Source organism: Apostichopus japonicus, chromosome 20 (genome assembly GCF_037975245.1).
Source record: "Apostichopus japonicus isolate 1M-3 chromosome 20, ASM3797524v1, whole genome shotgun sequence".
NCBI lineage: Eukaryota > Metazoa > Echinodermata > Holothuroidea > Aspidochirotida > Stichopodidae > Apostichopus > Apostichopus japonicus.
Genome location: NC_092580.1, coordinates 35,176,349 through 35,420,000, shown reverse-complemented (window position 1 = coordinate 35,420,000; position 243,652 = coordinate 35,176,349). Strand labels below are relative to the sequence as shown.

At 37.8% G+C, this 243,652-nt stretch overlaps 2 protein-coding genes across 3 annotated transcripts; one reads left to right on the top strand and one right to left on the bottom strand.

The window, feature by feature from the left end:
• Positions 1-3,377: 3,377 nt before the first annotated feature.
• On the top strand, positions 3,378-55,508 carry LOC139960862 (uncharacterized). The gene is made up of 15 exons (XM_071959501.1): positions 3,378-3,563; positions 4,597-5,537; positions 7,263-7,414; positions 12,386-12,462; positions 21,375-21,497; positions 30,166-30,320; positions 30,801-30,930; positions 31,473-31,709; positions 38,652-38,903; positions 39,238-39,429; positions 41,094-41,273; positions 41,922-42,098; positions 43,523-43,700; positions 47,614-47,927; positions 49,410-55,508. Exons 1-15 carry the CDS (start codon positions 3,501-3,503, stop codon positions 49,689-49,691), a joined length of 3,453 nt encoding a protein of 1,150 aa, XP_071815602.1. The 5' UTR covers positions 3,378-3,500; the 3' UTR covers positions 49,692-55,508.
• LOC139960861 (uncharacterized) lies at positions 55,426-220,494 on the bottom strand. Of its 2 annotated transcripts, XM_071959499.1 has the most exons (38): positions 220,423-220,494; positions 215,511-215,674; positions 213,522-213,563; positions 210,478-210,657; positions 205,251-205,270; positions 203,595-203,649; positions 200,380-200,442; positions 199,243-199,306; positions 197,769-197,875; positions 197,452-197,538; positions 196,875-196,933; positions 192,880-193,041; positions 189,733-189,801; positions 182,484-182,589; positions 151,772-151,909; positions 143,911-144,048; positions 136,748-136,917; positions 133,196-133,289; positions 132,427-132,480; positions 130,571-130,672; positions 127,945-128,073; positions 120,418-120,552; positions 119,512-119,640; positions 115,057-115,191; positions 110,945-111,133; positions 109,386-109,484; positions 108,433-108,552; positions 107,348-107,512; positions 98,546-98,623; positions 93,683-93,766; positions 92,036-92,173; positions 90,990-91,079; positions 80,355-80,486; positions 74,408-74,593; positions 71,751-71,934; positions 63,369-63,423; positions 61,390-61,609; positions 55,426-57,276 (listed from the first exon to the last, which is right to left on the bottom strand). In XM_071959499.1, exons 2-38 carry the CDS (start codon positions 215,553-215,555, stop codon positions 57,154-57,156), a joined length of 4,146 nt encoding a protein of 1,381 aa, XP_071815600.1. In that variant the 5' UTR covers positions 215,556-215,674; positions 220,423-220,494; the 3' UTR covers positions 55,426-57,153. The 2 variants fall into 2 exon arrangements, with proteins under 2 accessions (XP_071815600.1, XP_071815601.1); XM_071959500.1 differs by lacking the exons at positions 55,426-57,276; positions 61,390-61,609; positions 63,369-63,423 and having other exon boundaries at positions 71,728-71,934; positions 220,349-220,482.
• Between the last annotated feature and the right edge of the window lie 23,158 nt (positions 220,495-243,652).

Here is a 243,652-nt window from a genome sequence, read left to right as displayed (position 1 = left end):
CACATGCGGCCCGCCAGTGATTTTTTGCGGCCCGTGAGATGTCTCAAGAAAAAGACAAAAATCAATCTATTTTACATCGTCACAAAAAAAGAGCTAGCTGCTTAGAATGTATATGCACTAATGATGCTGTCAGGTAGGTCTATTATCATCATTAATTGTAAACTGGACTGTATTGACATTATGTTTTTGTAAATACAGATTAGTACACACACCTATTGCTTGAACGTCCTCGGAATCAAAGGTTTGAAATCGACAGCAGGTCGTTGGTTAGGTGCGGCCCTGTCACTCATAAAATCTGGCACATTCATTCAACAAGGTTGCCCATCCCTGCTATAGGCCTATATCTGAGGCCCTGGGGTCATTCCTTGACCGACTTGGTGCAATATAATGTGCCCATTTCGAAGTACATTTATTCACAGATTGTTAGTTGCCATGGGTTCGAATAAATGAGGGGTATTATATCCTGAAACATAGGGCAAAATGGGGCTGGGGTTCTACTTCGCCGCATCATTTGTCAACTTGCACTGGGTTCTAATGTTCATGTCAATTGGAATCGCTAATAACAAAAAATAATCCACCAAAAATTAAGGTCGCATGAACTTTATTGCAGATTTCCTGAGTGACGAATTCGTTATTTTCTCCCGAAATCACGCAACTAGATGGCTGCTATCCAGCCTGGCAAGTGCCATCTCCAGCGATCTGGCAGGTATTGAAATCTGAAATTTTCTTGGTACGCTGCGCGCCAACCGATGGTGGCGCTCCGCTTAGATAGTACTTACGGCCGGAATACTCGAATCGATTACGTCCCCCTCCCACGTTTCAAATCGGATTGACGCCCCTGCATAGAAGGCATATCGCTCTTGCTGCGCTGACAACAGTTGTGCAGCTATTTGAAGTTCGATGGTCTTGGTACACCCAAATCAATGATTCGCGCAAAGGGTGCCTACGTTATAGTAACGAGCTTTCGACGGAATCCTGATCTTATCGTCAAAATATCTATCATTGTCACACATGGAAACACTTGATGCACTAGAATTTTGTGGGTTTTTAGGCACTGTTTACACAATTGTGCTAACTTTATCAACAAGAAATCATAGCATGTTCGTAAATATACAATCTTACGCTAGCAATAGCGTATATCATTCACCATCATGGAAATTGATTACGATCAAATTCTAGGTTCATTGTTCAACATACACTTCAATACGTACACGTCATAAAAAGTTTCTATTTTCAATTTATATGGTACCATATCAATTGAAGTAGGGAGAATGACGTCATGCAACATATACTGAAGCCACCCATCGAACTGATGGCGCTTTGCTCTCTATATACGGCTCTGACGGCAAGAAAATACCAGCGCATAATACAAACACTACGTCTTTGACATAACTAGTCATAAAGTGGACATAAATCACTCGAAATGTGTATCGTGTGCGGCATTTGGGTGACAAAATCGTCAGAAATGTAGCAGTGGACTATGTTTCACAGGTAAATATTGGGAAGCGATAGTAGAAGCAATTTTCATTTATGCTAGTTAAAGTCAATTTGTCACTTGTTTGTTTAGACATAGGGGAGTCTTAGTAAATGCATCAAATTCATTTCATAGGGTAGAGTAAACCAAACTCCGTCCCGTCACAAAACGATACTTCGGCCGCCACCCCTCGATTACCCAACCTAACCCAAGGTAATCGTTTGAAAACCTAAGGTAACCCATCCATAATCCAAGGTAACCCAAGGTAACCTCTAGATAATCCAAGGTAACACAAGTTAGCCCCGCGATAATCCAACCTAACCCAAGGGAATCCATCGATATTCCAGCCGAACACAAGATGAAAACTACATAACCCAAGCGTACCCAAAGAAATCCCTTGACAACCAAACCTTACCCAAGGTAACCCATCGATAATCAAAGATAATCCCTCCATAATCAAAACTAACCCAAGTTAACCCATCGAAAACCTAACCTAACCCTACGTAAACCCTCGAAACAAAAATGCGAGCACAAATGGGCAACATTGAACAATTTATTTTACATTTTTCATCAGATGAGTTTTGAGAATGCCTTTAAAAGAAGCAACAGATGGACTATGTTTTACATGTTCTGGAAAGCTGTTCCGCGGAGAAGGAGCAGCAGCAGCAAAACCTTTTTTTCCACCTTTATCGATTTTCACACAGAAGTAATTGATTGTGTGATCTCATGAAACTGTGATTTGCGTGATATAGTTGCAGAAGTTCTGACAAGTAGAATGGTGAAGTTCTAACAAAATAGCGATATATGAAAATCAGTATTTTAAGAACAATTCGGTCTTTGATCGCGAGCCAGTGTAATTCTCTCAGAATATGTGTGACATATTGCCTTGGATTGGAACGGGTGAAAATTCGTGCAGCAATGTTCTGTAGTCGTGTAAGACGGTTGATTTGTATTTCTGGTAGACCGTTAAGGAGAGATTTCCCATGTCAAGGCGTGATGTTACGTATGCATGCACTAGTTGTTCTGTAGCATTCTGTGTAAGGTATTTCATAATAAGACCAAGGTTGCGAAGATGAAATGCAGCATTTCGAGATATTAGGGTAATATGATAATGTAATGACATGTTGGCATCAAATATGGTACCCAGATTCCGAACTTTTGTTGATGTAGTAATGTTTGTGGTACCAATACGAAGGTGAGGAATTTTTACCTTTTCCCGCTGCTGTTTTGATCCAAAAACAATGAATTCAGATTTTTCATCGTTTAATTTCAAGAAACCTAACCTAACCCAAGGAAACCCCGCCATAATCCAAGCTATCCAAGGTAGTCCCTGTTAACCCACCCTAACCCCAAAAAATCCCTCGATAACCCAACCTAACCCAAGGTAACCCCCCCATAAGCCAACCTAGGTACCCCCTCGATAACCCAACCTAACCCAAGGTAATCCATCCGTAACCCAAGCTATCCCAAGGTAATCCATTGTTAACCACATATATATATATATATATACATATATATATATTTATTTATTTATATATATATATTTATATATATATATATATATATATATATATATATATATATATATATATATATATATATATTACTTTCTTAACACTTGCCGTATACAATGCGCCATAGCTGTTTCATTGCCTCTTTTAGTAAATAACGACCTTATTTCTGAAGAATTGTTGGCAACTGATCGATTTTCGATAATTACTTTACCATATCATCTGCTCACCTGCTTAAAAAATTGAACGTACAATGGTAAACTTTTAATTATCTTCGATCTTAGTGGACTTGGTTACTATAGTAACGAAATGTTGCACGGTGTGAGAGATGAAGTATTCGTTGATGTAAAACAAACATAACGTATTTAATCACACATTGCAATACATCCGTTATGTCGGGTTGCAGCAATTGGTACTTAAAGCCGGACTAGGGAAATGCTGGCCATTTCATATTTTTGACATTTTTTTTACGTTCGAGGGCGACACGGAGGCGGTGGTCTTACTGATGCATAGTCATGGAGACTTTGTCGAAAAAAACACTCGACTTTGGAGCGTCTGCTACAATTGAAGAAATGAAGGTTAGTCTTACTACATGAAATTATACAATAAATAGCAATTAAGCGAGATAGGGTCTGAGTGGGTTTCATTATTTAATCGAATTTAACACTGCGTTAATCGTTTCAACAACACCCGTAAATCATTTAAGGAAATCAAATTTGTGTTACGGAGGCGCATTAAAGTTTGTAGTTGTACAACATGGCATATCATCTTCTTCTGCAGCATTCATTATGATCGTCCTACTACTGATCTCGAATCATAAAACTTTAAGCAAACCTAAAACTAATGTATACCATCAGTTTAACACACACCAAAATGGTAAGCAATAACTCAAATTGTTAGGTCGTGATGTTGGATGCTACGTTTAGTACACGAAATCAGGATCAAATCAACATAGGCGATTTAGCGGACATTTAACACTTGGTCGGATCAAGCAAGACAGTGCTTTATTACACACTGATACATTATGGTTTTCATCGGATTGTTTGGCCTATACCGGTACTTGAATACGTAGTTCACATTTCATTCGGAACTGATCCGATCAAATTAAACGGTGCTTGGTTATACATGAAATTGTGTGATGCATTGCATGTATACATGTCTTGTTTATACTCTATTTCATAGGCATATGTTACATCTCATTTGAAACCGATCCAAGTCTGGTAAAACGGCACTGCTATATGTCGTTTATTTCCATTTCATTTAGCAGAGTCTGTTCAAAGTATCTCTTTCGAGATCCGACTTTACGATCACAAATGATTTCGAGTTGGTTATCATCAAGATTGATCTCTAGAGTATGTCAAAAATGTCACTAAAACAGAACTAGCATTGTTCGATAAATGCCTACAATGGAATTACGACCTTCATTGCCGTTTTCGAACCTCAATCAGCGTCCATGCCTAGTTGGTTAACCGCATATAAAACGGGAAGCCAGGGTTCGAATCCCAGTGGAGGTTGGAAATTTTCGTCAAAGTTATGGATTTCTACTTCGTCAGAAGTTAAGATCTTAATATTACTGCTAGACATAATGATCTGGTTCTTTTCCCTTTTCAGATTTCACTAGAAAGCTTGCCGGGTTTGGAATCTTTAGAACTTAACCAATCTACTTGCACTGCAAATCAGGCGATAGCCTCTGTGATCATTTTCGTTAATCCATATTTAAAAAGGCTTAAGTTGAATAATCTAGAACATTTAGCAGATGAAGATTTAATCCTTTTATCGGAACGTTGTAGCGAGCTGACAGACGTCTTGATCAATTCTTGCAGAAATATTTCACATAAAGGTTTGATTCATTTATTACAAAATTGTCGTGGGCTACAATCGTTGTCCCTTATTCGATCTGGGCTTGGTTGCATTCCTTGGGCATTGAGTGAATACGACTTTACAACTTCATGTTTACGAAGTAAGATCACTGCATTGTCATCGCTCCAAGTAGTCAACTTTCCGAGATTAAATGATGCCACCTTGGACAGAATCAGTCAGACTTTTCGGACTTTGACAAGTGCAAACTTGAGTTACTGTTCAGCCGTTGGAGATAATGGAGTACGCCACCTAATTATGAATTGTCCAAATATTACGTCGTTAACACTTGTAAAGACAGGTGTGACGGATGAAACATTACGTCTCGTTTCCTTTCAATTAAAAAGTATCGCCTATTTCAATGTCAGCGGCTGTCCGCAAATTTCTGATGACGGTATCCAAGCTGTGGCGCAAAACTGCTTTCATTTAAAATCAATAGATGCATCCAAGTGTTCTTTAATAACCGAACAATCTCTGGTGCAATTAACACAACACTGTAATGATATCCGTGAAATAGTATTAAGTGAAACGAACGTTTCCAAAATTCCGGAATCTATTCTTTGGTGCACTCGACTGGAAAGACTCGATATTACGAATACTACAGCAGAGTTACCATATCAATCAGATGATAATGTTATACGTGGAGGACTTAAAGAAATAATGGAATATTTCATTGAGAGTAACCTGACTTTCAGGTAGGTTTCTAGTTACTAAACTTGAGCTATTTAGTTATTATTTTCATAGACCTGCAATGTGTCGAGAACATCATTATAATTATATATATATATATATATATATATATATATTGAGCGTGTGTGTAGATTTGTGCAGCAGCGCCATGTTGATTATCTTCATAGTGCGGCTGATAACTCGATTTAAGTGGTCATAACATGCATGGTGTCCACATTTCGCCAGCATTGGTTAAAACAGTTTAGTTATTCAAAGAAGTATTGTTGGGCATAATTCTTTTTCTTTTTGTGGGGAGCTCTTTAAAAATAAAATTAATACGCTTAATGCATTAATAAGTTCAAAAACAAGGAAGATATTTTCAAATACCAACATTCGCCTGTTGATTAATTCCTTATTCATTACATGCCTAAATTGGATGTCTGAAGAACAATATATCTATTCGCAATTGTAAAAGAGAGCCTCGGGAAGTTTAAAAGCCAAAAGTAGAAAATATGTACTTGATATAGAACCAACCGCAACTTTCACCTTTCTAGCATTTTCACATTTTATAGCGATGTTACAAATTTGGCATACTACCGGTATGGTTAGGGCTAGGGACCCGATAAATAAATTACTGCCTCCGTTTTTTAAAATGAAGCAGTTCTTCTAGGTTTGGTAGACAGCTGGGCTGACCTTATCAGAACCGTACTGAATGCATGGTTGCCTTTTACTAATGCCCTATCAGTTGTGTTAGGTATAGATGGGTAAGCTAACGTGATCAGTAAATGAAGCAAAGACATACTATTTCTGTTTTGGTCAGGTGGAAGATGCATTTGAAGATATTACGCCAGATCCCGATGTTTGCTGTCGCTAGACGTTCAGAAATATTTCTATTGCGTTGCTACCTTAATAAAATTCAGCAACTTAATGAAACAGTAGAGTTGAAGTTAAACAAGCCTGTAATATGTTTCTAAATAAGTTACGAATAGTGAGTCGGCAAAAATGAAGGCAAAATTAACGTCAACTTATCAAAGCCTAGAACAATCACATTCTCACTAAAATATTCTCTCCTTGACTGATTATTTGCATCAGTGGTTGTAGTTATACGTGTTACAGCCTGCTCCCATTGGAACAGAACAATATCGAACGTGTTTGAAGGGGAGCTGAACTCGAACGAGTACATTTGTCTTGAAGATAGAATTGTAATTGGGAACGTTTTCTGTAGGATATGTACTTTACAACGTAAGCAATGAAGATGCCATTGGGAAAGCCTGGTGGGGGGGGGTGGGGGGGGGAGTCAGCGGGTGGTTAGGGCAACACAGGCTAGCCCGATCATATCTTGTGGTCTGTTATTGCCAACATCATTTTTGGAGCTGACATTAATGTTTGTTATAACACAGTGATGATGTCCGTAAACATTACAGTTAATAATGTTCCAGAAGCATCTCACGATAGGTTAGAAGACCCCCCCCCCCCACCCCAACCCGGCCATCCTTCATAGATCAAGTGTTGAGCGGTTAAACTAAACCTTGTGTTCTTTTTGAATGCCATTCCTACAGTTTGTGCATATAATCTTAAGGATGCACACTACTGACCAATGAAAGCAGAAGAAATGGGTTAGGATTATGGTTAACCCTATCATCGGGGAAGCTGATAGGGTTACGGTTAACAACTCATATCACGCCATTGCTTACAAACAAATCTACGCTATACATGTCAAGCTGTTAATTTCTCTTTCTCCTGTTACCAAGGTTACGAATGTTTGTACTTGGACCAAGCAGAGGAGGGAAAACTACTCTTCTTCGATCTCTTTTGTGTGCTGACCAGAATTCTGAAAGGAAAAATAGCTCTACTGATGCTGAGACGATGCACGTATGGTTTCCCTTCAGGGATCCAAATAATGGTGGGTTTTCTTAAACGAGCAACGTAATGTCTGCTGCCATCAAATAACACTTGTATTAATGGCAGCTATGTTGTTATAGTTGTAACATGAACACAGAGAGAAAAAAACATTTTTATTACTTGTAACATTTTAATGTATTATTATTCTTCTAAATATAAAGGTATTAATTAGGCCTATCTTTAAAATGTTGTTGGTTTGTCATCTCGTGACGTCTGCTCATACATTAACCCTGCTTCAGGATATACCATGTCATACATTAACCCTGCTTCAGGATATACCATGTCATACATTAACCCTGCTTCAGGATATTACATGTCTCGTCTGCTCATACATTAACCCTGCTTCAGGATATACCATGTCATACATTAACCCTGCTTCAGGATATACCATGTCATACATTAACCCTGCTTCAGGATATTACATGTCTCGTCTGATCATACATTAACTCTGCTTCAGGATATACCATGTCATTAACCCTGCTTCAGGATATACTATGTCTTCAATGTGGAAAGTTAACTGGATTAGATTGAACCCTGCTTCAGGATATACCATGTCTTCAATGTGGAAAGTTAAGGTGATTAGATTGAACCCTGTTTCAGGATATACAATGTCTTAAATGTGGAAAGTTAAGGTGATTAGATTGGACCCTGCTTCAGGATATACCATGTCATTAATCCTTCTTCAGGATATACCATGTCATACATTAACCCTGCTTCAGGATATACCATATCTTCAATGTGGAAAGTTAAAGTTGATTAGACTGAACCTTGTTCAGGATATACCATGTCTTCAATGTGGAAATTTAAGGTGATTAGATTGAACCCTGCTTCAGGATATACCATGTCTTCAATGTGGAAAGTTAAGGTGATTAGATTGAACCCTGTTTCAGGATATACCATGTCTTCAATGTGGAAATTTAAGGTGATTAGATTGAACCCTGCTTCAGGATATACCATTTCTTCAATGTGGAAAGTTAAGTTGATTAGATTGAGTAAAAGTGAACTTTTACTTAGCCTCTCTCTACGTTACTTCTACGTTATTTAGACCTGATAACTCTTAGCAAATACTTTTGCAATAAGCATATAAACTTCACGCGTTCTCAATTGTGTCATTGTGAATCCATCTTACCAGGTCTTTTAGTTAGAGTTGCTTAATCGACACGAATAGATGATAAACACAGAACACAAACAGGCTTATTGGTTCCTTGCAACGTTTTATGAGGGCTTCGATGTAACACTGCACAAAATAGTTAACTTGAGATATTACAGTTCTTGCAGTCATATCTAACATTGATATTTGATGGGTTTGACTTCCACAGAAGTTACTAATGTGTATCTCAAGTATGAAGCTAATCCCAATGCACTTTTCGAGAAATCATCTTTTTACAAGCTTTTCAGAATTTCACCTCTTTTGTATTCTTCGGCGCAACACCACCTTCCACTCCCAACCACCGGCATGATGAAACATGTACCGTGTCGCAGGAAGCTATCAAAAAGTGAGAAGTCATAAACTGATGGGGATTTGGGGTCTTCCTCTATCTTCAAATTTCAACTACTTTTCGAAATTACAACTTGTTTTTAATCAAAGTTCTCACATGTTTATGAAACTTTCCACTAAATCTCATCGTTCAGTTCGATTATGTGCTGTCTCAAAATTTCGACTACGTTGTTTAATGGTAGGAAATTTGACGGATTATGAACTCCATTAGACGAAATTCATATAAGAGAAACTGAGGCATTATTTAGCTAATTGAAAGGATGAACTGAGGAGGCAGATATATACCCTTGCACCCTTACTGTGATACATAGCGCACAGCTGATGGCTCTCCATCACTACCACCCCCTCCCCAGATATATACCCTTGCCCCTTACTGTGATACATAGCGCACAGCTGCTGGCCTCTCCATCACTACCACCCCCTCCCCCAGATATATACCCTTGCACCCTTACTTTGATACATAGCGCACAGCTGATGGCTCTCCATCACTACCACCCCCTCCCCAGATATATACCCTTGCCCCTTACTGTGATACATAGCGCACAGCTGCTGGCCTCTCCATCACTACCACCCCCTCCTCCCCCAGATATAAACCCTTTCCCCCTTACTCTGATACATAGCGCACAGCTGATGGCTCTCCATCACTACCATCCCCTCCTCCCCCAGATATAAACCCTTGCACCCTTACTCTGATACATAGCGCACAGCTGATGGCTCTCCATCACTACCACCCCTCCCCCAGATATATACTCTTGCCCCCTTACTCTGATACATAGCGCACAGCTGATGGCTCTCCATCAGTACCACCCCTTCCCCCAGATATAAACCCCCTCCCCCTTACTCTGATACATAGCGCACAGCTGCTGGCTCTCCATCACTACCACCCCCCTCCCCCAGATATAAACCCTTTCCCCCTTACTCTGATACATAGCGCACAGCTGATGGCTCTCCATCACTACCACCCCCCTCCCCCAGATATATACCCTTGCCCCTCACTTTGATACATAGCGCACGAATACTGTAAACGAATGGATCTAATAGAATACTGTAAACGAATGGATCTTATAGAATACTGTAAACGAATGGATCTAATAGAATACTGTAAACGAATGGATCTAGTAGAATACTGTAAACGAATGGATCTAATAGAATACTGTAAACGAATGGATCTTATAGAATACTGTAAACGAATGGATCTAATAGAATACTGTAAACGAATGGATCTAATAGAATACTGTAAACGAATGGATCTTATAGAATAATGTAAACGAATGGATCTAATAGAATACTGTAAACGAATGGATCTAATAGAATACTGTAAACGAATGGATCTAATAGAATACTGTAAACGAATGGATCTTATAGAATAATGTAAACGAATGGATCTAATAGAATACTGTAAACGAATGGATCTAATAGAATACTGTAAACAAATGGATCTGATGACATGTTTAAACGAATGGATCTGATGACATGTTTAAACGAATGGATCTGATGAGATATGTAAACAAATGGATCTAATAGACTAATGTAAACGAATGGATCTGATGAGATGTGTAAACAAATGGATCTAATAGAATACTGTAAACGAATGGATCTGATGACATGTTTAAACGAATGGATCTGATGAGATATGTAAACAAATGGATCTAATAGACTAATGTAAACGAATGGATCTGATGAGATGTGTAAACAAATGGATCTAATAGAAAACTGTAAACGAATGGATCTAATAGACTACTGTAAACGAATGGATCTGATGAGATGTGTAAACAAATGGATCTAATAGAATACTGTAAACGAATGGATCTTATAGAATACTGTAAACGAATGGATCTAATAGAATACTGTAAACGAATGGATCTAATAGAATACTGTAAACGAATGGATGTAATAGAATACTGTAAACGAATTGATCTAATATAATACTGTAAACAAATGGATCTGATGAGATGTGTAAACGAATGGATCTGATGACATGTTTAAACGAATGGATCTGATGAGATATGTAAACAAATGGATCTAATAGACTAATGTAAACGAATGGATCTGATGAGATGTGTAAACAAATGGATCTAATAGAAAACTGTAAACGAATGGATCTAATAGACTACTGTAAACGAATGGATCTGATGAGATGTGTAAACAAATGGATCTAATAGAATACTGTAAACGAATGGATCTAATAGAATACTGTAAACGAATGGATCTGATGAGTTGTGTAAACGAATGGATCTAATAGAATAATGTAAACAAATGGATCTGATGAGATGTGTAAAGGAATGGATCTGATGAGATGTGTAAACAATCGGATCTAATAGAATACTGTAAACAAATGGATCTCACAGAATACTGTAAACGAATGAATCTGATGAGATGTGTTATTTTTTGTGGTGAATGATATCTTGGTACTTAGAAATTATAGTTTCCTCGAGTTTGAATGTAATTTACTGCAAATATATGTACAGTTGTTGAGTGGAGGGAGTTTATATTTCATTTTATGACATTGAGGTACAAGATACCGCCGAACATCGTGGTTCCAGTAAGGGCGCATACAAAGTTAATAACGTTTCCATTTTCAATTCCTTTGTTGTTCAGATGTATGTATTGTATATATTGTCAATAGTCAATACAGGTTTCATAATGAGTGTCTATTTTCGTACACAACTTTAGTGAAGCTATTTTCTTTCATATTTTGTTTCATGTTTTCAAGTGAATATGATACAATTTAAGAAAACGTACCGTTAGTCACGCATTTTCCATGGTGACTAAATAGGCCTACATCATTCCGGATTTGACCAAGCCTTTAGCATACGCTTGCGAATATGATTTAAGTGTTGATGGAGTTTCGGCCTTGGGGTCCATTGCACCGTAGATCACGATTCATCGGAATGAAAACAACGCTTGTATTACCGAGGCATGATCGACTAGGAATTGAATAAAATGCCGCTATCTTCCCTCATTCAAAATATTGCACGGAATACAAACAAAACATGAATGCCGGATGTTGACAACTTGTTCTTCGCTATGTTGGCCTCAGTTGTCCCTTCATGCAGGCTATAAGAACACAAAAACATAGCATATGGAATTGCAATAAAAACTAAGCTAATTATGACTAAGATTGACATCAATTGACACATCGTGGGTGTAGATTATTGATGAATGTAATTGATAAAACGTATATATAGTACGGACAGATATCCTTGACAAATACAAAATGGATAAAGACATTTCATTTGATATAAGAAACATTGGTTTGGATTACACCAAACAGTCATTAACTCTTGGTGTGCATCATTAAGGTATCAACATCGTACGGTACTAATGGGGTCAATTTTTGCTATTCTATAGAGAAATTATCACAACTTTTCATCCTTTCGGCGTTAAGAAGATAAATATGAGCAAAATTTTAAAGTTGAATCTGTTATAAAAACATGATAAATATTTCCTAATTACTTTTACTTTTTACTGCAGAATCTTTAGTTACCAAACAGCTGGATCCTTCTGAACGAGCCCTCACTATAGACGTCTATGACATACCAGGAACTTCGGTAGGTTAGGTATCTAACTATATGCATTTGCGTAGGTATATCTTTTGCACAAAAGAATTCCCTGCTGGCAAATCTTAACGAGCAATTAATATAGACGTTTATCATGTCTGAAGCGTTGGTAGGTATCTGACTAATATCTGACTTTTGCACAAAAGAATTCCCTGCTGGCAAATCTTAACGAGCAATTAATATAGACGTTTATCATGTCTGAAGCGTTGGTAGGTATCTGACTAATATGCATATGTGCAAAGATTTCAGCAAGGATCTGTAAATTAGAAGTTCCTGCTATGTTAATCTCAACGAGTACTTACCACATGGCAAATATAATCGGTACTCTGGCCCTAGCAAACAATAATTATATATAGCGGCTCAATATCATGAACCGTTGACATCTATAGCAGATACTACAGCCAGTTAGCTTCTCCAAATTATCGAGTTTAACGTTAAAGTAAATACAGAAACAGTTGTGTCCCACAACTTTAAGATAATATTTTTGAAACATATCCTTGTCATTTTTCATTTGGATGCGATTTTGTGGTATTGCCAAGTGGGCGTCAGAAGGCACGTCTCTTACAGTGTTAAAATGATATATGTTTATGTGTTCGATTGAAGCTATTCACAAGTGTAAGTTGGAACACATGTTAACACTTAACTATTATCATTCGGGAAGAACAATTCTTACAATGCTTACATATACCGTTTCACAAGAGTGTAATTGCAGTGCCACTCAGTGGTCTCAACAACCTAAATAGAGTCCGGGTAACTTCATCGACTGTCAATCCCAATCCCATTGTATCGAGACTATAACGATGTGACGTCAAATAAAGTCCCTTCGAAAGAGAATATTTTAGAGCTGCAATTGATCCTACACGGTGAAAGGTTGATGAGCGATCTACACTTTACTGTGTAACTAAAATGAAGAGATGCTGCACATGAATTTAGCAAAGCTTCCATCTCGATTACGTTAAGTGAGGTATATATCACTTCAATAGGTTCGATGCCTCTAGACGCCATTTGAAGATATAACAACTACTGTCTTCATACCTCTGCAACATTATCAGCACCATCATTTAGATCTCTTGCAGATGATTATATTCATACCTTTACAGCATTATCAGCCAAACCGCTTTTATCAGGTTCATAATTGAAGCTCTTGTACATGTTTTACAATATTTGCTGCCATTACTGTTTTTCATTTTGTCATTTTCAAAAGCTAATGTCTATTTATCAGACGAAGTTCAACTAAAGGCCTACGTTTTTATCGACATCATCTTGTATTTCCTTTGGTGGATTATCCATCTGTTGTTTCATATCCGTGGACACAATCCTGTAGAAGAATGAACAGATATTTGTAAGGACTGCGAATCTTTCAACCACATTAGCACTTCAATTGTTGACAGCAGTATAGTGAAGTGAATCCGATAAATACGTGTGTGCGTCATTGCTGGCACGTTGAAGAAGCTTACAATTTCACAAATAGTTTCTTTCCATGCCCCCTGCACCTCCCATTGTTAATCGCGAAAAGAGTGTGTGTGGGATGGCGGCTATCCCATGCCCCCTGCACCTCCCATTGTTAATCGCGAAAAGAGTGTGTGTGGGATGGCGGCTATCCCATGCCCCCTGCACCTCCCATTGTTAATCGCGAAAAGAGTGTGTGTGGGATGGCAGCTATCCCATGCCCCCTGCACCTCCCATTGTTAATCGCGAAAAGAGTGTATGTGGGATGGCGGCTAACCCATGCCCCCTGCACCTCCCATTGTTAATCGCGAGAAACGGTTCAGTCGAGGCGTATTTTTCATTCATCCGAGGAAGAATATTATTTCAATCTCACACAACTTGCGCTAAGAGCTACATATATAAACCTAACTTATACTGTAACTGTGTCATTTGACTGTTATTTTTTGGTGGGGTGTATCTCCAAATCCCGCCCTACATGGAATTCGGATTCAATAACCCCAAGGCAACACCCTCCTTTATAAATTCCTTGATTTGCTCCTCGCCCTCTCACCAACGTTCAGGCACCTTCCTAAAACAGTCGGGATATGTTGGATTTATTATGATTTATTAGCACAGTCTTGCGTTTAGAGCTAAATTTCATATAGACCTAATTTATATTTTACATATACCTCAGAATGCACCAATTGATTGATTCGATCCTTAATATCTCGTCGCCCGAACATTGTTGAACATGTTGAACATTTAATAGTAAATTTCAATATTTCAAACTTATGGACTTATATACTTCCATTCAATATTTGAAGTGAAAATTAGTTAACCATTGATGTGGATTTTATTATATAACAGCATCGAGAAATAGATCAAAAGTAACTAAAAACCTGCTCTGAAGACAGTCAATAACAAAATGAAACATAAAATAAATGTGACACGTCACAAGTGTGCTATACAGCATTGAATAAAGTCTTACGTTATCCTTCTGTTAAAAAACGGTAGGCGTCTTTCTATTCCATTATTTATGCTGCGAAGGTGCCAGAAACTATCAATATGTGACTGTGCATCTCGTGTTATTCTACAGAGAGGTAGGTAGTTTCCATGGCAGCATATTGTCTCTTAGGTATACTTGAGTCGTTTCCCAAGAGCTAGGACTTTGATCTGTTGCTAGGGATGTAAGTTTATAATCAAAAACAGTTGCTGTGTTGAGCATAACCACACTGCTTTTATCCAAGCGGAAAATTTTGGTAGCTTGTTAAGGTGTATTAAAATTACATCATCGTAATATAAATAATATGATGATATTATTTAGTCCTAGTTTCCATTTTATCTTGCAGCAGTCTCCCACTTTATTTAGTTATTTAGATTGGAGTGTGACTTACCATTGTGACATCTACATCGGTCACTAAAATTCTACCAAGGAATATTTCCTAACCACAACCATTTTCATCGCCCTTACTTTTTGATAGCTTCCTTTGCCACTTATCGAGCATGTTGGACTGACATGAGCAAACCACAATAAGTATAGAAACATGAATGTGGGCTGTTACCAGCACCGACCTTGAACTATGCCTAGGGTTCAGTGTACATATGGTAGCAGTTGTGCGGACAGGCCTAGCCTAATATTAGTCTCTGTGTGTACTAGCCAAGCTCATGCCAAGTAAACAATAATTTGTTATCAGTGTATAACATTGAAATTAGAACTATTCTTCCACATTGGTCGCCAAAACGAGAAGGATAAGCGGGCTGAAACAGTAGTAAGGAAATCCAGAAGCAGTAGTGTAGAAAACCAAAATGGAGGAACTTCACGTGCAGCTACTACACAAAAGGAGGTAGATTTGGGTCTAACTCAGCAGGCTAGTCTCACTAATGTCAATAAATCTTTTCAGTCGAATGGTTAGGGAAACAGCATTGAATTAACAGATGAGTTAGTTTGTAAAAAGTGTTAACATGTTTTCAGTGCTGCAGCAGCGAACCGAAATTTTTTAGCTAAAAAAACCTCCTAAATCATTGCAAAAGACACTTCCCAGGCCTTGTAAGCTGCTTTAAGTTTTCTCAACATCCTTCATTTTGAGATCCCATGTCTTGATATGGTCATGAAATAGTTTAGTGAAATAGAAGGAAAAAAACCAGTCTGGTGAGTTTCTTTGAAATATCATGACATATCTTTTGTGAGTTTCACACCGGCATTGACATTTTTCGACAAATCTTCAAATTGCGCGTGGAAAATAAGGAAATATTGACTGGGCTTCCAGCCAAGTAACATACTGAAATGACCAAACTATATGTCAAGCTGATATCAAAGATTGCGTCTGAAATATTATTAGGGGGATAGACTGATTGGCCGGTAGTTCTCAGCGATAGTATTGTCTCCTTTCTTGAATATTTGGTTTTTTAGCGGTTTTAAGAGCATCAGGGTACGTCCCAGAAGTGAAAACCAGATTGAAAATGTAACAGTTTTCGAGGCAATGACGCGAGGAATGATGTGAGAAGCCTGTATGATGCAGCATTTTTTACCTTTTAACATCTTCTTTGGCATTCTAGTACCTGGAAACCACCTTTCAATAAGGGTATAGAGCTCACTAGCTTGTTTGATCAGTTAATGCGCACTGGTTACAAAGATCCTGATTGGCTGTTTGTATTAGTATTTATTTGTATATTAGAATTAGTATTAACCAATTAGGGAAATTCAGGCGCGTAGCGAGGAATTTGCCAAGGGACGGGCGAAACTGTAGGCAAACTATCAGAGCCGTAGTTACGGCATTGCAAACTATCTAAGCGTAGCGCCAGCATGAGTTGGCGCGAAGCGTACAAGAAAAGTTTGGCTGAAAATGCCTCCCAGATCGTTGGAAATGGCACTTCCCATGCCTTGTAAGTTGCTTCTTAGCATTTACTCCTTTTACTATAGCGATATTACTAGCCATATCATAAAAAAATATGCTCAAGGGGGGGGGGGGGCGGCTGCCCCCTTCGCCCCTTGGCTACGCGCCTGGGTAAATTCTTGTAAACCAGTGCGCATCGACCCTGTTTTTTCTGTGGAGACACTACATGCAATTTTTTTCGACACCCAAAAACCCAGTGGGGGGGGGGACTGGGGGCGACAAGCTTTCATTGGGGGGTGGCTGTCGCCCCCACGCCTCCGTGGCTACGCCACTGCAGTGCTGAAAATGATAAATTGAATGTGAGAAGTGTGAAATTTGGTGGTGTCCTGAGTGTTCCAGTTATCAATTGTTAAGTGACCAGCTTCATGGAACAAGCTTTCATTAGTACTGTGAATACTGTAATGACCTTGTCATAGCTCATGCTGTAAAAATGGACCGTACAGACATTGACGCAAAATGCAAGCAATATTTCTCTAAAGCTCAAGAAGAGATAAAAAAGTTCAAGGTAATGTGAACAGTCGTATTACGAGAGAAGTTCCAACCCTCCAGAATGATATTAAACTTCTTAGTGAGGAATTAAAGATGATCAGCCTGTAGGGATGAGAGGTACGTTCGATGCACTCAGAAAGGAATTAAATGTTCAAATTGAAGAGAAAGCCACCCTAGATACAAATAGTAGTTTCGATGAACATAACGACAGAGAGGAGAGGAAGCGAAATATTATAGTTTTCAATGTCTTGTGAGCAAGAAGGATGATTGCGATGAAAGAAAGGATATTGAGAAACAGAGCTATTTTGGTCTAGCTAAATCTTACTGTCCCTCTATCACATTGTTTGAGACTAGGTATATTCGGTAAAAAAAAAGAAGACATATGAGGGCCAAAAAGGTATCGATCAGTAACCAGAGAATGATTTTAAAAGAATCAGGGAACCTTCAGTCGGTGCATGATGTTTATAAAGATATTTATATCAAGACTTGACCCCTTTAGAACGAAGAGAGTTGAAAGAGTTGTTAATGGAAAAGAACAGCATAAAAAGGCAGGGGAGTGGGTTCACTGTGTAATTTGCGAGGATTCACGGAGTTAATGCATCAAACTATGTAATTACACCGTTTATTTATTTTTAATGCAAATGTAGACAGTTTGGTAAACAAAAGAGCAGAGCTTGTTGCTGCACAAGCCAGATGTTGTTTGTATCACCGAGTATGGACCTAAGCACACCAGTCTGAAGGTTCAGGATTCTGAATTTATAGTGCAAGGAGGGTTATGATTTATTTTCAAATGCTAACGTCTGCAAGAAAGGCGTTCTTGTTTACACTGCTTACCATTTAAAATCAAATCATATTGATTTGTATGAGTTTGACGCGGGCTGCTTGGAAGAAGTAAAGCTAAGTAACAGTAAAAAATAATCTCATTGGCTAACAGGTCCCCAAACAGTGACCTTGTCAATAATGCTAATCTTGTTTCCAGTTTGAAGAAAGTCCGTCATGTAAAACATTTCTTGCATATTTTGATCTGTTGAAATTCCTGAAATTGACTTGAATTAGACTACATCACATAATTCCGAACAGTACAGGCAATCTATAGTGTATAAGGGTTTCCTTTTTAACACAAAAGAGGGCAAATCAGGCTTCAGATTCATTGAATTTAATCTTTACTAATGAAGAAGGCATGGTTTTAGATATATCTTACGAAGACCCCTCCCCCATGGACAAAAATCGTCATTGTACTGTACTCTTCAAATTTAACTGCTATGTTGAGCCGAAGAAAAGCAAGGGTGACTATGTGACTATAAAGGTGAATATGCTGAGCTGAGGAGATTAGTTTCTGATTTTGACCTAGATAATAATTTTTCCTGTTTGACATGTGAAGATAGTTGGACGCTTCTTGAGCAAAAATTAAAGGGATGAAAAAATCCATCCTCTCAACAAAAAGCACAGTGACAAATTTGGTAGACCCGTCTGAATGAGTTCTTTTGTGTTAGCCAATGTTAAGAAAAAGCCTGCAGCTTATAAAACATAGCCTATCTTACTACATTAGATGGTAACAAGCATTTGCTAGGGGTGGAAACCGAGCTAGGTGAGAATGTCGGAAGCTAAGAAGGATTTTGAAAACCAATTAGCATTAGGTAGCTAAAAAGAACCCGAGGGTTCCTATAAGTATGCCAATAGTTAGCTGAAAGTAAGGTCCAGTATTGGTGACTTTGAGACTGATGGTGGAAAAGCTGCAACTGACAAGGAAAAGCAGAGACATTAAACGACTTCTTCTGTAGCGTTTTCACAAGGGAAAATGTGAGTTTAGTCAGAGTTTGCTACAAAAAATATCAAGATTCCTATTGAAGAGAGATTTCATACGATATGGTCATGGAGAAGCTTGATAAATTGAATGTCAACAAGTCAAATGACGTTCAAAGTCTCCAAAATGTTCTACAATGCAAATAAGTGCAAAGTTATGCATCTAGCGATAAATAACCTGTAGCTGGATTATTATATGGGGAATACCTTCCTTGAAGCAGATTCTGAGGAAAAGGATCTTGGAGTCGCGGTTGATGATAAGTTAAAATTTTCTTTATCCATACTGAAAAGCGAGTCAATAAAGCAAACAACACCGTTGGTCTCATCCGTATAGGTCCCTCGTTACGCTTACTGTATTACGCTTACTGCATTGGTCTCTTGTGAGACGTTATCTTGAGTACTACAATGCTGTCGGAGGGCCACCAACTTGTGCCAGGCTTTGAAGACCTAGACCATGATGAGAAAATGGGAAGGCTTGGCCTACCATCTATTGTGTCAAGTCGAAATATCATTGAGACCTATAAGTATGCAATTGTGATTTATATCGCTGCTGACCTCCATTTTCTGTTGGATATGTCTGTAGCTAGGGGCCACAGCTTTAAACTAATTAAAAAATATGATGTAATACCACACTTCGTCTAAAGTTCTTCTCTTCTAGAGTGGTTAATGTGTAGAACGGTCTCTCTGAAATAGTCGTCTCTGCGCTGACGCATTCAAAAACAGATTTGATGATCACTGAAAAGGTCACAGGTTCTTCATCAATCCATTTCCAAAGGATTAGTTTGTTTTGAGTTGAAAGTGATGTTTTTGTTGTATGATCGGTCAACGGGATCCCCGATTCAAGACCGAAGAGGATGTAAGTTCATAACACGAGTGGCACTTGACACAATACATGGAACACTCATTAATTCCGTCCATACCTGTGGCTTTCATAATGTCCATCTTTTTCAAGTACAAATTGTGCAGTTACTTCGTGGATACTAAAACATACATGTCCCGGTAGTTTTAGGTCAATGTATATATGTCTGTAAGTAGTCAAGAATACCGATTTGAGACAAATGTGAGAGAAAAATACAAAGCATTGGCATTATTCTTTTCATAAGTAATATCCTCACCGTTCATAATTATGGCACCGTTACCACTTGTTTTCTCGGGATTATTTGACTCTATACTTTTCTTAATACTTGCCAAATACCAGCAGTACGTTTTTATTCTTTCAATTGCATGTTTAAATTCGTTCTCTTAGCCAGTCGAGTAAGAGATTTTGTTTTGTTTCTCCAGAACTGATTCGCATGCTGGTTCTGTGTTCTTTGCATTGTCTCTCTTCTTAATTGCTGATTTAATTTCAGTACACCATTCTGGATGGTATGGTTCTTTTAATCCTTTTTCTATTTCGTCGGTGCGTGTTTGTTGACTGTATCCAATAACAAACCGTGTGATGCCACACTTAGTACTTCATCTTGATCGTTAGCCAAAAGTTCGGTAACCCATTTACTAAGACTAATATATTTAACAAGGCTTCTCAATTAATCCTCTTAATATCTCAATATAATCATTGAAATATGACGTTCTTTCGAGGGGAGGGGGGGGGGGGGTTCGGATATTGCATGCTGGCTTCGAAGGCGCAAGTCCGTAGCGCTAAGTCATTTTGGCATAGAGTCCAGCTGCCCGTCATCAGGCCCCGGCTGGGGTCAAGAGGGGGAAATCCCTTTGAAGGTTTGCGGTTTTCACCGTTTCAGCTTCAAATCAGCAGATGTTTTGGAGTTAGACGGAAGTAAATTTTAATTAGAGAGAGAAAAACTGCAAACGGGCGGGGGAGGGGGGGGGGGTAAACAAGAAACAGATGGACATAAAGTTAAATTTGACAGCAAAATTGGACATAACAAAGGAGAGGTAACATGATGGGTGTAACAATGGGAGGTACTTAGTAGCGGAGGTGAAAAGGAAATGGAAAAGGGAAGTAGGAGATAAAACTTGTGAATATGGATAGAAAAGAAGAAGAAAGGCTGGAGGGTGGAAGAGGGATAAGAATGAAAAATGGAGGGGGATGTTTAGTCACTCCCTTCTTGGATGTTGACACCATGTGCTTGAATGGTGTGAAGACTTTGGATCTCATGGCGAATTGTATCATTGAGGTTACCTAGAAATGTAATGCCTTGAAGTATCTTATCTAAAATATTGACGCTTCATGTTTTATGCCACAATCATACGTTACTTGTTGTATATTCTCGCCGTCACGCCACGACTTAAATTAGGCATTTCAACTCAATTTTTGTTATTTATTCAAAGGTGTGTTCAAAGTGTGTGCAACCGTTTGTAACCCCGACCTCTTTACCGTTGGTGGTCTTCGACATATCGGACAACAAAAGCTGTAGCACGGTGTTAAATGACATCAGCTATATTCAAAGCAAAGTAAGTGGTATTTTACTAAATCAATATATTGTAACACCGCCCCGATAAGACAGTGTTGTGAATTACCAGATTGGTATAAGAAGGGTTAGCGGCAGGTATAGAGAGGTTCGGAGACAGCGGCTCGAGAGATCACAAATATGTGTTTACCATGTTTTTAACTAGGGTCACTCCGCCGTTACAAGTGGGCAATACAAATGATTGTGTGCTGAACAGCACACAAATTATAACCTACAAGAAATAACACAATATAAGGCAACTTGCGGAGGTGCATATCTCATTGCAAACACCTTTACGAATGCGATGCAAATATTATAATGTGAAACACGTGTACGAACTGGCGAGCCCGTGACCAGGCCTGACTTTTTTTGTGTAAGAATCGGAGATACTGCTTGAGTAAGCTGTTGACATGGTGTTGTAGTGGGCGCCTTCTCCGCTCTATAAAGCCCGGCCCTTCACTCACATATGAATACATCTAAGTGTTATGATAATAGGGCCTTTTCTACTTGTGCACAACAACTATGGAACGTCCTGCCGCCATCACCTCGTCTTAAACCCACTTTTGATTGTTTTAAGTCCCAACTTGAAAACCTCTTCATGTATTTTAGTGACTGGTCTTTTTTTCATTTGTCTGAACCTTGTTTATATTAGTATCAGTAATTCATTGATTGGCTTATTGATTCCTTTTATTATTCTGTATGTACCTTACATGTGTACTTCTTAATATTTTACAATAGTCCCATATACATTTCTTTGAAATATTCTTTTATGTAAAGACTTACATGTATGTCGGTCAGTCGTATTATTATGTTACGTGCGTATATGGTAAGGAGAATAGTGTTGTTAAGGAACTGAGAATCCTGCCGTCTGTTGATGATGTCTGTGTACGTACATTTGTATAGTACATGAATCTATATGCAGTTCGATTGTATCAACGAAATAGCAACTTTAGAATTGAAAACTGTGGAACACATTGAAACATCTATCACTTAGCTTAAGTCCTGAGTTCGGTTAGTTTGACAAGCACTGTGGCAGCTATAATCGTGACAGTGTTTAATATTCTACAGTATAGAAGTCAGGTCTCTATAATGTCATAAGTACAACTTGTGAGAAATCTAGTTCCCTGCCACTGGTAACACGGCGGATTAATGTCGAAATTGTGCCTCATTACTTATTTTGACCTGTTCTTACAGTTCCGTATCTGAAATATGAAAAAAAAACCCAGCAGTTTCAGGAAAGGCAAAGAATTTGTGTAGCGCCTTAACATATCTCCGAGCAAAGGCCACTGTCACATTAATACGAGCGCGCACGTCTACAGACGCCAGGAACTAGACATGTGTTTCTAATGAGATGAAGGCAAATGTTAGGTGGAGAATCATACCTGAATATCCCAATTTATTTGCAGTTACGATGTACCTTATCTGTTATGCATTAAACCTTTTCACAAACCGGCAATTCTTATTATAAGGATTCACTTTCAATACAAAGTCAAGTATTGAAAGCGCCTTCCGCGCTGTAACATGTAGCCTATGTCTCTGGTTAAACGAACACCTGCAAGTGGGTTTCATAAAAAAAATTAAAAAAAAATGTACGGAACTATTCGGGCTGACGTCATCACTCTCTGCTGTGGAAGCGTGTAGGCATAAAACAATACGTTGGTGTTTGTACACAGTCATCTTCATTCGTGAACTCAAATTAGTAAAATTGTCTAATTTTATTTAATTTCTTGTAATTCTTTACACATACATAAAAATAAATAAAATACTCTCAAGAATCACTATGTTATATTAGGCCTATATTGCTGTCATAGCCCTTTGTAGACATTGGAAACTGAAGGTAAGATTGAAAATGAATTCTTACTGAGAATTCTCTATAGAATCCGAGGAGGTTTACGTAAAACTTAATCTAACGTTCGGCTATGAATCTGGATTTCATGAGCCAAGTTACGTCAAGTATTTTTATGAACATCATCGTCGCGTAAATATCCAGATGTGTTTGGAAAAGCAACGCTATGACAATTGGAACAAATTTTGTGTAATGATAAGGTGCAAGCAAGCATTATTGACTTCGAGACATAAGTCACGTAGCCTAGCTTTTATAAGATGTGCATGCAAGGTTAGGCTACTGCTGATAATGTTTAACTTTTCTAGACAACTTTAATAGACCTGTCGTATATAACAAAGGCTCACATGTCCCAACGTTGCACACATGTAACGACGTCAAACTGAAAGAACGTTAAAACAAGTAGGTTCAATACTACCCAAGCGTTTGGACTATACATAACGAGTCTTTATATCTTTCATATTGTTGGATTTGTCATCATTACATCGAAATTGCGGCGATATTAGTAGATTTAGAAGTGACACAGAAACGACGAAACTCACATTTCTCCGAGGGAATCAACTACCGAACTTGTGTAAAATTTAACGTTACTAGTTTGACAGAAACACGTGACTTGGGAGCACACTAGTAACACATATAAACCACATAGTATATTGATATTTAATTTCAATATTTTACTTTTTGTCTCACATGGTTCACTGTTGGGAGAGGTAATGAGAGAAAAGAAAACAAGTATATATAAGTTCAAGTGTTGTCAAATCTTGTGATATGACTCAATGGAAACTTTAGGTCTACTGACAATGGATGAAGATGTGTCAACATATGTTAATGTATCTGCGAAAGATTCAGCTGGATGATTTCAACCATGATAAGAAAAGGAGGCGGTGGCAACATTACAGCAATTCTATCTTTGTACTCTCCAAGCAAAAAAATACCTAAATTTAGACTAACCAGTTCACAAAGTAATTGGCAATTCGGAGACAGTTGAAAAATTATAACAGCTTTGCAGGTATAAATATCAATACAATCTTTTCTGGAAAAGTGTTTAATGAATTGTGTCTGATTCTAAGAAAATAGTCTTCGATGTGTTTATTCGTTTTGCCGTTCTGTGTTTATCTCATTTAATAAGATTCACAGTGAGCCCTTCTGTTGCAGCTGATACTTTCCCATTATAAATATTTAACAGTCTGTATCATTTTTCGTTTATCGGTTAAATTGATATGGTAAAAAGTTTAGTAAGGTTGTAACTTCACAAACCCTTAGCCCTCGCCTAAGTATAACTAGGCGCTAACTATGTCGCCTAGTTAGACCAATGCTACTTGGGTCGACGTTGACGTTAGCAATGTTGATCACCAGGTGTAAAGCGTCTTGGAAAAGTATATAGCTACACACTCCGAAACAAAACGAAGTAGCTATACAAACGACTGCTTGCGAGGAGTGGAAAGCAGGACACAGCTGGTAAATATCCATTAATTGTATAATTATTTCACTTTTCGATAAGAGCCACAACAGCGCAAAGTTTTGGTATTGTATGGTTTAGATGTATAAAAGTTATAGGCATACAAGGCTGCATTGGTGAAAGTGTACGTTATATACGATCAATTCAGTTTCAATAGACCAGGCTATGAATGAGCTATATGTATCACCTGGAAGGAGGATTTATCTCATGTGGTTATTCTAGACCAGAATTTCATAAGGAATAAGAATATCTTGGGTAAAAAGCCCAAATCCTGAACGCACCCCCGAAAAGGGGGGTCTTTCTGGGGGGTCCATTTTTAAGGAAGAAATACCAGAGGTGAAATGTAACACAAATAGGATAAAATTTGGTTATTCTAGACCATAATTTCATAAGGAATAATAATATTTTGGGTTAAAAGCCCAAATCCTGAACGCATCACCCGAAAAGGTTTTTTTTCGGGGGGAGGGGGGTCCTATTTTTAAGGAACAAAAATAAGATAAAACAAACTCTTATTAACCTCAAAATTTAAACCCAGTTAGTAAATTAAGCCTTATATATTGGATGTGGTAACACTGTGGTGGGGGGGGGGAGTATTAGGGGGTCTCTAAAGGACCCCCTATTTAACCCTAATTGCACTGGGGGGAGCCTTATGACATTTTTATGCCACGGATTTTGAACCGTTTGATATATGAATTAGATTCTTTCATGACTCTTTCCCCACGTCTTGCGCACATTTTGACACCACTTTTGTCCATATAGGACCCCTGTAGGGTGAGTTATGTATACCAATTTTGATGACGTCACAGAAATGTTTTCAATTTTAACATTGACTTGTGTACAAAAACGTTATTTTAAATAGGATACAAATACTGTAACTTGGGACAAATTTAAAAGTCTGTTTGCTTTGAAGTACATAACAAGTATGCTTACTTTATCTTCTGAATCGCTATCATCACTGTCGCCTGGAAAGTCTTCACAATCATTATCTAGAAACAGTTCTTTATTGGCTCTATTTATCGTCCACCATCTGCAAAATGCGAGTAGATGCCGCTTTTGGAAAGTTATTTAAGCAATGTTGTTGAATCAGCTAGTGATGGTGACATGATTATTACAGGTGACCTTAATAGATACGTCTTTGTTCCGAAAATGGCAAAAGAAATCCCTCACCTTTGCCAACAGTTTAAATGGTATAATGTGATAGATACTCCTACTCGGATCACTGAAAAAAATTCTACTTGCATTGATCTGATCTTGGTTTCGAACCGGAATAAATTATATTCCTCGGGAAATGTATCGGTTGGGTTTAATAATTATAAATAATTAATGCAAATTTATATAGCGCCAATATCCAGAGGAAAACCAATGTTCAGTGGCGCTAGTGCTTAGCGAAGGCAGTGAAAAAGAGATAAGTTTTGAGTCTGTTTTTGAAAATGTTAACGTTGGGTGCCGACTTCTCACAGTGGAAGTGGAAGTGAGTTCCAAAGAGTAGGAGCGGCATTAGAAACGATCGTCGACCAATTGACTTGAGCTTCCACTTAGGTACATGGAACAGTAGCTGAATTGAGGATCGGAGAGAGCGGGTGGTGGTCTTCCGACTGATCATGCTACTCGTGTATTCTGGTGCTAATCCATGCAGGGCATTATATGTGTTTGGATGCTCTTGCAGTTTATCCTATAGGAAACAGGTAACCAGTGCAGTTGCCGGAGAATAGGAGTGATGTGGTCGAACTTCTTTGAGCGTGTGATGATTCTGGCTGCTGTATTTTGTGTTCGCTGGAGCAATCGAAGCTGATTATCTGGTAAACCATATAGAAGCGAGTTGGCATAATCCAGTTTGGCAGACATGATAGCATGAATGACGGTCTTGCAGGACTTTTCAGTTAGATATTTCCGAATGTGTTCCATTTTGAGAAGTTTGATTGACTTACAAGTACTGGAAATATGTTTCTTGAATGAGTATGAACTCTCAAAAGTGACTCCGATGTTCTTAGCTGAATCAGATAATTTAACAGATGCGGATCCGATGTGGAGGTTGGTAACGTACGAGTATCAAAGCGAGAACGAATTAGGAGCACTTCTGTTTTCAAGTCACTGAGTTTCAGTTTGTTTATGGTAAACCATTCCTTTATGTCTTTAACGCAACCTTCAATAGACGTTATCGCATCCATATAAGTAGACTTGGTAAACGAGAGGTATAGCTGGTTGTCGTCAGCGTACTGGTGGAATTTTAAGTTATGGTGACGGATGATTTGACCCAATGGAGACATGTACAACGTAAAGAGGAGAGGGCCTAAAACGGACTCTTGTGGAACCCCGAAGCGTACCTGTTGAGGTGCAGAATGAGTTCCACCAATAGATACTGATTGTCGTCTATCTGAGAGATAATTATGAGCGTAGCCAGTCATGAGCAATTCAGGTAATACCTAAATGAGCTATACGTTTCAATAAAATGTTGTGATCAATAGTATCAAAGGCGGCAGATAGGTCAAGGAGAACAAGGAGAATATGTTGCCCCGAGTCAAGTGCTTGTAGAATATCATTATGCACAGATAAAAAGTGCTGTCTCGGTACTATGGAACTTCCTGTAGGCTGATTGTAATGGTTCAAGGAGGGAATTCTGTGATAAATAGGTGTTCAGCTGGGAAGCCACAACTTTTTCAGTGATTTTGGAAATGAAAGGAAGATTCGAGACTATAGAGGCGGAGGTTTTTGAGGTTTTCAGGATCAAGTGTTGGCTTTTTTAGTAGTGGTGTAACAACAGCAGATTTAAGTGATTCAATGACAACACCAGACTCCACAGATAAGTTAACTATCGTAGTAATTAATAAGTAATTAATTAATTAGTAGCTTGCCCAAGCATAACTTGTTTAGTGACCATAATCTTGTGTACATGTCGTATAAAGCTTGTCGGATTAAATGCAATCCTAAGATTCTAAAAAAGAACCTATCGTAAATTTATTGATACTAACTTCCAGGCAGACCTTTCCAGCGCCAATCATACTAGCCTATACTGATACTATTGAACAAAATAAGGGTAATAGCAAGCAGATGTGAAAGATCATTAAATCTATTCTTCCTACAAAAAATAAAGCTGCTGTGAATAGGCTTTTGCTCAATGGCAAAGAAGTTGAAACTCCTAGTGGGATGGCTAATGCTTTCAATGGTTTGTTTACAGACATTGGTAATACACTTGCCCGGAAGTTTGTAAATGATGGTGGCGGGGAGTTGTTTGGGGAGTTAAAGTATGTTGACGAATCTTTAAAGTTTATTGAAATTAGTGAGGATATTGTCTACGGCGACGAACAAATTGGTTGACAAATTGGTTGACCGGGTTCAGATTCTTCAAAATCGTGCCTAAATTAGTCCTGCAGGGGTGTGGGCTTCGGGATGTGTATGTTACAGATATTTTTGCTGAACTGAAGTAGCTAAATGTCCGTCAATGTACATTATATGTCAGGAATATTCTAATGTATATATGTGTCCACGGCCTGGCTCCAGATTACCTTACTGATAATACTATTCTACTTAGAGATAGCCATTCGTATAGAACTAGATTTTAGCTGCTCTACTAATGTTTCACTTGCTCCTGTTAAATCTGGGAATGGTATAAGGTCCTTTAAACTTTCTGGAGGCAGGTCGTGGAACAGTCTTCCCCAAATTTAAAATGCTTGCCAAGTGTTTATATTTTTAAACGCAATATGAAAACTTACATATTTTGTTTAATTGTCTGATATTTGTTTGTCTATCTTTTTGCCGTCCTTATTGTGCTTTTGGATGTTTACCGTTTTTCTACTGCATAATATTGTATATGTATTTTGTATTGAGAAAGCAGTGCTTCTGGAAAGCAGTGCTTCTGCACTGAGCAGGGCTACCCTCATTAAAGATGAAAATAATAAAAAAAAAAAAAAAAATTAAGATGATACCAAGTTGAGGCCCGTGACTACCTTGCTTGGAAAAATAAAGTCGCAATTTAAGGACGTTATCATTAACAATTTCGAGGAAGCATTTAGCCTTGCGCAAGATCGTGATACGTAGCGGAGGTCAATCACTGAGCGTGTCGGATAGACGAGACTCAACTTACTACTACAACTACTAAGTTGCGCGTATGTAAGTGGGCATTCATTTGACTTGGCTGTTCTTTTCTAGAAATTCTCTTAAAGCGCGTTCGTAAACACTGATCATTGAAGCAAAGTAGCGCGTGTTCGCGCGCGAATTCATTTGATGTTGCTGATCGCTTTGCTTTGCCGGAACATTAATCTTAGGATTTTCGAGGCTTTATTAAAGAGTATTTTTTTGTACAATTGCGAACTGTGGGGCACAACGAAGGATCTCGATCGCAAAATTGACACTTTTCAAAGGAGACTACTTCGAATATTCTCAACATTAGATGGACCAATAACAATTGGTTATCAAACGATGAGCTCTACAATGAAACCAACCAAACACCTTGGTCATCCATAGTCGCACATAGAAGATTGAGATGTTTCGGTCATGTAGCAAGACTCCAGGAGGACGCTCCAGCAAAGGTTGCTTTAAGAGAAGCATTGAGACATACCTGCTAAACCAGTAGGAAGGCCGGTGACTACCTTGCTTGGCAAAATAAAGTCGCAATTTAAGGACATTAACATTAACAATTTCGAGGAATCAATAAACCTTGCACAAGATCGTGATACGTGGCGGAGGTTAATCACTGAGCATGTCGGATAGACGAGACTCAACTTACTACTACTATCGCTTTGCTTTATATGATGTCTTCACACAATGTTATGGTAGGAATTGACAGGCCCCTTGACAGGGGCCTATGACTGCATCCTTGAAAAGGAAAGGTCAGAGGTCAAAGGTCGATTAATGAATACAAGGACACATGTTGTCTAGACGTGCAACTAGTTCTGTCAAAATAGTTACAATGAAGACAGGTCAAAACTCAAGTGGTATAAGGACAAAATACTCCTTTGTTCAATGCGGAACAATAGAATGAGGGGTGTGGATTTTAACATTGTTATGTAGTGACAAGCAAGAAGGCCTACTCATTAAAGGTGTTTGCGAAAAGATATGCATCTCAGCTGGTTGCCTTCTTGGTCTATGATGAAACAGGCGAATGGGAGAAAACTTGTTCCATCGAGAAAACTAGCTTGTTTTCTCGTTACAATGTCAATCCATTAATTGTACCCGCATCCATTGATAGTATCTGCTCTTGACCATACTCTTAGCTCACCAAGTTGATCTCCTGTTTCAAGAGCCAACAAAAGCGAGACCAATTGGTAGATAAGCACAGAGCTGAATTCTTTGTCCAATATATGATAGGCCTATCCATGTGATCCTTTTCAGTTATAAAAAGCTAAGAGTATTACCTCTACATTGACCCTATAGCTTCCACGAATTCCACTTCTATTGATCGGTATGCATGCAGATCGCATACCGAATGAAGACGAACGTAATATGAAATGTGAAAAGATCAAATTGTCCATCAAAGAACACATTCAAAATCTGACGCAGGAACTAACAGTTGAGCTCGATACACTGCGGTAAGTTAAATAACAGAATCTAAGCTATTTGTCTATGGCATATAATCATCTACCTGTGGGATCAGAATGCTTAGATGCAAACTGATGCTATATTTTCCCACTGTGGAAACAATGTTGAAGCATCTTCGACTGCATATGTTGTACTGCAGATAGCCTACATGTTACATGTTTTTATGTAAGTATTTTAGAAATGTCAGAATATTCTGTCTGCCTGTTTGTGTGTGTGTGGGGGGGGGGAGATTTTTCTTGGGGTTGAAACCCCCAGTAATATAGGTGGTTGAACTCCTGATCTACCCGTTTGGGGATTTCGTTGGGGGGGGGGGAGGGCGAAATTTGGCTTAACATCCGTTCTAGGGAGGGTATAAGGGAAGAGGTTATCAGGGGATTTAGTAAGTTCAAATACAAATGTTTATTAGGTTTCAATGCATTATGACGTTAGAGTAAAAGTCAAACTAATTATGACATTTTAATTTGTCACAGGGAAAGACAGGATGTCTTTAATGTTAACTGTACTATCGTAAGAAACAGAATCAGCTGGTTAAAACAAAGACTACAGCACCTTGCAGAGACAACTTACCATGTTATTACAGCAAGTAATGTGACAAAAAAGGTAAGTCTGTTTGGGTTCTCATAACTCACTGGCCAAAAAAGATAGTGTCCGGTGAATACAAAAGCCACGATCATACTTGAAACACCCTGTAGGAAACTAGCTGCAATGAGCTGCCACCGACGTACAGGAAACTAGCTGCAATGAGCTGCCACCGCCCTACAGGAAACTAGCTGCAGTGAACTGATACAGACATACGTATTTTGGTGTCAAACAGATGAACTAACAAGCTAATAAGCAATCGTGTACACACACTTACCGTATTGATCTATTAAGTTCCTAGATTATTATACCAGCTTGTTGATGAAATCTTCCTCCACAATTATAAACAAGGAATCTTTATGTTACATATTCTTTGCAGAGTACGCAAATCTGGTATGGTGATCTGCTGTAGCTGATACTTCAGAGTGATATTCCTTAAATTGTACTTGTACACCAAAAGTTTAAATATAAACTAATGATAATCCAAAAAACGACAGCAAAACGTAATCAAAGTTAATTTGCATGGAAATGTCGAACTTTGAAAATGCTTTTTGACTCCACAGGGACTAGATGACGTAAAAAGGACCATATTCGACATCATTCTCAACAGCGAGTGTTTCCCTCATACACGTAGATACGTAAAAGAGAAAACAGTCAAACTTTTCCATCAACTACTAAACATGAAAAAAGAAAAACCTGTGATTGACAGAAAAGATATTGAAAAAAGTTTACCTGTGACCGATGTAACAGGAGATGAAAATGCTAACGTAGTCGAGGAGTTGACATTTCTAGCTGAGGTGGTAAGTTTAATTTATTATATCCTTTAAATGTGATTGGAATGAACTGAAACACACGTCATAGGAGATCAACTTTGTGTGTGAGATTATGACGCTTCGTGTATTGCTATAGGCCTATTGGACATTCCATATGAATAATTCATTTTGAAACACCTTGTTTTTTAAAATGACCTGAATGATTGAAAAGAGTGCAGGAGCAGAGGATAGTGAGATGTCTTAAATAATATCATAAAAGAAAAGAGAGTAAAATCCCAGCAGGCTCTGCTCTCTTTACAACGCCGTCTCTGCACCAGTGGCATGTGTAGGATTTCAAAGGTATAGGGGGGGGGGGGGATTTTACCGACTGATTTAGCTAGGGGCCTGAACCTTTATGGAAGGACCAGATGCGAAACAAGTATTTCATATCGTATGGGTTGTTGCCCTTGCTTCATTGAAACTGTGGCCCTCTCCCAGACAACAAAGATATATTTGAAATGGTGCATAGACATATCTATGCTATAATTTAGGACTATATAAGTAGCTCTTAACACAAGGTTGTGCTAATAAATACTTTGTGTTAGGTTGAAAAGAGGAATGGTGTATCATCAAGTAGTGGGCTTATACTTTCCAGGCTGCCATGCAAAAACATCCCTCGACTGAACCATTTTCCTCCAACAGACGATGGGATATGAGGCGAGGTTTGGGACTTTCTAAAACGCCCCCATCCCTTTGGTCACGGTAGCATACTCCATAAAATATCCGCATCAAACTTAATCGTCATGTGGGCTCTTAGTCCTTATTGAAGTTTTAGTAAGCGTATACCCTCACAGAATAGCTAAAACATTGGCTATTCATTGCGCTTCCAATTTTCCGTCTAATGACCATACAGAAATTGTAGATGTTAGCAATTTGAGACGCAGGTTTTCGTCACTTGATCAAAAGTCACTTTAACGCTTTGGTAACCAAATTCTCCACGCTGCTCTTAATAATAGTCTAATATTAAATCCATTGGCTCATTTTACGTATCACGTGTGCTTCGATTCATGCTCTTCAACATACAGATCACACACATAGACTAGAATCTGTGGTTGCGATGAATCGCAGTCACGAGGATCGGTTCGTGTAGTCCTGCTGGCCAGTTGCCAAACAGTTAAGTACAAACGCTGACAAATATCGCCGGAATGTTCTTGCAGCTTGCTATCATTTTGATTGCTGACGTCCACAGAGACCTTCAACATAACTAGCGATGACGAATTCTTAAGCCATATCCGCAGATCGAGATAGAATTATTGTAGTTGAATAGCTGAAATGATCTACAGATAATATGTGCGTGTGAGGAGGGGAGAGGTCAAGAGTTAAATAAGACCCGTGTAAAGTAGGACTACAGCTGTTAGTATTGTTATTGAAGGTTATAAAACTGTTATAAAAAACATTATAAAATTGTACTTAAAAATGTTTTAAAAATGTTATAAAACTAAACTGCTTATTGGGAACACAAACACCAATCGGAGAGTTATGTCTAACCAGTGTATTGAGACTACTCCCGAAGCGAGACAACTCACTTGGTGAAGTGAGACAACTCCCGACAATACCGATCCACAATACCAATTTCCAGCATTTCATGCTTTCTCAAGACAAAGCATTAGAGAATTAAATAACTTCTGACACTATTCAATAGGTGTGTGTGCTAACTTGCGCTAAAGTTAGTCCTGTCATGTTTAAAAGCAATCCATGGCTGAATTGATGAATCAGGCTTTTCATAAACTACCTAAATTTTACAATTTTATATATATATATATATATATTAGTGTTTGCACTGGTTATCCGGGTACCCGGGTACCCGCCCGACGCGTTACTACCCGGTTCCTAATTTATTACCCGAATCCTACGCAAAGTGTGATTTAAAAAAAAAAAAATTGGCAAACCGACGGTTAGGCAGATTTCCCATTGACTTAGTGTGGTGTTAGGCTACAATATGGTCGAAGATAACAGCAATAACGAAGGTACCCGCCCGACGCGATTCTACCCGGTTCCTAATTTATTACCCGAATCCTACGCAAAGTGTGATTTAAAAAAAAAAAATTGGCAAACCGACGGTAAGGCAGATTTCCCATTGACGTAGTGTGTTGTTAGGCTACAATGTGGTCGAAGATAACAGCAATAACGAAAGTACCCGCCCGACGCGATTCTACCCGGTTCCTAATTTATTACCCGAATCCTACGCAAAGTGTGATTGTTTAAAAAAAAATTGGCAAACCGATGGTTAGGCAGATTTCCCATTGACTTAGTGTGTTGTTAGGCTACCATGAGGTCAAAGATAACAGCAATAACGAAAGCTTTCCATGGATATCTTATAACTGCGTCACAATTTCAGCTAATAAACAGATGGCTAGGCTAGATTACCCCCATTGACTTAGTGTGGTGTTAGGCAACCATGTGGTCGAACGTAACAGCAATAACGAAAGTATTCCATGGATGTCTTATAACTGCGTCACAACTTCAGCAAATAAACAGATGGTTAGGCTTAGCTAGATTACTCATTGACTTAGTGTGGTGTTAGGCTACCATGTGGAAGAAATTATTATTTATTCATTCGTTTATTTCATAGAAGGAAAGGCTGACAAGGAATTTTACGAGATGTTTATGGATTATAGACGGGATAATTAATCGCTAGTGGCTTTTTACTAATCGTTTATTCCAAATGCGATCAAATTGCGAATCGCGCAATCTCGCGGCTAATGCGAACCCTGGGCCTGCATAATAGATAGTAGTAGTAGTAACAACTGCATAATAGATAGTAGTAGTAGTAACAACTGTTTTAAGAGCTAAATTGGATATTTATATGGTTTGATCCAATAGACGTGCACGAGCAAGCATAAGCAGCGGCGGCAGTGCGATGTTAGTAGTAATGCTAATTATAATTAAATAATTAATTTATTGACAAGTTAATGAAAGAAACAAAAGCAAATAAAAATTATTGAGGAAGGTTTTATACCTTATCTTACACCTACGTATTTGAACATGAAAACATTGTCAGTAGAGAATATAATGCATTTATTACAGCATCCAATATGTAATTTCTTGAAAATCGTGATACACGAGGGTAAACAATTTTTTTCCGGGTACCCGGATACCCGACGGGTAACGGCCCTCGGGTACCCGGTTCCCGATTTTTGGACCCGTGTAAACACTAATATATATATATATATATATATATATATATATATATATATATCTTAAATAAAATTATATATATATATATCTTAAATAAAATTGAAGATATCGAAAATGCAATTTCTGATATCTCAAATTGAATTGAAGATATCTTCAATAATTAGAGATATCTTTAATTCAATTCGGAATATCTGAAATTACTTGAAGATATCTCTATTTATTGAAATATGGCGTTCCATACGCACGTACACTACAATAAGTACCTCTCGAAGCGCCCGTTGCTATGGTGGCTGTGATAATACAGCCTCGTGCAAACTGACTCAACGATCGGTTTTACTGGCTATCGCTTAGAGTCCACTGCGGAAGTCAAATAGTTAAAATAATGCTTAATTTCCGCGATTGGCTCCCATAAAGCATAATATGTAGGCCTACAATTTGTCGCAGTAAAACTAGTATATATAGGCCTAGTACTAGCCTGGGCTATCACTTTATGGCTGTAACGATACTAGTACAAGTACAAGGTGGCTAAATCACATTTGCTGCGACTTACCCTATTAATTATGGTTAGGCGCTTAAGAAAATATATAAAATAAGCTTGTTCAGAATACCCGGAAAATATCCGGATAAATGCTCGGATAATACAATGAATTAAAGTTCCATATGTCGGCTCGAAGAATACGATAATAAAATGTCCAACGAGTATAAGTTGCGTAGAAACTTTCCGCAAGGTGATGCTGTGAAGTTGCTAGTGACAATTCAATTAAGCGAAGCGCCACCATAAGTTGACGCGCAGCTAAAAAGGCCTCCTAGATCGTCGGAAGTGACACTTCCCAAGCCTTGTAAGCAAGGGCGTCAATCCGATTTGAAACTTGGGGGGGGGGGGGACGTAATCGATTCGAGTATTCCGGCCGCAAGTACTATCTAAGCGGAGCGCCACCATCGGTTGGCGCGCAGCGTATCAAGAAAATTTCAGATTTCAATATCTGCCAGATCGCTGGAGATAGCACTTGCCAGGCTGTATAGCAGCCATCTAGTTGCGTGATTTCGGGAGAAAATTACAAATTCGTCACTCAGGAAATCTGCAATAAAGTTCATGCGGCCTTAATTTTTGGTTGATTATTTCCGTTATTAGTGATTCCAATTGACATGAACATTAGAACCCAGTGCAAGTTGACAAATGATGTGGTGAACTGGAAACCCCAGCCCCATTTTGCCCTATGTTTCAGGATAGAATACCCCTCATTTGTTCGAACCCATGGCAACTAACAATCTGTGAATACATTTACTTCGAAATGGGCACATTATATTGCACCAAGTCGGCCAAGGAATGACTACAGGGCCTCAGATAGAGGCCTATAGGAACGATGCCCCAAAATGTCCCTGGACATACTATAGGAGAAGGAAGTTATCCTCCGCGACTGCATGTGAGTTTCTCGACTTGCCGTCCTGGGAGTCAACCACAAAATTGTCAGTTTGACACCGGCATTGACATTTTTCGACAAATCGGCAAATTGCGCGTGGAAAATAAGGAAAGGTTGACTGGGCTTTCAGCCAAGTAACATACTTAATGACCGAACTATATGTCAAACTGACATGATCAAAGATTGCGTCTAAAACATTATTAGGGTGATAGACTGATTCACAGCGATAGTATTGTCTCCTTTCTTGAAAATTTGTTTTTTTAGCGGTTTTAAGAGCATCAGGGTACGTCCCAGAAGTGGAAACCCGGCCTAAGCGCTATTTCACGTCCGGTTTTTCAGCAACTATAGCCTACTGCCGGTCCGCGGTCGAAGGGTCGTTCATGAGTGGTCATCATGGAGATTCAAACCATTCAGACCAATGATATATTTTTCGCACATGCATTTTTTTGTCGACACCCAAAATCCCAGTGGGGGCGGGGGCGACAAGCTTTCATGGGGGGGCTGTCGCCCCACGCCCCCCCTTGGCTACGCCACTGCCTATACACTATAGGACTATAGCGTAATACTAGACTATTATTGATTGTATTTATACGCCTTGCATTTGCCATGTTCGTTTCACGAACGTCCAAGGTACCTATTAACGTTACTCGTTTGTAATACTCTAGTAGTATGTACAGGGTGCAAATAATATACATATGATTTGCCCGCGTTAGGCTAGCTAGCTCGTTCGTACACGTAATGAATATTTGTATACGTTATAAAGAGCTATTTTCCCTTCTTTTTGGAGGTTTGAATTGGCATTTTTATCGCTACGTGTAAAGGAAATTGCCGAACGCATGGCTCAGTTACATCTAGTACTATAGGCCTAGTACATCAATGTACGTATACAATGAGCGAAAAGGGCGATTTGTTATTGTCTGACAGCACATGATAGAATGATTTGATTGGCTGATTTTAAAATCTGTATAAGAAAGGTGTGTGCATGCATAATTGTTTGGGCCAACAAATTGTCAATTCTAACGAAAAGGTTAATTACTCGTTAATAAGTTAATTGAGTGAATATACTATCACAGTAATCTCTCTTCCATCAATCGCAAGTCGATGGTATATTTGAATGTAACTGACAAAGGAATGCTAAAAAATGCAGCTAAACGCAATTATGGATCTCTTAAAGACAAAAGCACATGTCAGGAAGATGTGTTACAGTTCTCTGGAACTTAGCAAGCCATACATGGTTGCGATGTACCGTTGCGATCGTGTGGATTAAGCTGTAGCGTTTGCAGATACTTCATGTTCTCTTGAAGCGATCGGAAAGTACTGAAATACATTTCTGAAAGTAATTCAATATCAGCGAAACGTACTACAAAATTTTGTTAGACTTATATTATTCAAAAATGTAGACGTAAGCGGGAAACCGAGACAACGACTTTGTTGTCTTTTCTTGATTTTTGTTTTATTATCCTTACTGTCATGGTTGTAAGACTACGCTGAATTCGACTCCAAAGTAAGGTTTTATAAATGCATACTTGTTCCTTACCATGGTGAAAAGAGGCGAGTATCTCATCGTGCTCTGTTGAGGGCTCTAAAATCAGATGAAGAAAAGCACGTTTGTCAAATATTCTAGTCTTTCTTTGATTGTTTGTGATGGACTATCTCTACTTGCTGATCTCTTCTACTAACAGCTTCCAGAGCAGAATAAAACGTCACGGATGTGCCTGTATAATACCTTCGTTGAATGATTAACGTTGTTTCAAACAATGTTTTATTTCTATAAAATTATGAACAAACATAGCTTGAATGGCAAGATTGTCTGTTCAGTTATTTGATGAATTGGTTATTAGTTATGGAGCAGGAGAGGAGAGGAAAGGTAAATGTTTTATTGTCCAGTTTCCATCTTTGCTCAATTCACTGTGGTAAAAATCTTAGCATTCAGCATCTGTTGACATTCTGTTCAATTAACATTTTTATCATCGCCTCGTTTCTTAATACATTTGTACTAAAACAAATATTAAAGCTGTAGAGACGCCATATTGGTTATGTTCTTCAACCTCGCAGTGTTTAATAGTTTGGGTTTGGTCGTTGTATAAAGGTTCTTCTTTCCTGCATGATTTCCATGTTGTGTTATTCCCGTATTACTTTCCCATGGTACTTTTTTGTTTGTTTCCAGTGTTATGACTTCCATTTTGATTTACAATCATGATTCCTTCAAGCTTGTGCACACAGAAGTACTAAAAACAGCAGACGGTGACATATGACATACGTCACTGGTCTGTTTCGATCCATCTGCCTTACTGCGAGCCATCTTCTCTACATATCGATAATCACAATGTAAATATTGTTTTGATTTTGCTATGTATTTTGTATTTCACAGGGAGTAATACAAACCGTAGACTGCAATAGACCGCTTTCCTCACTGATCTGTATCGATCCACCTGCCATATTGCGAGCCATCTTGTCCATCCATATCGATAATCCAAATCAAACCTTTCAGTTTCAAGCTAAACGATTCTGGCCAAAAGACTGTGCAAACGGTAAACCGTCGCCGGGACTTCTTGTGAGGGCGCTAGAGGAAATCGCTCTGCGTGGGTACATCAGGGAGTGTGTCTTCCCGTTGATTTGGCAGGTTTGTCTTGTGTATTTAAATGTCATTTACCTAAGTACGGTTTTCCATGACCACAAAACGTATAACTGAGTAGCAATTTTATGTGACCCTCAAACCTTTGAGTCAAACTTAAACAGAGAATGTTCAGGGGATATGAAAAGTACCAAAATATCATCACTTGTTGCCATCGTTTACTCTAATATTTAGGATTAGGAAAATCTATTTGATTAACATAGGCACTGAGATTTCATTAGATCACATTCTGTGTAAGGTTTACGTAGTCATTCTGTTTATGGTTATTATATAAAGTGACATTAACAGAACTAATATGAATTATGTTGGTCAAACTTTTCAGGATATCATTGTCGACGAGCAGCAAATCAGAAAAATTGTTGTCTTTCTCGAAGATTCATGTTTCTTGCTTCGAGAAAACGGATCGACTCTTTCTCCATCGTTTACCAAACTCGTCAGTCCCAAGTTTCCAGGGTTATCATCTCAACAAATGTATCACATGCCTATGCTCGATCTTATGAGTGAAGAAGGACCGGTAGGTGAACCAGAATACAGATATTCACATGATAGCGTGGACAGCTACATTCACATGTGCAAATTTACATGCAGATATGAAAGTTTATGTTTGACCGCCGTGGACAAAAGTCGAGAATGTATTTGATTTAATGTTGGCACGAATTATATAATGCTGACGTTAATTCTGGGTCAACCAGGATGCAGTCTTTTCATGTATGCATTAAATTGATACAATGTGGGCATAAAGTCGACTTAAAAAAATACGTAAATTCAGTTTAATGGTAGCGCATATTCGATTTATGCTACCATATATTCAGTTTAATGCTAGCATATATTCGATTTTATGCTAGCATGTATTCAGTTTCAGGCTATCATATAATCTGCTTAATGCTAGTATATTTTCAATTTAATGATAGCATATATTCAACTTAATGGTAGCAAATATTCCGTTTAATGCCAGCATATATTCTAACATTATATGTTGGCATTAAATATCGAATAATTCCATGACAAGAGTCTTTAGATAAACACGGTAGCGCATAAACATAATCATATCATATAGTCTTTTTGAAACTTCATTCTCATTAAATCGAGTAAGATGCTCGACAGCCCTTTCCTACGCCCTCCACAATGAGGGTATAACATCTTGTGAGCTCACTAATATCGTTCTAATAATTGACTTTTCCTCGCCCTCTACAATATAGGGTATAACATATTGTGAGCGCACTTATATCGTTCTAATAATTGACCTTTCTCGTCCTCCACAATATAGGGTATAACATATTGCGAGCTCACTAATATCGTTCTAATAATTGACCTTTCCTCGCCCTCCACAATGAGGGTATAACATCTTGTGAGCTCACTAATATCGTTCTAATAATTGACCTCTCCTCGTCCTCCACAATGCGGAGGGTATAACATCTTGGAAAAATGGGAAATTCACACCGTTCAAAGTGGCAAGAAATCAAACAGTTTCTAGGAGGTGACCAAAATGGCAGAATGACCCAGTTGTATGCAATGTTCCATTACAGCTGTTCTCAAATGAGCGAAATTGACTAAATAACACATACTGATTGACTTCACTTGATCACTTGCATTAGTAAGAGAGAAGTACGACCCAAAAAAAATACTCTCTGTCATCTCCTCTTCTTTTAATATTTGAAATATATTCGGGTCAGGAAATATGATTTAAAGAAAAGAAACATCTTAAACAACAGGTGATTTAACAAGAACAAGATGATACCATGAAACATAAAAACCATAACATGTTTGGTTCTGATATGATGGCACCAATGCATTACGTTGTTTACGCAATTGGGTCTTAATATTAGCCTGTCAAAGGGTTTTCAGCAAAACCCGAGGTTACAACGGAAATATTACTGACGTCAATTTTTTTTGTCTATCTACTTCCTTCTGACATGAGTTCATTATCATATTCATCACTCTCACACTTTCTATATGAGAATTTGCTGCCATTAATTTACCAACTGCTTTCATATCCACTTTCAAGGATGAATTGTACCCGCGTACGGCTCCTTGTTACCTTGGCAACGAATATATTCTGGTATTTTATATTTGTTATGGTTGTCTTTATCATCTCTGCCTATTTGGCCCGCCTACTATCGATCGATACTTTCACCAATGCTTTTTTGTTTCCTATATTTCTTAATTTTACCTATTAAGACGTTAAACTGGACTCCTGAACCATTCAAAGGTGATATTCAGCTGTGTTGGCGTTACAGGTTCTTTTCAAGGGAACCACCTGGATTTTTTGCAAATATTTTGTCTTTCTGTCGCACCAAACTTCCCAAAGAGTTATGCAAGCTGCATTGGAGAAAGGGCTTACTACTGAAGCTTGGACAGGTAAATCGATATAAAAAACTAACCGATTTAACACGCATCCGATAACATAGAGAGAGAGACGGTATGCCGAATAATTTCGGATAGAAGTAGTATTATTACCAAATAGGCTTATTTTGATAATCATCAATTCACATACCAACAAAACATTTGGACGAGCCTGCAAGAGAACCCGTTTGTTTCAAGGTGATTAATTACTCATGCGTCAATGAAAGAGTTGAAGACGCTGGTACGCCTATTATTGGTTAAGACTTATAATGAGGTGACAACAAAAATACCGTATAACACCCGATTGGGTTCAAAAATGACATTTATTGCGATCTTAAGGACACTTAAAACTCTTTAGATAGATTATTGACAGCAATGAAAATAACTATCAAATAAGGAAGAACAGATATATTGGTCTAATTGATAGATTTACATTAGAAACAAATAGCAGCCTGAAGAAACAGGCCAAAGAATAGAATGTTATTGGGTAGTAGATACACTACATGAAATATGCATTTGGTGATTTAAGTTAAAATATCGACGTAGTATAATGATAAAGAGATTATGGAAAGTCAGCAGAAGATATTACACATTGCAGGAGAGATATCCAAGGCTTAATTGGATCGCATGGGAACGTAAAAACTTAAAATGATCATTATACAGGTACTCATCAAGTTAAGCAAAGCGGTAGAAGATGAGCATTGTTTCGATGTCACCAGCAGAGTAACAAGTGATGAGGAGGGCGATTACAAAGCTACTCAGGTCATGTGGAGTAGAACCGCGAACGTGCTTGTACTGATTCATCAGTTTCTGCGAAGTCAGTGCTACACTGCATACAAGGTATGGATAAATCACTAGAACTTTAAAGAATGGCAACTATCAGCAGCATCATCCTTTAATTGCTGCAAGTATAAGAATTAATGACAACGTGCCTCTTGGTCCAAGTAAAGGTGATTACACCTAACACTGTGATTGTTATTTGTGTACGTTAAATAGTTTCGTTAGCTTATTGCGTTCAGTTGAACAACGCTGCCGAAGCCTCGCTGTGCGGCTAACTTCAACCGAAAGTTCCTTGTTTTTTTGTAACTGTTTGTTACAACTTAAGTGTTAATCTTGGGGAGCAATGCCGACGTGAAGTTCGCTGTGTGCAAGGCTAGTTTTGACTAAAGTCTTGGTTGGCGACCGATGGTGGCAGGACCCCCTTTTTATGGCTGTCATTATATATTTGAGGAAAACTGATTACAGTTTTTTCGATGAATCCTTGATGAATATAATCCTTTTGTTGCTGGTTGCTTGTCTTCTGATTGTGATACCCTTTGAAACACTACGTTAAAGTGGCGTTTGATGTTATGTGCTATCGTAACCCATATGGGCTGCGGTTCACAACTTGATCGGAAGCAAGAAAGAGGTTGAATGGAATCATCAGCTGTTCCTGGAAGATTAATTTAGCTGATAGGCTAGCTAGTAATTTGTTTAATGTCCAGTCACATGTGTATTTTTTGTTTATTGACTCTAGACATTAGGAAGTGCGCAATATAGCCTATAGTGATGAATAATTTAGATTTTGTTCCCTATGAACCTATGTTCAATTTTCATTTGTACTGATGGCTTGTGTACACTTATTGATTTATTATTGGTCCTTCACTTGACATCGGTTACATGTAGAATGTGTCTTTTCATCCAATGACATAGGATGAGCCTTTTAATCCAAGTAGAGGTATACTTATGATGTGCCATTTGATATAAGTATGTAGACTTATATGTTTTCTGATCTCCAAGAAGAATTATGATGCGTCTTTTGACACAAATTGAGGAACATTTAAAATATGTCTTTCTGATCCAAGTTAGATCTGCATTTGTATTCTTATCAGTAGACTCTCACAACGATTATGAAAACGGCCATTAAAATTCAATTGATTAAACTCTATCGGTTTACATGGTGATAACTTTACTATTGGTAGATGAGAATAGACAATGACTCATCAACGTGAACTCTGTAATCGTTTATTTGGAGTAATCTAGGAGGAAATGTATAGGTTTATTAGCCTAGCTGTTATTCGAACCACATTGCAAGCTCCGTACGCGCTACCATACACCCAATATTTGCGGGAGTCTTATCCCGGAAAGTTACAGTAAACCCTATTGCAAGGTCCGTACGCGTTGGGTGTATCTGTTCGCTCAAGATGAGGGACGACATTTATATTGGTTGATGTACTCGTGCTATGTGATCACGATACAAAATTGTTATTCACCTTTACCCACAGATATTGTTGGTTCCTTGTCCAATCTACTTTACCGTAAACTCGGATGAGTATGACAACTGGCCGGAAGTTCCCCTTCATGTATGTCTCCATCAAATGCTAACAGGAAATCCGCTCCTAAACATTACGATTGGAGAGTTTACTTTTAGTATTGACGTGAACTTACTTCTGCCATGTAAAGGTAACAATTTTTCCCTCTTTTCTGTCATGTTAGGATGAAACGGATATATGCACATGGGATACACCGTAGAGCAGTTCCCCGACTATGGAACGCTCAAATGATATATGATATGAAATTGCAGTAACAATATATTACTCATTACATTATCATGGTATATTTGTAGCAGGCTGATATCATCTTCAAACTACTCGTTACATTATCGTGGTATATTTGTAGCAGGCTTATATCATCTTCAAACTACTCGTTACATTATCGTGGTATATTTGTAGAAGGCTTATATCATCTTCAAACTACTCGTAACATTATCGTGCTATATTTGTAGCAGGCTTATATCATCTCAAACTACTCATTACATTATCGTGGTATATTTGTAGCAGGCTTATATCACCTTCAAACCACTCATTACATTATCGTGGTATATTTGTAGCAGGCTTATATCATCTTCAAACTACTCATTACATTATCGTGGTATATTTGTAGCAGGCTTATATCATCTTCAAACTACTCATTACATTATCGTGGTATATTTGTAGCAGGCTTATATCATCTTCAAACTACTCATTACATTATCGTGGTATATTTGTAGCAGGCTTATATCATCTTCAAACTACTCATTACATTATCGTGGTATATTTGTAGCAGGCTTATATCATCTTCAAACTACTCATTACATTATCCTGATATATTTGTAGCAGGCTTATATCACCTTCAAACCACTCATTACATTATCGTGGTATATTTGTAGCAGGCTTATATCATCTTCAAACTACTCATTACATTATCGTGGTATATTTGTAGCAGGCTTATATCATCTTCAAACTACTCATTACATTATCGTGGTATATTTGTAGCAGGCTTATATCATCTTCAAACTACTCATTACATTATCGTGGTATATTTGTAGCAGGCTTATATCACCTTCAAACCACTCATTACATTATCGTGGTATATTTGTAGCAGGCTTATATCATCTTCAAACTACTCATTACATTATCGTGGTATATTTGTAGCAGGCTTATATCATCTCAAACTACTCATTACATTATCGTGGTATATTTGTAGCAGGCTTATATCATCTTCAAACTACTCATTACATTATCGTGGTATATTTGTAGCAGGCTTATATCATCTTCAAACTACTCATTACATTATCTTGGTATATTTGTAGCAGGCTTATGTCATCTCAAACTACTCATTACATTATCGTGGTATATTTGTAGCAGACTTGTATCATCTTCAAACTACTCGTTACATTATCGTGGTATATTTGTAGCAGGCTTATATCATCTTCAAACTACTCATTACATTATCGTGGTATATTTGTAGCAGGCTTATGTCATCTCAAACTACTCATTACATTATCGTGGTATATTTGTAGCAGACTTGTATCATCTTCAAACGGTACATCATTGTGTAATGGTATATTATATGCATTTATATCAACCCATCTTACAAAGGTTGATAATATTTTAGCATCGTGTGACTAGTTAGCCTACATCTTCGTGTAATGATAGTACTTTGTGCACCATTGAGTACAGTTAGAACATCATCATATCCTGTGATTCCCCGACGTTTAAACAAAGGACTACTCATGCAAATTAAATATACGAGGCCTACTGTAAGCACGCTTCGTACAGTATTTGTTAGACAAGGCAAGTTTAGATGAACTGAAGTCAATAATTGTTGTTACTACTGTAAAGCCCCAGTCCAGTACCAACCTGCCCCTGCACCCTCCTCTCCTATTGTCTTCTTCTCCGGTCAGTCAATAAATAGCGGACGAAACAGTCATGTGTCCAATTATGAGTTTATGCCACTGCAGAACTTGCTGGCAAGACCCGATTCGCAACCAGAAACTGTCGTTATGACAAATATCATGTCAATCAGACTACATATATATGTTAGAATCGACTTTGTATGACAGTATTAGACGACTGATGAAGGATACTTGTCAGCATCAACAATCGAAGGACATTTTATTTTAGTCATGAAAATGGGACCTTTCATGTTTTGATGACTATACATAGAACGAACCACTTTGTGAAGTTGTTTTGGTTTGTTCATAATAATATGAAGAAAATTGATATCTTAGACGTTCCTCTGGATAACTCAGAGGTAACAAAACATGTAAGTGCTAGGGTGTATCATTTGGATTGGGTCATTGTTACATGGCTGATACAAGGTTGACCTATGACATCTGAGGGAAGGATGACCTTTTGGATCGTTTGAGCCTTCCGACTTATATGCTTACGAAACTGACATGTAAATGTAGAATGTTGCCATGTTTGGTTACCAGAAGAACCTGCAATTGAATGACTGATTACTGTAAAGAAGGATATTCTCAAAGTCAAACGGAGAATTTATTAAGAGGTATCATATGATTAAACAGGTGGTAGTCGTAAATATATCGGTTTACTTATGATCATCTGCCACACGCTCTCAGTGAACGTTCAATATTTTACTCAAATGTGAGACATGGTTCTACAAAACATGACACTCAAATTAATTATGTCAATGATCTAGATTTGAGCTTAGAATTTATATCATCACATAACTATTGCATGTACTGGAAATAATGAAAATATATTTCATTTTTTCATAAATTTGATTTGAGAAATTTCTTAGGCGATGCCGTTTTCATCATACTTATGTAACAGTTGTTCCTGGTCTATTTTTAAAGTTGTAATCCAATAGGTGTGTGCTTGCCTCTCCTGCAACTTGGATTTAACTAGGTCTAGCACAGCATAGTATGCAATTTAGGGTAAAGTGATGAAAGTTCAACGGTTGAAAGTTGCCGGTTCATAGATAGCCCAAGGTGAACAAGCTTCTCAGCTGAACGAATACATCTGTTCAGTACTTGAACAATAGCCTACAGGCCTTGATATTCTACACAGAGAATTGCCACGAAAACTAAAAGCCTTCAGTGGAAACACTACACGAAAACAAAAAGCGCGAAGATATAAGGTAGGGGACACCATCATCATTGCCAGAAAACTGACTCAAATTGTTTCCCCTATATCGAATTGCATTAAGTTTACACTTCACGAGTGTATCAAGTAATTAAGAATACTATAGGTACTTTACCTGCATCGCACGTTAATCTAATGTCAAACAGGGTATTTGATAAATGTTAAACTTTCCCATCAATCTTACCTATAGAGTCATTTGGTGTAGACCACCCAATTATCCACATTCCCAATCAAATATCAACAGGAAATTTTCTTTTTTTGTGAAGGATATACGGGAAGGAAATGTATTGATCATGGAAATTATTTGTCTTTGGGTTATGAAGACTTCCAAACCCTGTTCTATACTCTTATAGTATAACTAAAGGCAGGCACAAATTGCACCGAACCAACTGCGACCCGACCCGACTGCGACGAAAATCCGTTGGGTCGGTGCAATTTGCGCGAAATTTTGCTCACGACCTGGCCAAGATCCGTCAGTCAGTCCTCGCCCTGACCACATCGGGCATATCAAACATTTGTGATATTCCCGTGACGTAAGGGGCAGTCAAAGTTGAGTCGAGTCGTGGTAGTTTGCGTCTGTCCCACGACATTACCGGATCCGATTATAATGGAAATTCAATGAGGGAGCGTCCTAAAATCAGGTGATGGCTGTAGAAGGTCAATATGGCGGCCCCATATGCACTGATGAGGAGGAGATGAAACTGTTGGGTCAAGTCGGGTATAGCTAGTATGCGGCTAACCTACAATAATCCGACGTCGACACGACTAGATGGCCACGACTGTCTCCAACTGATTCCAGGCGAATAGTCGGGGAGAGTGGCGTCGGGTCGGTGTAATGCCCTGCCTTTAGGCTAACTAAATCCATAAAGCCGATAGCTGTTTCAGGAAGTGTTCATTTGACGTGTAGTTTATTTAATTGTTTATAACATTGTAATTATTTTGTGCAGCTCATGCCGACGAAGATGTAGTGCTATGGCTGTTCCGCCTTTCTTCAGAAAACATCACTTTGTCAGAAGAGGATTTCAGCAAGGAGTGCCTGCAAGTCGAGGTGACTCAATCACATGTTTCGCCCAATAGTACGTGGAAAGCACTGACATCATCACCATCGCCGTCTTTAACTTCCAATGCTACATCCTCATTGAACAGTCAACAAAGCCTTGGAAAGGAAAAGAAGTTGATTCGGAAAGGGTCTTCCTTAAAATGGGATATTCCCAACGAACGAAAATTTACGGAAGAAGAGAAAATTCAAGAATGCAAGCGGGTAATGTCAATCGCTATCATATATTTATATACAGTTTACGCAAACAGTTTACAGTAAACTGACTCGCCCTGCGTTCCGATGGACTTTTGTGCAAGTACGAACATGTTAATTTGTTGCATCAATGTCTTTGCCCAAAAATCTGAGATGTACTGGAGGAACCTTATACCATGTGTACTATTTGCTGTCCTTGAAGGTTTATCTTTGTATATAAATAACTAAATAACCAACAGGCTTCATGCTTCCCTGACCAATTGTACATGGGAGCATTTAAGGTAAACTGCATGCAAGGTTCTTATTCTTAATAAGGTGGCTTCACATTATGAGTATAAGATGTATTCAATTGTTAATTTCTGGGTTTCACACTTTAGACACTAGGTTCAATGTACTCAATAAACTGGATCCACACATCAAAGAAAAAAATCATCAGAGATTTACTTTTGGAATTATCATGCTCAATTGTTACAACTTTGACATATTTTAAGCTTCACGTTAAACAGTGGGGTCTTGTCTTCAATAAGGTGGAGCCACATACCAAGTATGAAGCACAACCAAACTTTACTTTGACAAATATCACGTATACAAGGTTTTCAGACTTTGACTTTTGTTGGCCTCAAGTGACCTTTGGCTTCCACCACGTTTAAGCAGGTTATTGTCCTAGCTACGATCTTCATAGCATTACTACCTTGATCCAAGCTTTACTTGGTGAGATATCATATTTGCAAGTGTTCAGAATTTCAAAGCTGATGGTGTCAAATGACTTATGAGTACTACCCATTTCAACATGGTTCTTGGACTATATGTGCATTATCGCGTTTACAACACATCGTGTTTACAACACACAAAGTCCCCATCTTATTCATTGCCTTCGGAAGGGAATTATAAAATCATTGTTACTCACACAGAATGGTCGTATAGGCTAGTTTGATCACATATTGTGTTCTATGGCAGAATAAAATAAACCACGAACATAACTTTGAGTAATTTCCTTGAGAATTTATTAGATTGTTGTAGGTCTATTACAATTATTGCATGATGATTGCAGTTTTGATGTTTTTAAGGCATGTCCGATGTCGAATGGTACCAATTGGTATCTGCATTCTAAAGCTAACGACAGCTCATGTATTTTATTCAAATCCTGAGGGAGATTAAGGTGACGTAACTGTTGACATACGCATGCTGTGTAATCTTAAGGGTGACGTTACTGTTGACATACGCATGCTGTGTAATCTCAAGGGTGACGTAACTGTTGACATACGCATGCTGTGTAATCTTAAGGGTGACGTTACTGTTGACATACGCATGCTGTGTAATATTAAGGGTGACGTAACTGTTGACATACGCATGCTGTGTAATCTTAAGGGTGACGTTACTGTTGACAAACGCATGCTGTGTAATCTTAAGGGTGACGTAACTGTTGAAAAACGCATGCTTTGTAATCTTATTTGTAACTGCTCGTCTTTATTGCATCTTCTCTGAATACAGGTCGCATCTGGTTTTGTGGCGGTCATATTAGCAGAAGCCATTGTTAAGCATGTCACAGAAGTAGGAACTGAATTTGGAGCTACCATTCTTCAGGGAAATGAACTCTGCCAGAAAGTAGCACAGGCATCTGCCCGAGCAGCCAGAGCAGCTCAGACAGGAGATGCAGAAGGTACAGCAAAAGCTATAATGGCTGCCATACAAGCAGTGCATGACAGAAGTAGTGAGCATGCTACACCCAGACTCAACCACACCATGAAGAGCAAGCTCTGCCTGCTACTATGATAAGCAACTAACTTGCCATAAAAAGGCTGGTGTAGACTTCTAAACAAATATTGCATTCAGAATTAATAACGAAGTTGTATAACGAACTAAAATAATGTTGATTAAAATTGTGCAGGGGCAACAGGAATTTCAAAATGGAGGGGCGAGAAACCAGGGCTCCATGGTGAGCAAGAAGGAGAGAAGTTTACTGATAAGTTACTAATTAGTGTTCTGTGGAACTAGCTGAAGGGGTGTCCTCTATCCTTTGAGAACATTTTGTTAAAGATTAAGGGCCAGTGCTTTAGGTGCAAAATGTTGCTGTACAATAATAATTTTGAAGTAAATTTATGTTCAGTATTTTCCAAAGTTTTAGTGATGTGGGAACAGAAAGAAATTATGCGCAAAATCAGAAAGATTTTACATTTATGCATTTTATATCCACTTGAATCTAACTACGTATTTATTTATTATCTTTTCTTAAATTTTATTTGGGGGGGGGGCGTGGGGAAGACCTCTTGGAAGTTTTTTCTACCTACTTCAAGCACTAGAAACGTATCCATTTTAAATGTTTTTCTCTGGTAATGGTTTCTGTTAAACGTGTCTCTGCTTCATACTGGGTGTGTATAGCATTTGTTCGGGGGACAGGAGGCAGGGGGTGGTGCGGCAAGGGGCACAGTGCAAAATGTTACAACATTGTAGATCAGGTGCATATGTATCATCATTCCTAAATAATCAAACCAGTTAGTTTTGGGTTCCTATTTACCCTACTCTTTTGCTTCTGTGGATAAACCATTTGCAACTAACAATTAAAAGTATATTGAATGATTTGAAAACCGAAATTATTGGTTCAACTCCTATTTTTACATGACTTGTGGTGTCACTCCAGAGAAATAAAGTAGTGAAATTATTTATGTTGTTAGAGTACAATTATCTTTGATGCCAAAGACGACTAGCACATCAAATGGTTTTATTCATTTTTCAAATTAATCACTTATTGACTTATAGCTTACTATTGGTCAGGCATTAAAAATTCTCTCAAAGACAATTGTTACTTCAGAACCCATTTGAAGGCTCTTCTCACTTAATCCCTCCTCCAGTCAAACTCCATCTTCAGGACACCAACCCATCATTTAAATGCTCTTCTAACTTAATCCCTCCTCCAATCAGAATCCATTTCCAGAACACCAACCCATCATTTGAAGGCTCTTATAGCTTAACCCCATCTCCTATCAAAACCCATTTCCATGATTCCAACCCATCATTTGAAGGCTCTTCTCACTTTATCCCATCTCCCGTCAGAATCCATTTCCAGGACACCCAACCCATCATTTGAAAGCTCTTCTAACTAAGTCCCTCCTCCCGTCAGAATCCATTTCCATGATTCAAACCCATCATTTGAAGGTTCTTCTCATTTAATCCCTCCTCCCCTCAGAACCCATTTCCAGGACACCAACCCATCATTTGAAGGCTCTTATAGCTTAACCCCATCTCCTGTCAAAACCCATATCCATGACACCAACCCATCGTTTATAGGCTCTTCTCACTTAATCCCATCTCCTGTCGAAACCCATTTCCATGACACCAACCCATCATTTATAGGCTCTTCTAACTTAATCCCATCTCCTGTCAAACCTATTTCTATGATTCCAACCCATCATTTGAAGGCTCTTCTCACTTAATCCTTCCTCCTATCAGAATCCATTTCCAGGACACCCAACCCATCATTTGAAAGCTCTTCTAACTTAGTCCCTCCTCCCGTCAGAATCCATTTCCATGATTCAAACCCACCATTTGAAGGCCCTTCTCACTTCATCCCTCCTCCCTTCAGAAACCATTTCCAGGACACCAACCCATCATTTGAAGGTTCTTATAGCTTAACCCCATCTCCTGTCAAAACCCATATCCATGACACCAACCCATCATTTATAGGCTCTTCTCACTCAATCCCATATCCTGTCAAATCCCATTTCCATGACACCAACCCATCATTTAAAGGCTCTTCTAACTTAATCCCATCTCCTGTCAAATCTCATTTCCATGATTCCGACCCATCATTTGAAGGCTCTTATAGCTTAACCCCATCTCCCGTCAAAACCCATTTCCATGATTCCAACCCATCATTTGAAGGCTCTTCTCACTTAATCCCTCCTCCCGTCAGAATCCATTTCCATGATTCAAACCCACCATTTGAAGGCTCTTCTCATTTAATCCCTCCTCCCATCAGAACCCATTACCAGGACACCAACCCATCATTTGAAGGTTCTTATAGCTTAACCCCATCTCCTGTCAAAACCCATATCCATGACACCAACCCATCGTTTATAGGTTCTTCTCACTTAATCCCATCTCCTGTCGAAACCCATTTCCATGACACCAACCCATCATTTATAGGCTCTTCTAACTTAATCCCATCTCCTGTCAAACCTATTTCTATGATTCCAACCCATCATTTGAAGGCTCTTCTCACTTAATCCTTCCTCCTATCAGAATCCATCTCCAGGACACCAACTCATCATTTGAAGGCTCTTATATCTTAACCCAATCTCCTGTCAAAACCCAATTCCAGGACACCAACCCATCACTTGAAGGCTCTTCTCACTTAATCCCTCCTCCCGTCAGAATCCATTTCCATGACACCAACCCATCATTTGAAAGCTCTTCTAACTTAGTCCCTCCTCCCGTCAGAATGCATTTCCATGATTCAAACCAACCATTTGAAGGCCCTTCTCACTTAATCCCTCCTCCCTTCAGAACCCATTTCCAGGACACCAACCAATCATTTGAAGGTTCTTATAGCTTAACCCCATCTCCTGTCAAAACCCATATCCATGACACCAACCCATCATTTAAAGGCTCTTCTAACTTAATCCCACCTCCTGTCAAATCCCATTTCCATGATTCCAACCCATCATTTGAAGGCTCTTATAGCTTAACCCCATCTCCTCTCAAAACCCATTTCCATGACTCCAACCAATCATTTGTAGGCTCTTCTCACTTAATCCCATCTCCTGTCAAAAATCATTTCCATAACACCAGCCCATCATTTAAGGATATTCTTACTTAATGCCTCCTTATATCAAGTGCAAAACACTGGATGTTTTGCATTTAATACTTGATATTGTTCACAAGTTGACAAACTTCTGACCTATACTTGCATGTGATGGATGAAGTTTGATAAAATGCCGGATAATCCCCACTGCTCCATTAAGCATATCTTTACAGTGGCGCAGCCCATTGTGTTCTATGTGGTATTTCAATTTCTTGTAGAAAGGTTATTGACTCAGAGTCAGTAACATAGGCCAACTAATTCGAAATTGCACGCTACAAAACTTATCTTTTTAAATGCATTGCGATTATAATCATGCAGTGTTTAATGTGCGTAGTTATCCACACAATTGCTTTGGAGTCATACAGCTTGATAGATCAAAGAGTTAGGCCTACTTTAGTGTAAATTCACACAATCACCTGCATCCAACAAGGTTGGCTACTTTAGCAATTTGATAAAATACCTGCTATTAGCAGCTCCGTTCGCTGACTTTGGCTGAATATGTTGTAATGTGTGAGTTGTGCAGATTATCAGGGATAGCACAACAGGAGAAAGGGGCTGTGTCCACCCACCGTACTGCCCACTTTGGCTGAATATGTTGTAATGTGTGAGTCAGTGGCGTAGTGAGGATCTTTTCAGTGGGGGGGGGGGCGCTGGGAGGGCTTGATCACTTCCTGGGAGGGCGTCTTGATACTATCTAAGCGGAGTGCCACCATAAGTTGACGCGCAGCGTACCGAATTTTTTTAGCTAGAAAGGCCTCCTAGATCGTCGGAAATGACACTTCCTAGGCCTTGTAAGCAGGGGCGTCAATCCGATTTGAAACATGGGGGGGGGGGGGCGTAATCGTTTCGAGTATTCCGGCCGCAAGTACTATCTAAGCGGAGCGCCACCATCGGTTGGCGCGCAGCGTATCAAGAAAATTTCAGATTTCAATACCGGCCAGATCGCTGGAGATGGCATTTGCCAGGCTGCATAGCCGCCATCTAGTTGCGTGATTTCGGGAGAAAATTACAAATTCGTCACTCAGGAAATCTGCAATAAAGTTCATGCGGCCTTAATTTTTGGTGGATTATTTCTGTTATTAGTGATTCCAATTGACATGAACATAAGAACCCAGTGCAAGTTGACAAATAATGCGGCGAACTGGAAACCCCAGCCCCATTTTGCCCTATGTTTCAGGATAGAATACCCCTCATTTGTTCGAACCCATAACAACTAACAATCTGTGAATACATTTACTTCGAAATGGGCACATTATATTGCACCAAGTCGGTCAAGGAATGACCCCAGGGCCTCAGATATAGGCCTATAGGAACGATGTCCCAAAATGTCCCTGGGCATACTATAGGCGAAGGAAGCCTATATTGTCTCCTTTCTTGAAAATTTGGTTTTTTAGCGGTTTTAAGAGCATCAGGGTACGTCCCAGAAGTGAAAACCCGGCCTATGCACTATGTCACGTCCGGTTTTTCAGCAACTATAGCCTACTGCCGGTCCGCGGTCGAAGGGTGGTTCATTAGTGGTCATCATGGAGATTTGAGACCATTCAGACCAATGATATATTTTTCCCACATGTAATTTTTTTCGACATCCAAAATCCCAGTGGGATGGCGACAAGCTTTCATGGGGGGCTGTCGCCCCCACACACCCCTTGGCTACGCCACTGGTGTGAGTTGAGCAGATTATCAAGGATAGCTCAACAGGAGAAAGGGGCTGTGTCCACTCACCATACTGCCCACTTTGGCTGAATATGTTATAATGTGTGAATTGTGCAGATTATCAAGGATAGCTCAACAGGAGAAAGGGGCTCTGTCCACCCACCGTACTGCCCACTTTGGCTGAATATGTTGTAATGTGTGAGTTGTGCAGATTATCAGGGATAGCTCAACAGGAGAAAGGGGCTGTGTCCACCCATCGTACTGCCCACTTTGGTGACAACTCTGATATTCCCCTCTACTGTAGCATTGTGATCAAAGAAATACAATATTTCATCAATTACTTATATGATGCAAGTTATATTAAGTACACGACCATCAATCGCTTGTACAATGTTGTGATGTAATACAATGAAAGATAGAGAATGAAGAATTGATGAAAACGCAAATAGAAAGGGTGTTTGGATTGCTCAGCTTGCTCTTTCCTCATTATATTAAACATGCACAATCATGGCAGATTAATTTCATTACTAAAAAATATAATGAGGGTTTATTTAGACCATCACCTTGAATGTACATATATCATTATTTGAATTAACCATCAGAAAATTAATGAAATATTATATTATAATAATACAATAATTGAAACTCTACTACAAATCTACAATTTTATATTTATGTTGTCTTTCTTTGTTTCAATACTCTGTTTCACGAATTCAGGATTTTATCATTGCAAATGGATGCAGTACATATCGATAAATATTAGCAGTGTGGCTACTCTCCTCTTAAGGCATTTCTGGTCATTTACTTCTGTTATATACATGGTAGTAATATAGTTCTTCACACTCGGATAATCACATAAATTATCCAACAGTTAACTACCTGTTGTCATACAAATGTCATGGATGTGCCTTTCATTACAACACCATATTGGAAGCCTTCATAAGAGGGTGGGGGGGAGGGGGGAGGGGAAATTAAAGAAAACTCAGTGGTCACCACTAGGTAGGGGATCATGAACAAAGCAGAAAGCCACTGATATGTCATTTTTTGTTATCCAACATTAGATGGGGATCCTACACAAAACAGAATACAATAGGAGGAAATTCCTTTGTAGTGATATGTCATTAGATTGAGGCATATAAACAAATCAGAAATTCACGGACCTGTAATAGTGATGGACCACTTGACAGTCATCTTGCATAACAAAGAATGACACTTAAATGAAGAGCTGGTAAAGACCTTGTATAGATGATTTTTGGTTGAATTTTTCTGATATTACATTAGAATGGAATATATTTCTATGCATTTATCCTTTGCTACTGTGCTAAATAAAACAAAAGAAAGTAATTCTAACTTGTTTTTTTTTATGATAAATGAATAATATAATGTGAGATTGTTATCATTCAATTTCTGTTCAACTCCTAAATGAGTAAAACCTTTGAAAAGTTGGATCACATCAGGTCACATAGCTGGATTTAGCATAATAAGGTACAATCAGTGACATTGCCAAGGCCAGGGCATTGGGAGCATGTGTTCTCCTGCAAGAAAATCCCCACCCCCCCCAAATGAAATATTCAATGTCTAAAAAATAGTAGGCAGGAAAATACACAGCATTTTGAATTTAATGCAAACAGTGTTGTCATACTTACACTCACATTCTGGTGAATTATTTTGCTCTTTATATAAAAATAAATAGTAGTCCTGTGGATGCTCCTTGCATCATTCTCAATGCATGCACTATCAGATGCCTTTGTGTTTAGTATTTTGCTTATCTTTTACATATTCTGTAACAACTAAAGCTCACATCACCTATCACTTGTTCCTATATATATATATTAAACATTGCAGGGAAGTTGCCCACTCTGTTGATGATCTTGATTTCCTTTCAAAATGATTGTATTAAAGACACTTCAGACCAGTTTTGCCCCTGTCAGAACTACACAATTGAAAGAAATTTGTTCTCTATCATAAACACAATTGCATAAGTTTTAACTACAGTACCTCATGAAAAACTTTGATTTTGAATTATGACAATTCCATGTTCCAAGTACTGAGAGTTTTCAATATTGATGTTGTATCGAGATGTGTTTTTTGACCTGTGCAAACTTATTCCCATTTCTTTAACAATCTCTGTGCCATCTGACATTTGTGAGAGAAGCTTTTCCTGTTTAAACTGCATTAAAGTATCTTTGAATCACCAGTGGAGAGAGAAGAACAAGTGACCTGGTGGTTCTTGAAATCAACAACAGCCAACCCCATTAACATCTATTTAGAGATCAAAGCTAACCTACATTTCTCTCACCATTTTTTTTTCAAACTGTGCAGTTGACTGGGTATTTCAATCCACCAAGATGACCTCCACAATGCATTACATAATTACACACAATAATTTTATGATTGTGCAAAAACACACAGCTTTGCTGCTTTGTGGTATGAATAATATTGTATCAATTAAAATCCAACAAAAAAGAGTCCTAAGAAAAAATCTTAAAGAGAGAAAAGAAATGCTGTGAACTGCATATATGATGCAAAAATGTCTGTGTACATATTGTATAAAACTTCAAGGGCCTGACATTTTGATCCTAGCAATATCTTCTGTATGTAGACAGATAGCCTGTATCTGTAGAAGATTTTAATAGGATAAAAATGTCAGAAATAATATGTAACCATTGAAAATATTGATAAAATAGTAAATTAAAAACTGTTAGTTATATTCAGTTACAAGGGCAATGATTTCTTGAGTTGACAGCATCTCTTAATTGTTGTACAAGTAGTATAGTGATGCTACTTTGTAAGCTCGTGATGACAGTTTTCACACACCCTGACAGGTTTCTTGGCAGAAGGAATTTTGGCATGTTTGGATGAACACTCGTTGCAAAAAATGTCGCCACAGTTACGGCAATGATGCTGTAAGAGAAGAGTATAAAAACTAAGAAAAAAGCTACACTAAATGTTACTGAAATGAGAACATTATTATGTAACTGAAATGAACTCTGCAGGTGTAATAATATATATAATATGAAAAGTTTAGTTAGTTTAGTTTAGTAGCAAAAAAGGATCAGGAGGGACACTCAAGTCCTCATCAAGGACCCTATAGGAGAGAAAAAAAACTGAAGACACAACACTCAGACCCGATTACAATGCTTAAAGTGCTTGTCCAAAGCATTCTTAAACCCATTGACACTACTTGCCAGTACAACTTTCTCAGGTAAACCAATTCCACTCATTCACAACCCTATTAGAAAAAAAGAAAAAAAAAAGTGTAACTGGTTACTACTTCCACAACTTGGACCAAATTGGAAGGACACAAATCACAGTCTACCAATTCAAAGATTCAGTCATGTGCAGATTACTCAATAGCTCTAAGTAATCAGTTGCACGGTCCATGCAAATGGTTGGTTTCTGAAGAAACATTCAGCTCCCTGGGATCAATTACCTCAGACTACTGTTGACAATTATCTGCCAAAGCATATCAAGGAATGTGTGTAAATTGGGCAATCACTCACAAAACATCATCACCTAGATATCCCAGACACCCCTTGATACCTCATAGTGATGGGAACGGGTACCCTGGAACCTAGGGGACCGATCAAAAAATTTACTACCTGGTCAAGAAATTCATAAAAATCACTAAACATTGTTCACCATTTTTATTCCAATTAATGACAGAGAGGAATAATTCTTGTGTAATCTTGCTTAATTTCATCATTTGGTGATGTTCCTTTTTATCTTGATGTGTTTAGGTGTAAAATTTGGTTAAGATTTGCTATTATTCCTGCCCTAAATAGTTTTGTTCAACTGCGTTCATTTACTGTTAATTGTGCACACTGTACTGTATAGCCTAAGCAATCTCTCTGCATTGCATACCCTCATGCATTTTATGCACCAAAACTTGATCTTTGTACTCTTGGGCATCTCATAAGTTGACCACCCCTGTGTCAAGTTTCGTGGAACCGTCGGACAAAAGTTGAACAGATATTTTCAGTCCTTGAAAGAATAAAGCAACAAGTCATTGGTACATAATTACACATCGGACATCACCATTGAACGGTAAGGGTTGATTGATGTAGTTTCAACGGACTTTCCAACTAATATATAAGGAGCCAGGACCTTCTGGAGCGCTTACCTTAGTGCACAACAATGAAAGAACAGGCCGTATAAGTGGCGTAACTTTCTTGTAAGGAAGTTTTGGTTGCAAAATATACTGTAAACTGCGCCCATTGAATGATTTTAGCAATCTTATGTAAATCTACCCCAACAAATGCTTTCAGGAATTTTTCAATCATAATAACTACATTTCACAAGTAATACCTTAAATGGAGCATTGCACTGTTGTGCTTGAAAGTTAAGAGACCTAGATCTCTTAGAACCATCATTGGGGTAAAAATATGGCATGCATTGCTTTTAAAAAGTAATTTTTAGGATATAAGTAGTACATGCAAATATGCAACCTTGCAGTATAAATTATATCACAGGTTAAACGTACCGTTGTTTACAGAGTTACCATTACCTGATTTAAGTCCTGCATCTAGCCTATATATACGTAGTAATATTTGACTTAAATGTATGCCCTATAGTGTAGGTCTAGTTGGGTTTTAGGTTGAATGCGTAATGAACAGGTACCCGGGGGCCAACTGAAAGTAGCAAACCTGTACCCAGGAGCAAATTTTGGACCGTTCCCATCAATAATACTTCACAATCACTCCACCCAATTCAAACATCCCATCTCACCTGTCGAGAAAGTTTTGGGGTGACCAATCCAATCAAACCCTCCAGACAAACTTCACCAAATGCTCTTCGACAGAAAGCAAGATGTGAAAAACAACCACCACAATTGACACAGGCAGGATATAATGACAGGACTAGGCCAGTAAATTTGTATTCTTAACTACATAACCAACCTGGGCTACAGGAGAAATCAAGTAAGTTGGACCAGAACCCAGGTTGTACATGGTCTCAACTCAAAATGGTGTCAAACTAAGATGCAACAGATCCATTTGAGAAAACTATAATTAGTTCCTAGCAAACTCAAAACACCACATCCACATCATATATCAACCATTTGAAACAAAAACTCTTGATCTGAGCACAAACCAAGGGGAAAGAGACAATCCAGGCAAGCAATAAGTCTGTTGCATGAACAGTGGAGTCCATGCAAACTATGTTATTAACACAGGAACAAGCACAAACCAAGGGAAGAGAGACAATCCAGGCGAGCAATAAGTCTGTTGCATGAACAGTGGAGTCCATGAAAACTATGTTGTTTACACAGGAACAAGCACAAACCAAGGGAAGAGAGACAATCCAGGCGAGCAATAAGTCTGTTGCATGAACAGTGGAGTCCATGAAAACTATGTTGTTTACACAGGAACAAGCACAAACCAAGGGAAGAGAGACAATCCAGGCGAGCAATAAGTATGTTGCATGAACAGTGGAGTCCATGAAAACTATGTTGTTAACACACGAACAAGCACAAACCAAGGGAAGAGAGACAATCCAGGCAAGCAATAAGTATGTTGCATTAACAGTGGAGTCCATGAAAACTATGTTGTTAACACACGAACAAGCACAAACCAAGGAAAGAGAGACTATCCAGGCGAGCAATAAGTCTGTTGCATGAACAGTGGAGTCCATGAAAACTATGTTGTTAACAAAGGAACAAGCACAAACCAAGGGAAGAGAGACAATCCAGGCAAGCAAAGAGTCTGTTGCATGAACAGTGGAGTTCATGAAAACTATGTTGTTAACACACGAACAAGCTCAAACCATGGGAAGAGAGAAAATCCAGGCAAGCAATAAGTCTGTTGCATGAACAGTGGGGTCCATGAAAGTTATGTTGTAAACACAGGAACAAGCACAAACCAAGGGAAGAGAGAAAATCCAGGCAAGCAATAAGTCTGTTGCATGAACAGTGGGGTCCATGAAAGTTATGTTGTAAACACAGGAACAAGCACAAACCAAGGGAAGAGAGACAATCCAGGCAAGCAATAAGTATGTTGCATTAACAGTGGAGTCCATGAAAACTATGTTGTAAACACAGGAACAAGCACAAACCAAGGGAAGAGAGACAATCCAGGCAAGCAATGAGTATGTTGCATGAACAGTGGAGTCCATGAAAACTATGTTGTTAACACAGGAACAAGCACAAACCAAGGGAAGAGAGACAATCCAGGCAAGCAATAAGTATGTTGCATTAACAGTGGAGTCCATGAAAACTATGTTGTAAACACAGGAACAAGCACAAACCAAGGGAAGAGAGACAATCCAGGCAAGCAATGAGTATGTTGCATGAACAGTGGATTCCATGCAAACTATGTTATTACCACAGGAACAAGCACAAACCATGGGAAGAGAGACAATCCAGGCAAGCAATGAGTCTGTTGCATGAACAGTGGAGTTCATGAAAACTATGTCGTAAACACAGGAACATTAAGTTACCACCACCAGACCTTTTAAACTGCTTAATATCTGGATACAGCATAGTATGGTCACACTTAATTGTGCTCAATGTCTTTTCAACCTAATGTTATTGTAAAACAATTACTCCACAACCAATGCATTTCTTAAGTTCTTGTTTTGCGATATGAGAGATATGGTGATATTAGTGTTATCTTCCATGGGGTGTTTGGAACTTACAACTTACCAAGGTGTCAACAGATCAAAACCTAGTTTACCTATCCTTACACATGATACATCGGCTGTGAATTTGTTGTGGATCTATATAAACAAATGACTTTCTTGGAGTACAAAGTATATGATAATAGTGTTATGGTAACATAGGGAATATGTGAGAACATCAAAAGGAAACTATTTGAAAATGTGCATTTTATTTATTATTTGATATATAATGTTCTATTTCACAAGACCACTTGTGAACAAACATGTACTGGTGTTTCTACACATTAAAAGCAAAAAAATAACAATCCTGTAACACTTAAACCTTTTCGCTGCTTCTGACAATGAACTAAGAAAGGAAAAGTGTACACTAGGTTACAAAAAGTAGACAACTGTTTTGCTTACTTTTCTCACAGAGATGGAGAAGGCTTTCTGGCAAGCCATGCAGTTATCGACATCTTCGTCTTTCACCCACTGTCTGCTCATAGTTTTAGTCTGAGCAATCTGAAGACTTTGGTTTTCTCTTCCAAGCTCATGCATTGCAGCTTGGGAATCTTCTAACTTGAGTCTCATTTCACTTGTTTTTGTCTGAAGTTTCTCAACTTCATTTTCACTCTTTAAGCACCTGAGGTCAAATGAGATGGTGGAAACACTTTGAAGTGAAAAAAAATATTTAATTGGTATGGCCTTTCTCTTTCCTCTCCTTTATGGCCACAGGATTGAACAATGAGTAAGTAACAAGCAATGATTGAATACAAATATCAAGTTTACTATAAAGTAAGAATTCTTATGCACATAGTACTAATCTTATCATTAAAACCATGATAATGGAACTTACTAAGGCAAAGCAAACACAAAACAAACACATGATGTTGAAGAAATCAATCAACATTTTTGAGAAAAAAACATAAAACTAAGATAACAGCTACAAATGATTCATGGATAGGACAATATAAACATCTGATGATGGAGATGATTACATGTTAACAAAAGTTAAACATGATTACACAAACATGATTATACTAACCCTAACTGAATAAAACAAAGACAAGGATGATTATAAGGGAGGAAATTAAGATAGTTATACAGTGCAATGGTTAAAAAAACAGTTCACAGATAATCTTAGCCACTGCAAAGGTAGTTTAACAGTGCACGAGTAAAACAACAGTTCACAGGTGATCTCATTCACATAAAAGGTAGTTTTACAGTGCACTTGTAAACCTTAACAGTTCACAGGTAATCTTAGCCACTGCAAAGGTAGTTTAACAGTGCACGAGTAAAACAACAGTTCACAGGTGATCTCATTCACATAAAAGGTAGTTTTACAGTGCACTTGTAAACCTTAACAGTTCACAGGTAATCTTAGCCCTGCAAAGGTAGTTTAACAGTACACAAGTAAAACAACAGTTCACAGGTGATCTCATTCACAGAAAAGGTAGTTTTACAGTGCACTTGTAAACCTTAACAGTTCACAGGTAATCTTAGCCACTGCAAAGGTAGTTTAACAGTGCACGAGTAAAACAACAGTTCACAGGTGATCTCATTCACAGAAAAGGTAGTTTTACAATGCACTTGTAAACCTTAGCAGTGCACAGGTAATCATAGCCACTGCAAAGGTACTTTCATGGTGCACTAGTAAACCTTAACAGTGCAGAGGAAGCCATTGGGATTCCTACATAAAATTAGCCTACCAATGGGAACCTCTCAATCATGTGGAACTCAAATCAAGAGCATGGTGTGACCTGAAGTTACATAATTATTTTAACTTGGGACTAAACTCCTTCTTTGATGTCCATGTCCCCTGCTACTCAACTTCAGATGACTTGGCAAGAAAACATTGAACATACTCAAAATTCAACTCAAACATAAAACTAAGATAACAGCTACAAATGATTCATGGATAGGACAATATAAACATCTGATGATGGAGATGATTACATGTTAACAAAAGTTAAACATGATTACACAAACATGATTATACTAACCCAAACTGCATAAAACAAAGACAAGGATGATTATAAGGGAGGAAATTAAGATAGTTTTACAGTGCAATGGTTAAAAAAAAAACAGTTCACAGATAATCTTAGCCACTGCAAAGGTACTGTACTTTCATGGTGCACTAGTAAACCTTAACAGTGCAGAGGAAGCCATAGGGATTCCTACATAAAATTAGCCTACCAATGGGAACCTCTCAATCATGTGAAACTCAAATCAAGAGCATGGTGTGACCTGAAGTTACATAATTATTTTAACTTGGGACTTAACTCCTTTTTTGATGTCCATGTCCCCTGTTACTCAACTTCAGATGACTTGGCAAGAAAACATTGAACATACTCAAAATTCAACTCAACAGCGACTATAGAACAGGACACAATGGTACATACCTTTCAAGTAAAGCCCTCCTTTCGTCTTGGCTGTTCTGGATGGATGCCTCCAGCACTATGAGAGGGAGAGAAGATCATAACTGCAAGACTAAGACAGGCTCTTAACTTACACTCTAATGAATTTACATCTTCTTTAACTCCTTATTACATGTATAAGATATTTAAAGGAAGGATAATATAGTACATATATCAAGACAATCAAACTTATATTTTAATGTTAGTTTCTGCTGAAACAAAACATACAGGAACTTTACATGTACCATATCAAATCAATTTTGTTACTTGCTTAGTCCTGTTCTTTCAGAACTAGTAATTAAACTACACAGGTTGATATGCAGAATTCAAAATAGGGGCAAAGGCACACTCAATTTACACATGTCTACAAACATCTACAACATATCAATCCCCTCCCCTTTATAACCTACCAATACTTTGGAGCAATCTGGATGGTCTGAACCAGCAAAAATGTACTCTTAAAAGCTTAGTAGCACACTAAAATTTAGTTACCTTACCAGTCAATTATAGTGCAATGCCCCTTACAGAATTGGATGCCATGACTGATGTACTTGATTTGAGTTATCTTGGCAGTAAAAATGCCTCTTACAGGATGGGCTGCCATCACTGAATCATGATAGATTAACTTGGTTTGAGTTATATTGCCGGTCAATTATAGTGCAATGCCCCTTACAGAATTGGCTGCCATGACTGACTAACTTGGTGTGAGCTATCTTGCCGGTCAATTATAGTGCAATGCCCCTTACATGATTGGCTGCCATGACTGATTAACTTGGCTTGAGTTATCTTGCCAGTCAAAATGCCCCTTACAGGATGGGCTGCCATGACTGAATCATGGTAGATTAGTTTGGAGTGTCTTGCTAGTAAATTACAGTACAAGCCCTTAAAGGATGGGCTGTCATGATTGCATCATGGTAGATTAACTTGTTTCATGGATTTTGGTCAGCAAACAAAAGAACAATGCCCCTTACAAGAGAGATGATTGAATCAAGGTACACTGTCTTGGTTTGGGATATATTAAAAGTCAAATAATGAATAATTTTCCAGGTCTCTATCAGCAAATGACATTCAAGTTCATGCCATGTAAAAATTATATGAGATTGAACCTCTTAAAGAAGAATATAGCTACAATGGGGTGTCATGGAGTCTTCAGCATCAACTACCATTAACTAACCATGTATTTCTTTGATTGTAAAAAATGCCAAAGTATTGCTTTGACTCACCAGGTATCTCTTAAGTACCACTACTGTAGTAGTATAGCAATGAATATCCAAATGTACACTCCTTTAAATTACTAATGTTCTTTAATTGCAAGTAATGTTCAAACATTAGGCAAACTTGCCATGTAATAATATAATAGCAATAACTGTACATACACTGCTTTGACTGAGCATGTAATTAACTACATTGCTTGAATAACTCACGATGTATTTCTCCCTTTAAATTGTCAATGTTTGCCTCAAGCTCTTTACTCCTGTTCTCTGATTGGATAAGTTCTTCATGTAATGTTGATAGATTGGAGTTTAGCGCACTCATTTGTAAATTGCTTGAATTACTCACCATGTATTTCTCCCTTTAGATTGTCAATGTTTGCCTCAAGCTCTTTACTCCTGTTCTCTGATTGGATAAGTTCTTCATGTAATGTTGATAGATTGGAGTTTAGCGCATTTATTTGTAAATTGCTTGAATTACTCACCATGTATTTCTCTCTTTAGATTGTCAATGTTTTCCTCAAGCTCTTTACTCCTGTTCTCTGATTGGATAAGCTCTTCATGTAATGTTGATAGATTGGAGTTTAGCGCATTCATTTGTAAATTGCTTGAATTACTCACCATGTATTTCTCCCTTTAGATTGTCAATGTTTGCCTCAAGCTCTTTACTCCTGTTCTCTGATTGGATAAGCTCTTCATGTAATGTTGATAGATTGGAGTTTAGCGCATTCATTTGTAAATTGCTTGAATTACTCACCATGTATTTCTCCCTTTAGATTGTCAATGTTTGCCTCAAGCTCTTTACTCCTGTTCTCTGATTGGATAAGCTCTTCATGTAATGTTGATAGATTGGAGTTTAGCGCATTCATTTGTAAATTGCTTGAATTACTCACCATGTATTTCTCCCTTTAGATTGTCAATGTTTGCCTCAAGCTCTTTACTCCTGTTCTCTGATTGGATAAGTTCTTCATGTAATGTTGATAGATTGGAGTTTAGCGCACTCACTTGTAAATTGCTTGAATTACTCACCATGTATTTCTCCCTTTAGATTGTCAATGTTTGCCTCAAGCTCTTTACTCCTGTTCTCTGATTGGATAAGTTCTTCATGTAATGTTGATAGATTGGAGTTTAGCGCATTCATTTGTAAATTGCTTGACTTACTCACCATGTATTTCTCTCTTTAGATTGTCAATGTTTGCCTCAAGCTCTTTACTCCTGTTCTCTGATTGGATAAGCTCTTCATGTAATGTTGATAGATTGGAGTTTAGCGCATTCATTTGTAAATTGCTTGAATTACTCACCATGTATTTCTCCCTTTAGATTGTCAATGTTTGCCTCAAGCTCTTTACTCCTGTTCTCTGATTGGATAAGTTCTTCATGTAATGTTGATAGATTGGAGTTTAGCGCATTCATTTGTAAATTGCTTGACTTACTCACCATGTATTTCTCTCTTTAGATTGTCAATGTTTGCCTCAAGCTCTTTACTCCTGTTCTCTGATTGGATAAGCTCTTCATGTAATGTTGATAGATTGGAGTTTAGCGCATTCATTTGTAAATTGCTTGAATTACTCACCATGTATTTCTCCCTTTAGATTGTCAATGTTTGCCTCAAGCTCTTTACTCCTGTTCTCTGATTGGATAAGCACTTCATGTAATGTTGATAGATTGGAGTTTAGCGCATTCATTTGTAAATTGCTTGAATTACTCACCATGTATTTCTCCCTTTAGATTGTCAATGTTTGCCTCAAGCTCTTTACTCCTGTTCTCTGATTGGATAAGTTCTTCATGTAATGTTGATAGATTGGAGTTTAGCGCATTCATTTGTAAATTGCTTGAATTACTCACCATGTATTTCTCCCTTTTGATTGTCAATGTTTGCCTCAAGCTCTTTAGTCCTGTTCTCTGATTGGATAAGTTCTTCATGTAATGTTGATAGATTGGAGTTTAGCGCACTCATTTGTAAATTGCTTGAATTACTCACCATGTATTTCTACCTTTAGATTGTCAATGTTTGCCTCAAGCTCTTTAGTCCTGTTCTCTGATTGAATAAGTTCTTCATGTAATGTTGATAGATTGGAGTTTAGCGCATTCATTTGTAAATTGCTTGAATTACTCACCATGTATTTCTCCCTTTAGATTGTCAATGTTTGCCTCAAGCTCTTTAGTCCTGTTCTCTGATTGGATAAGTTCTTCACGTAATGTTGATAGATTGGAGTTTAGCGCATTTATTTGTAAATTGCTTGAATTACTCACCATGTATTTCTCCCTTTAGATTGTCAATGTTTGCCTCAAGCTCTTTAGTCCTGTTCTCTGATTGGATAAGTTCTTCATGTAATGTTGATAGATTGGAGTTTAGTGCACTCATTTGTAAATTGCTTGAATTACTCACCATGTATTTCTCCCTTTAGATTGTCAATGTTTGCCTCAAGCTCTTTACTCCTGTTCTCTGATTGGATAAGTTCTTCATGTAATGTTGATAGATTGGAGTTTAGCGCATTCATTTGTAAATTGCTTGAATTACTCACCATGTATTTCTCCCTTTAGATTGTCAATGTTTGCCTCAAGCTCTTTACTCCTGTTCTCTGATTGGATAAGTTCTTCATGTAATGTTGATAGATTGGAGTTTAGCGCATTCATTTGTAAATTGCTTGAATTACTCACCATGTATTTCTCCCTTTTGATTGTCAATGTTTGCCTCAAGCTCTTTACTCCTGTTCTCTGATTGGATAAGTTCTTCATGTAATGTTGATAGATTGGAGTTTAGCGCATTCATTTGTAAATTGCTTGAATTACTCACCATGTATTTCTCCCTTTTGATTGTCAATGTTTGCCTCAAGCTCTTTACTCCTGTTCTCTGATTGGATAAGTTCTTCATGTAATGTTGATAGATTGGAGTTTAGCGCATTCATTTGTAGATTTGCTTGAATTATTCACCATGTATTTCTCCCTTTAGATTGTCAATGTTTGCCTCAAGCTCTTTAGTCCTGTTCTCTGATTGGATAAGTTCTTCACGTAATGTTGATAGATTGGAGTTTAGCGCATTCATTTGTAAATTGCTTGAATTACTCACCATGTATTTCTCCCTTTAGATTGTCAATGTTTGCCTCAAGCTCTTTACTCCTGTTCTCTGATTGGATAAGTTCTTCACGTAATGTTGATAGATTGGAGTTTAGCGCATTCATTTGTAAATTGCTTGAATTACTCACCATGTATTTCTCCCTTTAGATTGTCAATGTTTGCCTCAAGCTCTTTACTCCTGTTCTCTGATTGGATAAGTTCTTCATGTAATGTTGATAGATTGGAGTTTAGGGCATTCATTTGTAGATTTGCTTGAATTATTCACCATGTATTTCTCCCTTTAGATTGTCAATGTTTGCCTCAAGCTCTTTAGTCCTGTTCTCTGATTGGATAAGTTCTTCATGTAATGTTGATAGATTGGAGTTTAGCGCATCCATTTGTAAATTGCTTGAATTACTCACCATGTATTTCTCCCTTTAGATTGTCAATGTTTGCCTCAAGCTCTTTACTCCTGTTCTCTGATTGGATAAGTTCTTCATGTAATGTTGATAGATTGGAGTTTAGGGCATTCATTTGTAGATTTGCTTGAATTATTCACCATGTATTTCTCCCTTTAGATTGTCAATGTTTGCCTCAAGCTCTTTAGTCCTGTTCTCTGATTGGATAAGTTCTTCATGTAATGTTGATAGATTGGAGTTTAGCGCATCCATTTGTAAATTGCTTGAATTACTCACCATGTATTTCTCCCTTTAGATTGTCAATGTTTGCCTCAAGCTCTTTACTCCTGTTCTCTGATTGGATAAGTTCTTCATGTAATGTTGATAGATTGGAGTTTAGGGCATTCATTTGTAGATTTGCTTGAATTATTCACCATGTATTTCTCCCTTTAGATTGTCAATGTTTGCCTCAAGCTCTTTAGTCCTGTTCTCTGATTGGATAAGTTCTTCACGTAATGTTGATAGATTGGAGTTTAGCGCATTTATTTGTAAATTGCTTGAATTACTCACCATGTATTTCTCCCTTTAGATTGTCAATGTTTGCCTCAAGCTCTTTAGTCCTGTTCTCTGATTGGATAAGTTCTTCATGTAATGTTGATAGATTGAAGCTTAGCGCACTCATTTGTAAATTGCTTGAATTACTCACCATGTATTTCTCCCTTTAGATTGTCAATGTTTGCCTCAAGCTCTTTACTCCTGTTCTCTGATTGGATAAGTTCTTCATGTAATGTTGATAGATTGGAGTTTAGGGCATTCATTTGTAGATTTGCTTGAATTATTCACCATGTATTTCTCCCTTTAGATTGTCAATGTTTGCCTCAAGCTCTTTAGTCCTGTTCTCTGATTGGATAAGTTCTTCATGTAATGTTGATAGATTGGAGTTTAGCGCATCCATTTGTAAATTGCTTGAATTACTCACCATGTATTTCTCCCTTTAGATTGTCAATGTTTGCCTCAAGCTCTTTAGTCCTGTTCTCTGATTGGATAAGTTCTTCATGTAATGTTGATAGATTGGAGTTTAGGGCATTCATTTGTAGATTTGCTTGAATTATTCACCATGTATTTCTCCCTTTAGATTGTCAATGTTTGCCTCAAGCTCTTTAGTCCTGTTCTCTGATTGGATAAGTTCTTCATGTAATGTTGATAGATTGGAGTTTAGCGCATCCATTTGTAAATTGCTTGAATTACTCACCATGTATTTCTCCCTTTAGATTGTCAATGTTTGCCTCAAGCTCTTTACTCCTGTTCTCTGATTGGATAAGTTCTTCATGTAATGTTGATAGATTGGAGTTTAGGGCATTCATTTGTAGATTTGCTTGAATTATTCACCATGTATTTCTCCCTTTAGATTGTCAATGTTTGCCTCAAGCTCTTTAGTCCTGTTCTCTGATTGGATAAGTTCTTCACGTAATGTTGATAGATTGGAGTTTAGCGCATTTATTTGTAAATTGCTTGAATTACTCACCATGTATTTCTCCCTTTAGATTGTCAATGTTTGCCTCAAGCTCTTTAGTCCTGTTCTCTGATTGGATAGTTCTTCATGTAATGTTGATAGATTGAAGCTTAGCGCACTCATTTGTAAATTGCTTGAATTACTCACCATGTATTTCTCCCTTTAGATTGTCAATGTTTGCCTCAAGCTCTTTACTCCTGTTCTCTGATTGGATAAGTTCTTCATGTAATGTTGATAGATTGGAGTTTAGGGCATTCATTTGTAGATTTGCTTGAATTATTCACCATGTATTTCTCCCTTTAGATTGTCAATGTTTGCCTCAAGCTCTTTAGTCCTGTTCTCTGATTGGATAAGTTCTTCATGTAATGTTGATAGATTGGAGTTTAGCGCATTCATTTGTAAATTGCTTGAATTACTCACCATGTATTTCTCCCTTTAGATTGTCAATGTTTGCCTCAAGCTCTTTACTCCTGTTCTCTGATTGGATAAGTTCTTCATGTAATGTTTATAGATTGGAGTTAAGTGCATTCATTTGTAAATTGCTTGAATTACTCACCATGTATTTCTCCCTTTAGATTGTCAATGTTTGCCTCAAGCTCTTTACTCCTGTTCTCTGATTGGATAAGTTCTTCACGTAATGTTGATAGATTGGAGTTAAGTGCACTCATTTGTAAATTGCTTGAATTACTCACCATGTATTTCTCCCTTTAGATTGTCAATGTTTGCCTCAAGCTCTTTAGTCCTGTTCTCTGATTGGATAAGTTCTTCACGTAATGTTGATAGATTGGAGTTAAGTGCATTCATTTGTAAATTGCTTGAATTACTCACCATGTATTTCTCCCTTTAGATTGTCAATGTTTGCCTCAAGCTCTTTACTCCTGTTCTCTGATTGGATAAGTTCTTCACGTAATGTTGATAGATTGGAGTTTAGCGCATTCATTTGTAAATTGCTTGAATTACTCACCATGTATTTCTCCCTTTAGATTGTCAATGTTTGCCTCAAGCTCTTTACTCCTGTTCTCTGATTGGATAAGTTCTTCACGTAATGTTGATAGATTGGAGTTAAGTGCACTCATTTGTAAATTGCTTGAATTACTCACCATGTATTTCTCCCTTTAGATTGTCAATGTTTGCCTCAAGCTCTTTACTCCTGTTCTCTGATTGGATAAGTTCTTCACGTAATGTTGATAGATTGGAGTTTAGCGCATTCATTTGTAAATTGCTTGAATTACTCACCATGTATTTCTCCCTTTAGATTGTCAATGTTTGCCTCAAGCTCTTTACTCCTGTTCTCTGATTGGATAAGTTCTTCACGTAATGTTGATAGATTGGAGTTTAGCGCATTCATTTGTAAATTGCTTGAATTACTCACCATGTATTTCTCTCTTTAGATTGTCAATGTTTGCCTCAAGCTCTTTACTCCTGTTCTCTGATTGGATAAGTTCTTCACGTAATGTTGATAGATTGGAGTTAAGTGCACTCATTTGTAAATTGCTTGAATTACTCACCATGTATTTCTCCCTTTAGATTGTCAATGTTTGCCTCAAGCTCTTTACTCCTGTTCTCTGATTGGATAAGTTCTTCACGTAATGTTGATAGATTGGAGTTTAGCGCATTCATTTGTAAATTGCTTGAATTACTCACCATGTATTTCTCCCTTTAGATTGTCAATGTTTGCCTCAAGCTCTTTACTCCTGTTCTCTGATTGGATAAGTTCTTCATGTAATGTTGATAGATTGGAGTTTAGCGCACTCACTTGTAAATTGCTTGAATTACTCACCATGTATTTCTCCCTTTAGATTGTCAATGTTTGCCTCAAGCTCTTTACTCCTGTTCTCTGATTGGATAAGTTCTTCATGTAATGTTGATAGATTGGAGTTTAGCGCATTCATTTGTAAATTGCTTGACTTACTCACCATGTATTTCTCTCTTTAGATTGTCAATGTTTGCCTCAAGCTCTTTACTCCTGTTCTCTGATTGGATAAGTTCTTCACGTAATGTTGATAGATTGGAGTTAAGCGCATTCATTTGTAAATTGCTTGAATTACTCACCATGTATTTCTCCCTTTAGATTGTCAATGTTTGCCTCAAGCTCTTTACTCCTGTTCTCTGATTGGATAAGTTCTTCACGTAATGTTGATAGATTGGAGTTAAGCGCATTCATTTGTAAATTGCTTGAATTACTCACCATGTATTTCTCCCTTTAGATTGTCAATGTTTGCCTCAAGCTCTTTACTCCTGTTCTCTGATTGGATAAGTTCTTCACGTAATGTTGATAGATTGGAGTTAAGCGCACTCATTTGTAAATTGTTTCGCTGCTCTATTTCTTCCTTTAATCGTTCAACTTCTGTTCGTGCCTTCATTTCTGTTGACTGTGAAAGGGGACAAAAGGCAACATTGTACTAAACAGAAAGCCAACAGTCTTGTATGAGAACATTAAATGTAAATTACTGACATAAATTTAAAGTTTTCATCACTGTTCAAACTTTCAAAACTACTTAAGGTTGGCCTGTTGGATCTTTTCCACCCAAAATGTATCTCTCTCCTCAAAGTCAGAACTGCTGTTAATGTGATAGAACTACACAAAATAAAATGAACATTACATAGATGTGACTTATGATTGGTTAATTTTCTGTTCACTCAACAAATCTCTGAGGAGCGCGAGTTAAATTGCAATGACAAACAATATGTGTAGTACAGGATTCACCCAAATGAAACGTTTCATGTGGGTTTTGAGGAATTAATGCATGCTGGAACCACTAAATTATTGGTAGAAACTTTACACAAAACTTTGAATATTCTAACAAAGAGAAACCTCAAATTCCAAATCTATAATTTAAGAATAAAAAACTTACAACAAAACTTAAGAATCAATTAATGCACCACAATTTTGGGAAGCTATAAGTTTAGTAATCATATTTAGTGCATCTCTTGATTATTTACCTTATTCTGGCGAAAGATTTTCAAACACAAAATAGACTAGGCTAGTACTACTCTATACAAAAAGTATGGTAGGATAGGTCTCTGTAGTTTCACAAACATTTGCAAGTAGCCTACATGCTTTCTTGTTTCAACAGAACAGTTTTCTTAAAAAAATTCTTATCAAGGATGAATTACATCATTCAAATTAGTACAAATTTTGTTGCAAGTTGTAGTAATGTTTTCAAGCTGTTTTTAGTACACTGTTCAACTGACCCGGCATGGCCTTGCTGGATTTGACCTTCAAAGGTAAATAACTTGGTCTTTGGCTAACTGAGGATTTCAATAGGGAACCTCAAGCTACATGAGGGTACAAACAGTGATCATCCATCATCTTGACAGGGCTTATGCCAATTCCTACTTCCCTATCTCACTGGAAGACCTTCCTCCCCACCTTCCTTCTGGATTAAAACACTGTGGTCCTTTTGGAAGTGGTACCCCTTGAGAAATTGCTGTCCAGAAAATATGATTGATTTACATTTACAAATTGATTTCTTGACAAAATAAAGTCATTGTGGCAGTTTTGCATGTATTTGGTCATGTAAGCCTGGACCGGTCATTTTTTCACCCTGACATAAAAGTGTGGCCCATTGAGCTTCACACATTCTTATCATGTAAAATTCATTACTCTCTATAACAGTAGGATAGATGTTGAGAACTGGTTGACATTCTGTAACCTTACATAAGTGTTAAAACAAAAAAAATTCTGCATGGCCTTTCTTTATAAACTTGATAACTTCACCCTAATGGGGGAAATAGGGCTCAAATTTTTTTTTGCTAGGGCAAATGCCTGTCAATGCAGCACTAATCAATCAACATGAACAGCTATCTTGTCATTGATTCTAGTTTATAATGTGTTCTGAGATGATTTGTTTACTTTTGAATGTGGGGTATTTCTGCTAAAAAATAAGTAAAGAGGATTACAGAATGAAAATTGTTGTTCACATCTCTAACTAATTAATCCATAATTTATTTTCCACTTTTGGATTGGCATTTGTAATGGTTGATCATGCTAGCTTGGGTCATTTTAATATGAAATGAAGCATTAAATTGCACACTACTTGTCAGTCACAAAGACAAACAAGTTTGTCATGGGCTGATTTGAGATAATATCCAGTACAAGTTGACAGTTGCCCACATGCTTCATTTGGTTAAGGGAAGCCTCACATCAACGTACCTCAATCGTTGCTGTGTGATCGTTGCATAATGAGTATAGGAACAACTTGATAATGAGTCACACTTGAGCACACACACTGCCAAGTATGCCCGAGTCTCTGTATTTACCACTTGAGCTACTCAGCAAAAGAGAGCTTGCACACTTCCATTGGGTACCACCCTATTGTGCGACAATGCAGTGTTGAAAGCTGCATAAACTTCAGAATAACTTTTGAATACAACACCTTAAATCACAATATTGCATATATCTTGAGGATGGAAGGAGATATTGCCTTTTTTTTTGTTAATAATGGTTTTCCACTAAACAAAGATTTTGACAACTTAAATTTTAGTAAAACAATATTGCAGATCACATTGAATTGTGCCCTGTCATATATCCTAATCTCAGTTTCCCACCATATATCTGTTTTCAACCGCCACCAGCCCACCATTGATTCGCTGACATGTATGACTCTCAGAAATCCTGTTATGTATTTGTTTAAATCTAGTCACTGTATGTAAAATAGATAAAAAAAAATCTTGTTATTTTGACAACAATAACATTACACAAAGCAACAACAATTTCTTGTTGTGTGTGATGTAGTACAAGTATTGAACATTAAAAGAAAAACAGCAACAACTATTTCTTGTTGGGTGTGAGCAATATTTAACTTCACACAGTAAAGGGAACCTACATTAATTTCAACATACCACTTTGTTTTGTAGGGCAGCAGTTTCTTCTCGCAACATGTTCTGAACCTTCTTGGCAACTTCTTTTGTTTCTTCCAGTTCTGCAGTGATCTTGCTTATGTCTGTTTCTTTCTCACTTAGTTGTGATTGCAATTCCAACTTCTGACTGATCAAAAGCTGCTTAGTTTCTTGAAGATTAGAAACATCCTGAAACCAAACAAAAAAAGAAAAACTTACAATGCAACTATTTCTGCTACAATGTCTTTTGAAGGGGCAAGTCACACAAAACTTTTCAGCACATTGCTACAATTATCACAAGAACAAGAACAACCTCGTCCACCTGTAACAGGACCACCACTTGACCAAAGAAGATGAATTTTTAAGTCTATTACAGACATAGCGGACAGTTAATATTTTGGACTGTTTACTAAAATGGTGTATGAAAATTCGAAAGTCAAGAGCCGAAACCACAATTTTTTACATTCCAGTTGTATCTGTTTCTCATGCATGAAAGTTTCTTTGGTTATATCACTGTTTGAAATGAAAGTTCAAAGAAAAGGCTAACATGAATTAGGGGTTAATCAACAGTCTACCATGCGTTTATCACAGGATAATGCAGGGGCGTAGCGAGGAATTTGTCAAGGAAGGGGCGAAGTCTGTAGGCAAACTATCTAAGCCTAGCGCCAGCATGAGTTGGCGCGAAGCGGACAAGAAAATTTTGGCCGAAAATGCCTCTCAGATCGCTGGAAATGGCACTTCCCAGGCCTTGTAAGTTGCATCTTAGCTTTTTTATTTTGAAATTATAGCGATATTATAAAAAAAATTAAAACAATATGCTCCGGGGGGGGGGGCGGTCGCCCCCTTCGCTACGCGCCTGGAATAATGACACAAGTGGTGCACAAGACTGTAGGCTGAGTGCATCGAGCAATATACCCCTCTGAGTGCATTATCCTGCAATAAACCAAATAAACAATAAATATGCATTGCAGAAAGTTAGAATTAATGAAACCTTAGGAAAATAACCCAAAATTGTCTCAAAATGGCACCCCTTAGTTCATTAGTGTTAAGTCTCAAAAACATTGTAAATGCGACAATAATATAACAAGAATGACAGCAATATAGGCTATATTATACAATGAATGCAAAAGGACCTGGTGCACCAAACTAAACTGTATGTACTTATTAAACTAAACTGTATGTACTTATTAAAGTAAACTGTATGTATTTAAGAAACTAAACTGTATGTACTAACTGCACTTAACTGTATGTACTTATTAAACAAAACTGTATGTACTGACTACACTAAACTGTATGTACTTATTCCACTATACTGTACTTCTTACAATCAACTGTATGTACTTATTCCACTATACTGTATGTACTTATTACAATAAACTGTATGTACTTATTACACTACTGTATGTACTTATTACATTTAAACTGTATGTACTAAACTATGTTAGTGTTGAGTCCTTACTACTAACGTGAACAATTCCAACAAGAAAGTTTTAAAGAAAGGAAACAGTTAAATTTTGGCTTTAACTGGGAAGCTATTAGATCAGAAGGAAATATGTGTGAACCAGGACATGAAATGTTTACATTCATTTGGATTATGACATTTCTTGAAAACTTTTTCTGCTGTTTGTGGATGTCATTGCTATAAGTTGCTATAGGCCTAATGGCATAGACGTTATGTAAGTATTGACCTTGACAGTTTTCTGACATTGGCTAGTCAACTGTAGTGTATAACAGGTCTTCCATGGTTCGATTCCACGGATTGCTGCTCTCAGGACATTTAAACGTTGCCTCATTTGATGATTCAAAGCCTCCAAAAACTTCTGATACTAACGTTAGGCCTATTTTTGTTTCCATGGCCGCTTAACGCCATAATATAAATAACATTAACATAAGCTGATAGGCAGCCTGAGTAAATGAGCAGTGTCATGACAACACAAAGCTGCTTATTGTTCACAAACAATGAGCAAACTTGGCCAAGTAAGCGGATAAACTTTGGTGGTTTTGACAGTCAGTAGAACTGTAGTTTATGTTGCAAACTGTCTAATAATACACCAAAATCCGCCCTACCACATGTCCGAGATTCGATACTTTATATAATTCTTGCAAATCTTCCACACTATCAAACCTCACAAATAAAATTTCTTGGTCATTTATCAACAATCGTGACAATCAGCTTCTCGAAAGTTCATAAGTATAGCTTTTAACTGGGCCTGTACATTATAAGCCTTGATCAATGAGTTGTACGTAAGGAAGCAGGACACTTCGCCCAACAACCATTTCGCCCAACTGCCATTTCGCCCAACCTTACCATTTCGCCCAACCAGCCTGGTCATTTCGCCCAACCAGCCTGGTCATTTCGCCCAACCAGCCTGGTCATTTCGCCCATCCAGGCTGGTCATTTCGCCCAACCAGTCTGGTAATTTCGCCCAACCTTGATTAAATATGATATTTCAAAAGGAAACGTTCGGGTATTTTTACCGTTACAGGATACGAACCGAATATTAAGGAATCTTGAGGATGGATCAGTGTTTTAGGGGTTAGGTTTGATATAGTAAACGTTCGGGAATTGTTAACGTTACGGGATACGAACCGAGTATTGAGGAAACTTGAAGTCGTGGTTAAATTGATTACATATGTGATTACATATGTGGTTACATTGATAAAGTGGTTACAGTGATTAAATATAGTAATTCAATATTACGGATGGGTTTTATCTATATATTTTGTTCAATTTAATAAGGAAACGTTCGGGAATTAGTAGTCAGTAGGATGGATCAGTGTTTTAGGGGTTAGGTTTGATAGGTTTTTATGAAGACCGATTCCCCTGTGTTTGTATAATAATATAACTTCCATTGTATGCGTAAACGCCTAAAGTAGTGTAATCCTCCCATTATACCCGAAATAACTGCTCAGACTCCGATCGATATCGAGCGGACCTCACTTTTTTATTTACCTATTACGAAGTAACCCAACCCAAAATAAATCAAATTGAACTAGTGGAATAGAAAAAGTAATATTATTCTGACTGAATATTAGTAAAAATAAGGTTGGGCGAAATGACCAACACGGTTGGGCGAAATGACCATGCTGGTTGGGCGAAATGACTATGATGGTTGGGCGAAATGACCATGCTGGTTGGGCGAAATGACCAGACTGGCTGGGCGAAATGACCAAGCTGGTTGGGCGAAATGGCAGTTGGGCGAAATGGTTGTTGGGCGAAGTGACTAGAAAGCGTACGTAACTATGATTGAAAAAGTGAATCAGCCATTGCATTAAAAATATGCGCCCCAAGAACTTCCGAAAATACATATTGACATACCAAAAGTCAAGCAAAACAATAATTTAGCTACGCCACACATGTATGCTAATTACAAAGACAATCCACTGTTACGTCGATCTCTGCATCACAATAGTAGATTCCTCTAAACCGTGAATAATTTTAGTGCCAGCTAACTGCGACACAATTTCAGCGAATAAACAAATGGTTATGCTTGTTTTTCCCATTGACTTAGTGTGTTGTTTGGCTGCCACATGGTTAGAAAAATAAGATATTATTCAGCGAGAATTTTAGTGTGAGCTAACTGCTACACAATTTCAGCGAATAAACAGATGGTTAGGCTTGACTTTACCATTGACTTAGTGTGTTGGTAGGCTGCCACATGGTTAGAAATGTAAGACATTATTCAGGGAGAATTTTAGTGTGAGCTAACTGTGACACAATTTCAGCGAATAAACCAATGATTAGGCTTGACTTTCCCATTGACTTAGTGTGTTGTTAGGCTACCACATGGTTAGAAAAATAAAATAATATTCGGGGAGAATTTTAGTGTGAGCTTACTGCGACACAATTTCAGCCAATAAACAGATGGTTAGGCTTGATTTTACCATTGACTTAGTGTGTTGATAGACACCCAAATGGTTACCAATATAAGTGACAGTATTCGGTGAGAATTTTAGTGCAAGCTTCTTTGCGGTGAGACTAGACTGCTCCCATTTGGTTTTTGTGATGTTATGCGTTCAGAAGAAGTGCCACATATTTTCCTCCATAAGGCTGGACTTTTGGCAAGCATAGCATAGGCCTATAGGTTATTTTGTCTCGCCAATGATGGTCACTAGCTGGCTACAAAAAAAAAATACAGCTCTGTCGGGGTGCGAAATTGCTCTACAGTCAACTGATTTTTTTCACCTGCTAGGGAGTTCAGGTCTTGTTCTTCACAAGTAGGATAATGCTAGAGCCTTCGTATGTTAGACTCTGGTTCAAGCTTATGTGTTAGATTGTGATTTGGTTTAAGTTTTTTTAGATTTTTAATCTGAAACTTGTACTTGCAAAAAGGCAACGAAAGTTATTGTACCCACTTGGCTGACTGGGCAAACAATTATTGCTTAATTATTTGCCATAATTAAGTTTTGCCTTTGCAGAAGATATAATACAACTTATAAACACACTATCTTTGCAGAATGTTTGGACACCTTTTGACTCTTAATTAAGAGTGCTCTTTTGTTAAGCTCGATATTGTGTTCAAATCGGCTTAGTAAAAGCTTGACTGCGGCGGTGAATGTAACTGTATAGCGTGGAGGGTGCTTTGGAGAGAGTGTGCACTCAAGTGTAACTCATTATCTGCTCGTGGCTGTGCTCATGATAGCCGCGGATAAATCCACAGGTCCGAACTTGGGGCTTAGATTTGCGAGGCTTCCCTAATGCACAGTCGGCTGATAACAGTGGCTAATCAGATTTGAGAATTTTAACAAGTATGAATGAACAAAATAGAACTAATGGACTTATGAGAACAGCAGAGACAACATGGTTAATTGATTCCTATTCATGGATATGTAGTAAACAATTAACCTTTGTATTCAATGAGTGTATAAGACTCAATTGACATGTAGTAAGTTGCATTACTAAGCAAACCTAGTATCCACTGTAATGTTTGTGCCTTTACTTGAAGCATGGGCGTTTGCAGAAAAAAAGGCCAGAGGGGGGCAAGCACACTTCTGTTTTAACTTTTTTTCAATAGAATTAATCTCTTAACCATTAAAATTAAACCACATAGTTTTGTGTCTGTGGGGGCTGAGCATTGCAAGGAGCATTGCAGCAATATAGATGCACCATACATAGATAAGTACTGTATCTATGTGGTTATTCATTCTATTGCTATCTGAATTGGCTGATAATTTCTGGATATTTGGCAGATTAAGCCACTGGTAACCTGGCAAGATGATCTCTCACAGCGACAGGCCAAGCAACCTTATATGTAAAACCAACAAACATAACTATTTGTTTCTATAATTCCGCTGTATACTGAGATGGGTAGGAAGTATTTCCAATTGTGTATACTGTTATTGGCTAGCAGTACAGGGGTGTTGCCAAGTACCCGGAAGCTGTTGTACTTTTAGATATTTCCTGACAATCTAATAGCAAAACACATAAATGCATGTCAGCAAAAGGACTTACTCTTACATTACTTTGTGGGGATATATCTCAGAGCCCTAGTGGGGTCCAGGGGGAAGAGCTAGGGAAGCTGCAGCATTTCTGAGACGTCTTACTCTCTTGTAGCAAGTTTGAACCTAATACATACCAATACAAGTACATTACTCCCAAATATATTCTAAGCCCTGGTGTGGCCCTAGGGACTTCAGCTATAACTTTTCATATATGTGATGTGCTCTGATAACGATCTTACAGCACAAAAATACAATTCAATGTCTAAGTGAGGGTTCAGGGGGCTTTTGTGATATTTTTGACTCTTTTTTAACTACTTTGAACTTCCAGGGAGGAAGTGCTACCCTTGTCCCCTTGCCCCCCTGCTGACACCCTACAACAGCAAAATGAACTGTAATAATCCAGGCTGTGTCCTAGCAGCTAATGCAATCCTTGATATCTGTTTAGCCACCCACAGATATCTTCATTGTCTCTGTGTCTATGTTTTTGCATATAGCAAGCATGACTAACCTGAGCTCTTTCTCTCTTCTCTCTCTCGTGTGCCTGCTGTTCTGACTCCAGTTTAGAAATCAGTCTACCCTTGTCTTCCTCTAACTCACTGCAAGTCTGCTTCTGACTTTCAAGGTCGTCCTGCAAAGACATCTGCAAAACAAAACCAACACAGATAAAAGGAACACAAAAATTGCTATGCTATGTTGGAAGCATTGTGGATATGGCAGTAGCCCTGGAGAACATTCAAAGCATTGAACATAAAGTACAATGAGAAAGTACACAAGATACCAACATTAAGAGAATGATGGATACGAATTACTTCCACTTAATACATGCAGGCTGCCATAATTAAAGCTGAGGAAAGGGGTGGGGGCTAGGTGAAAGGGCTAACCATGTACATCAATATTTCACAAATGGAGGGTAATATATACATCCATGCTATACATCCATAAAATCATACTTTACAAGAAAGGGTTAGGGATCATTATAAACTTCCATAATCTTGACCTGTAAGGCGGATACTGGATAAATACATGGTTAATGACCAGGGCTAGTGGGTCTTAATGGGTACTGAATGAAACCTTGCTTTACAACTAGGGATGGTAAGTCATAATGGGTACTTTATGACACTTTGCTTTACAACTAGGGGTCGGGGGTCATTATATAATCCATAATCTTCACCTGTTAGAAGGGTAAGTACTATACAAAGCCATGGTTTACAACAAGGAGCTGTGAGTTATTTTCCCCCTCCATAATCTAAACAGGCTGGGAAGTGGGTACTGTATGAATAATAAATATGGGTTGTGGGTCATTTATATACATCCCTAATCTAAGGAATGGTAATGATGAAAATTGGCTTTCTGCAGTTTGTGAAAATTACATCAACTTCTGATGATCAATGTTGCCATGTAGCCTCCTGGCTTACTTTTCACATATAATGTACATGTTCATGAGAGGGTTGAGGCTTTTGGTCTTTTCTAACTGATATAGCCTTAGAACCTATGTTCATGTTAATGGCTAAAGGTCATCAAGCTTTAGTTATGCTGTGTCTCCAAAGTACAGCAAATTATCACAAAATATATGTCTAATTATATCAGTCCAACCATTGGCATATAACAACAATTTAATTTATTGTAACTCTGCATTAGAGAAAACCCTAAACTATGTGAACCCACTGGGCAGAGTGAAACAAATCATCCTTTGGATGGACGAAGACTGATTTGGTAGACAGTGTATTTGAATCACCAGTATTGCTTAACAGCTGCTTGTTAATATTAAGTGAAGCAATGACCTCCAAACCTAACAATCTACTAGCTAACTACGTAGCTGGGTCATCACACAGGACACTGCAAGTGACTATGTACTGGGTCATTCCACAGTATACTCCAAGTGACTATGGACTGGGTCATTACACAGTACAGTCCAGGTGACTACGTAGCTGGGTCATCACACAGGACACTCCAAGTGACTATGTAGCTGGGTCATTTCACAGGACACTCCAAGCAACTACGTAGCTGGGTCATAACACAGTACACTCCAAGAGACTATGTACCTGGTCATTACACAGTACAGTTCAAGTGACTACGTAGCTGGGTCATAACACAGGACACTCCAAGTGACTACGTAGCTGGGTCATTCCACAGTATACTCCAAGTGACTATGTACCTGGTCATTACAAAGTACAGTTATTATTATTATTATTACACGAGATTTATATAGCGCCTTATTCAATTAAAAAATTGCTCTAAAGCGCTTTACAGCAAAAGATAAAAAATTCGTTAAAAGTACAAAAAGTTAAAAAGGATGTAAAAGTTAAGATTGTATAGAAAAATAGAAATATTAAAACATAAATAGAAAAATAAATAGAAAACTTATTACTAAAATACAATAATAACACCTAAAATAAGTATGTACAGCAAATATAAAATAAGTACATTAATCTGTGTTGGCAGCTCTGAAAAACAGTGTTTTAAGTAATTTCTTGAATTGCGTTAAGTCTATATTAATATTGCAAATGTCCTGGGGTAAGTTATTCCATAATGTGGCAGCAGTATAATCAAAACGTTTAAATTCATATGTTGATGATCGGGTAGAAGGCACACTAAGTAAATTTTTATTCATTGAGCGTAAGGATCTAGGCGGAATATAAGGTATGGTTTCATTGGTGATGTAGCTAGGGGTCAAGTGATTAAGAGCCTTAAAGGTAAGTAAAAGAATCTTAAATTTTGATCTAAAACGTACAGGTAACCAATGCAGTTCATACAGTACAGGAGATATATGGTTGTGACGAGGAGTTCTAGATATAAGGCGAGCTGCACAATTTTGTGTGCGTTGTAGGCGGTTTGTTAGAGACTGTGAAATACCAAAGAGTAAAGAATTGCAATAATCGAGGCGAGAGGTAACAAGGGATTGCACCAGTATTTTACATGCATCAGTTGTAATGAAATCTCTTATTCTACCTATATTACGAATATGGAAATAGCAAGACTTGATAATATGATTAACTTGGGTCTCCATGGTAAGATGAGAGTCAAAGTAAACTCCTAAATTCTTAACAATAGATGCAGGATAAATGGTATTGGTCCCAACTGTAATGTGCGGAGTTACATCGTCTTTCAATTGGGTTTTAGGTGAAAAAATAATAAGTTCCGTTTTAACATCATTTAACATAAGTTTGTTTCTCCTCAACCACATCCCAACATTGTTTACACATTCCTGCAACTTTTCTTGTATTTCTGTCCATGGCATTTTGGGATCGAACTGTAAATAGAGTTGCGTATCATCGGCGTAGCAGTGGTAGTTGACTTGGTGACGCTTTATGATTTCACACAGTGGTTTGGTGAACATACAATAAATGATGGGGCCAAGTACTGAGCCTTGTGGGACGCCAGTGCTAAGTTGTACAGCTGTCGACGAAGTCTGGCCAATTTTCACCCATTGCTTTCTTCCTGTCATATAAGATTTAAACCAGCTTAATGCATTTAGTGTAACCCCAAAAGTTTTTTCCAGACGTTGAAACAAAATTTGGTGGTCGATGACATCGAAAGCAGCGGACAAGTCAAGTAAGATAAGAGCCACATTAAACTTCGAATCAAGTGAAACTGCTATGTCGTTGTGCACCTTCAAAAGAGCGGACTCCGTTGAGTGGTGTTGCCTGTAGGCAGACTGATAGGTATCGTGCAGTGCATTTACAGCTAAGTGGTGACTTAATCTGTTTGCAACGACTCTTTCAACTAGTTTCGACACAAATGGTAATTGCGAAACAGGTCGGTAATTTAAAAGAGAGTCTTTGTTCAGTCCAGTTTTTTTCAGGAGTGGAGTTACACACGACTGTTTGAATGATGGCGGAACGAGAGACTCGGCTAGGGATTTATTAACAATGGCTGTAATAATTGGGAGCAAAACATCAACACACCTCTTCAATATCCATGTTGGCAAAGGATCCATGGAACACGATTTATTTGGTACACGAAGAATTAATTCCCGTATCTCAGTCTCATTGGTGGGTTCAAATTGTGAAAGGCATTCTCCATTAAAGGTAACATCGGCTTCCATTATGTCCGTCCAACTGACGTTATTATCGAAACGTTGGTGAATGGAAGCAACTTTATCTATGAAAAACTCATTGAATTGATTTGCGAGATTCTCGGCCGAGGTGTGATCGGGCAAGGTTAAGCTACTATTTTCTCCCATAATGTGGCGAGTCAATTGAAAGAGTTGCTTCATGTCGTTACCACATTCAGTAATCTTAGTTGAGTAATAGTTTTGTTTTTCTTTGACAAGTAATTTATTTACATCGCGGCACGATTGTTTGTAAATCAGAAAATGAACAGTAAGTTTTGATTTTCTCCAGACTCTTTCAGCTTTACGGCGCTTATGTTTCGCATCTCTCAATCTATCAGAATACCAAGGTGCATTAGGACGCAATGTGATATACTTCGTGATTATTGGTGCATGAATATCCATTAGGCGTGTCAACTGGCTATTGTAAATGTCAACCAAATCACATAATGAACGATTCGTAACCATCAGCTCGGCATTATTCCTTATGTCATCCACTAAGTCTGAAATTTGTATAGAGCGATACCTTCGGTACGTTATACATTTACGTGGATGCTTTGGTTTACACATATCAAGGTTGAAACGCACAGCATAGTGGTCGCAGGTTAAGTTTCCATTGGCATCACCAAGATTAGGATCGGTGATTATCGGAGATCCAGAAAGAAAACCACTCGATGCGGACTCGTTGGTTATAACAGTGTCTAGTGTGTGGCCCGCACGTTGGGTGGGTCCAGTAACGTTTTGCACAAAACTGTAAGCATTAAGCAAATTGCAGAACCGCTTGGTACTAAGATCATTTTCTTTATCGAGATGAAAATTAACATCGCCAACAACAACAACCTTATCAATGGACGAGGCAAGACTCTCCAAAAATTGCGACCATTCATCAAAAAATACTGTATTTTTGAGTCCGTTTTTGGTAGAGGGTGGGGGTCTGTAAACGACGCACATAATAAATTGAGAATTCTTGTTACTGACCCTGCAGTTCATATGTTCAAAATGAGTGAAACCGCTATTTCGATTTGAGCTTATCACTTCCACAGTTAAACAGGAATTGTATAGAATGCCAACACCTCCACCAGGCCTGTTAGCTTGACGAGGTATATGTTTAAAATCATAACCATTAGGAACAAGATTGCGTAATGTATGGTTGTCTGTTGGTTCCCTTAGCCATGTCTCAGTAATTGCAAGGACATCAATTTTCTCTGAGGAAACATAGTCGGCAACTGACACAGCTTTGTTTTTAACTGATCGAACATTAATCAAACAAACAGATAATGGTTGAGGACCAGGGCCCTTAGATTCATCTTTGCAATTGATTACAACAAGATTAATGCTAGTTACAGTTTTACTAGTGTGTGTGTGGCGATAAAATCTCGGACGTATCAAAGTTTGAATGAAACGGTCATCATTATCATTGATTTTGTAAGGAGCGCTTTGTAAGAAAGAAAGATCAACAAGATTGGTAAAATCCACTCCCCTCGACACAATGATGTTACTTACAGTTTTCTGTTGACAAGATCTAACATTGACCAAAGATAGAATAGGTCTTTTAAACCTGCAACCAGCTTTTGTTCCTCTCCTTGTTCGTTGCCTCCTTAAACGAAAGGTATCAACAAAAGGTCTTTTACATGGCTGAGTAGTCACAGATTCCTTTACCAGGTACCTTAAAGAATGGAGAACGCTACTAGAGTATGCAATGCGAAAAGCCATGGAAGTAAAGTGCATAGGCAGAATTTGCAATGATCCTTTGGAAGGCAATAGAAATATTCAAGATTATTCCAAAATCCAGCCACAACTTGCCAAAATTGAATAATCCAATAAACTCCAGGATGGTTATGCTAACAAGTATGAAAGTACATAACACAGAAAATGCTATCTTGGTAGATAAAATACGAAACTTTTACGAGTAAGATGTGTAGAGCTGCCATCAAATAGCGCTGCGTACACACAATTCAGGTGACTACGTAGTTCAGGTGACTACAGTTCAGGTGACTACGTAGCTGGGTCATAACACAGGACACTCCAAGTGACTACGTAGCTGGGTCATTCCACAGTATACTCCAAGTGACTATGTACCTGGTCATTACACAGTACAGTTCAAGTGACTACGTAGCTGGGTCATAACACAGGACACTCCAAGTGACTACGTAGCTGGGTCATTCCACAGTATACTCCAAGTGACTACGTAGCTATGGAATGCGCAAAAGGGTCAACGTGAGGTGCCGTCCACTCAGAAATGGTCGTTCGCTCAGAAACCGTCCATTTAGAGATCGCCGCTCAAATACAGCAGCCGTCCATTTTCAAATCGCCGGTTAACGTGAGGCGCCATCCACTTAGAGATGGTCGCTAATACACAGACTGTCTACTCAGAGATCGCTGCGCAAACACAGCAACCGTCGTCCTTCAGGAGCCGCCGATTCAGAAATGGAATGGTCGTTACTAAGAAATGGTCGATTCAGAGATGGCCGCCTCAGAGTTCTTCCCTTTGAGTGACAGCCTAACTCAATTGCATATTTATATCGTGGGCGGGGCGTGAACTTTTCAATCACAGAGTTCGTCGACCGTTCGCACTCGTACTTGTTCATTGAATTTGCAATCACAAATTAAAATGGATCAAAACGATGATTTACAACTCGAGGAATTTGTGAAAATCGGTTTCACCAACAAAAGAATGGCACATTTGCTTGATTGCAGTGAATCAACTGTTAAAAGGAGGCGTGCTCCTTTAGGCCTCGGGAAAAAAGTTGGATCTCTCGCCAAAACAAAACTAACGTTAGTGTGATGAGTATATGAGTACGGTGCTGGTATTCCACATTCAGTATCGGTTCGCACTCAATATTCGGGAGTTTGTGCATGTTCAGACGACGTACAATTAAGCCCGCTAGTATTTTTAATTATTAATTCGTGATTACCAGTTGAAATTTTCCCCAAAAATTATTGATTTGTTAGTACGAAATATTATTTTGCTGAAATAAAATACAATTAATGTCATATTAATAAGTACCACACATGTAGAATTGTTAACATGCAATTAAATACAAATTTTTATTTCATACGAATTGTAATTTATTTAAAATGATCTTGATTTGTTAATACAATTTATTTGTTTTAATGATATACAATTACATTTGTAATGAAACGTTACTTCATAATAAGGGATCATTATGTGTTTACAATGTTTTGTAAATTTGTAAAAGCTAGTGGAATTACTATTGTGTAATGCCTACAGTACTTCACAGTTACAATTTATTAACGACTTGAATGAGGTGGGAACAACAGGGTTCTACTGTAACAGCGCGGTGTACGATACTGAGCGGGAGCACAACCGGTAAATAGTCTGCGTCCACTTAATACATACGTAAATAGCCATTGTAAAGGGAGGACGAATTCTAAGTAGGCGCCGCTCGGCATTGTAAACATTGTAAACACTTAATGATCCCTTATTATGAACAGTGGAAACCCAGCCAATACCATCATCAGCTGTTATAGTCCAACCAATGCCAGCTGTGAAGAAAAAACAAAAACACTCTACAAGGACCTCATAGCAGCAATCAATGAAATTCCAAAACACAATTTTCTTTTAATCAGAGGGGACATGAATGCCAAGGTTGGTCACTCCGATGGCAAGTATACATTCCATGCAGAGACAAATCGAAATGGTGAATTACTGCTGGACCTCATCAATGAAACAGACCTCATACCTATCAACCTAAAATTCCAAAAACACAAAGGGAAATTGTGGACCTTCACATATCCATCAGGCTACAATGCCCAGCTAGATTTCATCTTTGTGAGATCTAAATGGAAGAATAGCGTTCAAAATATTGAAGCCTACAGCTCATTCGGAAGTGTTGGTTCTGATCATCGTATCCTCACTTGCCGCATAGTTTTGAGCCTAAGAGCACCAAAACAATCAACTCAAAAGAGAACAGTTCTAGACTGGAAAGTGCTTCGAACAGATGCAGAATTGCAGAAGAAATTCACCATTGCAGTTAAAAACAGATTTTCTGTAGTGTCTACCAATGCTACAGACCCCTGTAAAGAGTACAGTTACCTAGTACAAGCAAATAAAGAGGTAGCCCCAAAACTACTCCCAAAAAGGAAGTGCAGAACAAAGACAGCAGCCCTGTACAACATTAAGTCAGTTGTGGACATAAGAGAAAAACTGCAGACGGCAACCGAACAGAATGAGGTACAAAATCTGAAAAGCCAGCTCTCAGAAGCATACAAAATAGCAGAAAATAACTATTACAAAGAAAGGTTTGATGAAATATCTGGCAACTTTAACTGTAACGATCCATCAGTAGCCTGTAAAATAATAGACCATGTAACCGGTAGGAAAGCAACGACCCAAGGGAGGCTGAATGGCAATACACCTGAAGAAAGACAGAAGCAGTGGAAAAACCACTTTGAAGCATTACTTGGAGAAGAACCTTCAATACTAGATGACAGTGAAGACATTGAAATCATTTCAGACGGTGACCTAGAAATATCTACAGTCTTTCACTATGGATGAGCTCAATGCAGTTCTCAAGGCTACAAAGGCAGGCAAAGCGCCAGGTCTTGATGAAATACCACTAGAATTCTGGAAAATTGACGAGTTCAAAGTTTTTCTCTTGACTCTGTGTAACTTCATACTAGACTCAGCCCAAAAACAAATTGAATTCGCAAGGAGTGCCATAGTTCCCTTACCTAAAAAGGGAAACCTTAGCCTGACCACCAACTACAGGGGAATAAGCCTGACACCAATGGCAGCTAAGATATACAATAGACTCATACTGAACAGATGCAGAAGCCCTGTCAAAGAAAAGCTTAGATGGAACCAAAATGGATTTAGAAAGGGTAGGAGTACTGCTGGACACATCCTAGCATTGAGGCGCAGATTAGAGGAAGCAGATATTCACAATCTCCCCCGCAAGGCAACCTTGGTTGACTTTCGCAAGGCATTCGACTCGATTCATAGAGGAAAAATGTTCAAAATACTCAGGGCTTATGGAATACCGGAAAAAATGGTCAGTGCCATCCAAGTTATGTACAAAAACACCGAAGCCATCGTTCTCTCACCCGACGGTGACACTGATCCTTTCCAAATCAAAGCAGGAGTTCTACAGGGCGATACTCTGGCCCCGTTTTTATTCATTATTGTACTAGACTACATAATGAGGAAATCAACCATAAATGCAGAGCAACTAGGCGTCACACTCAACCAAAGAAGAAGCTCAAGATATCCAAAAGAAGTCCTATGTGATCTAGATTTTGCGGATGATATTGTCCTATGTAGCGATGATCAGCACACCGGTCAAGAGCTACTGCAAAAGGTTGAAAAGCATGCTAGAAGTGTGGGCCTTAGACTTAATGAGTCAAAAACTGAATATCTCACAGTCAACATCAAAACCCAGGACAAAATCGACATCAAAATAAGTAGTGGTGCAAAACTAAATGAAGTCTACAACTACAAGTACCTTGGTTCCCTTGTGAGAGACAGTAAAAGTGAAATCAACAAAAGAATTGGCATGGCATGGTCTGCTTGTAATAAAATGGACACTGTGTGGAAATCTGGCCTCAACAGAAAGACCAAACTAGACATTTTTAAATCAACTGTACAGTCTGTCATCATGTATGGCTCCGATACATGGACAGTTACGAAGGAATTGGAAGCAAAACTAGATGGGTGCTACACAAGACTTTTACGGAAATGTTTAAATGTACATTGGAGTCAACATATGACAAATACTGAACTGTATGGCAATGAACCAAAACTATCCTGTAAGATACAACAACGCCGTCTCAAACTAGCAGGGCACTCATACAGGAACACCAAGGAACCAGTCTCTCAACTTATCATGTGGACACCAAAACATGGAAGGAGAAATTGGGGAAAACATAAGCTCAGCTATATAGATGTAGTTGCTAGGGACATCGGGGTGATTCAAACTGATCTTCCTAACTTGATGAGGGACAGAAATAATTGGGCAAATCTCAACATGATTCTGACTTCTGTCGACTAGAGAGAGAGATGAACAGGGAGTTTCCATAACAACTCCCTTAGTAAATTCAGTGTTACCAAATAACGTTTCATTATAAGTGTAATAGTGTATCATTAAATCAAATGATTCTTACTAACAAATCAATAATCATTTTAAGAAATTACAATTCGTTATGATGAAATAAATATTTGTATATAATTGCATGTTAAAAATTCTTCATGTGTGGTACTTATTAATATAACATTAATTGTAATAAATTAATAATTCATCATTATGAAGTAGTCACTCATTTTTATCAAGAAATATTTTATAATAACATACAAGTATTTCATTACAGCAAAATAATAATTCGTATTAACAAATCAATAACTGTTGGGGAAAATTACAACTGGTAATAACAAATTAATTGTACGTCGGCTCAACATGCACAAGTTTGAGTGCGAACCGATATATTGAATGAAATGGGTCAAAACAACCTAGTATGATGATCTAGTGTAGTATGAGGGATTGGCCGAAGCACTGAAGCAATATATCATCTAAAGAAAGAAGCATTGTAAAAATCCACAGATGTAAGAATTGCACTGAAGCAATATATCATCTAAAGAAAGAAGCATTGTAAAAATCCACAGATGTAAGAATTGCACTGAAGCAATATATCATCTAAAGAAAGAAGCATTGTAAAATTCCACAGATGTAAGAATTGCACTAAAGCAATATATTGTCTAAAGAAAGAAGCATTGTAAGAATCCATAGATGTAAGAATTGCACTAAAGCAATATATTGTCTAAAGAAAGAAGCATTGTAAGAATCCATAGATGTAAGAATTGCACTGAAGCAATATATCATCTAAAGAAAGAAGCATTGTAAGAATCCACAGATGTAAGAATTGCATTGAAGCAATATATCATCTGAAGAAAGAAGCATTTTAAGGATCCACAGATGTAAGAATTGCACTAAAGCAATATATTATCTAAAGAAAGAAGCATTGTAAGAATCCATAGATGTAAGAATTGCACTGAAGATATTGTCTAAAGTATTGTGAAAACCCAAAGATGTTGAAAATGTATTAAGTTAATAATAAGAAGATTGCATTAAAATATACCTGCTGACTTTTGAGATCTTGCAAGAACTTTTCTGCTTCTCTTTGTTGGCCATCAAGCTCAACCACCCTTCTGTCAAGTTCATCTTTGGCCTACAGAAACAATTGAAAGCAATTGTCACAATTCCAAACAATTGTATTGCACAAACATCAATAAGAATAAACTTTCATGGAACCAATTAAATGAAGAATTCATTATTTTGATCAACAAAGAAAAAAAACAAATAAATTGATCAACCAAAGATAAAAACAAATAAAGACTGATACCATGGCACTCTGACACTACACCATTTGCTTCTTTCTTACACATTGAACATGATATTCACATCAGAACTGAATCTCTGCAATAACAACTGAGTTTACATTGAAAGTGGTCTACACTATCAGCTCTTCACAGCTCCCTTCCCTTCCATCTCTACATTGAAACCAACTCCTTCAACCACCACTAACTCACTAATAAGGAGCAAATTCAATTAAAATAATAAAAATACCTATCTCAGACATTTAATTGTGATACCCAACGATGTGATACTCTCTGAGCCTGGAGTCTATACTACAAGATGTAGAGATCCCCCTCCCTCCCATCTCTACATTGAAACCAACTCCTGCTGCAACTACAAGCTCCCAATCACCTCAAACATCTTCAAGGATCAAATTGAGGTCAAATATTTAAAATGAAAATAGTCTACATGGGATATCCCCTGTACTGTGTCAATACTCTAACTGTACCAGATGAAGAGTCTCCTACCCACCTACATATCAACCTATCCCCTGTACTGTGTCAATACTCTAACTGTACCAGATGAAGAGTCTCCTACCCACCTACATATCAACCTATCCCCTGTACTGTGTCAATACTCTAACTGTACCAGATGAAGAGTCTCCTACCCACCTACATATCAACCTATCCCCTGTACTGTGTCAATACTCTAACTGTACCAGATGAAGAGTCTCCTACCCACCTACATATCAACCTTGACCCCAAGTCTCTATCATCATCACCAAACTCACTTACAATGATCAAATTGAGGGTCAAATATATAAAATACCTGTTGTACAGCATCTAAACTGCCTATGAGAGATGCCTCACTGTCGCGTACCCTCTCTAACTCTGATTCTGTGTTGTTTAGAGTGTTGTGGAGTCCTTCTAACTCTTGCTGAAGAGCAGCACACTTTTCTTCCTCATTCTATCCATAAAAGAAACATATACATTGTGACTATGGTTCCCTCCTTTCATGAACATCTCGATAAATAAACATATTTTGCAAGCTCTTCAGTCTTGACAAGTTGCTGGCCAGCTTATAGAACTATTGATGCATCCTACACTCTGGCATATTGGATACAAAAGACTTACTAACTTGGGATCGCCAAACATGTCTATGTGGTAGCTACTGTTAGCAAATCAGAGTTTGAACAATCAAGTTCTAATTATTACTGAAATTTAGAGAATTCAATGAACTGTGATAAATGAGGGAGACTGCCACCTTATAGACATTACATAGGCCAATTAAAGTTGCTCTTATAGTAATGGTTCCCATACTTAAACACAAATGAAATCCAGACTGCCACCTTATAGACATTACATAGGCCAATTAAAGTTGCTCTTATAGTAATGGTTCCCATACTTAAACACAAATGAAATCCAGACTGCCACCTTATAGACATTACATAGGCCAATTAAAGTTGCTCTTATAGTAATGGTTCCCAGACTTAAACACAAATGAAATCCAGACTGCCACCTTATAGACATTACATAGGCCAATTTAAGTTGCTCTAATGGTTCCCATACTTAAACACAAATGAAATCCAGACTGCCATCTTATAGACATTACATAGGCCAATTAAAGTTGCTCTAATGGTTCCCATACTTAAACACAAATGAAATCCAGACTTTTTCAATTTTTTCATACAACTCTTTCTTCATATTCACACCCATATATTGCAGTGTGTACTAATGCAGCTGAAATACACTCTTTATCATGCTCACACAAACAGACGTTATCCTTCAAATCCTGGGATGTACTGTACAAAGACAGCTATAGATTAGCATAGTTAGGTGCTACTTATGAAACACTATCATCACATTTGTACAACATCTATACTGAAACCATAGAAAGAGGAGAATTATAATATAAAGGTGACTATTTAATCATCTATCTTGTGATAAATTTTCAGAAAAAGTAACCAAAAAATGAAAACGATTAGTGGTTCCGATGTAACAGGCTTTTTAGGTTTTGAAGAGCAGTAGGCCACATGGCTATTTCCTGAATATGAACACATATGGCCTACATGACCTAGCCCCCCCCTCTTTGTCCCCAAATGACCTTTGACCTCCACCAAATTAATAGGCTTATTTTATTCAATGTTATACACATACACACTAAATATGATATCTGCACAAGCTTCCCTTCTTGAGATATCCTGTTTACAAGATTTTCACACTTTGACCCCTGGCGACTCCAAATGACCTTTGACCTCCACCAAAAACTATAGGCTTCTTGTACTCAATGTGGTACTTCTACACACTAAATATGAAATTGGTCCGACCTTCCCTTCTTCAGATATCATGTTTACAAGCTGGGTGCCACAAACACATACACAGACGCCATCATGAATGCAAAGGTTAAAATTATCATAGAATCCAAAAATAAGTGGCAACTTTTCCTAATCAAGAGAAGAATGAAATTTGCACTTACTGAGAAGCCTGCTTGCAGCTTAACCACCTGTAGTTCATAATTCTTACACTGCTCACATTGTCTGGCAACCTCTTGTTCTAATTGCTGAAAGACAATAGAAATAACTACAGATATACGATAGGAAGGTAACTAAAACAGGGCTGAGGCTGTTACAACAGCAGATCAACAATGAAACAAATAGCCAGGCAAGTTAAATATTGCATCTTTATTGTTTTTAATCCGGCAATACAAAAATCAATGACTCAAAAGGTTGAACTGATTTACAGTTTACTACAAAATAACATGTCCACATCCATCCTCCCCAAAACAATGCTGAACAGCAGCCCCTCCTCACAAAGCAGAAACAGAAAGACAAGTTGCTTAATAGTGACTCCTTGCCACATTTTGAATGACAACATTCAACAGTAACAGTTTTAAGTGCTGACCACTACTAACTTCAAAGAGAGCCATTACTAATTTCATGTTATTACAAGACCATGGATTGATTGGTAGCAACCTTGTTTAATGATCTACAACATGCAAAAATTAGTGTTGTGTCTAAAGTTCTCTTTACATCTAAACCTACATATTAATTATAGAGTTCATCTAAGTTTTACTTAGGAAGTTATTGCATCAATAAGGTTTTCAGACTTTTGACCTCAAATAACCATTGACTTGTCTTTTGAGGTGAGAATTATTGCCTAAATGATTACTATTGTCCAAATGCTTACTATTCCCTCGATGAGTACTATTGCCCAGTCGAGTACTATGCCTTATATCAGTACTAATGACCAGATGGGTAATATTGTCCTAGATGAGTGCTATCACCTAGATGAGAGCTATTCCCTTGATGAGTAATGCTGCCTATATGTGTACTATTGCCCAATTGAGTACTATGCCTTATATCAGTACTAATAACCAGATGGGTAATAATGTCCTAGATGAGTGCTATCACCTACGTAGATGAGAGCTATTCCCTTGATGAGTAATGCTGCCTATATGTGTACTATTGCCCAATTGAGTACTATGCCTTATATCAGTACTAATGACCAGATGGGTAATAATGTCCTAGATGAGTGCTATCACCTAGATGAGAGCTATTCCCTTGATGAGTAATGCTGCCTATATGTGTACTATGCCTTACATTAGTACTAATGACCAGATGGGTAATATTGTCCTAGATGAGTGCTATCACCTAGATGAGAGCTATTCCCTTGATGAGTAATGCTGCCTATATGTGTACTATTGCCCAATTGAGTACTATGCCTTATATCAGTACTAATAACCAGATGGGTAATAATGTCCTAGATGAGTGCTATCACCTACATGAGAGCTATTCCCTTGATGAGTAATGCTGCCTATATGTGTACTATTGCCCAATTGAGTACTATGCCTTATATCAGTACTAATGACCAGATGGGTAATAATGTCCTAGATGAGTGCTATCACCTAGATGAGAGCTATTCCCTTGATGAGTAATGCTGCCTATATGTGTACTATGCCTTACATTAGTACTAATGACCAGATGGGTAATATTGTCCTAGATGAGTGCTATCACCTAGATGAGAGCTATTCCCTTGATGAGTAATGCTGCCTAGATGAGTACTATGCCTTACATTAGTACTAATGACCAGATGGGTAATATTGTCCTAGATGAGTGCTATCACCTAGATGAGAGCTATTCCCTTGATGAGTAATGCTGCATAGATGAGTACTATTGCCCACATGAGTACTATGCCTTACATCACTACTAATGACCAGATAGGTAATATTGTCCTAGATGAGTGCTATCACCTAGATGAGAGCTATTCCCTTGATGAGTAATGCTGACTAGATGAGTACTATTGCCCAATTGAGTACTATGCCTTATATCAGTACTAATGACCAGATGGGTAATATTGTCCTAGATGAGTGCTATCACCTAGATGAGAGCTATTCCCTTGATGAGTAATGCTGCCTAGATGAGTACTATGCCTTACATTAGTACTAATGACCAGATGGGTAATATTGTCCTAGATGAGTGCTATCACCTAGATGAGAGCTATTCCCTTGATGAGTAATGCTGCCTAGATGAGTACTATTGCCCACATGAGTACTATGCCTTACATCACTACTAATGACCAGATAGGTAATATTGTCCTAGATGAGTGCTATCACCTAGATGAGAGCTATTCCCTTGATGAGTAATGCTGACTAGATGAGTACTATTGCCCAATTGAGTACTATGCCTTATATCAGTACTAATGACCAGATGGGTAATGTTGTCCTAGATGAGTGCTATCACCTAGATGAGAGCTATTCCCTTGATGAGTAATGCTGCCTATATGTGTACTATTGCCCAATTGAGTACTATGCCTTACATCAGTACTAATGACCAGATGGGTAATAATGTCCTAGATGAGTGCTATCACCTAGATGAGAGCTATTCCCTTGATGAGGTATGCTGCCTAGATGAGTACTATTGCCCAGTTGAGTACTATGCCTTATATCAGTACTAATGACCAGATGAGTACTATTGTCAGATAAGTATATTTTCAGATGAGTATTGCCCTAGATGAGTACTATTCCATAGATGAGTACTATTGCCATATTAGAACTATTGCCAGATTAGTACTTTAGCCAGATTAGTACTATTGCCCAATTGATTACTACTCCTTAGATGAGTAATTTCACCAGACAAGATATATTCCCCACTACAAGTATTATTCTCTAGGTGAATACTATCCCCTAGGTGAATATTATTCCCAGATGAGTACTTTTGGGCAGTTGAGTATTTTGCCATAGATGAGTACTATTACCTTCATGAGTACTTTTCCATAGATGAGTACTTTTCAATAGATGAGTACAATTACCTAGATGTGTACCATTGCCCTTGATGAGTACTTTTTCATAGATGAGTACTTTTTCATAGATGAGTACTTTTCCATTGATGAGTACTATTACCTAGATGAGTACCATTGCCCAAGATGAGTACCATTGGCCTAGATAAAGTACTATACCATAGATGAGTACTTTTTCATAGTGAGTATTTCTCCATTTGATGAGTTCTTTCCATAGATGAGTACTTTTCCATAAATGAGTCCTTTTCCATAGATGAGTACTTTTCCATAGATGAGAACTTTTTCCATAGATGAATACTGTTCCATAAATGAGCACTTTTCCATAGATGAGTACTTTTCCATTGATGAGTACTTTTTCATAGATGAGTACTTTTTCATAGATGAGTACTTTTCCATAGATGAATACTTTTACATAGATGAGTACTTTTCCATAGATGAGTACTATTACCTACATGAGTAATATTGCACTAGATGAATACTATTCCATAGAGGAGTACTTTTCCATAGAGGAGTACTTTTCCATAGATGAGTCCTTTTCAATAGATGAGCACTTTTCCATAGATGAGTACTTTTTCCATAGATGAGTACTTTCCATATATCAGTACTATTACCTAGATGAGTACCATTTCCCTAGATGAGTACCATTGCCCTAGATGAGTACTTTTTCATAGATGAATACTTTCCATAGATGAGTACTTTTCCGTGGATGAGTACCTTTCCAATGATGAGTCCTTTTCCATAGATGAGTACTTTTCCATAGATGAGCACTTTTCCATAGATGAGCACTTTTCCATAGATGAGTACTTTTTCCATAGATGAGTACTTTTTCATAGATGAGTACTTTTTCATAGATGAGTACTTTTTCCATAGATGAGTACTATTACCTACATGAGTATTATTGCCCTAGATGAATACTATTCCATAGATGAGTACTTTTCCATACAGGAGTACTTTTCCATAGATGAGTACTTTCCATAGATGAGTACTTTTCCATATATCAGTACTATTACCTAGATGAGTACCATTGCCCTAGATGAGTCCTTCTCCATAGATGAGTACTTTTCCATAGATGAGCACTTTTATATAGATGAGCACTTTTCCAATGATGAGTACTTTTTCCATAGATGAGTACTTTTTCCATAGACAAGTACTTTTTCATAGATGAGTACTTTTTCCATAGATGAATGCTATTCCATAGATGAGTATGTTTCCATAGATGAGTACTTTCCATACATGAGTACTTTTCCATACAGTAGATGAGTACTATTAGCTATTTCCCAAGATGGATGTTATTTCCCTAGATGAGAATTATTGCCCAGATGAGTATCATTGCCCTAGATGAGTACTAGTTCCTAGATGAGTACTAGTTACTAGATGAGTACTAGTTCTTAGATGGGTACTATTTCCCTAGATGAGTGTTATTTCCCTAGATTAGAATTATTGCCCAGATGAGTATCAATGCCCTAGATGAGTACTAGTTCCCAGATGAGTACTAGTTCCTAGATAGGTACTATTTCCCTAGATGAGTGTTATTTCCCTAGATTAGAATTATTGCTCAGATGAGTATTAATGCCCTAGATGAGTACTAGTTCCTAGATGAGTAATAGTTCCTTGATGAGTGCTAGTTCCTAGATGGGTACTATTTCCCTAGATGAGTGTTATTTCCCTAGATTAGAATTATTGCCCAGATGAGTATCAATGCCCTAGATGAGTACTAGTTCCTAGATGAGTACTAGCTCCTAGATGGGTACTCTTTTCCTAGATGAGTGTTATTTCCCTAGATGAGTGTTATTTCCCAAGAAAAGTTCAAGTTCCTAGATGAGTACTGTAGCCCAGATGAGTACTGATGTCTTGTACTGTTAGACCTGCCGTGACACCAAATGACTGGTGACCTAATAATAGCAAAGACTGAAATATGCAACAACTTAGACAGGTTTGATGTCAATATATCAAACAGGATGAGGGGAGGAAGGTAGATTTGGGAGCAGCATGAGTAAGATTAAACAGCAAATATCATATATGCAATATATCTGCATCTTCTTACCTCAACCTTTTTCTGAATTTCTGCCTGAGCATCATCCTTCTTCTGAATGGCTTCTTCTAATGCTTTCATCTTTGAAGCCTACATCAAATATACATCAAATATGGAAGATAGAATTGTGTATCACTTTGTCATAAAATACAGACCATGTAGGGTATCGTTCTATCACAATAATTAATACATTTACAATGTAGTACACAGCGAATCAGTTCATGATAACTACTACCTCATAACACAGACCCTAAGGTGAATTACTTCATTACAATAACTGACTTCAGCATCACAATAACTAATATCTTATAATGTAGACCATATGGTAAGTGTGTAATCATTCCTGTTAACATTGAGTATCAAGTTGGGTCTTATAAATTTCAAGTCGTGTAACAGTTCATTATCTGTATGAGTCAATCTTATTCATACTACCACTCACAAACAATCCTATGGTATCATACTACCAGATCTCATCTGTGTCTAATCTTCTTCATACTACCACTCACAAACAATCCTATGGTATCATACTACCAGATCTCATCTGTGTCTAATCTTCTTCATACTACCACTCACAAACAATCCTATGGTATCATACTACCATATCTCATCTGTGTCTAATCTTCTTCATACTACCACTCACAAACAATCCTATGGTATCATACTACCCGATCTCATCTGTGTCTAATCTTCTTCATACTACCACTCACAAACAATCCTATGGTATCATACTACCCGATCTCATCTGTGTCTAATCTTCTTCATACTACCACTCACAAACAATCCTATGGTATCATACTACCAGATCTCATCTGTGTCTAATCTTCTTCATACTACCACTCACAAACAATCCTATGGTATCATACTACCCGATCTCATCTGTGTCTAATCTTCTTCATACTACCACTCACAAACAATCCTATGGTATCATACTACCAGATCTCATCTGTGTCAATCTTCTTCATACTACCACTCACAAACAATCCTATGGTATCATACTACCAGATACTCTAACCATAAATAACAGTGCTCACTCTTTCATCATGTATCTTCTTCATCAATGTGAAGCTATGGTTTGTATATACTGTTCAACTTATTATTTCTTGGGACACAGGCTCTTCAGAATGTGGAGACAGAAGCAGTAGGAGAGAAGTTTGGGTTGGCAGAGTAAACAAGGTTGATAAATGAAGATAAATGATAACTTTGATCAATTTTTCCTATGAAGCACATTTTTCTGTTGTTATTATTTGTGATCAAATGTTGGTTGTGTACTTTGTAGGTTGGCTGGGGTTCATTATTTACTTTTTTCTCCTCTTTTTTCCTTTTTTTTTTACATGTCGTTTGGGGCTGTTTACTAGATAAGCCCCTTAGATAAATGGATGAATGAATGATGAAAATACATAACCCTACAGAGATTTCTTAAGCCAACATATCAATGCAGGAGTGCACAGGCAGAATTTTAAAGAAGGAAAACACCCTACCTGGTAATGTTATATGTGTCTGTAATACAATAATTATACTCTGTGCATGTTAATATTATATTTGTCAATGAAACACCAATAAAACTCCCTACATGTTAATGTTACACCTCTCTGTAATACAGCAATTATACTCTGTGTATGTTAATGTTACATTTGTCTGTGAAACAGCTATTAAAACACCCTTCCTAGTAATGTTATATGTGTCTGTAATACAGTCATTATACTCTGTGCATGTTAATGGTATATTTGTCTATGAAACACCAATAAAACTCCCTACATGCTAATGTTACACCTCTCTGTAATGCAGCAATTACACTCTGTGTATGTTAATGTTACATTTGTCTGTGAAACAGCTATTAAAACACCCTTCCTAGTAATGTTATATGTGTCTGTAATACAGTCATTATACTCTGTGCATGTTAATGGTATATTTGTCTATGAAACACCAATAAAACTCCCTACATGCTAATGTTACACCTCTCTGTAATACAGCAATTATACTCTGTGTATGTTAATGTTACATTTGTCTGTGAAACAGCTATTAAAACACCCTTCCTAGTAATGTAATATGTGTCTGTAATACAGTCATTATACTCTGTGCATGTTAATGGTATATTTGTCAATGAAACACCAATAAAACTCCCTACATGTTAATGTTACACCTCTCTGTAATACAGCAATTACACTCTGTGTATGTTAATGTTACATTTGTCTGTGAAACAGCTATTAAAACACCCTTCCTAGTAATGTTATATGTGTCTGTAATACAATAATTATACTCTGTGCATGTTAATGGTATATTTGTCTATGAAACACCAATAAAACTCCCTACATGCTAATGTTACACCTCTCTGTAATACAGCAATTATACTCTGTGTATGTTAATGTTACATTTGTCTGTGAAACAGCTATTAAAACACCCTTCCTGGTAATGTTATATGTGTCTGTAATACAATAATTATACTCTGTGCATGTTAATGGTATATTTGTCTATGAAACACCAATAAAACTCCCTACATGCTAATGTTACACCTCTCTGTAATACAGCAATTATACTCTGTGTATGTTAATGTTACATTTGTCTGTGAAACAGCTATTAAAACACCCTACCTGGTAATGTTATATGTGTCTGTAATACAGTCATTATACTCTGTGCATGTTAATGGTATATTTGTCTATGAAACACCAATAAAACTCCCTACATGCTAATGTTACACCTCTCTGTAATACAGCAATTATACTCTGTGTATGTTAATGTTACATTTGTCTGTGAAACAGCTATTAAAACACCCTACCTGGTAATGTTATATGTGTCTGTAATACAGTAATTATACTCTGTGCATGTTAATGGTATATTTGTCTATGAAACACCAATAAAACTCCCTACATGTTAATGTTACACCTCTCTGTAATACAGCAATTACACTCTGTGTATGTTAATGTTACATTTGTCTGTGAAACAGCTATTAAAACACCCTTCCTGGTAATGTTATATGTGTCTGTAATACAGTAATTATACTCTGTGCATGTTAATGGTATATTTGTCTATGAAACACCAATAAAACTCCCTACATGCTAATGTTACACCTCTCTGTAATACAGCAATTATACTCTGTGTATGTTAATGTTACATTTGTCTGTGAAACAGCTATTAAAACACCCTACCTGGTAATGTTATATGTGTCTGTAATACAATAATTATACTCTGTGCATGTTAATGGTATATTTGTCTATGAAACACCAATAAAACTCCCTACATGTTAATGTTACACCTCTCTGTAATACAGCAATTACACTCTGTGTATGTTAATGTTACATTTGTCTGTGAAACAGCTATTAAAACACCCTTCCTGGTAATGTTATATGTGTCTGTAATACAGTAATTATACTCTGTGCATGTTAATGGTATATTTGTCTATGAAACACCAATAAAACTCCCTACATGCTAATGTTACACCTCTCTGTAATACAGCAATTATACTCTGTGTATGTTAATGTTACATTTGTCTGTGAAACAGCTATTAAAACACCCTTCCTGGTAATGTTATATGTGTCTGTAATACAGTCATTATACTCTGTGCATGTTAATGGTATATTTGTCTATGAAACACCAATAAAACTCCCTACATGTTAATGTTACACCTCTCTGTAATACAGCAATTACACTCTGTGTATGTTAATGTTACATTTGTCTGTGAAACAGCTATTAAAACACCCTTCCTGGTAATGTTATATGTGTCTGTAATACAATAATTATACTCTGTGCATGTTAATGGTATATTTGTCAATGAAACACCAATAAAACTCCCTACATGTTAATGTTACACCTCTCTGTATAACAGCAATTATACTCTGTGTATGTTAATGTTACATTTGTCTGTGAAACAGCTATTAAAACACCCTTCCTAGTAATGTTATATGTGTCTGTAATACAGTCATTATACTCTGTGCATGTTAATGGTATATTTGTCAATGAAACACCAATAAAACTCCCTACATGTTAATGTTACACCTCTCTGTAATACAGCAGTTATACTCTGTGTATGTTAATGTTACATTTGTCTGTGAAACAGCTATTAAAACACCCTTCCTAGTAATGTTATATGTGTCTGTAATACAGTCATTATACTCTGTGCATGTCAATGGTATATTTGTCTATGAAACACCAATAAAACTCCCTACATGTTAATGTTACACCTCTCTGTAATACAGCAATTACACTCTGTGTATGTTAATGTTACATTAGACTGTGATACAGCTATTAAAACACCCTATGAAACACCAATAAAACTCCCTACATGCTAATGTTACACCTCTCTGTAATACAGCAATTACACTCTGTGTATGTTAATGTTACATTTGTCTGTGAAACAGCTATTAAAACACCCTTCCTAGTAATGTTATATGTGTCTGTAATACAGTCATTATACTCTGTGCATGTTAATGGTATATTTGTCTATGAAACACCAATAAAACTCCCTACATGCTAATGTTACACCTCTCTGTAATACAGCAATTATACTCTGTGTATGTTAATGTTACATTTGTCTGTGAAACAGCTATTAAAACACCCTACCTGGTAATGTTATATGTGTCTGTAATACAATAATTATACTCTGTGCATGTTAATGGTATATTTGTCTATGAAACACCAATAAAACTCCCTACATGTTAATGTTACACCTCTCTGTAATACAGCAATTACACTCTGTGTATGTTAATGTTACATTTGTCTGTGAAACAGCTATTAAAACACCCTTCCTGGTAATGTTATATGTGTCTGTAATACAGTAATTATACTCTGTGCATGTTAATGGTATATTTGTCTATGAAACACCAATAAAACTCCCTACATGCTAATGTTACACCTCTCTGTAATACAGCAATTATACTCTGTGTATGTTAATGTTACATTTGTCTGTGAAACAGCTATTAAAACACCCTTCCTGGTAATGTTATATGTGTCTGTAATACAGTCATTATACTCTGTGCATGTTAATGGTATATTTGTCTATGAAACACCAATAAAACTCCCTACATGTTAATGTTACACCTCTCTGTAATACAGCAATTACACTCTGTGTATGTTAATGTTACATTTGTCTGTGAAACAGCTATTAAAACACCCTTCCTGGTAATGTTATATGTGTCTGTAATACAATAATTATACTCTGTGCATGTTAATGGTATATTTGTCAATGAAACACCAATAAAACTCCCTACATGTTAATGTTACACCTCTCTGTATAACAGCAATTATACTCTGTGTATGTTAATGTTACATTTGTCTGTGAAACAGCTATTAAAACACCCTTCCTAGTAATGTTATATGTGTCTGTAATACAGTCATTATACTCTGTGCATGTTAATGGTATATTTGTCAATGAAACACCAATAAAACTCCCTACATGTTAATGTTACACCTCTCTGTAATACAGCAGTTATACTCTGTGTATGTTAATGTTACATTTGTCTGTGAAACAGCTATTAAAACACCCTTCCTAGTAATGTTATATGTGTCTGTAATACAGTCATTATACTCTGTGCATGTCAATGGTATATTTGTCTATGAAACACCAATAAAACTCCCTACATGTTAATGTTACACCTCTCTGTAATACAGCAATTACACTCTGTGTATGTTAATGTTACATTAGACTGTGATACAGCTATTAAAACACCCTATGAAACACCAATAAAACTCCCTACATGCTAATGTTACACCTCTCTGTAATACAGCAATTACACTCTGTGTATGTTAATGTTACATTTGTCTGTGAAACAGCTATTAAAACACCCTTCCTAGTAATGTTATATGTGTCTGTAATACAGTCATTATACTCTGTGCATGTTAATGGTATATTTGTCTATGAAACACCAATAAAACTCCCTACATGCTAATGTTACACCTCTCTGTAATACAGCAATTATACTCTGTGTATGTTAATGTTACATTTGTCTGTGAAACAGCTATTAAAACACCCTTCCTAGTAATGTTATATGTGTCTGTAATACAGTCATTATACTCTGTGCATGTTAATGGTATATTTGTCAATGAAACACCAATAAAACTCTCTACATGTTAATGTTACACCTCTCTGTAATACAGCAATTACACTCTGTGTATGTTAATGTTACATTTGTCTGTGAAACAGCTATTAAAACACCCTTCCTAGTAATGTTATATGTGTCTGTAATACAATAATTATACTCTGTGCATGTTAATGGTATATTTGTCTATGAAACACCAATAAAACTCCCTACATGCTAATGTTACACCTCTCTGTAATACAGCAATTATACTCTGTGTATGTTAATGTTACATTTGTCTGTGAAACAGCTATTAAAACACCCTTCCTGGTAATGTTATATGTGTCTGTAATACAGTCATTATACTCTGTGCATGTTAATGGTATATTTGTCTATGAAACACCAATAAAACTCCCTACATGCTAATGTTACACCTCTCTGTAATACAGCAATTATACTCTGTGTATGTTAATGTTACATTTGTCTGTGAAACAGCTATTAAAACACCCTTCCTGGTAATGTTATATGTGTCTGTAATACAGTAATTATACTCTGTGCATGTTAATGGTATATTTGTCAATGAAACACCAATAAAACTCCCTACATGTTAATGTTACACCTCTCTGTAATACAGCAATTACACTCTGTGTATGTTAATGTTACATTTGTCTGTGAAACAGCTATTAAAACACCCTTCCTGGTAATGTTATATGTGTCTGTAATACAGTAATTATACTCTGTGCATGTTAATGGTATATTTGTCTATGAAACACCAATAAAACTCCCTACATGCTAATGTTACACCTCTCTGTAATACAGCAATTATACTCTGTGTATGTTAATGTTACATTTGTCTGTGAAACAGCTATTAAAACACCCTACCTGGTAATGTTATATGTGTCTGTAATACAATAATTATACTCTGTGCATGTTAATGGTATATTTGTCTATGAAACACCAATAAAACTCCCTACATGTTAATGTTACACCTCTCTGTAATACAGCAATTACACTCTGTGTATGTTAATGTTACATTTGTCTGTGAAACAGCTATTAAAACACCCTTCCTGGTAATGTTATATGTGTCTGTAATACAGTCATTATACTCTGTGCATGTTAATGGTATATTTGTCTATGAAACACCAATAAAACTCCCTACATGCTAATGTTACACCTCTCTGTAATACAGCAATTATACTCTGTGTATGTTAATGTTACATTTGTCTGTGAAACAGCTATTAAAACACCCTTCCTGGTAATGTTATATGTGTCTGTAATACAGTCATTATACTCTGTGCATGTTAATGGTATATTTGTCTATGAAACACCAATAAAACTCCCTACATGTTAATGTTACACCTCTCTGTAATACAGCAATTACACTCTGTGTATGTTAATGTTACATTTGTCTGTGAAACAGCTATTAAAACACCCTTCCTGGTAATGTTATATGTGTCTGTAATACAATAATTATACTCTGTGCATGTTAATGGTATATTTGTCAATGAAACACCAATAAAACTCCCTACATGTTAATGTTACACCTCTCTGTAATACAGCAATTATACTCTGTGTATGTTAATGTTACATTTGTCTGTGAAACAGCTATTAAAACACCCTTCCTAGTAATGTTATATGTGTCTGTAATACAGTCATTATACTCTGTGCATGTTAATGGTATATTTGTCAATGAAACACCAATAAAACTCCCTACATGTTAATGTTACACCTCTCTGTAATACAGCAATTACACTCTGTGTATGTTAATGTTACATTTGTCTGTGAAACAGCTATTAAAACACCCTACCTGGTAATGTTATATGTGTCTGTAATACAGTCATTATACTATGTGCATGTTAATATTATATTTGTCTATGAAACACCAATAAAACTCCCTACATGTTAATGTTACATCTCTCTGCGATACAGCAATTACACTCTGTGTATGTTAATGTTACATTAGACTGTGATACAGCTATTAAAACACCCTACCTGGTAATGTTATATGTGTCTGTAATACAGTAATTATACTCTGTGTATGTTAATGTTACATTTGTCTGTGAAACAGCTATTAAAACACCCTACCTGGTAATGTTATATGTGTCTGTAATACAGTCATTATACTATGTGCATGTTAATATTATATTTGTCTATGAAACACCAATAAAACTCCCTACATGTTAATGTTACATCTCTCTGCGATACAGCAATTACACTCTGTGTATGTTAATGTTACACTTGTCTGTGAAACAGCTATTAAAACACCCTACCTGGTAATGTTATATGTGTCTGTAATACAATAATTATACTCTGTGCATGTTAATGGTATATTTGTCTATGAAACACCAATAAAACTCCCTACATGTTAATGTTACATCTCTCTGTAATACAGCAATTACACTCTGTGTATGTTAATTTTACATTAGACTGTGATACAGCAATTACAATGTTAAACTTGTCTGTGATACAGCAGTTAAACTCCCTACATGTTAATGTTACATTTGTTTGTGATACATCAATTAAAGTCCATACATGCTAATATTTGATCTATCTGTGCTACTGTCGATGTTATATATACATGATACAGCATTTAGGCTCCCTTAATACCTGTTCTGCTTGTTTAATGTCATTTTCGGCATGCTGATGTCTCAATGCAGTATTAGCATTTCAGTTTATCAGGTTTTCTCATATATGAGTATTCATTAAATTATTGTATTACTTTTAGTGCGTAATTGAATTAGATATATATATCTATCTATCTGTGCTACAGATTTGGATTCCCCATCGATTTAGGCTCCCTTAATACCTGTTCTGCTTGTTTAATGTCTTTTTCGGCATGCTGATGTCTCAATGCAGCAGATGTGGTCTTTTCTTGCTTCAATTGTTCTTCAAGTTGACCCTTGCTTGACTCCAAGTCAGTCACCCTTTGAGTGAGTTCACTACCCTCTCTGTTCTTCTCAGCCACTAAATCCTGTTGATGAACCATTAATCTCTAACTTCATCCATTATAAAGTGTGGCTCTCAGTAAGCTCACTGTCAATATGTATCTTACAGCAATCACCCATGTCAGCAATATTTGGATCATTTCAAAGAACCAGTGTTCTGTGTCATCATATGACATTGGCAGTCTCTGGTGCAGAAATCACAAATTCTATTATAATCAGACAAATAAATGAAATAAGGTTAAATAACCAATGTTATGAATGTGCACTTCAACCATCAAAATAACTGCATAATACAAAGATAAATTGAGTCAATTTAATTTGGTCAATCATAGTTGAGCCTAACAACCAAAAATTAAGGCAGTCTTTCCCAGTAATTATATCTGAAAGGTATAAGCTATCTAAACATTTTGAAGAGGATAGTTATTTCTTCTAATTGTTTCCATTTGCTGCCTTTCAGTCTTCACAGACTAGACCAGCCTGACATTTAAAACAATAGTACTGTAGCGGGCTTGTGTACCAAAGCATGGTGATACAACTTTACAGCATATATTATGTCAAGTGAGTTCAGAAATATTGTAGATTATCCACTTTAGTTGGATGAGTAATAATCTATGATGTCTTACTGTTGTTAATGCATAAATCAAATGACTCAAGAAAGAAACAGTGATTTCAAATGTGGTGGGTCCTAAATTATGCATCTGTTAGATATGCTGTGCATATATATGACATCACAAAGTATTGTGTTTATTTTACACTACAATGCCAAGACAAGCATCACGATGGGGCCAGACCAATGTTAGCTCTGTATATTAGATACTCATAGGCTTCATTATCCCTTAATGTTAAATTAAAGTTACTTTAAAGATGCTAGGAAAAGAAGCTACTGCTCAGTGATAATAACTTGAGACTATAAAACCTAACAACAAACATTATGCTACAAACTTACCTTCTCTTTTTGGAATTGTTGATTCAAGGTTCCAAATTCTGCAGTCAATTGCACAGAGTCAGCCTTCAGAGTTTTAACCTTTTCTTCTAAGGCATATTTTTCACTGGAAATGCTGTGAATCTAAGTACCATTCAATTTATGTAGTACAATCTTTGTATTTGCATTAACCAATGAGACAATGTGTAAGGTACCTTTATTATAGCACTTAGTGTGCACATTTTTCTTATTAGTATTGTGTTTTATACATTATATATCATAATAATTGCACACTACATTTTTGTAAGCAAAAACATATTAATATTAAATATATTGTAATAATATAGTTAACTAGGAGAAAGTTGCAGAGGGTATGAAGGCTTAAATTAATCCCAGTATTACATCCTAGATATCTTTGTTCCTTCTAAAAACCTTAAGAAATACATGCAAAGAGATGTAAACTTGTATTACAGGTCACATGGAAACACAATGTACCCCAAAAGATAAGATGCAACCTCAATCTCTGTGTAATGAATCATTAGAGCAATGCAATGAAGAAGCAGAACTTGATTGGATGCACAGTTTTACAGAGGTGTGGATACTGGTGTGTGTGTATGTGGAGTTAGTGCACAAATCTTTGGTGTTCCAATCAACTTGATTAGATGCACAGTTTTACAGAGGTGTGGATACTGGTGTGTGTGTGTATGTGGAGTTAGTGCACAAATCTTTGGTGTTCCAATCAACTTGTCCATGTCATCTGGCCTCTGAAGGAAGTTCTACTGAATCAAAACATCAGGCATCATCCTTTTATTTATACATTTACCTACAAAGAATTTTTGCAATAGATAAACAGTTTGTTAAAAATTCTTTTCTCTCTTTCATATAAAAAAAAACTCCAAATAAAACTTTTTTTTGCTAATTCACTACTTAATTTCTCAAATGATTCACAACAGAAGACAACAGAAGTAGAAAAGTACCTCTGTTTGTAATCTGCTCTTCTCTGCAACATACAGCGCTTCCCTTTCTGAGTTCTTCTGCTGCAGACTTCCCAAAGACACTGAATGATCATGTTTCATCTGAAAAAAATGTCTTGTAGCTGTTAGCTCTAGAAACCACAGTGGCATTGTTTCATGGTTATTGGTGATGAATTTGGAGCAATAGATATGTTGTCAAAGGCAATAATATCAAGTATCCTAATAATTATTGTAAGCAACTTTCTCAAGATACTGACACTGTATAAATCATAAATTACTCAATATCAACATATCATTTTGATACAAGCAAGAATGTTTTATTATATTGAAAGCAAATGGCTTTGTTAGGGAGGCATGATATTTATAGTAGCTATGGGTCAGAAGGTCACAGAAACAGCATCCATATGTATAGTAGCTATGGGTAAGGAGGTCAAGGGAACAGCATTCATATCTATAGTAGCTGTGGGTAAGGAGGTCAAGGGAACAGCATTCATATCTATAGCAGCTGTGGGTAAGGAGGTCAAGGGAACGGCATTCCTATCTATAGCAGCTGTGGGTAAGGAGGTCAAGGGAACAGCATTCATATCTATAGCAGCTGTGGGTAAGGAGGTCAAGGGAACAGCATTCATATCTATAGCAGCTGTGGGTAAGGAGGTCAAGGGAACAGCATTCCTATCTATAGTAGCTGTGGGTAAGGAGGTCACAGAAACAGCATTCCTATCTATAGTAGATGTGGGTAAGGAGGTCAAGGGAACAGCATTCATATCTATAGTAGATGTGTGTAAGGAGGTCAAGGGAACAGCATTCCTATCTATAGTAGCTGTGGGTAAGGAGGTCAAGGGAACAGCATTCATATCTATAGCAGATGTGGGTAAGGAGGTCAAGGGAACAGCATTCATATCTATAGTAGCTGTGGGTAAGGAGGTCAAGGGAACAGCATTCATATCTATAGCAGATGTGGGTAAGGAGGTCAAGGGAACAGCATTCATATCTATAGTAGCTGTGGGTAAGGAGGTCAAGGGAACAGCATTCATATCTATAGCAGCTGTGGGTAAGGAGGTCAAGGGAATAGCATTCATATCTATAGCAGCTGTGGGTAAGGAGGTCAAGGGAATAGCATTCATATCTATAGCAGCTATGGGTAAGGAGGTCGAGGGAACAGCATTCATATCTATAGTAGCTGTGGGTAAGGAGGTCAAGGGAACAACATTCATATCTATAGTAGCTGTGGGTAAGGAGGTCAAGGGAACAGCATTCATATCTATAGTAGCTGTGGGTAAGATGGTCAAGGGAACAGCATTCATATCGATAGTAGCTGTGGGTAAGGAGGTCAAGGGAACAGCATTCATATCTATAGTAGCTGTGGGTAAGGTGGTCAGTAGCATTGTTATCTAAAGTAGCTTTTGGTCAAATGAGAAGCCTTTTATCCATAACATCTATGTGGGATATGAGGTCTCTAGAGCATTATCTGATATCTGATAACCTAACTCTTGGTTAGGTCAAAACAACACGTCCTTGTAGATTCTCATGTAGAACACCCATATCAGTTATTAGTTTCATACCTTCTCATGCTCCTCCTCTAGACCTGTCAAAGTTTCCACAGTTTTGGTCAGCAACGACTGACAGTCATTAAGCTCCTTCTCCGTATTCTCTCTTAAATTTGTCTCTTCTTCATGCTTTAGCTTTGTGTCCTCCAGTAATTTCTTGTTTGCATCTAGCAAACTTTGAGTGTGTGATAAGTCAGCAAAACTCTGCATACAATAGGAAATATTACTGATATCTAGGAACTAAAAGTGAGATTTATGCAGTAGTAGCTCTACTGCGGAATTGTGTGCGGTAAGTAAGAGTAAGAGTAGGAATAACTTTATTGATCCTTAATAGAAAACTACAGTGCTCGCAAGTCAATGAAACATAAAAGAAGAAGTAGAAGTAAAACTTAAAATAAAGAAACATTTAAAAGCAGCAGGCTGTACAGAAATGGCAAGAAAAGAAACTCTTAACATTTAAACTTTATATTATGAATTTTAATAGACTGAGGAATGAAAAATAAAGGATAGCATAATAGTAACTATACAGTAGTAACACTAATAAGAATTGTTTTTACAGCAGTAACTATACTTAGAATTGCTTGTCCAGAAATAACTATACTTACAATTGTTTGTCCAGTAATAACTATACTTAGAATTGTTTGTCCAGTAAAAAGTATACTTAGAATTGTTTTTACAGCTCAGTAACTATACTTAGAATTGTTTGTACAGAAATAACTATACTTACAATTGTTTGTCCAGTAATAACTATACTTAGAATTGTTTGTCCAGTAAAAAGTATACTTAGAATTGTTTTTACAGCTCAGTAACTATACTTAGAATTGTTTGTCCAGTAATAACTATACTTAGAATTGTTTGTCCAGTAATAACTATACTTAGAATTGTTTGTCCAGTAAAAAGTATACTTAGAATTGTTTTTACAGCAGTAACTATACTTAGAATTGTTTGTACAGAAATAACTATACTTACAATTGTTTGTCCAGTAATAACTATACTTAGAATTGTTTGTCCAGTAAAAAGTATACTTAGAATTGTTTTTACAGCTCAGTAACTATACTTAGAATTGTTTGTCCAGTAAAAAGTATACTTAGAATTGTTTTTACAGCTCAGTAACTATACTTAGAATTGTTTGTCCAGTAATAACTATACTTAGAATTGTTTGTCCAGTAATAACTATACTTAGAATTGTTTGTCCAGTAAAAAGTATACTTAGAATTGTTTTTACAGCTCAGTAACTATACTTAGAATTGTTTGTCCAGTACTAACTATACTTAGAATTGTTTGTCCAGTAATAACTATACTTACAATTGTTTGTCCAGTAAAAAGTATACTTAGAATTGTTTTTACAGCTCAGTAACTATACTAGTGCTGATAGTCAACTTTTCTTTTGTAGTCGAGTAATCGCATAGCTCTTCTCGCGATTACTCGGTTACAAATATGACCTCATCATAGTCATTTTTACATTGCAGAAATAGTCAAAACAAATCTTTCTCTATGGTGCACTGTCCTTATTTGGTCTTTCGTGTCTTCACGCGTGGTGACTAAATCATGTTAAAACATCTACCTGGAAACAAAACTATGAACAAGTTTCAACCTACATTTCTTAAAATCATCCATAGTAAATCAAAAACTTTTGAATGAATCTACAAGGCTACTACAACTACAAGCACTAATAAAAGCAAAAATTGCAAAAATGGTTGTAACACCTTGTAGCGGTATTATGATCAGTATGCAAGAGTTTTCTGTAGAAGGACGTTCAACGTTCTCGACTAGGCTTTAGCCTAGCTCAAGCAGGCACATATTTTTCACATTGAAATGAAACTACACCGCAATCAACACACTCTATCAGACATCTGATAAATGTGAACATGTCTGAAGGAATGACAAATACTTTGGCAATCGTAAAAGATTAAAAAGTTACGAACTTGCGATTATGTGCAATGATTAATTATTGCTAGGACTGAATGTTGCACTTCAGAACAAGCGTATTACTGACAAGCAAATGCATGAATCTAACCGGAGCATGTGCTTGCCAATTTTTAACACAGCACAGTGCTAGTATAGCATTATGAGAACCTGTATACTTATTGCGATATTTGCTGACATTGAACTGCTTTAGTGTTGTTTTCTAGCTTAGTCTATTTTTCAAAAGCAGATTATGTGTAGTGCTAGCTTGTAGTGGAATAATCACAATTTAGGTTTTGAGAGTGATTAATCAAACTTCCAAAGTGTAATCACAACTACTGGTGATTAATCGATTACGACTATCAGCACTAAACTATACTTAGAATTGTTTGTCCAGTAATAACTATACTTAGAATTGTGTATACAGCAGTAACTCTACTTAGTATTGTTTGTACAGCAGTAAGTCTACTTTGATTTGTTTATACAGTAGTAACTCTACTTAGAATTGTTTTTTACAGCAGAAACTATACTTACAACTGTTTGTCCAGTAATAACTATACTTTAGAGTTGTTTGTCCAGTAATATCTATAATTTGAATTGTTTATAATGTAGCAACTCTAGTTAGAAATGTTTTTACAGTAGTTAACTCTACTTAGAATTGTTCATGCAGCAGTAACTCTACTTTGATTTCTTTATACAGTAGTAACACTACTTAGAATTGTTTTTACAGCAGTGACTATACTTAGAATTGTTTGTCCAGTACTAACTATACTTAGAATTGTTTGTCCAGTAATAACTATACTTATAACTGTTTGTCCAGTACTATACTTAGAATTGTTTATACAGTAGTAACTATACTTAGAATTGTTTGTACAGCAGTAAGTCTACTTAGTATTGTTTGTACAGCAGTAAGTCTACTTTGAACTGTTTGTCCAGTCATACCTATTCTTAGAATTGTTTATACAGTAGTAACACTAGTTAGAATTGTTTATACAGCAGTTACTCTACTTAGAATTGTTTGTACAGTAATAACTATACTTAGAATTGTTTGTCCAGTAATAACTTTACTTAGAATTGTTAATACAGCAGTAACTCTATCTGGAACTATTTGTTCAGCAGTAAGTCTACTTTTGATTTGTTTATATACAGTAATAACTATACTTAGAATTGTTCATCCTACTAACTCTACTTAGAATTGTTTGTACAGCAGTGACTCTCTTTGATTTCTTTATACAATAAAAACACTACTTAGAATTGTTTTTACAGCAGTAACTCTAATTTGATTTCTTTATACAATAAAAACACTACTTAGAAATGTTTCTACAGCAGTAACTACACTTAGAATGGTTTGTCAAGTAATAACTATACTTAGAATTGTTAGTAACTCTACTTAGAATTGTTTATACAGCAGAAACTATACTTTCATTTCTTTATAGAGAATTGTTTATACAGCAGTTACTCTACTTAGAATTGTTTGTCCAGTAATAACTATACTTATATTTGTTAGTCCACTAATCACTATACTAAGAATTGTTTACACACTTAGTACTCTACTTAGAATTGTTTGTCCAGTAATAACTTTACTTAGAATTGTTTGCACATTAATAACTGTACTTAGAATTGTATATAAAGCAGTACCTCTACTTAGAATTGTTTGTTCAGTAGTAACTCTACTTAGAATTGTTTGTACAGCAGTAACTCTACTTAGAATTGTTTGTACAGCAGTAACTCTACTAAGAATTGTTTTATCGCAGTAACTCTACTTAGCCTTATGTGTGCAGTAGTAACTCTGCTGAAGGTGACAATATTATGGGAATGCCACATCAGAATTTGACATGATACTATTTGCTTTTTTATCAAAGGAAAACACACTGTACACACAAGTTTCAGTTAATTTCTAATAGTAGCAACCTTTGAAGAATCTTCAAAACACATTTCTTATGTTTTTGTGGGTTCTACTTACTGCTAGTAATCTTTAAAATCTAGTGTGAAACTAATAAGAAGTGTTAAACCAATTTAAAAATCGCAACTTAACACTGACAATCTCATTCACTTCAACCAGTGATTTATCTTAATAATTCACTGCTGCATGACCTTTACACTTATTCATTGTATTTTTGAGAAGACATAATGCTCCTCTTGATTTTCTAAAATTTCCATAACTCATTTGAATCTCATCATTCATAAACACCATTGTTGTTTAAGTTAAATTCTGTACATACCGTGTCAAATTTGTCCTTCAAATCCTTTACTTCTTGAGATTTTGTAGATAATTCACACTGTAACCGTTGAATCTGGCCATCAAATTCAGCTTTCTGTGTTGTCTTACTCATCTCTAATGTTGACAGCAAATTGTCCTACAAAAGAAAATTAGTTTGAGTGACATTTCATACACATAAATCTATCCAGTATGATACAACACTGTAAGCAAACCAACACATGGCACACTTCCAAATCCACTACAGCTGCACGATAGCAACAAAGTATATTTATTATCTACAACACTGTAAAGCAGCAATGATAGTATGGTTGAGTAGCTACAACTCTGTTTTAAAGTAAGTTTGAACAAATCCAATACTGCTACATCCATTACACTTCCAAGAAAGCAACAATGTAAGTGTGATTGAGTAGCTGCAACACTGTATTAAAGTTAGCTTGAATATATCCCATACTGCTGCATCCATTACACTTCCACAATAGCAACAATGTTAGTATGATTGATTAGCTGCAACACTGTATTAAAGTTAACTTGAACATATCTCATACTGCTGCACATTACACTTCCACAATAGCAACAATGTAAGGTCTAGTAGCTGGTCTGGTGTGGCTATTGTTCACAGGTGCTGTTTATATACAGCAGAAAGCTACAAAACTGAAAGAAAGCTTCCATCCTTTACACCTGCACAAAAGCAACAATGTAAGTCTGTCTTAGTAACTACAACACAATATTAAAAGAAGCTGGAACATATCCCATACTGCTTCATCCACTACACCTGCATTACAGTGACAATGTAAGTATGTTTAGTTGCTACAATCACTGTAAGTATTAAGCTAGCACATATCCCATACTGATTCATCCACTACTACTGCACAAAAACAATGTTTGTATTTCTTAGTAGCTAAGAATAATACATGTATTAAAGTAAGCTTGTACAAATCACAAACTGCTGAATGGATTACACCTGCATTACAGTGACAATGTAAGTATGTTTAGTTGCTACAATCACTGTAAGTATTAAGCTAGCACATATCCCATACTGATTCATCCACCAGTACTGCACAAAACAATGTTTGTATTTCTTAGTAGTTAAGAATAATACATGTATTAAAGTAAGCTTGCACATATCACAAACTGCTGAATGGATTACACCTGCATTACAGTGCCAATAAAAGTATGTTTAGTTGCTACAATCACTGAAGGTATTGCTGGCACATATCCCATACTGATTCATCCACTACTACTGCACAAAAACAATGTTTGTATTTCTTAGTAGTTAAGAATAATACATGTATTAAAGTAAGCTTGCACATATCACAAACTGCTGAATGGATTACACCTGCATTACAGTGCCAATAAAAGTATGTTTAGTTGCTACAATCACTGAAGGTATTGCTGGCACATATCCCATACTGCTTCAGCCACTACTACTGCTCAACAACAATGTTTGTATTTCTTAGTATTTAAGAATAATACATGTATTAAAGTAGGCTTGCACAGATCACAAACTGCTGAATGGATTACACCTGCATTATAGCAACAATGTAAGTATGTTTAGTTGCTACAATCACTGTAAGTATTAAGCTAGCACATATCCCATACTGATTCAGCCACTACTACTGCTCAGCAACAATGTTTGTATTTCTTAGTAGTTAAGAATAATACATGTATTAAAGTAAGCTTGCACATATCACAAACTGCTGAATGGATTACACCTGCATTACAGTGACAATGTAAGTATGTTTAGTTGCTACAATCACTGTAAGTATTAAGCTAGCACATATCCCATACTGATTCATCCACTACTACTGCACAAAAACAATGTTTGTATTTCTTAGTAGTTAAGAATAATACATGTATTAAAGTAAGCTTGCACATATCACAAACTGCTGAATGGATTACACCTGCATTACAGTGCCAATAAAAGTATGTTTAGTTGCTACAATCACTGAAGGTATTGCTGGCACATATCCCATACTGATTCATCCACTACTACTGCACAAAAACAATGTTTGTATTTCTTAGTAGTTAAGAATAATACATGTATTAAAGTAAGCTTGCACATATCACAAACTGCTGAATGGATTACACCTGCATTACAGTGCCAATAAAAGTATGTTTAGTTGCTACAATCACTGAAGGTATTGCTGGCACATATCCCATACTGCTTCAGCCACTACTACTGCTCAACAACAATGTTTGTATTTCTTAGTATTTAAGAATAATACATGTATTAAAGTAGGCTTGCACAGATCACAAACTGCTGAATGGATTACACCTGCATTACAGCAACAATGTAAGTATGTTTAGTTGCTACAATCACTGTAAGTATTAAGCTAGCACATATCCCATACTGATTCAGCCACTACTACTGCTCAACAACAATGTTTGTATTTCTTAGTAGTTAAGAATAATACATGTATTAAAGTAAGCTTGCACATATCACAAACTGCTGAATGGATTACACCTGCATTACAGTGACAATGTAAGTATGTTTAGTTGCTACAATCACTGTAAGTATTAAGCTAGCACATATCCCATACTGATTCATCCACTTGTCCTGAGAACAGCCAAAATTGTATCTAATTTTATCAATTTTACAACACTGTATGTGAGCTAGAGCATCAATAATTCTATGTTAAACAGATCAGGAATTTGCCTATTAAACCCAAAGTTTGAAAATATCTGTGCCAGTGCTTATTCTACTTTTGGTTTTTATATCCCTCCAAAATCCAAGTACGAAATGTTTAATGGTTACATTTGGCAATGCAATGTTTGTTTTCTAGGTTTCAAATGTATTCATTGATATCTGTAAAAGAAGTACAAAGAAGGAGTATAACCTACCTTCAATAAACTACATACTTTTGACAAACTACTCTCAAAACTGACCGATCACTGCCTGTGCAATTCAAATTAAATTTGTACAAGGGTAGACAAATTACAGAAGCAATTTGAAACTGTTGACAGAAATTTCAGCTATGAAGAAGAGAAGACATTACCCAGACTTACAAACAAGACTTTTGGTGGGAATGTATTATAGCAGGCCTACAATGCTCTGTTGGATGTCCCTTGGTCTACAAGATTCTCATAGTTGCATACATGTACTGTCATGTAATATTATGGAACATAGTTATATTAGATGCATCCCAGGTAACATGTCTATTCATCTGTTCAAATATATAAAAAGTTAACAAATTGTTTTCACGATGACCTACATTTAGTCCTAGAGCAATGAGATTTTAGCATGCAAGTGTTCATTTCTAGACAACATGTGTTTACTTTGATAGGGTACACATAGGTGTTGCTTACCTGGAAATGAGTTGGTTGCACTGTCTTTTGATTGGCTCTTTGGAGCAAGGTACTAAAAAATACCATATTTTTCTTTAAAGTTACGGTCATATAACTTTACCACTTGATTTTATCTTTTATTTTACTATCATCATCCATTCAGCCTTAATTTGTAAGAGAATAAATCAACTGAAACTTTCTTTATTTGTTTATTTATAGTGATCAGCTATTTGTGTATTCATAGACTTTCTAGTCTCTTAGGGTTAGGGATAAGGGCTAAACCTAACACTTAATCAACCCCCAGGGCAAGATCCACCAACACTACTATCTATTCAAAATTACCAGGAGCCCATCCTGTAATCACAATATTACCTTGGTCTACAAGACTCTTGTACAATTACCTTGGTCTGCAAGAACCTCGCATATACCAATGGGAATCTTGCATAAGATATAACTAGGTATATAAGACTCTTGTACATGTACCTTGGTCTGCAAGAACCTCCCATAATATATACCAATGAGTATCTTGCATAACTAGGTATCTAAGACTCTCCAGATGTACCTAGGTCTGAGAGAACCTCCCATAATATATACCAATGGGGCTCTTGCACAAGATATAACTAGGTCTATAAGACTCTCCATATGTACCTTGGTCTACAAGAACCTTGCATAATATATACCAATGGGACTATTGCATAAGATATAACTAGGTCTATAAGACTCTTGTACATGTACCTTGGTCTGCAAGAACCTGTATAATGTATACCAATGGGACTATTGCATAAGATATAACTAGGTCTTTAAGACTCTCCATATGTACCTTGGTCTACAAGAACCTTGCATAATATATACCAATGGGCCTATCGCATAAGATATAACTAGGTTTAGAACTGAGATCTGAGACCTAATGTTAGCCTTGAGACACACTGGTTAATCACCTGTATTTCTTTCATGTGTATGATCCAACTCAAGTTTGCAACCTGTTACTCACATTTACTACCAAAGAAAACGCTCTACAGCTATTTACAATTGTGCTTTACATATATCTTCAGTTTGCATAACATGCAGTGACTACTGCATGGGCACACAAATGTTGCAGTTTGGAAAACTATTGAAGTACAATGTTACAGGTGACATAAACACACAGATATTTGTATCTTTCATGTCTTACTTTATTCTTGATGTCTGTCTTGAGTAGTGCACAGTCATGTTGAGATGATAGCAGAGAATCTTGAAGTGTTTGTTTCTCTCCCTCCAAAGAAGATGCTTTTGTTTGAGCCTCAGAAAGATCATTGGATGTCTTAAGTAGTGAACAGAAAAGAAAGCAAACATTTACATGAGACATGAGAAGAATGTAGTCTAACAATTCAATATAGTACACTACAGTTTCCAAATTAGCAAATCAATAATGCCTTTTGCTTCAAACTCAATCTGTTTAACATATGTGAAATTAAAACATGGTTGACACATATAGGAAAAATGGTGTATAATAAGCAACCAGACAAATTAACAGCAAAGAAAGGTCGAAAAATGTCAAAAGCCAAAGAAAACCTCCTAACATTGTTACAGGCAATTGCCACCTCTGAACAACAGAGAAACAGAAATAAAAGGTTTCTGTGTGCCACCCCTGACATGACTTAACGTTATTTTGGTGAAAGAGAAGAGAGAACGAGTTCTTTATGCCAGCTAACAATGTTTGTTTCAACTTTGAGGAAGACAAGTAGGAGGTATTGTTTGCAATACCAGAAAAAACTGTGCTTTCAATTTTGTGAAAGACAAGATAGGAGGGATTGTTTGGGGCAACCCAGCTAGACTGTGCTTCTAGTTTTGTGAAAGAGAAGTTAGAAGGGTTTATTGTGCAGGTAACAAGAGTTTTGCTGTAGATTTGAGAATCCCCAGATAATATAAATTCTTTCAGCTTCAGAATATCATGGCAACTTCCATTGTTACGTGAATGACATCTTAACTTGCAGGAGATACTCTTGGTAATAAATGCACATCAAGATGGCAGCTTGCATTCTGGATTTGGTATTATATAAATCATATAGACTATACTAGCTGTTGAAAGTAAAAGTACCTGCTGAAGGTGCTCCTGTAACCGCTCTGCATCTCTTTGCTTATCCTCCAGGGCATTCTTTGAAGTTCTGAGGTGACTTTCAAGATCAGCTCTCTGAGCTGCTAGTGTAGCTTCTTGTCTACTCAGAAGGTCAACCTTTAACAAACAGACAAATAAATAAAAAAGTTGAGAATCAAATTTCTTAATAAAGGTTCACTGATGAGCAATTGTTTCATAAATAATATCCAAACATTTTAAGCACAGTGAATAATAAACAGCTATGCATTGAATGAATTAGACAATGATTCAGATATTAGTTGGGATGAAACAGATGATTTTTAAGGTAATGATTCAGTTTGTAATTTGAATGATGTTTAAGGTGATGATTCAGCAAACGTTCAATGTGATGATCCACTTTTTTACTGGGATGATTCAGATTTTGTACTGGATCATTGGATGCTGTTTAAGGTGATGATTCAGATGTTTAAATAATGATTCAGATCTTAAATTGATGATTAAGGTTATTGTTCAGCTGATGTTTCAAGTAATGATTCAGATTTTTAATTGGATCATTGGATGCTGTTTAAGGTGATGATTCAGATGTTAAAAAATGATTCAGATCTTAAATTGATGATTAAGGTTATTGTTCAGCTGATGTTTCAAGTAATTATGATTAATATTTTGAATTGGATCATTGGATGCTGTTTAAGGTGATGATTCAGTTGTTTAAATAATGATTCAGATTTTTACTTGGATGATTAACATTATGAATCAGATGATGATTCAGATGTTTAAATTGATTATTAATATTTTGAATTGGATCATTGGATATTGTTTAAGGTGATGATTCAGATGATGCTTAAATAATGATTCAGATTTTTAACTTGGATGGTTAAGGGTATTTTCAACTGATGTTTAAAGTGATGATTAATATTTTGAATTGGATCATTGGATGCTGTTTAAGGTGATGATTCAGATGTTTAAATAATGATTCAGATCTTAAATTGATGATTAAGGTTATTGTTCAGCTGATGTTTCAAGTAATGATTCAGATTTTTAATTGGATCATTGGATGCTGTTTAAGGTAATGATTCAGATGTTTAAATAATGATTCAGATCTTAAATTGATGATTAAGGTTATTGTTCAGCTGATGTTTCAAGTAATTATGATTAATATTTTGAATTGGATCATTGGATGCTGTTTAAGGTGATGATTCAGATGATGCTTAAATAATGATTCAGATTTTAACTTGGATGGTTAAGGGTATTTTTCAGCTGATGTTTAAAGTGATGATTAATATTTTGAATTTGATCATTGGATGATGTTTAAGGTAAAGAATCAGATGATGTTTAAGGTGATGATAAGGATATTTCAGCATTGACGAAAAATACAATTTTATTTGTGAGTATTCTAGTTTAATTTCCTTTTATATATCTGCAAAATAAAGACAATCCAGTGTTGGGAAAAGGCTGTCAAAAAATCCTTAACTTGTCGAGTTTCTATAACAAGAGCATCAATGACGCAGTATCTCAATACTGGAAGTTTTAATTTCGAATCCTAATTTCAAATCTTTGCTCTGTCTCTACAATTATCAATATCAATCATGGTACAACAAATATATAACTTGCATTTTTGCTACTTTGCCACGAATAGTCTCTGCAGGTTACACTTTATCCTGCTAGTGTTGCCTTTAGCGCTCATTGCCTGTTTGTCGAAAGAACAACGTTGCAAAGTTTAGTAATGTCATAGAATATTTAAGAACTTGTTTTTCATGTGGTATCCTTCATCTTGGGTCAGTCTCTGTTGGACTTTTTGGTCATATAGTTTGACGTCAATGACAACGGCCAAATTAGAAGAGGCGAACAACTCGACCATATTCTTGATGCCCGCCTTGAGAGCTAGGCCTATCGACCTACTGTATGTTACTGTAGACTGTAGTGGTGACTACCTGTACCATCAAAACTGTGTCCACTTCCAAGTATCAAAACAACCCACGTTTTTCCATCTCAATTTTTCTGACATGAAGATTTCATGGATTTATGACTTGAAAAAAATAATGTAAAAGAAGATTACAAGTTTTTATTTGAAAGTGATGGGTGGCCTCCTCCTCCCCTAATAGCCACCTCAGTTCCTCTCCATTTTGTTATTTTATTTTAATTCTTTGTACATTTGATGTCAAACATCACAGGTTCAAAAGAAAGCTAACGTACTTCTTATAACCTTATACATCTTATATCCTTATAAATAAGTCATAACCTTAGACAATTTTTATAGTCTTATAAAAGTTGTGATGCTATGGCCGGCTTCTCTTTTACACTTACCCATCAAACAAACTTACCCTGGTCCTTCCTAGGAAAGCTGTCTGAACACCAGTACAATGCTAATGTGGCTATCACTGAAAGCCTAATACAGTAATAGGCCTATATATATTTTTTAAATGCACTAGGCCTAGGCCTAAGTAGCCTTCAGAAGTACAACAATGTGTAAACGTAATAATACAAAAATACATGAAGGGCAATCAAACAAACTTATCATGGCCCTTGCTCTGAAAATGTGTATTTAATTAGCATGCAATACACTACACCTCGCGTACCTAACTACAGTACAGAAAATTGGTCGCGAGGGTAGCCATTTTCGTATATCTAACATGTAGCTGTCATGAGTCATAGCCAATCTGCTACAAACCAGACTTGGAGGCGGGGCTTAATCATCAAAAACGGACCTTTTTACTAAAAGTAGGGGCGGCAGCTCAGTGTTGTTTTAAGAAAGAAAAATCATTTAAACATCAACTAAAGCAAATAAAAGCCATCAAATGTCATATACAGCTAGTAAAATTCTTATTCATACCTACCTGTAAACAACAAATGAAAGTTTAAAATGTTAATAAAATATATAATACATAGGACCCTATCTTAGACGATACCACTGTTGAAAGACAATTCTATTCTCTTTCATAATACATAAAACCGCAGATAACAAGCCAATCGCTGAGAAGTAATATGTCACGTGCCCATAATAAACCATAGACATCGAATCATAATTAACAAATGAGCAGGGAAACGTGTGCAAAAGTTCCCTACAAACAAGTTTTGGAGCGTGTGCAAAAAAGGTCTGCAAACTGTGTTTCAGCCCGATTTGGACATAAATCGGTGAAAAAGTCATAGAATGAGATACAATTCTGGAATAAAAAATAGTAACTTTTGTTGGTCTATATGATATATTCTTGCTCTGGAAATTCCAGAGAAAAAGAACTTTGTATGAAGACGCTGAAAATGTTTTAAGAGAAGAGAGAGTCCCACTTACTGTTACAATATCTCTATACATGTAATGTATTGAGATAAAAACAATTGGGCTTTCGCAAAAAGCGGTATGATGATCATGTGATCAACAGTGACCTGTGATGTCATTATAATGATAACAAAGTGAGCTCGATGTAGACTGTACTTCAGCTGCGTACACTGAGTGTGTTAGTTCAGTTGCAACTTACTTTATATTGACGCGAGCAACCTTAACCGATAGGAAAACATGATATAGAGGATTCATGCTACTGAATTCATTAAAGCCGCTCTAAAATTTTTATATTTTTACGACCAGAAAGTGTAAAACTGAAAAAAACCAATCAAGAACTTGGAAATGGTCCTGGATTGCCTGATTAACTACAGCTGGTTTGTCTCTGGGAGGAACTCCTCATGAAAGGAATGAATACTGATTGCTCCTGTTTGAGGCACATGAGCTTCATCTGCATCGTCTCCAACTCGGTCAAGTTTAATGTCATCATTTTTGTTTTCTGATTCATTCTCCAAAGATGATGCAGATTCGCTGAAGGGCGAATCTACGCATTCCATTTGAATGCAGCCACCAGCTTGTTCTTCTTCAACTACAACCTCAGATTCTGATAGGTTGGAGGCCATGTTTAGCGCAGTAGGCCTACTGCAATGAGCATCAATGTATCAACAAATTTTGAGGCTGACTTTGAAACTCATGCGATAAAGTCAGCATTAACACTGTGACAAATATGGGTCTAAGTTGGAAATTGGACAATAACCTCTCATTGATTTTTTTAACTTAAACGTAAACATGCAATTAAAAGGGCAGAGAGAAGATTTGAATCACTGCGTGAGACATTCAATGGTCTAATTTTAATTAAGTGTTATTGATCCTGCTTTTTCTTGTCGTTTCAATGAAGCCGACTGCCCCTATGTAAATTGGGGCAGCGCAATCTCGGGCCCAAATTGAAATTTGCTTGTGGCAAGGTCGCTAATAGGCCTAAAGTTAAACATGTTTGAAAGATTGATGCTTTTAAGAAGCATTATTTATATATATCCCGGTAAATGCAACAGTTAAGTGTTGGAACAGGGAGACATATCAGACGTGAACAACCTAATGTCTATGTGGAGAAAGAATCCACATGCAAATTTCAATTGGGGAATGGACGTGCCTTAGGGCGAGTTTTTTGGGCTGAGATGTCTTGATACCCTCGATACCATTTAAATGTGCAATACGAATAGGAAATGTGTATATGCTAGAGTGAAAAACATCTTGTAACTATTACTTACAGTAGCGCACACACTGCTAATTGTGTTTGCACAATGCAGAAGTACCTTATGCAGACCACCGTCAAGTTGGGCTAGAATGATTCCTCCTGAAGCCCAAACTATGAGACATGCATGTGAATAGGCAAGTATGTGAATAGGCATTAATTGTAGTGGGAAAATTGTTAGAGCTAGACTGATCACTCGATTGAGTTCAAATGCGGTTGTATTTCAAGCTGAATGTGACCTTTCTGTTGGATTTAATAACGTACGGAACAAGGAACATTTATGTTTGACTCATTAGTAGTGCATACAAGCACTTCTACTTTGTTTAGTAGGATGTTTCTATTGGATGTTATACTAATCTACGTTTGAGACTATCATCATCATTATTGTGCCAGTTTGACAGATAAGGTGAGCACATTCATACAACCTTCTGTATCATACCAGCAAACAACGTGATCTTGTGATTTACGTTACTTGCGGTCAGCTTGCAAGTCACCTATTCAGATATTGCAAAATCGTTGCAAAAGTTGTTGCAACTTTCTTAAAACAAAACTTGTATTTACGTGGTTAGGTTCTCAGGAAACTCTATGACATTAATTATCTATTGAAGTCTTGAACATTAGAACTAAATTAAACTAAAATAACAGTGATGATGACAAGAAGTGCACACACAGCTCAGTGCTGAACAGTACACTACAGATAAGATCATCACATTGATGTCATTCACTGATCTGAGTGTTGAACAGTGCACTACAGATAAGATCATCACAGTGATGTCATTCACTGACCTGAGTGCTGAACAGTACACTACAGATAAGATCATCACAGTGATGTCATTCACTGACCTGAGTACTGAACAGTGCACTACAGATAGGATCATCACAGTGATGTCATTCACTGACCTGAGTGCTGAACAGTGCACTACAGATAAGATCATCACAGTGATGTCATTCACTGACCTGAGTGCTGAACAGTACACTACAGATAAGATCATCACAGTGATGTCATTCACTGACCTGAGTGCTGAACAGTAAACTACAGATAGGATCATCACAGTGATGTCATTCACTGATCTGAGTGCTGAACAGTAAACTACAGATAAGATCATCACAGTGATGTCATTCACTGACCTGAGTGCTGAACAGTACACTACAGATAAGATCATCACAGTGATGTCATTCACTGACCTGAGTGCTGAACAGTACACTACAGATTAGATCATCACAGTGATGTCATTCACTGACCTGCGTGCTGAACAGTGCACTACAGATAAGATCATCACAGTGATGTCATTCACTGACCTGAGTGCTGAACAGTACACTACAGATAAGATCATCACAGTGACGTCATTCACTGACCTGATGCTGAACAGTGCACTACAGATAAGACCATCACAGTGATGTCATTCACTGACCTGAGTGCTGAACAGTGCACTACAGATAAGATCATCACAGTGACGTCATTCACTGACCTGATGCTGAACAGTGCACTACAGATAAGATCATCACAGTGATGTCATTCACTGACCTGCGTGCTGAACAGTGCACTACAGATAAGATCATCACATTGATGTCATTCACTGACCTGAGTGCTAAACAGTACATTACAGATAAGATCATCACAGTGATGTCATTCACTGACCTGAGTGCTGAACAGTACACTACAGATAAGATCATCACAGTGATGTCATTCACTGACCTGAATGCTGAACAGTGCACTACAGATAAGATCATCTCAGTGATGTCATACACTGACCTGATGCTGAACAGTGCACTACAGATAAGATCATCACAGTGATGTCATTCACTGACCTGAGTGCTGAACAGTGCACTACAGATAAGATCATCACAGTGATTTCATTCACTGACCTGAGTACTGAACAGTGCACTACAGATAAGATCATCACAGTGATGTCATACACTGACTTGAGTACTGAACAGTACACTACAGATAAGATCATCACAGTGATGTCATTCACTGACCTGAGTACTGAACAGTTCACTACAGATAAGATCATCACAGTGATGGCATTCACTGACCTAAGTGCTGTTCAAGGTCGTTGTAATATTTGCAAATTCCTAAATTGTATCAATTACAGAGATGAAAAAACAATGTTTTATTCCCCTATTAAAACTTCCGGGTGTGCTGTTTGTAAAATTAAAAAATATTGCTTGGTAACATATAAACTACACTATATGAAAAGGAGATATTTTTTCTGTCATTATCGTTCATCTGTTAAGGTGATGATTAAAATGTTTAAGATGATGATTCAGATTTTGCCTTGGATGATATTTAAGGTATATATGATTCAGCAAATATTCAAGGTAATGATCCAGATCTTAACTTAGATAAATACACCAGAATGTGAATTGAATAAAAGTGAGTGTAAGTATTACAACACTGAATTAAATTCAAAATGCTGTGTATCTACCTGCCTATTTGTCTTTGGACATTGAAAATTTCATTTGGGGGGCACCAGTGGGGAGGGGACATGACAACTTTTTTGGTGGGGAGCATATGCTCCCAATGCCCTGGCCTTGGCAATGTCACTGATTGCACCTTATCATGCTAAATCCAGCTATGTGACCTGATGTGATTTGGATCATGGAAGATGTTTAAGGTGATAACTCAGATGTTTAGGCTGCACCAGTACATCATGTGTCTTAGTAGGTTTCTAAGTTGTGTGAAACTGGTTTGGTTCATGCAAAGCTTTGTACTAGGAAGACACAACAGACAATTTTCTTCTCGTTATGTGGAAACTGTTGTGCATTGATCTAGCAACAACAAATTCTGTTCATGATGTGGTATGAAAATCTGAAATATGCAATAGTACTTCTTGATCATTCTGATTCTTAACAACACTATTTTCTAGGTTTCTGTTTGTTTACATGAAATAATTAATGTAACTGATGAGTGAAACATACTTTATGAATACTGTGTATGATGATATAGGTATACGATACTAGGGAGTAGTAAGAAAAGAAATTTGAAAAAAGACTGCAAACTAACCTTTGCTTTTAATTCTTCATCAAAGCGAGCACATTTCTCTTGGCTGGACAATAGTTTCACATTAACTTCAGTTAATTCAGTTTCAGCCCTGGTCAATTTTGTAAGCTGCATCTCAGACTGTGATGTTACCTTTGAATATTGAAGTTAAGAACAAAGCCTATTAGTTAAGTAAAAGAAGACTACAGTTCTGTATATGTTTACTTTATGCAACACTACTTTTACTGAAGATTTCCTTAATTTTGTAATATGGCTATGATATAGCAATACGATTACATTATTACCTTACACCACTGTGTTTTTAATGTAAGGTTGTGTGTGGGTGTGTGTGAATGAGTGAGTGAGTGAGCAAGAACAGTTTTGCGAACTCCTCATAGACCATACGTCCTATCAAGTTCAGACTTCGTGGGTAGGTGCCTGACCATGTAAACTTGTACAGGTACCTGTGTGATTGATGACTTGATAGGTCAAAGGTTAAGAAAACTAAAAATTGGTTTTAGCCATTTTCTGCATGCCAAAATGTTGGAAAAAGGTAATAAACCACATGACATGTAGAAAGCGTTGAGACAAATTTGAAAATAAGACATTTAGTGCGGAAAAGTGTTTCGTGAACTCCTCCTAGTATGAAAGTCCAATAAAGTTCAAATTTGGTGGATAGGTGCCTGACCATGTTAACGCCTCCCTTGCTGATTGATAACGTCGCATGTCAGAGGTCAAAGATCAAGACATCTAAATTGGGTTTTAGCCTTTTTCGGCCAACATGCTGGAAAAGGCATTAAACAACACAAAATGTGGATAAGACTTAAGGGTCAAAGGTCAACTGAGATAACAGGTAAAACTGGTCTAAATTGTGCGAAGAGGGTTTTGCGAACTGCCCCTAGACCGTAAGTCTGATAATATTCAATCTTGGTGTGTAGGTACCTGACATGTACTGTTAGCGCCTGCCTAGGTGATTGGTGACATCATAGGTCAAATGTCAAATACCAAAAAACTGTGTTTTGCCATTTTCTGCTTGTCAGTATGTTTGAACAAGTCAGTAAACCACAAGATATGTAAAGAATAATGGGACAAATTTGAAATAATACTTATGTAGTTGTTAAGGGATGCGGTCAAAGTAGATCCTTTCTGTCATAGAAGTGATCTGCAACTCAATGGATTGCCATCTTGTTTAGACTTTATAATAGCTCTAATGGCATAATGAAATGATTGCAATATAACATAAAATGTATACTACTTTCACTGAAGACTTATTTGCTGATGCTTAACTGATTTGGGGATAACTATGTTACATGACAAAATGATTACAATTTCATCTTATACCACACAGTTTTAACTGACTATTTAGCGAAAATATATTAGTAGCTATTGCATGGTAATATGATTTCAGTTAAAGGTATCAGATACTGTTAGAAGTTTGTTATAGCTATATCAGAAAGTAAACTGCATTGTTTATTAAAGACTTACTTGCTTCGGTGATAACAACACATACTTACATCATGTAGCTGTTTGTAGAGATCATCAAGACATGCTTTATGTTCAGTGGTTTATTGAAGACTTACTTGCTTTGGTGATAACAACACATACTTACATCATGTAGCTGTTTGTAGAGATCACCAAGACATGCTTTATGTTCAGTGGTTTATTGAAGACTTACCTGCTTTGGTGATAACAACACATACTTACATTATGTAGCTGTTTGTAGAGATCATCAAGACATGCTTTATGTTCAGTGGTTTATTGAAGACTTACTTGATTTGGTGATAACAACACATACTTACATCATGTAGCTGTTTGTAGAGATCATCAAGACATGCTTTATGTTCAGTGGTTTATTGAAGACTTACTTGCTTTGGTAATATCAACACATACTTACGTCATGTAGCTGTTTGTAGAGATCATCAAGACATGCTTTATGTTCAGTGGTTTATTGAAGACTTACCTGCTTTGGTGATAACAACACATACTTACATCATGTAGCTGTTTGTAGAGATCACCAAGACATGCTTTATGTTCAGTGGTTTATTGAAGACTTACCTGCTTTGGTGATAACAACACATACTTACATCATGTAGCTGTTTGTAGAGATCATCAAGACATGCTTTATGTTCAGTGGTTTTTTGAAGACTTACTTGATTTGGTGATAACAACACATACTTACGTCATGTAGCTGTTTGTAGAGATCATCAAGACATGCTTTATGGTCATTGGTTTATTGAAGACTTACCTGCTTTGGTGATAACAACACATACTTACATCATGTAGCTGTTTGTAGAGATCATCAAGACATGCTTTATGTTCAGTGGTTTATTGAAGACTTACTTGATTTGGTGATAACAACACTTACATCATGTAGATGTTTGTAGAGATCATCAAGACATGCTTTATGTTCAGTGGTTTATTGAAGACTTACTTGATTTGGTGATAACAACACATACTTACGTCATGTAGCTGTTTGTAGAGATCATCAAGACATGCTTTATGTTCATTGGTTTATTGAAGACTTACTTGCTTTGGTGATATCAATACATACTTACATCATGTAGCTGTTTGTAGAGATCATCAAGACATGCTTTATGTTCACTGGTTTATTGAAGACTTACTTGCTTTGGTGATAACAACACATACTTACATCATGTAGCTGTTTGTAGAGATCATCAAGACATGCTTTATGTTCAGTGGTCTTCATCTCTTGCATACTTTGCAAATCATCAACTTTGCTCTGAAGGTTTTCCTGCAAAATATTGTAAACATACTGTACTGTAAAGCCAACAGGCTTAGTGATTCCTATATGAGATAATTTAATGCAACACTGGACACATGATTTTCAAATTTCTACCTCTTATGACCTTTAACCTACACAAATAACAATAGAGTTCTCGTACTCACAAGGGTTAATCTGCACAGTAATTATAAATTTCATTTAAGCTTTACTTTACCAGTTATCATGTTTACAAGTTTTATCAACTTTGATTTCTGGTGACCCCAAGTAACCTTGAACTCCACAAAAACAGTAGGCTTCTTATATTCATTATTGTCTTCAATTTCAATTTTTCAAATTTATTTCTCATATGTTTGTTCAAAATTAATTAAAAAATAACATAACAGTATGAAGGTTATATACAAAGGACACTATAAAACAGCAAAGCTGTTATCTCAGCTAGTGACCAAGTTGAAATATAAAACAATGAAACCGTTAAACTAAGTTCAGAGGAACAGAACGACAGAGAGAAAACCGACTGAGAACAGAACAGCCAGAAGAACAGAGAGAGGAGCAAAGAGAGAAGGACAAGAGACTAGAAGGACAAGAGACTAGAAGGACAAGAGACTAGAAGGACAAGAGACTAGAAGGACAAGAGACTAGAAGGACAAGAGACTAGAAGGATAGCAAAAACTTTGAAGAGAAAAAAAGGAGAGTGCGGTATTTAAAGAACAAAGTTTATAGTCAACATGCTAACATGTACTTGTTGAGAAGATCATCCTTGATTTTACATTGAAACAAATTAGCATATTTAACAAATTGAGACAGGGACTGCCATAGATTGTAACAATGGTTGTTAAGAAGTAATTTGCCGTGCTGATTGTTATGATACGTTGCTTTAAATAAATTCCTATTACGAGTTATGCATGAAGTTCATACAAGATCTGCTTCATGCTTATTTCTTACTTTGACCTCTATTGATCAAAATGACAGTTTAACTCTAAGAAAATAACAGGGTTCTGCCCTCCCCATGTCAAGTATAAAACGTAGTACTTGAAGATATCATGTTTACATACTTATCAGTCTTTGACCTCTGGTGAAATCAAATGACTTTTGACCTCTATGCACATGCCAAGTATGAAGTTCTTTAAGGCTTTCCTATGGAAGTTATCATGATTATGAAGTTTTCATATTTGGACCTGTGGTAAACTCTAATGCAGATCTGTCATATAGGTTCCAACAGAGCGTAGTTATGGCTCTGGGTCAAGATGCGCATGATCTATACTGTTTACAGATCTACAACGATTAGTATTGCGATGTAACATATCTCAATCTATGTGCTAGTTTTGAAAGTACATGAAACATGTTGACCTTGCATGACAAAATACTTCTGCTAGAATTGTGTAGTTCATTTTACTGACCATAGGAATAATGCACCTTTGCATATATATATAAACTTTACCCAATTTATAGTTAACAAGTAGAGAGTTGTCAAAATATTCCATCTGTTGAACTCAAATGACATTTGACCTTGACAGAAAATGTCACTAGAGGTTACAATTACCTTTTACACAATATAGACCCAACTGTGTATGTATGATAGTAACCTCACACATAAAATTCATATACATTAACAGTATGCTATAGGCTAACACACTGGAGTTATTTGCTATTCAGTATTTATTATTCTTGTCCTAAACAGAAGATTTAATCAGAATCAGTACTGTTAGTATGGTTGTTTTGTAATGAAAGGAGATACAATTTCAATATAAATGAGCTAAACTTACATTCTCCTGTTTCAGTTGTTGAATTATTGTATCTGTACCTTCCCCAGCTTCAATCTAGAGAAGAAAGACAGAATATCATTGTCTTAACTTTGTTGTCTTCTTAACTAACCATTGGATGATTCCTGAAAAGTAACCAATTCCTTGCCAGGAAGTGGTAGTTAACCTTGCATACATTGTTGTCAGGGATGACACATATACAGTAGCTTCATTAATACAAACCATGCAGAGATCAGCAAGGAAGGAATTTTAGACAATTTAATATGACAACAGAGCACTGTCAAGATTACAACAAGTCAACATAGAATAGCATCTACATTGAAATGCATTAAATACAGTTGGTTGCTAAAAATGCATTAAACTGTTTCCCAATCTAGAAAGATCTAAGGATAATGTTTTGGCCTTTCATTTCACATTGTGTTACCTGAGGAATATACCAACATGCCTTTCACATTTATATAATGTAACCTGTCCTGCCCTTTTCTGTTATGTTGTTTCACTTGTGCAACACAGTTCTGGTGAATTGTGTTACATGAATACTTGAATTTTAATTGTGCAATATTACAGCTGTTGTTTAGCATAAAACAGCCAAATATGATTGATAATCGTCTCTCACCTCTCCTGCCCTAAGCCATTTTACCATTGGTTAAATAATTAAAAAGTAACTTAGATGACATTATGGCTGCAACCAAATGCTACTCTTGTAGTAAAGAAAGCAACTCTAAGCCTTCAAATTCAGAGTTTGCATACATTTGTTCAACATGTGTAATACCTTCACGATCAACTCTGCACGTTCAGACTCCAATCTGTCACAGTCTGCCTTGTGCTTTTGAACAGAAGCTTGTAACTCTATGATATGAGAATCTCTGGAAAAGTAAAAAAAATTAATACTACATGAATTAAGCAATTAACATTAATATATATTGAGAACTAATGAGACTTTATATTTGTGATGGAGATGACTGAAATACTACTAACATAAACACATAAATAAACTTTTACCACAGTCTTTTGTAAAGCCATGCTAACATGACCAGGTCACACTCAATGTGATGCACATGTATGCATTTGGCAGGATCAAAGTACAGTAAGAACAAAGTAAATAGCTTGCAATTTCACAATTTTGTAGCTGTAAAACTCCCAGAGTTGGGATTCAATGAGGATGAGCTCCACATCAAGTTCATTCTATCAATGTTAATATGCATCTAAGTTCTTCTATCAATGTTAATATGCATCTAAGTTCTTCTATCAATGTTAATATGCATCTAAGTTCATTCTATCCATATTATATGCATCTGAGTTCATTATATTCTTGTTAATGTACATCTGAGTTCATTCTATCCATATGTATCTGAGTTCATTCTATCCATGTTTAATATGCATCTGAGTTCATTCTATCCATATCATATGCATCTGAGTTCATTATATCCATATTATATATGCATCTGAGTTCATTAAATTCTTGTTAATGTACATCTGAGTTCATTCTATCCATATTATATGCATCTGAGTTCATTCTATTCATGTTAATCTGCATCTAAGTTCATTCTATCCATATTATTTGCATCTGAGTTCATTCTATTCATGTTAATGTGCATCTAAGTTCATTCTATCTATATTATTTGCATCTGAGTTCATTCTATCCATGTTAATATGCATCTGAGTCTATCGATTGTGAGTATGTCTCCAAGGTAGTTGAGATAGGAGTAGTAGAGAGGTTGCCAGTCACAGTATAGATTTTATCTTTGCCAATGATATTGCTGATGGCCGAATGCAAACTTCCCCCTGTGTTCATGTATGTACCAAACCTCAGTCCATGAGGAAACAGCAAAGTTGTGAACAAAATACCCTGGTATTTTGCCGGCTTGTGAAACAACTTGTTCTATGGCCTGTAAAGCACCTAATGTTAATAATATCAAGGTTCAAACTGGTGATGAGTGTTTCCAACTGGCTGGAACATTCTTTGCAAATCTTAATGATTTATCTTGAGAAAATCAAATTAAGAATCCAGCTAAAAATGCTGATGTTGTCAAACCATTGGTTTAGATCAGCAAAACTTGATCAAGAGGCAAAAAGCTTACGATCAAATTAAGAAACTTCTGGAATCTACTCATACTGAACAGGAGATGTCTAACATACCAGTAGGGTATTATATGTCAAAGTCTGGTGTGCTTATGCAAAAGTGACGGCAGCCAGAAGTAGCAGCCAATGATGAATGGCTAGTTTTTCATCAGATTGTTGTCGCCTTGGAGTACAGGGCTCAGATCATCGAGGTTGTTCATGACCATGCAAATATTTAATAGGTCATTTACGTGTGAGGAAGACTAGAGATCGCATATTGCGACACTTCTGCTGGCCAAAGTTATGTAAAGATGTTTTTTGGCAGTTGTGATACCTACCAAATTGTAGGTAAACCTAGAAACCAGAAAATTTAGAGTGCTCCGCTCATTCATATCATCTCAGTAGGTCAGCCTTTTGATAAAGTTATCATTGATTGTGTTGGTTGACTCTCTGAAACCAGATCAGGTTTTATGTATCTTTTGATGATAATGGATGTGGCTGCCAGATATCCTGAAGCAATCCCACTCTGAAATATTACAACAAAGGCTGTTTCTGATGCACTTTTGAAGTTCTTTACCAGAGCTGGACTTCCTAGGGAAGAACAACATCATCGAGGTTCAAATTTATGAGCAGATTGTTCTCAGAGGTTTTGCAACGATTAGGTATTCAACAAACAGCGTCATCTGCCTACCCTCCCGAATCTCATGGTGCACTAGAGCCTACCATCAAACCCTTAAATATACAGTATGCTATAGCTTAACTGTCATAATAGTCAGATGGATTGGGATAAAGGCATAGACTTTGTGCTGTTTGCAACTAGAGAAACACCAAATGAATCTATGGTTTTCAGCCCCTTAAAGATAATCCAGGAAGAACAATTTTGGCATTGTCACATAGATCAGACCAACGCTTCTTTGAGAGACTTGAGAATGCCAACTTAACGTTTAATCTTATAAAGAGTGATCTAGGAAAGGCTTCCGTAATGTATCTTGGTCATGTTGAAGCAATTCATAAATTTCCAGTTCCTTCAAACAAAAAGTGTGTTTTTTGGGGAATGACAGGTTTTTATAGGACATGTAGCCAGTCCACTCACTAGCCTTTTAGCGAAGAAGGTCAAATTTATAGATTAATAGATAATATTATAGATTTATAGATAAATTTATATATTCAGATAGTTGTCAGACCACATTTGAAAACTCATAGGGTCTACTAGTGAGCCTGTACTTGCGGCGCCACGTTTCCAGAAACCATTTAAAATGACAATTGATGCAAGTGCATCTGAGTCACCGCAGTTTTGTTTCAAGAGGATGAACAATAGTTGGAACATCCTGTTATTTACTTTTCTAAAAAATTAAATGTGAGTCAAAGAAACTATTCTACAATTGATAAGGAAGCATTGGCTCTTGTTTTATCTGTAGGGTATTTTGAAGGGTATCTTTACGGTCCGTGTCAGACTGTTACATTTTCCGAGTGGCACTAGCCTTACCCCACGTTAAATAACTATGAGGTCTGCCTACCCTCTCTTCTCCGAGTGGCACTAGCCTTACCCCACGTTAAATAACTATGAGGTCTGCCTAACCCTGTAGATCATCCTTTCCGTTTTGGACTTTCTTCATAATACCAACCTGTCTGTATTTGACTCTTACTTGCTACCACTTTTGGACCTGTTTTCTTTTGGACATATTCTCTTCCTGAACTGTTATTAACTTTACGCTTTCCTGGGGCTTCCGGACACACCCTCTATATAACTATAGCGATTGCCGACTTCCCTTGAATGTGACACCCCAACGAGGAGCCCAGCGGCAGCCAGCCAACCAGAGGTACCTCCGCGCACTAAGTTAACTACAGTAAGTACCGGTACGTAATGTAGTTATGTTAAGTCGTCAGTATACACCAAGAGACACTGATTAGATTAATTTTTAAAGATTACCTCTCTTATCTACTTTCTTGTGTTCGTTTCCCCAATTCATAATATATGTACTTTGTAACAATACATACAGTTCATTGTATTCATGTTTTTAATATGCATACAGTTCATTCTATTCATATTAGCTTACACAGAGTTCATTCAATCCATGTTAATATGCATACAGTTCAATCTATACAGTTCATTCTACCATGTGTTCATCACTAATCAAAGGAAATCGCCTCACAGAAATGAAAAGAATATGACCACTTAATTATTACTTACAGTACCCTGCTTCTTTTCACACATTCTTATAAGCATACAACAGCTTGTACATCTTTGGACAGTATACTTTACCTATCTGCTAATAATCTGTCCTGTTCTTGAATTTGTCGTTGCTTATCTCTTACTTGGGACTGTGTTTCCTCAAGATTACTTCCTTCTTCCTTCATATGAGCCTGTAAATCACTAAGTTGTTTCTCCAGATCTGATATTTCAGACTTGCTTTCTGTCAAGAGTCCCTCCATCTGTGTAAAATAAATTATTTCAACTCACTTGTTAAGTGATAACTATGATGATATTCTGTACACTCTTAAAGCAATCATGCTTGTTGTCACTGATCATATTCTTGTTGTGATAATCTCTTGAAGCAATCATGCTTGTTGTCACCGATCATATCTTGTTGTAATAATACTCTTGAAGCAATCATGCTTGTTGTCACTGATCATATTGTTGTTGTGATAATACTCTTAAAGCAATCCTGCTTGTGTCACTGATCATATCTTGTTGTAATAATACTCTTGAAGCAATCATGCTTGTTGTCACTGATCATATTCTTGTTGTGATAATACTGTTAAAGCAATCCTGCTTGTTGTCACTGATCATATTGTTGTTGTGATAATACTCTTAAAGCAATCTTGCCTGTTGTCACTGATCATATCTTGTTGTAATAATACTCTTGAAGTAATCCTGCTTGTTGTCACTGATCATATTGTTGCTGTGATAATACTCTTAAAGCATGAATGCTTGTTGTCACTGATCATATCTTGTTGTAATAATACTCTTGAAGTAATCATCCTTGTTGTCACTGATCATATTGTTGTTGTGATAATACTCTTAAAGCAATCCTGCTTGTTGTCACCGATCGTATCTTGTTTTAATAATACCCTTGAAGCAATTCATGCTTGTTGTCACTGATCATATTGTTGTTGTGATAATACTGTTAAAGCAATCCTGATTGTTGTCACCGATCATATCTTGTTGTAATAATACTCTTGAAGCAATCATGCTTGTTGTCACTGATCATATTCTTGTTGTGATAATACTCTTAAAGCAATCCTGCTTGTTGTCACTGATCATATCTTGTTGTAATAATACTCTTAAAGTAATCCTGCTTGTTGTCACTGATCATATTGTTGCTGTGATAATACTCTTAAAGCAATCTTGCTTGTAGTCACTGACCATATCTTGTTGTAATAATACTCTTGAAGTAATCATGCTTGCTGTCACTGATCATATTGTTGCTGTGATAATACTCTTAAAGCATGAATGCTTGTAGTCACTGATCATATCTTGTTGTAATAATACTCTGGAAGTAATCATGCTTGCTGTCACTGATCATATCTTGTTGTAATAATACTCTTGAAGTAATCCTGCTTGTTGTCACTGATCATATTGTTGTTGTGATAATACTCTTAAAGCAGTCCTGCTTGTAGTCACTGATCATATCTTGTTGTAATAATACTCTTGAAGCAATCCTGCTTGTTGTCACTGATCATATTGTTGTTGTGATAATACTCTTAAAGCAGTCCTGCTTGTAGTCACTGATCATATCTTGTTGTAATAATACTCTTGAAGCAATCCTGCTTGTTGTCACTGATCATATTGTTGCTGTGATAATACTCTTAAAGCATGAATGCTTGTTGTCACTGATCATATCTTGTTGTAATAATACTCTTGAAGTAATCTTGCTTGTAGTCACTGACCATATCTTGTTGTAATAATACTCTTGAAGTAATCATGCTTGCTGTCACTGATCATATTGTTGCTGTGATAATACTCTTAAAGCAATCTTGCTTGTAGTCACTGACCATATCTTGTTGTAATAATACTCTGGAAGTAATCATGCTTGCTGTCACTGATCATATTGTTGCTGTGATAATACTCTTAAAGCAATTTTGCTTGTAGTCACTGATCATATCTTGTTGTAATAATACTCTGGAAGTAATCATGCTTGCTGTCACTGATCATATCTTGTTGTAATAATACTCTTGAAGTAATCCTGCTTGTTGTCACTGATCATATTGTTGTTGTGATAATACTCTTAAAGCAGTCCTGCTTGTAGTCACTGATCATATCTTGTTGTAATAATACTCTTGAAGCAATCCTGCTTGTTGTCACTGATCATATTGTTGTTGTGATAATACTCTTAAAGCAATCTTGCTTGTAGTCACTGATCATATCTTGTTGTTATAATACTCTTGAAGCAATCCTGCTTGTTGTCACTGATCATGTTCTTAGTAAGTATCAGGTTTCTAGGATAAATCAAGAGGAAGATTGATAGCCTAAGTACAGCTTAGACCACCTACCCTGATGGCATCATAGATCACATATTGTGGTTCCCTACCTGGAGTAAGGGAAGTAGGTTACATTCAATCAACAATATCTTATATAAAATAATACCATTGGGTTTTAAAAGTTACATTGTCTGCACCAGAATAATTGTTGCAGTCATAATATTATTCCTGTCATATTATCCATCGCTTATTGTTGTGGTCATACATATGAAGAAGCTTGTTAAGTTTACTCTGTTTATACACCACAGCAATTGTTGGAGCCATGTTGTTGGAACAAGCAACATTGCTGTCATCGTATTCTTGAAAATGCTTAATTGTGGTTAAAATGCTTCAAAATAGCCTTAGTATTGCTGTCATGTCACTGCAACGAGATAAACTGTTCAAGCTTATATTGCTTTATACACTTTATCTTACCTTTGTTAGATACTTATCTTACCTTTGTTCTGAAATGTGGCGGTTATAGTGATGACTAAAAGCCTTAGTATTGCTATCATGTCACTGAAATGAGATTAACTGTTCTAGCTTATATTGCTTTATACACTTTATCTTACCTTTGTTAGATACTTATCTTACCTTTGTTTTGAAATGTGGCGGTTATAGTGCTGACTAAAAGCCTTAGTATTGCTATCATGTCACTGAAATGAGATAAACTGTTCAAGCTTATATTGCTTTATTCACTTTATCTTACCTTCGTTAGATACTTATCTTATCTTTGTTCTGAAATGTGGCGGTTATAGTGCTGACTTAAAGCCTTAGTATTGCTATCATGTCACTGAAATGAGATTAAATGTTCTAGCTTATATTGCTTTATTCACTTTATCTTACCTTCGTTAGATACTTATCTTACCTTTGTTCTGAAATGTGGCGGTTATAGTGCTGACTTAAAGCCTTAGTATTGCTATCATGTCACTGAAATGAGATTATATGTTCAAGCTTATATTGCTTTATTCACTTTATCTTACCTTTGTTTTATTCACTTTATCTTACCTTTGTTCTGAAATGTGGTGGTTATAGTGCTGACTAAAAGCCTTAGTATATACTGCTATCATGTCACTGAAATGAGATTAAATGTTCTAGCTTATATTGCTTTATTCACTTTATCTTACCTTTGTTAGATACTTATCTTACCTTTGTTCTAAAATGTGGCAGTTATAGTGCTGACTTAAAGCCTTAGTATTGCTATCATGTCACTGAAATGAGATTAACTGTTCTAGCTTATATTGCTTTATTCACTTTATCTTACCTTCGTTAGATACTTATCTTACCTTTGTTTTGAAATGTGGCGGTTATAGTGCTGACTAAAAGCCTTAGTATTGCTATCATGTCACTGAAACGAGATTAAATGTTCTAGCTTATATTGCTTTATTCACTTTATCTTACCTTTGTTAGATACTTATCTTACCTTTGTTCTGAAATGTGGCGGTTATAGTGCTGACTTAAAGCCTTAGTATTGCTATCATGTCACTGAAACGAGATTAAATGTTCTAGCTTATATTGCTTTATTCACTTTATCTTACCTTTGTTAGATACTTATCTTACCTTTGTTCTAAAATGTGGTGGTTATAGTGCAGACTAAAAGCCTTAGTATTGCTATCATGTCACTGAAATGAGATTAACTGTTCTAGCTTATATTGCTTTATACACTTTATCTTACCTTTGTTAGATACTTATCTTACCTTTGTTCTGAAATGTGGCGGTTATAGTGATGACTAAAAGCCTTAGTATTGCTATCATGTCACTGAAATGAGATTAACTGTTCTAGCTTATATTGCTTTATTCACTTTATCTTACCTTTGTTAGATACTTATCTTACCTTTGTTCTGAAATGTGGCGGTTATAGTGCTGACTTAAAGCCTTAGTATTGCTATCATGTCACTGAAACGAGATTAAATGTTCTAGCTTATATTGCTTTATTCACTTTATCTTACCTTCGTTAGATACTTATCTTATCTTTGTTCTTAAATGTGGCGGTTATAGTGCTGACTTAAAGCCTTAGTATTGCTATCATGTCACTGAAACGAGATTAAATGTTCTAGCTTATATTGCTTTATTCACTTTATCTTACCTTTGTTAGATACTTATCTTACCTTTGTTCTAAAATGTGGTGGTTATAGTGCAGACTAAAAGCCTTAGTATTGCTATCATGTCACTGAAATGAGATTAACTGTTCTAGCTTATATTGCTTTATACACTTTATCTTACCTTTGTTAGATACTTATCTTACCTTTGTTCTGAAATGTGGCGGTTATAGTGATGACTAAAAGCCTTAGTATTGCTATCATGTCACTGAAATGAGATTAACTGTTCTAGCTTATATTGCTTTATTCACTTTATCTTACCTTTGTTAGATACTTATCTTACCTTTGTTCTGAAATGTGGCGGTTATAGTGCTGACTTAAAGCCTTAGTATTGCTATCATGTCACTGAAACGAGATTAAATGTTCTAGCTTATATTGCTTTATTCACTTTATCTTACCTTCGTTAGATACTTATCTTATCTTTGTTCTTAAATGTGGCGGTTATAGTGCTGACTTAAAGCCTTAGTATTGCTATCATGTCACTGAAACGAGATTAAATGTTCTAGCTTATATTGCCTTTATTCACTTTATCTTACCTTCGTTAGATACTTATCTTACCTTTGTTCTGAAATGTGGTGGTTATAGTGCTGACTAAAAGCCTTAGTATTGCTATCATGTCACTGAAATGAGATTAACTGTTCTAGCTTATATTGCTTTACTCACTTTATCTTACCTTTGTTAGATACTTATCTTACCTTTGTTCTGAAATGTGGCAGTTATAGTGCTGACTTAAAGCCTTAGTATTGCTATCATGTCACTGAAATGAGATTAACTGTTCTAGCTTATATTGCTTTATTCACTTTATCTTACCTTCGTTAGATACTTATCATACCTTTGTTTTGAAATGTGGCGGTTATAGTGCTGACTAAAAGCCTTAGTATTGCTATCATGTCACTGAAACGAGATTAAATGTTCTAGCTTATATTGCTTTATTCACTTTATCTTACCTTTGTTAGATACTTATCTTACCTTTGTTCTGAAATGTGGTGGTTATAGTGCTGACTAAAAGCCTTAGTATTGCTATCATGTCACTGAAATGAGATTAACTGTTCTAGCTTATATTGCTTTATTCACTTTATCTTACCTTTGTTAGATACTTATCTTACCTTTGTTCTGAAATGTGGCAGTTATAGTGCTGACTTAAAGCCTTAGTATTGCTATCATGTCACTGAAACGAGATTAAATGTTCTAGCTTATATTGCTTTATTCACTTTATCTTACCTTTGTTAGATACTTATCTTACCTTTGTTCTGAAATGTGGTGGTTATAGTGCAGACTAAAAGCCTTAGTATTGCTATCATGTCACTGAAATGAGATTAACTGTTCTAGCTTATATTGCTTTATTCACTTTATCTTACCTTTGTTAGATACTTATCTTACCTTTGTTCTGAAATGTGGCGGTTATAGTGCTGACTAAAAGCCTTAGTATTGCTATCATGTCACTGAAATGAGATTAAATGTTCTAGCTTATATTGCTTTATACACTTTATCTTACCTTTGTTAGATACGTATCTTACCTTTGTTCTGAAATGTGGCGGTTATAGTGCTGACTAAAAGCCTTAGTATTGCTATCATGTCACTGAAATGAGATTAACTGTTCAAGCTTATATTGCTTTATTCGCTTTATCTTACCTTTGTTAGATACTTATCTTACCTTTGTTCTGAAATGTGGTGGTTATAGTGCTGACTAAAAGCCTTAGTATTGCTATCATGTCACTGAAATGAGATTACTGTTCTAGCTTATATTGCTTTATTCACTTTATCTTACCTTTGTTAGATACTTATCTTACCTTTGTTCTGAAATGTGGCAGTTATAGTGCTGACTTAAAGCCTTAGTATTGCTATCATGTCACTGAAACGAGATTAAATGTTCTAGCTTATATTGCTTTATTCACTTTATCTTACCTTTGTTAGATACTTATCTTACCTTTGTTCTGAAATGTGGTGGTTATAGTGCAGACTAAAAGCCTTAGTATTGCTATCATGTCACTGAAATGAGATTAACTGTTCTAGCTTATATTGCTTTATTCACTTTATCTTACCTTTGTTAGATACTTATCTTACCTTTGTTCTGAAATGTGGCGGTTATAGTGCTGACTAAAAGCCTTAGTATTGCTATCATGTCACTGAAATGAGATTAAATGTTCTAGCTTATATTGCTTTATACACTTTATCTTACCTTTGTTAGATACGTATCTTACCTTTGTTCTGAAATGTGGCGGTTATAGTGCTGACTAAAAGCCTTAGTATTGCTATCATGTCACTGAAATGAGATTAACTGTTCAAGCTTATATTGCTTTATTCGCTTTATCTTACCTTTGTTAGATACTTATCTTACCTTTGTTCTGAAATGTGGTGGTTATAGTGCTGACTAAAAGCCTTAGTATTGCTATCATGTCACTGAAATGAGATTACTGTTCTAGCTTATATTGCTTTATTCACTTTATCTTACCTTTGTTAGATACTTATCTTACCTTTGTTCTGAAATGTGGTGGTTATAGTGCAGACTAAAAGCCTTAGTATTGCTATCATGTCACTGAAATGAGATTAACTGTTCTAGCTTATATTGCTTTATTCACTTTATCTTACCTTTGTTAGATACTTATCTTACCTTTGTTCTGAAATGTGGCGGTTATAGTGCTGACTAAAAGCCTTAGTATTGCTATCATGTCACTGAAATGAGATTATATGTTCAAGCTTATATTGCTTTATTCACTTTATCTTACCTTTGTTTTATTCACTTTATCTTACCTTTGTTCTGAAATGTGGCGGTTATAGTGCTGACTAAAAGCCTTAGTATTGCTATCATGTCACTGAAATGAGATTAACTGTTCAAGCTTATATTGCTTTATACACTTAATCTTACCTTAGTTAGTTCTGCTTTAATGCTTGTTAAGTTTTGCTCTTGATACCTCTGGTTTTCATCCAACTTATTTTTCTGATCCGATAAATCCTTTTTGCAAATTTCCAATTCCTTCTCCTTGTCTTCTTTAGATATTCTTAACTATAAAACAAATGAAGATTGTAGATTGCTTTAGCTTTGAGAAATGTTTTTCAGTTAAAACCCAACTGCTGACACAGGCATTCTAACATCTCTAACATCACTCTGCTCAAACTTCACAAAATAAAGTGTCCTGTCTTCAAACTCACAGAAAAAACCCACTGATGATGCCCAAAGTATCACTGACCACAGCCTCATTAAATAACCCTGTTGATGCCCTAGCACTGCTGTACTCCATAAACACAGGAAAAAACAGCAAATGTCTTTATTACATAACTGGATTCACACTCAGAGTATAATATGACTGTTGTCCCTGGAACCATTGTACTCACACTCAAAGGATAACACAGTTAACATCATTATAATGTCACTGTAAACTCAGAGCATAACACTGCTAATATCCTAATGACATCACTGTACTCATACTCACAAGATAACACAGCTAATATCTGTCACTGTACTCATATTAACAGGATAACACAGCTAATATCCTAATGACATCACTGTACTCATACTCACAAGATAACACTGCTAAGATCCTAATGACATCACTGTACTCATACTCACAAGATAACACAGCTAATATCTGTCACTGTACTCATATTCACAAGATAACACAGCTAATATCCTAATGACATCACTGTACTCATACTCACAAGATAACACTGCTAAGATCCTAATGACATCACTGTACTCATACTTACAAGATAACACTGCTAAGATCCTAATGACATCACTGTACTCATACTCACAAGATAACACAGCTAATATCTGTCACTGTACTCATATTCACAAGATAACACAGCTAATATCCTAATGACATCACTGTACTCATACTCACAAGATAACACTGCTAAGATCCTAATGACATCACTGTACTCATACTCACAAGATAACACAGCTAATATCTGTCACTGTACTCATATTCACAAGATAACACGCTAATATCTGTCACTGTACTCATATTCACAGGATAACACAGCTAATATCCTAATGACATCACTGTACTCATACTCACAAGATAACACAGCTAATATCTGTCACTGTACTCATATTCACAAGATAACACTGCTAATATCCTAATGACAGCACTGTACTCATACTCACTCGATAACACAGCTAATATCTGTCACTGTACTCATATTCACAAGATAACACTGCTAATATCCTAATGACAGCACTGTACTCATACTCACAAGATAACACAGCTAATATCTGTCACTGTACTCATATTCACAAGATAACACTGCTAATATCCTAATGACATCACTGTACTCATACTCACAAGATAACACAGCTAATATCCTAATGACATCACTGTACTCATACTCACAAGATAACACAGCTAATATCTGTCACTGTACTCATATTCACAAGATAACACTGCTAATATCCTAATGACAGCACTGTACTCATACTCACAAGATAACACAGCTAATATCTGTCACTGTACTCATATTCACAAGATAACACTGCTAATATCCTAATGACAGCACTGTACTCATACTCACAAGATAACACAGCTAATATCTGTCACTGTACTCATATTCACAAGATAACACTGCTAATATCCTAATGACATCACTGTACTCATACTCACAAGATAACACAGCTAATATCCTAATGACATCACTGTACTCATACTCACAAGATAACACAGCTAATATCTGTCACTGTACTCATATTCACAGGATAACACAGCTAATATCCTAATGTCACTGTACTCATACTCACAAGATAACACAGCTAATATCCTAATGACATCACTGTACTCATACTTACAAGATAACACAGCTAATATCTGTCACTGTTCTCATATTCACAAGATAACACAGCTAATATCCTTATGTCACTGTACTCATATTCACAAGATAACACAGCTAATATCCTTATGTCACTGTACACATACTAGAGCAATCATGATTGTTGTGGTTGCTGACATTCTTCTCTATCACATACAAGAGCAATCATGATTGTTGTGTTTACTGACAATCTTTTCTATCATATACTAGAGCAATCATGATTGTTGTGGTTGCTGACAATCTTCTCTATCACATACTACTGCAATCATGATTGTTTTGTTTGCTGACATTCTTCTCTATCACATACTAGAGCAATCATGATTGTTGTGTTTGCTGACACTCCTCTCTATCACATACTAGAGCAATCATGATTGTTGTGGTTGCTGACATTCTTCTCTATCACAAACTAGAGCAATCATGATTGTTGTGGTTGCTGACATTCTCCTCTATCACATACTGCAGCAATCATGATTGTTGTGTTTGCCCACATTCTTCTCTATCACATACTAGAGCAATCATGATTGCTGTGTTTGCTGACAATCTTCTCTATCACATACTAGAGCAATCATGATTGTTGTGTTTGCTGACATTCTTCTCTATCACAAACTAGAGCAATCATGATTGTTGTGGTTGCTGACAATCTTCTCTACCACATACTAGCTCAATCATGATTGTTGTGTTTGCTGACATTCTTCTCTATCACATACTAGAGCAATCATGATTGTTGTGTTTGCTGACAATCTTCTCTATCACATACTAGAGCAATCATGATTGTTGTGTTCGTTGACATTCTTCTCTATCACAAACTAGAGCAATCATGATTGTTGTGGTTGCTGACATTCTCCTCTATCACATACTGCAGCAATCATGATTGTTGTGTTTGCCGACATTCTTCTCTATCACATACTAGAGCAATCATGATTGCTGTGTTTGCTGACAATCTTCTCTATCACGTACTACAGCAATCATGATTGTTGTGTTTGCTGACATTCTTCTCTATTCCAAACTTCAGCAATCATGATTGTTGTGGTTGCTGACATTCTTCTCTATCACATACTACAGCAATCATGATTGTTGTGGTTGCTGACATTCTTCTCTACCACATACTAGCGCAATCATGATTGTTGTGTTTGCTGACATTCTTCTCTATCACATAATAGAGCAATCATGATTGTTGTGTTTGCTGACATTCTTCTCTATCACATACTAGAGCAATCATGATTGTTGTGTTGCTGACATTCTCCTCTATCACATACTGCAGCAATCATAATTGTTGTGGTTGCTGACAATCTTCTCTACCACATACTAGTGCAATCATGATTGTTGTGTTTGCTGACATTCTTCTCTATCACATACTAGAGCAATTATGATTGATGTGTTTGCTGACAATCTTCTGTATCACTTACTAGAGCAATCATGATTGTTGTGTTCACTGACATTCTTCTCTATCACATACTAGAGCAATCATGATTGTTGTGTTTGCTGACACTCCTCTCTATCACATACTAGAGCAATCATGATTGTTGTGGTTGCTGACATTCTTCTCTATCACAAACTAGAGCAATCATGATTGTTGTGGTTGCTGACATTCTCCTCTATCACATACTGCAGCAATCATGATTGTTGTGTTTGCCCACATTCTTCTCTATCACATACTAGAGCAATCATGATTGCTGTGTTTGCTGACAATCTTCTCTATCACATACTAGAGCAATCATGATTGTTGTGTTTGCTGACATTCTTCTAGAGCAATCATGATTGTTGTGGTTGCTGACAATCTTCTCTACCACATACTAGCTCAATCATGATTGTTGTGTTTGCTGACATTCTTCTCTATCACATACTAGAGCAATCATGATTGTTGTGTTTGCTGACAATCTTCTCTATCACATACTAGAGCAATCATGATTGTTGTGTTCGTTGACATTCTTCTCTATCACAAACTAGAGCAATCATGATTGTTGTGGTTGCTGACATTCTCCTCCATCACATACTGCAGCAATCATGATTGTTGTGTTTGCCGACATTCTTCTCTATCACATACTAGAGCAATCATGATTGCTGTGTTTGCTGACAATCTTCTCTATCACGTACTACAGCAATCATGATTGTTGTGGTTGCTGACAATCTTTTCTACCATATACAAGAGCCATCATGATTGTTGTGTTTGCTGACAATATTCTCTACCACATACTAGAGCAATCATGATTGTTGTGGTTGCTGACATTCTCCTCTATCACATACTGCAGCAATCATGATTGTTGTGTTTGCTAACATTCTTCTGTATCACATACTATAGCAATCATGATTGTTGTGGTTGCTGACATTCTCCTCTATCACATACTGCAGCAATCATGATTGTTGTGTTTGCTGACATTCTTCTCTATCACATACTAGAGCAATCATGATTGTTGTGGTTGCTGACAATATTCTCTACCACAAACTAGAGCAATCATGATTGTTGTGGTTGCTGACATTCTCCTCTATCACATACTGCAGCAATCATGATTGCTGTGTTTGCTGACATTCTTCTCTATCACATACTAGAGCAATCATGATTGTTGGGTTTGCTGACAATCTTCTCTATCACATACTAGAGCAATCATGATTGTTGTGTTTGCTGACATTCTTCTCTATCACACACTACAGCAATCATGATAGTTGTGTTCGCTGACATTCTTCTCTATCACATACTACAGCAATCACGATTGTTGTGGTTGCTGACATACTTCTCTATCACATACTACAGCAATCATGATAGTTGTGTTTGCTGACATTCTTCTCTATCACATACTACAGCAATCATGATTGTTGTGTTTGCTGACATTCTTCTCTATCACATACTAGAGCAATCATGATTGTTGTGTTCGCTGATTTTCTTCTCTATCACATACTACAGCAATCACGATTGTTGTGGTTGCTGACATTCTTCTCTATCACATACTTCAGCAATCATGATAGTTGTGTTTGCTGACATTCTTCTCTATCACATACTACAGCAATCATGATTGTTGTGTTCGCTGATTTTCTTCTCTATCACATACTACAGCAATCACGATTGTTGTGGTTACTGACATTCTTCTCTATCACATACTAGTGCAATCATGATAGTTGTGTTTGCTGACATTCTTCTCTATCACATACTACAGCAATCATGATTGTTGTGTTGCTGACATTCTTCTGTATCACATACTAGAGCAATCATGATAGTTGTGTGTGCTGACATTCTTCTCTATCACATACTACAGCAATCATGATTGTTGTGTTTGCTGACATTCTTCTCTATCACATACTAGAGCAATCATGATTGTTGTGCTGCTGACATTCTTCTCTATCACATACTAGAGCAATCATGATTGTTGTGTTTGCTGACATTCTTCTCTATCACATACTACAGCAATCATGATGGTTGTGTTTGCTGACATTCTTCTCTATCACATACTAGAGCAATCATGATAGTTGTGGTTGCTGACATTCTTCTCTATCACATACTAGAGCAATCATGATTGTTGTGTTTGCCGACATTCTTCTCTATCACATACTACAGCAATCATGATTGTTGTGGTTGCTGACATTCTTCTCTATCACATACAAGAGCAATCATGATTGTTGTGGTTGCCGACATTCTTCTGTATCACATACTAGAGCAATCATGATTATTGTGGTTGCTGACATTCTCCTCTATCACATACTAGAGCAATCATGATTGTGTTTGCTGACATTCTTCTCTATCACATACTAGAGCAATCATGATTGTTGTGGTTGCTGACATTCTTCTCTATCACATACTACAGCAATCATGATTGTTGTGTTTGCTGACATTCTTCTCTATCACATACTACAGCAATCATGATTGTTGTGTTTGCTGACAATCTTCTCTATCACATACTAGAGCAATCATGATTGTTGTGTTTGCTGACATTCTTCTCTATCACATACTACAGCAATCATGATAGTTGTGTTCGCTGACATTCTTCTCTATCACATACTACAGTAATCACGATTGTTGTGGTTGCTGACATTCTTCTCTATCACATACTACAGCAATCATGATAGTTGTGTTTGCTGACATTCTTCTCTATCACATACTACAGCAATCATGATTGTTGTGTTTGCTGACATTCTTCTCTATCACATACTAGAGCAATCATCATTGTTGTGTTCGCTGACATTCTTCTCTATCACATACTACAACAATCACGATTGTTGTGGTTGCTGACATTCTTCTCTACCACATACTACAGCAATCATGATTGTTGCGTTTGCTGACATTCTTCTCTATCACATACTAGAGCAATCATGATTGTTGTGTTCGCTGACATTCTTTTCTATCACATACTACAGCAATCAAGATTGTTGTGTTTGCTGACATTCTTCTCTATCACATACTACAGCAATCATGATTGTTGTGTTGCTGACATTCTTCTGTATCACATACTAGAGCAATCATGATAGTTGTTGTTGCTGACATTCTTCTCTATTACATACTACAGCAATCATGATTGTTGTGTTTGCTGACATTCTTCTCTATCACATACTAGAGCAAACATGATTGTTGTGTTTGCTGACATTCTTCTCTATCACATACTACAGCAAACATGATTGTTGTGTTCGCTGACATTCTTCTCTATCACATACTACAGCAATCATGATTGTTGTGTTCGCTGACATTCTTCTCTATCACATACTACAGCAATCATGATTGTTGTGTTTGCTGACATTCTTCTCTATCACATACTAGAGCAATCATGATAGTTGTGTTCGCTGACATTCTTCTCTATCACATACTAGAGCAATCATGACTGTTGTGTTTGCTGACATTCTTCTCTATCACATACTACAGCAATCATGATTGTTGTGGTTGCTGACATCCTTCTCTATCACATACTACAGCAATCATGATTGTCGTGGTTGCTGACATTCTTCTCTACCACATACAAGAGCAATCATGATTGTTGTGGTTGCCGACATTCTTCTCTATCACATACTACTGCAATCATGATTGTTGTGGTTGCTGACATTCTTCTCTATCACATACTACAGCAATCATGATTGTTGTGTTTGCTGACATTCTTCTCTATCACATACTAGAGCAATCATGATAGTTGTGTTCGCTGACATTCTTCTCTATCACATACTAGAGCAATCATGATTGTTGTGTTTGCTGACATTCTTCTCTATCACATACTACAGCAATCATGATTGTTGTGGTTGCTGACATCCTTCTCTATCACATACAAGAGCAATCATGATTGTCGTGGTTGCTGACAATCTTCTCTACCACATACAAGAGCAATCATGATTGTTGTGGTTGCCGACATTCTTCTCTATCACATACTACAGCAATCATGATTGTTGTGGTTGCTGACATTCTTCTCTATCACATACTACAGCAATCATGATTGTTGTGTTTGCTGACATTCTTCTCTATCATATACTACAGCAATCATGATTGTTGTGGTTGCTGACATTCTTCTCTATCACATACAAGAGCAATCACGATTGTTGTGTTTGCTGACATTCTTCTCTATCACATACTACAGCAATCATGATTGTTGTGTTTGCTGACATTCTTCTCTATCACATACTACAGCAATCATGATTGTTGTGGTTGCTGACAATCTAATCTTCCACATACAAGAGCAATCATGATTGTTGTGGTTGCCGACATTCTTCTCTGTCACATACAAGAGCAATCATGATTGTTGTGGTTACTGACATTCTCCTCTATCACATACTACAGCAATCATGATTGTTGTGTTTGCTGACATTCTTCTCTATCACATACTACAGCAATCATGATTGTTGTGTTTTCTGACATTCTTCTCTATCACATACTACAGCAATCATGATTGTTGGGTTTGCTGTCTCCTTTAATGATCATACTCTTGCAAGAAACCATGAATTTATGAAAATTAACAAACCTTTTCAACTTCTTGTTGGAGTTTAGTAAGCAGATCATCTTTGCCACTCGTTTGATGATTATGTTGGTCTTTGCTGAAGGCAAGCTCTTGCTCCAGTTTCTGGGACTGTAGTTGAACCTCATGAAATCTGTTTTGATTCTAGAAGTATTTGATGTAATTGCTAGCTGTTATATACTTAATCATATTTAAATCTTTGCAAAGAGAGAGAAAACTTGCATCCAAGCAGTAAGAAGAAATACCAACATAAGCACAAAGGATATCATCAAGTAATTGTTGCAGTATGGAAAGTGGATTATAAACAACAATTATAATCAATAAAAAGAGTAAAAGAGTGTTCTGAAAGGCATATCCTCTGAGAATTCTAGTTGAAACAGTGAAAGCAATGACATATGTTCAGAACCAAGCCAAGTTGTTTAAATCTAAACGAGATGTGACATTTGACAAATTAGAGTTCATACAACAGCAAACTTTTCTTGCTTTGTTGAAAAGTTGTTGAGATCTAGCTATATTGTATTTCTCCCCAGATACTGCCATAGTAAAGTAGGTTAGACCAAACACGATATAGCATATCCTTTGAATGACACAAAACATACAAATTTTAGTAAGCTTATTTAAAAGTCAGTTACCATTTGAGATAAGCTGTTGTACTATAGTATTCTGTAAAACAGACATATCTGAAGGGAGTTGTAGCATGAAGCAAATATGGTTTACAATAAAGGTTGCAACATTTTCCATTTTTTTAAATCACTGAAGCAATATGGAGGAATGCCTTCTGAATCAGAACCAACAATGGAAACATAGCAAACTGCCTTGAGAATGTTAATTGATTTTTCACTGAACTTGGTGCAACAATTTCTAAAACGAAAATAGTGCTGAATTATGCTGTCTATAAGTACTACAAACATCATTGTGGTCATATTAAACTTAGCTGACATGTCAAGTTAAGGCCTGATTTGATATAGCCTATGCCTCAGGTGGATGAAGAACCTGGTAATCATAACACAACTGACACAACAGTTTGTTTTAAATACCATGTCAAAGCCACTACTACCCATTCTGGAAATTTGTAAAAATCATTAACACTTGTTCTCCATTTTTGTTACATTTTTTTTTTAATTTATGATGTAAAGAATGGGAGAAAAAACTTCATGTGCATTCTTCCATAATTTCATGTCTTCTATCTTGATGTGTCTAAGAACAAAATTTGGGTAAATCTGTGACTATTCCCCCTAGAAAGTTTTGATCAACTGTGTTGGTTTACTGTTTAATGTTCACACTGTACTGTATGGCCTAAGCAATTTTTTCAATGGGCGGGCATTGCACTGTTAGGCTTGAAAGGTGCTAGAGTTGCATTCTTGCAAGTTACAAAACTTTTACATAGAAAATTAGAAAACAACATTAGGGGAAAACATCGCAAATGTTGATTTTAAAGAACAATTTTAGGATATAAGTAGTAAGTTAAATACGCAGCCATTTAAATCAGTTCACAGTTAACGAACAGTACTTAACAGTCTTACCGAAGGCCAGCATAGCCTATACACAATAGGCTTATGTATGCCCCTATATTATTAGGCTGAGTTGAGTTTTAATTTGCATGTGTAATGAAAGGTTACTCTGGGGACCAACCAAAATTAGCTAATGGGTATCCAGGACAAATTTTTGTATGTTGGTCTACACCTTTCCAAGAAGACAGGTTGCCTTGAACTTGGCCAGGAAGCCTACATTAGGCATCTATAAATTATCCCTGTGTGAAAAGTAAGAGCCACAGTGAGAAAAGGACCCACTAGTGAAAAGTGAAGTAGATGCTTTGAGGGCTTAGACTGGCCAAATGTTATGGGTTGCTAACCAGACCCGTCCACATGTCTTGTTTGATGCCAATACCCTCAGTTCCTTTACTAAAGAATAGAACAGTTCTGACTTATTGGATGTGAACATAGTCATCAGGAAAATGCAGTCTGTTCAGCTCTGCAATCTGTTCAGCTCAAGTTTGACTAGCTTGGCAAGGATGACTATTAAAACTTATAATTTGAATTTTCACTTCTGCACCTCTTGGCAGGGATGACTCATCAAAACTGATAGGTTTCACTGCTGCATCTCTTGGCAGGGATGACTATTAAAACTGATAGTTATCAGTTCTGCGTCTCTTGGCAGGGGTGACTATTAAAACTTAAAGATTTCAGTGCTGCATCTCTTGGCAGGGATGACTTTTAAACTTATAGTTTTCAGTTCTGCATCTCTTGGCAGGGATGACTATTAAACTTAGTTTTAAGTGCTGCATCTCTTGGCAGGGATTATACTATTAAAATTGATAGTTTACAGTGCTGCATCTCTTGGCAGGGATGACTATTAAAACTTATAGTTTTCAGTTCTGCATCTCTTGGCAGGGATGACTATTAAAACTTAAAGTTTTCAGTGCTGCATCTCTTGGCAGGGATGACTATTAAAACTTAAAGTTTTCAGTGCTGCATCTCTTGGCAGGGATGACATTTAAACTGATAGGTTTCACTGCTGCATCTCTTGGCAGGGGTGACTATTAAAACTGATAGTTTTCAGTTCTGCATCTCTTGGCAGGGGTGACTATTAAAACTAAAAGTTTTCAGTGCTGCATCTCTTGGCAGGGATGACTATTAAAACTGATAGTTTTCAGTTCTGCATCTCTTGGCAGGGGTGACTATTAAAACTTAAAGTTTTCAGTGCTGCATCTCTTGGCAGGGATGACATTTAAACTGATAGGTTTCACTGCTGCATCTCTTGGGAGGGGTGACTATTAAAACTGATAGTTTTCAGTTCTGCATCTCTTGGCAGGGATGACTATTAAAACTGATAGTTTTCAGTGCTGCATCTCTTGGCAGGGATGACTATTCAAACTTATAGTTTTCAGTTCTGCATCTCTTGGCAGGGGTGACTATTAAACCTTAAAGTTTTCAGTGCTGCATCTCTTGGCAGGGATGACATTTAAACTGATAGTTTTCAGTGCTGCATCTCTTGGCAGGGGTGACATTTAAACTGATAGTTTTCAGTGCTGCATCTCTTGGCAGGGGTGACTATTAAAACTGATAGTTTTCAGTTCTGCATCTCTTGGCAGGGATGACTATTAAAACTTAAAGTTTTCAGTTCTGCATCTCTTGGCAGGGGTGACTATTAAAACTTAAAGTTTTCAGTGCTGCATCTCTTGGCAGGGATGACATTTAAACTGATAGGTTTCACTGCTGCATCTCTTGGCAGGGGTGACTATTAAAACTGATAGTTTTCAGTTCTGCATCTCTTGGCAGGAATGACTATTAAAACTTAAAGTTTTCAGTGCTGCATCTCTTGGCAGGGATGACTATTAAAACTTAAAGTTTTCAGTGCTGCATCTCTTGGCAGGGGTGACATTTAAACTGATATTTTTCAGTGCTGCATCTCTTGGCAGGGGTGACTATTAAAATTGATAGTTTACAGTGCTGCATCTCTTGGCAGGGATGACTATTAAAACTTATAGTTTTCAGTTCTGCATCTCTTGGCAGGGGTGACTATTAAAACTTAAAGTTTTCAGTGCTGCATCTCTTGGCAGGGATGACATTTAAACTGATAGGTTTCACTGCTGCATCTCTTGGCAGGGGTGACTATTAAAACTGATAGTTTTCAGTTCTGCATCTCTTGGCAGGGATGACTATTAAAACTTAAAGTTTTCAGTGCTGCATCTCTTGGCAGGGATGACATTTAAACTGATAGGTTTCACTACTGCATCTCTTGGCAGGGGTGACTATTAAAACTGATAGTTTTCAGTTCTGCATCTCTTGGCAGGGGTGACTATTAAAACTAAAAGTTTTCAGTGCTGCATCTCTTGGCAGGGATGACTATTAAAACTGATAGTTTTCAGTTCTGCATCTCTTGGCAGGGGTGACTATTAAAACTTAAAGTTTTCAGTGCTGCATCTCTTGGCAGGGATGACATTTAAACTGATAGGTTTCACTGCTGCATCTCTTGGGAGGGGTGACTATTAAAACTGATAGTTTTCAGTTCTGCATCTCTTGGCAGGGATGACTATTAAAACTTAAAGTTTTCAGTTCTGCATCTCTTGGCAGGGATGACTATTAAAACTTATAGTTTTCAGTTCTGCATCTCTTGGCAGGGGTGACTATTAAAACTTAAAGTTTTCAGTGCTGCATCTCTTGGCAGGGATGACATTTAAACTGATAGTTTTCAGTGCTGCATCTCTTGGCAGGGGTGACTATTAAAACTGATAGTTTTCAGTTCTGCATCTCTTGGCAGGGATGACTATTAAAACTGATAGGTTTCACTGCTGCATCTCTTGGCAGGGATGACATTTAAACTGATAGTTTTCAGTTCTGCATCTCTTGGCAGGGATGACTATTAAAACTGATAGTTTACAGTGCTGCATCTCTTGGCAGGGATGACTTTTAAACTTATAGTTTTCAGTTCTGCATCTCTTGGCAGGGATGACTATTAAACTTATAGTTTTAAGTGCTGCATCTCTTGGCAGGGATTATACTATTAAAATTGATAGTTTACAGTGCTGCATCTCTTGGCAGGGATGACTATTAAAACTTATAGTTTTCAGTTCTGCATCTCTTGGCAGGGGTGACTATTAAAACTTAAAGTTTTCAGTGCTGCATCTCTTGGCAGGGATGAAATTTAAACTGATAGGTTTCACTGCTGCATCTCTTGGCAGGGGTGACTATTAAAACTGATAGTTTTCAGTTCTGCATCTCTTGGCAGGGATGACTATTAAAACTTAAAGTTTTCAGTTCTGCATCTCTTGGCAGGGGTGACTATTAAAACTGATAGTTTTCAGTGCTGCATCTCTTGGCAGGGATGACTATTAAAACTTAAAGTTTTCAGTGCTGCATCTCTTGGCAGGGATGACATTTAAACTGATAGGTTTCACTGCTGCATCTCTTGGCAGGGGTGACTATTAAAACTGATAGTTTTCAGTTCTGCATCTCTTGGCAGGGGTGACTATTAAAACTGATAGTTTTCAGTTCTGCATCTCTTGGCAGGGGTGACTATTAAAACTTAAAGTTTTCAGTGCTGCATCTCTTGGCAGGGATGACATTTAAACTGATAGTTTTCAGTGCTGCATCTCTTGGCAGGGATGACTATTAAAACTTATAGTTTTAAGTGCTGCATCTCTTGGCAGGGATTATACTATTAAAATTGATAGTTTACAGTGCTGCATCTCTTGGCAGGGGTGACTATTAAAACTGATAGTTTTCAGTTCTGCATCTCTTGGCAGGGATGACTATTAAAACTTAAAGTTTTCAGTGCTGCATCTCTTGGCAGGGATGACTATTAAAACTTAAAGTTTTCAGTGCTGCATCTCTTGGCAGGGATGACATTTAAACTGATAGGTTTCACTGCTGCATCTCTTGGCAGGGGTGACTATTAAAACTGATAGTTTTCAGTTCTGCATCTCTTGGCAGGGGTGACTATTAAAACTAAAAGTTTTCAGTGCTGCATCTCTTGGCAGGGATGACTATTAAAACTGATAGTTTTCAGTTCTGCATCTCTTGGCAGGGGTGACTATTAAAACTTAAAGTTTTCAGTGCTGCATCTCTTGGCAGGGATGACATTTAAACTGATAGGTTTCACTGCTGCATCTCTTGGGAGGGGTGACTATTAAAACTGATAGTTTTCAGTTCTGCATCTCTTGGCAGGGATGACTATTAAAACTGATAGTTTTCAGTTCTGCATCTCTTGGCAGGGATGACTATTAAAACTTATAGTTTTCAGTTCTGCATCTCTTGGCAGGGGTGACTATTAAAACTTAAAGTTTTCAGTGCTGCATCTCTTGGCAGGGATGACATTTAAACTGATAGTTTTCAGTGCTGCATCTCTTGGCAGGGGTGACATTTAAACTGATAGTTTTCAGTGCTGCATCTCTTGGCAGGGGTGACTATTAAAACTGATAGTTTTCAGTTCTGCATCTCTTGGCAGGGATGACTATTAAAACTTAAAGTTTTCAGTTCTGCATCTCTTGGCAGGGGTGACTATTAAAACTTAAAGTTTTCAGTGCTGCATCTCTTGGCAGGGATGACATTTAAACTGATAGGTTTCACTGCTGCATCTCTTGGCAGGGGTGACTATTAAAACTGATAGTTTTCAGTTCTGCATCTCTTGGCAGGAATGACTATTAAAACTTAAAGTTTTCAGTGCTGCATCTCTTGGCAGGGATGACTATTAAAACTTAAAGTTTTCAGTGCTGCATCTCTTGGCAGGGGTGACATTTAAACTGATATTTTTCAGTGCTGCATCTCTTGGCAGGGGTGACTATTAAAATTGATAGTTTACAGTGCTGCATCTCTTGGCAGGGATGACTATTAAAACTTATAGTTTTCAGTTCTGCATCTCTTGGCAGGGGTGACTATTAAAACTTAAAGTTTTCAGTGCTGCATCTCTTGGCAGGGATGACATTTAAACTGATAGGTTTCACTGCTGCATCTCTTGGCAGGGGTGACTATTAAAACTGATAGTTTTCAGTTCTGCATCTCTTGGCAGGGATGACTATTAAAACTTAAAGTTTTCAGTGCTGCATCTCTTGGCAGGGATGACATTTAAACTGATAGGTTTCACTGCTGCATCTCTTGGCAGGGGTGACTATTAAAACTGATAGTTTTCAGTTCTGCATCTCTTGGCAGGGGTGACTATTAAAACTAAAAGTTTTCAGTGCTGCATCTCTTGGCAGGGATGACATTTAAACTGATAGTTTTCAGTGCTGCATCTCTTGGCAGGGGTGACTATTAAAACTGATAGTTTTCAGTTCTGCATCTCTTGGCAGGGATGACTATTAAAACTTAAAGTTTTCAGTTCTGCATCTCTTGGCAGGGATGACTATTAAAACTGATAGTTTTCAGTGCTGCATCTCTTGGCAGGGATGACTATTAAAACTGATAGTTTTCAGTGCTGCATCTCTTGGCAGGGGTGACTATTAAAACTGATAGTTTTCAGTGCTGCATCTCTTGGCAGGGATGACTATTAAAACTGATAGTTTTCAGTGCTGCATCTCTTGGCAGGGATGACTATTAAAACTTATAGTTTTAAGTGCTGCATCTCTTGGCAGGGATTATACTATTAAAATTGATAGTTTACAGTGCTGCAGCTCTTGGCAGGGATGACTATTAAAACTGATAGGTTTCACTGCTGCATCTCTTGGCAGGGATGACATTTAAACTGATAGGTTTCACTGCTGCATCTCTTGGCAGGGATGACTATTAAAACTTAAAGTTTTCAGTTCTGCATCTCTTGGCAGGGATGACTATTAAAACTTAAAGTTTTCAGTGCTGCATCTCTTGGCAGGGATGACATTTAAACTGATAGGTTTCACTGCTGCATCTCTTGGCAGGGATGACTATTAAAACTTAAAGTTTTCAGTTCTGCATCTCTTGGCAGGGATGACTATTAAAACTTAAAGTTTTCAGTTCTGCATCTCTTGGCAGGGGTGACTATTAAAACTGATAGTTTTCAGTGCTGCATCTCTTGGCAGGGATGACTATTAAAACTTAAAGTTTTCAGTGCTGCATCTCTTGGCAGGGATGACATTTAAACTGATAGGTTTCACTGCTGCATCTCTTGGCAGGGATGACTATTAAAACTTAAAGTTTTCAGTTCTGCATCTCTTGGCAGGGGTGACTATTAAAACTGATAGTTTTCAGTGCTGCATCTCTTGGCAGGGATGACTATTAAAACTTAAAGTTTTCAGTGCTGCATCTCTTGGCAGGGATGACATTTAAACTGATAGGTTTCACTGCTGCATCTCTTGGCAGGGGTGACTATTAAAACTGATAGTTTTCAGTTCTGCATCTCTTGGCAGGGGTGACTATTAAAACTGATAGTTTTCAGTTCTGCATCTCTTGGCAGGGGTGACTATTAAAACTTAAAGTTTTCAGTGCTGCATCTCTTGGCAGGGATGACATTTAAACTGATAGGTTTCACTGCTGCATCTCTTGGCAGGGGTGACTATTAAAACTGATAGTTTTCATTTCTGCATCTCTTGGCAGGGATGACTATTAAAACTTAAAGTTTTCAGTTCTGCATCTCCAGGGATGACATTTAAACTGATAGTTTTCAGTTCTGCATCTCTTGGCAGGGGTGACTATTAAAACTTAAAGTTTTCAGTGCTGCATCTCTTGGCAGGGATGACATTTAAACTGATAGTTTTCAGTGCTGCATCTCTTGGCAGGGGTGACTATTAAAACTGATAGTTTTCAGTTCTGCATCTCTTGGCAGGGATGACTATTAAAACTTAAAGTTTTCAGTTCTGCATCTCTTGGCAGGGGTGACTATTAAAACTGATAGTTCTCAGTGCTGCATCTCTTGGCAGGGATGACTATTAAAACTGATAGTTTTCAGTGCTGCATCTCTTGGCAGGGGTGACTATTAAAACTGATAGTTTTCAGTGCTGCATCTCTTGGCAGGGATGACTATTAAAACTGATAGTTTTCAGTGCTGCATCTCTTGGCAGGGATGACTATTAAAACTTATAGTTTTCAGTGCTGCATCTCTTGGCAGGGATTATACTATTAAAATTGATAGTTTACAGTGCTGCATCTCTTGGCAGGGATGACTATTAAAACTGATAGGTTTCAGTGCTGCATCTCTTGGCAGGGATGACATTTAAACTGATAGTTTTCACTGCTGCATCTCTTGGCAGGGGTGACTATTAAAACTGATAGTTTTCACTGCTGCATCTCTTGGCAGGGATGACTATTAAAGCTTAGTTTTCAGTTCTGCATCTCTTGGCAGGGATGACTATTAAAACTGATAGTTTTCAGTTCTGCATCTCTTGGCAGGGGTGACTATTAAAACTTAAAGTTTTCAGTGCTTTATCTCTTGGCAGGGATGACATTTAAACTGATAGTTTTCACTGCTGCATCTCTTGGCAGGGGTGACTATTAAAACTGATAGTTTTCAGTTCTGCATCTCTTGGCAGGGGTGACTATTAAAACTTAAAGTTTTCAGTTCTGCATCTCTTGGCAGGGATGACTATTAAAACTGATAGTTTTCAGTGCTGCATCTCTTGGCAGGGATGACTATTAAAACTGATAGTTTTCAGTGCTGCATCTCTTGGCAGGGGTGACTATTAAAACTGATAGTTTTCAGTGCTGCATCTCTTGGCAGGGATGACTATTAAAACTGATAGTTTTCAGTGCTGCATCTCTTGGCAGGGATGACTATTAAAACTTATAGTTTTAAGTGCTGCATCTCTTGGCAGGGATTATACTATTAAAATTGATAGTTTACAGTGCTGCAGCTCTTGGCAGGGATGACTATTAAAACTGATAGGTTTCACTGCTGCATCTCTTGGCAGGGATGACATTTAAACTGATAGTTTTCAGTTCTGCATCTCTTGGCAGGGATGACTATTAAAACTGATAGTTTACAGTGCTGCATCTCTTGGCAGGGATGACTTTTAAACTTATAGTTTTCAGTTCTGCATCTCTTGGCAGGGGTGACTATTAAAACTTAAAGTTTTCAGTGCTGCATCTCTTGGCAGGGATGACATTTAAACTGATAGTTTTCAGTGCTGCATCTCTTGGCAGGGGTGACTATTAAAACTGATAGTTTTCAGTTCTGCATCTCTTGGCAGGGATGACTATTAAAACTTAAAGTTTTCAGTTCTGCATCTCTTGGCAGGGGTGACTATTAAAACTGATAGTTTTCAGTGCTGCATCTCTTGGCAGGGATGACTATTAAAACTGATAGTTTTCAGTGCTGCATCTCTTGGCAGGGATGACTATTAAAACTTATAGTTTTAAGTGCTGCATCTCTTGGCAGGGATTATACTATTAAAATTGATAGTTTACAGTGCTGCATCTCTTGGCAGGGATGACTATTAAAACTGATAGGTTTCACTGCTGCATCTCTTGGCAGGGGTGACTATTAAAACTGATAGTTTTCAGTTCTGCATCTCTTGGCAGGGATGACTATTAAAACTTATAGTTTACAGTGCTGCATCTCTTGGCAGGGATGACATTTAAACTGATAGGTTTCACTGCTGCATCTCTTGGCAGGGGTGACTATTAAAACTGATAGTTTTCAGAACTGCATCTCTTGGCAGGGATGACTATTAAAACTTAAAGTTTTCAGTTCTGCATCTCTTGGCAGGGATGACATTTAAACTGATAGTTTTCAGTTCTGCATCTCTTGGCAGGGGTGACTATTAAAACTTAAAGTTTTCAGTGCTGCATCTCTTGGCAGGGATGACATTTAAACTGATAGTTTTCAGTGCTGCATCTCTTGGCAGGGGTGACTATTAAAACTGATAGTTTTCAGTTCTGCATCTCTTGGCAGGGATGACTATTAAAACTTAAAGTTTTCAGTTCTGCATCTCTTGGCAGGGATGACTATTAAAACTGATAGTTTTCAGTGCTGCATCTCTTGGCAGGGGTGACTATTAAAACTGATAGTTTTCAGTGCTGCATCTCTTGGCAGGGATGACTATTAAAACTGATAGTTTTCAGTGCTGCATCTCTTGGCAGGGATGACTATTAAAACTTATAGTTTTAAGTGCTGCATCTCTTGGCAGGGATTATACTATTAAAATTGATAGTTTACAGTGCTGCATCTCTTGGCAGGGATGACTATTAAAACTGATAGGTTTCAGTGCTGCATCTCTTGGCAGGGATGACATTTAAACTGATAGTTTTCACTGCTGCATCTCTTGGCAGGGGTGACTATTAAAACTGATAGTTTTCACTGCTGCATCTCTTGGCAGGGATGACTATTAAAGCTTAGTTTTCAGTTCTGCATCTCTTGGCAGGGATGACTATTAAAACTGATAGTTTTCAGTTCTGCATCTCTTGGCAGGGGTGACTATTAAAACTTAAAGTTTTCAGTGCTTTATCTCTTGGCAGGGATGACATTTAAACTGATAGTTTTCACTGCTGCATCTCTTGGCAGGGGTGACTATTAAAACTGATAGTTTTCAGTTCTGCATCTCTTGGCAGGGGTGACTATTAAAACTTAAAGTTTTCAGTTCTGCATCTCTTGGCAGGGATGACTATTAAAACTGATAGTTTTCAGTGCTGCATCTCTTGGCAGGGATGACTATTAAAACTGATAGTTTTCAGTGCTGCATCTCTTGGCAGGGGTGACTATTAAAACTGATAGTTTTCAGTGCTGCATCACTTGGCAGGGATGACTATTAAAACTGATAGTTTTCAGTGCTGCATCTCTTGGCAGGGATGACTATTAAAACTTATAGTTTTAAGTGCTGCATCTCTTGGCAGGGATTATACTATTAAAATTGATAGTTTACAGTGCTGCAGCTCTTGGCAGGGATGACTATTAAAACTGATAGGTTTCACTGCTGCATCTCTTGGCAGGGATGACATTTAAACTGATAGTTTTCAGTTCTGCATCTCTTGGCAGGGATGACTATTAAAACTGATAGTTTACAGTGCTGCATCTCTTGGCAGGGATGACTTTTAAACTTATAGTTTTCAGTTCTGCATCTCTTGGCAGGGGTGACTATTAAAACTTAAAGTTTTCAGTGCTGCATCTCTTGGCAGGGATGACATTTAAACTGATAGTTTTCAGTGCTGCATCTCTTGGCAGGGGTGACTATTAAAACTGATAGTTTTCAGTTCTGCATCTCTTGGCAGGGATGACTATTAAAACTTAAAGTTTTCAGTTCTGCATCTCTTGGCAGGGGTGACTATTAAAACTGATAGTTTTCAGTGCTGCATCTCTTGGCAGGGATGACTATTAAAACTGATAGTTTTCAGTGCTGCATCTCTTGGCAGGGATGACTATTAAAACTTATAGTTTTAAGTGCTGCATCTCTTGGCAGGGATTATACTATTAAAATTGATAGTTTACAGTGCTGCATCTCTTGGCAGGGATGACTATTAAAACTGATAGGTTTCACTGCTGCATCTCTTGGCAGGGGTGACTATTAAAACTGATAGTTTTCAGTTCTGCATCTCTTGGCAGGGATGACTATTAAAACTTATAGTTTACAGTGCTGCATCTCTTGGCAGGGATGACATTTAAACTGATAGGTTTCACTGCTGCATCTCTTGGCAGGGGTGACTATTAAAACTGATAGTTTTCAGAACTGCATCTCTTGGCAGGGATGACTATTAAAACTTAAAGTTTTCAGTTCTGCATCTCTTGGCAGGGATGACATTTAAACTGATAGTTTTCAGTTCTGCATCTCTTGGCAGGGGTGACTATTAAAACTTAAAGTTTTCAGTGCTGCATCTCTTGGCAGGGATGACATTTAAACTGATAGTTTTCAGTGCTGCATCTCTTGGCAGGGGTGACTATTAAAACTGATAGTTTTCAGTTCTGCATCTCTTGGCAGGGATGACTATTAAAACTTAAAGTTTTCAGTTCTGCATCTCTTGGCAGGGATGACTATTAAAACTGATAGTTTTCAGTGCTGCATCTCTTGGCAGGGATGACTATTAAAACTGATAGTTTTCAGTGCTGCATCTCTTGGCAGGGGTGACTATTAAAACTGATAGTTTTCAGTGCTGCATCTCTTGGCAGGGATGACTATTAAAACTGATAGTTTTCAGTGCTGCATCTCTTGGCAGGGATGACTATTAAAACTTATAGTTTTAAGTGCTGCATCTCTTGGCAGGGATTATACTATTAAAATTGATAGTTTACAGTGCTGCATCTCTTGGCAGGGATGACTATTAAAACTGATAGGTTTCACTGCTGCATCTCTTGGCAGGGATGACATTTAAACTGATAGTTTTCACTGCTGCATCTCTTGGCAGGGGTGACTATTAAAACTGATAGTTTTCAGTTCTGCATCTCTTGGCAGGGATGACTATTAAAACTTAGTTTTCAGTTCTGCATCTCTTGGCAGGGATGACTATTAAAACTGATAGTTTTCAGTTCTGCATCTCTTGGCAGGGGTGACTATTAAAACTTAAAGTTTTCAGTGCTTTATCTCTTGGCAGGGATGACATTTAAACTGATAGTTTTCACTGCTGCATCTCTTGGCAGGGGTGACTATTAAAACTGATAGTTTTCAGTTCTGCATCTCTTGGCAGGGGTGACTATTAAAACTTAAAGTTTTCAGTGCTGCATCTCTTGGCAGGGATGACATTTAAACTGATAGTTTTCAGTGCTGCATCTCTTGGCAGGGGTGACTATTAAAACTGATAGTTTTCAGTTCTGCATCTCTTGGCAGGGATGACTATTAAAACTTAAAGTTTTCAGTTCTGCATCTCTTGGCAGGGATTATACTATTAAAATTGATAGTTTACAGTGCTGCATCTCTTGGCAGGGATGACTATTAAAACTGATAGGTTTCACTGCTGCATCTCTTGGCAGGGATGACATTTAAACTGATAGTTTTCAGTTCTGCATCTCTTAGCAGGAATGACTATTAAAACTTAAAGTTTTCAGTCCTGCATCTCTTGGCAGGGATGACTATTAAAACTGATAGTTTTCAGTGCTGCATCTCTTGGCAGGGATAACTATTAAAACTGATAGGTTTCACTGCTGCATCTCTTGGCAGGGATGACTATTAAAACTGATAGTTTTCAGTGCTGCATCTCTTGGCAGGGATGACATTTAAACTGATAGTTTTCAGTGCTGCATCTCTTGGCAGGGGTGACTATTAAAACTGATAGTTTTCAGTTCTGCATCTTTTGGCAGGGATGACTATTAAAACTTAAAGTTTTCAGTTCTGCATCTCTTGGCAGGGGTGACTATTAAAACTGATAGTTTTCAGTGCTGCATCTCTTGGCAGGGATGACTATTAAAACTTAAAGTTTTCAGTGCTGCATCTCTTGGCAGGGATGACTATTAAAACTGATAGGTTTCACTGCTGCATCTCTTGGCAGGGGTGACTATTAAAACTGATAGTTTTCAGTTCTGCATCTCTTGGCAGGGGTGACTATTAAAACTGATAGTTTACAGTGCTGCATCTCTTGGCAGGGATGACTATTAAAACTGATAGTTTTCAGTGCTGCATCTCTTGGCAGGGATGACTATTAAAACTGATAGTTTTCAGTGCTGCATCTCTTGGCAGGGGTGACTATTAAAACTGATAGTTTTCACTGCTGCATCTCTTGGCAGGGATGACTATTAAAACTTATAGTTTTAAGTGCTGCATCTCTTGGCAGGGATTATACTATTAAAATTGATAGTTTACAGTGCTGCATCTCTTGGCAGGGATGACTATTAAAACTGATAGGTTTCACTGCTGCATCTCTTGGCAGGGATGACATTTAAACTGATAGTTTTCAGTGCTACATCTCTTGGCAGGGATGACATTTAAACTGATAGTTTTCAGTGCTGCATCTCTTGGCAGGGATGACTATTAAAACTTATAGTTTTAAGTGCTGCATCTCTTGGCAGGGATTATACTATTAAAATTGATAGTTTACAGTGCTGCATCTCTTGGCAGGGATGACTATTAAAACTGATAGGTTTCACTGCTGCATCTCTTGGCAGGGATGACATTTAAACTGATAGGTTTCAGTGCTGCATCTCTTGGCAGGGATGACTATTAAAACTGATAGTTTTCAGTGCTGCATCTCTTGGCAGGGATGACTATTAAAACTGATAGGTTTCAGTGCTGCATCTCTTGGCAGGGATGACTATTAAAACTGATAGGTTTCAGTGCTGCATCTCTTGGCAGGGATGACTATTAAAACTGATAGTTTTCAGTGCTGCATCTCTTGGCAGGGATGACTATTAAAACTTATAGTTTACAGTGCTGCATCTCTTGGCAGGGATGACTATTAAAACTGATAGTTTTCAGTGCTGCATCTCTTGGCAGGGGTGACTATTAAAACTGATAGTTTTCAGTGCTGCATCTCTTGGCAGGGATGACTATTAAAACTGATAGTTTTCAGTGCTGCATCTCTTGGCAGGGATGACTATTAAAACTTATAGTTTTAAGTGCTGCATCTCTTGGCAGGGATTATACTATTAAAATTGATAGTTTACAGTGCTGCATCTCTTGGCAGGGATGACTATTAAAACTGATAGGTTTCACTGCTGCATCTCTTGGCAGGGATGACATTTAAACTGATAGTTTTCACTGCTGCATCTCTTGGCAGGGGTGACTATTAAAACTGATAGTTTTCAGTTCTGCATCTCTTGGCAGGGATGACTATTAAAACTTAGTTTTCAGTTCTGCATCTCTTGGCAGGGATGACTATTAAAACTGATAGTTTTCAGTTCTGCATCTCTTGGCAGGGGTGACTATTAAAACTTAAAGTTTTCAGTGCTTTATCTCTTGGCAGGGATGACATTTAAACTGATAGTTTTCACTGCTGCATCTCTTGGCAGGGGTGACTATTAAAACTGATAGTTTTCAGTTCTGCATCTCTTGGCAGGGGTGACTATTAAAACTTAAAGTTTTCAGTGCTGCATCTCTTGGCAGGGATGACATTTAAACTGATAGGTTTCACTGCTGCATCTCTTGGCAGGGGTGACTATTAAAACTGATAGTTTTCAGTTCTGCATCTCTTGGCAGGGATGACTATTAAAACTTAAAGTTTTCAGTTCTGCATCTCTTGGCAGGGATGACTATTAAAACTGATAGTTTTCAGTTCTGCATCTCTTGGCAGGGGTGACTATTAAAACTTAAAGTTTTCAGTGCTGCATCTCTTGGCAGGGATGACTATTAAAACTGATAGTTTTCAGTGCTGCATCTCTTGGCAGGGATGACTATTAAAACTGATAGTTTTCACTGCTGCATCTCTTGGCAGGGGTGACTATTAAAACTGATAGTTTTCACTGCTGCATCTCTTGGCAGGGATGACTATTAAAACTTATAGTTTTAAGTGCTGCATCTCTTGGCAGGGATTATACTATTAAAATTGATAGTTTACAGTGCTGCATCTCTTGGCAGGGATGACTATTAAAACTGATAGGTTTCACTGCTGCATCTCTTGGCAGGGATGACATTTAAACTGATAGTTTTCAGTGCTACATCTCTTGGCAGGGATGACATTTAAACTGATAGTTTTCAGTGCTGCATCTCTTGGCAGGGATGACTATTAAAACTTATAGTTTTAAGTGCTGCATCTCTTGGCAGGGATTATACTATTAAAATTGATAGTTTACAGTGCTGCATCTCTTGGCAGGGATGACTATTAAAACTGATAGGTTTCACTGCTGCATCTCTTGGCAGGGATGACATTTAAACTGATAGGTTTCAGTGCTGCATCTCTCGGCAGGGATGACTATTTAAACTGATAGGTTTCAGTGCTGCATCTCTTGGCAGGGGTGACTATTAAAACTGATAGTTTTCAGTTCTGCATCTCTTGGCAGGGATGACTATTAAAACTTAAAGTTTTCAGTGCTGCATCTCTTGGCAGGGATGACTATTAAAACTGATAGTTTTCAGTTCTGCATCTCTTGGCAGGGGTGACTATTAAAACTGATAGGTTTCACTGCTGCATCTCTTGGCAGGGATGACATTTAAACTGATAGTTTTCAGTTCTGCATCTCTTGGCAGGGATGACTATGAAAACTGATAGCTTACAGTGCTGCATCTCTTGGCAGGGATAACTATTAAAACTGATAGGTTTCAGTGCTGCATGTCTTGGCAGGGATGACTATTAAAACTGATAGGTTTCAGTGCTGCATCTCTTGGCAGGGATGACTATTAAAACTGATAGTTTTCAGTGCTGCATCTCTTGGCAGGGATGACTATTAAAACTTATAGTTTACAGTGCTGCATCTCTTGGCAGGGATTATACTATTAAAATTGATAGTTTACAGTGCTGCATCTCTTAGCAGGGATGACTATTAAAACTGATAGGTTTCACTGATGCATCTCTTGGCAGGGATGACTATTAAAACTGATAGTTTTCAGTGCTGCAGCTCTTGGCAGGGATGACATTTAAACTGATAGGTTTCACTGCTGCATCTCTTGGCAGGGGTGACTATTAAAACTGATAGTTTTCAGTTCTGCATCTCTTGGCAGGGATGACTATTAAAACTTAAAGTTTTCAGTTCTGCATCTCTTGGCAGGGGTGACTATTAAAACTGATAGTTTTCAGTGCTGCATCTCTTGGCAGGGATGACTATTAAAAATTATAGTTTTAAGTGCTGCATCTCTTGGCAGGGATTATACTTTTAAAATTGATAGTTTACAGTGCTGCATCTCTTGGCAGGGATGACTATTAAAACTGATAGGTTTCACTGCTGCATCTCTTGGCAGGGATGACATTTAAACTGATAGGTTTCAGTGCTGCATCTCTCGGCAGGGATGACTATTTAAACTGATAGGTTTCAGTGCTGCATCTCTTGGCAGGGGTGACTATTAAAACTGATAGTTTTCAGTTCTGCATCTCTTGGCAGGGATGACTATTAAAACTTAAAGTTTTCAGTGCTGCATCTCTTGGCAGGGATGACTATTAAAACTGATAGTTTTCAGTTCTGCATCTCTTGGCAGGGGTGACTATTAAAACTGATAGGTTTCACTGCTGCATCTCTTGGCAGGGATGACATTTAAACTGATAGTTTTCAGTTCTGCATCTCTTGGCAGGGATGACTATGAAAACTGATAGCTTACAGTGCTGCATCTCTTGGCAGGGATGACTATTAAAACTGATAGTTTTCAGTGCTGCATCTCTTGGCAGGGATGACTATTAAAACTTATAGTTTTAAGTGCTGCATCTCTTGGCAGGGATTATACTATTAAAATTGATAGTTTACAGTGCTGCATCTCTTGGCAGGGATGACTATTAAAACTGATAGGTTTCACTGCTGCATCTCTTGGCAGGGGTGACTATTAAAACTGATAGTTTTCAGTTCTGCATCTCTTGGCAGGGATGACTATTAAAACTTATAGTTTACAGTGCTGCATCTCTTGGCAGGGATGACATTTAAACTGATAGGTTTCACTGCTGCATCTCTTGGCAGGGGTGACTATTAAAACTGATAGTTTTCAGAACTGCATCTCTTGGCAGGGATGACTATTAAAACTTAAAGTTTTCAGTTCTGCATCTCTTGGCAGGGATGACATTTAAACTGATAGTTTTCAGTTCTGCATCTCTTGGCAGGGGTGACTATTAAAACTTAAAGTTTTCAGTGCTGCATCTCTTGGCAGGGATGACATTTAAACTGATAGTTTTCAGTGCTGCATCTCTTGGCAGGGGTGACTATTAAAACTGATAGTTTTCAGTTCTGCATCTCTTGGCAGGGATGACTATTAAAACTTAAAGTTTTCAGTTCTGCATCTCTTGGCAGGGATGACTATTAAAACTGATAGTTTTCAGTGCTGCATCTCTTGGCAGGGATGACTATTAAAACTGATAGTTTTCAGTGCTGCATCTCTTGGCAGGGGTGACTATTAAAACTGATAGTTTTCAGTGCTGCATCTCTTGGCAGGGATGACTATTAAAACTGATAGTTTTCAGTGCTGCATCTCTTGGCAGGGATGACTATTAAAACTTATAGTTTTAAGTGCTGCATCTCTTGGCAGGGATTATACTATTAAAATTGATAGTTTACAGTGCTGCATCTCTTGGCAGGGATGACTATTAAAACTGATAGGTTTCACTGCTGCATCTCTTGGCAGGGATGACATTTAAACTGATAGTTTTCACTGCTGCATCTCTTGGCAGGGGTGACTATTAAAACTGATAGTTTTCAGTTCTGCATCTCTTGGCAGGGATGACTATTAAAACTTAGTTTTCAGTTCTGCATCTCTTGGCAGGGATGACTATTAAAACTGATAGTTTTCAGTTCTGCATCTCTTGGCAGGGGTGACTATTAAAACTTAAAGTTTTCAGTGCTTTATCTCTTGGCAGGGATGACATTTAAACTGATAGTTTTCACTGCTGCATCTCTTGGCAGGGGTGACTATTAAAACTGATAGTTTTCAGTTCTGCATCTCTTGGCAGGGGTGACTATTAAAACTTAAAGTTTTCAGTGCTGCATCTCTTGGCAGGGATGACATTTAAACTGATAGTTTTCAGTGCTGCATCTCTTGGCAGGGGTGACTATTAAAACTGATAGTTTTCAGTTCTGCATCTCTTGGCAGGGATGACTATTAAAACTTAAAGTTTTCAGTTCTGCATCTCTTGGCAGGGATTATACTATTAAAATTGATAGTTTACAGTGCTGCATCTCTTGGCAGGGATGACTATTAAAACTGATAGGTTTCACTGCTGCATCTCTTGGCAGGGATGACATTTAAACTGATAGTTTTCAGTTCTGCATCTCTTAGCAGGAATGACTATTAAAACTTAAAGTTTTCAGTCCTGCATCTCTTGGCAGGGATGACTATTAAAACTGATAGTTTTCAGTGCTGCATCTCTTGGCAGGGATAACTATTAAAACTGATAGGTTTCACTGCTGCATCTCTTGGCAGGGATGACTATTAAAACTGATAGTTTTCAGTGCTGCATCTCTTGGCAGGGATGACATTTAAACTGATAGTTTTCAGTGCTGCATCTCTTGGCAGGGGTGACTATTAAAACTGATAGTTTTCAGTTCTGCATCTTTTGGCAGGGATGACTATTAAAACTTAAAGTTTTCAGTTCTGCATCTCTTGGCAGGGGTGACTATTAAAACTGATAGTTTTCAGTGCTGCATCTCTTGGCAGGGATGACTATTAAAACTTAAAGTTTTCAGTGCTGCATCTCTTGGCAGGGATGACTATTAAAACTGATAGGTTTCACTGCTGCATCTCTTGGCAGGGGTGACTATTAAAACTGATAGTTTTCAGTTCTGCATCTCTTGGCAGGGGTGACTATTAAAACTGATAGTTTACAGTGCTGCATCTCTTGGCAGGGATGACTATTAAAACTGATAGTTTTCAGTGCTGCATCTCTTGGCAGGGATGACTATTAAAACTGATAGTTTTCAGTGCTGCATCTCTTGGCAGGGGTGACTATTAAAACTGATAGTTTTCACTGCTGCATCTCTTGGCAGGGATGACTATTAAAACTTATAGTTTTAAGTGCTGCATCTCTTGGCAGGGATTATACTATTAAAATTGATAGTTTACAGTGCTGCATCTCTTGGCAGGGATGACTATTAAAACTGATAGGTTTCACTGCTGCATCTCTTGGCAGGGATGACATTTAAACTGATAGTTTTCAGTGCTACATCTCTTGGCAGGGATGACATTTAAACTGATAGTTTTCAGTGCTGCATCTCTTGGCAGGGATGACTATTAAAACTTATAGTTTTAAGTGCTGCATCTCTTGGCAGGGATTATACTATTAAAATTGATAGTTTACAGTGCTGCATCTCTTGGCAGGGATGACTATTAAAACTGATAGGTTTCACTGCTGCATCTCTTGGCAGGGATGACATTTAAACTGATAGGTTTCAGTGCTGCATCTCTTGGCAGGGATGACTATTAAAACTGATAGTTTTCAGTGCTGCATCTCTTGGCAGGGATGACTATTAAAACTGATAGGTTTCAGTGCTGCATCTCTTGGCAGGGATGACTATTAAAACTGATAGGTTTCAGTGCTGCATCTCTTGGCAGGGATGACTATTAAAACTGATAGTTTTCAGTGCTGCATCTCTTGGCAGGGATGACTATTAAAACTTATAGTTTACAGTGCTGCATCTCTTGGCAGGGATGACTATTAAAACTGATAGTTTTCAGTGCTGCATCTCTTGGCAGGGGTGACTATTAAAACTGATAGTTTTCAGTGCTGCATCTCTTGGCAGGGATGACTATTAAAACTGATAGTTTTCAGTGCTGCATCTCTTGGCAGGGATGACTATTAAAACTTATAGTTTTAAGTGCTGCATCTCTTGGCAGGGATTATACTATTAAAATTGATAGTTTACAGTGCTGCATCTCTTGGCAGGGATGACTATTAAAACTGATAGGTTTCACTGCTGCATCTCTTGGCAGGGATGACATTTAAACTGATAGTTTTCACTGCTGCATCTCTTGGCAGGGGTGACTATTAAAACTGATAGTTTTCAGTTCTGCATCTCTTGGCAGGGATGACTATTAAAACTTAGTTTTCAGTTCTGCATCTCTTGGCAGGGATGACTATTAAAACTGATAGTTTTCAGTTCTGCATCTCTTGGCAGGGGTGACTATTAAAACTTAAAGTTTTCAGTGCTTTATCTCTTGGCAGGGATGACATTTAAACTGATAGTTTTCACTGCTGCATCTCTTGGCAGGGGTGACTATTAAAACTGATAGTTTTCAGTTCTGCATCTCTTGGCAGGGGTGACTATTAAAACTTAAAGTTTTCAGTGCTGCATCTCTTGGCAGGGATGACATTTAAACTGATAGGTTTCACTGCTGCATCTCTTGGCAGGGGTGACTATTAAAACTGATAGTTTTCAGTTCTGCATCTCTTGGCAGGGATGACTATTAAAACTTAAAGTTTTCAGTTCTGCATCTCTTGGCAGGGATGACTATTAAAACTGATAGTTTTCAGTTCTGCATCTCTTGGCAGGGGTGACTATTAAAACTTAAAGTTTTCAGTGCTGCATCTCTTGGCAGGGATGACTATTAAAACTGATAGTTTTCAGTGCTGCATCTCTTGGCAGGGATGACTATTAAAACTGATAGTTTTCACTGCTGCATCTCTTGGCAGGGGTGACTATTAAAACTGATAGTTTTCACTGCTGCATCTCTTGGCAGGGATGACTATTAAAACTTATAGTTTTAAGTGCTGCATCTCTTGGCAGGGATTATACTATTAAAATTGATAGTTTACAGTGCTGCATCTCTTGGCAGGGATGACTATTAAAACTGATAGGTTTCACTGCTGCATCTCTTGGCAGGGATGACATTTAAACTGATAGTTTTCAGTGCTACATCTCTTGGCAGGGATGACATTTAAACTGATAGTTTTCAGTGCTGCATCTCTTGGCAGGGATGACTATTAAAACTTATAGTTTTAAGTGCTGCATCTCTTGGCAGGGATTATACTATTAAAATTGATAGTTTACAGTGCTGCATCTCTTGGCAGGGATGACTATTAAAACTGATAGGTTTCACTGCTGCATCTCTTGGCAGGGATGACATTTAAACTGATAGGTTTCAGTGCTGCATCTCTCGGCAGGGATGACTATTTAAACTGATAGGTTTCAGTGCTGCATCTCTTGGCAGGGGTGACTATTAAAACTGATAGTTTTCAGTTCTGCATCTCTTGGCAGGGATGACTATTAAAACTTAAAGTTTTCAGTGCTGCATCTCTTGGCAGGGATGACTATTAAAACTGATAGTTTTCAGTTCTGCATCTCTTGGCAGGGGTGACTATTAAAACTGATAGGTTTCACTGCTGCATCTCTTGGCAGGGATGACATTTAAACTGATAGTTTTCAGTTCTGCATCTCTTGGCAGGGATGACTATGAAAACTGATAGCTTACAGTGCTGCATCTCTTGGCAGGGATAACTATTAAAACTGATAGGTTTCAGTGCTGCATGTCTTGGCAGGGATGACTATTAAAACTGATAGGTTTCAGTGCTGCATCTCTTGGCAGGGATGACTATTAAAACTGATAGTTTTCAGTGCTGCATCTCTTGGCAGGGATGACTATTAAAACTTATAGTTTACAGTGCTGCATCTCTTGGCAGGGATTATACTATTAAAATTGATAGTTTACAGTGCTGCATCTCTTAGCAGGGATGACTATTAAAACTGATAGGTTTCACTGATGCATCTCTTGGCAGGGATGACTATTAAAACTGATAGTTTTCAGTGCTGCAGCTCTTGGCAGGGATGACATTTAAACTGATAGGTTTCACTGCTGCATCTCTTGGCAGGGGTGACTATTAAAACTGATAGTTTTCAGTTCTGCATCTCTTGGCAGGGATGACTATTAAAACTTAAAGTTTTCAGTTCTGCATCTCTTGGCAGGGGTGACTATTAAAACTGATAGTTTTCAGTGCTGCATCTCTTGGCAGGGATGACTATTAAAAATTATAGTTTTAAGTGCTGCATCTCTTGGCAGGGATTATACTTTTAAAATTGATAGTTTACAGTGCTGCATCTCTTGGCAGGGATGACTATTAAAACTGATAGGTTTCACTGCTGCATCTCTTGGCAGGGATGACATTTAAACTGATAGGTTTCAGTGCTGCATCTCTCGGCAGGGATGACTATTTAAACTGATAGGTTTCAGTGCTGCATCTCTTGGCAGGGGTGACTATTAAAACTGATAGTTTTCAGTTCTGCATCTCTTGGCAGGGATGACTATTAAAACTTAAAGTTTTCAGTGCTGCATCTCTTGGCAGGGATGACTATTAAAACTGATAGTTTTCAGTTCTGCATCTCTTGGCAGGGGTGACTATTAAAACTGATAGGTTTCACTGCTGCATCTCTTGGCAGGGATGACATTTAAACTGATAGTTTTCAGTTCTGCATCTCTTGGCAGGGATGACTATGAAAACTGATAGCTTACAGTGCTGCATCTCTTGGCAGGGATGACTATTAAAACTGATAGGTTTCAGTGCTGCATGTCTTGGCAGGGATGACTATTAAAACTGATAGGTTTCAGTGCTGCATCTCTTGGCAGGGATGACTATTAAAACTGATAGTTTTCAGTGCTGCATCTCTTGGCAGGGATGACTATTAAAACTTATAGTTTACAGTGCTGCATCTCTTGGCAGGGATTATACTATTAAAATTGATAGTTTACAGTGCTGCATCTCTTAGCAGGGATGACTATTAAAACTGATAGGTTTCACTGATGCATCTCTTGGCAGGGATGACTATTAAAACTGATAGTTTTCAGTGCTGCAGCTCTTGGCAGGGATGACATTTAAACTGATAGGTTTCACTGCTGCATCTCTTGGCAGGGGTGACTATTAAAACTGATAGTTTTCAGTTCTGCATCTCTTGGCAGGGATGACTATTAAAACTTAAAGTTTTCAGTTCTGCATCTCTTGGCAGGGGTGACTATTAAAACTGATAGTTTTCAGTGCTGCATCTCTTGGCAGGGATGACTATTAAAACTTAAAGTTTTCAGTGCTGCATCTCTTGGCAGGGATGACATTTAAACTGATAGGTTTCACTGCTGCATCTCTTGGCAGGGATGACTATTAAAACTGATAGTTTACAGTGCTGCATCTCTTGGCAGGGATGACTATTAAAAATTATAGTTTTAAGTGCTGCATCTCTTGGCAGGGATTATACTTTTAAAATTGATAGTTTACAGTGCTGCATCTCTTGGCAGGGATGACTATTAAAACTGATAGATTTCACTGCTGCATCTCTTGGCAGGGGTGACTATTAAAACTGATAGTTTTCAGTTCTGCATCTCTTGGCAGGGGTGACTATTAAAACTTAAAGTTTTCAGTGCTGCATCTCTTGGCAGGGATGACATTTAAACTGATAGGTTTCACTGCTGCATCTCTTGGCAGGGGTGACTATTAAAACTGATAGTTTTCAGTGCTGCATCTCTTGGCAGGGATGACTATTAAAACTTAAAGTTTTCAGTGCTGCATCTCTTGGCAGGGATGACTATTAAAACTGATAGTTTTCAGTTCTGCATCTCTTAAAAGGGATGACTATTAAAACTGATAGTTTTCAGTTCTGCATCTCTTGGCAGGGATGACATTTAAACTGATAGTTTTCAGTGCTGCATCTCTTGGCAGGGGTGACTATTAAAACTGATAGTTTTCAGTTCTGCATCTCTTGGCAGGGATGACTATTAAATCTTAAAGTTTTCAGTTCTGCATCTCTTGGCAGGGGTGACTATTAAAACTGATAGTTTTCAGTGCTGCATCTCTTGGCAGGGATGACTATTAAAACTGATAGTTTTCAGTTCTGCATCTCTTGGCAGGGATGACTATGAAAACTGATAGTTTACAGTGCTGCATCTCTTGGCAGGGATGACTATTAAAACTGATAGTTTTCAGTGCTGCATCTCTTGGCAGGGATGACATTTAAACTGATAGTTTTCAGTGCTGCATCTCTTGGCAGGGGTGACTATTAAAACTGATAGTTTTCAGTTCTGCATCTCTTGGCAGGGATGACATTTAAACTGATAGGTTTCACTGCTGCATCTCTTGGCAGGGGTGACTATTAAAACTGATAGTTTTCAGTTCTGCATCTCTTGGCAGGGATGACTATTAAAACTTAAAGTTTTCACTGCTGCATCTCTTGGCAGGGATGACTATTAAAACTGATAGTTTTCAGTTCTGCATCTCTTGGCAGGGGTGACTATTAAAACTGATAGGTTTCACTGCTGCATCTCTTGGCAGGGATGACATTTAAACTGATAGTTTTCAGTTCTGCATCTCTTGGCAGGGATGACTATGAAAACTGATAGTTTACAGTGCTGCATCTCTTGGCAGGGATGACTATTAAAACTGATAGGTTTCAGTGCTGCATGTCTTGGCAGGGATGACTATTAAAACTGATAGGTTTCAGTGCTGCATCTCTTGGCAGGGATGACTATTAAAACTGATAGTTTTCAGTGCTGCATCTCTTGGCAGGGATGACTATTAAAACTTATAGTTTACAGTGCTGCATCTCTTGGCAGGGATTATACTATTAAAATTGATAGTTTACAGTGCTGCATCTCTTAGCAGGGATGACTATTAAAACTGATAGGTTTCACTGATGCATCTCTTGGCAGGGATGACTATTAAAACTGATAGTTTTCAGTGCTGCAGCTCTTGGCAGGGATGACATTTAAACTGATAGGTTTCACTGCTGCATCTCTTGGCAGGGGTGACTATTAAAACTGATAGTTTTCAGTTCTGCATCTCTTGGCAGGGATGACTATTAAAACTTAAAGTTTTCAGTTCTGCATCTCTTGGCAGGGGTGACTATTAAAACTGATAGTTTTCAGTGCTGCATCTCTTGGCAGGGATGACTATTAAAACTTAAAGTTTTCAGTTCTGCATCTCTTGGCAGGGGTGACTATTAAAACTGATAGTTTTCAGTGCTGCATCTCTTGGCAGGGATGACTATTAAAACTGATAGTTTTCAGTTCTGCATCTCTTGGCAGGGATGACTATTAAAACTGATAGTTTTCAGTGCTGCATCTCTTGGCAGGAATGACATTAAAAATGATAGTTTTCAGTGCTGCATCTCTTAGCAGGGATGACTATTAAAACTGATAGTTTACAGTGCTGCATCTCTTGGCAGGGATGACTATTAAAACTGATAGTTTTCAGTTCTGCATCTCTTGGCAGGGATGACTATTAAAACTGATAGTTTTCAGTGCTGCATCTCTTGGCAGGGATGACATTAAAAATGATAGTTTTCAGTGCTGCATCTCTTAGCAGGGATGACTATTAAAACTGATAGTTTACAGTGCTGCATCTCTTGGCAGGGATGACTATTAAAAATGATAGTTTTCACTGCTGCATCTCTTGGCAGGGATGACTATTAAAACTGATAGTTTTCAGTTCTGCATCTCTTGGCAGGGATGACTATTAAAACTGATAGTTTTCAGTGCTGCATCTCTTGGCAGGGATGACATTTAAACTGATAGTTTTCAGTGCTGCATCTCTTGGCAGGGGTGACTATTAAAACTGATAGTTTTCAGTTCTGCATCTCTTGGCAGGGATGACTATTAAATCTTAAAGTTTTCAGTTCTGCATCTCTTGGCAGGGGTGACTATTAAAACTGATAGTTTTCAGTGCTGCATCTCTTGGCAGGGATGACTATTAAAACTGATAGTTTTCAGTTCTGCATCTCTTGGCAGGGATGACTATGAAAACTGATAGTTTACAGTGCTGCATCTCTTGGCAGGGATGACTATTAAAACTGATAGGTTTCAGTGCTGCATGTCTTGGCAGGGATGACTATTAAAACTGATAGGTTTCAGTGCTGCATCTCTTGGCAGGGATGACTATTAAAACTGATAGTTTTCAGTGCTGCATCTCTTGGCAGGGATGACTATTAAAACTTATAGTTTACAGTGCTGCATCTCTTGGCAGGGATTATACTATTAAAATTGATAGTTTACAGTGCTGCATCTCTTAGCAGGGATGACTATTAAAACTGATAGGTTTCACTGATGCATCTCTTGGCAGGGATGACTATTAAAACTGATAGTTTTCAGTGCTGCAGCTCTTGGCAGGGATGACATTTAAACTGATAGGTTTCACTGCTGCATCTCTTGGCAGGGGTGACTATTAAAACTGATAGTTTTCAGTTCTGCATCTCTTGGCAGGGATGACTATTAAAACTTAAAGTTTTCAGTTCTGCATCTCTTGGCAGGGGTGACTATTAAAACTGATAGTTTTCAGTGCTGCATCTCTTGGCAGGGATGACTATTAAAACTTAAAGTTTTCAGTGCTGCATCTCTTGGCAGGTATGACATTTAAACTGATAGGTTTCACTGCTGCATTTCTTGGCAGGGGTGACTATTAAAACTGATAGTTTTCAGTTCTGCATCTCTTGGCAGGGGTGACTATTAAAACTGAGTTTTCAGTGCTGCATCTCTTGGCAGGGATGACTATTAAAACTGATAGTTTTCAGTTCTGCATCTCTTGGCAGGGGTGACTATTAAAACTTAAAGTTTTCAGTGCTGCATCTCTTGGCAGGGATGACATTTAAACTGATAGGTTTGACTGCTGCATCTCTTGGCAGGGGTGACTATCAAAACTGATAGTTTTCAGTTCTGCATCTCTTGGCAGGGATGACTATTAAAACTTAAGGTTTTCAGTTCTGCATCTCTTGGCAGGGATGACTATTAAAACTGATAGTTTTCAGTTCTGCATCTCTTGGCAGGGGTGACTATTAAAACTTAAAGTTTTCAGTGCTGCATCTCTTGGCAGGGATGACATTTAAACTGATAGTTTTCAGTGCTGCATCTCTTGGCAGGGGTGACTATTAAAACTGATAGTTTTCAGTTCTGCATCTCTTGGCAGGGATGACTATTAAAACTTAAAGTTTTCAGTTCTGCATCTCTTGGCAGGGGTGACTATTAAAACTGATAGTTTTCAGTGCTGCATCTCTTGGCAGGGATGACTATTAAAACTGATAGTTTTCAGTGCTGCATCTCTTGGCAGGGATGACTATTAAAACTGATAGGTTTCACTGCTGCATCTCTTGGCAGGGATGACATTTAAACTGATAGTTTTCAGTGCTGCTGCATCTCTTAGCAGGGATGACTATTAAAACTGATAGTTTACAGTGCTGCATCTCTTGGCAGGGATGACTATTAAAAATGATAGTTTTCAGTGCTGCATCTCTTGGCAGGGATGACTATTAAAACTGATAGTTTTCAGTGCTGCAGCTCTTGGCAGGGGTGACTATTAAAACTGATAGTTTTCACTGCTGCATCTCTTGGCAGGGATGACTATTAAAACTTATAGTTTTAAGTGCTGCATCTCTTGGCAGGGATTATACTATTAAAATTGATAGTTTACAGTGCTGCATCTCTTGGCAGGGATGACTATTAAAACTGATAGGTTTCACTGCTGCATCTCTTGGCAGGGATGACATTTAAACTGATAGTTTTCAGTGCTGCATCTCTTGGCAGGGATGACTATTAAAACTGATAGTTTTTAGTTCTGCATCTCTTGGTAGGGATGACTATTAAAAATTATAGTTTTAAGTGCTGCATCTCTTGGCAGGGATTATACTTTTAAAATTGATAGTTTACAGTGCTGCATCTCTTGGCAGGGATGACTATTAAAACTGATAGATTTCACTGCTGCATCTCTTGGCAGGGATGACTATTAAAACTTTAAGCTTTCAGTTCTTCATCTCTTGGCAGGGGTGACTATTAAAACTGATATTTTTCAGTGCTGCATCTCTTGGCAGGGATGACTATTAAAACTGATAGTTTTCAGTTCTGCATCTCTTGGCAGGGGTGACTATTAAAACTGATAGTTTTCAGTGTTGCATTTCTTGACAGGGATGACATTTAAACTGATAGCTTTCAGTGCTGCATCTCTTGGCAGGGGTGACTATTAAAACTGATAGTTTTCAGTGCTGCATCTCTTGGCAGGGATGACTATTACAACTTATAGTTTTCAGTGCTGCATCTCTTGGCAGGGATTATACTATTAAAACTGATAGTTTACAGTGCTCCATCTCTTGGTTATCTTCATGATTGAGGCAGTATGGAGGGTACTTTATATTCCTTACAGGAGACAATGGCATAATCTCTCCATTGGCCTGGCAGTCAAAGAAGGTGAGAAGAGTTATATGTAGTACCCTAGGGTACTTTATATATCTTACAGGAGCCAACAATGACTTAATCTCTCCATTGGCCTGGCAGTCAAAGAAGGTGAGAAGAGTGGTACATAGTACCAACTGGTACTTTGTATTCCTTACAGAAAATGATTCCCAAAAGAACTACAGGCACACAATTTCAAACATACAAGTCAGGAGGAGAATATGATTGAATCATTTTTAGGTTAAGTGTGACTGTTAAATATTACACTGGGTTCTATTCGTATCAAATTTTCACAAATCTTTTATGATAAAACTGTGGTAAAGAGGCCTTAAAATTATGACTACACACTTCACTCTATGTACAAATGATATAGATATATGCACTAAAAGTGAGGCAATCTGGAGTGAAGGTGGGATGGCATATTTTGCTTCTATGAGTGTGTAAGATTCAACAATGTTTCCAAATTAGTTACAGGCCCTCAAACATTGTTATATTAAATCTGCTGACAAAAACCAGACAGCCTCCTACTGTTGAAATGCTTTTGAGCACTGCAGGTCTTGTCATAAAGTTCCCTGATGGGTCAGGTGTGCAATGATCATCAGGTATTTAGTAAACCTAATGTGTCTTTTAAACAAACTGATGGGTAAGGTTTGTTATAATCATAATATATTTAATACCCATGATGCGTCTTCAACCAAACTGGTGGGTCAGGTGTGTTATGATATGATCATAATATATTTAATACCCATGATGTGTCTTCAACCAAACTGATGGGTAAGGTGTGTTATGATCAACAGGCATTTAATAAACCTAATGTGTCTTTAATCAAACTGATGGGTCAGGTGTGTAATAATCATCAGGTATTTAATAATCCTGATGTGTCTATAATCAAACTGATGGGTAAGGTTTGATATGATCATAATATATTTAATACCCATGATGTGTCTTCAACCAAACTGATGGGTCAGGTGTGTTATGATCAACAGGTATTTAATAAACCTAATGTGTCTTTAATCAAACTGATGGGTCAGGTGTGTAATAATCATCAGGTATTTAATAATCCTGATGTGTCTATAATCAAACTGATGGGTAAGGTTTGATATGATCATAATATATTTAATACCCATGATGTGTCTTCAACCAAACTGATGGGTCAGGTGTGTTATGATCAACAGGTATTTAATAAACCTAATGTGTCTTTAATCAAACTGATGGGTCAGGTGTGTAATAATCATCAGGTATTTAATAATCCTGATGTGTCTATAATCAAACTGATGGATAAGGTTTGTTATGATCATAATATATTTAATACCCATGATGTGTCTTCAACCAAACTGATGGGTCAGGTGTGTTATGATCAAGAGGTATTTAATAAACCTAATGTGTCTTTATTCAAACTGATGGGTAAGGTTTGATATGATCATAATATATTTAATACCCATGATGTGTCTTCAACCAAACTGATGGGTCAGGTGTGTTATGATCAACAGGTATTTAATAAACCTAATGTGTCTTTAATCAAACTGATGGGTCAGGTGTGTAATAATCATCAGGTATTTAATAATCCTGATGTGTCTATAATCAAACTGATGGGTAAGGTTTGTTATAATCATAATTTATTTAATACCCATGATGTATCTTCAACCAACTACAACTCTTTTTAGTATTATTACAGAAGTTCAGCAACTCCTCTCCACATACCTGTGAAAGTTGATCCTGAAGTTTGGAGTTTTGGTCTTGAAGAGATTGCAGTTGTTCTTGAAAGAATTGCTCACGGGCATTTAAAGTACTGACTGTTGTCTCTAATCTGTGAAAGATAAATAACTATTTTATCAAATGTTGCAAACATGGATTTCTAGTTAGGTAAAAGTTTCAATGTGTTTTCTTTTTACCCCAAGAGTTGTATATTTTTACATTAACAGAACACATCAATAATCTTGCATTTGATGTTGTGTATGCAGCATCTGTAGTCCCCAGTGGTATCTGTAATCATTATCACAAACTGAGCCACATCTATGGGCTGCATTCATCTGACACATCTGTAACACTGTTACTGTTTGCAGTGTAAGGCACTTTTACTCTTGTAATCTTCAACAGTAATATGACTAGCTTTCAAACTGAGCCACATAGGCTGCATTCATTGTTAGTGTTTACAGTGTCATTTCACTGCATTTGAATCTAGAAGTCAGTTGGATACCATCTGTCAGTACTCACATATAATGGCCCATTAGTCTCAAGTGAAACTAAATCCAAACAGAACATACATGTAACAATTCATTACAAATGCTATTCTAATAATAGTCGGCTTCTTATGCCCAATATTGTTTCAATTTATAACTATATTGTGTTCACGAACTGAGCATCACCCACCCACAAATACTACTTTACTCATGCAAGCAGGCACAACTTTATACAGGTTATGGAAACCAACCAAAGTTATATGTTACTGAAACAGATATGTTAATGGTCCCAAAAGTCTCTAGCATGCTAACTTACCATAAGAAGAATATCATAACTGAAGAAACAGCCTGTTACATATTTAATATTACGTTGAGGATTTTATTCTATGACAACACTTTTGGTCTTGTTTAAGAAACCCTTGAAATTGACTGGTCTGGGGTATTTAAGAATACTTACCTGTCTCTAATCTACTACCATGTCTACATACTCTTAATATTCTTGCAGCAGGGCCCAAATGACCCTATAAGTTAACTACCCTCTTTCTGCAGAATCTATCCATTCCTGAAGGCACTTAGCGCCCTGGGATGGGAAGGGAGGGATGGAAAATGGAACACTAGAGCAAAATTTCAAGCGACATTTGGACTATCAAGAGGAAACCCTGTGAGTGAAACAGATGTGAACGTGTAGACATATGCAACATGAAACAAAAGGTATACAAGATGAACTATGTGAGATGGTGCTAAAATCAATAAACCGTTTGCAGTAGAAATTGATCATCTTGTACCTGCAAGAGTAGCAAGAGAATAGAGAACCGACCATCATTACAATGTGCAACTGGTGAATGTGCAAGATAGTGGTTCTCTCTTGATTGGCTTTGGTCAGTGTAGGATGAAGGATGGCTCCTTGCCAGTGGAGAGTCAGCAGCCAGCCATCCGGTACCGAGTCCTGGAGTGTAATTGTACTTGTGGTGTAAAGGTCCCATGCATGTAGGTGGGATAGACAGGTTAGTATCATCATTCTTATATCCAAACCAGTACGTTTTGGATTTATTTCATTCCTCTGTTGCTGTCTCCTATACAAAGACTAAAGTGACACTGTTACTGCAGTGAGGCACTGCAGGTGGGTTGCATGAAGGAACTTTTAACACTGGGCATCCTAAATCATGCATCTGATGTGAATAATGTCCACAGAGTCCTCCAGGAGGCCTCCATAAACATTTTTGTCTAAGAGGACCCTTGAAAGAGTGCTTTAGATGTTGATTGACCTCTTACATCCTGCACTATAACTGTTGCTCTGTTAGAATAATGAGGACTAATCTAGCTATCCAGCCATCAGGAGACTGGGCTCCTGGAAGTGTAAAGAACTTTGTTCATTTTCAAAACTTTGTCAGCACAGAGTACTGTGCTGGCCCAGCACCATTGCTTGTCTTTTCATCTGACGAAGATGTGTGCTTAGACAACCAAAAGAGCAGAGCAAAGCGACAGCCTCTTCACCTGATAAGGCCACCAAAAAGAGAAGTCTTGTAGGTGAGAGCTTCTAAAGAAGTATGTGGGTGTTTCTGCTTGACCAGTCTGTTATTTACCATGCCTCTGAACAAAAATTTGGCATTGACTGCACAGGCAAACAGGTTAAAGTATTGTCCGCCACATTTGTTGAACATTGGTGCAATTGTGACCCACCAGTTGGCTTGGAGCATCCCTGCACATAGTGTCTGCAATCAAGTTGTACTCACCTGTTATATGAGAAGCTGGTATTGTGATCTGGTTTAATTGACACCAGTGAAGAAGGTCCCATGTCAACTTGCATTGAGGACTTGGTTCCTGTCTGCCTTTTCATGTAGGATGCAAATGTGGTGTTGTCTGAGATGACTGTCACCAAGTGGTGTTTCACTTTATCCTTCAAGTGTGACAGGCTTTCACTACTGCCTTGAGCCTTAGATAATATGTTGATTGGAAGCATCATCTTCCACTTCCTGGCTACTGTTAGCATCTCCCAGACCTCCCCAACCTGACAGAGAAGTGTCTGTTGATAAGCCATGCAAACTGTTGCAGTAGGTCTATGATTGGCAGTGTATTGTTTACAACATCTTGGCTGGGCATTCCCAGGATAAGCCAACCATCCAGGTATGTGAAGATAAACAATTTCAACTCCCCTCAATCTAAGGTCTGTGACCACTGCCCCAGCTATCCTGGTAAACACTCTTGGAAAGGTTGAAAGATTAATACTAAGGGCAACGAATTAGAAATGTTTCTCTGTACCTGAAGGAGAGGAGGTTCATGGTGGTCTTGATAGTGGGAAACTATTAGTCCTTCAGGTCAACCATTGAGGCCCAATGACCCTGTTCAAGGGATGAAATTATAAAGCAAGTATTCAGATTGAGAGTTGGTCTCCAGGTCTTCTTTCATTATGGTTTCAGGAAAAAGTATGACTGGAATAGTTGTCCCTACCCTCCCATTGTTCTGACTACCACACCCTAATATAATGCCCAGATACTAATGCCTGGATTTCTGATTCTGAGTCTCTTTATCTGTTCTTTCCACTGTCTTCCTGAAACTTCCCCGACAAGATACCTTGTGTGGCTTGAAGACCTTCTTGAACTTCTACTGAATTGTTGTTTGTGAGCTGGTGCTGGAGCAAGCTGCTTTACTAAAGGCTGAAAGTTCCCCTATAGTTGAATCAACAGTCAATCACTCTCTGAACTCAGAACTGATGTGGGTCCTGGAGCCAAACTGGTATCAAACCTGGTTGCTTTTTTACCAGTGATGTTAGGATTCCTAGGTGGTTTCCAGGGCCTGAGGGTTCAGCAATGGTGTTAGGATTCCTAGGCTGTGAAGGAGTCAGTAGGTAGTTTACCAGGGCCTGAGGGTTCAGCAGTGATGTTAGGATTCCTAGGCTGTGAAGGAGTTGGTAGGTTGTTTCCAGGGCCTGAGGGTTCAGCAATGGTGTTAGGATTCCTAGGCTGTGAAGGAGTTGGTAGGTTGTTTCCAGGGCCTGAGGGTTCAGCAATGGTGTTAGGATTCCTAGGCTGTGAAGGAGCCAGTAGGTCGTTTACCAGGGCCTGAGGGTTCAGCAATGGTGTTAGGATTCCTAGGCTGTGAAGGAGTCAGTAGGTCGTTTACCAGGGCCTGAGGGTTCAGCAATGGTGTTAGGATTCCTAGGCTGTGAAGGAGTCGGTTGGTCATTTCCAGGGCCTGAGGGTTCAGCAGTGATGTTAGAATTCCTAGGCTGTGAAGGAGTCGGTAGGTCGTTTCCAGGGCCTGAGGGTTCAGCAGTGATGTTAGGATTCCAAAACTGTGAAGGAGTCAGTAGGTGGATTACCAGGGCCTGAGGGTTCAGCAGTGATGTTAGGACTCCTAGGCTGTGAAGGAGTCAGTAGGTGGTTTACCAGGGCCTGAGGGTTAAGCAGTGGTGTTAGGATTCCTAGGCTGTGAAGGAGTCAGTAGGTCGTTTCCAGGGCCTGAGGGCTCAGCAGTGATGTGAGGATTCCTAGGCTGTGAAGGAGTTGGTAGGTCGTTTCCAGGGCCTGGGGGTTCAGCAGTGATGTTAGGATTCCTAGGCTGTGAAGGAGTCAGTAGGTGGTTTACCAGGGCCTGAGGGTTCAGCAGCGATGTTAGGATTCCTAGGCTGTGAAGGATTCGGTTGTTCATTTCCAGGGTCTGAGGTTTCAGTAGTGGTGTCTGAATTCCTAGGCTGTGAAGGAGTTGGTAGGTTGTTTACCAGGGCCTGAGGGTTCAGCAGTGATGTTAGGATTCCTAGGCTGTGAAGGAGTTGGTAGGTACTTTGGATAAAAGTCTGTTCTTACCAGAGCTGGTCCTTCCTAGAAACCAAACATGTCACACATTTGGGTATACTCCCTTCTTTAGTTGACATCTGAGAATTGTGAATTAATAATAACAAGGGGTCACTATAGAGAGTAAGGCCTAGCATAAAATAAAAAAGCAGCCATATAACTAGCTACTGTATGCAACTTATCTACACCAAAACTGATGTGATCAAGTACACCAACTGAAGAACTAACATATGTAACTAACGTAAGAAAACAAAAACAAAAACTAGTAAAACTGAACAAAACGAAGGCACATAAGTAACAAACATAACCAACACACATAACAGAACTGTACTAGCAAAATAAAACCACTATAGCAACAATGGGCCTGAGTCCTTCTAGCAGGAACTAATGAACTAGCATACGACAAAGAAGAATGCAACTAGTATACATAGCCCACTTATGTGTCAACATATGCATTACACAGCTGGATTGTCCTTACAGACCCTAATGTAGCCACAAGCTAATGCCTGGGAGGTCAACCCAAAAACAAAAACGTTTAGTGGTTCCGATGCCCAAACATATTCAGAGTGTGGTATGCCATACATGTTAATATTCATGAATGCAGCAACATATAAGGGAAGGCACTAGAATAGGTTATCATGTTAACAAAGTTTATTTAGTGACATAGTCTAAAAATAGATGCATGTATGAATATTAATGAGGTCAAATTTAATGATCTCATATGCATGTACTGTATCTATATACTTCATTGTATTATCCAAGTTCATTAAAAGGATTGTCTGGTGGCCCATAGAAGTTAGCTTAAAAAATAGTAAATAATTTTCCAAACATGTTGTCAAAGTATGAGAACGCTAATGTTGCGTTTGACAGAGAAACGATTTTTTAATCGTTAAGGATAGACATTTCAAATATGATTTGAACAGTACAATACGTGACGTCAGCTCTGCCATAGCAGATTGCGTCATAACCCACCCTCCGCACAGTACCTATACGGCAATCACAACAAAAACAGCGTTTGTATACAGATAAATTTCTTCCTTAATTTCCGGTGAAATTTCTTTAAAATTAGATATGTTTTCAAAAACTCCTTAAGCCGCCATGTACTTGATCGGTGGTTCCGTGGTCTTTGTGTAACACAAGGTAAATTTTAACAGCAGACTCTGAGTTGTTCAGGCTATACATCGCGCTATCCAGCTCCAACGCGAAAAATGTTCGCATGTAGGCTATACTCAAACGTTGACAATCGGACAGTTCTGCGAAGCCTAAGCTTCTCAGTGCTACATTCTGCTCTGACAACGATTCGATCAATTTCTTCAATAATTTCCGGTGAAATTTCTTATAAATTAGGTATGATTTAAAAAACTCCTTAAGCTGCCATATTTGTAGTAGATCGGTGGTTTCGTGGTCTTTGTGAAACACAAGATAAGTTTTAACAGCAGGCTCTTCGTTGTTTACACATCGCGGTATCCAGCTCCAGCGCGAAGAATGTTCGCGTGTATAGCCTACTCTAACGTTTACAATCGGACAGTTCTGCGATGACATCGATTCCGCCAAGTTTCATCTTTCGGTTTAACGAATACTTCACAAGTTTCCTTGTACTGTTAATTTGATCCGTGAATTTTATTTCAGCGATTTCGAAGAACAGTTAATGAACTGTGGTTTGAGTGTGAGTGTGCTATGTGTAACGCTATACAAGTACACCAACTGAGCATCGTAGTATATACGTTCGCGAGTACGTACGTTATATATATGAGGCAATCCAATGTGATTACACGTGAGTTTATTTGCTGCGGAATTGGGAGTGCTAACTTCAAGTCGCCTGTTTTGCCTATCTGCAACCACTACGTCAATCACCATATTGAAGCGTTCGAACAAACGGTACTTTTGGTGAGAAACTGGTGAATTTGAAAACCAGATTTCTACAAGAAGAAAACGTCGAATGGGGACAATTTTTACATGGTTAGAAAGAGAAAAATAATAACTACAAAGACAATGTATCAAAATCTTCCACCAGACAATTCCTTTAATATAATGCTTGTGGTTGTTGATATATCATGTTTACAAGCTGTTTTTTTGACAATTTCCCATTAAAGGAATTGTCTGGTGGAAGATTTTGATACATTGTCCTTGTACTTATTATTTTTCTCTTTCTAACCATGTAAAAATTGTCGCCATTCGACGTTTCCTTCTTGTAGATCTGGTTTTCAAATTCACCAGTTTCGAACCAAAAGTACCGTTTGTTGGAACGCATCAATATGGTGATTGACGCAGTGCAGACAAATAGGCAAAACAGGCGACTTGAAGTTAGCACTTCCATTTCCGCAGCAAATACACTCTCACGTGTACACGCACATGTGATTGCCTATTATATATAACGTACATATCGCGAACGTATATAGCCTACTGTACCATGTCCAGTTGGTATACGTATAGCGTTGCACATAATACACTCTCACACTCAAACCACAGTTCATAAACTGTTCTTCGAAATCGCTGAAATAAAATTCACGGCTCAAATTTACAGTAAAGGAAACTTGAAAAGTATTTGGAACACGGAAAGATGAAACTTGGCGGAATCGATGTCAGAGCAGAATGTAGTACCGAGAAGCTTAGGCTTCGGAGAACTGTCTGATTGTAAACATTAGAGTAGCCTACATGCGAACATTCTTTGCGTTGGAGCTGGATAGCGCGATGTATAAACAACGAAGAGTCTGCTGTTAGGAGTGCAGTGCAAGAATGTTATATTGTAGATTGGAGTGCATATGTATAGGAGACAGGTAACAGAGGAATGAAGTAAGTCTCATTTCTACATGAACTCTTCACCAGCAATAATGCAACAGTGAAGAAAACCTGGAATACTAATAATGAAGAATTTGCTCAACACAAATTTGTAAAGCAAAATCCAGCTGATCACCAGACCACAGTTTGGTTCTGGTGAGCAGGCAGACAAATGGTAGACAATCAATGTAACCGACTAACCTTGTAATTTCCTCTGGTTTGGGTGACCGTTCATACTTTTCTTGTAACTCATTAAATGCTGACTGTTGACTGTAAATAAAGAAAGTTGCAACATTAAGTAGTGGCATACGGACACAGTGCAATGTTCTAGTGTCATTCACTAAAAGGTAGTGCTTTAATGTTCAAACAGCAGGAGAAATGTTCTGAGGGGCAAACATGATGTCAAAGTTCTGAGTGGCAGAGAGACTTCAGTACTCTGAACATTATACAGAGCCTGCAGTGTCCAGCATGGCATACAGAGACTGCAGTGTCCAGCATGACATACAGAGACTGCAGTGTCCCGAGTGGCAAACAGAGACTGCAGTGTCCAGCATGGCATACAGAGACTGCAGTGTCCAGCATGACATACAGAGACTGCAGTGTCCTGAGTGGCACACAGAGACTGCAGTGTCCTGAGTGGCACACAGAGGCTGCAGTGTCCTGAGTGGCAAACAGAGACTGCAGTGTCCAGCATGGCATACAGAGACTGCAGTGTCCTGAGTGGCACACAGAAACTGCAGTGTCCTGAGTGACATACAGAGCCTGTAGTGTCCAGTATGGCATACAGAGACTGCAGTGTCCAGCATGGCAACCAGAGACTGCAGTGTCCTGAGTGGCATACAGAAACTGCAGTGTCTTGAGTGGCATACAGAGACTGCAGTGTCAAGCATGGCATACAGAGACTGCAGTGTCCTGAGTGGCATTCAGAGACTGCAGTGTCCTGAGTGGCATACAGAGGCTGCAGTGTCCTGAGTGGCAAACAGAGACTGCAGTGTCCAGCATGGCATACAGAGACTGCAGTGTCCTGAGTGGCATACAGAAACTGCAGTGTCTTGAGTGGCATACAGAGACTGCAGTGTCAAGCATGGCATACAGAGACTGCAGTGTCCTGAGTGGCATTCAGAGACTGCAGTGTCCTGAGTGGCATACAGAGGCTGCAGTGTCCTGAGTGGCATACAGAGACTGCAGTGTATTGAGTGGCACACAGAGACTGCAGTTTCCAGAGTGGCATACAGAAACTGCAGTGTCTTGAGTGGCAAACAGAGACTGCAGTGTCTTGAGTGGCACACAGAGACTGCATTGCCCTGAGTGGCATGCAGAGACTGCAGTGTCCTGAGTGGCATACAGAGACTGCAGTGTATTGAGTGGCATTCAGAGACTGCAGTGTCCTGAGTTGCACACAGAGACTGCAGTGTCTTGAGTGGCATACAGAGACTGCAGTGTCTTGAGTAGCATTCAGAGACTGCAGTGTAGTGAGTGGCATACAGAGACTGTAGTGTCCTGAGTGGCGTACAGAGACTGCAGTGTCCTGAGTGGCAAACAGAGACTGCAGTGTCCTGAGTGGCAAACAGAGACTGCAGTGTCCAGCATGGCATACAGAGACTGCAGTGTCTTGAGTGGCAAACAGAGACTGCAGTGTATTGAGTGGCATTCAGAGACTGCAGTGTATTGAGTGGCATTCAGAGACTGCAGTGTCCTGAGTGGCTAACATAGACTGCAGTGTATTGAGTGGCATTCAGAGACTACAGTGTCCTGAGTGGCATACAGAGACTGCAGTGTCTTGAGTGGCAAACAGAGACTGCAGTGTCCTGAGTGGCATACAGAGACTGCAGTGTATTGAGTGGCATTCAGAGACTGCAGTGTCTTGAGTGGCATTCAGAGACTGCAGTGTATTGAGTGGCATTCAGAGACTACAGTGTCCTGAGTGGCATACAGAGACTGCAGTGTCTTGAGTGGCATTCAAAGACTGCAGTGTCCTGAGTGGCATACAGAGACTGCAGTGTCTTGAGTGGCATTCAGAGACTGCAGTGTCCTGAGTGGCATACAGAGACTGCAGTGTCTTGAGTGGCACACCGAGACTGCAGTGTCCAGCATGGCATACAGAGACTGTAGTGTCCAGCATGGCATACAGAGACTGCAGTGTATTGAGTGGCAAACAGAGTCTGCAGTGTCCAGCATGGCATACAGAGACTGCAGTGTCTTGATTGGCAAACAGAGACTGCAGTGTATTGAGTGGCATTCAGAGACTGCAGTGTATTGAGTGGCATTCAGAGACTGCAGTGTCTTGAGTGGCATTCAGAGACTGCAGTGTATTGAGTGGCATTCAGAGACTGCAGTGTATTGAGTGGCATTCAGAGACTACAGTGTCCTGAGTGGCATACAGAGACTGCAGTGTCTTGAGTGGCATTCAGAGACTGCAGTGTCCTAATGGCATACAGAGACTGCAGTGTCTTGAGTGGCATTCAGAGACTGCAGTGTCTTGAGTGGCACTCAGAGACTGCAGTGTACTGAGTGGCATTCAGAGACTGCAGTGTATTGAGTGGCATTCAGAGACTACAGTGTCCTGAGTGGCATACAGAGACTGCAGTGTCTTGAGTGGCATTCAGAGACTGCAGTGTCCTGAGTAGCATACAGAGACTGCAGTGTCTTGAGTGGCACACAGAGACTGCAGTGTCCAGCATGGCATACAGAGACTGTAGTGTCCAGCATGGCATACAGAGACTGCAGTGTATTGAGTGGCAAACAGAGTCTGCAGTGTCCTGAGTTGCATTCAGAGACTGCAGTGTCTTGAGTGGCATTCAGAGACTGCAGTGTATTGAGCGGCATTCAGAGACTGCAGTGTCTTGAGTGGCATTCAGAGACTGCAGTGTCCTGAGTGGCATACAGAGACTGCAGTGTATTGAGTGGCATACAGAGACTGCAGTGTATTGAGTTGCATTCAGAAACTGCAGTGTCCAGCATGGCATACAGAGACTGCAGTGTCCTGAGTGGCAAACAGAGACTGCAGTGTCCAGCATGGCATACAGAGACTGCAGTGTCTTGAGTGGCATTCAGAGACTGCAGTGTATTGAGTGGCATTCAGAGACTGCAGTGTATTTAGTGGCATACAGAGACTGCAGTGTATTGAGTTGCATTCAGAGACTGCAGTGTCCAGCATGGCATACAGAGACTGCAGTGTCCTGAGTGGCAAACAGAGACTGCAGTGTCCTGAGTGGCAAACAGAGACTGCAGTGTCCTGAGTGGTACACAGAGACTGCAGTGTTTTGTTTTCATAGAGAGTTACTGCTTTAAAAGACTGTATTAAAAGACTGTATATACTGTATTATTATTAAAGCAAGGAAATCTTACTCCTTAATTTGTTGCTGTAGTTGACTGGAGTTTGCTATTTCTGTATTGTAGTTATCTTGTAAAATCTGCTTCTCTGATTCACTTGCAAGAGTCACCTCATCCATCAGGGTTTGAATAGTCACTAGCTCTTTCTTAAGAACCACCACATCGTCACCATCAGGTCTTTAAACAAAGAGAAAAGAGCAACTTTAGATGCAAATGATGGAACCAAACACCAGTAGCTTAAATATTTCTACCAAATGCATGGGAATGAAAGAAACTACATTCACATGAGTTTCAATAGACCATGGATATTTAATAGTAGGTCCTCTGCCAATAACTTTGACCTCTGTCAACCTCACTCTGTCACTCACAAAGGGTAGGTAAACAGCAGAAGTACTTTACCAAAGTAAATCAAAACGCCACATCTACAAATCATGTAGTTAAAACAGGAGTGATTGGAAAGCTAACACCTCTAAATATACATATAACTTTAGACTTTCTTTTCCTTACATGACCTTTCACACCAAAGTCATCGTAACAGTAGTGATATACATCTTAAGTTTGCTTTGAACATTTGCAGACTTCAAAGTGTGGATGCTTTTGACTAATGTTCGCTTCAAAATCACAGTCACCTCAAGATCACATTGTTATTATTAATCTCACCGTCCTATTTATGACTATGATGATATCATCACTCTCCCCTCTTATTAATGACTATGATGATATCATCAATCTCCTCTTCCTATTTAAGACTATGATGATATCATCAATCTCCTCTACCTATTTATGACTATGATGATATCATCAATCTCCCCTTCCTATTTATGACTATGATGATATCATCAATCTCCTCTACCTATTAGAGACTATATCATCAATCTCCTCTTCCTATTTAGGACTATGATGATATCATTAATCTCCCCTTCCTATTTAGGACTATGATGATATCATCAATCTCCTCTACCTATTTTTGACTATGATGATATCATCAATACCCTCTTCCTATTTAGGACTATGATGATATCATCAATCTCCTCTTCCTTTTTAGGACTATGATGATATCATCACTCTCCCCTTTTATTAATGACTATGATGATATCATCAATCTCCTCTTCCTATTTAAGACTATGATGATATCATCAACCTCCTCTACCTATTTATGACTATGATGATATCATCAATCTCCCCTTCCTATTTAAGACTATGATGATATCATCAATCTCCTCTTCCTATTAGAGACTATATCATCAATCTCCTCTTCCTATTTAGGACTATGATGATATCATTAATCTCCCCTTCCTATTTAGGACTATGATGATATCATCAATCTCCTCTACCTATTTTTGACTATGATGATATCATCAATACCCTCTTCCTATTTAGGACTATGATGATATCATCAATCTCCTCTTCCTTTTTAGGACTATGATGATATCATCACTCTCCCCTTTTATTAATGACTATGATGATATCATCAATCTCCTCTTCCTATTTAAGACTATGATGATATCATCAACCTCCTCTACCTATTTATGACTATGATGATATCATCAATCTCCCCTTCCTATTTATGACTATGATGATATCATCAATCTCCTCTTCCTATTAGAGACTATATCATCAATCTCCTCTTCCTATTTAGGACTATGATGATATCATCAATCTCCTCTACCTATTTATGACTATGATGATATCATCAATCTCCTCTTCCTATTTAAGACTATGATGATATCATTAATCTCCCCTTCCTATTTAGGACTATGATGATATCATCAATCTCCTCTATTTTTGACTATGATGATATCATCAATACCCTCTTTCTATTTAGGACTATGATGATATCATCAATCTCCTCTTCCTATTTAGGACTATGATGATATCATCAATCTCCTCTACCTATTTAGGACTATGATGATATCATCAATACCCTCTTCCTATTTAGGACTATGATGATATCATTAATCTCCTCTTGATATTTAGGACTATGATGATATCATCACTCTCCTCTTCCTTTTTAGGACTATGATGATATCATCAATCTCCTCTTCCTATTTAGGACTATCATGATATCATCAATCTCCTCTACCTATTTATGACTATGATGATATCATCAATCTCCTCTTCCTATTTAGGACTATGATGATATCATCACTCTCCTCTTCCTTTTTAGGACTATGATGATATCATCAGTCTCCTCTTACTATTTAGGACTATGATGATATCATCATTCTACCCTTCCTATTTAGGCCTATGATGATATCATCAATCTCCTCTTCCTTTTTAAGACTATGATGATATCATCAATCTCCTTTACCTATTTATGACTATGATGATATCATCAATCTCCTCTAACTATTTAGGACTATGATGATATCATCACATCAATCTCCCCTTCCTATTTAAGACTATGATGATATCATCAATCTCCTCTACCTATTTTTGACTATGATGATATCATCACTTTCCTCTTCCTTTTTAGGACTATGATGATATCATCAATACCCTCTTCCTATTTAGGACTATGATGATAACATGACTCTCCTCTCTTATTTATGACTATGATGATATCTTCATTCTCCTCTTCCTATTTAGGACTATGTTGATATCACCATTCCCCTTTTCCTATTTAGGACTATGATGATATCATCACTCTCCCCTTCCTATTTATGACTATGATGATATCATGACTCTCCTCTCTTATTCATGACTATGATGATATCATCACTCTCCCCTTCCTATTTATGACTATGATGATAACATGACTCTCCTCTCTTATTCATGACTATGATGATATCATCACTCTCCCCTTCCTATTTAGGACTATGATGATATCATTAATCTCCTCTTCCTTTTTAGGACTATGATGATATCATCACATCAATCTCCCCTTCCTATTTAAGACTATGATGATATCATCAATCTCCTCTACCTATTTTTGACTATGATGATATCATCACTTTCCTCTTCCTTTTTAGGACTATGATGATATCATCAATACCCTCTTCCTATTTAGGACTATGATGATAACATGACTCTCCTCTCTTATTTATGACTATGATGATATCTTCATTCTCCTCTTCCTATTTAGGACTATGTTGATATCACCATTCCCCTTTTCCTATTTAGGACTATGATGATATCATCACTCTCCCCTTCCTATTTATGACTATGATGATATCATGACTCTCCTCTCTTATTCATGACTATGATGATATCATCACTCTCCCCTTCCTATTTATGACTATGATGATAACATGACTCTCCTCTCTTATTCATGACTATGATGATATCATCACTCTCCCCTTCCTATTTAGGACTATGATGATATCATCAATCTCCTTTACCTATTTATGACTATGATGATATCATCAATCTCCTCTAACTATTTAGGACTATGATGATATCATCACATCAATCTCCCCTTCCTATTTAAGACTATGATGATATCATCAATCTCCTCTACCTATTTTTGACTATGATGATATCATCACTTTCCTCTTCCTTTTTAGGACTATGATGATATCATCAATACCCTCTTCCTATTTAGGACTATGATGATAACATGACTCTCCTCTCTTATTTATGACTATGATGATATCTTCATTCTCCTCTTCCTATTTAGGACTATGTTGATATCACCATTCCCCTTTTCCTATTTAGGACTATGATGATATCATCACTCTCCCCTTCCTATTTATGACTATGATGATATCATGACTCTCCTCTCTTATTCATGACTATGATGATATCATCACTCTCCCCTTCCTATTTATGACTATGATGATAACATGACTCTCCTCTCTTATTCATGACTATGATGATATCATCACTCTCCCCTTCCTATTTAGGACTATGATGATATCATTAATCTCCTCTTCCTATTTAGGACTATGATGATATCATTAATCTCCTCTTCCTTTTTAGGACTATGATGATATCATCAATCACCTCTTCCTATTTATGGCTATGATGATATCATCTAACCCCCCTTCTTATTTAGAAATGAACTTTACCTTGCTAACAGTTGAGATTCCAAAGCTTTCACTTGTGAGTCACGGTCTCTAAGTTCAAGCTGTGAAAACACAAAATAGTTGATTAAGAATACTGTTTTTCATTGAATAGTTAAGATGAAATAGAGTAATGCTCTTTGAGAAACATATCTGTTATATCCCTCCAAATAAAATCTTTGTGGTTTGGTTTTGATCTACAAAAGTGATTTTGCAGATGGTACAATTCTCGTTCAAATCACAATCTAAACAATTGAGAACTAAATGCATACTTTTTGGGACACCTTGTACTTGTGTTGCAAGATCTATTGATTACTAAGTTTTTTATTTCCTCAGTTCATATCTTTTATCCTTATTTGATACATTTATGAAAGTAATTTCATAGTATGGGTATGAAAGGCATGGATATTGAACAAGCTAAATCCTGAAGGCAAGCTAAGGTTCTTAACCTCTGCAAATATGGACACCTTAAAAAAAACAGTAAACATGTTCATATTGGAATCAGTTATGACGTCTTCAAAGAGTCTACTATTATGTTCTTCAAGAGGATACTTGATAATGAGTGTAAACATTATAAACCAACCTGAGTCTGTTGTAGGGTTTCCTGAAAAGATGCTTTTTTACTTTTCTCTTCATCTAACTCAGCCCTCAAATTAGCTAAATCTCCAGCCTACAAAGAAAGAGAAACAGAACTAGAAAAAAAGTAGGTATCAACAATGCAAAACTGAATGGTCAGACCATTCCTGAACATCCTTTATGGACCAACATGCTATACACACTCAAGCTTACTGCCCTGTACTAACCTATATGGACCAACATGCTATACACACTCAAGCTTACTGCCCTGTACTAACCTATATGGACCAACATTCTATACACACAATAGCTTACTGTACTAACCTGTTGAGCTGCTTTCTGTTCCATGGCATCTTTGAGTTGCTTGTATGCTTTGCTCTTTTCTTTTGAATCAGCTAACTCTTGTCTCAACAATACAACTTCTGATGTCACTAAATGAAAAACAACCAATAAATAAATTAGCCATGACACATACGATTAAAGATGAAAATTCTTTCTCTCCCTTGTACGGTACACAATAGAGAAAGGACTAAAGAAGATAATAACCCTATCTACCAGTTTTCTGAGTTAGTGTAAGTTTCTTGAATCCATCTTTTTTCAAAAACCAGAAATGTAAATTTTGAATTGCAATTTCTGTGTTGTATTTAGATTCATCTTTAAGGAATCTGATATATGAAGGTTCCCTTTTAGTAACCTTCTGTCACTAAGAACCCCCACATTGGTAAAATTGTAAAATGGAATTGCCCTCCATAACTTTGGAGATCCTCAGATCATACAACAATAGTTGTGGGTTTATGATCCTTAGCTTTGCTTTCAACTGAAATTATGTTGGGTCAACCCTCCATTTCCACTTTCTCCTTTCTTTAAATAAGACCATAAGTATGTACTACACTACCACTGGCAAACAACTTGAACAGTGGTGCTTTGATAAGACTCCAAATGTTAATCAATTTGGTAGCACATCCACTCACACAGATTGTCATCAAGGCCTTGAGGGTAAGTTTCAAGTCCAGTCTCAAATCTTTGAAGGTAAGTCCAGGTGAAGTCTCAAGTCAATTCAGTCAAGTCCAAGTCAAGTCTCAAGTCAATTCAGTCAAGTCCAAGTCAAGTCTCAAGTCAATTCAGTCAAGTCCAAGTCAAGTCTCAAGTCAATTCAGTCAAGTCCAAGTCAAGTCTCAAGTCAACTCAGTAAAGTCCAAGTCAAGTCTCAAGTCAATTCAGTCAAGTCCAACTCAGTCTCAAGTCAATTCAGTCAAGTCCAAGTCAAATCTCAAGTCAATTCAGTCAAGTCCAAGTCAAGTCTCAAGTCAATTCAGTCAAGTCCAAGTCAAGTCTCAAGTCAATTCAGTCAAGTCCAAGTCAAGTCTCAAGTCAATTCAGTCAAGTCCAAGTCAAGTCTCAAGTCAATTCAGTCAAGTCCAAGTCAAGTCCAAGTCAATTCAGTCAAGTCCAAGTCAAGTCCAAGTCAATTCCAAGTCAAGTCTCAGGTCAATTCAGTCAAGTCCAAGTCAAGTCTCAGGTCAATACGGTCAAGTCTCAAAATGACACGACTTGAGTTGCCAACACTTTGAATAACCAGCAGAAAATTATTCACACAGTCATTACTGTACAGTACACATGAAGTAAACCAATAGTCTAAATCATACTTGTATCATACTGATTATGTAATGTACCCTGTATGCTACAAATAACCTACTGTTATACATAGCCTAACCAGCAGAAAATATTTCATACAATTATTATGTAGCATACCAGATGTTCTTAATAACTGAAATATAACTGATACTAAGATACTTACAAAGTGATTTAGTTTCTTCAACTTTCCTTAGCTCATCCTTGTGGTTATCTACCTCAACTGAATTCTGCATTTAAGAAATAAAGCATTGCAAAGGTACCATGACATTGTGCTTAGTAATTACTACAATTAGAGGCAAGAAAAATGACATAGTAAGCCAAATTGTGACCACACTCAACATACTATTCCCCTTTTCGACCTACACAGAAAGAACCAAGGTTAGCTACAGTTTTATTTTGCTCTTTTCAAATTGGAAGAAAGCGAGAAATAACTGAAGGAGAGTTCACAAGATACTGATGCAAACAGAGCTGGACTGTCCACTGAAAAGCTCTGTAACTATTACTTCCAATTAAGCAAGCAGTTTCAAGCAAAGGGCACAGCCTCCCATGTGGCACCTCCTCAGGACCCCTTCCTATCACCCCTCCTCAGGGCTACATATTCAAAACCAAGACCATAACTTATAACAATAGCAACTATTTAGTTGCTCCTTAACAGAAGTTGGCTTAATCTTATGTATGAAATGCCAAAACCCATACAAAACAGACACAACTCACATATTAGTATATGTGTACATCCTTTTCCCATGAAATCAGAACATAATGTTAATAGACAATTATCATTATGTGACACATCAGATCTGTTTAAATTCTCTGTACAGCTTCTCCTTCAGAAGATTCAATACATCTTCTGCTGACTTTTAATAACTACTAACTGCAAATAACTTTGACTTCCACTAAACACAACAAGCTCTTACATGTCAGGCTTTGTATGACACTGGTCCAAGTTTACCTTTCTGAAGAACAGCATCCAGGGAATTCCAGTAGGTAGGGTCACAAGACCATGCATTGGTACTTGCAGTAGAATAACTACTTTCATGAAAAACCTTGTTGCATGTGCAAGTGTTATAGTGAGGGATGCTTTTAATTGGGATTAAAAAATAACAAATATTTTGGGGTACAGTGTTTTGTTTCCAATTTTTAATGAAAATACCTGATTGGATGAATATTGAATATATTTGATATTCTAAGACCATAGAACAAGTGACTGCATTGTATCTGGCAAGGAGCACCACATATAATTTGAAATACTTATTATGTAGGATGGAGCTTATCCAAACATTATGTAAAGTCTCATCCTTACACTTCTCTGACTCTTGTGGTTTTCCAGATCTTTCTTAAGTTCCTCTGTGTACCATTTCTCTTCCTACAAAAATAAGCATGACAGTGAAAGAAATGATAGGATTATTTTAGGAATGACAAGGGTAGCTCAAACTGAGGATTATTGTAAGCACAAATTAAGTTTGATTTACTGCAGACCGATGAAAGCCTGTACTACTATCAGCCCAGACAGATCTTGTATAACACATTTTATTGTTGAAGAAATAACTCTTTTAGTATCAGAAGCTCACCAAAGTGTCTGGACTGCACTGACCATTAGGTCCTCAGAAGCAATACATACTTACACTTCTCTGACTCTTGTAGTCCACTGAGCAACGTGGACTACATAGACCATTAGGTCAGCTCCTCAGAAGCAATACATACTTACACTTCTCTGACTCTTGAAGTCCACTGAGCAATGTGGACTACACAGACCATTAGGTCAGCTCCTTAGAAGCAATACATACTTACACTTCTCTGACTCTTGTAGTCCACTTAGCAACGTGGACTACATAGACCATTAGGTCAGCTCCTTAGAAGCAATACATACTTACACTTCTCTGACTCTTGTAGTCCACTTAGCAACGTGGACTACACTGACCATTAGGTCAGCTCCTTAGAAGCAATACATACTTACACTTCTCTGACTCTTGTAGTCCACTTAGCAATGTGGACTACACTGACCATTAGGTCAGCTCCTTAGAAGCAATACATACTTACACTTCTCTGACTCTTGTAGTCCACTTAGCAACGTGGACTACACTGACCATTAGGTCAGCTCCTTAGAAGCAATACATACTTACACTTCTCTGACTCTTGTAGTCCACTGAGCAACGTGGACTACACTGACCATTAGGTCAGCTCCTTAGAAGCAATACATACTTACACTTCTCTGACTCTTGTAGTCCACTTAGCAACATGGACTACACAGACCATTAGGTCAGCTCCTTAGGAGCAATACATACTTACACTTCTCTGACTCTTGTAGTCCTCTGATCAACGTGGACTACACAGACCATTAGGTCAGCTCCTTAGAAGCAATACAAAATTCAACGGGGAAAATATATGAGCTTTCGGCTTCAAATAAGATGTGAGCAAATGCATTACAGATGCTGGCAAGAACAGATGGGCCACTGTTTTCATCATTTTAAAGGGAACTTCTTTCTTTACATGATGTTAAAGAGCACTTCTTTCTTTACATGATGTTAAAGAGCACTAATTTCTTTGCATCATGTTAAAGAGCGGCTCTTTTTCTTTTCATCATGTTTTAAGAGCACTTCTTTCTTTTCATCATGTTTAAGAGAACTTCTTTCTCTATATCCTGCTAGGATCGAAACATCAGGCCAACTTACTTTTACACATTCTATTACACAGGCTCTCTAGTGAATAAGCAGTTTGCTAACAGTTTTATTTTTTTCTTCTTCATATGATGTTAAAGAGAACTTCTTTCTTTACATGATGTTAAAGAAAACTTATTTCTTCATATCATGTTAAAGAGCACTTCTTTCTTTACACCATGTTAAAGAGCACTTCTTTCTTTACACCATGTTAAAGAGCACATCATTCTTTACATGATGTTAAAGAGCACATCATTCTTTACATGATGTTAAGAGCACTTCTTAGTTGACATGATTTTAAAGAGCATGTCCCTTTTTTAAAATGATGTTAAAGAGCACTTCTCTCTTTACCTGATGTTAAAGAATGCATTTTTTTTACATCATGTTAAAAGGCATGTCTTTGTTTACATGATGTTCAGGAGTATTCTTTGTTAACATCTTGATAAAGAGCACTTCTTTGTTTACATCATGTTAAAGAGCACTTCTTTGTTTACATCATGTTAATGAATACTTTTTTGTTTACATCATGTTAAAGAGCACTTCTATCTTTACATGATGTTAAGTTGCTGCTTTGTTACCTGATGTTAAAGAGCATGTCTTTGTTTACGTGATGTTAAGGAGCTCTTCTAAATTTACATCATGTTAAGGAGCACTTCTTTGTTAACATCGTGTTAAAGAGCACGTCTTTGTTTACATGATGCTAAGGAGCACTTCTTTGTTAACATGATGTTAAAGAGCACTTCTTTGTTATCATGATGTTAAAGAGCACTTCTCTCTTTACCTGATGTTAAAGAATTCATTTTTGTTTACATCATGTTAAAAGGCATGTCTTTGTTTACATGATGTTCAGGAGTATTCTTTGTTAACATCTTGATAAAGAGCACTTCTTTGTTTACATCATGTTAAAGAGCACTTCTTTGTTTACATCATGTTAAAGAGTACTTTTTTGTTTACATCATATTAATGAGCACTTCTTTGTTTACATCATGTTAATGAGCACTTTTTTGTTTACATCATGTTAAAGAGCACTTCTATCTTTACATGATGTTAAGGTGCTGCTTTGTTACCTGATGTTAAAGAGCATGTCTTTGTTTACGTGAATTTAAGGAGCTCTTCTATATTTACATCATGTTAAGGAGCACTTCTTTGTTAACATCATGTTAAAGCGCACTTTTTGTTCACATGATGTTAAGGAGCACTTCTTTGTTGACATCGTGTTAAAGAGCACTTCTTTGTTAACATGATGCTAAAGAGCACTTCTTTGTTAACATCGTGTTAAAGAGCACGTCTTTGTTAACATGATGCTAAGGAGCACTTCTTTGTTAACATCATGTTAAAGAGCACTTCTTTGTTATCATGATATTAAAGAGCACTTCTTTGTTTACATGCTGTTAAAGAGCACTTCTTTGTTTACATCATGTTAAAGAGCATTTCATTGTTAACATCGTGTTAAAGAGCACTTCTTTATTTACATGATGTAAAGGAGCACTTCTTAGTTAACATCGTGTTAAAGAGCCCTTCTTTGTTTATATCATGTTAAAGAGCACTTCTTTGTTATCATGATGTTAAAGAGCACTTCATTGTTAACATCTTGTTAAAGAGCACTTCTTTATTTACATGATGTAAAGGAGCACTTCTTAGTTAACATCGTGTTAAAGAGCACTTCTTTGTTTATATCATGTTAAAGAGCACTTCTTTTTAGCTATTAGATTATGGAAGGATGCAAAAGCACCATCTATGCCTATTCCCAAGAACAGTCTGCAATTTTAGTTTCCTATTAGTGTATATGAGAATACATTCACCAACCTAATGAGCAGCAAAACAATTAAATTGCAACTGAACAGTTTGCTTAAATACATACCTTCAAAGAAACTTTCAATTCTTCTAATTCTTGTTTCAGTGCAATAAGATCAGGCCTAGTGAATAGAAGTCAGGTAAATTACATTAAAGGAACATTATAAATGAAAGCATGACATTAAGTCTTTTAATACTGATTATAATCAATAACATTTAAGGGACAGCATAAATGAAAACATAACATTAAGTCTTTTAATACTCACTATAATTAATTTCATTTAAGGACAGCATAAATGAAAATAAGACAATAAATCTTTTAATATTGACTATAATCAAGTTCATTTAAGTCTTTTAATACTGACTACATGTATAATTAATTTTATTAATGGAACAGCATCAATGAAAACATGACATTAAGTCTTTTAATACTGACTATAATTAATTTCATTCAAGGACAACATAAATGAAATAAGAAAATAAATCTTTAAATATTGACTATAATCAAGTTCATTTAAGTCTTTTAATACTGACTATAATTAATTTTATTAATGGAACAGCATAAATGAAAACATGACATTAAGTCTTTAATACTGACTATAATCAATTCTTTAATTCCTGAAAATATACCCCATTGGTATTTTTAATATTTCAGTTCAATTTCAGGTCCTTCAAAATCTTGTGTACTAAGGAAATATTCTTTCACTGAAATAAGTTGATCAACCAAAGTTGCTAGAGTAACTAGTCTAGTACACATTTAACTATATGTCAGCTTCTCAAAGGAAATAAACCAAAAAAATGTGAAGAAAGGAACTCATAATAACAATTTCAAACAAATCCATGGAAAGTTTGTGTAGTTAACTTCTGAATGGAAGGAAGATAAAGTGAGAGGCGCCCAAAAAGTAAGGGCACAGTGCTAAAACATAGTATATTATCGGTAGACAGGAAAGTGCATATGTTGACTGGGGAGAGAGGAGCAAAGTTAACTAAACATGTTTACACTGCAATAGAAATTTAACAATGGTGGTACATTTGATACTTGGGTTTCATGTTGTTATGACATTAACAGCTTTCTATATTTTGGCCAGTGTTACCAGCATTCGTGAGGTATGAACTTGAAGATTGACAATCCTCTAGAACCTAAACATTTGACATAGAAGGTAATTATCCTGACCTCCTTCTTTGTTATGTGGAAGTATGACATATCAGAACTCACTACAACACATGTGTATAACTCCACCACTTTGATTGTTTACAGCATATACAGCACACACCGGAGCCCACACTGTGAATAGGCTCAGCTAATGCACCCCTTCATTTTCTAGAGGATTCTGTTGTGGGTTCTTCTTCTGTATGTTGTAATTTGAATGAGCATAGTGTACATCATGCATAAAGACAATCCCATAGTGGTAAAATCAGAGTCTACAAAGAATGTTGACAGATAGTCTTTCTCCATACTGAAGTGGTTATGTTGATTGTGTGTTAGCATATAACTTGTATGTAATATGTATGATGTGTGTCGAAAAGGGGAGGGTGTACTATATGACTGTACATGAAAGATTATGCAGGCTGCTCTAAAAACGTTTGACAAGAAAAAATTGCAAGTTACTAAAATAGCATGGAAATGCCTTCAGGATGTATGAATAATATCTGCATGTCCGCATTTTCAAAGAGGTAAAAGTAGCAATATGAGAGTCGATCACACCTTAGAGTACATACTAACCGATTCTGCGGGGACTGAGTCTGAAAAGCAGAAAATAGAAACATGCAATTAATACAACAAATCATTACCACACAATGCATGTTTACAATACAAATCATTACCACACAATACATCTAGACAAATTATTACCAAACAATACATAGTCAAATCATTACCAAACAAAACATAGACAAATCATTACCAAACAATACATAGACAAATCATTACCACATAATGCATAGACAAATCATTACCACATAATGCATAAACAAATTATTACCACACTGTACATACTGTAGACAAATCATTACCACACAATACATAGACAAATCATAACCACATAATGCATAGACAAATCATTACCACATAATGCATAAACAAATTATTACCACACTGTACATACTGTAGACAAATTATTACCACACAATACATAGACAAATCATTACCACACAATACATAGACAAATCATTAACAAAAAATACATAGACAAATCATTACCACACAATACATAGACAAATCATTACCAAACAATACATAGTCAAATCATTACCAAACAATACATAGACAAATCATTACCACATAATGCATAGACAAATCATTACCACATAATGCATAAACAAATTATTACCACACTGTACATACTGTAGACAAATCATTACCACACAATACAAAGACAAATCATTACCAAACAATACATAGTCAAATCATTACCACACAATACATAGACAAATCATTACCAAACAATACATAGTCAAATCATTACCAAACAATACATAGACAAATCATTACCACATAATGCATAGACAAATCATTACCACATAATGCATAAACAAATTATTACCACACTGTACATACTGTAGACAAATCATTACCACACAATACATCTAGACAAATCATTACCAAACAATACATAGTCAAATCATTACCAAACAATACATAGACAAATCATTACCACATAATGCATAGACAAATCATTACCACATAATGCATAAACAAATTATTACCACACTGTACATACTGTAGACAAATCATTACCACACAATACATAGACAAATCATTACCACACAATACATAGACAAATCATTACTACACAATACATAGACAAATCATTACCACACAATACATAGACAAATCATTACTACACAATACATAGACAGATCATTACCATATAATACATAGACAAATCATTAACAAACAATACATAGACAAATCATTAACAAACAATACATAGACAAATCATTAACAAACAATACATAGGTAAATCAATACCACACAATACATAGATAAATTATTACCACACAATACAAATTTAACAATGCATAGACAATTCCTTACCATTCAATACATAGACAAATCATTACCACACAAAACATAGACAAATCATTACCACACAATGCATAGACAAATAATTACCACACTGTACATAGACAAATCATTACCAAACAATACAAACACAAATCATTAACAAACAATACATAGACAAAGCATTACCACATAATACATAGACAAATCATTAACAAACAATGCATAGACAAATCATTACCACACAATGCATAGACATACCAGACACATCCAACATTTAAGATGTAACTCCTGAAATATATACAAGGAAATCTCCAACCATTGTTGGATAATGTTATCCATGTCATGGCCCAACAGAAAACCTGCCAATAATATACTTTTACTAAAGAAAGGCAGTTTGTCACCTTGTATGGAACACCAACAAACTGAACCAGAAATTTAACCAGAAATGTGTTAAGGTTTTGATGATGCTATTTTAGATGCATCTTTTAGGAAACAGGAATCTAAAACCTAACATATCAAGCTTACAAGGCCTTAGAGTTCACAAACTGTTCTCGTTTTGCACTAGCATTTGAGTAATGTTTTAGCATAATTGGCTTTTGCAAAGTGAATTGTACCATCTGACATGCACCCACCTATTCTGTTGTCAGTGTGTGTGTGTGTGACTGATAATAACCCTATTTTAGATACTTTTGCTCAATCATCTTTACTCCATCTTCTTGCAAATATGGAAGCTTGTTGTCAATATAACGTTCACACCATTCCTTTGGAATAGGAACATTTTCAAAAATGTTAAGCTCATCTCTGGCTTGGACTGAATTGACCTTGTCCTCATTTCCATTCTTTCTCATTAATTAAACAAGACCAAAACTGTCTCATATCCAGATACAAGAAAACAAGTAAGAGGTTTCTTTTGTTCTATTCAATACAATACATCCACATGCAAGGTATGAGATCTGTTCAAGATTCCATTTTGAGATATTGTATACAAGATTTTCACCTTTTTCTCTTTACCACTTCCAACTAGACTTCTTCTACTCAATATTGGCAATACCTATGCTAAGAATGAAAATATCCCACCTTCCCTTGGAGATGTAGTGTCCACAATGTTATAACAATTTGGCCTCTGAGGACCCCTATGAATTTTCCCTTCACCAAAGACACTACACTTCTTGTTTCCACACAATATTTGGCATCAGTATACCAACTATAAGATTATTCCAAGCTTCCCTATTGGAGATATTGTATTTACAAGCAAGGTGTAACAAAAGCACACACAACATCAACATCCCACAAGTTATAAACACCAATGTTGCAACAAATGATGAATCAAATTTGAACAGACTCACTCTGCTATCATCAAAGTACTGTAGAATAACATTTATAGGAAAGAAAAAAACATTACTACAAATAAAAGCAGATGGACTATTTAGCATTTCACTACCAACATAACTTCTTCTATTTACCAGCAAATACATTCACCTACCTAGTATATAATTGGATGTTTTCTATGATAAACATAACGTTCTGCAGCACGGGATGGATAGATACATTGCTATGAGAGTCATGGTGTTAGCAAGAAGCATGAATGTAACATGAATCACTACAGTACAATGAGATTTCTAGTACAAGACACACCACCACAAAGAACAAGACACACCACCACAAAGAGAAAGACACACCAACACAAAGTACAAGACACACCAACACAAAGAACAAGACACACCAACACAAAGTACAAGACACACCAACACAAAGAACAAGACACACCACCACAAAGAACAAGACACACCAACACAAAGAGAAAGACACACCAACACAAAGAACAAGACACACCAACACAAAGAACAAGACACACCAACACAAAGAACAAGACACACCACCACAAAGAGAAAGACACACCACCACAAAGAACAAGACACACCAACACAAAGAACAAGACACACCAACACAAAGAACAAGACACACCACCACAAAGTACAAGACACACCAACACAAAGTACAAGACACACCAACACAAAGAGAAAGACACACCAGCACAAAGAACAAGACACACCAACACAAAGAACAAGACACACCACCACAAAGAACAAGACACACCAACACAAAGAACAAGACACACCAACACAAAGAACAAGACACACCAACACAAAGAGAAAGACACACCACCACAAAGAACAAGACACACCACCACAAAGTACAAGACACACCAACACAAAGAACAAGACACACCACCACAAAGTACAAGACACACCATCACAAGGAGAAAGACACACCACCACAAAGAACAAGACACACCACCACAAAGAACAAGACACACCAACACAAAGAACAAGACACACCACCACAAAGAACAAGACACACCACCACAAAGAACAAGACACACCAACACAAAGAACAAGACACACCAACACAAAGAACAAGACACACCACCACAAAGTACAAGACACACCAACACAAAGAACAAGACACACCACCACAAAGTACAAGACACACCAACACAAAGAACAAGACACACCACCACAGAGTACAAGACACACCAACACAAAGTACAAGACACACCACCACAAAGTACAAGACACACCACCACAAAGAACAAGACACACCACCACAAAGAACAAGACACACCAACACAAAGAACAAGACACACCACCACAAAGAACAAGACACACCAACACAAAGAACAAGACACACCACCACAAAGTACAAGACACACCAACACAAAGAACAAGACACACCACCACAAAGTACAAGACACACCACCACAAAGTACAAGACACACCACCACAAAGTACAAGACACACCACCACAAAGTACAAGACACACCAACACAAAGAACAAGACACACCACCACAAAGTACAAGACACACCAACACAAAGTACAAGACACACCACCACAAAGAGAAAGACACACCAACACAAAGAGAAAGACACACCAACACAAAGAACAAGACACACCACCACAAAGTACAAGACACACCAACACAAAGAACAAGACACACCACCACAAAGTACAAGACACACCACCACAAAGTACAAGACACACCAACACAAAGAACAAGACACACCACCACAAAGTACAAGACACACCACCACAAAGAACAAGACACACCAACACAAAGAGAAAGACACACCACCACAAAGAACAAGACACACCACCACAAAGTACAAGACACACCACCACAAAGAGAAAGACACACCAACACAAAGAGAAAGACACACCAACACAAAGAACAAGACACACCACCACAAAGAGAAAGACACGCCAACACAAAGAAAAAGACACACCAACACAAAGAGAAAGACACACCAACACAAAGAACAAGACACACCACCACAAAGAGAAAGACACGCCACCACAAAGAAAAAGACACACCACCACAAAGTACAAGACACACCAACACAAAGAACAAGACACACCATCACAAAGAGAAAGACACACCAACACAAAGAACAAGACACACCAACACAAAGAGAAAGACACACCAACACAAAGAGAAAGACACACCAACACAAAGAACAAGACACACCAACACAAAGAGAAAGACACACCAACACAAAGAACAAGACACACCAACACAAAGAACAAGACACACCACCACAAAGTTCAATCAACATGCTCACTGACTCACTTGCCTCATTCATAACTCACTTCATTCAACATGCCAATTACTGACTCACTTGCCTCATTCATAACTTACTAATCAATCAACATGCCCACTGACTCACTTACTTCATTCATAACTCACTTCATTCAACATACTCACTGAATCACTTACCTCATAGGCTCATTGAGTATCTCACTATTCAGCCAACATGCTGACTGAATCACATGCTTTATTCATACATCTCCAAAAAAGATTTTCAAATCCTGTTATATGTGTTACATAATTTGAATTGATTCCAAACCCTGGACTAGTGAAGGACATGTTGAATCCCCTCATACCTGAGATTCATCTGTGCTCTGTGTCCCATTGAAAGATGGTGAGGAGGATTGCATGGCAGCAGCTCCTGTAACAGCTGCAACAATTGGCTCTGAATTTGATGCATTATGCTCTGCCTCCCAATGAGAATGAAGTTGCTCAGGGGAGGGTAGACTTGCCATACAATTAGGACAGATGAAACCCTGCAAACAGAAATATTCCAATACTTCTAAAACTTTCTCATACAGCACCTTAACTTATCTTGAGTCACCAGTCATCACTTTATGCTGTTGCCACACAGGTTCTTATAGGCAGTTTAACACATTGGGCATGGGTTGAAAGCTACAAAATACAGTCATTAGACACTGATCAGTCCTCAAATGATGAACCATCATAAAATCATCATCTGCTTCAAATGATGATATAAAACTTTTGACATCTCCCCTCATTACAAAATTTCAAGCTTTCAATCCCATTTTCAGGTTTAACAAGTTAGTCTATACAGTAGGTTGTTTATGCATTTTCAGCTCAAAAGCTGGCGCATCAGTTGCTCGGGAATTGCTTTCTAGTGTAACTAATTCAAAAAAGGCACACTTATTTTAAGTTCACTCAGAGCCCTCTAGTGATTAATGACTATATGAAATGAGCTGCCTGTTTGAATGTATATGAAGTTATGAGTCCAGATCTGCCAAGCAAGTTTTGATTCACATTTTGCTGAAAACAATGACGTACGCCAAGAAGCATGGTTGATTTAAGCGGAGTGCAAACCAAGTACGCTACTTATAAGTGTGATATATGGCCATTCTTATAAACTAGCTACTTATAAGTGTGCTATATGGCCATTCTTAGAAACTAGCTACTTATAAGTGTGCTATATGGCCATTCTTATAAACTAGCTACATATAAGTGTATATATGGCCATTCTTGTAAACTAGCTACTTATAAGTGTGCTATATGGCCATTCTTATAAACTACAGTAGCTACTTATAAGTGTGCTATATGGCCATTCTTATAAACTAGCTCCTTATAAGTGTGATATATGGCCATTCTTGTATACTAGCTACTTATAAGTAAGCTATATGGCCATTCTTAGAAACTAGCTACTTATAAGTGTGCTATATGGCCATTCTTATAAACTAGCTACATATAAGTGTATATATGGCTATTCTTATAATCTAGCTACATATATAAGTGTATATATGGCCATTCTTATAAACTAGCTACTTAAAAGTGTGCTATATGGCCAATCTTATAAACTAGCTACTTATAAGTGTCTATATGGCCATTCTTATATACTAGCTACTTATAAGTGTCTATATGGCCATTCTTATATACTAGCTACTTATAAGTGTCTATATGGCCATTCTTATATACTAGCTACTTATAAGTGTGATATATGGCCATTCTTATAAACTAGTTTGACTTTGCTGATAACATGAATATTTAAGACTTTTTTGTCCCTCTGCCACCCCTTCCCCATCCTACTACATTCCATCAAGGAAGAAACATTTCCAACCTTATAACAAAAAGAATTGCAATCAGAAGCACTGCAGTCTGAGATACTTCAATAAAAAGCAATCATGTACCCTTGATATTTGCCAACCAGATACTTTAAACACTATAAAAAAATACTCTCCTGTGCTATTACTAGTAATTTAAAGTGTACGAGTCCCACTCTGACTATCACCAACCCTTATAAATGCAAGTCAGATAGCATTTCCCATACATATCTCAACAATAACACATCACTAAATATGAAGCTAACCAGAAAGCCTGTAACCTTAGTGATTCCTTGCCACATGACATAGCACAAGGTGCAACACTAACACATCACTTAATATGAAGCTAACCAGAAAGCCTGTAACCTTAGTGATTCCTTGCCACATGACATAGCACAAGGTGCAACACTAACACATCACTAAATATGAAACTAACCAGAAAGCTTCTGACCTTAGTGATTCCTTGTGTCATGATGTAGCACATGGTACAACACTAACACATCACTAAATATGAAACTAACCAGAAAGCTTCTGACCTTAGTGATTCCTTGTGTCATGATGTAGCACATGGTACAACACTAACACATCACTTAATATGAAGCTAACCAGAAAGCCTGTAACCTTAGTGATTCCTTGCCACATGACATAGCACAAGGTGCAACACTAACACATCACTTAATATGAAGCTAACCAGAAAGCCTGTAACCTTAGTGATTCCTTGCCACATGACATAGCACATGGTGCAACACTAACACATCACTTAATATGAAGCTAACCAGAAAGCTTCTGACCTTAGTGATTCCTTGTGTCATGATGTAGCACATGGTACAACACTAACACATCACTAAATATGAAACTAACCAGAAAGCCTTTCAGCTTAGTGATACCTTGCCACATTTTGTATGAGAACATTATACCTAACACTTGGAACAAGATTTTAAATTGTTGATCACAACTTCAAGTGATCAGCATGGTTCTTGCACAAATGTGGACCTACAAAGTGCATCCATGCTTTACTTTTGCAGTCAACTCTTTCAGACTTTGACCTATATAAACCTCAGATGACCAATGACCTCCACCAATTTTGAGAAGATTCTTGTGCTCTCCAAGGGGATCTTCATACCAAGTATGAAGTAAACCAAACCCTTACTCTTAAATCATCATATTTACAATGTTGGAACTTTGTTGACCCCAGATGACATTGACCTCGAACAATTTCAATAGAGTTCTATTACTCACCAAGCATTCTACATACCAACTATACAGTTCAACATGGATGTCCTTTTTTGACTTATTATGTTTACAAGGTCTCAGATTTTCACCTGTCCACCTCAAATGAGCTTTGACCTTCACAGAAAAGAATGAGGTTCTTGAGCTCAATAAGGTGGATCCAGGTCCCAAACTTGAGCTACAGTATCATGTTTAAAAGCAGGTGTCACATATGCACACAAACCCACACACACCATCATCATTGCATAGATTCTGTCTGCCTTCAGCAAGGAATCAAAAATACAATGCCAAATATCTGTTGGTGATACAAAACAAGAAAAAAGATATCTGTCACTCACGGAAGCTTCCTGTTCATCTGCCTGTCCTGAGGTTTTACCAGTCTGATGTGAAAAGATTGAAGGGAGAAGTTAGTGCACTACCTAAACCAGAATGCAAAAATGCATTGTGGTTTCGCTGATGTAACAAGAGCAGTTTTCTTCATGAATCTGACGTAATGTATAGTGATTTTGTACATGTTTACAAGGTTTCACGATTTGACCCTGATGACCCTAAATGACGTTTGACCACCACCAAAAACAATAGGCTTCTTTAACTCAATGTGGTACTTCTACACACTAAATTAGTGGTCGGCCTAAGCTTCGAGCATTGAGATATCCTGATTACAAGGTTTTCACAATTTTACCCCCGGTGACCCCAAATGACGTTTGCCCTCCACCGAAAACAATATGCTTCTTTTACACAATGTGGTACTCCTACACACCAGATATGAGGTCTGCCAATGATGCCCTTCTTGAGATATCGTGTTTATGAGGTTTTTACAATTTGACCCCTGGTGACCCCAAATGACCTTTGCCCTCCACCGAAAACAAAAGACTTTTTGTAATCAATGTGGTACTTCAACACTATATGTACAAAGTGATCTGACCTTTCCTTCTTGAGATACCGTGTTTACAATGTTTACCCTCCAAATGTCAAATGTTTTGAACTCCACAAAAAAACAATAGGCTTCTTGTACTCAAATGTGGCACTTCTACACAACTGATATGAAATTGGTCTGACCTTCCCTTCGTGAGATATCGTGTTTACAAGGTTTTCACAATTTGACCCCTGGTGACCCCAATGACCTTTGACCCCCCTCCAACAACAACAGGCTTCTTGTACTCAATGTGGTACTTCTACATACTAATTATGAAATTGGTCTGACCTTCCCTTCGTGAGATATCGTTTTTACAAGGTGGGGCTCACAAACGCACTCACACACATACACACGCACGCACACGCATACGCCATTATGGATGCAAAGGTTACGATTATCATCAAAACCAAAAATGTTGAGGTTGGGCAACTAGGTGGCTAGACGTCCGGCCTAAAGGTCCGGCTTTTGAGCACCATTTCCTCCGTCTGGCATATATAAAGCTTATTTAAATTACTTCGGGTATACTTAAAACAGTGGAAACTAAATGCCATAATAATAAAATAACTAAATTTATCATCTGTTTCCAATGGCTTGAATCAACTATTAAATGTGACTTCTAACATCACAAAGAGAAGGCTTAATATAAGCTGGTTTATCCATGATTATTAATAGACACAGTTCTAAACCAGCCCCAGTGAGGTTTTCTAGTCCTTTGGAATTCTCTTCAGTAAACTATCATAAGCAATGGAGAAATTAACAGATCATTTTCATGTTAGAACATTGATTGGCAACACAAGAAGTTAGGATAATGAGAATGGATATGTAGGCAAGTGATGTAACAAGTCATCATTCGTGTGACATATTTCCCAATTTATAGGGAAATATGTCACACATTTGTTGCTCTTTATTAATTTGGATCTCGAATGAGTGACTTTAGTCATGACTTTATGTTCATAGGTTTTGAATTGGGACTCAGGTCGGTTACTCAACTCCAGAAGGAAATTACAGGTAGTGACTCAACTTGACCTCAAAGTGACAGTCACACCTTACAGTCACACCTTAGTACAATATATATCTCATGTAGGCAATTGTCCAGTGTTGTAAATGGCACTTGGGAGGACACTGCAATATATGATAAGAGCTGTGTCTTCAATGGAGTCCACTGGACAACATTATACTTGAAAAGAACTGAGGTAAACAGCTTTCCACGTGAGATTCTAGTGTACATTACAACAAACTTGAGAATGTTGAATAGAATTTAATAACAGGTTTAGCCTCATGCAGTGTGTACTAGTAGCACACTGGTCTTTAAAGTCATTTTTACAAAGACTGACATACAGATATAAAAGTGTGCATTGTTGTCATGTGGTATTGACCAACCACAGTATGCGAACATCAGCCTCCTCTTTACCTCAATTTCTTTGCCCTTTCGTCGGAATCTTTTCAGTGCATCCATGTTTTCCCTCTTTGTTGAAACCGTCAACGAAGTTCAGCTTAAGAGTTTAATTGGTTGCTCCTGCCTTGCTCCTGCCTTGCTCCAGTTTTCAGCTCTTTAAATTTGAATTTACATCCACTCTTGCAATAAAAAGTAAAGTACACAGGGTAATAGTTAGGAATACAGATTTCAAATGACTCACCACAATCAACTCCCCATTAAATGTTTTAAGTCAAGGCATGTAGTAAAAGTTATATAAGGATGGCACCATTGCTTATTCATCTGATAATAGCCAGTCAGCTAATAGATGCATCGCTTGGAATACAGTATGTTTACGTGTACATGCATCGCACAAAATTAAACAAAAAGAAAGTCAAATCGCTTAAACTTTCACATATTTGGAGCTTGGTGTTAATTAGTAATCACACCTTGATCATGGAATCATGATCAGTATCTTTAGAAAACTATCGTCACACATTGGAAAGCATCTACATGAGGAAAGTTTATGTGTGTCTTCCATGCAAAGTGTCTCTGGTCATTGATGACCTGTTTACCATATAAACGATCTCACACAGGTACTGGCGTGACTGGCTATGTTGGACGACAATCGGTTCAATAAGATTCATTATCCTACAATTGGTTGAACAAGCAAGAGTGCCATCCTTATTTAACCAATCATCAGGTAAATGGTATAATGAATGTAATCTACCATTTGGTAAATAAGCACCATTGCAACAATATGGAAGAGCACCATCTATATTTACCTACCTTACTTAAAGTCTAGAAGCCATCAATTGGTCTATTTTGCTTTTTAGCAGCAAAATAAGTGCTGATGAGAAAGATAAAAGCTATATTTAATTTCCTTGCAACCACACTACTGTATGCCTAAGCTAGACCTAGATTAAAGCCTCATTTATGCAATTTAATCTCCACAGTCCAAACAATCCTTTTTGAATACCGCTGTCACTATATTGTATTATCACACAATTTAGCATACAGTATGTGCAGAGTTTTGAGGGAATAAAAAATTCAGACTATAACATTGTCTTTCCTTTAACCAAATCATGAATCAAACCATGCATAGGCAGGTGTATTGCCCTTTAGCTTTTAGTCACTGTACTGCTCTGTTTGCTGGACAATCACTACTGTATCACCCATGGCACTATGAAATGTCTGGCTCTCTCTGTCTCTCACAATTACATTTCTGTAGCAAAGCAAGGTGTTCGAAGGAGGCATTTACCAAATTAACATCCAGTCATTTGTTCTTCCCTGGCAGTCAAATCTGTGACCCTTCATTTATCGTTCAGTAGTACATGTATATTACAGCCAATGCATTTGCTTGCACCCAATAAATAGTACCTAACCAAAGCCAGCTTAAAACATAAGATAGGGCTTCCTTCACCTGGTGCAGCACAAATCCTCCCAAGCAAACAATACTAATGTGTAGGAGTAGCCTACTGGGTATATGGTATGCATAGTATTACCACTACTGTATCCATTCACTAGTTACAGTATAGCAGAACAGTTTACCGCAGTAAGACGTTAATAGTAATAGTCTTATCATAGCGATAGTTATTGTTACTCATCAAGTCTAGTTTCAATAAGTTAAGGTGACCAGCAGTCCCCGATTTCCAGGGATGGTGTCCAGGTTTCATCTACAACCCACATTAATAATTTTCCCAGAAATGTAAGTATTGATTGTTTACAATTACATTCATCAGTCACTGATGAAGGAAGATCAGATCACTGAATAATTAAATCAGCTGTATTTTACATGGTTCATCTCTTTGAACTTATACAAACTTATGTACAGGAGACTCCCAGTTGCCTTCCAATTTTGTGGCAAACTGAGTTGTTGTATCTTGGGCAAAAAACCTGTTTCAGGATGAGTGTTTGAACATCATCCTTGAAACATCGAACCACCAAAACACTCAGAGGACCTCAAATTCCATCCACCCTTTTAGCATATGTTTCTGGTTCATGACCCTTTAAGACAAAATGGAAAGGGTGGGAGTGTCAGGGGGGAGAAGAGGATCAACATCACATCATGTCCTACATTCATTGGAAGAAAATATGGTAACTTTACGTAGGACTGATAATAAAGTGCATCAGTACCAGTGCAGTAGGCTAGGTCAAGCAGTGTAATAGCGTGCTGTAACATTGAGACTTGCGCAGTACTATGTGACAAAATGTCCCACTTCAAAATCAGATAGAGATGTTCGCACTAATATTGTAAAGTGGGAACTATTCACCCAATTGTCGGTTCAATAAGGATGGCGCTCTTGCTTATTTACCCGATAATTGGTTCCATAAGTGTTGCTCTGGTGCTTATTCACCCGATCATCCATTCAATACTTTGCACTGGTGTTTATTCACCCGATTGCTGGTTCAATAATAGCAGTGCAGATTACTTATTGACCTTAAATACCTAATCATTGGCTGAATGAGCGATACATTGGTGTTTATTTACCCCATTATCAATTAAGTAAGGGTTGCCTGATTGTAGGTTTAATATGCGTGAAGTAATGCTTATTTAGCGGACCATCAAGAGTTAAAGGGTCCAGGGAGTTGGGTGTACACACCTGTCTCCCTTTTAGCCCCTTCCCTTAACAATTAAAAAACACTAGAGGTATATTAGTCTTAGAACCTTGCATGTAACAAACATTAGAAAAAATCATTTATAGCCTGAATATGCAAGTAGAGTGAACCATTTCACATCTATTATGTTTGGAGGACCCATAACGTTTCAGAAACCTTGGGGTTATACCCCCTCCAAGAGCATACAAGTGTAATTGAAAAAATATATTTAAGTTTCTTTGGGTAAGCTCCATGGTTTTTATATACAATTACACTACAATAAGAAAGTATACATATGAACAGGTTTGCTGTGGTACAGTATTCTGCATTTGTGAATGCCTCGCAAACATATTACCAACATCACCTTCTCACTGTTTCAGACAAGGAATAAAAAATGTAGTGATTGCACAATCCAAGTTTTTTATCCCATGCCATCATCTGACATTGAAAATTTGGCTGTGAACTCTAAATTGTGGCAACAAATGAAGTTCTTCTGCCCATTTAACATAGCATTTTGATATAATTTATTGTTAGGATGATTGACTTTAGGATGTTTTACAAATTTTTCCGGGCAACCAAAGCCCCCATCCCCAAGTATGCTCATGCCCTCCAGTGTCACAATCTAGTTATGGCCTCTCACATGAGAAATCCCAGGGGAATCCCCGGTATAAATGGAATGCATCTAATCTAAGGTGACCAGACGTCCCCGATTTTCGGGGACAGTCCCCGATTACAGTGTGCTGTCCCCGATAAACAAGTGTCCCCGAAAATGTCCCCGATTCGTCAAAATGTTCAGGAATTTCGAAAATATCACACATTATTAGTAAAATAATTGTAAAAACAATGTTTAGTCAAGTGTGCAGTCGCAGAACGGAACACGAATTTATGACACAAGCAACTCACAAGCTCTCAAAGAACCACGTAAAGTAAGTGAATTTCATCTAAGAAAAAGCTCCTTTTTTAAAAATAAAGTTGATTTAAAAAGTGCAAGCACCTTAGGCACTTGAAAATTTTCCCCTCCCCATATCAGTCACCCAATAAATGTCCCTGATTCCAGTCAGGAAAATATGGTCACCTTAATCTAATCCCCTTTAGCTTTATCAGTCTCTCAGATCACAGATTGTGATTGGGTGAGTATGCAAGGGCACCCAGTTTGTTCCCCAGTTGTAAATATATACAACCATACTGTTATTGCTACAAGGCCTACGTTGACTTAAAGGGTGTGAAGACTCGCGCGCAAAGAAACGTCTCATGCCGGTAATCTGACCTAGTTTCGAATAAGGTGTAACAGAAATGTTAGACACCACCATCGATCCCAGAAATTACACACACAGCACACAGCCGTCAGTAATTAGACACTACAGTAGTGCACAGTCAGTACATGCAGCTACGGTCAATACCCACAACACAGTGTAAATAGCAGCGATGGACATCTCAGGTCTAGATAAAAGATAACAAGGTATCACATTTCATTACTGTCTGCATTTTGTAGCGACACAAACAAAACATCACTTGCAAGTAACGGAAAGTTAACTTTTCAGATGGCCGCGCGCGGTTTGGGGTGAGTCTTCAAAGCCTTTAAATTCTCTGCAAATGGGTGAATCATTTGGCAAAAAAGTACATTGCTTGGGTTGTGTGATTACTAACTAGGCTACACAATAGTACCCGAAAAAGTGTGCAGTTAGGGATCGGTTAGTCATGCTTAGAGTATTAATGGTATACATAAAGAGGATTTAAGTTAGGATAGCCTTACATTGGGCCATCATAGAGAAGCATTCCATTCCACCTGTCTTAGTTCAAGTTCAAATTTATTTCTCATATGGCATAAAAAACTGAAGTACAAGTAGGCTGGTACTTATTAAAACTGAAGAATGATGACATATGAACTGATGGACACTAGAAAACCAATGCTGTTTATCAAAGCTAGTGACCAGTTGGTGCTACAAATGATTTAGAAATACCTGAATCCTGTTTAGCGATAGGCTAGGTCAGGAATAATACAAACATAATCCCATTAACACTACAGCAAAGGACAGCTACTGAAGTATAGGACACTGTATGGCTAGGCCTAACTTAGGACTAAGGCTAAGCGTTGGCCTAAGTTAAGTTTGGCTAGGCTACTGTATTACTACTAGGCCTAGTAGCGTTATACTACTTAGGCTTACTAGCTTACTGTAGCCAGGACATGGGCAAGCTAAAACTAAAAGTTAGGAGTAAGATTAGCTCTGGTTACATACAAAAATACTTTTGCCTCCTGCTATATATGAATCTATATGTGCGATCCTCAACTTGTCCCTCGATTAGAAGTTACCTGGAATAACTTTTGTAATGTAAAATGTCGCGCAACCGTTCCAAATGCTAAAGATGTGGTAATACCTACCAGTGATATGTACTGAGCTTTAAGACTAGGTAAACCCACAAGCTTTTAGTGGTCATGTACCGTGACGTCAATTGTTTGTAGTTGTACTGTCTGGTGCAGAGCTCTAAATATACGGCTCTGGTCTGGTGATGAGACGGCTGGGATCTGAATTGTTTTACTTACTAATCCTCTTATTGTAGCAACTATTGGACCCAATGGTCTTCATTCATTTACCCACTGACCCATTTTTTTCTTCTAACTCCCTGCACTGCCTTATTACTTAGTAATAAATTTCATGTATTTCCGATAATCTGTTTATGTACTGCAGTAAAGTGGTTAAATCTTTGCAGATGCGTTTCCTCGAATGTCATTTCATTTTGCTGATATACGTTTGCCTGATGTGCATGTAATGACGTATCCAAGCTTTCTAGTTCTGGGAAGCTCAAATCATTGGTACGTATTGCAGTTACACAGAATCCCTACAACCCATTTTGCAAAGTTATGTTGAAGGTTACGCCCCCGAATGAATGATAAGGTCACGTTTGCGGCTACCAAATGTGCTAGAAACAGTCAGCTATGGCCAAACTTCTTGAACTTCACTTCACACAGGTCAGAATGACCAAATGAGTTAGTATTGTCATCAAATTACAACAAAATGTTGAAATTCTCTCATTCGGTCATCTCTAGCAATATGGATATTTGATGAAAGTGTACAATTTAGGGTAGGTATATCAGTCATCGCTTTTGCTTCTTCTATCTCAATTATTGATCAAAACACTTCATGCTGTGCTACCTAGTAACTTTGTCAATGGGTTTTATTAATTCCTCTCAAAAAGGGTCGATTAGGCAGTTCTTATTTCATTAACATTTATTAACTGTACTGAAAATGAAAACAACTTGAATTAACCAAGAAACTTTCCCACATAGAATTGATCCTTTCCATTCAATTATTTCATGTTTGTTATTTAGCGCTTAATTTGCAATTGTCTGTCTGTGTCAGATCTCGAAATTTGGCTTATTTACTCGCTTAATGTATTTTCTTGCCAGTAGAACACATGGAGTAAGTCGATTAACAGTGTAGTCAAAGAATCTGCATGATTTCTGTACGTAACATATAAGTCCAGTGTTACTACTCCATCTATGACATCACACCTGTTTGCTTCAAGTTCACTTTTGGTACAAAACATGTCAAAACGATAGATAGGAATTGGATGAAAATTTGAATAGGCCGCTTAGAACGTGTTGACCCTTTTTCATGCAAAATTAAATTCCTGGACTACCATTCAAAGTGCCATGCACAATTAGGACACAAGGTATAAACTGATCTCCAGCCTGCAATCCTGAAAACCTGCAAGTCCGCTGCCTTATATTAGGCATTTAACTAAAACGCTCTATCCTCATGGGCGGCGATCATGGGGGGGGGGGGCGGGGGGCATGTCCCCCAAATATTTTATGCGGGGGATATAGTATCTAATATCCCCCCCAATATTTGGTGGCATAGTTTTTTTTTTTTGCTATAAATAGAAAATAATGCGTGAGATTATTAATCCAAATCATATTTGGCGGTGGCTTAAACTCCATCCAACACATGCTGCATGAAGTAAATGACTCTTCGTGGTCGTTTCTGTGACCTGTGACCGTATAGCATGTTGTCACTCATGATTATTATCATAATGTCTGTACATCTCTTGTGTATGAGTGTAAGTACGTACAATCGTATACAGCGACGTAGCCAGGAATTTGAAAGGGGGGGGAGCACATTTTGTGATTGATATGGGGAGGGATCTAAGGAGAGGAGGTGTCCCCCTCCCCATTGAGATAATTTTGAACAATTGAAGGTCCTTTAGTTGCGACCTGGTGCAATGTGTTGCCAGTTTCATCATTTTCATATGAAATCATATTTTTATCAGCAGATTTCGTTTCCTGTTTTGAATTCCTTTACAGGTTCTTTTACATAATATATCAGAAAAACAAAAATAAAGCGCTCTTTTAAACATTTTCCAGTAGGATGATTCTTGTTTATTGTCCAATGTCTGGACTTTAATACATTTGACGAACTTTACTGATGGACAATATAAACTTTCATATTTTGTAAGACAGCCAGATGAGCAGTGGCCTAAAAGCAAATATCGTTATCGCAGTGTAATAATTATTTATAGGAAGTGCGTATCAAGTACGATTGCTAGCTCAGCTTCATAACATGCTGTTCGTGCAACAACTTAGGACGAATCATAGAAAGGATGAGAACGAACGTTGTCGACGTCGTTGTGCATACGGTTCGTGACACTCCGTCAAGTGCGGTTAGGTATAGGCAATAGGTATTTTATTACGCAGTGGCCAACTTTAGGCTTGTAATAGGCTATAGGCTAAAATTACCTAGTTCATCTGCCAAACTAAGTAAATGCTGAATCAGTAGGCCTGAATGTTACTACGATTATAATCGAGTTAACGGAGCTGACGAGTATTCAAGATCAAAAGAGCACTGACAAATTACCATGCTAAATACAAGTTTTTAACATTTTTTCGACACTGAAAGGGGGGAGCAGTCGCTCCCCCTGCTCCACTTGGCTACGTCCCTGATCGTATATATATGATCCACATCGATATGGATTCACTGGGTTTCCATTTGGCCTGTTTCCTACAAGATTTCTAACCGCAGGCGCGTAACCAAGGGGGGGGGGCGAAGGGGAAGACCCCCCTCGAGTATAATTTTTGTATTTTTTTTATGATATCGAAGTTTTAGAGTAGCCTTTTGTTACATGCCCAGAGGTGTTAGTTGGGGCTGGGGTAATGAGGGGAAAGGCGGCTCATCCGGCAATAAAGGAGGGGAAGAGAAACAAGAAAGTTGTTCGTTTGATTGATCGGACAGCAACGAGTTGTAACAGAAACTCTACTTGCGCCCTCTATTACGACAATCAAAATTTTGTGGGGTCTACTAAATAGTTCACCCATTACACTCTCCCCCTCTTTATAAGATGTCGTCCCGACATGGAAATAAATATTGTCATGGCAAAATACACTCTGCCTTACCCCATAAAACTAATAACAATAACATCAAAATAATTCCTTCTGATGAACACTTAGAACTTTAACATGTTATATACAATAAAGGCTAAAAGTAAACAAAACAACTGTACACTAGACTGTTTCTAGGGTTACATCCTATGAACTCCAATACCTCAGACATCCTGGACCAATACCCTATCAAATTATTCTGTACATTTATACTAACTGCATGTATGACTTCCACTAGGCATTAACCTAAATTGACTACAACACAACCCACTTGTGTAGAGCAATAATACTACCACATAACCCTTGTGTAGAGCCTGGGAAGGATTGAAGTTATAAACTCTTTGGTAACGCGTAATCCCAAATGAGAAATACTTCCTTACAGTGTATAAGATCAATAATCACTAAGTACATGAATAAAATATGAATGCCCATGTCACATATGAAGATTTCAATAAAGACAGCATGCATATTGATAGCATCTACTACATGTAAAACAAGTATCAACAGCCTTTCCAGTCTCTAAATGTGTCTAACCATGAATATGGTCCAAACTCAACATAATTGTTGTTATTTTTTTTTTTTTAAACATATACTACAGTCACTTAAAACCAATATTCTCTAAAACATTGCTACAGGCCTAGGATACCTCATGACCGATGGAGGTGGATAGCCCGGCTGTTGAAACCACTGATGCTGCATGGGTGCCATAGGATACCAGACATCATATGGAGCAATAGGTGGGGTACCAGATACAGTGTTAACTTGTGGGTGATGCTGCTGATATGTCGGTACACCGAGTTGGTTATAGGTAAAAACAGTCCTAGGTACTCTAATTCTAGACGTCCTCACATCCTGTTCAGGCTGCACCTCTGGATCATTCTCAGGTACTGGTTCATCTGATGGGATTACTCTTTCCAAGTTACCCCCTTCCTCTGTCAGAGTGTCCGGTTCCAGTTGTTGGACATTACCACCATCATCATCAGGCAGTGACATCTCTCCTCCAAGAATATTATCAGCTGGCATTTGACTGGCTACATACATAGGAACATCCCAGTCACTGTCACTAGATTCTCCCTCGGATTCAGTCAGGTTTTGGGACTTCTTGGGTTTCACCTTCTTAGTCTTACCACTCACTGGCTGTGGCTCCTCCAATGGCAAGGAGTCACATGGCAACAAGAGGTTCCTGTGAAGCGTCCTCTTCCTTCCTTTTCCCCTCTCTGGGGTCAGTTCGTACACAGGGACATCTGGTAGAAGTTGTTTGATCACAACGTAGATGTGTTCCTCCCAATAAGGCCTTAATTTAGCAGGGCCTTCATGGGGGGCCATATTCTTCACAAGCACTCGGTCTCATGGTGATAGAAAGGTGCAATGAACTCTCTTGTCATATCTGTCTTTTGCTTTCTTTGACGCCCTCATTGCATTTCTCGATGCAAGAGCATAAGCTTCCTGCATTCTCCTCTTCCACCTTTCTGCATAGTCTGCAGGATCTCCACTTCCTTCGGACTTCTCATCTAGGTCAAACAGTAGGTCTACAGGGAGTTTTGGAGATCTCCCGAACATCATGAAGTAGGGTGCATACTGCATACCCAGTGGACTCACATCTGGTGCAGTTGCAGGCATGCACACACTGTTGGAGTGAATCAGTCCAATTCTTTCTGTGTTTTTCTGATTGAGAACGCAGCATACTTAACAGGGTTCTGTTCATCCTTTCAACTTGTCCGTTTCCCTGTGGATGGTAGGGCGTTGTTCTGGAGTGTTGATACCGGCATGCTCCTGAAGTTTTGAAAAAAAGTTTGTTTTCAAATTCACGTCCCTGATCGTGATGGAGTTTCCTTGGAAACCCGAACTTCATGAAGTAGTCATTGAACAGTTTGTCAGCTGCGGCAGCTGCAGACTTGTTTCTCGTGGGGTAGGCTTGACAGAACCGAGTGTAGTGATCCATTACTACCAATATATACTCATATCCCTTACATCTCTCCAAGTGCAAGAAATCTATGGAAACAACTTCAAATGGCTCAGTTGTTTGTATAGGGACCATGGGTGCAACTGTGTGTCTTGCAGGCTTCTTTCTTTTCAGGCATTCGCATTCCTTTGTAACATAGTGTTCAACCTGCTTAGCCATATATGGCCAGAAAAACCTCTGTCTTGTCAACTCCAGTGTTCTTTCGACTCCTACATGACCCATGTCATTGTGTAATGCCTTCAACACCAACTTCCTATGCTTCTCTGGAAGGAGGAGCTGCTTTCTGTTTATGGTTCTCCTCTGTAATAGTCCCCTGTCATCTATTTCAATCTCCTTCCATTTTCCAAGTAAGATTTGCACCCCCTTCGATTCTTGTCTCCTCTCTGTTTGTTTTGGAAGGTGCCCCTGACGTTTGTACTCAAGCACCTTTCCAATAGTATCATCATTCTCTTGAGCAGCTTTTAGGGTGTCAACATCTATAGAGCCAAGGGTTGGTCGTGCTGCAGCCGTAACAGTCTCAATCGCATCCAAACTGCAAGGTACAGCATCAATGCAGCTAATATCGCCTTTGTCAATCGCCTGTAGGTACTCCTTTGCTGCTGCTATGACACCATCAGGTATTTCCATGACACAATCATTGACCAATTTTTCCATGTTACCAACGTTAATAGGCATTCGAGATAACGTGTCGGCGTCATTATTCCTCTTGCCAGGTCTGTACTTAATGTTGAACCGAAAACTTGCAAGTTCAGAAACCCACCGTTGGCCAGTGGCATTAAGACGGGCAGTTGTCAACACATAGGTGAGTGGATTGTTATCAGTGAAGACGGTGAAGTTAACAGCATACTGCAGATAATCACGGAAACGGTCTGTAATTGACCACTTTAGAGCCAAAAACTCTAATTTGTTAGAATGATAGTTCTTTTCTGCCGGTGACAACGTCCTGGATGCAAAAGCAATGGCTCGCAACTTTCCTTCTTGTCGTTGGTACAAAACTGATGCCAGGCCTTGGTTCGATGCATCCGTGTGGAGGATAAATGGCAATTTAAAGTCTGGATATGCCATCACCGGTTGTTGGGTAATCTGATCAATTAGACCATCAACAATACTTTGGTGTTCTTGTGTCCAATTTATCTGTTCCCTCGAATTTGGGCTGTTTTTACTAGTCTTCTTCCTCTTTTTCCCATTCGATGGCGTTTTGTCATTGGTCTTTGTTGATTTTCCAAGGAGGTCATACAGGGGTCTGGCTCTAATGGAAAAATTTGCAACATAACTTCGGTAGTAGTCCAAAAAACCAAGTATTTGTCTAAGCTAACCAACAGTTGTAGGCGTTCTCTCCTTCAGAGCCAGGACAGGTTGTATCTCTGCAGGGTCCATCTTATAGCCCTCTTCCGATACTACTCTACCCAGGTATCTAACCTGCCTTTGGAACAGTTTACATTTCGATGGCTTGAGTTTAACACCATGTAGCTGTAACCGTTTGAGGACTTTCCGGAGATTTTCGACATGCTGGTCAAAAGTTGGGGCAAAAACAAGAATGTCATCCAAGTATACAACACAGATTTGATTGTTGTACCCATCTAAACAATTCTCCAGGGCCCTCTGGAACTCGGCTGGTGCATTCTTTAGACCAAAAGGGATTCTTCTCCACTCATGTAGGCCCCATGGTGTAATGAAGGCTGTCAGATGTTGGCTTTCTTCCGCCATAAACCCCTGGTGGTAAGCCTTTCCTTGGTCCAAGGTAGAGAACCATGAATTACCTGCCAAGCCATCTAAAATATCCTGTATTTTTGGGATCGGTTGGCGGTCATCGATAGTTTTCCTGTTTAACTCTCGATAGTCGATACAGAGTCTCAGCGTACCATCTCGTTTGCGTACGCATACCACTGGAGAAGAATAGTTGGATTTGGACCTTGTGACCCAGCCTCGGTTGATGAGATCTTGAAGGTAGTCTTTAACTTCTTTGTACAGGGGGCGAGGAATGCTGGCATAGTTTTTCTGCACTGGTCTTGGATCACTTACATGGATTCTCATTTGAAGATCAGGAACACAACCTTGGTCAATATCATCTCTTGAGAAGGCAGCATTTTCTTCTTTCAGCATTCGTGTGACAACTTCCCTCTGTTTCACAGTTAAACCTGGGAGATCCACGGGAGGGCACCATTGTTCCTTCTGTTCACTGGCACTTTCTTTGGCTTCAGGAATAGCACTTTCATGTATGTCTTTGCCCACCTCAGAACCTCTTTCACAAGCATTAACAATTGCTTGTACCCGTAAAGTCATCTCTTCATCTTCGTCATCACAGGGTAAGTGGAGACAAGATTTGATTGGCTCCACACAACCCAGCATGGTGCGTTTTCTGAGCCACAAATCTCTGTTACTGGTGTTGATTACTGGAATCTGAACTTTGCAGGAAGATCCCTTGTTAACGGGGACCACCGTCTCTGGAATTTCCAGCCCATCAGGCCACCCTTGTTCTGGATTAGGATGGAAGAAAGCAGACAAAGTATTCTGTTCTGAACCAAAATGGACTCTACATGAGACTAATTCCATCTGACCTTTCTTAACACAGATGTCCTTTCTTCCTGTCCTACATCGGGCTGAAACTTGGTCACCTTCTAAGACTGCTTCAATTAGAGACCGAATGGCCCCTTCTCTTCTACCAGGCAGCAGTTTTTGCAGAGAGTTAACCAACGTCTTCTCTTCCTCTGTATCCTCAATGACATGACGGATGACATTTGTACCCAGAATAGGCATCTCACGTTCACCAGGACAAACAAGCATCGGTACTTTAAGTGGCTGGAGTCCAGAATCTTTTGTTCCTAACTTTAAACTGACCTCCACCCAACCACTGTATGGGACATCAAGATCATTTGCCCCTTTTTTAAGTCCAACGTCAAGCCGTCTAATAACTCGCCAACAGGTCGGGGTGACTTGTCTACTAGGTGATCCCTTAACCATCTCTCGGGTAAAATAGAAACCTGTGCCCCTGTGTCCCACAGAACCTTCGTCTGAACACCTTCTATCTGACACTCCACTGCACAAGACTCACCAACCAATTTTTCCACTCTTCTATTTGCAACTGGGTAGACAACATCACTTCTGTACTTTGAATCTTTAGGCATATCCTGGGACATTAGACCTTTGTGGGATGCTCCTCGTCCCTCAGGAGGGACCCCTGATCGTTTCCCGATTGTCGACAAAACCGTGCAAAATGACCTAGATTGCCGCATTTGAAGCAGTGTTGACAACTATTTCCTTTGTTTGTCTGCTGACACTGAGGGCATCCTCTGCGTCTCTTCGGTAGTGACTGATGACCGGGTTCTGCTGTTGTTAACACCCTGTGTATCTCCGCCACTTGTGCCTTTAGTGCTTGCACTTCATCATACAAACTCTTTCCTTTATCTTTTTGTCCATCAGGTTGTATTTTCTCTGGACTTGAACTTTCCTTTACATCAATCATTGCAGCTAAAGGACGTCTCTGCTGCATCTTTTTCACCCTCTCTTTCTCTCTGCATGTCACCAAATTAAGTTTCTCCATGAGTTCCTCATCTGTAAGATTACCATCTGCCAGGTAGGGCTTCATGACATGTCTTATATCGGCATCGAGGAGTCCAGTAGAAACAGCATGGGCAAACATGGCATTTACAAGGGGCTTGTCATACTTAAACATGGCATCTGATTCTTTGGAAGCAAAGAGGACCTTCTGTTTCAATGCCAATGCTCGCAGAAGAAAACTCTGGGGAGACTCACGTGCGCCCTGAGAAACATTGCATAACTCTTGATAGAGGTCTGTAGCTACTCTCTCCTGAAAATGAGCCCGCAAAAGTCGTCTCAGTGTGGGTAAATCGAGATTGTCCCTACCTTCTAGGTAGATCCTGAACTGCAGTCCTGGGGTGATTGACTTAATTATTCCCTCGACTATCTCTTTTTCTGGAACGCCTTTATGGGAGGCACTCTCCACTTGGTGCATAAGAGACATAAAGCTAAGTTTATCCTTCTGTCCAGGTTCCCCTATCTGTCCCTGGATTTTAAAATCCTTTCTATATGGTATGGTTGGGGTTGACATCTTAGAATCTGGTGGTATGTCTTCCTCTGGCAGCTTAGACTTCAGTTCTTTCATTTTACGTTCGCACTCTTTGATGGCCTCCATAACCATGGTGTTGTCCTCAGCGTCTTCTTGGCTAGCCATATTGCCGGTCTAGGAGACGTCCTGGCAGGATCGCCAAAATGTTACATGCCCAGAGGTGTTAGTTGGGTCTGGGGTAATGAGGGGAAAGGCGGCTCATCCGGCAATAAAGGAGGGGAAGAGAAACAAGAAAGTTGATCGTTTGATTGATCGGACAGCAACGAGTTGTAACAGAAACTGTACTTGCGCCCTCTATAACGACAATCAAAATTTTGTGGGGTCTACTAAATAGTTCACCCATTACACTTTATAAGAGGTTTTAATATTTGTACACCAATAAATTAACTTTGTCTGAATTTTTGAAAATTCCCTGACCAACATTCTGCATCATACTTCCCTCTACTCATGCAATTTTGACCGGTCTGTTAGGGGTTGAAGGGGGTTTTTCTATATTGGTTGTTCATAGATGAAATTTTGTGCAACATTATGGGTGTGTTTTGAAGTGAATTTATTATTCAAATTCTGAACAAATAATGCGGGCTTAAAACCTTGAACAGTGGGGCTGACGGGTATTGTGGGCCGTAACGTAGTAATAACCTACGAAAGCAATGATCTTCAGGAGATGCGATGAGGTCGAACATGATGTGTGACACTCTTGAAAATGGTTATGGATGGAAAAAAATATTGGGAAAAACTTGGTTCACATACAATAGTGTACATCTGGTTGGTCATTTTCAAGCCCGAGAAGTGCCATTTCCGGTGATCTGGGGGGCTATCAAAACCAGAAATTTTCTTGTACGCCGCGCGCCAACCAATGGTGGCGCTCCGCTTTGATAGTAATTCGCGCTCCCCGGTTACAAAATCCTGGATACGCGCCTGTACCCAAGCAAATGTCCCCCCCCCCCCAATATTTTAAACAAATCGCCGCCCCTGTCTATGCGTACCACCTTCAGTCCACGAGGCCCTTGTGGACTCGAGGCCCTTGTGGACTGAAGGTGGGTTAGGGATTGGTTCAGTTATGAGCATAACTGAACCAAATATTGCCATCTTAATCACATATATGGCCAAGATTGGAATGTCTGGCGACGCCATTGGATGGATGCATTCAGCGGGGTAGAATTAGACGACTACTACGGGTGTTCACCCTCCCCCGTCCGAGTCCTTTATCCAACCTCTCACACACACAAAATATTAGCACAACAATACATTTAGAGCCACTTAAACACCTATTCTATAGGCCTTGTTTCAGAACCCACATTTGTTTTCAGCATAACCCCTTTCATAGGAAAGTTGGCATCAATGAACCCATGGCAGCTCCCCCTCCATTTGATAAAATCCTTGATTTGCCTCGGGCCCACCCATAAATGATAAAGGTTCGGATCCCTAGGCTAAATAAGTCGGGGAATTTGACTTTATATTATATTATACCACCACGGTTATAAAGCTACTTACATATTGACCTAATTTATAGTTGAAATGTGCCTAGTCGGAATGCTCAAATTGATGTCTAAACTGTTTTCGTGTGTGTGTTAGTTCATCATTCAGTCTTAACAAACGTAACCAACTGGGTTGCCGATCACATTACTTTAAACGAGTACCGGTGTGGCAGTGTATTGTAACCCCGCTGTAATGTTTGCGAAGTCCTGGCGGGTCGCGATTTTTTTTCCCCAGCGCGGTAAAGGCCAAGATTAGCATACCACGCTCCCATTGGCTGGGGTCCGTATACATAAGCTTCATTACAATATCAACTAGCAGCTGCTGCACTGAATCGCTCATCACATACCACATTGCACACGGCCACTCTGCCTAGTACACTCAAAAAAAAAGAAAACAGTCTAGCAGCAGAATGTACAATGGTACGCGTTCATATTTGTCGGTGTGTTATGCCATGGGTTTAGAGGGTATGTGGTTATGTATCGCACAACTCTGTTGCTGCAAATTTAAAGAAGTTAAATCAAACCAAAACAGTTTTGAAGATGATACAAAAAATCACCATATAATATAAACGTAAGACAATTTCTGTGTTCAATAACTATAATCCACAGTGGCAGTGGTACTACTAACATACATGACTAAATACTAGGCATATATCTTTCGTATTATATTATCTGAAAACCGTGCCAAATGGTCATAATAAACCGTTTCAAAGGGTCACAATTTTGAAAATCAAATCAATGTCTATGCTCCAAATTAAGAGTGTATCAGTTTAAAGTGTAAAAGCATCTCAAGTAAATAGTCAACCAGAAACGGTCAATCTGTCCAATGTTTTGAAGCAGTTTTGAAGCAAGCAAACGCCTGGTACGTAATTATCTCAGGGGCGTCGGTAGCTATTTGGGATTGGTACGGCAGATCAGAGTACGGTGGCCATCTATAATAATTATCGGGGGACGTTTGGTAGGTCGAACTACGCTACGCGCCACCATGGTTGGCGCGTAGCGTAAAATGGAGAAAATTTTGAAAAATGCCTCCCAGATTGCAGGAAATGGCACTTCCCGAGCTTGAAAACAAGACCCCTGCCATGCCAGAGTAGTCACATTTAGCCTACTAGTACCGGCTCCGACGCCCCTGTTAATCTGCGTGCAGTGCCATCGCAGTACTCTGTGACAGCAAATTCCACCATCACTTCGAAGCTTCACCCTTGTAAAAACTAACTTATTCGATTAATTGGCTTTTCAGTTTTGGATCATCAATCTAAGTAATCCTTACCTTCAAAGAAAGACAGTCATCTACAATGAGACGTGCACACTCACAGTCCATGGTCGCAGTATTGTTTACGAACTTATGGATGTTAATGTACACAAACAAGTCGGCGCAAAAGCAAAGAAAAACATTTTAACACATTTTTTAACAAAGTTGTCTCAAGACATTCGCCAGTTCATACACTAGGTGTATGCGGATCACGATCCACTCCGTGCACGTGTATGTTCATGTACAATCACACACGCATAGCGTAAACAAGAACTTTCCAATTCAGCATCAAAAGTGCAAGACCCAGCCAATGAGAAGCGAGGATGCAAATGATGGCCTTTACCGCGCTGGGAAAAAATCTCGCTGGCGGGTCTTATTGAGTTTTGACGGTTAAAGAGGCCATGACACGAAAAATCCAACTAATCAAGAGTGACTTCATCTGAATCTATGAGAAAATCTATGTACAAAACTATCCTCATCACCTTGAAAACCTCAAGGACTAATTAGAAATTAACGTTTTAATATTCGCATCCGAAAAATAGATATCTGTGCGATTTCAAAACAAGACAATATGACGTCATGTTAGGAACACAAGTGCCAAGCCCAGGCACGTACCGGATGCGCGACGATCTTACCGTCACACATACACGCACATTTACACTGAGAGAACAACCACTGTATTACGCTATATCGCTAGAAATTTCAAGTTTGTTTTACAACATGTTGTAAAATATCCGAGAGTAATGCCGGTCCGTTGTGTTGTTGGGGGCTGCACAAATGTCATAACCCATGCAATTAGCCTTCATCGATGGCCGAAGGACGAAAAAAACACGGCGATTATGACAAAGTTAGTGCACAACACCAGCGCCGATTCACTGGGCCTAGCCAGTATACAGCTCCGTATATATGTAGCGAACACTTCACGGAAGCATACTACGATCCCTCCTTTTTATGATATAAAACAAATGGGCTTTAACGGGTCGACATAAACGAGTCGTTCTTCTGTCAAGTATTCCACATTAACAACTCCGAAGACCAGATTGGAGAACAGGAAACCTCCAATGGGCAAGTGGCAATCCTTGTACATGTATATGAATACATAGCCAACACACTGTACATATGGGTTGTAAGTCACCGTAACACAACGCACAATACGGTTTAGGGAGTTCCGCGAATTCCAACAACACATGCACAAAATGGACTGGATTTTGTTTTTAAATGCTTCGTTAATAAATTCTTACCACGTTGTATGTTCCTTGCAATAGTTCCGAACGGGTTTGTTCTTCGATATGTTGTGGAGCTTCAATTTCGGCTCGTTTAACAGGCTCGAACTGATACGGTTCTAACACCTCAGGTCCACCCTCAACGTTCGGTTTAATATTGGCATGATCATCGTCTTCACTCTCTGCTTCGAATATGAGAAAGGGCACTCTAATTATAGCCTAATTTCACTGCCTGGTGAAGAACCACTATCACTTTGAACTTCGGTTACCGCATTTGGTTCTAAATCTGACATTCCACGGGAAATTTCGATCTGATTTCGCTCCGACATGTTATCGATTGTTTTGTGTATTTATGTACACTTGTCGTACTGTAAGTATGATATGTGTTCGGAGGAATCAGCGAGAGCCGAATCGTGTTCACAACATGACGTCACATGACGTCATGAGATTAGGAAAATTTTCAGCCGAACGAACTTTTCAAGCCCAAGAGGGTAAATTAAATCTCAATTTTCGAAGGGAAAAATCAAATTTTTAACTGGCAGAATGGTTGATGAGAGCATGCTTAGATGGATCCCAAAAAGACAGGAAGTTGAAATTTTCGTGTCATGGCCACTCGTGTCTGGTAGCATACGCCCATTAAAAGCCCCATTGACTTACACACTAAATCACAAAAGTAATGTGGTCTCTAAGTCTAGATAGAAGTTCTCACTAGCTAAACGCTACCCAACACCGGATAGCTGACGAGTTGGCCTTTCATGGCACCATCAATTTTTCATAACATGACCGCGCATATGTTTTGCTAGAGCCGGAAGTTTTCGCCATTTGTAAACAAACCTCTTCACTCAGTAGTAAACAATTTTCGTACGCTGCTCCTGGGAAGCCTAAAGGGGTCTAAAATTGCCTCAATTGACCAAATTTTTGCACCACATGTACCTCTATTCATGTTCTTCAACATGCAACCCACAAAATAGTAGATCATGATTGATAGCAGGTCAAAAAAGATGTTCTACTGCTGCTTTTTAGCACTTTTCCTGAGATAGGAGAACAATCGAGCGGATGGATATAGACTCTAATAGGAGTATGCCACCTTAACAGTCCTATGGTGTAAGTATGCGGATGGGTAAAACTGATAAACAAGACACAGTCTAGTTCATCCCCTCCGCAGACGCTTTTCCCCAGCTGTATGACTTGTAAGCCTCAGCACGTGAACTTCAAACTCTTTTTTTCGAGATGGAGAAGTTTGATATAAAGAGGAAATTATAGAGAAAGAGTAATGGAACAAGTGTTACATGTGACATCTTAGTCATCGTTGACGTAGGAGAACCGTGAAAGCTGATGTAGGAGTGGTATAACATTTATGTTTGTTTTTTGAGTAGCTAATTATGCATATTGTAAAAGTTATGTTTTCTTAAGAAAATCATCATACTAAAATTATGATCCTAATTTGAAATGTACATTTAATGATTTTATTTGCGAATTTGAGTATGTAACGTTCATTTTCTCAAATTATTAAATTAGTATTACACTTGCTCTTGACGCTTTATAACAGTCAAACAGTTCTTCGTGTTTATGTTTGTTATACACTTTTGAGTTCATAAGACACTGCAGTAGGCCTAGCTGCTTATTTATGATTCTGCGTCATGTTTTACTTTGTTCATCACTTACTTTTGGTGGAAAAAGGTTAAATTTCATACTGCACAGAAACATAATTTTCCAATGTGCAATTACGTAGCACCATGCATCTGCCTAAGTGCCTAATCTTTTTCACAGAAAGTATTGATGTTGTAGATCAGTACTATGGAGACTTGAACAGCAATCATAGGCCTAGTGCCGAGTGAAATTTGGCGAGTACTAAGAGTTATAAGTCACGGTCGCCAAATAGCGAGTACTTTTACTTTAAAAAAATATTTGTCGAGGCCTGAAAACCTTGAAAACAGGATTTCTCATGGTAGAAATCATGGATACTTTTCATACATGGTATATGGATTTGCCATATTGAGTACAAGAATCCCATTGCTTGTGAGGTCAAATCTCATGTAGGTCACCAGAGGTCAAACTCTGAAAAACCTTGTACATGATATCAAACGATGGAAATTGTGAATACCTCTAATACTTGGTGTGGATTCATATGTATAGCCACGTACAGTAGACTGACCTGTGTTCATCATGCCATAGTGTTATTGTATCAACATGGTGGTTCGCGCCATATCTATTGCATCTAGTTCTGGTTATACTAACTACCAGAAGTCCAGTGCACTGAAGTCATCGGAACCTCAATGCATTTCGCATTCTGGTTAAATTAGTATTAGGGCCTACACTTGCCCTTGACGTTTTATAATAGTCAAACAGTTCTTTGTGTTTATGTTTGTTATATACACTTTTGAGTTCGGCAAACTGACAAATTACAATCGGCAGAGAATTGAACCACTCCTCTGGGTGTACACCTCGTTTTTAACCTCACAAAGAATCAAGAGTATTTCGAGTGTTAGCACACCCTTCCGTTTAGACCTAATTACTGTATAGACCTAGTTACGGCTTAAATATGCCAGTTATAGAATGCAAAATGTGTCGTCTAAATGTTAAACTTTTCTTCTCGAGGATCCCAAGACCTCCCTCCCCACATGGGAATCGGCTGCAACGACCCGAGGGCCTCATACCCGTCTTAATAACATCCCTCGTTATCCTGTTTACCTTCCATAAAGGTTCATACCCCTCCCACTCCCCCAGTGGCGTCGCCAGACATTTCAATCATTGGGGGTACAGGAAGGGCACAGCACTAACTTAGGGGGCACAATGTTCATTTGTGAATGCCGTCCTGGGGGAGGGGTGTAAGGGGAGGGTGTGTCCTCCTCCCCTTTGAGAAATTTTTGATCGATTAAGGGTCCTTGATGCAATCTGGTGCTATATTTTGCAACTTGAAGTTACTTTATGTTCAAGAATTTTCGGGCTTAGTCAGTCCGATATTTATGTTTTTAATTGAGGCGGATAAAATAGTTATACAAACAAGAGCCCAAGGGCACTGTGGTTCCTTGCGTAGGGGTATATGACAATACACATAAAATTATCATAGCAAGATTGGGCTCAAATAGTCCAAGTAATTGTGGTCCTACATATTCCCATAAAGTAACCAACACTATAGCCAACACTTTTGTGATCACAAATTGTGATCGGATTTTTGATCGGAAGGCACTTTTGAGATCTGAATATGGCGTCGAAAATGTAAGAAATATAAGGTCACCTACAAGCGGGTCAACAGATATGATAAAATTGTTGACCTCAGATCACATGACCGTTAACTTTGAAAATGTTCCACCACCCGTCGTGTCAGACCTTGGCACTGGGAGTTAATTGCATTAAATGTCTAAAAATTAACTTTGAACATGTATAACTTCACACACAAAGGTCACCTGGGGGTCAACCCATTGACATTTTTGATCGGTGAGACGTGAATATAGCATCAAACTATAAAAATTCAAACATTATTTTCTTTGCCCATTTTCTCCCCCCAAAATACTAATTTTTTAACATTAATTGACCTTTGGTGACCTCGGATCACATGACCGTTAAGTTTGAAAATATTCCCCTATACCATTCGCAACTTGTCCCAAAATACCCAACCGTGTCACACCTTGACACTGGGAGTTATTGCATTAAATGTCTGAAAATTAACTTTGACCTCGTATAAATTCACACACAAAGGTCACCCGGTTGTCAACCCATTGACATTTTTGATCGGAAGGTACCTTTGATATCCAAATCTAGCATCAAAACCAAACATTTTCTTTTTCGCCTGTTTTCTCCCAAAATAAGCACATTTTTTTCTAATGTGTCCTTTGACCTTTTGACCTTGGTTTCAGATGTAGTTTGATCTCCTGATTCCAAAAATCAACACGACAAGTCTGTACAGCCGTCCTAACTCCGACTGAAAACTTTGACCTCATATAACTTCGCACAGGAAGGTCACACGGGGGTCAACCTATTGACATTTATGATCAGAAGGTACCTTTGGCATCTGAAAATAGCATCGACACTGTAAAAATCCCCAAAACACTTAAAGGTCACCAGAGGTCAAATTGAGGTCAAGGGTCACCCAGATGCGGGTCGACAATTGGATTACATTGAAGCAACTCCCAACCCTAAAGGTTAATTCGTTCTCAAGTTATCGCAAAAATAATAGTTTTTTAACATTAATTGACCTTTGGTGACCTTGGATAACATAAATGTTAACTTTCTAAATGTTCCCCTAACCAGTTCACAAATTGTCCCAAAATATCAACCCTTGTCCCACACTGGCACTGGGAGATATTGCAGTTTTAATATTTTGGGTTTTTGGACCATAACTGATCTTTGGTGACCTTTGTGGGCACCAAAAACAATAGGGCACACCTTCTTCATATGGTGGATCTATAGTCCAAGTTTGGCCTCAATCCAACTTTCCCTTATTGAGATAGAGCGTACCTAAGCAAGTGTCACAGATGCACACACAGACGCACAGACACACACGCCAACCTGACTACATAGGTTTCCTTTTGCTAAAGCAAGGAACCAAAAATGGAAATTAACCCTTTTGCTGTGATAATGTGTTTAAATAAGAGTGTTGAAATTTAAATTTAAATTCATGCAGGCCGTAGTAGTGACTAGTGGTCACTAGCGGTTCACGCCGGGGCCTCTGTGACCATGTTAGTGAGAAACAACTGGTTATTGTGATGGTCGCTGGAAAGAAGTTTTACTGATGAACTTAATACGTTTCGTCCTTTGTAAAAAAAAGGTTTGTTTGAGTATATTTTTAACACCACAAATCGCATCTGGGGGGAACCATTTGGGGGGGGAGGGCACGTGCCCCAGGCCACCCCATGCACACCATTGGTATAATTCTAGTCCACTACAAACAATAATCTAATCGTGAGCTGCTCCCCCCCCCCCCCCATTGAAAATCATGTGCACGCCACTAATCCTTTGCTCTGGGGGCTTTGAGCAGTGGCGGTACCAAAGTGGGGAATGAGGGAAGCAAACAGTTTGAGGGAGGGCACTCAGGGTGGAGCGTCATGATTGGTGGGGAGGGGGTGTTTGGATCTCAGCGAAAAGCCGCTCAGAGTTTTCTGTCGGTGCAGAGCCTTCTCTCGTTGAATCATTAACTCACAACACATTGATTTGGACTACCTATAACAGAGTGAAAATAATTATTTGGTTTTCGTTAATTTTTTGTCCGTGTTATCCCGTTGTCATGGTAGTGCACATGATGAGGTATGTAACTTAGTTTAGCGATATTTCCAGTATGTTACCTCACGTAATAATGGAACCGTGCCACTATTTTTCAATCGTTTATCATCAGTCGCTCAGTGTGCTTGGGTCAGTTAAAGACCACGGGTCTTCACGACAATGGGAAACTAGGTCACGGCGTCGAGTCGGGACTAACAGTATATTTGTAACCTGTAGATAATGTCCGGATGGTCTGACATGGTCTGACAAATTATTCAAACTTCCGTCACCAAGTCACAGGGCCGTCTTAAGAGATCACCGGGCCCTGGGCCCGGCAATAGAGCGGGGCCCCTCAATCAAGTGAGTTCGAAAACAGTTGCGTGAAAAATTGACATCCTTGACAATCGCTCAAGAATACACATGCCTGCATTTACCACCCCTCCCCATAGGCGTAGGCGCCTCATTTGATTGGGGGGGGGGGGCTGTAACGACTTGCCCGAAAAATATAACCAAAATTTGTCACGCGCTCCGCGCGCGTTCCACGTGTCAATGTGCATATCATCACATGCCAATAAACATAAAATCATTTTCCGTGTTATTACCCTTCCATATTTGTTAGAATTATTGGGAGGTCGTTACAACAATAATTATATAAGTTTAACCATTGGAAACACATTGCAAATTATTCTTCTTTCAGTAGGTGCCAGTGGCGGAGCTAGGGGTATTGGTCAGGGGGAGAGAATGGTCTGTAGGGGCGCTTTCGACACTATCTAAGCGGAGCGCCACTACAGGTTGGCGCGGAGCGTACAGAAATTTTTTGAGTAAAGATACTCCCTAGATCGCCGGAATTGACCCTTTCCATGCCTTGCTAATTTGCAGATAAACAAAGAATAAATATGTGTCATGGCCATTTGACAGAAAATTGCACCAACAAAATGTGACAAATGTCAATAGGTATTTGAGAGCGCAATAAAAAAGTCAATAATCGCGAATAAGTAAAAAGTGGTAAAAAGCTGAAAAGGGCGCCAGCAGTCCATTTGAGTCCGTCAGGGGGGGTATCCCCCTGACTGTATGGACGCTCCGCCACTGGTAGGTGTCCGAAAATTCTCAGCATATAGACCAAATTTTCACCAAAAAAATTGAAAAACACACTGCAAATTATTATTCTTTCAGTAGGTGCCCGAAAAAATTCTCAACATATTGCCCGAATTTTCACCAAAAAAAAAAATGAAAAACATATTGCAAATTATTCTTCTTTCAGTAGATGCCCGAAAAATTCTCAGCATATTGCCAAATTTTCACCAAAAAAGAAAAGAAAAACACACTGCAAATTATTCTTCTTCCAGTATAGGTGCCCGAAAAATTCTCAGCATATTGCCCGAATTTTCACAAAAAAAAATTGCTTGGGGGCTGCAGCCCCCCCCCCCGCCTCCTACGCCTATGCCCCTCCCTATGTCGCGCATAAAGCATAAAACTTCAGCTGAATAACATACGTGATATATCTAAAAGCTGAAATACATTATAGAAGAGTAATCTTACAGTTGCCCTCCATCCCTCCCCTAACAATACTGGACTCACCATTTGTAACACCCTTGTGTTGAGTCTTTTAACTGGGGGGACTAACGGAACTTGCGGCATTTCTTGATCGTAAACTGTTGTATGATTGGCTGAAAGTCAATCTTTTTGAGGTGTTTTGAGGTGTTGTAAGCCTTCGGGCATTGTATATTCCAGCAGTGGCGTAGGAAGGTACTTTTGAGTGGGGGGCTGAAGACTGATGGCCGACCTGGGGGAGGGGTCTAAGGGGAGGGGGTGTCCACCTCCCCTTTGGAATTTTTTGTATTTCCAGGTGGCCTCAGATGCGATTTGGTGCAATATAGCACACTTCAACACCCACTCCATTTTGTAAACTTAATTTTGTATTTTCACCTGGCCTTAGATGCAATTTGGTGCTCCAAATGAGTTTTTTTTCTCATTTGGAAATGAAAAAGGGGTTTTCTGACTTGCGAAGCGGGGGGGCGGAATGATACTTCCGCCCCTCCACATTTTTCACTGGGGGGGCTGGCGCCTACTAAACTATTTGATGACCATATCAAGACATGGGATCTCAAAATAAAGGATGTTGAGAAAACTTTAGAGCAGCTTACAAGGCCTGGGAAGTGTCATTTGCAACGATCTAGGAGGCCTTTTTAGCTAAACAATTTCGGTACGCTGCGCACCAACCCATGGTGGTGCTCCGCTTAGATAATAACAAGACGCCCTCCCAGGAAATGGTCAAGCCCCCACAGCGCCCCCCCCCAACTGAAAAAAAATCCTGCTACGCCACTGCCGTGCAGCTATAGGGGCAATACATACAGAGGGGGGAGGAGAGGGGATGCTCGTTTACCTGAATAGCGCCCGGGCTTTGAAGTAAATTCCAGAGGAAACGAATTCCTCTCTGACATCCATGTATGTGCTTTAAACTTCGATACAAGAGAACATAGAAATATCAGCAAACGGTTCGGCTGAAGTTCCAACTATCCTCACCGGAGCTTAAATTCACTCACACATATATTTTCGCGCTCTAAACTCGAAACAGCCTCTGAATCTGAAAACGCTGCAGCAACTTCCTGGAGAATTCGCTCCACCCCTGTACCCGCAGCCACTAACAGCACAGTTGTATTTAGAAAGCAATTTTTTGTGGGGGGGGGGGGGGGTAGGGGGTAATTTTTGAAACTTTGTTTGACCAGGCACTGCTGTCGGTGTCAAGGTCGCTCGATCCACATCCCCTTGAAAAATTGATGAATGTACGTTGTTGCATGTAGTCGTGTACGGAGGCATGCCATTTTAATGCAGTTTATTCGGTTCAAATAACGTACGCTCCAACTTTATAGTGCATTTTTAAGAATCACTCGTTCTTTTACACTGTAGGCCTAATTTTAAATGTGGGAACCAAGGGCCAGCCAAAAGCCGTCGGTCGGGTGGGACTGTAAATGGTATAAACAAAGAAATCGGATAATACTCACCGTATACCCTTCCAATGCTATGATACACAGCGACGACGTAGTCGTGGAGGTGTTAGCCAGTTCTGAAACTTTTGCAAATCCCAAATGTTTGAAAAACCAATCTTTATAAACTATAGATAACTGACTAAAATCATTCAAAATTTGAACAGGCCTACATCTTAATAATCCGACTTTACTATCAGGTTACCTGCCCACACTAAAAAAACAAAAGAGATACAATTCAGAGATAAAATGTTGCAAGTTGTCACATCTGGGCCATCGTAGAATTAAAACCAGAATGCAAAAATGCATTGTGGTTTCGATGATGTAACATGAGCAGTTTTCTTCATGAATCTGATGTGATGTATAGTGACGGTGTACATGTTTACAAGGGATTTACGATTCGACCTATGATGACCCCAAATGACCTTTGACCTCCACCGGAAACATTAGGCTTCTTTAACTCAATGTGGTACTTCTACACAATAAATTAGAGGTCGGCCTAAGCTTCCAGTATTGAGATATCGTAATTACAAGGTCTTCACAATTTGACCCCTGGTGACCCCAAATGACCTTTGCTACTATGTACTACACGAAAGTGCAAAACTTTCCCTATCACTCGATGTGTGGTTGATAGTGATGACGCAAATGTGACCCTTCACATATTATTACAATTCAGGAATTAAGGCACCAATGTGTTCATGCAATTTATGTGTTGGGACAATTACTATAGTGAAAATCAATTATTCATTGCAAGGAGAAGCATTTTATGAATTTTCACGGATGTGCGAAAGTGTCTTCAAATTCATCAAATCTTAGAGGTTCCTCAGTTGTGATGGAAGGTGCCAAAACGTAGCAGAAATAATAACAATTGCGTGAGACCTTTATTGTTAACATTCACAATGTCTTTTATCACTTAGGACATTACAAGAAAGACAACTCATTGATTAAAGTCCAAACAAATTACTCACGTGGTAGAAAAAAAGAAAAACAAAATCCACAGGTTAATGACATTTAGGAACATTCATCAGAAGCTTACATATAACTCGATTATTTTTGTATATACTACCATATTAATGATTTATTCCTCTCAATAGAAATGAAATTCCTCAGATATAATATAGGTCTTAGTGAGCCCAACTGGATTCATTAATTCTACTTATCATTTTTCAGTTTTGGTCCCAGTCAAGTTCTGTGCACTTAGTTCCGGTATTCATATAAAAGAATATCTCACAGAAATATGGGATAGATCAACTGTTCCCTAAACTTAATCCGGTTAATATAACTCGTAGAAAGATGGGATAGTCACTGATCCCTAACCTTAATCCTGTTATTGTATCTCACAGAAAGATGGGATTAAGTCACTGTTCCCTAACCTTAATCCTGTAAATAGATCTCATAGAAAGATAGGATTAAGTCACTGTTCCCTAACCTTAATCCTCATAATGTATCTCACAGAAAGATGGGATTAAGTCACTGTTCCCTAACCTTAATCCTGTCAATGTATCTCATAGTAAGATGGGATAGAGCCACTGATCCCTAACCCTTAACCTGTTAATGTATCTCACAGCAAGATGGGACAGAGTCACTGTTCCCTAACCTTAATCCTGTCAATGTATCTCATAGAAAGATGGGATAGGGTCACTGATCTCTAACCTTAATCCTGAAAATGTATCTCATAGAAAGATGAGAGACAGATAAACCAGTTTCTAAGGGTTGAACATTCAATGATCTTTCATGGCTTTTGAAGTGCAGGGTTGAACATTCAATGATCTTTCATGGCTTCTGCAGTGCAGGGTTGAACATTCAATGATCTTCCATGAATTCTCCAGTGCAGGGTTGAACATTCAATGATCTTCCATGAATTCTCGAGTGCAGGATTGAACATTCAATGATCTTCCATGAATTCTCCAGTGCAGGGTTGAACATTCAATGATCTTCCATGGCTTCTGCAGTGCAGGGTTGAACATTCAATGATCTTCCA

Coding starts and splice junctions, on each gene's coding strand:
- LOC139960862 (XM_071959501.1), top strand. CDS start 3,501: ATGGAGACTTTGTCGAAAAAAACACTCGACTTTGGAGCGTCTGCTACA. Junction 39,430..41,093: donor TTATGAGTGAAGAAGGACCG/GTAGGTGAACCA, acceptor TTACCTATTAAG/ACGTTAAACTGGACTCCTGA. Junction 47,928..49,409: donor AAATTCAAGAATGCAAGCGG/GTAATGTCAATC, acceptor CTCTGAATACAG/GTCGCATCTGGTTTTGTGGC.
- LOC139960861 (XM_071959499.1), bottom strand. CDS start 215,555: ATGGATGCACTGAAAAGATTCCGACGAAAGGGCAAAGAAATTGAG. Junction 189,802..192,879: donor CTACAGCAACAAATTAAGGA/GTAAGATTTCCT, acceptor CTTTATTTACAG/TCAACAGTCAGCATTTAATG. Junction 119,641..120,417: donor TACAGGAGCACCTTCAGCAG/GTACTTTTACTT, acceptor TCACTACTTAAG/ACATCCAATGATCTTTCTGA.